The sequence below is a fragment of the Diadema antillarum genome, unplaced genomic scaffold (genome assembly GCF_040938485.1).
Source record: "Diadema antillarum isolate AM-2024a unplaced genomic scaffold, OU_Dant_1.0 seq00001796_RagTag, whole genome shotgun sequence".
Classification (NCBI taxonomy): domain Eukaryota; kingdom Metazoa; phylum Echinodermata; class Echinoidea; order Diadematoida; family Diadematidae; genus Diadema; species Diadema antillarum.
In genome coordinates this window covers 15,500-303,857 of record NW_027272474.1, presented here as the reverse complement: position 1 = coordinate 303,857, position 288,358 = coordinate 15,500, and the positions used below count along the sequence as shown (strand labels likewise).

At 38.9% G+C, this 288,358-nt stretch overlaps 3 protein-coding genes across 3 annotated transcripts; 1 reads left to right on the top strand and 2 right to left on the bottom strand.

Moving 5' to 3' along the window:
- Positions 1-37,698: 37,698 nt before the first annotated feature.
- LOC139712387 (NFX1-type zinc finger-containing protein 1-like) lies at positions 37,699-39,432 on the bottom strand. Its single transcript, XM_071624213.1, has 2 exons — positions 38,983-39,432; positions 37,699-38,925 (listed from the first exon to the last, which is right to left on the bottom strand). Exons 1-2 carry the CDS (start codon positions 39,430-39,432, stop codon positions 37,699-37,701), a joined length of 1,677 nt encoding a protein of 558 aa, XP_071480314.1.
- A 29,944-nt stretch (positions 39,433-69,376) lies between these two features.
- On the bottom strand, positions 69,377-80,877 carry LOC139712385 (NFX1-type zinc finger-containing protein 1-like). The gene is made up of 4 exons (XM_071624211.1): positions 80,734-80,877; positions 73,304-77,511; positions 72,834-72,927; positions 69,377-70,480 (listed from the first exon to the last, which is right to left on the bottom strand). The coding sequence occupies exons 2-4, from the start codon at positions 77,317-77,319 to the stop codon at positions 69,464-69,466; spliced, it is 5,127 nt and encodes a 1,708-aa protein (XP_071480312.1). The 5' UTR covers positions 77,320-77,511; positions 80,734-80,877; the 3' UTR covers positions 69,377-69,463.
- Positions 80,878-93,285: 12,408 nt separating this feature from the next.
- LOC139712386 (uncharacterized) lies at positions 93,286-244,202 on the top strand. The gene is made up of 2 exons (XM_071624212.1): positions 93,286-94,043; positions 244,097-244,202. The coding sequence occupies exons 1-2, from the start codon at positions 93,519-93,521 to the stop codon at positions 244,160-244,162; spliced, it is 591 nt and encodes a 196-aa protein (XP_071480313.1). The 5' UTR covers positions 93,286-93,518; the 3' UTR covers positions 244,163-244,202.
- The last annotated feature ends 44,156 nt before the right edge of the window (positions 244,203-288,358 follow it).

The following is a 288,358-nucleotide window of genomic DNA, read 5'->3' as shown; positions in this document are numbered from 1 at the left end:
AAGTGCACAGTGTTTCCCCACCATAATTTGGATCAACACTTAATATAAGAAAAATGTCTTGATTCTCTGAGCACACTTGCTATCAACTGCATCTTTTAAAATGCAGGGCATGTGCATACTATTGGTACATAATTTATAAACCTATATATGTATGTACAATCTTCCAAAGGCTCTGGCCTAAAGGAAAGTTTAACACAGAAACAACTCTTTGTGCTACGTGCACTGGGTTGCTTGACCTAAATACAACTTGGGCATCTCAAGACCCAGTCCATAAACAGTCACAAGTTTAGTGATTCAGGCCATAGAAGCCGATAAAGTGCGTCATATCCTCACCAGGCAATTGGGTTAGGGAATTTCGGCAGGTTGAAACACAACATAAATCTCGAAACCTGCCCTGTTTCCCCCCCCCCCCCCCACAACAACAACAACAACAACAACAACAACAACAACAACAACAACAACAACAACAACAACAACAACAACAACAACAACAACATTATACATGCATAGTGCATACAAATTGCAATAAGTGTGTTCATCATATCATAACGCACTGAATATCCCAGGAAATGATAACGCAGTACGATAATGCAGTACCCTCATCCGAATGGGCAGGCTTAACTTTAAAAAAAAGAAAAAAAATGAAAGATATTTACTTTTCTGATGTCATAAACAATCATCCAGTGCTTACGGAGAAAGGGGGGGGGGGAGCTGTATCTGTCATCTCCGAGGCCCAAACCAATGTATTGGTCATGACAAACACCACGCAAATATGAACATACATCAAAAGGAGACGTTGTATTGCAAATGGAACAAATATGACTTTTATTGGGACTGAAAGCAAAGACAGAAGTCATTATGGGACAGATGCTCAAACCTTTAGATTCTTGCTGGTGTTTCTTCTCTCCCACCCCCCACCCCTACCCCTAAAGCAAAGACAGTCTCTTTCCTTCTTGCATCACTTCCACGATGGCTCTATTAACCATGACAGCATGTCCTAGCACAGAATGGAATTCATTTCCATTGCATGAATAGTTTTTATACTGGCAAGAATTCACCATACTTTGCTCCTTTGTTATGCTTCAATGTATTGTGCAATGCAAGCAAGTTTGATTAAGTTTTGAGGCATCAATAGGTACCTTATCATAAGCGAGAGATGTAATTGTCCAGAGACCCTGGTGGCTTATTCTTCTTCGCTTGAGCTTTCTATCACACACACAGACACACAGACACACAGACACACACACCTTTTTTCTGGGATAAAGTCTCCAATGAAGTCTTTTCAAATATCTGTGATGTTTTGCTTGCTGCCAATACACATCAATTGTTTCTCTCTAAACAACATTATTATTACAGCACAACACAGATTAAGGCTGGACCAAAGTTTGTGTCATACAGGTAGGTATATTAATCATTATTGGAGGGGGGGGGGGGGGGTAAAGAATTCATATCTGCCACAAAAGGACTGAAGAACTGTTACTGAATTCGATCAAATCTTTTGTATCGTCGTTGGTATTCATTCAGGCATGGTTTCCCCAATCGGTACCAATTCTGAGGAAGATTCACCCCGAGTTTGTGGCCTGGTGACGGGCTGCCTTATCAGCAAATTTGGTGTGCGTGTTCGATTTGCCCCGAGGACAAGATTCCGTTGTAATTAGGGTGAACGCGCACTGGCAGAGGTGAGGAGTCAATATTTGGCGAGGAGTGCACGGGCGGAAATGCTCCATTCATGGCTGAATGAATGGACAGCACGATGCTCTGGAGTCCCAGAGGGATCACTATCTACCATCATCTCCCGAGAACCAAGACCAGCATGGGATGACGCATGCAATCAAAAGGACGGCATAGATACTCTTCCGCTTGTGAAATATCTAAATAACCTCTTTGAATTATGACAACGATTGATGGAGAATGAAAAGACATTGCAAGGCCATTTAAGATGTCTGTATGTAACTCAGTCTTACATGATCTGTGTGTCGCATACAAACACACATACACACACACACACATGAAATAAATGAAACTAGTCTGGCACATAGATTGTATAGTCGGACCTCGATTGTCTGGCCACACCAGGACTGGCGGGCATCTGGATAGTCGATAATCGATAAGCAATATCATGCTAGGGGTATTACCAATTTACTCATATATTACGATTATCGGCATGGCACTGTCACGTTTAATACTTCATATGATACGGAAATAAAATGAAATAGAAGTAAAATATCCCTTCATGAATTGTTTGTTTGATTGATATTGACTGTCATTGAGATCGATACAGCAACTCACTGAATACTGTCGCTGCATTGTACTGTAACCACTGCTGTGCACACGGTGCCAGTGACAAGCACAGGAGCAGCTATTGACATCATCTCTACCGTTTTGTAGAACTGACTGAAAAGTTACAGTCCGCTGGGATGATTGGAATCTGTCCCGTTGTGTATTTGCACGTGTGTTTTGTCTTGAGTAAGATTAATACAAACACTTACAACTGTACAAGATTTTAAAATACAACAGTTTGGTATTGTTGCCAATGACTTAGAGATGACTGTATTCACATATTTTGTATCATCCCCTTGGACCCCCTACCTGAGAGGGATAAAAGGTTATTGCACTATCTATCTCTTGGACAACAAAAAGTACAGCAGCAGCAACCCAGGAAACAATAGCAACAGATTCAGCACTATTTCCATACATAGAAAATACTATCCAGGAAAAAGGCTGTCTGGGCTATGCCTGCCTACCTACAATGTAGTCTATGCCCCAAAGCCAGCCAGCAAAACGGGGCCCTGAATTTATGCTGAAGTGCTTGCTATCATAGGTGACTCATTAGATGCACTCACATACTTACATGTATGTTCTTTCTAAAGTCTGAAAGCACATATACTTGTACATCAGAGGCAGAAAAGAGAGCTGAACAAATAAAGGAAGCACACATACCCAACCAAAAAATAAATAAGGTTAAGAATTTATGCATGTATATAAAATACTGTAAATAAACACAGTTCAAGCATGAAGAATGTTACACAGCAGCAACATGTGTACTTCAGTCTCTGCAGAATAGATGAATATGATACTGGTACCAAACAAACTTTTTTAAAATGCAGCAGCTTCAATACAGCTTTGATAACAGGCATTTAAGCATGAAAACAACCAAAATTAGATGTCAAATGATTTTCACAGTGAAGCATGGTGTACATAGTATTAAATGTTTCTTTGCTGATATGAGTTTGTGATTCAAACGAAATTCATAAGCTTTTGGGTCTGAATGTTATTTTGTCATGTAACTGCAGACATTTTTTTTTTAATTCTTTTACAGTACTGTGATACAATGATACAATTTTTAGAATGTTACCTCCAACTTGTTTTTATTCAACTTTATGTATTATTAGCCATATTTAAGGCCAATGAAATAGTATGATGTAGGCCTACTTATTGGAATGGACTACCACTACTTGCAGGCAATATGCGTATCTGCATGCATGCAGTATTATTGCGCCTGCCATCCGATCATAACACTACCACTGTACAGACACAGATTGTAGCTTTGCTCTTTTTTTTTTTTTTAGGTTTTTGTGTACCCGTGACTAGTTCCATTTTGGATGATATATCAAACAGAAGGCGAAGAGCCAACACCATTCAAGCTGGGGTATTGTGGGTCCCAACATCAGGGGAAACCGTAGCAGCAAAAGGTCTAGGCCCTGCTGCTGCTGTTACTGCTCAACGGCCTGTTCCCCTGACAGATTGCCAATCACCATGAAAATCAATAATTTAGGCCCACTAAAGGCAGGCAAATCAATTCCGCTCGGGAGTCTCCGCACTGCACTAAAAATTGATGACTGCACCAGAGGCAGCGTCGGCATAAAATTGATTTCTGACGTGCGAATGAATGAGCCAAGTTTCATACCCATACAAAACTGTACATGTAACATGTAACACACACACACACACATACATACATCCACACAAACATTCTCATATTATGACACATGCTTTATAGTGTTAGGATTTCTGGCATCTTGGATTCGAAATTTAAGGAGAGCATTGCAAATACTCCTGGTGTACGCAGATGTGACCAAGAAAACATTAATAAAGTACTGTAGACGCATTTAACTGCCAGCCAATAAATGTCATTGAGTATACTCGATGTAACATTCCCTATCAACATTACGGAAATGATGTATATCACTGTAGACTAAAAATGATTATAATAACCTAATAAAACATTACTTCACACTTGATCTTTTCCTGTGTTTAAACCCTATTATTGCTTTGGTAATGTTATTACTTCTTCTTTTCTTTTCTTTTCTTTTTTTTAAAGTCAAGATAAACTAGTGAACTGTATCAATAGTTAGTTGTTGGCACAGATTCCAATGTACTGCATGCTCCTGAATGTTTAGCCTTTCAAACTGGTTGTAATGACCATTGAAGTCAGTCCCAACTTTGCCCTGGTTACTGGTCTTTTGAGGATCAAAGTTTTGAAGAAACAAGACAATTAGTGGTTTAGGGTTTGTTTGTTTGTGTGTACAAAAATAGAACAGTCAACCTTGTGACAATGCACAAAATATTGTGGCCAACACATGAATCATAAGCTTGCCATTTGGCCAACACATGAATCATTTGTAAGCTTGCCATAGAGACACAAAACTGATGTATGTTTCAGAAAGAAGTAGCAACTATCAACTCAAATTCTACTGCAAGAAATTTGATCCTAAGTTTCTCTTTCACATCTATTTACCCACAGCAAACACTCGTATCAGTTGTCTTGCTGAGAAAGTACATACAGTAGGCCTACTGCCTCAAAACTTTCACTTTTCCCATTTTTTTTTGTAAAAAAAAAAGAAGTATGACAAAGGAATTTCAAACTCGCAGATTGGAAGGAAATGACGAAAAACAAAAATAAACACACATAGCGGGTATACTAAAAACAGAAATCTTCCTCCCCCCCCCCCCCCCCCCCCCCCCCCCCCCCCCCCCCCCGGGGAAAAAAAAAATGACAACAAAAAGCACCACAGAGCATACTGGACTCTCCAGATAAAGCTACAAAAATAGGGCCATATCAAAGGAGTGGAAAACTAGAAGCAGCTTGGTCACTTCCTTATGTGTTGCACATCTTTTCCTGGTTGGGGTTAAGATTCTCGGCCTCAGTCTCACTTCCTCTGGCTTTGTGTTGACACAGTTTCTGAGAATTTGGATGTTCAATATATTACACAGTACGAGAGATATCCACAAAGACACACACAACATACACACAAACACACCCACATTCTGTAGATTCAAGTGTGCAATACTGTTTGGAGAGTGCACACAGGCAGGTAGCAAAAGTTCAAATCAATACTGCCCATAATACAATACACGATTTACCTTTTAGGGAGGTCTGGCTACATACTGTAGGATGAGGGTATTGTTCCTGCTACTTACAATCCGAGGGGAATGTAAATTACATACTATACAAGTTTGTACTTATGCACACACACACACACACACACAGAAAATAAATTTAAGACCACATTTCTTCTATGGACCTGGAATGGTCTCAACTTTGGAAAGTTGTGAGCCCAGGTGTAATAATTACCGGTGTGTCAAGGTCTGTACAGAAGTACATTTGTATATTGTTATTATACACAAATTACTGGATGACAGTTTTCCTATCGAATCCTAACAAGACAGATTATGTAACCTTCATTCACAATCTGTCATCAAACATCGCTGGTATGTTTGTTCCTTGTAAACATTAGTCACTTGCTTATCAATTTGCAAGCAGCAAAGAAATCTGCTTTACATGACGTGGAGATTCCACACATTTTGAATCCTAAATGCTCACCTATAAATCACTGCTCCTTGAACATGCAACAATTAGTACAAACTGTGCGGCAACTTAGGGGGCTCTCTTCATAGATCTACTGTAGTCTACAACAATGGAGTACTTTATAATTGTAATACTGTATGCGGACGGAATATATCCCTTGCTGCTCAAAATCAGGAAGCTTCATGGTTATGTTGTTTTTTGACGTTGTCAAGCCACCTTTGGCAGATAACAGCTGGTCACAAGTTTCATTGGAGGTTAAAGGGCTTTTAATTGCTTTTGTTTGCAACATTTGAAGAATGGCAGAGAAAACAGTCCTGAATCAATTTGTAACTAAATCATTACCACACAAGTCTTTCTTTATTTCTTTTTACTTAATTAGCTGATGAATTACCCTCTACATTGAAGGAGATGGTCAAGGTGACCATTCAAATGTAGACTACAAGTACCCACATTGTACATAGTATCAATACAGTATTAAAAGGCTATCTGTGAGAGATGTCCACATCGAATGTGAAATAATTTTGTGGATGACATAAAACTTTAAAAGCTCTCATCACAGCAAAAATATGAATTGACAAAAGAAAGATCATATATTCATCCAGTAGTAATCCAAAGAGCAGCCAGCCATATACACTGTATTAAGAATTTCCATAAATGATCCACTGCCTAAACATGATTGTAATGTGTATTCAGGACACTGCAAATAATATCAATCCTCATAAATATTCCAATCACTACCACCCCTCCCCCCCCCCCCCCCCCCCCCACCATTTCTGAATCAGCTTGGTAATAAGTAGAAGGATTGGGGCATTATACCAGCTATACCACTCCGACCCCATACTTACACAGCCATTTTCTTCTCAAGTATAAGCTGAGGGGTCATCAAAAGGCAGCCTAATAATCCTTCCATCAGGGTGCCAAAGGAGCGACCCTTTTCAACCTATACCCTCAGCTCAGTACCCTCACACTCACTTACTCCTGGGTACACATAAAACCTAAATGTGGTATTGATTTACAAGCAAAGCCATAGTAAAGTCTCTCTTGGCAGCAAAACCACAGGGGCCCCAGGCTCCATGCTCCAGCGAGCACTCACTTGAAAGCCCATTTCAAAGGGAAAAGTCCTTTTATGCTGGGCCATGAATAGGGCTAAACCAGGGGGCTCACTATTATACTAAAATTGAGATACATTGTTAGACTCCCCTGGCCACAGCATTCTCTGCCCATTCACTTTCCATGGCCAGTCAGGTTTGCTACTTTGGAGGAAAAAAGCTCTGGGCAGGGATGATCCTGGCCCTTTCCATTCTCATGGTTTTAGCCGCCTTTTCAATACAACTGAATGCATTTCATATGCATCTCTGGCTGAAATTCAAATCCCTGCTTTAAATCATCAGATCAACGATGATGAATTGGGTGTAAATACCATGTGTGAAAGAACTACTCCTCTCTCACAATAACCAGGGAGGTGGAAGAGTCTCTCTTCCACCTCCCTGCAATAACTTTGCCCTACCCATTTTTTCTCATTCTCCACTACAGTTCAATGCATGCTTATCACTGCAAAGCATGATAAAATGAGGTTTATCTACAATAATTTCAAGAAGTAAGCCTAAGTACAAGTGAATACCAGGTAATTCAGATCACTTTCAAGCCATTTATTAAAGGCAGTATGACACAGAAATAATTGTTTTGCCTCTTACTGATGATATTACTGAAGAGTTTGAGGATAGCAAGATAACAAGCAGAAGAAAATATCTGAATGACAAGCCAGTGTCGTGGACAGTTTTTGCATCAAATTGGATGTTATCACTGGATTTTCATGAAAGGACATCATTTATTCATTGCCTACAAATAATGCTTGGTGACATATTCACTCACAGCCCATGTTATCAGACGCAATCTGGGTGTGCAAGCTGCTAAACAAGTGTGTCACTCCATTTTCAAGCCCCTTGTTTGAACAAGCTCTTGAGCACACACTTGATGGTGCTTATCAATTTAATATCTCAATCAGTCACACTACAGTCAATAATATGACAACCTGGAGAACTATGCTGGCACCATTATTTACAAAGGGTATCCATTCACAAAAAATTTTCAGCCAGTCAAAATGTTTTGCTGACAGGCAATTTAGTAACAGACACCATTTCCTTTTTTTTTTTTTCATTCAAAGACCATACAATGTAATGTATAAATGCTGAATAAATTCTACCCTTGTATTGAGTGACACAACAGACAATAACCTTAGAAGCTGCATGTTAAATCTTTCATGAATCGTTGATCTTTGATCTTTTTACCTGATAAGCATCACCACCACCATTACCACAAAAAAAAAAGAAATATTAAAAATGGATTCACTGGTAAACAGCAGTCCTACTGTACATGATGCCACATGTGTCTGAAAGATAGTTTTGTGCATCGCCCTACAAATGTACATGTATTTACATAAAGTTTCGATAAGAATGTCTTCAAAGCTTTTTCCCGTCTTACTGGGTACTTTTGCATAATTCAAACTGCTACATGTAACACTACTAGAGAGAAAAAGAAATGTTAGTTACAGATTTTTTTTTTTCATTTTTTATTTTTTATTTATTTTTTTTTTTGGGGTGGGGACCTATAGGCCTATTTGAAAGCTTAACTTCATGTTTATTTCTCAATGACTTTGCAAGTCTATGTAGGTGCTACATGGATACCAAGTAACAATCTTCATTGCTGTTTTTAAGCGACACTTGATACACTGAGTACACTGTAGTAAGATTAACAACAAAAATACTCTATCATGATGCTCTTAACTGAGACTGCATCTCATGAATTCAGTTAAAAAGTGAAAGCCCACTCCTTCAACTTCAATAAATGGAAGGATGGAAGTTTCATGACAATTTGCCAAAAATTAAATAAGTCTTGGAATTCAAAGAAAGTGAAAGCAGTCATGTTCAGGCCGTAATGTGTAAGAGTTACATTTTGTACACTACAATAATGGCATTTGAAGGCTATTAACATACAAAATTGTACATTATGTACCTGCCAGCCCATTTTCACATTATTACCAAGGTACACATGCATTACAATGTACATATATCTACTGTAAATTGTTCTACTGCTTTGTAGAATTTATTCATTTTCTAATGCTTTTCTCTCTGAAGACTTCTGAGTCACACTACATGGTATTTGATGCACTTGGTCATACCTGCCATTTTATATAGGCCTCTATTATTATCACTGCTTACAGTATCATTTTTAATGTTTCACTTCATCAAATTCTTTTTTTTTTCCCTCTCTCATCTGTTATTTTTTTCCTAACCCCTTAATGTAAGTTTGATACTACGATTTTGAAAAGTGCTGTGATACATGTTTACTTGTTGTAAGCTGAGCAATCAATTATATTTCATTTTCATTATTTTTCTTTATTTCTTCAGGTCACCAAAGAAAAACTTATTGCGAAGCCTTGGTTTGTAAAGTTAATGTTACGTGTATCTAAACTGTACAATGATGCAATGATTAAAATTTAGGTGTTCCTTTCCATTCATTGAAAAAAAAAACAGAGGAAGATAGATCAGAGCACACAGTCAGAGAATTATGAGGCCAAAGCCCTGGTATTTTAACCCTACTCAATTTGCAAACATATCTAATTCCATTTGCAGAAAGATCTAGAAATTTTGTTTTACATTTTAAATAGGAATTCAAGACTTTTATCCTCCAAAACTTTGCTTGTTTAGTATGTGTCCAAATCTAATGAATTTTCAGATATTCTGTGTATCAGATTATAACGAATTCATCAGAGTCCATCAAGACACAGACAGGCTTTTAGCTTTCACTTACATGTAACAATGGTTTTAAAAAAAAAAGCATCCAAGCGCATAAGAAAAGTCTTCGGCCAGCTGACGAAGTAAAAATGTCTGGTTACCAATTTTACATTCCCTGGGATAACATCACGTACCGGTCATCACACTGCAGTGGAGGGAGGAATAATTTTAGAGTTATCAACTTTTTACCTGCCATGTTCATCTCATTCACCAAAAAAAGTGGCACTATTCATCACATCTTTACGAAATTTCGCTTTTGAACTTCAGGAGAAATAGACAGGCGACGTTTCAAATTCTAGAAAGAAAGTATTTTTCTTTGAATGTGAACAGGTGCATGGAAATATGGAGGGTAACTGTACAGTGTAGACTAAGCACTTTGGAATGTGAGCCATTTCACCTTCTTACACACCACAGCACTGAGCTGAGACTGTTTCTTTCACTGCCCAGTTCTTGGAAGTCTGAAATTGACATGGACCAAACCAAAAGTAAAACCACAACAGAGCATAGAGGCTACTAGTCCCCCACCTCTGGCCTCTCTGCTGGTTCTTCTGTACTAACTAGAACTCTCAATGTCTCAAGGCAAGGTCTAGACTAGCAGCACATGAGATGTTCTTTAGTTTAATATCATCTGATCATAGTTTTTGTTTGGCCCTGAATTTGAATATTTCTGGGCAGTGAAAGCACTGAGACCATTTCACAAGACAAGGGCATGTTCTGACGTTGTCTACATTGCATTTCTCAGGCTCGCATTCCATTCTAGTAAGTGCAACACCGCGGTTAAAACCCAAAGAAGTCTTCGCAACAGTGCGTTGCGACACAACTAAAAGTTACAAGAAAAGACCACAGTACACCACACAACATTGCCTGCTGTAGCAAGGACCTTAACTTTTACTGCAGTATACCTCTGTGGGCGGTGAGTAACGTGTCAAAAAAGTTACAAGCGCCTGGCAAATTCCAGCACATGTCGCACAGGCGATACAATGCGGTTGGCTTCCACATTGGTCGTAACACCAACTCTCTCTGCAGCCGGAGTAGACCGTCTGGCTTCAACGCCAGCAAGCCATTCATACTCGCACACACACACACACAACATGCACTCTTTCACATCGCAGCACACTAGACTGTCACCCACCACTAGTGCGGGACCCATAGGCGTTACACGCTGGCCCAAGTCAGGCCAAACTTACCGTCGTCCAAAAGTCTGTCGACGTGCATAAACATACTTGACACCATAGCGAAAGAAGTTTTGTCCTTCATTAATTGCGCCAGATATTCAGGCGTGTACTGCATAGGTGGTTTCTCCGCGTGATCGTTCATTTTCGGCGGTACTGCGACGGGAGGCGGAGGGGTAAATTGCATTTGCAACATTACAATCACTATTAATCACAAAACATTCGCAGAAACTATTCCAGTTTGCCTGTAGATATCAGCACTAACTTCCAAGAATAACTACACGCACACAATGCACACACGCACGCGACGCTGGCTAGTAAGTATAGTTGAGTCGGTACGGTACGTCCGTGCAGCGTAGCATGCATACAGTGAGCAGTGTACTCGCTTTGCGATGCGCAGAAGTTACGGTGCGATTGATTGCGTGTATGGTGTGTGTTGTGTGTATGTGATTTTGTGAGCCTGTCCATGTGCGCGTACGTGCGCCGTGTGAAAATAGTACTCGTGGTACGAGTAACTTGTGCGCTTGGATTGGCTTTATGATTCAGTGACTTGACTACTATAGTACTAGGGCCGCGTACATCGCGTTCACACTGGGTACATTCCAAAGAGATTAAATACCAAAATCTCTTTGGTACATTCCCATGTCAGAGTACATTGTGCATGCAACTCAAAATGTGTATGTTTTTAGTGTATTCCTGTTTATCACAAACATTAGCTTACTAGTAAGTACCATGTCCAAGACAACTTTCTAGTACCATACTTAGGGCCGGGACTAAGGGGTAAGGCGCTATTTAAATCCAAATAATAAATTAGAAACATGAAAGAAATTTGCGTGAAATGGAATGCGAAAACTCCAAACTTTTTGCTTGTTTATCTTTTTTTTTTTTTGTAAAACGATGCAGAGAAAACGAGAAAAAAAAAGATATTCACACATATAAATCTTAGATAAAAGGTAGGCCTATGTATTCCTTTAACCTGTTTAAATATAGAAAAATTTCAAGGCAAATCATGCCTACTTATTCTCCAAACCCTCGTTCCTTTTTGATATTCTGATTGTTAGATTCTTTTGAAAGGGAATGAACCCGAGTGAATTAATGATAATAATAATGATAACTACACTAATGATAATGATAATAACAACAATAATAATAATAATAATAACTATACAATAATGATAATAATAATAACAATAATAATAATATGACTCACATTGCGCCAAATCCACTCTGTAGGGGTTGGATGTGGATTGAGTGAATGCAGCAATAGAACACATCAGTGAAAGTTTTAGAAAAATCGAACAATCCATAAAAAGTTAGGAATTTCTAAAGTTTGGTGCAGCAATCACTGGATGATGAAAAACGATACTAGTATACCACGGTAAACAAAATATGAAGGCAATTCAACTTGTTTTCACTTTTCTATAGCATAATGGAAGAGGACCTACCTGGCTTTTAGACAGCAGTGGAAATGATATCACCATTAACATGTCAGTCACAATTCAAGAAAATTGTGTACCTTTCATTTCTCTATTTTGTGATGGCACCAACCTTTAGAATCTATATCTTTTGAAGGGATTGTCTGATTTTCCTCAAACTTTCACCTTTGTGTTCTAATAATATTGTTGCATTCACTAATTCTCATGTATGTGTTAGGTTTCATTCCCCTTTATGTATTTTATAGGGTTTCCCGGCTAATTTCGCACTTTTGTCAGTCCATTTGATAAAAGGTTCATTTAATAAGTTAGCGGAAATCCTCGTCACTGCACATTCTGTCATTCAAATTTGCAACTTGTTCATTCAATTTAGCATTTCGATCAATGAAATTCGCACATGCGCCTTTCGAATTCGTAAAACGGGCATTCTAATTGGCACGTGCTCTTCAGTCATTCAAATTCGCCAGCACTGGCGGAAAATGGTATTTAAAGTCATTCAATTTCGCGTATGGGCAGTCAAATTCCAAACATGTTAATTCAAATTAGCGTAATGTTATTTCTATTTTGAAAAGGTGAGAACCGTGATTTTGACGTCTTTAAATGTGAATTTTTGTGTCATCCACACACTGTTAAGTATATAGCAAACGTATTTTTGACACTAAATAATTCAAGTTTGTTGTTGTGTAACGCCCCTCTTCTTTTATACATGTCATCAGAACTATACATGCACCAGTATACCATATATAGATTCGCTTTATACTTTAATATGTCCAGTCATGGTAGTACGAGTCAGATACAGGCGTATCTCTCAAGAAGACAGGGAAAGAATCACAGAAGTATTTGAGGGTAATAACCTTGACAAATTGATGGCTATAGAGCGGATCCAAGAACTTTATTCTTAATGATGATTAACGCAATATAGCACCCGCCAAATGAAAATAATGAAACATGCAGATGAAATAAATAATCACGATGTAAATTGAAACCTCCTTCTCCCAATTAATGTCAAAACAAACTTAAGATTAACGTATCTGTGAATGAAATAATGCTATCGTACATTAGCACATACATAAATTTTGAAAGTACTGTTGCACAGGTGATATCAGAATAAAGAATGAATACGAAATATGAAATGTTAAGATGCTTGCAAACAATACCTATGATGAATGAAAATGGCCGGGGAAAAAGGAATGAAAGCGTTAACGCGTCTGCTAAATTGACTGCAGTAAATGCGAAATTGGATGCCCAAGAATGAAATCGAATGAACGAGCGCAGCGTATAGGTGATCACGTGACTATACCATGCTAAATAAAGAATGAACGATTTGCGAATTTGAACTGAAAAAGTGCTGATTCGAATGATGTTAAAGGTAATTTGAATACTTCAAAATGAATTTGAATGAAAAGATTATAAAATTGAAATACCGAACATGCTAGCTAGGCTAGATTGTGCTAAACTGAATGCACAAATTAGGAATTGGACTGGGAAAAAAAGTGCGAAATTGGCCGGGAAAACCTATATTATTATCATGGTTCTATTGTCAATATACGTACATGTAAGCCCGTGATTTCACGAATTGTTGTAGAGCCGACTAGAGAGGGCGACATAACTATATACGGCACTGAGTTGACCTATACCATGACTGTGTATCTCTCGCAAACGATCGTCGGATGACTCCAAAACTTTCACTGTGTGTTGACTCATAATATGTCTGCATTCACTCAATGCATGTTTAAAATATAGGCAAGAAATTCCCTGTAACATCAACAGACATATAGATTCGATGCTTGAAACTTTGTGATAAACCTCTTACTGTCAAACTATCCCTTCTCCCCCTCAAAACGAGATATACGTAATTATGCACTTTGGTGAACATCATTCAGCAAACTGTAAAACTGTTAAAGTTAGGCCACGATATCGATTTAGGTTAACTTAGATTACTTAAACAATTAGTGGGATTTCGTACACAATCACCGTGAAAGCAAGGTATAGTAAAAATTAAGAAGCATATTATGACTGAAATTTTAAGACATTGTTTGATGGCAGTAAACCTACTGAAAGGAAAGTGTATCTCTTCTTCAGATTTGCTATGAATGAACTCGTATAAATAAACAAAACGCCACTCATTTCACATAGAAAAAGAATATATTCGAAATCTTTTAATTTTCGTCAAACCCATGCCCCGTCAACATTGGATAAGAAGGCTATAATGGTCACATATTGTGGAACGATATAGTTAGTATGAATGGAGAATTCCGCAAAATGTAATTCTTTAAGAAAAGTGTAAATAATGATACCCCCCCCCCATTCTTGCCTTGTACATAAGGTAAGGAAAGTGTTATTTTCTCATGTATAGGGTTATACAAGTTGAACTTACAATCGATCGGTTATATATTTTATTCCATTGAATCCACGTGTGTATTTGGGCAAACTTCCCCTTTAATAATAGATTACAGTTTTACAATCATTATATTGCGTGCTTCTTGTATACAGACGAAACGATAGCCGGAAGTCAGACAAAATCAAACCTCAATTACACCAGGGTGCTATTTCCTCGAGGTCTCATTCTCATTGGCCAAACAGATGATACGTCGGAACCAGGAAAAGCCTTCAACTCCTTTAACTCATACCAAAAGTGCAATTCTGCCCAGAATAGCATTCTTTCATCTAAATGATGTAAAATGTGTGTGTACATATTTACTATACTGATATACTTTAGTGTATACTGTAGTGTAACACTCCAACAATTCAATTCCTTGATTTCTTCCAAAGTTAAGAGTGAAATCACAGTCTGCTAGAGTTGGTTGATTTTTGGCAGTTCAGAAAAAATGCACATAAAATTAATCTGATTCTCCTTCCTGGTTGCAAAATGAACATAAATTGTTTTCTACAAATACATCTTTAAAATGCTGCTTATATTAGTGTATGACACAATATAAGACCTTACAATGAAATTTTCTTTATTAGTGTTTATGTTTCTTGAACTAAAAAAAAAAAAGTTTCCGTTATGTCCTTATATAATGAGGAACAAGCGGATTACCAACGAATAAGGTTATATTGCCGAGCCTTCATGATTGTACGAATGATAGCAATGAACTTTTTACACTGGCACCTTTGATAAAGCGGAAAACATGCGAGGACGAACACACTTTCATGCAACAGCGACATATTGCATTTTTCGTCTCTTTCGCTTTATCAAACTCCGTCGTCTTGACATATCATCTAATATTTACATAATAAAACAGAGTAATTTTTGTTCATGATTTTGCATTCTTTATCGATACTAACTTGTAAATCAATTTAGGCGAATGGGTTGCTATAAACAACAATCGAGAAAGATTTTAATGATATGGAGTTCATTATACCCGTCAAAACAGAGATAGACAGTGATAGCAAATTACATAACAGTAGTAAAAAAAAAAAATGACAACCACGTACACCAAAACACACAAACTTAACAAAAAACAATAACCTAACAAACCAACAATGAAACTCCCAAAACAAACGCTATCAGAATTCTATGTGATGCGTGTAAGCTGTATTTAATGCCGAGAGAGGGCGCTCGTGCACTTGGCTTTATGTGGGTCATGAGTCAATGAGTGAGTCTGCTGCGTTCACTGATCTCTATAATATATGCAACTAAATTTACATAATTGAGTTACGTCAGAATGATATCAGTATGCATTCGATGACATGGGCACATTTTCAAGAAAGTTGACAATTCCAGTAAAGTCCTTATTTAGTGTTGATTGGTTGAGAAGCTCTGGTCACTAACTTTTACTATGGTAACTGTCAGAGACTGACAACTTGTCACGGCTGATAACTTTCATGAAACGACGGCTCCCAGAAGACGAACATCCTTTTTCATCGCCAGCAGAGGGGCACTGCGACTGCAGTAGAAATGACTACTCACCCATCAGCAGCAGCTTTGCTCCTAATTTAAAAGATTCAGGAACTTCTTTCTCTTTTTTACTACGTTTATCACAGTTTTTCTGTACTCTGATTGGGGAGGCGATATTGGCAAATAATCAATACGTATATGAAGTGTTTTTTTTTTAATGATGCTGCCTGTCACGATTTTCTGACCCCCCGTCTTTAGCTTCCATCTCTCCCGTGTTACACTCCACTATCCTATATAAACCAATAAACCATTTCCGTTTCTACGCCTCTATCCCACGTCTATCTCGCCTTCTCTTTCTCGTCAGCTCTCTTTCTTTCTCGTTCACTTTCGATCCATCCACGTGCTTCTCTTCTCTGCAGCTCTCATCCATACATTCTCCCGATTACCACTTTCCATTCACCGATCAGCATTTAATCTTAATTTTCTTCCGCGTGCGGCCTAATTCTTCTCATATTCTGGCATCTTCGAAAGTCATTTTGTAACAAAATACAGATTCGACAAATCTAAACTGAATTTCTGATATTGAGTACATGAAGCTTTATATAGAAAAAGTTTTATAATATTTTTTTCTAAAAGGTTTATGTGATGATAGACGTAGCATGTTGAAGACAAGAGTGAACTTAATCTGCGAGTTATGCATGTGAATTGCCACAATGTGTTCTTTTTTTAATAGACAGTATACAGTGACAAAATAAACCATATTTTGTAAACACTTCCCGAGCGACATTTACCTACAATGCCTTGGATATAATTTCCCTGACTATTTAATGGAAATGAAAATACGGTTGTTTTGAATTGAATGCTGGATTGGTGTTTTTTTTTTCTTCTATGCATTCGAAATCATTACCGAACTCGGCAATATTTGACAATACATTGTAGTCTTGATTGATCCGCCGCGATGTTAATATCATCTTTAATAACACTCTTTTACAGGTCGTTCATCCAACCTCAACAATATACTAAATAATATACATCCTACACTCATTCACACACAATAGCGCCATAACAGTGGTAATCGGGAGAATGAGCATTTGCATTATGTTACAACGTGTAAATCTAGAAATATAGGGATAATTTCCAAGCTGAAGTTCTTTCTTCCTCGTTCAACTTTATTTCTATTATATAATTCCTTAATTCTCCCATATATAAGTTATCGCAATGTTGTATGGGGTACTTGCGGCTCTATTAAGATAAATTCTATATTCAAATTACAAAAGAAAGTTATACGTATTTGTACAGGATCGCATTTTCTGGCTCATACTGATTCTTTATTTCATGAGCTTAAAACATTGAAGGTTTTTGATTTGCATATTATTCAAGTAGCAGTAATTATGTTTAGATATATACATGATCAACTTCCATCATCGTTTGATAACATGTTTAGGTTCAATACTTCTGTCCATTCGTACCCTATACTCGTATATGTAGAAATTTCCACCTTTTGAATCCCAAATTATTAGTGAGCCATAAATCTATAAGACATTCGGGTCCCGACATTTAGAATAATCTCCTGGAAAATATAAAGTCCTGTTTAAGTATCTATTCTTTGAAAGCTTCACTAAAACGATATTTGATACAATTATATTCTCCAAACTAATTGAGCTGACAAATATTTATAGTAAATGATTGTCATCTTATTGTCAATCTCTATTTTCTTCCTTCAACTGCATCTTGCACTCTCACCTGCAAGTGCACTGCACTCACCTGATTACCTTCCTCCAAGAGAGTTATGTCGTTCGATAGTCATTTTGCATGAGGCCTCCATCCATTTCAAGCTTAATCGCTTATGATGGTGGTCTCCTGCATTCAATGATCTCTGTTGTTTACTGAAAAATACTGTATATCTTATTTTATGTTTCTGTGTATCTACATTGCTCAATGCAATCACCTATGTGTATCTATTTATGTACTGTTATCGATTTATTTCACTGCACTTGTTATTCTTTGTCTTTGTACTTTTTGAAGTTTGTATTCAAATTGCATCTGATTGAATGCAGAAATAAAAGCAAACAAACAAAACAAACAAACAACTGCAGAAGTTGGAGAGAGGGTATTCTTTTTCATCCGAAATTTATTCAAAGATTTGACAACATGAAGAAGTCACTATAGGACATTTAATTTGAAAAACCATGCGTACATTACTGTAACCGAAAGAGCACAATGATTAACAAGCACATATTTCCCTGAAATTCAACCCAAAAATGAACACAACTGGGTTTGTAATTGCTTGATTTATAGATTTTCGTAAATTGTTACCGTTGATGATGATGGCTATAAAGCCAGTTCGGAGTTAGCTCATAATCACGTGCACATGCATGGGAACAGTCGGTTGATCAGGCACTTCACATGTTTACAGGCGACATGATGAATAATTATGCTTGCCTGAAATAACAATTTGTGGAGTTCATAAATCATGTTCAACTAAAGATCTGCATGCGTAGACAAGGGGACGTTATAGAATGGTTCATCAGATACCACTTAGGAAAGCATCCATTGTATTATTTTGCATTGAATATAAACAGCCTTTTTCTGTCGATGTTGCCAAATACATGTACCACTCTCAGGTGTGAGTTTCTTCAATTTGTCTCCCTCTACAAATTGAATTTTCTAAGATCGCAATTGCTGATCTGTAAATTCACAAACACGACGGAAAAGGAACCAGTGGGACTCGAACCTGTCATCTACCGCTTTCCGGGCAGCGACACTACCACCAGGCTGTCCTTGGTTGGCGGCAGTGACACGATGAACGGGTTCGAGTCCCACTGGTTCCTTTTTTCCGACATGTTTGTTAATTTACAGATCAGCAGTTATTGCGATTTTAACCAATTTAATTTGTAAAGGGAGACTGAAGAAACTCACACCTGAAATTTCACCCCTCTGAATAATATTTTTCTTTCATGTGCACCACTTTGTTGTCAGGTGGGTGTGCTCGTAAGCACCATTAACTTAAGGAATACTGGAATAATCATTACATCACAGATGCTTATCTCAGTGAATTTAATAACCAACATGCCCTGTTGTTACAAATTACCTGTTTTTTCGTGCTCATGCGGAAATTGGAACCAGATAAGAACAATACAATAAGATCAATGATTATGATGATGATAATATCTTAATACAATATCTGGGGAGGACTTGCTATCAGATCTTACACCTGTATATATACAGTATTCAGCCCCATGACTTTGACTAAAAAAGACTATAAAATGAGCGACGAAAATAAGTAATTGGAAAATGAACCGAATCAGCATGGTAAAAAGTGCGGGTGCTGGCCGCTATTCCGAAGGTGGTTATTCCGAAGGTTCGTTAATCCGAAACACCTAAATTCCCTATACCTAGAGGTTCGTTAATCCGAACATTTGTGGCGTTATTCCGAAGGTTCGTTAATCCGAAAATGAAATAGGGTTAGCTATTCCGAAGGCTCGTTAATCCGAAAATGAAATAGGGTTCGTTATTCCGAAGGTTCGTTGATCCGAAATGATGTATTATTAGGGTCCGAAATGAACCTTCGGAATAATGAGCTTTGTTTCATTTTCGGATTAATGAACATTCGGAATAACAAACCTCATCACATTTTCGGATTAACGAACCTTCGGACTAAAGAACCTTCGGAATAACGAGTTGTAACCAAAAGTACAATCTGCTATAGTTGATTATAAGTTCGCTGCGAGGTACACATCGCTGTTTTCAAAGGGATTGTATTTCATTTTTAACTACAGGGTATAGGTTAGAATTGTATCGCAATTTTTTCAAAAACCTCTTTTAGAGCTCGATAATGTAATGAAGAAATGACTGAAGCATGAACAGTTAAATATCATATAACTTCCCTTAAAGGGGCTGGATACACTGCAGCTAACTTAATGAAATCTTGCATGGCCTAATCTATCGCTGTGACGAATTACACAATAAGGCTGGCTTTCTAAAGCTCGATATTGTAATGCGGAACTAAGCATGAACAATCAAATGACATCTAACTAACCTTTAAAGAAAGGAATATACTACAGAGAAAATTTAAATAAGATGAAAACTATTTCCCTTGTATAGAATAATTTTGATAGAGATTGAAACAATGACAGTTAACATGTAACTATAATACTCTCTAAACGGTTGATTATACTGCAGAAAACTTCATCATATATCTTGGTCGGAAGAATACAATACTCATCATCAAACAATATGTATGTGTAATAAACCCAGAACACCATATCATGTAATCTATGAAATACGATGTACAATATGGTATCGAAAGAAGAACACGAATAGATCAAAGGACATGCAACTGCGTCAAAAATAAAATCTCTTAAACTGGTTACACTATACGAGAAAACTTGTCGTTTTCCCCATCATCGAAGGACATGCAACTGCGTCAAAAACAAAATCTCCTAAACTGGTTACACTATACGAGAAAACTTGTTGTTTTCCCCATTCATCGAACTGCGAATTTGTGTGAAATTTGTATGACATTAAATTTGTAGTCCTCGGCAAGCCCGTCAATCATCGGTTGGAATATCCAAAGACAGGTAAAATCTAGTCAATCAATAATTTATATGAAAACTTCGGACGCATATAATGTGTGCGACACTGCTAACACCAACGGACATCTAAAAATAATGAACGCGCGCTGACACGCACAAAATCAATGACGGTGTGTAACAGTAAGGGGGTCATCCCGCGAGACTGACGCCCACGAGTTAAACAGCCCATTGTTCGAGATTTTTTAAAGAAAGTCCACGAGTCATACAGCCCATGAGACATACGGCCCATGAGTTCGACACTATAGCAACAAGGAGCTTAATATGTCGGTCTCGTGAGCCTTGTTTTCTTAGTGTCGAACTCATGGGCTGCCTGACACGTGGGCTACATGATTAGTGCGTGTTGGTCTCGTGACGTGCACCCGTGCAAGGTATACGCCTATTCTATCTCCTGGCTTAATTATGTTAGGTCACGGACTAACTTTTCGCGTCATTTGAGAGCCAAGAGCCTGAGGGACGAGTACACAAAACGGTCGTTCATATCAATAAAAGCTTTCTTGTTATATACTGTCTATGATTAAAAGAAATGCTTCTTGTTAGAACAGGCATTGTCAGAAAGACAGCTCATCAACAGCATTTACTAGCCATGCAGCTTATTTTTTTAAAAATAAACATATAATATAATAAATGAAGAGTCCCTACAGAGGTGTATTCGCACTTGAACTTCTTTTGAATATTCCAATTTCTAAAACACTATCTTGTGTCCAGCCACAGATGGCGCCCTAATAGTGTTTACAGCAGTTTACAGCCTTGGCGTCCCTTGAGTCTACTAGTATTTCGGATTCTGATATAGGTTTTTCTATATTTTATGATACCTGCTTTGTACATGCATCACGCGCACTGCTGATTAAGTATTATTTTCTACCTATGAATGATATCCAAACCACTGCGGGTCTATTTTAGCACATAGCATGAAAACAAACATAAAATTCACTGTATTTACACAGAAGGCACGATAAAAAGTTGCATTATTGTATGGCATGCTTATAGTTCTATGACATGCAGAATAATAAATGTCACTTGGTCACAGCGACCGCAATACTTTAGGGTTCAAATTTTTTATTTTTCATACTCAGGATATATACTCACAAAAGAGGCTTTTCCATTCGTTATAGGAGCAGTGTCTTTGTTGTTTTGGTTTTTCTTTTAGTTTCTATTAATAACACAAAAGATTTGATTCAGCATGAATTTTAAGAAAATCATCTTCCTTTCTTTTTTGAAGAGTTGAAAAATTTTCTAATCTCAGAGTAAAAGGGTATTATGCACTATATAAGAACGGTAATAATATCTTACGTATATACTTTTATCTCTCTTCGCTATCGTGGAAGAAAGTAATAAAAATGTATTAAGTTGACACGTAGAACTACATTCGGATAATACACTGCCACAGGAAATATACCACTTTGTAGAATTATTTTGATACAGAGATTGAAACACTAACAATTGAACGACATGCCACAATCCTCAAGACTACTTCATCTTACTGCTATTCTGATTTTGAAGCATACATTCCTCACCATCGAACAATAAGTACGAGTAAGTGATTATAATATTCGTATACCATGGAGCTACAACTCCATGCTCGTACCATAACATCAATATCATGCTATCATATCTGAAGAAGCGCACAAATAGATCAAAGGAGAGCTGGAATGGCACCCCCCCACACACACACACACTTTTACTTCTTCTTACAAACAGACAAGAGGGAATTCACTATTCAGGGCTTCGTTTCATAAAAGTCTTACGTTGTATATGACAGACTTTTCGCTCATAAGACACATTTATAAAAGACTTCATGAAAATGATGGATTTTACTTCACTTTAAAAGTCTCTCATAGCTATACTTACGAGCGACTTTGGTCATTCTGAGATTTAAGTAAAGACTTTTATGTGATGGCTTCACGAAACGGACCCCAGCGGGTGAATTAGCATTGTAACCTCTTGGTGGAAAGCACAAATTTCTCACACTATCCCGTGTCTAGCCATAGATGGCGCCCTTCTTATGTATACAGATAGGTAGCTCACTACTCTATAATCTCTTAGTAACTACATACATACATATTAGTGTGTGTGTGTGTGTGTGTGTGTGTGTGTGTGTGTGTATAAGACTTAGTTGCGTGCAATATCAGGATCGCTGAGGACACATTTAAGTACAAAGCATGTAACCAAATATATCAATATTCACTGCATTTACACAAAAGTACGATAAAGATGAAGATTTCCATACATTGGACCTTTTGGCATTCATAATTCTATCACATAAATTATACAGAATGAAAGATATCACGTGATCACAGTTACTGAAATGAATGACTTATTCTATTCATTTATCTCTTCTTATCTTTTTTTTTACGACGGAAATTTCTTTAAAGCTGTTACTTTCACGTTCACTGAGCAATGTGGATGCCCAGGTTTTTGTTTTTGTTTTGTTTTTGTTTTTCTTCTTTTTTTTAATACAAAAGATGTCATGCAGTATGAACTTTATGAAAGTACACTTTTCCATTTTCTTGAAACGAGTTGAAGAAATCATATATCTCAGAGCAAACGGTACACATACTTCTATCTCTCTTCGCGATCGCGGAAGAAAGTAACAAATATAAGTTGACACGTAGAGCTACATAATAATATGAGGATAATACACCGTCTCTACGAAGTCGAAATATACCGCTTTGGAGAATCATTTTGATAAAAAGATTGAAGCACTAACAATTGAATGACATGTAACTATCTTATAAACTGTAGGGTTGACTAATAGCATACTTTCCTATTAAAAAAATAGCAAGCAAACAAACAGACAAAAAATTATACAATATACTAGTACTACAATTGAGAATATCTATATAATATGAAATACAAAATTACAGATATCACTTGGTCATAACCACTGCAATAAATGACTCAGTTTGTTATTTTTTTTTGTTTCACAACGGAAATCTCTTTACATGAGAAATTTTCACGTTGACTAAGCAGTATGGATGCCTAGATTTCTGTTTTTGTTGTTCATATTTTTGTTTTTGTTCTTCGCATTTTTGTTTTTTCCTTGTTTCGCTTCTTTTTTTAAAAGGCAAAAGATTTCATTTAAAATGAACTTTATGAAGTACACTTTTCATCTTCTTCAAATTATTTCATGAAATCTTGAATCTCCGAGCAAAAGATATATATAGGTATACTTTTATCTCTCATCGCAACCACAAAAGGAAGTAACAAAGATGAGTTCATATTATTATACGCATAGTCCGCTCCGTATGATAAACTTAATATGAACTGCAACAGAAAAGATTATACAGATGTTGAGTAAAGAAAATTGTATACCAAAACGAACACATAAATCCAAATTAACCTGTTTACTATAAAGTGAAATCTTAATAGACTCTGCACAGGACACATCAGGTTAGTCCGCGGGTTATACATTACGCCTATTACAGAAATACTCGAAAAATTACAGCAAACAGAGATCGAAAAATTAAGTGACACGCTATAGCTCGAAGAATAAACATTTTGATCTTAAGTTTCAATATGATTATATATATATATATATATGTATATATATATATATATGTATATATATATATATATATATACGTCCTTGGTTTTGTTGTCGTTGTTGTTATTGTTCCTCATTCATCCACCTGTCACATTTATAAGCAGAACTGTGGAATAAATGAAATATACATGTAGTTACAAACCAGTCGCTTTCTAAGCGTTCTAATCTTAGCGACTTTCACCTTATCATTAAAGGCTCATGTCACATCACCTCTCTTCATGTGTTTTAACTGATTGACTAGAAACTGACCTGAAAAAAAAAACCCAATGAACTGAACCGATAGACCTGAAAAAAGTCGATATCGCGATACACAGTGCTGCCCCATTCCAAGCGAACACGGTTATAACAAAATTCTCGTACCAACGAAGTAAAAAATTAGGTCCCAAAGTTACAATATACAACTTTATATACTTTACTGTTCGGTTATAAATGTATGAAATTTCAATATACATGTAACTTCGTTATGTTAAACGGCTGTATAATCTAAGTCTCCCCAATGCATGCTTCATCCATGCGGTCTACGCGTCTTAACATGACTGATTTGCCACTGATGATAACAGCAACTTCTACATTACTGAATTCCTTTTCAAAATATTGGTGTAAACTTGCTGCACCTCAGATCCTATAATATGCGTTCCTGGAAAGGCACGCAGTCATACTATGATGTAGCGCTTCTCCCAAGACGGCAAGTCCTGCATGACATTCTTACACTGCAACAAGCAAAACATATGATGTAAGTCATATTCTTGATTTACTATTTTCTGCATTTCAAATGAATCTGCAATGAATTCTTCATAAATTACTCCGTCCGAAATCCGAAATTTCGGCGAAGTTATGCCAAATACATTGACCAAATTGTCTGATCAAACTCAACCTTTGACCCCGACCATTATAGCATTCATCAATAGTGGGCTCTATATACACCGAATATACTGTTGCGTCGTATCTTACGCATTCGTCAAAATGTGACATAAAAAAAAGTACGTTCGTCAGTCGTCACACCTCTTTGCAAATAGTACACCAACATTTAAACAGAAACGACGAAGGAACACTTTAAATAATCACTGTCTCATCTGTGACCATCTCGTGATGTTCCACAAGTTCACTCGGTATGTTGGCATATTTTATAGTCAGGGCTTGACACTAACTTTGTTTCTGTGACGGCCCATTCGGGTCACTAAAACCTATGAATTTGACATTTTGGTGGCCCGACATAGAAATCTTGAGGCCCAAAATAATGGGAAGTATAAAAATTCATTATAGATTTTAGCTACTTGATCTGGCCACCAAAAGAAAAATTGGTGGCCCGACATTAATTTGTTTAATGGCCCTGCATGGTCTTTAGAAAATAATTTGGTGACGATAAAACAAAGAGTAACATCTTTATATAAGCACAAGACCTCTGAAGAAATTGTTGGCCTCACAAACCGTGACGCCTTATAATATCATCATACATCTACAAACATCATGCATTACATCTACAAAAGACCTAAAGACATAATAAATGACTACTAATCTTCCATGTGCACATAACTGAACCAGTCATATTTTGAGAAATACCGGCCTCTTTCTATCGAGGTACTCAATGAATGATTTAATGATTTCTTGTTGAGAAGCAAGACGCCACGCTGAAGTATAGAAAAGAACGACATGCCTTGAGTTTGATCGCCATGAAACCAGGGTAGATATCCCTTCAGAGTGCATGCTTATATATATACTACCGTGTGGAGCCTATCTCCCCTCTCTCTTTCTCTTTTCAAACACACATTACTGTAAAACCAGAAACATTCGCGGCATGAAACTTTCGCGAATTACCACTGGAATTCAAAATATATTTTCTGTCGACAATCATTTTTCACGGATCTTGGCTCCTCGCGAAATTCGCGAAAGCTTCATGCACGCGCAAATTTTTCGCACGCGCAAATTTCTCGTTTTACAGCGTATACTTTACATGCATTTGAACAAACACTTCTCCTTGCCTCCTATAATATACTATACAGCCTTGGCTAAACAGTGAGTTTGGATTTCATCATGACATTTACAACTCACTGTCATTATTCTTTCCGACAGAGGGAACTCTCTGGTTCCCTGGCAGTAAATGAATGAATGAATACCACATACAGATATAGCAACTGGCAGTTTTTCTTCTTGTCCTGCATGTCCTGGCGAATGAAATTTCACGGGATAAAGACTTCTACTCCACACAAAATGACATGAATAGTGTTGCTTGTGGTTTCATTAAAGCTTGAGTGAAATTTACACAGACAGGACGTATACGTTTGTGGTGTTATGGCAGCTATCGTTGTTGTTGTTGTTGTTGTTTGCTCTAACGATCAACACATATTTGCAAAGAAGGAATCAGACACGTGATATGACCATCTAATCTTGCAGAAACACTAGCCATACCCTCTCCAAAACTAAGGCTATTACACAGTACATTACAATGCTATACAAATAATGATCAGCAGTATCAGTATCCGCTACTAATGCATATCCTCAACATCAATATCATTATTTGAGAATTGCAAGTAAAACGTAAAGTGGCCTGATGAATCACATATGATTTTCTGGACTTCCTAAAAACACTCAATCCCAAACAAACACGGATTTGGAAGGGCTCCAAATACTTTGTGTAGGTTCCTATGGATTGACAGGTTAATACTTATCCCATACAATCATTGCTACGACAGTAACATCACATAAACTATAATTAGCATACATACGTAGTACATGTACCTTTTCACAATTCTCATCGTCTCTGCAACTGAATGAGAAATTTCAAGCCCATCCGGGCATAGACTTTGTTGAATAGGAGCGACTTTTTACCATCACACTGCAAGGGAGTCTTGATATACGTCAAATGCATGAAGATCTGAACTTGAAACAGATTGGCAGACAGGGTTTCGTTCTCTGTAAGCTCAATTTCGATTCAATTGCATTTGTATTTCTAGCGCGCGCTGCAGCTGCACTTCCGCAGCGTCCATTTGGAGATAATCGAACTCCCGACCTGGATCTTCGAAGTCGTGAGCGTGAGTCGGCCAGGCGGCGTGGCGAGCCTCGTCCATCTCGGTGGCCATCTGGTTCCCTTCGTCCAAGCGATGCCGGTCTCCGCCGATGCTTGCCCCACATTCGGGACATTTGGTGCGCTGCATGGCACCGCCACACTCTCCGATGGCGTAGACATGACCCTTGGGACACTTGTACCAGTGACCTTTGCTGAGCCCGACGGCCTTGATGATCTCCACCCTTTCACTGTTGCTTATGCCAAGAACAGCACTCCCGATTGACTTTTTGATACGCCGGAGCAAGCTCTCCGAAATCTCTGCGTCTTCTTCTGTGAACGGCGTCGCCTTGGCAACGATCGCCTGCAAATTTGCTACGTTTCGTCCTGGTTGGAGATTGACGTCCAGCCAGGGGATGTTGGAGCCCAGAGTCTGGCACGCTTCAATTTGTAGCTCCAGGCGAGTCATCTCCTGTTGTATATGTGACCGTGCACCTCAAAACGAACATAAAGTCGCACACACTGATTTTGCGTGAGGACTGAAAATAAGTGAAATGGGTCAACCTAGCCGAACTTGACATTTTCATATTTTCTGAAAGAGCGGGTCTTCTGTTACATTATGCTAAAATTTGGTATCATAAAACGGGCAGGAAAGTGTGTTTTTTTAGCAGTTTATCTCGAACATTTTTGGTAGAATAGTGTGATTATGTGTGTCTTTAGAATCCCTTTTTCATTTCTGAAAAACCTTGTCCACACTCTTCACTTTCAACTCTAATAATTTTTGAAAGGATAGTGCTACTGCTTTGTAAGTTGGCATTAATTATGGACAGAATGTGTTAATGATGCATGCATAATTTCAGTTTTATCTAATAATTCCTTCATTGTTGTAACTCTGGTGGTTTACTTCCTGTTTTTTGTCCCGTTCATCGCACAGCCAGCACGGTTTGGTAAAGATTAAGCGCTTGAATAGACACTGTACTTCAGACCCTCTTTTCTCAGTTCACACTTTTCCTGAGTTTGTGCTTTCTTTCCATTATTTAGATAGGTTAGGAGAGTCCATTTGATTGGAGTTATACATCCTTTTAAAGCTTAAAGTCTGCTCTTTCAGAATATGGTCTTAACTAAAAGTTCATGTCTGGCGACTTTTTGTTTGTTTTGAGGTGCAGGGTCACATATCATGCATCTGCTGCTCAGTGAATCGGTCCAAGTCTCCGTCGCAGACGAATCCCTTCAGAAACACAAGTTCCTGGTTTACGCGGGTGTACTCTCTCTTCAGAAACTCGTGACTGCAGCGCAGCTGCGCCGTCGACTTAAAGTGAAAACTAAGTTTCGGTTAGTGCTTGAGAACCCGTCTAGCACCATTTCATTTTTGCTTGCAATATATCGAAAGAGTCCACTAAAAAACTTACCTGGCTGACGCGGTTTGCCGGAATGATGAGTCGGTTTGGAGTATTTTGAGAAAAATAATAATAGTAGGAAAACCGACTTTTATTCCAGAAGGCTCCAGACTAACTCGGTCTCGGGAAAAATTCGACCCCACTTCAGACAATTCACACGCAGTTCGTGATCGCTACATTCTACTGGCCCACTGCATAATACCAAATGAGGCCTAACTGAATGGACAGGAAAGTGCGTGCTAACGTAATCCTGTACAAAACAAAACAAAAATGACAGCGCGCGGTCCTCAGTTGCTGAGTCGCGCGGTCTTTGGAGTTTTTGTTGTTGTTTATCAAGCGCCTATGTTTTAGAGGTGCTTGATAGGCGCACACTAATTTTGCATGCGCGCAAAAAAGGTTTTTGATGCGCGCGTTGTAACAACTCGGACCATTACTGCGAGTAGCCAGAACACGAAGCGCTAGTTTATACAGGCCGCTCCCATAGGACAACACTGTACAATCAGAGGGACAACCATTTTACAGCTCATCCCGCCGTCAAAGCGAAGCCGAGTTATCCCCGAGTCCGAGTTTAGCCTGACCCCGTTCGGGTAAGTACCGAGACTGAACCTTTTTGGTTAATATTTCGCATTTTCGTCGTTACCCATCGAATATCTTGTTATAACATCGTTATCCTGCACATTTCCTAAGCATACGTTCACATTTGGGAGCGAAATTTGACAACTTTTTAGGCGTACCAGAACTTTGTTTGGGCTTTAAATAACTTATGAAGGGCCACCCACCGAACTAAAACATAGTGGAATGCGTGTCCCTATTCCCAACATACACGAGACCGTGCAGCCAAATTTACCGTGTTGCGTCGCCATCTTGTTAGGTCAATTTTTCCTAGTATGGAGTGCACGCTTAGGCGCGGTCAGACTGGGCCACTGGTACGCGCGCAAGCAAGAGTACGCCGTCCAGTGGCTAGTGATTATGACGTAACAATGCAGGTTTGTACATGACAATGGCCTTGCGCTTCGGATACATAGCCCGCAAACAGATCGAGAAATTTGGCGGAAAGTTACGTGGAAAGTTTGCGGTCACACTGGCAAAACTTCGAGTTAAACTTCTCGATCTTTTGCCAGTCTGACAAAGTCGATAAAAAGGGTCCAGAGCTCGACGAAATCATGTGTGCACGGGCGCTGTGTGTAGGCTGTACGGCGGCTGTGCGGAGGGCTCACATTAGTTAGTTTTAACATGTTTGCGGCGTTTTTTTTTTCTTGCTGTTGAATTTCTAGATTACTTTATTAAACCTAGAATTACATATGCACCGTAAATAAATCAAGTTTCTTCATTGATAACCCACTTTTGGTATAAACATACTTCTATACGCAGATATACAACATTTACTCTCACATACACACTCTTACACAAACGAATTCCGCTCACTTCCAGGCTAGTATATTGTCATTATTTTTCATTTTTTGAACTGTTTAGTGTAAAAAAGTGAAGGAGACATTGTCGAAGCGAACCGCTAATTTTTCACCTGTTCTATGTTATTTTCTCACATTCAGGTTTCGTAGGAGCCTATATCTTTCTCACAAGGCCTGATCACGACATAATGTAGAAGTAAAAATACAAAACGCAAAAAACAAACTACAGCAAGATGTATCGGCAGACATCAGTAGGCTCTTGCAAAATATTTCATTACATTGTTCAAAGATTTAGGAGTGATCCCTGAGGTCACTCCAAAATGAGTGAAAATGAACATTTTCACTCAAAATTCACTCCAATTTCACTCTAAATTCACTCTTTTTTTGTATTCACTCCTTTAAGAGTGAATATTTTCACTCGATTTTTTTTTTTTAAGAGAGAGTATGTAGCACAGGAGTGTAGGAACATTAGTAGAGCATTTTGTGATACCCCTATACAAGTTGTATATATATATAACATTTTCGTGTAATTAATGATTTGTTTAACCCCTAATTTGGGGGGAAATGGGACATCAAGCGCTGAGAAATGAGACAACCTGGAGAGAAATTAGATAACCATCATGACCAAAGTAGGATTTACATGTGCTGCGGGGAGAAATGTAACACTATGCCCTATTAAATTTCTCCCAGTGATAACAAAAACAGTAAAAGATCCCTGCCAATTTTTCATACCTGCATGTCTGTTATCAAGCAATTTTATTTCCAGAAGTTTCCACTCTTATTTAAATACCTATTAACATAGTATAGGACCTACGAGATCTAAGTTTGATATTTTACTGACAAGATACCTGTAGGGCTGTATGGTAGTCAATATGTCCTTTTTCAGGTGTACCGAGGCTCATACTGATATAATTGGATTGTTGACTTGCCGACTATTTTTCAACTTATATACATGAGTTTCAAGGCACGAAAAGCGCGTATTGCTAGAAAGGTGTCAGAAACATGAAGGAAAATAAAATCTCTGTCACTTTTACCTCGTCATCTTGCATTTCTACGACTAAATTTGTATCAATGACATTTTCATCTCTGGCATTTTGACCACTGACATTTCGACCACTGACAACTTTACCTCTGACATTTGTACCACTGTCTTAATTATTTACCTCTGCCATTTTTACCTCTGACATTTTCACCTCTGCCATTTTTACCTCTGCCATTTTTACCACTGCCATTTTTATCTATGCCATTATTACACCGAATTGAGCATACCTCCTTGATCATACCATATACCTCCCGTGTTACCAGTGTGTGCGCGATTGATGAGGAAGTGGGGGTGGGGTGCGCGATATGACGCGTGCATGAACAATCGAAAATGAGAGAGTTGTTGGATCCACATAGCGTGCACTCCATATAAGGAAAAATTGACCTATCAAAATGGCGGTGGTAGCAAGTTTTGGTGGCTGCGTATTTCCTGGGTGAACACGCATTCCACTATGTTTTAGTTCGGTGGGGCCACCAGAAAGTTGTAGCGATTCCTCCTGGCGACAACTCGGCCTAACTGCGTCTGTAGCAGATCGCCTTCGAGCAAACCATCAATATCACGTTCGGTGAGGATGGATGTCCCCGGAACTAGTTGGCGGCGGAGATCCTCTGCATCCCCTCTAAGCTTCCGGAGCGTGTCGTCGATCTCCCCCTGGTTGCCTCGCATCTTAGCCTTCACCCTCTCGATATCTGACAGCGCCCTCTTTATCTGGTTGCTGTACCTCACATTGTTCCGGATCGGTGCCTTGCAGCGGGGACACCCCTTCAACTATACAACAAATTTGGAAAGGGGATAGAGATTATTTAATCCGAACGTCTGTAGACGCGATGAGTGAATACTACCCACATATACATACTATTGAAGGGCTGCTAACTTCTGCAGACGATAGAAAAAATGCTGACAGAAATCCTATTTCGGTTTTACAATGTGAAAATTGCACTTATTGAGCATGCGCGATTAAAAAAAACTAAACAAAACATATCATTCTTCTTCTCAAAAGCGGATAGAAAGCACATAATACGGCATTCGTAAATTACATGTTTAACAACTACAATGAAATGATGCAGATAGAATATAGGCAAGGATCGAAACATTCTTCTAGAGATATTTTGCACTTATCTTGAGGATTGGGGTTATGTGCGTTGATATCATTTTTTAAACGCTGACTTTGAAGAATGAACTGAATGCTTGTTTATTTTAAAATCAGATCACTCATCATGGGATATGACATTCAATCATGGCCTGACTGAATTTGCCTGCCGAGTCTGAACTTATTATCATATCAACATCAAATTTCCTTTTCTTTATCAGATTCGTTGTTTATCAGGAATTCGTTCATGTCAAAGATGCACACTGTTTCAGTTACGTAACTATGATGCTCGGGCGACGAGAAATATTGTAAACATGAGAACAGGTGGCTATCTCGGTAGGTTTATGTTTTCTCGTTCTCCTGCTCTTTTTGCTCTCTTTTCCTTTACGTCCCACTCCTTTCTGTCTTACTGTCGATGTTAGGTTGTTTGTTTAGCAAGACTTTAACATTTTCATCTAGGGACCAATACAAGCTTTGCTTTTAAGTAGGTCCCCCAAATTTCATGTTTCTAAAATTTTCTTGTCTTCTCTTACGTTCTAACTATTGTATCATGATGTTTGTGTTGGAGATGTGGCACAGTAAAATCAATATCAAAATCAAATCAAACTGCCATAGGTAGAGGGAATTGAAGAAAAAACAAACAAAACAAAATTAAAACAAAAACTTGGGGTAGATGTAACGGTTACTGTTATACAAATGACAGCATGCCAGTATCCGTACCAAAGAAAATTTGCAAAATCTATTTAAATATTGTGGGGGTTTCGGAAGGGGTCAACAACCGGCCGTCATATAGAGTTAGCCATTTCTCCACTCTTACTGCCGCATAGCAGTAAACTTCCATAAGTATGACGTTTATCACATCGACATTTCACTTTTTTGGTAACAGAGAATAAGGTTTCATAAATAAAACAAGGTAAACTAAGAAGAGTATACAATTATTGTGGAATCTTATAGTAATTATACGTTGTTATGAAAACTGAAGTGATTACAATGAAATAACAATACGCAAACTTCGAAATATGGAGGAATCTACTAAAAAGACAAAGCTTGTAGAATATGGGCCCATCAGGTGCAGAACGGCAATAGAAAAAAATGAGGTAAAGATGTATATCGAAAAAATAATGTGACGCGTGAAAAGGACAAGGAAATATAGAGAAAAAGATGCAGAAATAGCATATATAGAGTCGAATTGCAGAGACTCCGTTCAGACAAATGAAGAGGCTGTCTTGGAAATATGACTGTTCATCCCTTTATCACATTTTCACATAGAACTTTGTCGAAGTTTGATCAGTCCCGATGAAAACAGACCCTCTGACACTTTGTTATGGAAAGATTAAGGTTTTGGTAACTTCACGGCCCCACGAGAGGACTTGGTGTTGACCACCCCCAAATTCATGGAGCTAATTTCACTGCCCCCGGTAGGATGACATGACCTTCTATACAAGGCAGTTACAGATAAGCCTTGTCGGAAATAACAGAAAAGTTGTAGTTGTATTAGAGTTGTAGAAGAGCTGTCCAAGCTATTGCTTGAGTGAGATGAAAACATCGAATAAACTTGAAGAAAGCATAAGTACTCTTAAGTAATTGATAGTTGGTGACTGTGTCCCTTATTTCCGCTCTGTAATCTACGTATGGACGTGTGAATGTGACGAGCTATTCCAATCCCTCTTGCCTAAATCCACGCAACGGCTGAGCGTTACAATATCTTTATTGGATAGCATTGTTGTGTTGCATTCTTTGTTACTGGTGAGATAGAAAGGAACCTCTTTTTTAAGGGATGTATATTTGTTTGTTTGTTTGATAGATACTTTATTTTCTGCAATCAATATACATAAGTTACATAATCATGAAGATGCAGAAAATATACAAAGTAAATTCAACGCAGAGTCGTTTGACTTGCATAAACCACGATACATATAAGTACATAATCATGAACATGTAGGGAATATATAAAATAAATTTAACACAGTCTTTAGACTTGCATAAACAACGATATGAAAGAAATATAATATACAATATGCATGTCTATGCAGCAGTGATAAGAATAACATTTATAGTTAAGAAACGATTATGCAGAGGGCCGCCATTATAAGCATTGCTTGAAAAGATGGCCGGCCCGAGGAAAAGATAAGGACGTACTAGATTCGTAACAATATAAATTCTGCTGCGAAGGTAGCAGGGGAAAATAAACTCTAGTGTGTGATGGTGGTGGTGGTGAATGTGTGTGCAGGTGCTTGAAGGTGCACAATGGCAGATAGGCTGGAATTTAGAATAATAAAATTGGTTTACTGAAAGAGGGGACGATATGCGTTGTTGCTATAGGGAGACCAACATTAGTTGTATAATTTTGTTTGTTTTTAGTTCGTATTTGAAGTATACTGTAATAAAATGTACTTCTTTAAGTTTGCTTTAAATGAAAACAAGGAGGCACACTGTTTCAACTCCTCAGGAAGAGTGTTCCATGGATCCGGACCTTGATGTCTAATCGACTTTTGAGCAAGTAAAAGCTTCGGATTACTTAAATGAAAATCATGGGAACGACGGGTAGGGTATAAGTGAATATGGTCATTGGTTACTAGGGTATTATGAAAAAATGGTAATAAATTTCGAGTGTGTTTATACATAAATATGGCAGTTAGGTATAGATGTATATCATGGGCCTTCAAAGTTTTTAGGCGATAAAATATGGGATCAGTGTGAGCCAAAAAATTTGAATGTGTGCATATACGAAGAGCCTTTTTCTGGAGAAGAAAAATTGTGTTCAATTTTGTTTTGCTACTGTTGCCCCATACAATATTACAGTACATTACATATGGTAAAAATAAAGTGTTATATAACATAATTAAAGTTTGATCATTAATTAAATATTTTATTCTTCTTAAAACACCAGTTGCTTTAGATATTGCTGTTGTAATATTCTGTATATATAATATATATTGTATACACGCATATATAATACATATAATGTCTTGAATTATGATTTCTTTACGTGATTATTATATAAGGAAACACTGAATTATGCTTACAAGGACTTGTTGCTATGTATGATACTTTAGGCTGCAGATATAATTTACATGCACACCAATATCGACATGTCGTCTTCTCTGATTTTTCTGAAACGGTTATCTACGGTATTGGAAAAGAAAGACTAAAGAAAAGTGCTCGTACCACTGATATATATCCTTTACCATCGGGGTAGAGATCAGTAACTCTTCTTCCATAATTATTATGTCCTGTCTGTACGGTGTGCCATCTCGACAGAGAGACAAACATTTTCTGCGGTTGGACTTTTTTTCTTTTAAGCGTTTAAACTGAAAGCTGTGCGATTGTTAATGTACGAACCTGAACAGACACAGACTCCTCCGTGCGCATCCAATAATCCAGGTCGTTGACCTCAAACAGGTGTCCACAGTCTTCCAGCTGAACAAACCTATGAGTGCGAGTGTGCATGGATGCGCATGTGGGTGAAGTATTTCCTCCCATTCAATAAATCAATAGGATTTGTTTTGAGTGTAATCATTCATAAAAATGGAATGCCGCACGTTTTACTTGTGTGCAAAATCCTTCTCGCAATTTCCCTGCGAGGAATAAGATAACATTTCTCGTTGGATAGCAAACGTTTATCATTCACCTCATCGGAACATTTAAGTGTAACTGCAAGAAATAACTTAAGGTCATTATACATGCCGGTGAAATTCGTTAAGCCTGACGTGACCTTACATTAATTCAAGAATAAACAGAAATGTTTTGCTAGTATACAGTGTAGTTAGAGAGCTCATTCACGAGTAGCGCCGAACATTCATGAATATGAAAATGTAATCCTAACTGAAATGATATCTTATGAGTCAAAGCAGGGTTTGGGAAGATCCTTAAGTAATACGGGCAAGAAGAGATTACTAAGGAAAACTCAGGAGAGTGAATTCTCGTGAAAATAAATGATCATGGATGACGAGGGAGAGTCAGGAGATCAAAATACAAGGCACGAATAGCGATTAACTATTAGAGAAGAGAAAGGGAGGGAGAAAGGGGAAATGACGCAAAGATGTAGTGACTGCGGAGCACTGGACTCACCTTGCATCGTCATCATCCTCGCTGTCATAGGAAGATTTCAGTCACCTCTTCCTTGTCACAGACACGACATTTGCTGGGGCACTTCTCACCACACAGGCCAATGCAGGGATGTCCACAGGGCAGAATCTTCTTGCACGACTCGTTGCATGGTTTACGATCACAAGGCTGCCCACACAACTTAGGACATGAAATGTGAGCGCAGCGCCACAGGCAGGTTTCTCAGCAAGGCACACACCCGGCGCCACAAGGGTACATGCAGTTGCTATGCTGGCATTTGTTTTCCCAGGGCTTCGAACATGGCGGACACTCCGGCGAGCACCTCTCTCCGCAGGCATGCCCATAAACAAGAATTCGACCACAGGTTTGATCGCACGGAACATGGAGCCTGCCGCGACGGCATCGGCCACAGGTTCCGGAGCATTTGTGACCACAAGCCAACAGTGCCCCACACGGCCAAGGGCATACGCTGGGTCCATCACAGCACCTCACTTCTACAGTGTGGTGGCACGGCCAGTTAGATTTCGTTGTTTTCTCCAGACAAACATCACTGCAGGGCTGGCCACATATGCCGAAACACCGGTGACCACAAGCAAGCAGCCGTTCACACGGATTCTGACAAACAACATTTCCTACTGGCAAATGACACTTTACAAGTTGTAAGTGGCCGCATAGGAGTTCTTTCTCTACTAGCTCTTGACAAGTTGTCTGGCACCTATCGCCACATCTCTCTTTGCACTTGTGACCATTAGTGCATATCACCTTCTCACATGGTTGCCTGCAGATGTTCCGTGCATCATTACGATGATCATGGCATGGTTCCCTGCACGTGTGTCCACATGTCAGACGCGATTTACAAGGGAGCGTGCAGCCTGTCTTTTGATACTGAGTGAAATCTTTTTGATTTGACGCAATCATGGACGTTGCTTTGGGATGCCGAGGGCATACGATTCTAAGACCACTGTGAACAAGGTCAAGTTGACGTGCTTCCGAGATGACACGAGCCCATATTTTACTTGCTTTACTCAAGTGATCAAAGTCACCGATGACGAACAGTGCTCTGCGAGCTGCTGTCAAAACTGTCATGAGGCGTTCATCGCTGCTTAAACGACCTTGCATGCTCTTTCTCTCGCAAGCATTCGAAAGGAAGAGGATGATGTCGTTCTCTCCTCGAAAGTTGTCGACTGTTTCCAACTGACTGTCTAACTCCTTATGGAAGAGGTTGGACTGAGCAGGAAATGTTCTGAGAATCGAGATTTGCTGCTTCTGGAAACCACTTCCCAACAGATAATTGAATAGACCCCAGAGAAAAGACGCTTCGTGCTTGGCAGGACTTGTACCGTTGTTATGCAAGATGAAGTTCACGCACTCAGTAACGCCAGGAACTGGCACATACTTCGTAACTGAGGCAGCGTGTTTGAGATCATCACACGCTTTCAGTTTCCTGCTGAGCCTGGAAACTGACGGACTCATGCGGTGTTGCATCGATAGTGTTTGTACCGGTTATCCGCTGTCCACGAGATGTTGAAGGAGTGATGTTTTGACACCGCTTCCCTCTGCAAGTTTCCTAGCATGCGTGTACTGGTGGATTCTCGGGTCCTTATCACCGATCAAGACGAGTTGTTGGGATTGAGGAGGAATGATGGTTGCTGCCACAGCCTGTAGCATCTCTCCAGCCTCCTCTATGATCACGATCCTTGGAGAGAGTCGCATGAGATTGCGCTGTATTTTGATTGCCTCGCAGCAAGTCGTAGCTACCACAGACGCAGTTTCCAATATGTTGAAATCTATGTCATCATGTGCTCTCTGTGACATTCGTCGAATGCTCTCCATCTGCCCATAGACGTGTCCAATTCTTTCTCTGATTTTTGCCTGTGCTATATCAACCCAAGTATGGTAGACAACCCAGCGATCACTTATCCCAAGGTTCCACAGAGACCTTTGTCTTTCTGGTCTTTTGGAAGAAAGTTTGCCATCTCGGTGGAGCTTTGCAATGTGTTTGGCAAGAGGTGACGGAGGGTTTTCCCTGTCTGGCTTGAAATCAAGTGACATGATCTGTTCTATCCACAAATCTCCGGGAAGTCGTCCTTGGAGAGGAGGTGCCCTACTCTGCAGCCGGCGAAGATCCTGGTCTGAAATTTGGTCAAGAAGGAGCCACTTTAGTATTTCCCCACGCTCAGCATTCGGGAAACACCCGCGCTGTTCTTCTGTCATGACAGCTTGCAGAGTGTTTAGAGATAGTATAGCTGTGTCAAGTAAGTAGGAATTTTCATGCAATGCATCTAAGCGTTTACCTAGTTCACCGAGCTCAGCCTTGTATTGGCTGTCACACGCTGAAATTTCTGACTTACGATTCTGCCGCTGTTTTTCCAGACTAAACTTTGCTAAGTCGGCATCGGTAGTGTGCTCCCCACAACGGACGATGCCTGTCGTTTGAAAGCGTAAAATCCCTCGTATGAATTCATCAAGAGTCGCTCGGGAATAACATATGAAGAGTTTCAGGTCATGTTGGCGAGTGTCAGAGTCAGGTGCGTAGTGTGACAGGCGGTCTTGAAGGATCATCAGGTGAACGATCTTATTGCAAACGTACGTTTTGCCTGTGCCGGGATGCCCATTGATGACGGTGACCTCATTGGTAAGCGCTGATTGAATAGCTTTCATTTGGTACTCGTCAGGTTCACACTGCTCCAACTTCGGCCAGTCCTCCAGTTTCATGACACGTCGCGTCGACTATAAACCCTGCGGACACGAATCGGTCTTGAGTAGGGGACCGGGATCGAACCTTGCTTCCGGGTTGTCTTGCAGGACCTTTGGAGGCTTCTTTTGAATTCTCGCAGCGGAGGCAGAGATCATATAGTCTTCGAACGCCATGCAAGATTTGCTTTCACGGATTTGCTCCAGTGCCTCATAGATGGCGTGATACTCTGCAACATAGATTTTGGCATCCAGCATGGTTAAATATCTCGTCGTCAAAATCTTGACAGCGTCACCTTCGCGAAGAAGTCGTAGCTCGAAGGAGCCTTTTTGGACCCATGTTTCGTCTCGTTTTGCCACAGAAGCAAAAATCATGTCATGAAAATCATTGGAAGTGAGACACAAAAGAGTTCCAAAGGTAAGAAATCTTGAAAGATCGTCAGGCCTTGTTCCAAAGTTGACCCGGATTGTAACACCCCGTGCCGTATGAGTAGTGATGATTTTAAAAACGTTCACATGGGAGAACATGAAACACTCCCTCATAGCGCGATTAAAGCCGATATTCCTCTTCAATTGGTGGTACTCAGATATTTTATGGCGCAGTGGCTCAACGATTTCCTGTCTGATGAGCTGCTGCTGAATCTGTATGAAATCTTGCGCCTGATAGTTTCTTGCGCTGCAACAGAAATTGATGCCAACGGTTCGCAGTCGACAACTTCTCCAGTCGTTGGGAAGCATTTGACGCTACACCTGTTACTGAATGCTGATTTGGTGGGCTGATCGGTCTTATCGCTCTCTAGTGATTCCAGCTGAAGTTGGAGTTCATGGATCTTGGGGCTGCGCTCGGGAATATCCTGTAACACCTTCGCAACTGAAAACACAGTGAGCCTTGTGCTTGGATCGTACCTAAGAAAAGACTTCAAGAGAATAACGATCCCGCTGACGGTATGACCCTCTGTCAAAATGTCCCGGCTTCTCACACTCATTATATACTGAAGGACATGGACTTCTAGAAATTTGCATTTCGCCAGGAACATGAAGACATTCTCAGTGTCTTCCCTGTCCAAGGTACATGCCATCACCAGAACTTGTATGAGACTCCTAAATATATCTCTCGGAATGTCATCTTTGTCAAGAAGTTGTTTCAGCGGAATTTTCCTGGCACGCAGTTCGGCGGGAAGCTTTCCTGATAACCCGAGGAGCTTACGCAATTCCTGTACAGTCAGAGGATTGTGTTTTACCTTCTCTTTAGAAAATGGTGTCGTCTTCTTCGATGACGCAGCTCTGGCATCAGGATTTCTGAAGTGCTTAGGAGGGTGCCTTGACGAAGCCATCTTTGGTCTAATTGTGCTTATTTTTTTCTTCGACAACCTGTAATTGCGGCAGGTAAACTTTCAGCCCGTCATTTTAAGGATTAAGGGAGTTCTTCAATCGTCGAACTGCATCCGCTACTAAGGAATCACCAAATCGTCTTTTAAGACACTTCGAGCCAAATCTCTGCGGATATAAACATACAGGACATGAGTTGAGGAGGCACACAGTCAGCGTGAATGGTTAAAAAATATCAATAACATGATGATACAGTAATTGTATGCAATGTCCATAATGTATCTAGATTACATTATTAATCTGGTTGAGAAAAGTTATTAATCTGGTTGAGAAAAGTTTAGGTACTGGTTGAGAAAGTTGTAAGAGCTATAGACACAAAGTCGCATACAGTCGGTCTGTTTCTGGACTACTCCAAGGCCTTTGACACAATAGATCACAAAATTCTTTTGTATAAACTAAATCATTACGGTATTCGTGGAAAGGCCTTGGAGTGGTTCAGAAGTTATCTTACCGTAAATAATCATGACTCTGATATAAACTCGATTTGTTGTGGTGTTCCACAGGGCTCCCTCTTAGGTCCTCTTTTATTCATTTTATACATCAATGACTTCCGGAACTCATCCTCTCTGCTGTCTTTTCTTCTGTTCGCAGATGATACAAGTCTCTTTTATTCTCAATCAGATCCTTATGTTTTGCTCGATTCTTTGAATAATGAACTTAAGTTGGTGTTTGAGTGGATTCAGGCAAATAAATTGTCGCTTAACATAAATAAGACCAATTATATGGTTTTCAGTAACACAATAAAATCTCTTCCAGGTTTAGTTTTAATGAACGGTTTACAGTTAAATCAAATAGATTCAACAAAATTTTTAGGTATTTGTATTGACGGTAACCTTTCATGGAAGGTACATGTTGATTATTTATGTAAATTGTTGTGCAAGAATGTTGGAATTATTCACAAACTGAAATATCTCTTCCCAAAGCCAATATTGCATTCTCTTTATACAACCTTATTATTACCTTACTTGAATTACGGAATATTAGGCTGGGGGAATTGCTGAAAGACTAAAATTGATTCGATATTTTTGGTTCAGAAAAAGGCCTTACGGATTATAAATCGAGCACAATTTTTTGATCACACTGATGAATTGTTTGTTTCAAGTAAATTGTTAACAATTTCTGATTTGTATTTGTATCATGTTGGAATTTTCATGTATAAGTTGAATACTGGTGACCTTCCTAGTATATTTTCCTCAATGTTTGTGAAAAACAGTGATATTCATACTTACCCTACAAGACACAGTGAATCCTATCATTTTTCCCCTGTCCGTACAGCTTTAGCCCTTAAGACAATTACATCGACCGGCCCTTCTTTCTGGAATGAGTTAGATTCGGTTCGGTTGCACTCAAGTTCTTTAAGCTCCTTCAAGAAAAATCTCAAAGCCAATTTTTTAAAATCCTATGTTTAATTATTTTGCCGTAATCACTTGAAATTTTTTTTTGCATACTCAAATGATGCCTCGCTCGGATGACTTCATTAGTTTGATCAACTTGCTACTTTTCTTAGCATTTATACCATAAGTTAATCATAAACATTATATACTATACTTTGTACATCCCGTAAACTTTGTAATATTCTCGATATTTTGTATTTTGCATGTTCCGTCACTTCTGACATTGCTATACTGTACTAAAACCCTATGTTTTATTTTTGGAGCCCACATCCTACAAGCTTTGCTTTTTAGTGGGTTCCTCATATTACACGTCAATTATAAATGTCTTTATACATTTGTGCATTATTGGTTCAAACTGACCATTGAGTGAAAAACATTTCTGCTTCAAATCAAATGGAATATAAAACTTGTATGAAATGTGGAATATGGAACATGAATAAAAAAAATCAAGTTAAATGTGATTGCAAATATTCATTACATTTTCTTTCATTAAGAGTTTGAAAAGGTTTACTCTTGTAAGGAGTAGGCCTATACACAATCAACGTATGGCTTTATGACTGTAGAGGGCGTGGTCAGAGCAGAGTGCTTCCAGGACCGGGCCCTGTTTACAGGTCCTGGTGAGTTGATGAAAAGAAGAACTTCGCAAAGTACACGGAAATTGAAGTGCTTTGATGCTGTCATACTGCATTATTACTTTTGGTAAACATTTCAAAGACAAGTTTTAAGGATCGAAGTGACATATCATATAAAGTGAAATAGTTTTGCCACAACCGATATTAAGCTGTTTTATTTGTCTCTGGTTGATGGTTGTTTTGTTCAGTGGCACTGTGAATACAAAAAGCGGGGTGCTTAACCCGGTGAAGTGGTCCCACAAGCTATTACATCCAACTGGACCCCATGGAAGATCAGCTATTGCAGCTGAATATGGGCTATCCAGACATCTTCCTAGATGGAAAATGAAACAAACAAACAAACATTAGGCACTGTAGAGGCCTACAGACGAGCAAAGTACCTGGGGGGGGGGGGGGCAATTTTGACTACATTGAAACTGATAACATGAACATTGTATACGTGTTGCTTGTTGTTTATTGTTATCTTATTGGTTTACTTTTGCGGGACTATGTGAGATCATTGTGTGCCAGTTTGTCTTTAAATTGATGCAGTGGCATATGTGGTTAGTGTTGGGGCGTTGACAGCATACAGTATCATCAAGAAATATGATTAGATTGTCGTTGTGTTGTTTGGATGCACTGCTGATTGCATCTTACAATTCAAAATTTATTGAGATGAAAAGTAAAGAACAGCTGAACAGAGAACAATGTAGAACATTTAAACAATCATAATTACACTACATGTATATGTAAGCCTTCACTGGTTGTGTATGCCCTATCTCCTTTCTATTAAAAAAAAAAAATCTACTCCTTTTTCCTCGTTGAATTGATTGTACGAAGTAGGAACTTGATTGCCTGAAAATGAAATTGAACGCTCCAAACAAGCTCATCGGGACTATCACATGACTATGGCATGAATTTGAATGCATGAGTTGGAAATGCAATACTCGCATTTGGAAATCGAACGCACATGCGTGAATTTGATTTGACGAAAACGAAATAGAGCACCTATAAATCACTCGGATTCTGAAGTTGAATGCCCGAATATTTTCGCCTGCGTGCGCTGTGTGAATTTGGATGCACAGTAATAAATAGGAATTACAAAAGTATGAAATTGACCGGGAAAACCCATATTTTGACATCATCAAATCCCGATTGAAAAATGCAAAACCACTGCGTGTAGTCTCGTGCATGAAAGATACCATAGTTACGTCTGAGGTATCATTTAATTATCATAATTATAGTTTTACATTGCAGTTTAAATCCTAAGTGGGAGGATATGAAAGGTAATGAAACAAGATGTATTATGTTACAAGAATATACTATCATTTTGACATTTGTATCACCTATGTATATTGTCTGGAAATGAAAATAAAACATGAATGAATGAATGAATGAATGAATGAATTAAAATGACAGACTGAAGACTCGGCATTAATGTTGGGAGGTATTTTTATATTATGCCTGCTTAATGGTACTGCATAATATGATAAGTTTGATCAGGTTGTGTGGAATGTTGACATCAAAAGCTCCTAAGTTGTGTTAGTTTTTGGGCATTCGGCAAAGAAGATGAAAGTTCAAACGTTTCTGTATTAATCTCGGTATGTCCTGTATATGTGTCATTGTTCACCCATGCCATAAATGTCAGTCATGACTTGTTAAGCTGGTCACAGATTTTGTGTTTCTATTCAATGACTTGTTGTTTCTCTATAGCTAAGATGCCCCTGCGTTAATACCAAGGTTTTATGAGGATGTGTGACTGTAGACTACATCAAGATGCGATGTGACATTCAGTTGACACGCTTTAATAAACGGCCTCTAAGCTTTCTGTTAACAGAGACATCATTCCTGAGAACGGATGGTGTGGGAACTGGTTTGTCTAGACGTGCTGGTTTGTCGTGATGTGTGTGTGTCCTAGTCTTGTGCAGGAACTGCAAGGTTTGGCAACATTCATAAATGGACTCGGCACCCAAATTACCCCATTGTACACATTTTCTGTGTTCCAAGCATGCAGACTCACTATGAAAGAACAATAATGGGCCTACCATATTTTGCATAAATTAATCAAATTTGCATAACCAGCGACTGATACCTCGTTAGCATGCAGGTTAACGGTCTGGCAACATTAAACTCAGCATCCCAAATAACCCCACAATACAAATTTTTGGTATTCGTAATAAAATAGATTATGCAGACTCCCTATATGAAACCCCCCCCCCCCCATATTTTGCATAAACTAATCAAATTTGCATAATCAAGCAATGATACCTCCTCAACATGCAGGTTAACGGTTTGGCAACATTCATAAATGATCTTAGCACCCCAATAACCCCACTGGGCAAATTTTCTGTGGTGCATTTGCAGAGACTATTCAGAGAGACCAATAAAAGGAGTTTTGAGTAAAATAAATGAAATTTGCATAATCAGGAATGAAATATTATAAACACATGCAGTTTTCCATTAGCTAGCATTCATATTATGGAATCAGCACCCCCAAATTATCCGACTGTGCAAATTGTCAGTGATCCAAATGCAAACCCACCAAGATATAAAGCAAAATATGATATTTTGCATAAATTCATCAAATTTCACTATCAAGCACTAATATCAGAAAAAAAAATAGAAGTTACTGATTTGGCAACATTCGTATTCGGATTCAGCACCCAAAATTACTCAAGTGTGCAAATTTGCAGGTGGTGCTTAAACATAGACCACTAAACTAAAAAATAGGCTGATTTTTCCATGTCATCCCATGGTCTACCACACATTCCACTACCCCAACACACCCTCCAAAGGCGGCCACCTCCATTACACTCTCATGCATTGAATTCTTAATAGAAGCAGTGTAATAACTCATACGAAAAGTTACCTTCGCTTTATCATTCACATGTATATTTTTTATATATTACTTTAAGCACAAACCAATACGAAGTGGAAGCAATGACATAATAGTCTTTCCTACGCATACGGAATCTTATTAAGATCGATATAACTATTTGGAATAACTGTTCTCTTGTGTTAATATGAGTAGCAAAGGAAATGTTAGTATTTTTTTTTTCTACACATGCATTTTACAAACCATTTAGCGTCAGGAGAATAAGGGCTAAACAAAATGAAGGCGGAATCATTTTTCGCTATGATAGCAATGTTGACATATCAGATTTTCAACTGACTAAATTATTACACTAGGTCTACCAGAAAGGGCTATGTTATGACACAGAGATAAATAATTTATTACCCATAGTTGAGTTTACGTTTTAATCCACTGGCAACCTCCAAGAGAACATCAATCTTTAATTTAGAAGGTCTGTAGTCTTATGTGACATTTCTGTATTCGAGTACAATTGGTTATACCGTCCTATTTCACTCAGCAGTATTTACGTGCGTCAGAACGTTAAGACGAAAATTGCATATAGGGTTTTCTTGTTTCTTGTCCTTATTTATTCTTCCAACAATGATATGGTTAAAACAGCCCTATTAACTCTACGATAGGACATTCTCCCACACGAGCACAGATATAGATCTGATACACACTTGGAAATATCATGCACACACACATACACACACACATACACACACACACACACATACCTTTTGCTTTCCTTTTTTTTTTGCTGTTTTCAGATTTCAGACTGTCTTTTATCAAGCAGGGTGAGCATGAGAATCACATTTCAACATCGAAGAAAGAATAAACTATTTACTTTTATAGATGTTGATAATTATTCCAGATTTTGGTCGTTTCTAGCTTTATGCTTCACACGGTATATAGTTGTTGACTGTGAAATTCATAAAATAATCATTGCAATGTGTCAAGTTGTATAAGTCTGTGTAGAATATGCAGTTATTGTATAAAAAAAAACGGAGAAAGGAACTGGAATCACGTTGAAACGATTGCCATGGTAACCAAACCAAGATGATGTAAAATAATTTTTAAACGTGGCAGGTCGGATTCACTGAACTCAAATTTCTTTGAAAACAGTCGAGTCAGAACGAACCATTTCAGACCAGCTTCACCAACATCAGTTGTGTGTGACATTTTTTTTTTGATATCGTTATATCTCGACAGCTTGGTAGGATGATTTTCAAACAATATTATTGTATGCTTTAGTCACCAGAGTTTGATCTTCCATTTGAACATTACATCGCTCAGTTACAGCAACCCTCGACAAGTTGTATAAACTGAGCAACACATATATACAGCAGTTTCAATGCTAATTGTTTTCCGATTAATAAAGGAAAGAAGAGCTGATAACATCGACTCAAAAAGGTGTATTCCCTGTGCACGTCATGCTCAACAAATTAGCTTAATGTAGAAGAATGTGTTTGATTTCATATTCGCATAGTTTGTATATATGCCTTTTTATTTTAAAATGTCGTTATCTCATGGGGTATTGAAAGTTTGGTGGGTTTGGCTTGATAAATAGTTTAACAGTGTTTAACAAAACCGATATACACACAACAGAAAAGTAACTCCCCTAAAATAATGTCACTTTTTAACACAAAATAAGTTTGAAACAAAATTATTTTGCAGGGGTATTGCTACACTTATTAACTAACCTCTATGTGAAAAATGACAGTGATCTTGATAGTCATGTATGAGTGACAATGGTCACTTTTCAGAAGTCACAAAAGTTTTCGTGGGGTATGAGAAACATTCTGCTTCCGGTGAATGTTTCAGTGGTGTTATTTTAGGATTCATTGTGCCAGCCCTCTCCTATTCAATATCAACAGTACAGTTTTGCGGTTTTTGCTCCATCTTTAAAGTGTATATGCTTACTCAATGAAGACACAACTACTCTTTCTTATGCTCACTTGACATGGGTTGCTAGATCTTGGCTGCATTATCTGACAACAATCTTAAACTAAATGGATTTTGCAGTTTAATGAGAGTAGACACAGCTATTTTCCTCTAAAAACCAAACCACAAAAAACAAAACATGAAAATTGTTACAATAGATGTGAAGGGGTCAAATGATGGATGATGAAACAACAACAGCGATTGAGAATTATATACAATACACAGGAAACAATACTTTACCCCCAAAAAAAAACAAAAAACAAAAACAAAAACAAAAACAAAAACAAACAAACAAACAAACAAACAACCCAACAACAACAATTACTGTAGTATAGTTCTAAAAAGTATACAATCAAATTTGCCTTTGATGTGTGCTCACTCATGCACGATTCAGGAAATCATTCTCATTTTTATACTGACCTTGGTCAATACGTGCAGACATACCACAGTAATTTTAGTTTTGCTATTTTTTTCTTTAAAAAATTACCCCAAATTGATTACGGGGAACCCCGTTTTTGTGCGTCTGTGTTATGGTAAAACAATGTATAGTAATAATAATGATATGTATAAAAATATCTAATACTCGCGGAATACAAAATATGTACGATCTTGGAGCAAGATAAGGGCAAATATAAAAAAGAAGAATAAATATATATATATAAGTAGGAGGGAAGTGAAAAAGTCGATCCCGATCAACACGATTAAGAAGTACGATTAGATGAGATTTGCTGCGTTTTGATACGATCCAAGACAACCTGATGCGATGATCACGATCAACAATTAATCGTGTTAATCGTAGAAAATTTTTGAACCGTCCAAAATTTTTCTACGATTAATGCGATTGCCGCGACTGACGTCAAGATCTGATAAGATTTGATAAGATCACCACGATTCCTTCACGATTAAGACCACGATTTCAATCGTGGCGCCAATCGTGAAAGTGGGAACCCCGCTTAAAGAAATTAAGAGATTATTAAATCGACAGGCTCACTCTTTCCTCCAAGCTTCCCCCCCCCCCCGAAAACCAAATACACAAGATCAGATCATTACCCCCTCTTCCCCCGAAAAAAACCCCAAGACAAATGTTTACGCCTTCCTCTGAAATACATGAAGAAAATATGATGAAATTGAAGCTAGAAAAGAGGATTGGATCTTTTTGAATGCTAACATAATGTATCATATACGCCCGATATAACAACGTTGGCCGAATTTATGATATCGCTTGTGTGTTTATTTGTTTTCGCACAGTGTATGTACCATATACCTTCATGTTTGCTCAATTTTTGCTTTCGTTAAAAAAAAGTTACCCCATTTTGATTACGGGGAATTACTCCTGTTTTGGGTGTCTGTACAATGGTAATAATAAGATTTCAATGATGACATTATTAACATAATGTATGAAAATATCTAACAATCTATGATGCAACTTCATTTCATTATATTATAAACAAATTAATCATATGTACCTTGCAAACAATGCTAATGAAATGCCCACACCGTCATACAATTTACCGTTTAGAAATAATAGTCTATAGATGCAGGCTACCACCTCGCGGAATACAAAATATATAAAAATCTTCGGCTAAAATAAGGGCAAATGTGCTAAAAAAATAAGCGGAAGGGAAGTGAAAAAGTCGATCCCGATCAACACGATTAAGAATCACGATTAGATGTGATTTGCTGCGTTTTGATACGATCCAAGACAACCTGATGCGATGATCACGATCAAAAGTCAATCGTGTTAATCGTAGAAAATTGTTGAACCGTGCAAAACATGTCAACGATTAACGCGATTGCCACGATTGACCTCCAGATCTGATACAATCCGATACGATCTGATAAGATCATCACGATTGCTTCACGATTAAGACCACGATTTCAATCCTGGCGCCAATCGTGATAGTGGGAACCCCGTTATAGGAACCTATGAGAACGTAGATGATTTTACCAGATCCGGATCCAGATCGTAATGATCGTATTAGATCGGTACCAATCGTGGACTCAATCGTAGCAATCCTATCGGATCGTATTTGAACGGGAAACCAGATCGTGACAGATCGTATTACTTGAAATAAACCAATCGTGACCACATTGCATCCAAACGTATACCAACACATATCCAGTCGACTCGCATCTATCCAGACGTGAAGTTTAAAGATGAGTTGAACAAAACTTCCACGATCAGTTACAAATGGCCAATCGTGGCTTTTGTAACGGATCATACACGAAAAGTCGCCACTTTTATAAATTCTTTTGCGTACAGTCAAGTGTGGCACAATTTATTGAATGTGCCTGGTTGACACAGTTTGCTGACTTTTCAAAGTCACCTGGGGCGAACCATGAGGGATCGGCATCAATCACCCGTTTTCATGTGTGGGTGGGTGTAATAGGGGGCTTGGTAGGGGACCACTTCACAGGGTTAGCACCCTGTTGTTGTTGTTTTTTCGATGAATTAATGAAGTGGGAGCTTTTACGTGCATGTGTCTTGCCTAACTCACACACGGGACCTCCATTAAAGTCACAAAGCTATTTTTGTTGGGTATGTGAAACATACTTCTTCTGGTGAATGATTTCGATATTTGCATTTCTTGTTCCATCTTCAGAATGTGCATGCCCACTCAACCAAGACATAATTACTTCCTTTTATGCCCACTCGACATGCGCTGTTAGATGTTGATTACACTATCGGACGTCAATCCTTTCGATAAACTAAATGGATTTTGCAGTTTAATGAGGGTTGACCATGGCCATTTTCCTCTGATTTTGTGCTCAACCAACCATGAAAACATGAAAAAAGGGCACAATAGATGTGAAGTGGTCAAACAGTAGGGATGATATGAAACTACAACAAGATACACAAGAAACAGAATACTTCACAGCCTTGCCCACAAAAAAATAAAAAAATAAAAAAATGCTTTAGCTACTTTTAAAATGTAACCATTTGCCTTTGATATGTGCTCACTCATGTACGATTCGGAACATCATTCTCATTTTCATACTGACGTTAGTCAATACGTGCAGACATATCCATCGCCATTTTTAGCTCGTTTCTTTTGTTGTCGTTGTTTTCATTAAAAACTTAACCCATTTCGATTAATGAAAACTCTTTTTATGCGTCGGTATAATGGGAATATGATTGTAAATATCTAACAATTATGATACAATTTTGCTCCCACGAAATTATACACAATTTGATTATGATATCCGTATACTTATACTCCGTATATAATTTTAGATATGATTGTTGTGTAATATCTTTCCGTCCAGATTTTACCCTTTCACATAAACTACGAACCATTGAAAACATGGCATTGCGGATGGTTCTAAATTTTTTTATAGAGTAGAAGCGTGCAAGAGATATGAAAATATGAATATTGGTTGCTTAAATGTAAATGTGATAAGTGATTTGTTGATATTGTGCTTTTTATATCAATTTATATCTGCCTGTGAAGATTATATTGCGTTTGAATTCTTAGATAAAACACAAAATCAAAAAGAAAATTAAAAAAAAAGTTTGTAACTAACGTGAATGCCTGTAAATAAATAAACCAAATATCAAGTGTCAAGCACACTCAAGTGCACTCAGTAGTGGGAAATCCCAAACTTGGGGAATCCCAACTGAACCACTAATCCAGCTTCTGGACTCTTTTTAGGATAAAACTGAACCTGTTCGGATCATGTCGAGTGAATGAGTGAATGGACGGATTGTATTCTTTATACAGCGTCTCATGGAAGCATGGAAGAAATACCGCATGTAATCATCATAAATTGCAATATTTTGTAACACATGAGAATATTTACAATGAAATCCCATCTGTGAGAACCATAAGTGACAAAAAAGGATTTGAAGGAACTTCCAGGCGATTATCAGATTTTATTTATTTACTTGTTTATCTATTTATTTATTTATTTATTTATTTATTTATTTGTGCGTTTGTTTGTTTCATTTCGTAAATTTTTATTGATTCTTCGTTAAAAGCAGGTAAGTCCCATCAAAGATCCTACTAGGAACTTTGGTCCCATTCAGAGCCGCAAATGCCCGCTTTAAGCCCCGGTCACAGCACTCCACGTCTAAATCACGTACAAAAAGTTATGAAAATCTGGTGGACGTGGTCGTATGTGGTAATTTTTTGGTCAATTTTGGTTTGGCCAAGGAGGTTCGAGAGATGGAGTTACAACTGACTATAATTATTCAATCAGCTGTCAGTTTTCTATGGATGGACAAAAGAATTCCACAGGTGGATTTGTGCCTTTGATGTTCGATGCTTGAAGCCGCTATTTTTCTGAGCAATCTGAAGATTCATTTTTAACGCTAACATAATATCGGGTATATGCTGCTCGTTTATATATCAAATGCAATGAAGTTTCACCTAATGATAAAGCATATAAAACAAAAATCAATTCCGTTCGAAAATATGTGCAAAAGTGTAAATCTGAGCTGTATTTTGTGAAAGTGTTTGAAATTTTACCCTCATGGAGAGCCGGTTTTATCACTTTTCTGATTATTTCCGCAAAATGAAACTAATATGGCATCATCTTCAAATATTGGTTCTTTGCAAATTGATATGTCAGATTAGCGTACAGACACGTACAGTCGAGTAATTTTGATATCTATTTCAGCAATATTTGAGCAATTTCTATTCGCGCACCCCCGTGCCTTTTAGTCCATGGGCCAAGACCCGAAAAATGTGTTATTGGTACCACCTGAGGTGGCAAAACCATTTTGGTGTCATTTTGTTTGTCGGGCATAGATATGCTTATCAAGCTATGATAGCATTTCCAAATGAGTAGCTTAGTCATAATAAATGAATTTTAAACCAATTTGGCCTCGTTTTTATATCCCTGTTACTTCTAAATCGAAACTAACCGCTATACAAAGAAGATCACTGTCTTCTGTATATGCACAGGTGTTCTGTTGTAAACGCGGTGCTCTTGGTCTTTATTCAAGGCAGCGAAGGGAATATCCAAAGGGTTATAATGTCCACAGCTGTCACGCGGTGCGCTTAGTCTTTATCTAGACCAATGTACTGTTATTATATCTAAAGTTCCTAATAAAAGGGATTATCTATACTGTTTTATACTACCCTCTCAGCAAATACATCAGTTTTAAACAAAAATCACTCTGTTCATTTACAACATTATTTATCATAATGTATTGCAGTGTACCGGTACAATGTTTTTGCATAATCTCTCATTGTTGGATGGAAATAAAACGACATTGGCGTGGTTTTAGTGTTTGCACCTTTAGCGTTTTCACCGGAAAATGATGAATAAAAATACGGTAAAATTCACGAGGAATTTTTAAGGTTGTTTTTAGATAAAGGGATGTACACTGTATCATAAGCTTTGGATATTCAATTCGCCGTCTTGAATAAAGACTAAGCGCTGTGGACATCGTAACCTGTGGATGTTCCCTTCGCTGCCTTGAAGAAAGACTAAGCGCACCGCGTTTACAACAGAACACCTGTGAACATACAGAAGGCAGTCCTCTTATTTGTATAGCGCTTAGTTTCGATTCAGAAGTATAGGTATAGGGATATAACAACGAGACCAAATTGGTTAAAAATTCATTTATTATGACTAAGCTACTCATTTGGAAATGCTATCACAGCTTGATAAGCATATCTATGCCCGACAAACAAAATGACACCAAAAAGGTTTTGCCACCTCTGGTGGTACCAATATCTGGCCTGGCCCATGGACTATTTACCATTGTCTACCGCCCATCGTTTGTAAGTAGGGATAGCGAAAAGTGATTACCATCATAAAGACATGATATCTTATCTTCCTTAGACAGTGACTGGTCATTATGCAATGAGACGTGAATTCATTTTCTTCCTATGGGGGGGGGGGGGGGGTGTACAGATCCAGTTTGACACATATTTCAAATATTTTTGAGTGGCGGCTTCGAGCATGGGATCAAAGCGAATAAGACTGTTGTGACTCCATTTCTCGAACTTCTTGGTTTGGCCGTGCTTTGTACGGGGTATGGCCATTGGCGGCTGTTCCACTGCTGAAGCACTGCCTAAGCAAGGCTAAAAACGTCCAGCCACTTGTATCTACGCGAAAAAATCCATTTGTCAGTGATAAGCCGCTAAACACACGCTATTTCCCGTGATACCAACGCGTAACACGCGTCAGATCACCGTGACAGACAGCTAAACTTTAGCGTCTTACCGCGTCTCCGCAAGTTTTAATCACTGCCGGAACACGGATTTTCACGTGTGTTTCACGTGTGTTGCACGTCTTTACCACGTGTGCCGCCCGTAGTTGTCTTTTTACCGCGTCCGACGCCGTTCCAATTTTTCCCCGCGTCCTGCCACGTCTATAAATCGACCGTAGCTCGTCTTAAACTCGACATCAATGCGAACAACATCGTCTGCTTCACAGGAGACCACTTTTTGACGTGTTTTGGCCGTGATTAAGCCGTAAAGCGCTGTGTGACCGGGGTTTAGCGAAGGAGCCCTGCGTCAGTACACTGTGTCAATACCTCCAAGACGCTTATCACCTTCCACGTACTCGCACAATTTTTGCGAAGAAAACAATTGTGTATGCAGGGCCGAAATGTTGGAACGATCTCCTCGCAGAACTCACAGGCTGTTTATCATTATCATCCTTTAAATGCACATTAAGACAATATTTACTGAACAACTACATCATGTTAGCTCATTGAAATTATTATCTTTTTTGTTCAAGACTATCCCGCTGTACTGCACTTTATGGTTGTTGTCAGACTTGAGCTCAGCTGTCTGCGCTCTCAATATTTGCTATAGTATTCTTAATTCTTCCTTCTCTAGAAACATTGGGGCGCAGTAGCAGCTAGCATTCTTTATGCTCACTGGACTGCAACAGGCTGATAATTTTTTTTTCTCGATTTGCTGGTGTACATGCTATCTTCTCAATACTTCCCACCTCTTCTGAGGTCACACAATGTGTAATTTTCTAATTTTCTAAACTGTATCATTGTCATAATACATTGTATCATATTGTTAATAATGCCATAATAACTCTTCATCCGATTGCAGCTTGCATTAGAGAAGAATTTGCTATATCCCTGTGTATTTTTCCCTTTTTTTTCTCTCTCTCTCTGTTGGGCATTTGTTGTACCCGTGCTCCTCATCTGAATCTTTACGCTCGATTTTAACTGGGACCTACACCCGACAAGCTTGGTTCTACCTGTCTACTACAGGTTCCATCATATTTCTTTAGCATTTATTCTCAGATTCCAACTTTCATAGCTCGACCACAGTGGCTATGTTTCGATATTCTTTTATGCCTCCTAGCTGGATATCATGTATTATTTCATTTTGTTATATTTGATGTATTTTTTTCACCAAGAAATATGAAAATATATTGAAACTAAAATTGAAATAATTTGGTCCTAAACCACAAGAATATCATAATACATAATATTCAGATTATCATTGACTTGATTACTGAAATTGCCCTAGTCTTGCTATCACTCTCCACCAGTGGATATATCCAGCATATTTATTTATTTATGAGCGCATAGGGACATTATCACTTTGTGTTATAAGCACTGTCAGTTATTGTTATTATTATTATTATCATTGCTATTATCATTGTCATTATCAATTATCATTTTCCTTTTTCACTTGACACTATGGTAAACGAAGGTAAACAAACAAACAAACAAAAAAGATACAAAAGACAATAAGGTCTATGCAATGGATCGTAATTATCTAGAAAGTATATGTCAGCATACGATACATACATAAAAGGGAACATCCAACGAGACCGACCACTCACAAGTCATACAGTACAGCCCATAAGTTCGACACTAAAAAAAAAAGGTCCATGAGTCACACAACCCATGAGTCTTACAGCCCAAGAGTCAGACACTACGCAAACAAGGCCCATGAGTTCAACCCAAGGTAAAATCAGCTCACGTGTTTGACAGATATAACAAGGGGCTCGTGTGCATGGGCCTTGTTTTCTTAGTGTCGAACTGATGGGCTGAAGGGTGACTCGTGTATGGGCTGTATAACTCCTAGGCTGAATGACTCAAGGGCTTATGATTCGTGGGTGTCGATCTCTTGACGTGCACCCACATAAAAGGCTCTGAACTAACCGGAAAATTAGAGCTTGTAAATGTGTTGGGGTTTTTTTAGGGAACAAATAAAATGTGAATGCGTCTCGCAGTGGAGATGATACACAAAGTACCAATTTTCTAAGGACATAAAATAAAAGCTAAAATAGAAGGGTATACAAAGAGCAAAAGAAGTTAAAAAAAGAAATATAATAGTGGAGGATAAAGGCTAATACAAGTATACAATCATATCTACCGTCAAGTTCGTAACGAATTCAAGTTATGAGAATGGATGTAAAGATAGATATGGAAGCAAATCGTTAAAACCAAAGGCGAGGTAAGCGTACACTTCAAGTTGATCTGTCACGAGAGGATAATATACATAGAACAGGTTAAAACAACTTATCGAGCAGGCAACTTAATCATTGAGTATATGCCATTAATTTGATTAATTTTTATTTAATCATACATACCCACTTAACACCTTTTTTTTTTTGCATTTATCCCATTCTCTTTTGTTAAGCGTTGCAATGAAAGACACCATCCTATTATAAAAAGGCAGAAGAAAATTGTTTTTAGGAATCAGAAATATGGAAGAAAAGGCCAAGATAACGACGACGACAGGAAGACACATTGTACAGTATACAAATCAAAGCTAAAGCGGAAGTGACAAGGTGAGAAATTGTTAAAACGCACAAAGGCGGGGCAGCTTGTCACGTCGCACCATGATGGAGCAAACAGTACGCTCCATGGTCGCACCCACTATTATGCGGTATGTCCTGCATAACACTCTAGTGTAGTGCTTCTTAATCTTTTTCATCCCGATGCCCACTTTGGCTCCTACAATGTTATCTGAAACCTAGACGTGTATTGTTGTTCTTGTTGTTGTTGTTGTTCTTCTTCTTCTTCTTCTTCTTCCTAGGTATGGTGGCCCACTGGTTCGGAATATCGCAAGGACAAGTGAAGAACAATTCGTAACCCACATCCATACGACACTCCATAACTCTATTATTTTTCGTGGTAATCAATAAAGAAAGTAACTTTATACAGTTGGCTATAAAGGAGGATGGTTCAGATATTGCATTATTCTCCTATAGCCATCGCCTATAATCACTGTAGGCTAACCTGTTGTCAAGAGATTTAAGCTGTGATTGCCAAAAATGTATACGAGTCAAAGCCAGAAAGGGGAGAGAGAGAGAGAAAAAAAAAAGAAGGTTTACTAAGGGTTTGAAGGTTTGTGTGTGTGTGTGTGTGTGTGTGTGCGTTTTGCTTTGATTTTTTTCTTGTTTTGCGCGTTAAGCATTCCGGATTGGCTCTTAGGAAGTTAGAGATAATAATTACTGCCCAATATGGAATGACATCAATTATTGTGTGATGTTCTTAACGCCGAAAAATACGACAAATACTGTAGAGTTTACACGAACAGCACCTTTATATAATATCATATCCAGACTATGCAACCACAATTGAGATCCTTACAGAACATTGTTGTTGTTTTTTGTTGTTTTTTATAGTTTTTTTTTTGAGGGGACTGCAGACTACAAGCTCTGCTTTTTAGCAGAGTCCCCTCTATTTCCAACCATTTTTTTTGGTACTTGTCCTGAAATTATCATAGAATCGTATTATGTATTATGGTTCATTGCTTGTTTTTCATTGCATTGTTGTATCATTAATATAATATAATGTCTATTCAAATGTTGTAACCATATGTGTTGGAAATGAAATAAACAAAATGAAACGAAACGAAACACAGGAGCGTAAACATACCTTATAGAGACAGCGGACTTTTCATACATCTCATCAATAGGTGTCGCCTGTGAATGCAAGTTGTTGCCAGATGCCACTCCACTGATCAAAATACGAATGATTCTTGAAATCATCGCAACAGACAGAGACTAATACCTGGGACTAATGACGCTTCAGAACAGCTGTAATCTTGAGATTTTGCACTGTTCGGACAACGTCAAAGGACGTAGGCTGAGATTCCGATAGGTGAAAAGCGTTGCATAGTTTACACACTGAACTAGTCTAGTTAAGTGAGTTTACATCAATAATCCCTTTACACAAATCGCAACAGACTATGCAACAACGATAGATTATGTAAAAAGTGCATATACAAAATCGTAAACATACCACATTACTTGGATCCGTAGGTGCGAATTGTGTATAGACGCCATTCCACATCTGACATGCAATCAAGAACTGAGTAGGCGATCAAAATCCGAGTTATTGTGAAATCTTTCCAACCAACACAGACTACTGCACGCTTTAGAAGTTCTATGATCTCGAGATGTTGCTGAGTTCGAGCAAAGGTCTTAGGCTGGGATTCCCAAATACAGATAATGTACGATATACAACAGCCTCTACTATATTAGATAGACTTGACTTGTATTGGCTCTGGGCAACATTAATTATTAAGTTAACAACAAGGCGGAAGTAATGTTATCTTGACATTGCGCCAAGTTCAGACAAAGGATCGCAGACTGGAATTCACAAACACTCGCGGTGGGGGGGGGGGGGGGGTTGCTGCAGCCCATTCCTTTTTTTTTTTGCCCTTCAAGGAAAATATTGATACATACAAATATCGAAGAAGCAATTAAAAAAACTGTGCATCCTGTGGCAAAAAAAAATATTGCGTCCCGGAGAAGTTTTTCCCAGTCGAAGGGGGGGGGGGGGGGGGGGGGGGAGTGTTATCCTCCAAACTATTCAATAAAACTAATGAATAAACACAATTTTTAAAGGCACCTCGTACCGCGCGCTGGGCTCTTTCACTGTCTTGCACCAGCACTCACGTCACTCACCTCCATTCTCTTTACATATAGTGTCTATGCAAATGAGATGCCAGAATGGCTCTGGGTTTTTTTTTCTTTTATTGTCGACAAGTATACATGATGTATGTTTTGCCCATTTTCTTTTTTTTTTCCGTCTTTGATATCTTCAAGCTTTATGCTTATTTGACGACAGTCTTCTGCATTCACACTCCCAATACATATGCCATAATCCAGTCAGATCATTTGATTCATTATATCCCAAGTGGTTCCCAATTGACGTGTTCTCTTATTCTCTTCTTCGGTCTGTACACGTGTATCTCAATTATGTTGGGATGTACTCACTATATATATATATATATATATATATATATATATATATATGTATATATATATATATATATAGTATATATATATGTATATATATATATATAATATAATATGAATTATATACAGTTAACAACAAAATTATTTACACCCCTGAGAAAATTTTAGTTGCGAGCAGATTTCTTTTTAGTAAAGGATAGAGTGATGGTGATTGGGTGTTATCTCAACATTTCTATTGTTATGCAAATGAGGTGAAACTGGAATTAATGTCAATTTATAGAGGACAAATAAGAGTAAAAAGTTAACACCCAATCACCATCATTCCATCCTTCACCTGTAAGAAATCTGCTCATACTAATAATTTCTCAGGGGTATGATTAATTTTGTTGTTAACTGTATATATATATATATATATATATATATATATATATATATTTGTGTGTGTGTGTGTGTGTGTGCATGTATACTGACATCAAAGGACTTAACCACAACATGCTGGGGCGGTGCAAGGACAGTTAATCTATTGACAGCAAATCTTGCACATATAGACGTGGCTAGTGTTGGTAGCACCCCTTTAATCATCAAGCTTTCGGGCGAAATGCCCTTCTTCAGGATGTACACAGTCAATGACAACAACGTATCGACAAAATCAACCTAAAATCATACTAAACTTAACTAACCTTCAATATTATACATTCCAAAATGTACTCAACATATCAATAAATACAAAACATACCTAAATACAACACATTTTGTGACAAAAAAACAGACGAACATACTATTACTAAATACAATCTCAGAGCAAAACTTACTGTATTGGAGCTGAGTGTGGTCTTGTGATGTTGTCTGTGTGAAAGTTTTGGTCGGGTGTATCTTAAATGTGTTTCTGTATATGGGGGGGGGGGTTCTGTACTGAGGCTCGTTCTCATTTAATCAATCATAAACTGCCAATACTCATTTTTTCAACCACCCAACAATATAAAAACTTCCAAATTACAGTTACAATTTCTACATATTAATGCACTTCTTATAATACATACAAACATACACATCCGCGTACATAAATAATTCATACACATAAATCTATTTATCCAAATACCTACTTACATACACCCACAGTACTTTAACAACAATTCAACCTTCCCAATAATACATATACCATTATTACATTACATATTATAAGTCTACATACATTTACTTAAATCACTACTTAAAATTCTATCTAACTAAATAATATTCTAACCATCTCAAACAATAAATTATTTATTATATGCTAACATTCAAATAATCTCTTCTCATCTGTATCTATGATACACATTCATACAACATCTACTCAATACTTTCCGATAATTCAAATAATCAGCTTCAACACATAATATATTTACATACATACTTACATTTATTTCTACAATTACTCATACATATCATTTCTGACAATCTTTATTAATTGTGGTGAATGAGGTGATGTGAAGAGGTGGTAATATGATTCCATATTAATTCCGTTTGGGTGGAGGGTCTTTAACTTGTTAATCCAAAAGGATTCTCGGCGTAGTGTTGTGTTGTGTGTTTTGCTTTCGATTGCTTCGATATATATATATATATACTCCGGATGTACACACACTAATATATGTACACACTGCGATCTTTTGTCTGAACTCGGCGCAATGACAAGATAATATTACTTCAGCCCTTGTTGTTGACTTCAAGATTAATGTTGCCCAGAGCCAAAACAAGTCTGTCTAATCAAGTAGAAGATGTACATTGCATCTTCTACGAAGTCTAAGTTGTGAGGGAAGTCTACAGAAAAATAATGCTTTGAATTGAAGCCTTGGTGTCGACGGACAATAACAAATTCCCCGGCAGTGATGGATTGAGTGCTGAATTTTATAAGACATTTTGGGTTTATATCAAAGATTTATTGTTACAAAGCTTGAATAAAGGGTATAGAAATGGTACACTGTCTGATAGCCAAAGACATTCTAAATTAACATTGCTGTTTAAAAAAAGGATAATAGACAAAATCTTGAGAATTGGCGCCCAATATCTTTGTTAAATATTGATTATAAAATAGCTTCACGGGCATTAGCAAAACGTTAACAAAATGTAATTCCAAAATTAATTTCTTTTGATCAAATGGGTTTTATAAAGAAAAGATCAGCATTAGAAAATATAAGATTTGTACAGGATTTATTAGACTTTTGCTCACAGACAAATTTACCGAGTATCTTTATATTTCTTGATTTTAAGAAAGCTTTTCATGTCAATCATGATTTTTTGTTTGAAGTTTTGAAACGGTATAATTTCGGAAAATCTTTTATTCAGTGGATCAGAATTATTTACAAAAATGCAGATTGTAAAGTTTTGAACAATGGTTGGTTGTCCAGGACGTTTCCAATCACTAAAGGGTTTCGACAGGGCTGTCCTCTTTCTGCATTGCTGTTCCTTTTAGTTGTTGAAGTGTTTTGTGAAAACACATGCTATATGTTTAAATGAAAACTGTAATGAGTGCATCGATAGTTTGCAATGGTCTGAGGAACCGGTCTAGTATCTTGGAGTGTTTTTGAATATTCATGGGGAAAATTTTGGTTATTTGAATTGGTCCAGGAAGACTGAAAAAAAATGAAACGCATAATCAATATGTGGAAAATGAGAAATTTAACATAACGCTATGGTAAGATAACAATCATTAAGTCATTATTAATTTCGCAAATGATTTATGTAGCAACAGTTTTTACGATACCTCCAAGCTGTATAATTGATTTTGATAAGATTTTGTTCGCATTTCTTTGGAATTCCAAAAGAGAGAAAGTGAAGAGAAGCGTAATAATTAATAACCCAAAAGCTGGGGATTTCGGTATGGTAGACATTGAGTCAAAAATAAAAGCACTCAAAATATCATGGTTGTCCGAACTTGTTGATAATCATCCTCGCCCCTGGAAAAACATTGCTATCTCCTGGCTTCAAAAAGTTGCAACATCTCCCACATGTTTTGTGATAAATTGTTCCTCAAAAGATATGTTTTGTTAATGTAAGAGATATAAAATTCCATCAGTTTATAGATATCTATTGATTTATTGGGCAGAAATACGATATGTGGTTCTGTTGCGAGTTAGAGATATTGGCGAAGAATTTTTATGATTTAACAGTAATATCAAATTTGGAAAAGAAATGCTTTATTTTCAAAATTGAAGTAATAATGGTATAAATGTAGTGTCTGATGTAATAGTAAATGGATCTTGGGTTGATCAAACCCAAGTTAATAATAGTTTGCAGACTGATAATTTGCTTGTTCTTTTCAGTATCAAAAATTGAAACACGCCTTCCCTCATTTTTCGTTGCATAAATTACGTAATCCAAAAAATGAAAAGGAAATGAATAGTCAACAGGTGTTTGAAGTGTCAAGGAGTAATGTTTTTGATATCCTCGGCAAAAAGCCAAAACGTATTATACTTTTTTTTTAAAGAAACGAAGGTTTCAGATCCAAACATGATCATCATTTGGCAACGTAAACTCGACCTGCCGTATACATTTGATTGGTTGTCAGTATTTGATTTTAAACTGTTGAAACTGAAATTCAACAAGATAAAACAGTTTAATTTTAAAGTGATAAATAATATTGTACCTTTCAAAGACAATTTACTGAAATGGAAAATAACAACAAATGCACAGTGCAAATTCTGTAATGAAAATGAATCTTTAATGCATAATTTGTTGTATTGTCGGAGAATAAGAAATATCTGGGCATGGATCAGTGACCTTATCTTTGAATGTTCACGAAAAAAAATATATCATAGATGAGAAGATCACAGTAATCGGATATGAAATTTGGAAGAAGGATTATTTCCTTTTCAACACAATAGTTAATTTCATAGAATACGCAATTTACAAGGTATATCTCATGGAAGAATACAGAGATCAGCGTTTTTGTATCATTTATTGTAAATGCATGATTCTGAACAATTGATTCAAATAACGTCCCTCAGTTTGAGGACAAAAAAAAAACAAACCTAGCAATGTTCATTTCGTCAACGAAATGTTGTAATTTCGTTACAAAATGATCATTTCGTCGACGAAATGACTGATTTCGTAACGAAAAAGGCCATACGACACTTGGCGCTCCATACAAATTGTCCATGGTTTCAACCATGGTTTCAACGAAATGTTGTAATGTCGTTACAAAATGATCATTTCGTCGACGAAATGACTCATTTCGTAACGAAAAAGGCCATACGACACTTGGCGCTCCATACAAATTGTCCATGGCTTAAACCATGGTTTCAATTATTGTACCACCTTCGTGAATTCGGGCCTTATAGTCCCTTGAGTCCATTTCCGGACTCTAATATACATTATTCTATATTTTATGTTACCTATTTTACCTATGAATGATATCTAAACCACTGCAGGTCTATTTTAGCACATAGCATGAAAACAAACATAAAATTCATTGTATCTACACAATTTTGTTGGGGGGGGGGCTAGTGTCATTGGGTCAGAGTCTAAAGGTTAACGGTTAACAGAATAGAAAGGGAGCAAGTTATGTTTCAATACATGCATGTATGGTGTAAAGATTTGGTGAAAGTTCAAGACTCAACTATTTAATGTTGGAAAATTATTATTACTGTTGTTGCATAATAATGTTCAGACTTGCTTAGTGTTTTTATTTTGGTATATATTTTGACAATCAAAGAACTGGTACGAAGATTGAATAATTTGAAGTGTTGATATGCAGACGTTTATATAGAAATATGTCTATTTGTTAGTACTTGTCCTTCAACTGAAGTGCAATGATGTGTTTACATCTGTATGTTCATTATGTTTGAGTTGTCTGTCTTTATATTTATCCAGACGCATACAGCTTCTTTCCCTTTCTTTCCTTTTCCCCTCTACTCACCCCTCTTCTTCTCCTTTATCCTCACATTTCTCCTGCTCTCCCTTTGTGCCTCCTTTTCTTTTCCCCCAGCCTTTGTTTCTTTTTTCTCCTCTCTCCCCCTCACTCTGTTCCTGTCTCAGCCTCACATTTCATATCGCATTTTCTATCTCTCAACATTTCTCATTCCACGCCTCCTCTCTTACTCTTCTATACCCTTTTTATTAGCTTAAAGGGTTGTGATATACGTCATTAATTGAGGATATAAGATACATATATATATATAAATCGGATTTGATATTTTTAACTCAACTTCGTTTTTGTTGCAATATAATTTATATACTGAATGTATTTCTAGTACTGATGTACTGATGATTTGTTTTGTAGTTGTCGTAATGATTGTATTTTGTTTGTGTTTTGTATATTTCAGTTATTTTGTCTCACTGTATTTTTATCGATGTAAATCAGACGCAATTCAGCCATTCGGCTGCGAAGTTTGATGATCAATAAACCATTCTATGCATTCCATGCAGACAGCACGATAAAAAGTATATGGCGTGCATAGTTTTATGACATACAGAATTACGAGTGTCACTTGGCCACAGGCCACCGCAATGTTTTAGGGTTTAAAATCTTTATTTTTTATACTCGGGAAATATCTTTAGAAAAGAGGCTTTTCCATTCTTATAATAATGAGCAATGTCTTCGTTGCCTTTTTCTTTTAGTTTGTCTTTTTTTAACACAAAATACTTGATTCAATATGAATTTTAAGAAAATCATTTTTCATTTTTTTGATATCGAGTTGAAGAAATTTCTAATCTCAGAGCAAAAAGGTACTATGGGCTATATAAGAACGGTAATAATAATTTGCGTATACTCTTACCTCTCTTCGCTATCGTGAAAGAAAGTAATTAAGTCGACACGTAGAACTACATTGGGATAATACACTGTCACAGGAAATATACCACTTTGTAGAATCATTTTGATACAGAGATTGAAACACTAACAATTGAACGACATGCCACAATCCTCTAGACTACTTCATCTTACTGCTATTTTGATTTTAAAGCATACATTCCTCACCATCGAACAATAAGTACGTGTAAGTGATTATAATATTCGTATACCATGGAGCTACAACTCCATGCTCGTACCATAGTGTCAATATCATGCTATCATATCTAAACAAGCGCACAAATAGATCAAAGGAGAGCTGGAATGGCAACCCCCCCCCCCCACTTTTTCTTCTTCTTACAGACAAGTGGGAATTCACTATTCAGAGATTCATTTCATGACAGTTTTACATTTCTTATACATGACAGACTTTTCGCTCATAAGACACACTTATGAGAAACTTCATGAAAATAATGGTTTTTACTTCTATTTGACAGTCTCTCATAGCTACATACTTACGAGAGACTTTGGCCAATCTGACATTTAAGTAAAGACTTTTATGTGATGGCTTCACAAAACAGACCCCAGGCGAATGAGCATTGTAACCTGATGGGACTGCACAAATTTATCACACTATCCCGTGTCTAGCCATAGATGGCGCCCTTCTTATGTACTCGAGTATAAAATAATATATCTAGCTCTCTACTCTAATTTGTAAATTGTAACTACATAATATAGAGCAGTGGTACAATAATGGTTAAACAGAGATCTGTGGTATAGCTCTAGTTCTATCTTGATGACTGCGTAGCTTCTGTCATGTTCCACCTGGTCCGAGCATAATAACGCATTACTGATGAAATTATATATTTCTCTCTTTTTTTTAGATGCGCGCGATATAAGATTCGCTGAGGACCCATTTAAGCACAAAGCATGAAATGAAACACTGCATTCACTGCATTTACACAAAAAGTACGATAAAGATGAAGAGTTCCATACATAATGGCATTTATAATTCTATCACATATACAGAATGAAAGATATCACGTGATCACAGTAACTGCAATGAATAACTAATTCTATTCATTTATCTTTTTTTTTTAACGACGGAAATTTCTTTAAAGCAGTTACTTTCACGTTCACCAAGCAATGTGGATGCCTAGGTTTTTGTTTTTGTTTTGTTATTCTTTTTCTTTTTCTTCTTTTTTTAATACATAAGATTTCATTCAATATGAACTTTATGAAAGTACACATTTTCATTTTCTTAAAATGAGTTGAAGAAATCTTAAATCTCAGAGCAAACGATACACACATACTGTTATCTCTCTTCGCGATCGCCGAAGAGAGCAACAAAATAAGTTGACACGTAGAGCTACATAAGGATAATACACCGTCAAAGCCGAAATATGCCGCTTGGAGAATCATTTTGATAAAGAGATTGAAGCATTAACAATTAAATGACATGTAACTATCTTATAAGCAGTAGGGCCGACTACTAACATACTTTCCTCCAAAAAACAAACAAAAACAAACAAACAAACAAACAAACAAAAAATCATACCGGAATTTTGATTTTTGAAGCATACATTACTCCATCAACACTACGTGACTCATCATCACATGCAATAATACAATGTCGTACATAAATGTCATATAAACAATTTACTCAATATACTATACTTGATAATACAATGTATCTATAATGATACTATCATGATATCAAAATAAGAGCCCAAACAGATCACAGGAGTTCTGGAATGGCCAAGTGATCCATACGTCTTCTTCTTTTTCTCCTTATACAACAGATAAGTTGGAATTCACCATTACGGTGTTGTATCGTCATTGTAACCTCTTCGGAATGTACCAATTTCTCACACTATAACGTGTCTTGCCATAGTTGGCGCCCTTCTGTGTGCCGCTGTACTGTGCAGTTCCTGTGTGGCCATAATATGTGAAAAGATGACTGTTAAGAGGTGCTGCCATGTTACACGAAGTATCACACCGCAGTGCTGATGAAATGATTTTCTAGTTTATGTCTGAATTGCACAGTGCCTAAAGTACATAGCGTGCAAATCAAACATCAACATTTCTGCATTTATAAACACAAAGCACAATAAAGATAAAGAGATGCATACATATTGACATTCATAATTCTATGGCATACAGAATTACAGATATCACTTGGTCATAACCTTTTTTGTTTTTCTTTTTTGTTGTTGTTTCACATTGGACATCTCTTTACATGAGAGATTTTCACGTTCACTAAGCAGTATGGATGCCTAGATTTCTGTTTTTGTTGTTCATATTTTTGTTTTTGTTTTCATATTTTTGTTTTTGTTTTCTTTGTTTTCTTTTTTTTATAAGGCAAAAGATTTCATTCAACATGAACTAATGATTTCATGAAATCTTAAATCTCAGAGCAAAAGATATATATACGTATACTCTTATCTCTCATCGCAATCACAAAAGGAAGTAACAAAGATGAGTTCGTATTATTATACGTAGAACCACCTCCGCCTGATTAACTTAACATGTACTGCAACAGAAAAGATACAGATGTTGAGTACAGAAAATGATATACCAAAACGAACATATAAATACAAATTGACATGTTTTCTACTAAAGTGAAATCTCAGTACACTTTGCACAGGGTACATCAGATTGATATAGTCCGCGGGTTAAAGGTTAGGCCTATTACAGAAATACTCGAAAAATTACAGAAAAAGAGATCGAGAAATTAAGTGACACATAATAGCTCGAAGAATAAACATTTTGATCTCAAGTTTCAAATATAATCATATATATATATATATATATATATATATATATATATATATACGTCCTTGGTTGTTATTTCTTTTTGTCGTTGTTTCTCATTACATCCACCTGCCAGAAGAAATGCACTATAACTCTTCCTATGATACATAAGCAGAATATAATATAACATAATATATAATACACAAACCAGTAGCCTTCTAAGCGTTCTAACCTTAGCGGCTTTCAAGTAATCACGTCAAACCACCTCTCTTCGTGTGGCTTTGTTTGACTGGAAACTGAATTGAAAAAAAAAATGAACTGAACTGAAAGACCTGAAAAAAAACAACAACACCCAAAAACATCGCGATACACAGTGCGCTCCCGTTACAACGAACACGGTTATAACAAAATTCTCGTTACAACGAAGTAACAATTGAGGTCCCAAAGTTATAACCGACATCTTTATATACTTAACTGTTCGGCTATACACGTATGGAATTTCAATATAACTTCGTTATGTTAAACGGGAATCACCAGTCCTGTATTAACATCTTTAAGTCTCCGCAATGCATACTTCATCCATGCGGTCTACGCGTCTTAACATGACTGATTTGCCACTGATGATAACAGCAACTTCTACATTACTGAATTCGTTTTCAAAATATTGGTGTAAATTTGTAGCACCTCTGACCCTATATTATGCGTTCTGGAAAGGCACGCAGTCATACTTCAATGTAGCACTTCTCCCCAGATGGCAAGTCCTGCACGACATTCTTACATTGCAACAAACAAAACATAACAATATCAGTCATAATCTTGATTTACTCTTCTTGGCATTTCATATGACTTTGCCATAAACACTCCAACATGTCTAAGAACGGATTATACTCCATCCGAAATCTACATTATACAGACTCACTCTACTTCATGCTTATCTATTGTATCAAATTCGGCGAAGTTATGCCAAACACATTGACATTGTTTGATCAAACTCAACCTTTGACTCTGCATGGCCATTATAACATTCATCGATAACGGGCTCTTATATACACGGAATGAACTGTCGTGTCGTATCTCACGCATCCGTCAAAATGTAAAATTTATAGGAATACGTTCGTCAATCGTGACAACTCCTCCTAATTTGCAGGTACACGAGCCAAGAAACACAAGGTGTTTTTTTCAACATGACTGATCTCTGGATAATCTCTAATAAATCTCTGATTTGATGATGATAATTGCAAAGAGTAACATCTCTATAAAAGCACACGACCTCTTGCTGGAGAATTGTTGGCCCAACAAAACGTCAAGCCTTATAATATCATTATACATCTACAAACATCAGGCATTAAATCTACAAAAGACGTAAAGACACATAAACGACTTTTAATCTTTCATGTATACATAACCAGTCGCATTTTGAGAAATACTGGTACATTTCTCTCGAGGTACTCAATAAGGATTTAATGATTTCTTGTTGAGAAGCAAGATACCACGCTGAGGTATAGAAACGAACAACACGCCTGAAGTTTTCTTCCAAAGAAGCCAGGGTTGATATCCCTTCAGAGTGCATGCTATACTACCGTGTGAAGCTCTTTGCCCTCCTCACCCTCTCTCATGGTCTTTTCAAAGATACATTACTGTAAAACCAGAAAAACTCGCGGTATGAAACTTTCGCGAATTGCCAATCTGGCATTCAAAGTATGCTGTCGACAAAAACTTCCGCGAATATTGCCTCCTCGCGAAATTTTCATGCACGCGAAAATTTCTCGCACGCCCAAAATTTCTCTTTTAACAGCATATACTTAAAATGCATGTAAACACACACTACCCCTTACCCCCTATATACTATAACTAGACAGCATTGGCTAAACAGTGAGACTGGATTTCATTGTTTTACTTACAACTCACTTACATCATTCTTTCCGACATTGGGAATGCCCAGGTTCCCTGTGTATAGAAGAATGAATACCACGTAGAGCTATAGTAACTGTCGAATTTTTCTTCTTATCTAGGCGAAAGCAAATTTGACCGAATTAAACGTTCAGCTTTCACTGTACAAGCACAAAATAATTTTAAAAGTGTTGCTTAAAACGGTTCCGTGAAATATTCGTAAAAATGAGGTATTATTCGTCTGGAGTTTAATGATTGTTGTTTTTGTTTTTGGCGCCAACGATCTACGCATTATCGCGAAGAAGGAATTAAACACACAACAAGACCACCTTATCTTGCAAAATTACATAGTCAGTCCTTGACTAATTTAAGGCTATGTATGCGCACTAATAAAATGCATAGAGCATGAAATGCCCATACACAACGCCTTCAACATTTTTGTTTTGAGAATTGCAAGTATATAGAATGCAAAGTGTCCAGAATCATACAGTTCGCTGGACCTGATAAAAATCCTCACTCACAATAAACATGGTGTTAGTAGGAAGGGCTCCAAATAACGTGTGTGTGGAGCGAAAGGTTGATACTTATCTTGTACAATTCTTGCTACAACAGTAATGCCACAAATTGAAACGAGATGGTTATCATGTAGTACACCATTTCACATAATCCTATCATCGCCTATGCAAGTGAGTGAGACATTTCAACAGGAGCGACGTTTCATTATTACATTCAGGACCGATCACATTGAATGAGAGTCTCGATATGCGTCGAATGCATGACAACCTGAACTTGAAACAGACTGGCAGAAAGAGTTTCGTCCTCTGCAAGCTTAGTTTCGAAGTAAATGCATTTGTATTTCTAGCGCGCGCTGCTGCTGCACGTCGGCAGCGTCCATTTGGAGATAATCGAATTCAGGGCCGGGATCTTCGAAATCGTGAGCGTGAGTCGGCCAGGCGGCGTGGCGAGCCTCGTCCATCTCGGTGGCCACCTGGTTGCCTTCGTCCAAGCGATGCCGGTCTCCGCCGATGTTTGCTCCACATTCGGGACACCTGGTCCGATGTGTGGCACCGCCACACTCTCCGATGGCGTAGACATGACCCTTGGGACACTTGTACCAGTGACCTTTGCTGAGCCCGACGGCCTTGATGATCTCCACCCTCTCGCTGTTGCTGATGCCAAGAACGGCACTCCCAGTTGATTTCTTGATGCGCTCGAGAAAATCTTCGGCAATCTCTGCATCTTCCTCCGTGAACGGTGTCGCCTTGGCAACGATTGCCTGAAACATTCCTACGATTCTTCTTGGCTCGAGATTGCGTTCCAGCCAGGGGACGTTGGAGCCCAGAGTCTGGCAAGCTTCAATTTGCAGCTCCATACGAGTCATCTCCTGTTGTATATCATGCATCTGCTGTTCAGTGAATCGGTCCAAGTCGCCGCCACAGACGACTCCCTTCAGAATGAACAATTCCTGAACTACGCAGGTGCGCTCTCTCTTCAGAAACTCATGACTACAGCGCAGCTGAGACGCCAACGTATACAGCTTATGAAGGGCCAAAAGGAAGTTGCATCGATTCCTCCTGGCGACGGCTCGGCCCAACTGTGTCTGTAGCAGATCGCCTTTGAGCAAACCATCGATATCACATTCGGTGAGGATGGATTTTCCCATGACTAATTGGCGGCGGAGATCCAGTGCTTTCTCTCTCAGCTTCCGTAGCGCGCCGTCAATCTCCCTCTGGTTGCCTCGCATCTTAGCCTTCACCCTTTCGATATCTGTCAGCGCTCTCTTTATCTGGTTGCTGTACCTCACGTTGTTCCGGATCGGTGCCTTGCAGCGGGGACACTCCTTCAACTATAAATTTCAGGAGAGGATGAAGATATAAAATCCAAACGTCTGTTCATGTTGTGAGTAAATGCTGCTTACGCATAGGCCTATCCATATTACGGTTCTGCAAAACTCTGCAGATACCAGGGGGAAATACTAATGGACAACACAGAAGATATAATTTGAGTGCAAAAGTCTCGGTTTCGGTTTAAAGGGTGTGTACAGTTCTGGTCGAGGCGAGGATTTAGCTTTTAACGTTATGCGAGATATTCAGAAACCACTCTATGAGACGTCAAAGAACATTCAATTCTAAGGGGTATCAAAAGTTTATTTGATGAAAATCCGTTTTGAAATGGCTGAGATATCCAAAAACAAGGTGAAACAAAGAGATACTAATAAAGTTGTGGCATGTCGCCTTTTATTATTATCACTTTTTTTGATATCTCAGCCATTTGAAAACCAATTTTCATCAAATAAACGTTGAATCCTTCTTAAAATTACATGCTCTTTCATATTTCATATGAGGTTTCTCATTATCTCACTTAGGAATGTTCAAAACATGAATCCCTCACCTCAACCAGCACTGCACAGTCCCTTTAAACATTTGAAAAATGCACTCTCAAGCATGCTTGATATAGTTCAGAATTTCAATCTCAATCTCAATAGCGTATATCAAAATAAAACACACAGTTGCTCAGTTGAGTAGATCAAAATATATCTTACGCACAACGCAATATCGTTTTCAAGCAAGCATTGTTATGGTGTCGGTGGCAACTATTCGTGCAAATTGGTTAAAGTGATATCTTCGCATGACAAGTTCATTGTTGTTGTACGTAAGAATATTACGGAAACGTTGTCGTTTGTTTGTTTGTTTTTGTGGATCTAATCACCTACTGAGAGATTTTCAAGTCTCTCTCATAATAGAATGTAAAAATTTTCAAATTCATAGCATGTTACTTGTACTTACATATATTCATATTTGCTGGAAATAAGTGTCACTGAACTTGAGCCTGAACCTGAACCTGAATGCCATTTCTTCTAAACTATCAAACTTTATAGAACAATGGTTTCATTTGCAACTGAAACAAAGCAAACTAAAGCGTTGGAAACGAGTTATCTACTGAGAAGCGAAGCTTGTAAAATGTATAGATCACTCAAAAGAACAATAATACACCACTGACATATATATCTATCTATCTATATATATATATATATATATATATATATATATATGATTATGTGTACCGTTAAAGCATTTGAAATTTATTGATGTATAAGAAACTAATGATAATAAAAAAAAATATCGCAGGTTTAGAATGACCTGAAAATGTTACGGCATGGACACTCTTCATTAAGCTGTGTGTACCAAGAAAATATAGTGGCAAATCAACAATACTTGTATACACTCACAGGTTGTCCCGCAAAACGAAATAGAAAAGAAAATGCACGCATGAAAAAAAGACGAAATCACATTGTAACAAGTTCATCAACAGAATAACATCACAGCACAAGGATCTAGGAGAAAGAAGGAGGAGGAGGAGCAGAGAAGAAAGGAAGTGAGGTTGGTGAGCACGCCACTCCATCGCCAGGGCAGGTGAAAGTACAAAGGTTATTACACAAACAATTTAAGTATGTAATATAATAAACATGGAAACAGTGAGTTTTTTCCCCATTTCAATCTAAATGTAATAAACTTAGGGTATTTTTAAGCTATGATCTTAGATAATGTAAAGTCCGGGTCTCATATTTTTATGTTTGTATGTACAGTTCTCATTAAGTGGAGATGGAATTCACTGGATCATCTTGTGGGAACGCTGTGCAATGTGACTATTTCGATGAAATAAATCATGAAATATTTAGGTAAATGATTACAGTTATAATAAAACATGAATTGACCAAGTTTAATTGAATACAAGTCTTTTATTTTCAAAATTCTGTATTTAGAAAACAAAACATCACATGTGCTCGGGTATGGAGGTTAAAAATAATTCTGAATGCTATAATAGATAATATCTTTAAAAAGAGAATAAGTTTTTCTACCAATGTCTGATAATTATGTATTACCCCAAGCAATGCTAATAACGACAATATACCAATAACTAACGCCGTATTCTCTATTCTGCTCCGTATATCTATGTTATTTGAAACAAAATAGGATATAGGTCCAAAGAACAACCTTACTCGTACGACTCATCCCACTATCTACCATTGGGGTAGAGATCAGTGCTCGTACTCCACATGTTCTGTCTGTAACGTGCGTCACTTAGAGAGGGAGCGTTTCAGCGTTTGAACTTTTTTGTTTGTTTGTTTGCTTGTTTTCTGTCAGTGTTTCATCTGTATTAAGCTGGGATTGTGATTGTGTTACGGTATATGTACTAACCTGAACTGACGCAGACTCAGAACGAGCCGTTTGCATCCACGTATCCAGGGCGTTGACCTCAAACAGGTGTCCACAGTCTTCTAGCTGGACAAACCTATGAGTGTGAGTTTGCACGAATGTGAATGTGCGTGAAGGAATGCATTTTCTCCCGTTCAATAAATCAATAAGATTGGCTTTGAGTGTAATCATGATTCATAAAACTGGTGAACTGAATACCGTAAGTGTTTGTAGCATGCAAAATTCCTACTGCAATTTGTTGCAATAAGACATTGCTCTTTGGACAATGACCGTTTAACGTTCACTAATTTGAATCAGTCATTTGTCGCTGCAAAGGGAGAAAAGGTCATTATACATGCCAGGAAAATTCACGTGATTAAAAGCAATAATCAAAATGTTTTTAAAAGAGTAAAGGATATATAAAGGAGAATAAAAAAGTAAATTATGTACAGACTGCAGAGCATTGGACTCACCTTGCATCGTCATCATCCTCACTGCCGAAGAAGATTTCAGTCACCTCTTCCTCGTCACAGACACGACACTTGCTGGGGCACTTCTCACCACACAGGCCAATGCATGGATGTCCACAGGGCAGAAGCTTCCTGCACGGCTCGTCACACGGTTTACGATCACAGGGCTGCCCGCACAACTTAGGACACGAAATGTGAGCGCAGCGCCACAGACAGGTTTCTCGGCAAGGCACACACCTGGCGCCACAAGGGTACATGCAGTGGCTATGCTGGCATTTGTTTTCGCAGGGCTTCGAACATGGCGGGCACTCCGGCGAGCACCTCTCTCCGCAGGCATGCCCGCAAACAAGAATTCGACCACAGGTTTGCTCGCACGGAATATGGAGCCTGCCGCGACGACATCGGCCACAGGTTCCGGAGCATTTGTGACCACAAGTCAACACTGCTCCACACGGCCAAGGGCATGCGCTGGGTCCATCACAGCACCTAACTTCTACAGTGTGATTGCACGGCCAGTTAGATTTCGTTGTTTTCGCCAAACACACATCAGTGCAGGGCTGGCCACATATGCCGGAACACCGGTGACCACAAGCAAGCAGCCGTTCACACCGATCCTGACAAATAACATTTCCTACTGGCAAATGACACTTAACAAGTTGTAAATGTCCGCATAGGAGCTCTTTTTCTACTAGCTCTTGACAAGTTGTTTGGCACCTATCGCCACATCTCTCTTTGCACCTGTGACCATTAATGCATATTACCTTGTCACATTGTTGCTTGCAGACATTCCGGGCATCATTACGGTGATCATGACATGGTTCTCTGCACGTGTGTCCACACGTCAAGCGTGATTTACAAGGGAGCGTGCAGCCTGTCTTTTGATACTGAGTGAAGTCTTCGAGATTTGATGCAATCACGGATGTTGCTTTGGGATGCCGAGGGCATACGATTCTAAGGCCACTGTGAACAAGGTCAAGTCGGCGTGCCTCCGAGATGACGCGATCCCACACTTTACTTTCTTTACTCAAGTGATCCAAGTTACCGATGACGAACAGTGCTCTGCGAGCTGCTGTCAAAACTGTCATGAGGCGTTCATCGCTGTTTAAACGACCTTGCATGCTCTTTCTCTCGCAAGCATTCGAAAGGAAGAAGATGATGTCGTTCTCTCCACGAAAGTTGTCAACTGTTTCCAACTGGCTACCCAACTTTCCTCTGAACAGGCTGAACTGCGCAGGAAACGTTGTGAGAATCGAGATTTGCCGCTCCTGGAATCCACTTCCCAACAGATAATTGAATAGACCCCAGAGGAAAGACGCTTCGTGGTTGGCAGGATTTGAACCGTTGTTATGCGAGATGAAGTTCACGCACTCCGTAACGCCAGGAACCGGCAGGTACTTCGTAACTGAGGTAGTGTGTTTGAGATCATCACACGCTTTCAATTTCCTGCTGAGCTTAGAAACTGACGGACTCATGCGGTGTTGCATCGCTAGCGTGTTTACTGGGTATCCACCGTCGATGAGATGCTGAAGGAGTGATGTTTCGCAACCATTTCCCTCTGCAAGCTTCTTCGCGTGCGTGTATTGGTTGATCCTCGGGTACTTATCACCGATTAAGACAAGTTGCTGGGATTGAGGAGGGATGATGGCTGCTGTGACAGCCTGTAGCATCTCTCCAGCCTCCTCTATGATCACGATCCTTGGAGAGAGTCGCATAAGAACGCGCTGTATTTTGACTGCCGCGGAGCAAGTCGTAGCTACCACAGACGCCGTTTGCAATACTCTCAGATCTACGTCATCATGTGCTTTCTGTGACTTACGTCGAATGCTCTCCATCTGCCCATAGATGTGTCCAATTCTTTCTCTGATTTTTGCCTGTGCTGTAGCAACCCACGTGTGGTAGAGGGCCCAGCGATCACTTACCACAAGGTTCCACAACGATCTGTGTCCTCCTGGTGTTTTGGCGGAAAGTTTGCCCTCTCGGTGGTGTTTTGCAATGTGTTTGGCAAGAGGTGACGAAGGGTTTTCCCTGTCTGGGTTGAAATCAAGCGACATCATCTGTTCTATCCAAAAATCTCCGGGAAGTCGTCCTTGGGGAGGAGGTGCCCTACTCTGCAGCCAGCGAAGATCCTGGTCTGGAATTTGGTAAAAAAGGAGCCACTTAAGTATTTCCCCACGCTCAGCATGCGGGAAACACCGGCGTTGTTCTTCTGTCATGACAGCTTGCAGAGTGTTTAGAGACAGTATAGCTGTGTCAAGTAAGCGGGAATTCCCGCGCAGAGCATCTAGGCGCTTACCTAGTTCACCGAGCTCGACCTTGTATTGGCTGTCACAGGCTGAAATTTCGGACTTATGATTCTCCCGCTGTTTTTCCAGACCAAGCTTTGCTAGGTCGGCATCGGTAGTGTGCTCCCCACAACGGACGATGCCTGTCGTTTGAAAGCGTAAAATTCCTTGTATGAATTCATCAAGAGTCGCTCGGGAATAACATATGAAGAGTTTCAGGTCACGCTGGCGAGTGTCAGAGTCAGGTGCGTAGTGTGACTGGCGCTCTTTAAGAACCATCATATGGACGATTTTATTGCAAACGTACGTTTTGCCTGTGCCGGGATGCCCAGTGATCACGGTGACCTCCTTGGTAAGCGCTGATTGAATAGCTCTCATTTGGTACTCGTCAGGTTCACACTGCTCCAACCTCGGCCAGTCCTCCAGTTTCACCACTCGTCTTGTTGACTTTACACCCTGTGCACACGAATCAGCCTTGAGAAGGGGTCCAGGATCGAACCTTGCTTCCAGGTTTCCCTGCAGGAACTTGTGATGCTTCTTTTGAATTGCGGCAGCGGAGACAGAAATCATGTAGTCTTGGAATGCCATGCAAGATTGCAGTCCACGAATTTGCTCCAATGCCTCATAGATGGCGTGATACTCTGCAGCATAGATTTTAGCATCCAGCATGGTTAAATCTCTCGTTGTCAAAATCTTGACAGCGTCACCTTCGCGAAAAAGTCGTAGTTCAAAGAAGCCTTTTTGGACCCATGATTCGTCTCGTTTTGCCACAGAAGCAAAAATCATGTCATGAAAATCATTGGAAGTGAGACACAAAAGAGTTCCAAAGGTAAGAAATCTTGAAAGATCGTCTGGCCTTGATCCAAACTTTACCCGGATTGTCACACCGCGTGCCGTATGGGTGGTGATGATTTTGTAGACGTTCACATGGGAAAATATGGAACATTCCCTCATAGCACGGCTAACACCAATGTTCCTCTTGAGTTGGTGGTACTCAGATATCTGATGGCGCAGTGGCTCAACGATTTCCTGTCTGATGAGCTGCTGCTGAATCTGTATGAAATCCAACACATGATGGTTTCCTTGGACTGCTACAGATACCAGTGGATCGCAGTCGACTACTTCTCCAGATCTTGGGAAACATTGGAGGCTGCACCTGTTACTGGATACTGATTTAGTGGGCTGAGGGGCCTGATGGCTCTCTAGAGAATCCAGTTGACGACGGAGGTCATTGATATTTGGGTTGCGCGCTGCAATATCCTGCAACACCTTCGCAATTGACAACACAGTGCGTCTTGTGCCTGGATCGTACCTAAGAAATGACCTCATGAGGAATGCGATCAAGATGACGGTATTACACTCTGTCAAAATGCCTCGGCTTCTCAGGCTCATTATGTGCTGAAGGACATGGACTTCAAGGAATTTGCATTTCGCCACGAACGTGAAGACATGCGCAGTGTCTTCCCCGTCCGAGGTACATGCCATCGCCAAAACTTTAATGAGACTCCCAAATGCATCTTTCGGAATGTCATCTTTGTCAAGAAGCTGTTTCAGCGGAATTTTCCTGGCGCGCAGCTCGACAGGAAGCTTTTCTCGTGCACCAAGAAGCTGACGCAATTCCTGTTCAGTGAGAGGATTGTGTGTGATGTTTTCTTCAGACGATGGTATCGTCTTCTTCGATGACGCATCTCTGGCATCAGGATTTTTCAAGTACTGAGAGTGTCTTGACGAAGCCATCTGTGGTCTTGTGCTTATTTTCTTGACAAACAAGCCGCTTTTTGAGGTCTCAGACCATAATCTTAACTTAGTTCATAAGGCATTAGGTGATTGAGTTCGATCGTGGTCAATTGAGTTCTTGAATCGTGCAACATCATGAGGTGTTGTGACGGACACATCAAATTATCACAGAAGAGACTTCAAGCCAGACCTCTGCGGATTTACAAAAACAAAGCAGAAGTTGGGTGCATGAGGGGACATGATATCTAACGTGATACTAAATCTAAAGTTTAAGAACAATTACATAATTATAACATGCATGTTAGATAGCATGTTTGGACCCCATAACAGTGATCGATTAATAAGTGAAATATAATAACAAATCTTCATTGATTTTTGACAGTAGTTCTCTGTATTGAATGTATTTAGTATTTCAAGAGTTGCAATGTTGAAACAATATTGTAACTTATGCTAGAAATTGTCATTGCTTTATTGTTAATAAAACTTCAAAGGGACTATGCAGTGCAAGTGCACGTGCACTTGTGATCATTCATAATGGTAATGGTAAAGGTAATAGGACTGATTCATTGAAAATTCATTTGCAGCCAGATTGCTGAATCGCAGAATTGTTTACATTTCCATTGGGTAATAACTAACGTAAACATATAGTCATACTTTCATTGAAATATAAAAATATACAATAATTTATATGTACATACATAACATATATAATGGAATGACACAATCGAACATAATTTCCAAACGACTTAATCTAACTTGTACATACACATTAAAACAACTGATATACAGACAAGTTATAAGCATATTTCACAATAATATTATACATGTAACATATTTATATATGGCATATAGAAATATATCAAATATACGCAAGTCATTATACTTTCCCAGTGAAACTTTCAAATTATGTCTAAGCTGATTACGAAAAAAAAGGGGGACTCAGGCAGTGACGACAAGGGAGATATAATGGAGACGAAGAGAGAGAGAGAGAGAGAGAGAGGACAGAGATAACAAGAGAGATAGAAAGAGATCGAAGAGAATGCTGGAAATGGCATGTGTATAAATAGATGTGTAAAAAAGAAATATAACGATTATTTCCTTTAATAATATCCCATTTCTTTCTACTTAATTCTAACACATCTTTTCATTCCATATTAGAATTTAACATTAGCATCTTAGTTTGCCATGATCAGGATGATATTCTGATTATCATCTATGTAGCCAAAAGAATATCTAAATAGTATGTGCTACAAATACATCTTTTAATATTTTTCGATTATTTTTTTCTTCAGATCACATAAATACGCCCACAAAAAGCTTCCAAACCAAGATTCTGCCAGAGACATCATCTGTCGATAATTGCTAGAGTACTAAAATGATGAAGAATACACCCTCTTATCACCTAGACCACGTGTTATGGGACTACTCAATACTAAGCATAACTTGCATTTTCCCCGCAGTGTCTTTAACGGTTAATCATGATTATATGAGTAACGCGGAAACATGCAATTTTGGTGCATTCCCATTTGATGTGTTTATCATTTTAGTACTTCAGCAATGATTGACAGATGATGGCACTGACTGTATGATGGAATGTTCCCTCTGAAGGCATTTATTTATTTTTTTTTGTGTGTGGGCGTGTCCAAATAATCTGAAGAAAAATAGAAGCAAAATATTGTAGAATACAGTGTGTATATAATATGGTACATAGCAGATGTTCTTTTGGCTACACACGTGGTAATCAGGGTTTTGTGGTCAAAAAAATAGATTCAAATTTATCATGAGGGACTATGCAAGTCAAAATGCATAAATGTGCATCAAATAGTCCCTCATAATCCCTCATTACAAATATCTTCTGCTTATACATTGTAAATGATTTCTCTGTTTATTTGATGGAACTGATTAATAAATTTGAATCTTGAATAGTATCTTGTTGGTTTGGGTTTGGTTTATTTCTGCATTTTCTTTCTCCAAATACAATAACAAGTGAAAGCAAAGTGATACAGAGCATGCAAAAAAAGGAGAGTATAACATTTTATAAATCAACATAAGAAATGTCAATTTTACAACAAAATCAGTCTGTATAACATATGAATCAAAGCAACATAGTAAGGCATATTGTATTTGTATATGAACAAAGGAGAAATCAATACAGGGGACCGTTATCATAAGCAGAGCTTGACGCGGATGAGGCCCTATACAACACCAATAGATCAACACAATACTCTTACTCTTAACGTTATATACCAAACACATTAATTGGCTAAAGAAAAAAAAAAACAGCGGAAAAGAAAAACAGTGAGTACACAGGATATGATTATACACAGGGGCGGATCCAGGAATTCTGTAAAGAGGGCGTAACTATTATTTTTGGTGCCACTTCCGGGTATCATTTCATTTTTTTTTTATTTCTTTTGTTTTTAAAGGGACTGTACATTACTGGTTGAGGTAAGGGATTCATGTTTTGAAAATTTCTAAGTGAGATAATGAGAAACCTCTTATGAAATATGAAAGAGCATGTAATTTTAAGAAGGATTCAACGTTTATTTGATGAAAATTGGTTTTGAAATGGCTGAGATATCCAAAAAAGTGATAATAATAAAAGGCGACATGCCACAACTTTATTAGGATCTCTTTGTTTCACCTTGTTTTTGGATATCTCGGCCATTTCAAAACGGATTTTCATCAAATGAACTTTTGATACCCTTTAGAATTGCATGCTCTTTGACATCTCATAGAGTGGTTTTTGAATATCTCGCAAAATGTTAAAAGCTAAATCCTCACCTCGACCAGAACTGTACACACCCTTTAGCGATAAATAAAGGGGGGAGGGGGCGTGCGCTTCTTGCGCCCCCCAGTGGATCCGCCACTGATACATGTACCTACCTGCATGTACAAAACAACGTGCGATTGGATCCCTCCAAGTAATGTGATCTGTGAGTGCGAATTATGACCAGATGCCACTCCACATTTCTGACATCAAGAACATGTACAGCAGAGGTGATCAAATACGAGTGATTCTTGAAATCATCGCAACAAACACAGACTTACGCTTCAGAAGAGCTGTGATTGTGCCCAGTATCGGACAAGGTCAAAGGTCGTAGTTTGGGATTCCCCAACACAGAGAGTGCGCGACAGAGTTATAATGCGATGAGCATGGAGCTTTGTTTATCCTACGGTATAGCTCCGTGCTGAAGTTGGATTGTACATGTATTATGCTTGCCTAATTTTGTAATGTGTTTATGTTTACAGCTGAAAGATGAAAAGGTTGCAGAGTTTACACACTGAACTAGTCTAGTGCAGTGAGTTTACATCAGTAACACCCTGAACCCTGAAGCAAATTAGATGATGCAACAACGAATTAGATCAGAGAGTATAAAGAGTGCAAATACAAAATCGTGAACATACATGTACCTGCACAGCGAGTTGCCATATCACATTGCTTGGATCCGGAAGTGCGAAATGTGTCTAGACGCCATGCCACATCTGACGTGCAAGCAAGAACGCAGTAAAGCTGATCAAAATGCGAGTCATTCGTTAAATCGTTCCAACCAACACACACTACTGCACGCTTCAGAAGTGCTATGATCTCGAGATGTTGCTGAGTTCGAGCAAGGGTCTTAGGCTGGGATTCCCAAATACATATACTGCACGATATAATACAGGTTCTACTATGGATAGACTTATACTGGTTCGGAGCGACATTCATTAATCATGAAGTCAACGACAAGTGATGTTATCTTGACATTGCGCCAAGTTCAGACAAAGGATCGCAGGCTGGAATTCCCCAACACAGAGAATGCGCAGTACATGGGGGGGGGGGGGGGGGGGGGGGTGCTGCAGCCCCTTCACACTTTTTAGCTCTTTAAGAAAAATATCAATACATTCACAAATAGACAAAGCAATTAAAAAGATGTACAGTCCCGGAGGGAGGGGGAGAGGTGTTATCCTTGCCCCTCCCCCCTCGCCCACACGCACACGTGTACACACAAATTCTAAAAACGCTTCCTATACGGATCTCAGCTGGGGAGTGACCATTTACTTATATGTATTAAAGGCATGTTTTAGCATTTGCAGATAAAAAAAAAACAGCATTATCGCTTGAAAATAGTTCTAAACTGTGAGTTAGGGATAGAAACAACCAAAGTAAAAATTTGAGTTAGTATAAGTAATGTTAAGTATTTGAACAATATTCATAATAAAAATATTTCCAGACTAAACCGTCTACAGTTATGGTTTATTGAGAAAAAATTCTGATATCTTCTTATATTTTAGGTGGTTTTTTTTGCAAAAGTTTTATATGGTAGGATGTTTTGTGATACAACAGACCTACACATAATATGCATCAAAATAAAAATGTGATATCTTGAACATTTTCAAAATCACTGCTCCCAAAGGTAAACAGTACCTTCAATCTTGGTTGAATCAGACCACCTTACATTCACATTCATTATACATGTATTTGGGTTGTGTTAAAGTGCCGCCACATCCTGCTTAAAAACGGAGTAAAATCAAGGTTACAATATTTTAGAGGTTTTATCAAATTCGGACCCAGATTATTTGAAAGTTTCACACGTTTTCATGAAACAAAGATACTTAGAAACAACCACGTACAAAATACGAATGATGAATTGATGTCTTTGCCTTACAATGTTCTCACATGACCTGTGTACATTCAAGATCATTACTAGATTCATCATGCCTTTTTTCTATTCTTGTTTGTTTCTCAGTAGTTAAAATATTTACTAAAAGTCATGGGCAATTATTAGCAAACGTTTGAGGTTCGATCTCATGAAATATTTACGGATCTGTGGGTATGTTTTTATTTTTATTCTATTACAACCAATTTGAACATGGTGTTGAATTGCACTTTGAAAGGTGAAGTGGTTCATAATGTTGTTTATGCCACAGATGATTGGCTATCATGCACCTTATTAGCAGACCGTCACAATCAAGGAGGTACCCTAATCGGTTATCTTAGTACTCAATCCACAAGCGATGCCAACTGTGACTGACGCCATCTTGCGATAAAGTCAAGAAAATGTTTGATCCTACCAGAGTCGAATATCAAAAACACTGACTGCAGACTATCCCCTCTTCCTCCTCCTGCTCCTGCTTCTTCTTCTTCTTCTTCTTCTTCTTCTTTTTCTTCTTCTTCTTCTCTGGTGATGGTAGTAGCCTGACAGTGGTAGTGGTGATGGTTGAAATGATGTAATATTTCTTAGTGTGCTTGTACATGACTTAGGTTGGCTATATCAATTGCGACTAATTTACCCGTCTTCGATGGCAGGGGTGTCAGATGAGTTCGATTTTTCATTCCATTTATCTTCAATTTCTGAACTCATACCATACGCAATATCTCAAGCTGAAATCTGTCAATAGTTGTGCCATAGTAAAGGGTAGATTTTTCGTTCCAACTCAAGTATGATAGATGAATTTAATTGTCCTGCTTGTCGCTTAGATTAAAATCGTGAAAAGAACATTGCAATCACTATGTAGACAAAATCCGTGCGTCTCCCACCGAATTTATACGCAGTATATTGGGAGGGTGACTACTTTTTTTTTCTTCTTCTTCTTCTTCTTCTTCTTCCTTTTCAAAGCAGGTATCACACATTCCCTTCAACGCTTGTCGGAATCGAGAAGTGCGATCGATCATCGGGATCGATCGTATATAAACAGTAATCCAACGCACATCGTCAATGTTGTATCAACTCGGACATTGATTCGTCCCCCCTTCACCTCCGCCAAAACTCCCAAAGGGGGTGTGACTTTGTGCTCTCGTCGCCCCGTCTTCTGTTTTCCATCAATATTTTGATTGTCCAGGAATCTTATCCCCCCTCAAGAGGGCATTAGACGCTCTTAGTTCGGAATATTTACAGTGTTGAGTACTCCAATGATTGTCAACACGAGAGAAGCCCCGATGAGCTGCCATCGTACGTGTGGGCGGGGTTGGAGTTTTGAAAGTTCTACAAAACAAAAATATAAACTGATGAATATCCACGGAGGAATTCCAGTCCAGATGTGATTTAATTTGATCAGAAAGAGTAAAATCTTACGAGTACAAATTTGAAAATAATTATGATGATAATGAATTGGATATAAACAAAAAAGGGAAGTTATGAAATTGTGCAGTTTTGGTAACTTCTGCAGAACAGTTCTCGTGCAGTTGATATTTTAATTATGCAAATAAGTGAGCTGATGATGTCATCACAATTTTCCAGTTGTCGTGTCCAGGAAAAATGCGAAAATTCCATGTTTCTGCTACTGAAGTGTAAAACAATATATTTCTGGTTGAATAACTTCAGAATGATGATCACTTAGATATATCACCTCAGGATTTGAGACTGTATTGGGGGTAATTGCGTTTGAATGAAAAACTGGCAATTTCAAAATTTTGTGTGTAAACTGTATGGCAAGTTGTGAGGGGATGACATCATTACTTTACTATTTGCATATTGACTGTTCAAGAACTGTTTCCTGAAAAATTAGGCAAACTTCAAAATGTCATTAGTCCTAATTTCCTTATTTTTCATTCGATTTCGATCAAATTTTCATTGTTGTGCCAAGAAAAATGTACTCTTTCTTTTCAAATAGCTTTTAGAGGCACTGGAATTTCACTGGGTGGCAGGTTGATAGGCAAATGAAATTACCTGCACAAACGCAAGTTGCATAATATTCTGTGAGGTTTATAGCATTTTGAAAGCGGAGTTTACCTGATCTTGAGTGGAAGATTTCCTGAAATTTTTAATTTCAGGCATTGTGCCGTTGCAGAAATATCATCATTCTACACATCATAATACAGCATGGCATGACATTACATAAACATACAATATGAATTGCTACCGCTCTAACAGGGGAAGAATTAAGGCGAGTTACCTAGAAGTAGGGAGGTGACCGTCTCATCTCCCTGCTACAAGTGATATTCGAGTCAGATAAAAACAGTGCAATAAAACTGAATAATTCTTGATTTTTATGAGGGAAATCATAATCATGATATCTTATTTGTATTGAAATGTGACTTATATAACTATAAAACGTCCAACAGTTATAACAGTAAAAGTTTTATCACACCTCCTAATGGTCCTTAGTGCATGTACGCGGATATTGCCGTCTGATACAAGTATAATTACATTTTGGTTTGTTTTTGTTTGTTTTATTTTCTTTCCGAAAGGAAAAAAAAAACTCCTTCTTTAATACCAGCCACTGTTCTGAAATGTAATGTAACGGCCAGTTCAAAATGGAAATCCCATCGGCCACGGTAAGGGAGACATTCTTTGTAAATAGTATTAAATTGACACATCAAGACTGCCATGATGTTCGACATCAAATTCTGTGATAGATTCTGTTACTGTAATGGATCACAGATTGTGATGTTTCTTTTTTGCAGCACTGGGAGAGCGTTTTCGTATTCTACGGAGCAACTGGACCGATCAATAAAGACCTGGTCCTACTTTGGTCCCCATCTCTTCTTGTCTAAGACTCCTATTATCAGGTCCCTTTGTGGTTTCTCGTGTAATCCGTAGTAAGAATGTGAGGCAGTTAACACAAGTACTGGTATCTTTCTTTTGTATGGGTAATGAGTACAACCCGAATATCGAATTTTTGTAGCTCTTCTAAGCTTCAAAGTGGCAACCTCTGCCCCATAATACTATATACGCCCGTATGTAGGACCCTATGCCTCTACTTTGAGTAAACGGTATAGGCCTATAGTCTAAATCACACATCATAACCTTACAACAATTTCCGATTCAAAATATTTAGTGATAGCTGGGTCATTTCCTTGAATTCTTATAATTTCATTTTCTATCAGCGCTAAAGTCGTCTTTCCTGAGTGGGGCTCCTCCCCCCCCCCCCCCCGATTTTATGTGTGACAGTTTTGGCGCACATGTACAGCGAACGAGAACGCTGCTCTTCTGATATGAGTGAATTACCATTTGACCTACGTCAAACTCCAAAATAATGAAAATAATACTAATGGTAATAAAGTAATTATGCAGTACTGACAGCATTGTGAATTATAATATTAATGATGTGTTTAAATTGGCAATAAAGAAAATGTTGATAATTATGATAGGAATCATTGGGAAGGAGATGGAGAACACAAACATGATTATTTTGTTCGCAACTTTTTCTTTCAAGCTATCATAAGAGTTTGGTCTCAAAAACACTGCAGTCTAGATGCGCCCTAAAATATGATTTCTAAAATCATTCCTCTTAATTCTGAAGGGATATAGGGTGATGTGAAATGGCTTTTCTATTGTTCACCAATTTCGCCTTGCATTGTCGACCTTATGGGATCAAAATGAAACGGCGAACGCAAGTTGTGTCGGTTATTTATAGCTAATGATGTATCGCTATGCTCAATCAAACGATTCAAAGAATATATTGCAGTTTGTCAGAGGTGCCTCAAAGGAACTTTGTGGTATCATAAAAGAAATGTCCCGTTTGAGGTTTACCTATCATTCTCCATATAGACACACGTGTTAGAAATAAAAATAAAATAATTGTATATATATGTATATATGAAGAGTTTGTTTGCAAAAACCGATAAGTCCATTTTTTAAGATTTTGAAGTACGATCTCTGTCATAAAGTACAAAATAATACCTTTTAAATGATACATTGGTCACTACATATAAAGGTACATTTTTGAAGTTATGATCAAAAGAAGTAAAAAAATTTTTATTATTCTCTTTATTTTTCTTGACCGTTAATCGCAAATATCTCCATTTGGCAAATATGGACTTATCGGTTTTTGCAAACAAACTCTTCATATATATATATATATATATATATATATATATGATATATGTATAAACGAAAGACTCAGTGTCTTTTGGGTTTCACATCTAAGTAGGCCAACTTCTTTTACTCTGACATGGTTTGCTCTAATTTACTCTATTTAATTTTACTCTCTATTTTCACTTTACCTGAAGTTTGCAAGAGGGCTTATCTGCTCAAACTCCGCCCTCAGATCCTTAATGTCGGCTTTATCACTCAACAATGTATTTTTCGTGTTTTCTTATTAATATAGTTCCCCTAACTCTAAAAGAACACAATGTCCAGTTCCAAATGAGGTGCATTTTGTAGCGGGCCCCACTTATCAATCAAATGCACCTTATAAATAGTGAGGTTTTTACAGACTTGTCTACGGCGTATTTTTCGAATTGTTGCTATTATTATTATTATTATTATTATTATTATTATTATCATTATCATCATCATTATTATCATTATTATTATAATCATCATCATCATTATTATTCGTACAAGTTTATCATTCTTTCTTACGAAAAAGTGATGAAGCTCGGGATGGTCCATTGTATTTTTATTTACAGGTGCTATACGATTATCTCGGAACTATCCATGCATGTACATACAGCAATACTTACACCTTTCTGGTATAACCACAGAACTCTACTGTGGGTGCAACTTATGACTAACTGAACAGCGTCCTCTATTGGTGAAAACCCTTATACATGCACATTATCAGTGTTTGGCACTCTGATCTCTGAGTCTGTGCATAGAGATGTTCTCAGTATTACAATATCTTTTCGTCTCTATGTAACTTTCATAGAGATCCTAGTGGTAGGGGTAAGCATGTTAGCCATGTACCATTGCATGGTCAGAGCAATGCGGTTTACTCACTGTAATATAAAAGAAATTATGTAGCGGACCCCTAAGCTCTTTCCGCCTTTTTCCCCTCTCCTTCAAAAAACAGTTGAGCAAATCTTGAGAGAGCAGGTGTAAAGTGCGCGCGTGGGTGAACACACAACGAACTCGGCAATCACGTTGGATCCACGGGGTAATTACGCGCGGGTGCCGAGTGGATTACTTAATAGGATTACAATAATCCATAATACCGTTATGGAGTCCGTCGGGCTGTAGGAGATTTAGCTCGCCGGAGATAATAATGGCTATCGTCTTAGAACTATGGTACATGTACGACCGGTACTGGTAATCGGCATTTGATTATGATTGTCCCTAAGGACGGTCGGTCTTAAAACTCAGAGCACGCAGGAAGGTATAGGGCTACGTCATGCAGAATGCAAGCATAGAAGAGGTCCGTCCCTCCCCAAGGCCCTGTACACTACCAAGTATTCCTTGAGCCGTTCATCTATATTCATTGAAAACACAACACTGCTAACGGGCTGAAAAGATTAAGAAGAGTGACTCTTTAGCTATTGGGTTTCTTGTTGTACTTTTATGTAAAATATCAAATGTTATTTGCTATGAGGCTTCGTAAATGTCCAAGGGCCAGCAACACCACTGGAAATGTACTATGACAAGCTCAATGCAAAAACACCCTGGCTATAGATTCAAAGTAGGCCTGTGCCCATGTTGTACGTCTACACAAGGACGAGTCCAAATGGATCAAAAGTTCCCAACCACATATCAGTCTGTCTATTACTAGTCCATCATTATAAAAGGCGCGGGTTATTATAAACTAGCGAGGATAAAAGCATTCAGTAATCACCCTTTTCCGGATATCCCGTTTACCAGCTCAGACGTTAAATTTCAGCTTTCACTCCGTATCATATTGTAATAACCTTTACCGTATCCGAGCACTATGAAATTACGCAAACATGCAATAATGCGTTCCTTAGGATTTTCCTTTGCTTCTTTTACTGCATGCGTGTTTGCAATTCATATCTTGTAGGACGGACACGGAGGATTTTGCTTGTGGGCTTTGTTTGCGGGAAAGGTAATGTTTATAGGAAAAATAAACACCGGATGAAAAAAGACTAGCTGCCCAACAACATTCTCATCCGCGTAAAAGGCTTTGATCGACATTGTGAGTGTTCACAAAGGGGTGATAATCACCGAATGTGGGAGTATCGATCGGTCTCACAAATTCTACCGTTCGCGAGCAATGGATTGACCGATAACATTTCGCTAGATGTGTGGACGCATTCACTTGTGAAAAGCAGTGTTACATGTCTCTTGTTGGCCTACGTTGCGGCATCGATGGTTACTTAAAAACAAGCGATATCATGTCATATGGATAAGTATTATGTTTGGAAAAAAAGTGATTATAAATTACAGTTTTATGCTTCACTGATAAGCTTGGCTGCCAAACCAAACTACGAGCTTATTCTATTCGATGCTCAGCAGTGGGAATATAGACGAAAATTCTAAGCAGTGTCAGAAATTCCACCTGTGAACTCTTATCGATATCACACTGTCAACCATAAAGGGTTGTTACTCTCTAAAAAAAATCGAGTGAAATTATTCACTCCTAAAAGAGTGAATACAAAAAAAAGAGTGAATTTAGAGTGAAATTGGAGTGAATTTTGAGTGAAAATGTTCATTTTCACTCGTTTTAGAGTGACCTCAGGGATCACTCCAAAATCTTCGAGTGATCCCTGAGGTCACTCCAAAATGAGTGAAAATGAACATTTTCACTCAAAATTCACTCCAATTTCACTCTAAATTCACTCTTTTTTGTATTCACTCTTTTGAGAGTGAATGTTTTCACTCGATTTTTTTTTTAGAGAGTAAGGTGACTTAGTATAGTTTTAAGTAATTCAGTGGAAAACAGATATCGAACATTGTTTTTTAGTGTTTTCGAAATCAGTTGGTGACTGCTCTGATATTTCTTTCAGTGAGTGGCTTGTTCCGACAATATGACAGACAACTTTCTTTTTGTTTTGTTTTTCCCATGTCCGCCTGTAGCAGCTAATATCCATTACTCTATACGTATTTTGTTCTCTCTATAAGGAATAGCGGAAACCAGCCTTGGGCAAGTGAATTGGACATGGTCGACGAATAAACACTAGCGATAAATCATGTAGGGCCTACGGATCAGAACGACGATAACTGTAGTGGAAATAAGGAAGTCTAACCTAATTGTTTCGGTAAAGTATCGATCGTTTATAACATATTTGCTGTCCGCAAAAAAAGAAAAGAAAAAAAAAAAGAAGACGAGACCAAACAAAACAGACCCCCCCCCCTTCTCCCGACATCTCTTACCCTCACGCAGTCATACATATTGTGTACCGTTTTTTGTAATAACGCCATGCTTGTTTGGCGATGGGTGTAAAACCGGGTTGGTGACATCATTCAATAAAAGGATGACAGGATCTTAGCAAGCTGGTGGAATGCTAATCAAGAAAGAGATGCATAGGCCTAATCTTCATTGGCGCTGAGGACAACAATACGAAGGATTTCTTGGTCTGCGAACGCGTGCACGCGAAAACAATTGCCCGATTTTGGTTCCGCAGATCAGGCGTGACTTCGTGACAGCAATAATTATTGCGTCGGCTGGTCCGTGTACAGCGTGGAAGATATATCGGAGAGATTGGTCGACATCAAAAGAAAGTACCGTGTAAAAGCAATGACATCAATAGGTATAGATGTCTTGATTAGAAAAAAACAAAACAAAAACAAAACATGCACATCAGCACGAAAGATAACGCGCAGAGCGCGAAAGCAGATCACGTGAAACAAACAGTCTTATAAAAAATTCTTGTATTATGCACAGACGACACAAAACTTATACCCCAATACTTCATTTGTAAAGTAATCAGTCATCAGTCATAATCATCCATGACTATTTTTCGAGATAGTAGCAGTCTAGCAGAACTGTTTCGTCTTAAATGATCATACCACGCACCAGTTCTCTCTTTTATCCCGAAAACGGGATAATGATCAGGACAATGTCGTCAAAATATATCATACTGCATACATTGTATAATGCGATTATTGCTGAGATGCAGTAATCAACATTCGTATACGGCCACCGTGACCTTCTTTCGAATCCATATAAGTTTGTCTTTTTTTACTCTGCAGTTTCTAGGTATCCGCAAAAAATGGATTATAACGTTTCGCGATTGACTATAAAAATACACCCAAACTATTGAACCCCCTTCCAGTGATGACTCACCCGCCACCTTCCATATTCAAAACACCATTTTAGGTCCCACCGATGTCATAGTCTTATAACCAATGTGCTCGCTGAAAATACCGATGACGTACCCATTTGCAACTGACTTAGCTATGGATACTGTTATTTTCTTCCATTTGTGTGAGAATTCCTCAAGATTTCAGTTTTGATATAGAAAAGTCTTACCTTCCCTCGGCTTCTTACTGACACGTGTTAAGGGCAATATCATTCCTTAATTTCTGAAAAATGCAAGTCAAGCGCTCTTTCACTTTGCTGGAAATATGAAAATCTATTGAATTCTGGTTTTATTTCCTTAATACCGTTTCCTGCAGTGACGTCACAGGCTGTTGTAGTCTTCTAATCCAGCGATGGCTGCATCAAAACTTTAAACATTCATAATTTTTGAACGGATTGTCCGATTCTTCTCAAACTTTCACTGATTTACTTTACTAATGTTGTTGCATTCACTCAATCCGCACATATTCGGATGAACTTCTCCTTTAAGCCCCTCGCCTCCTCTTCCATCAAAACTGCGTAATTGTGTGGCGGCGCCCTTCATGCGCTGTGGCGGTATGCGTTTTTTTTTAAGACGGCACAGATTGGGGCATGGCTCGTGTTAACCGATAGATTTTTAGTTTCCCCAATCTGTGCCGTCTAAAAAAAACACGCTGGCGGTATACTGTTGACATTCTCATCACCTGATCCCTGTATTGCCGATGGAGTGCCGGCACATCAAGCATATCAAACGAACCGCGACACAATGGTATAAACACCGAACAGGTGAACACAATTCGTCACCGCGCGATGTGTTGCTGTTTTGAGAAAGATCCATTAGAGTTATTGTGATGTCCGTGTTCTGCTCTCGGAGGCGGATCCCTTCCCACTCCTGCGGATGCAACCATTATTCGCGTGAGTCGGATGAAAATGATACAATTCAAATGTCAGACGAATCGAGAGAGAAACAAAAAACAGAAAGAAAGAAAGAAAGAAAGAAAGAAAAAAGAAAGATTGAACACAACAGTATGTTATTGCCTGGCTGTTGTTGGATGTAAGTTGAAAGTCTAGTGACGTAAATTATGTTGACCACAGGGTCCAATGTTCGTAGCACTGCCATCATAAACAATTATTTTGAAACCCACCTTGTTATATACTTCCTGCTGTAGATGTTCTTCTCAGGCACGTGTCATCATGTTCAGAACCACCCGTGCATGAAATCAAGAGACGATGACACAAGTGAGATTCTCTAGTTTCGTGACCACCTACTCAAAATTTGATATATCGACATTGCACGCAAACAGATCGAAAATATCTTAATGGAAGAGTAGAAATGTGCAAATCGATCACAGATGAATAGTCCGTCCAACGAGCTCCCTCTAAAGTTTATCCGAAGACTGGTCACCTGTTCCTATATGGATCGTTACATCAATGGAATCTTGAAAAGTCATAATCATACATGAAGGGGTATGGTAGGACAATGTTGTTGTTTTCTTCTGTGATCTCATCGAATACTTTAACCCTTTGCATGCCAGATTGAATTACTGTCCATACGCTTGTGTGGGAACTTTGTGCACATAACTCTTGGGCACGGGATTAAGGATTAAGGCGTTTTAAGGGTTAAGGCGAGATATCGATCTATAGCACCCCACATATACACTGCCATATAATCAGAGAGAAATCTAAGTGCGACTCGAATCTGCGTTAAATTGCTCTCTTTTGAAAATTCATCGGTTTGAAAAAAGAAAGAAAGAAATCCGTTCACTTCAACATGTAAATTGTACTCAAAATCGACACAGTAAAGTTATACTATAAGAAATACATCATCAGCATTCAGCACGAAACTGAATTGATCTATGGTATATCAATTAAAGATATCATAATTCTGTAAAGCTCCTAGGGGATGCAACCTTTGAAACATGATCAGGTCTTGCAGAAAAAAACGAACGAACGAACAAACAAACAAATAAACAAATACAGTGCACTCCCGTTATAACGAACACGGTTATAACGAAATTCCGGTTATAACGAAGTAAAAATTTGGGCTGCAATGTCATCCACTCTATGTATTTTTATTGTTAATTTGTTCGGTTATAACGAAATTCCGATATAACGAAAGAAAACTGCCGGTCCCGAGGACTTCGTTGTAACGGGAGTCCACTGTAATACATTTTAATATATCATCTTTGTAATGCTATTTGATCAATTAAATTGTAGTACAACATGTATTATTTGACGTAAATCACTCTCAGAGAAGCAAATCTGCTGTAACCTGAAAATCATCACGACTAATCTAATATCTTCAAACATTATACATCCTTAGCTTTAGCAACTGCAGTAACAACAAAAGCAAACATCGTCATCGACACAGAAGCTTTGACAAGGCTCGGTGACACGTGAGGAGAGTGTAGGATTTCTTTTCTTAGTAACATCAAAGATCCTACGTAGTGTGTAGGACCTTTGGTAACATGACAAAAAGAGTTTAAATCCTTAAACAACACATAAGAAGAGAGCATTAATTGATGGATGTCTTTCTACAACAGCATGGCAGAATAAAGACTTTATCGCCAATTAACCAATATGTAACCAATCTGTATACGTATATGTTTCTTTCCTGCTGACTAGTGTAACGGTTGTTTTTTCACAAGGTCACAAATTTCCTCAAAACATCAGGTAGTTCACAATGCGCACTCGAGCACTGCGCAGCTTGCTCCTCGCATCTATTTAGCATTTTGCTAAAACGTGTATGCTGGAGCAGCCGAAAGTTAGTCTGTGTACACAGACCAAATCCTAAGGAGGAATGCCAAAGGTCAATTCTATTGCACTAAATTTGATGATTACGAAGCTGTGTTAGGTACATATGTATTATGTCAGTATGAGGTTGATGTTCTGTTCCTTTGGAGTCTTTATCACCGCAAAAAGGGCATATGAAGGAAGCTGTGCGGACGATAGACTATGCATGAATCACACACAGTAAATCACACGTAAACGAATTGTACGTACGACATGCGTGTGTACCGAAATAACCCATCCATCCATTCATTCATTCTTCGATCGTTTTCATTCCTCCTACTGTACGAGATGCAGTTCGCTCTACCGGGAGCGGTGCGGAGAACGCCTGTCTGTATACAACCTTGGCAGAAGAAATCTGGCAGTTACATTAGCTAAGCGTGTAGCTCTCCTCAACCCTTCCTTTTGCCGATTTACTCTTGAGATATTAGTGGTCAAGCTGATAGCGATCCATAGTGGGCTGCCCATGAGTGACTCAGAAGTTCTGAGCTGAGAATTCGGGCTGTTTCTGAGCTGAATTCGTGCCCGAAATGGCCGAATACGAAGGGAACATAGTCACCGAGTGGCTGCGATCTCTGGATATGCTACGCTACGCGCAGGCCTTCTTGGATAACGGCTACGACGAGTTGGAAACATGTAAGCAGATCGGGCCAGACGATCTCGACGCCATCGGCGTCGTAGATTTAGAACAACGGAGCGATCTTCTAATGGCCGTAGATCGACTTCGAGAAGAAGGAGGTACGGCTGTCTATTTTACCCTTGTCGGACCCTCATCCGATGATGAAGAGGGAGGGAATAACCGCGAATCTGTATCAGCCGGGAGGGTGCCCAGCGTAGATTGGACCGGGAGCGATGCGGGGTCGGCCGACTCTCGTGCTCCGTTGATGGGACGGGTCGGTCGCACTGCCTCCATAGAATCCGCTGACGCCACCTTAGGAATAGGATACCCTTTAGTTTATCGAGATTCGCCCAGTTTTTCGAGGGGATTATATCGAGAAAGAAGAACCTCAGCTGATAGCCGGGTCTTGAGCAACACACCGGATATTCTTCGAAAGGTAAGAATAAGACATGAAGTAAATATTCACGCATCCTGCGCACGACATGAAAATTTACGGCATGCCCGACTTCTTTTGAATGCAACACTGCCCATGTTTCCCTCTCTCTTTTGTTATAAAGCAAAGATGATTTAACTCTTCTTGCGACGCGATATTCTTGACTACCTGTGCATGAAGCAGCTATCCAAGCTTCTCAAAATTCTAGGCTATGAGGATTTAGAGAGAGAGAAAAAAACTTTTGATTACTATAGTATAGATTTCGTTGTTGTTGTTGCCGCGAAAGCTACACTGTACCATTTGTATTGCTGTGAAACGGGAATCCAAACGACCGTATCGTGATTCATCGTCTGCTACTATCGTTCGTACCGACATGCGAGGGTTGGGGAGTGAGTGATACGTGTTAGGAGAGTGAGAGGGAGAGAACATGTGACTCACGGTAGAGCCCGGCAGGGTTGTCAATTCATGTTGGTGTAATTAAATGATTACCGTGCCAAGTTCAGAACTCACCTTCATGAATTTTGGTGCCCTGGCAAATTGTAATCAATCAGGATTTAGAGGGTAAATTGGAATTGAGAAGGGTTTAGCTGTCAAGATTCTGAATAATGTGCATGCAGCTCAATTGCTGTTTTGAGCCAGAATGTTTTCTGAGGATTTTTTCCCAGTTTTTGGGCTTTCTTCGTGTAATGATTTAAAGAACACATATCCATTTAATGCATTTGCTGAAGAGTATGAAAGTTGGAGTACAATGTAAGCTTTTTATACCCAGACTTTCTGACACAGCAGCTTCTTTGTGACTTCTATTTGATTTGAATGGGTATACAGTCTTGTTGGGTGGAGTTGTTTTTCTTTTTCCCTGAATAAGGATGAAGACATGAAAATATCAATTTAGTTAATACAGAAGGTGCTATAGCACTCAATATCCTTGTTTGTAGCTTGCTTATCAAGGTCTATAGTTTCAATCGGAAAATGTCATTGGACAATATGATATGCGGATTCTGCAAATGCAGAAATATAAGTAGTGAATACGGAAAATTATGACAGTCTGTTCAAAAGCTATGTGAATGATTTAAGCATTTGGATAATTTCATGTGTTGCCCTCCTGAGAATAAGACTGTACAATAATTTCAGATTTCACAATGGTTGAATGATATTAAGGAAAGTAAAAACTAAATTTCACATTTACAGGGATGCCAAGTTCAAAAAGTTTTTATGAGTGAGATTCATGACTCGGAATCTCGGCGCGCGAATGTGCGCGCGAGCGAGGGTGTGGGAGGGGTTCCCCCCTCCCCCCCCCCCACGGTAGGGAGCTTTTTCAATTTTTAGCTCTTAATGGTGCGATCAGGTGCATACTTAAGTGACTATTTTTCACTTATTTTGAAAGACAAAAGGGAAATATACCTTCAATTGCAACTATCACTTTAATCCTTTGAGCTATGCTCATTATTATAGGCCCAAGTTGCAGACTTCGCCCGATGCGTGAGAAAAAAGGGTGCCATGCGTGAGATCGTGAGACGGCCCCTAGATGCTTGAGTCTCACGCAGAATGTGTGAGACTTGGTAGCTCTGCATTTATTTTGCAAGAGAATTGAAAGAACACTTAGCTTCTCAAGAACACATTGAAACTGATAGAATATCATTATCCTGTAGTGTATCAGTGTAACAGGACAAAGGAATATTTACTTACCATGAAAAAGAAATAAGATTGAATGAACTTTCTTTTTATATTGTGTACATCATTCTATTAATGGAACACCAAAAAATGACGTACTAAAGGAGATAACATATTAAAAGGCTCTATATTAAAAGGCTCTAACCGAAGTCCAAAATATAACTAGTGAGCACATCATTTAATCCCCCCCAATGCCGAGTGGTTGTTTCATGTTATAGAATTTTTCTGCATTTGCTGAATCCACATTACCAGTATACATTTTTGGGGAAAATCCCCTTTAAGCTTGGGAGACAGCCCTGGTCTCAGCCTGTTAGTTCTCATATCATGAAAAACTTTATCCTGCACATATGGTGACACACTCAACAGTCCATAAAAAATATGGTTATATGTAGCAGGGAGGTTTGGTCTTTAAAACTTTTATATTGACAACTGTATGACTGATAGCAGTGTATACTGACATGTATTTTCTATGTGTCGCAATAGCAAGTAATATATCATCAAAATGTGCAGGTGAAACAGAAAATGGCTCTTTTTTATTTGATTGTGTAGGAGACGGTTGCATTACAATTACTGATTGTCATATTAATGTGCAAAGTGAAACTACAGTGTAACTATTTCTATGACGCAAGGTGACATCAGCACTTGTGGGATATTTCATCATAGAGACTGCATCAAATTGCAAGGAGTTTTGAAAGTAACTGGTTCTTTTAAATGACTGCTGCAAAAGTTTTTGTAAGCATTTCAACCTTTTTGTCTGGATGCACTGAGGATCAGATGTATACACAAAATCCTTTTGTTGTGATTAACATCTCCAGTTGTAATAGCACAGAAAGAACACATTCCACACACACACACACACACACACACAGAATATCAGTCTTTAACAAGTTGTATCACTGCTTGCATGATAATGTTTGAAATGGTGGTGATGATGAAATACAAACTGTATTCACTTCAATTTCTGATTTTGCAAATTGGAAATGGTAGTGAAGACAGTTTTCCTAGTGAGAATTCAGGATCGAGAATCAAAGTATAATATAATACTCTTTTTTTAGGAGAAATAAATTGTGATTTCCCACAATGGAGATGATGTACAGAATACTTCTGTTATTGAAGGCATTTTTTGTTACATATAATTGCAAGTTGTTAATTTTGTGAATTTTTGTAGACTCTCAAAATTAACGAAGCAATACAAATATGTATATTTTTTTACAGTAGATATAAATTCTGAAATTGATAAATCCACTTTGATGTGAAACAACTGACAAAATTCAGATAACAAGGTAAAAAAAAAGAGAAATGAATTAAACTCTCCTGCCTGATATTGTAGTTTGTAGTTAGCAAGCTCTGATTGGTTGAATTCTGTGAGTGTGTGTGGATGTTTTACACATAAGAGTTGTCCATCAGTAGGACCTACTCAGCACGGCATGGTATACATACCGGTACTTGTAGCTCTTGAATGTATGAATCTTCTCTTTTGTGTGCATCGTAACCTCATAGGTGTTCAGCAATGCATTGATTTATCTGTTTGTGTATGTAGTGATTTGGATATTGATTCCTTTCCTCGCCTCAAGGTAAAATATTGACGGTGTGATGATAATTTGTACAAACCACTTGCATACTTGTACAATATGTACATGGTATGGTACTGTTGCAGGTCCATACAAAAGTGTAACCATGTGATCATTTCTGATTGATTGATAATGATTACTATGTGCCATGCTCTCAGTCCCATACAGAGGGTTAGCTTGATGAACAGTGTTAGTACAATGACATGGAATATTTTGAAATTTAAGCAATGCAATATTCACCAGATGACTTGCTAAGAGTATTTTTTTTTTCTCTGTAGGCTTTGTATTATGGTACAACTGTGTCTGCTACGAGTCCCTGTAATAAGAGTATGATCTTCACCACACTTTGTCAACATGTGCTATTCCATCTTGCTCTAGACTTTTGTTTTGCTAATATTGTTAATGTTTAAATCAAATTGACAACCATATACAGATGCCTATAATTGTATCATGAGCTTTGTGGACATCAAAGTATTGCTCTTCCCTGCCAACTTCAGTGGCTTTTAGTACCGGTAATCCTTTTTTTTTTCTTTTTCTCCAGCCATCTTTGTTTCCAGAATGTTTGCTTCTCATTTTTTTCTGCAATCCTATTTAGCCTGTTATTAATGTTAAAGGTAGGGAATCCCATTTGCATGCCTTAAATGAAGAGTTGTATAAACACAGTGGTATGTTGAAGAGAGTATCATTTTAGAAACTCCCATAAAGTATTGAAAGTGGAAGGTAACATTTAGTACATTTTTATTGACCGTTAGATTTTGAATTGAATTCTTTTTGGGGCTCACCGTAAATTCCAGTACATTACTAGGCTACCTTTGCAGACCCATGCACTGCATGTGTGTCCATTATGTATATTTTGTGAATAAAGTTCATAAAAACTTACAAACATTTCTATATACATTCTTGCCACACACTCTATATGTTATTACATCAGCTCTTATACTTTAAGATTTGTGTTTATAGATAAAAAAAATACAGAAGACTGCAACAAAAAGGCTTAAGTGTGGCTGACACACAGAACTACTGAGTAGTTGAGTTTTGTGCATTATTCAAATTGTAGATAACTGTTGACTTCCAAATTTCTAAGCAGTGGCCTAAACAAGTCCCCTGAGGTTCGTATTTAATGTTTTGCTGCATTTTGGGAGTTCTGTAAAAGGTAACCCCTACCTTTAAGGACAAGTCCTGAGTATACTCGGGCAAGTGTCTATGGGAAATGCAAGTTGTAGCAAAATCAAACCATCCTCAATGGGTTAAGAGTGTTTTGCCTCTCAAAGGTTTTCTATTTTCATGATCTGTCTTGTCTTCAGTCTAAATTATTTTTCCACCATTTTTAAAATCTGTGAATTGATTGTTTAATTGTCAATCCGTCAGCTACATTGTAATTATATATCATCCACCAGTGATAACATTACATATTGATCTCTCCATACAGTCCTCCATTATTCACACACTTTTTTTTAATCCCTCTATCCACTGCTTTCATCATTTCTTGAAATTAATCTGTGTCAATAATATTTGTCTTAAAAAAATAATCATAGTCCTTTGACCTTCTCTCTCTCTCTCTCTCTCTCTCTAATATTAATATCAATTTGCTCAGCAAGTCTACCAAGTCTATCTTTTACTCTATCAGTCAGGAGAAATTAGTACCGGTGTCCACTGACAGCATCATGTATTTTTTCTTTCCTTCATGAATCATCTAATTCTTCCCATCTCTTCATCCTCCTCCTCCTCCTCCTCCTTGTCCACCCCCTAAGCCTCCCCACCTGTGCTATACGGGGATACCCAGTGTAGAGTAAATGAGGAAGCCGCATTTTATCATAATTACTGGCACCAATCTGAAAATGATGCATTTATCCTAAGAGCCACATGGCTGGGTGGGTGGCTGGATGGCTTGCTTGTCGCGGGCTCCCTGGTGACGTCGCCAGGGCATCTTGCCAGTCCTGGTATGTGACTGCATGCACGGCACTGCACTTGGCTGATTTGATGGGTATGCGATGAGATGGGATGGGATAGAATGGTAATTCATACTTGAATGATACCCAGTCGGCATCATGAAGTTTTTTTTCTATGTATTATAGTTGTTTAGTCTGAGCAGGGAGATGAGATGAAACACCTCCCTGGTCTGAGCCTGTGATGTGGGTGATGTACAATGTACATTGTGTGTACAGGGTAGTGGGCCCACCTCTCTGGTATAGGCCTATTACAGTAGCAGTAGACATGGGAATGTGTCTTTTGGATGTGCAATTTGTATGGGATCTGTCAAATGGTACCGATACTACCACTTGTAATGTGTGCTGTATATCTTTGAGGCTGAGGTAATGCATTGCAATGTACCAGGATTTTTGTTCTTAGGCTTTGTTCAAAAATTAACACCAAATTCTGTCGAGCTAAACACCAAGTGTACTTACATTGTAGATTTCGAGACATTCATATGAATCCTATTGTATTGCCGAATAGGGTTCCCTCTTGTTGGCCTCCCTCTCTCTTTCCGTCTGTCTGTGTACAATGTGTAAGTCTGTCTTTCTCTCACATACCAAACAGGCAAGTTTACTACAGAATGATATCATATGCTTGTGATAATCAGAATGGTTGTAATGTAGTGGCCTCCAGCCACATAGAAGTAAGTTTCTTTCGCTTGATTTCTTTTTAAGAGTCAAACCATGTTTTCAAAATTGCTTGTCTGGGGAAATGAGGATCAGGAATTTGCTATGCCGAGGAGACAGGAAAGAGAGAGAGAGAGAGAGAGAGAGTGAAAGAGAAAAAAAAAAGACTTCAAAGAGGAGAGAAGAGATCAAGGAAGAGAAAGACAAGGGATGGCAAGGGAGAGAGAGAGAAACGAGAGATGTGAGGATTTGCTAATTGTCGTCTCTCGAATGATCACTGCTGCATCGGCAAGCGTTTTGTGTCTTCAATTCCCCCATCTTCCCTGCAGTTGCATATGCCCGACCGTCTCAGTGTTGTATAAATAACATCCCATAGAATTGATAAAACCTAGCCCTGCAGCCAGTCCCTATTTCCCCTTCTATTTCTTCTTTGAAACCATAGTCTCCTTGTCTGCCACTAGAGACATTGAGAGGGGGAAAAAAATCTCATTTTCTGAAAGTTAGGGATTGTTTATGTTTACTTTTGGGGTCAACTTGATGTCATGTGACTCATGTTCAGAATCTCATTTCCACAGCCTCTGCAAGTCTGAATGCAAGTGAAACATGCTAGTACTGTAAGTATGGGTGCAAGAATGATTGATAATGCGAGAATGGTGGGGTTTTATCAGAATTCCCTGATTGTACTATCTGTTCCAAAGAGGTTGCTGTTGCTACTGCAGTAATGTGTATAATTACTTAAAGTTGTATGTTAGTTTGCTTCCCTGACCATAATATCAAATCTCCTTTTAAAAGTTGAGTGTGTTTCAAAAGCAAAAAAAAGCTGCCAAAGTGGTATCTTGATATGAAAGTAATTTAAACAATCAGTAATCAGTAAAAAATTTGTAATTACCCGTGGTACACAAATGACATTTTATATGGAAGGAATGTGCTTATTGCAGGAGCATTTTTCTAACATTTCACTTTTGATTTGCTGCAGCTTTTCTTAGCAGCTCTGAAGCTGCTTTACGCACTCAAGGGATAGTAAAAGAATTATACATAGTGATATTAAAAATGAAAAGAATGAACTTTGCAAGAACACTTTAATTTGTCTCACTGCCACTTTAATATACAGACTTGTTCTCTAATGTTGCATTGATGTCCCTATAAAGTTTAACCCAGGCTATTTGTTCCACCTGCAATCTGTTGACATAGCAAACTTGTACGATCATATGACAAAAACAGCAACCACTAGAACAAAACAGAACGTTGAAAAAAAAGCACCCATTTACATTGATGAAGCAGGCTGCCAAGAAATCACTTCCTGATTACCGGACAAAAGTTTCTGCCAGAGGAGGAGGAGGAGGAGGAGGGAAAGGATTTAAGGAGAGTTTGGAAACCTGAAGCGGAGGGAAGATGGAAGTGTAGGTGGCTGTTTGCTGCTCTGGCTGAGTTAGGTTGCCTCTATGTGCAGCTGCTCCACCTTTCAGGCAGGGAGATGGGCGGTGGCAATCACATGATGGAGTCCTTGCATTTTGTCGCTGAACCTGAGAGTGACCCTCTTCACACACTACAACTAAAGGGAAACGGGGCCCAAGATTCAAGAGGGCGCTTCTGCATGGACCCACACTTAATATGCATCTGCGATGTTCTGAATGTTCAAACAAAACTGATTCATTTGGTGATGGTGTTGTAATTGGTCAGAAAAATGTCAATCACCGTTTGTCTCTTGATTCAACCAGTACATTCCTGGCTGGTGCTGCCTAAATTTTCATCTACAATATACAGATTGTACGGTAGCCGTGGGAACTTGTGTTATGTAACTGGTATGTGATAGTCGACAGATTGTTGTGTAAGTGTAAGACTAAATCTCGGTCTACATACAGGATTGATATGGTTGGTCCAGGCCAACATGCACATACCATACTTACAGCTGTGTACAGTAAATCGTGAACAACTCTTGGACCAGTACACAAAACAATAAGTGCCCACGATATACTTTGATTGACAGTTAACTAGCTTTACATTGTTGGTCTTTGTAATGAAGATTGCGGCGATCATCATGCCATCCAATAGCACCGTCTTGAATCCTGGGTCTGTGTCCTTGCACAGAGCTGTAATGTACAAAGTTTTTTTTTTTAGCAGCATGCTTCTTATGCTCTCCTAATTTTAGTGTGTCTTGGTGCCACAAGAGTTTAGCTAGGTAGGTCCCAGCCAGATTTTGTGAAAGTTATCCATCATTTGTACAGTTAGTATGTTTTGAACAAAGATGGACCACTAGAAAGTGGAACACCATTCTTGTAATAAAAATGCAAATACCTTGCTGTATACACAGGACATTTTCCATTGCAACTGGTATGATTGACAACTTAACGATTAAGCTATTGCTCTTTTTGTTGAACCTGTATGGGCGCATTAAAAATATATCAGGAAGGTACTTTTAAGTATCAAATGATCGTTGAGAATGTATTTTTTTGCATTTATCTTCGAGAATGACAGACATAATGACAACATTATGTGCTAATTTCATAGGTTAAGTAGGAACACAGTGAACTATTTTGCAATAATAATGAGAATCCACCTGTACTGGTTATTGCATTTTTCCCCCTCATTTTTCTTTTTAATAGCAAAGGTCATCTAAAGTTGATGGTTGCTATCCTAAAGGTATTTTTTGGTATCAAGATTTCAGGACATTATACAAGATAGCAGTGGCTTCTTTCACAGGTAGTGTTTTTTTTTTTCTTTTTTTAAGTCAAAGTTTCCAGTGGTGTCACTGTTACCTACATTATTTGTATGAGGGATACACAGGTGCACAAATGTAGCAATGCAAAAAGATTTTCATGAAACATCTTCTACATTCAGCAGTGGATCGTGTTCATGAAAGAGAAAACACCGTATTACTGCTAGTACTACGCGGAGAGGCTACTGCCTATGTACAAGGCCAGGCCTGAGGAAGACTGTCTTGATGAGTTCCGAATATACTCGGGCAAGTGTCTATGGGAAATGTGTGTTATAGCAAAATCAGCCCATCCTCAACAGGTTAAAAACCCCATAGTGTAGAGATTCATGTAGTGGGAAAGGTGGGCCTGGTTCAGACATATTCAAGAATCTCCGTAGCGAATCGTGTACAGCTTAATCACTGATCTCTGTGTAAGTACACACAGCCAAGGACTGAAAAGACAGAGACTCCAACCCCAAGCACCTTCTGATCTGGAGATTCTCCCGCCCGAAACCCCTAGCAAACTGGAGACTCCAACTTGATGTGCGCGAGGCACACATCACGAGCGTGAAGCGCAAAGTCCCTGAGTCCGGGGTCCAGGGCCCTGGAAACTCTAGGGTTCTAGATGCTCTCTCGTGCTATTCAGGTTTATTTTTCATCATACATTAGTACTAAAAATCATATATTTTGGCTTGATAAAACGTAATTTCATAAAAAAAAGTTTTTGGGCGGGAGAAATATCGTTTCAAGAGGGAGAAAATACATCCTAGGGCAGAGACACAGAGCCAGGGCAGGAGAAATCAAATCTCAGGCGGGAGAATGGGAGATTTTTTTGAAAATTGGCATGGAAGATCTCCTGTAGAAAGCGAGAGAGTTGGAGTCTCTACAAAGAATCTCAACTAGAGTCAACCGTTAAAATGAGTGAGTGCACATACAGGCTGTATTCGCTGACACATGGCTGATAGGCGCTACTGAAGGTTTTCGAATGCCCACGGTGGGCAGCGAATTCAATCGAGCGACCCATGTTTCAACCACACTACCTGGACTTTAATTTGCTGGTGTGAACGGAGCCAGAGAGTGGGCGACTGAAGACTCGTGTGTCATTGCAGTGGCAGATTGGTATCACTGCCAACTGGGGTATTGGATGCGAGAACCGGAGCCAGTGTGGGCAGATGGAAGCTGGTCCCAAAGTGTGTTGAATTTCATGTCTTCCAGCCAAGAATGTTTTCTGTAATCATGACACACATAAATTCTGAGAAATGAAAAAAAAAAGAAGAAGAAAGTTTAGACTTCAAAGCAGTTTGTCAGCTTGTCTTAAATGTTTTGTGTTTTGTTTGATCACAATACAATACTGTAGGAAAGTTTCTTTATTTTTGCTGTACTTTTTCAAGTTTAAAAGTATTTCAGGCAGTCTGTAATCATCTGTCAGTGCTTAAAGGCCCTGTTTACCTTTGGGAGCAGTGATTTAAAAAAGATCAAGTTATCACATTTGATACATGTGTGTAGGTCTGTTGTACCACAAATCATCATACTATATCACATTTTTCACAATAGGGCTTAAAATATAAGGAGATATCAGTATTTTTGTAAACTGTAACTGTAGATGGTTTAGTCTGGAAACATTTTTATTATATATCTATTGTTCATATTTTGTGTATTTGACAATGCTTTACATCAATTATACGGATTCAAATTTTTACAGTGGTTGTTTCTATCCGTAACTCACATTTTAGAACTATTTTTAAAGTACTAATGCTGGGGTTTTGTTTCATCTGCTAATGGTAAATTATGCCTTTGAATTTGTACTATGTATAAATTCTGAGCTGAATATCTTTGCCATACTTGCACTAGTTACAAATGTTCAGTCGGTGATCCTTAACTTCGAGGATAAGCTAGCTTCAAGGAAAAGCTCCTATCCTTCCAGTTAGCTTAACATGAAGCTAAGGATCACTGTCTGAGGTTAACTACTGTAACTAGTGGAATAGTTATATACAGATGCATCCTACATGTATTAGTGCAAGCATTTAATGTAGCTTTCCAAACACTGTCAAAGGTTTATGAGGTGAGTCTGACATACATCCCTGCATCATGAAGATGACACACATGAAAATGACAGTAGAAGTTGACAAGATGTTCCTTTTGAAAGAAAAATAAATGAGAATAAAAAATTCATAGAATTATATGTGAGTGTGTGTAATGAATATATATCTTTAACATGCATTTGTGTCTGTGTGTGTGTGTGTGTGTGGGGGGGGGGTAGGTGGTTGATTGACTACCCTCATGTTCTGTGAGTGTGTGTAATGAATATATATCTTTAACATGCATTTGTGTGTGTGTGTGTGGGGGGGGGGGTAGGTGGTTGATTGACTACCCTCATATTCTGTGAGAGATTGCCGTGAACTTTATCTTTTTTTCTTTCCAGCATCAATCCATCAGTGGAGTATATGAGCTGAATATGTCATCAAAGTTTTAAATTCATATTTGTGGTGGAAATTCAATGCAGATTGAATTCCATGACCCTTCACATTAAGGAACTATCATGTCATGAATTATCATTATTGTATTTTAATTTCCTAACACCAACAGCACTTTGCGAAAAGAAGATCCTGCAGAACTCCCATCAGTAGAAATGAATTACACGGCTGTTGTTAGGGAGGGAAAATTCCTGCCAGAAATTTCTGTAACCATGTGCAATGTGGAATCGCCGTGGGGCGGAGAGATTGACGGAGTGCACTTCCAATAAAGAATGCTAATGTTTTCAGATTAAATTTGTGCAAAGGTCAGGACGTGGCTATACATTCTGGAAGGTAGAAATGTCGGGAGGAGAGAAGGAGAAGGGAAAAAAAAAGAAAAGCACCGACAAAAAAAAGTTCGCCAGCAGATTAAAGCAAACTGTTCGGTGTATTGCATGCACATGAATGAATGGAGCCTTGTTTGAATAGCGTCTTTGTTAAAGTGAGCTAGAGGAGACGACCAGACGGGTGTGATAGGTTTCAGCTTGAAGACAATCAGAAGGAAGAATTTGCTGTGCTTACTGAGTAATGATGTCACTTGACAAGCAGTGGGCTGTTGATGTTATCCACTTTCTTGCACACTCTTAAACTTCCAAGGCGAGAAGTCCTTGTATGAATAATCGTAGTCCAGTGACTTGCCCAAAAGTCATGTGCCTCTACTAACCAATAGTTGTCGTGATGATGATGATGATGATGATGATAATAATAATGATGATAATAGTGATTATGATAATAATAATTTCATTATTATTATTGTTGTTGTTATTGTTATTGGTATTGTTATTATCATTATCATTATCATTATTGTTATTATCGTCGTCATCATCATCATCATTATTATTACTATTATTATCATTGTTATTATGTAAAGCCTTTGCTGGCTTTGACATTCCCTGTGCTGTAGAGTTGTAAACTTTCAATGAACTCCTCTTTGTCTTTTTGTGTTCCACATCGCTGGTTCTGCTATGGCATTACACAACGGTAAAGGAGTTTGTGATTTCTCTTCCTAGACAGCCTGGTCTGTAGGCAGCACACATGGTATCATCCCCCTATGATTAGCTGCGTGTGATTCTCTGACATCATCTATGACATTTATGCACTTTTAATAGGCCTGTTGACTAATATACTCACAGTTTTGTATATTTTCTTTTTTCTTTTTTTTTGTGAGAACTCCATAACAAGCGGCTTCACTTCACATGATCTTAACTCTATTGGACTACGTAAGTCTCTGTGTGTGCCATGGTGTAAACCCCCTGTGTGCCATGTTCTTCTGAGACCGCAATGCACGAACACTTTTGGGAAACATTCTGTTTTTTCAAGACCATGTAACTATTTACCGAATTTTTTATTTTAAGACATGCAGTCAGCATAACTGCAGAAAAAAAAGATCCAAGCTTTGCTGTGATTTATATATGTAATTTTTTTTTTTTGAAGAAGCTGTGATTATTTTTCTTGCAAATGGCCAGTAGCTACGTTATTGTCTTGGCCTTGGAGGCATGACTTTTTCAGACACAACGGCCACAGAAAATTAGAATATGGAAAAAAAACAATCTACAGAACATCACAATTCAATGCAAGGTACATGTTTGAGGAATGGAATCCCAAGTGAAGCTTTCATTGTACTGTAACATTTGACAAATTATCAATTGGTTTGTGGGTTTGAGCAAAATATGCGAACTTGGCACGCTATCGACTGGGTCCGGTGTGAGAGCGTGGCACACGAAGAGTTAATTCTGAGAGTTTTTCAGTGCTTTGACCGAATCTTGTAAGAGTGTATTAGTAGTTGCTATGTCGGTCAAGTCTCCTCAGGGAAAGCTAAGTGGTTTTCAGGGATGAGGTTAGTTGTTTAAGTGTGCATTAATTTGAGAATGCCAGTAAACCAAGATGATGGGGACGAAGGAGATGAAAGTGGAGATGGAGGAAATTTAAAAACAAAGGATAGGAAAAAAAAAGAAAAGAAAATTTGAAAGAGAACAGGGGAAGAAGGTTGAAAAAAAGAGATGAAGAAAGATGCATGGAAAGAAAATCAAAGGAATAAGGAGTAAGAAAAAAAGAAGAAGAAGGAAAAGTGTAAGCTGCAGGAGAAAGAAGAAGTAGATGAATATTCAGTTGAAAGTAAATAAAATAACGATAATAGAAGATGAAATATATGAGTATTCAAGTGCAAGGAAAATAAATTAATAAAAATAGTAATAATATTAGTGCATACTTCTGGTGTTCAACAATTCATCAAAAAGATGACACTTTTAGGCTTTAAGGTTAAGACCAGGAAGATGGAGGAGAAAGAGAAGAAGAAGAAAAAGAAGAAGAAAAAAAGTATATGACATATTCCCCTTTTTCTTTTGTACGACATATTAAACAGATATGTTTTTAGAGAGGTCTTAAAGTGATTCCACTGAGGATGACTGATGGACAGTGACAGGGATATCATTCCAAACTTTTGGTCGAATGTGGGCAAAGCTCCATCATTGCACCTAGAGTGTAAGACTAATTAATTTATGTAACCAGACCTACATTTTAAGTGTGCTACGTACAGTGTACTCCCGTTATAACGAACATGGTTATAATGAAATTCCGGTTACAACGAAGTAAAAATTCAGGGCGCAACATTATCCACTGTATGTTATTTCATTGTTTATTTGTTTGGTTATAACGAAATTTCGATATAACGAAAGGAACTGCTGGTCCCGAGGACTTCGTTGTAGCGGGAGTCCACTGTATTACATTTGTATGCTGTGAGGTCATGCTTATACCTCTCTACTCCTCCCTTTCGTCCAAGAAATGGAACAGATAACCAATGTCTACCAATATGTTGATTCATAGCTGTGAAACAATGATATAATGCAGTAGGTTGGAATACCGGGTGCACCCCTACCAGACCAAGTCTACCTTAGGAATGGGCTCGGGCCTACTGCCTGATAATGAGATTTAAAGTTTGTACCCTGACTAATTCTAGAACCAATATTGGTCTTTGTATTACAATGCCAGAAGTTGGGTTTCCATCAAACACTGTGGGCACATGGTGTTGGTAGGTGACCACCAAGAGATTTTCACAGGGGGCAAGGTACACGCCTTGTCTGTTTCTATGCCTCCAGACTGGTTTTGTTCCCTAAATGAGGTTCAAGTGATAAAGAGGATGTTTACATTTTGGATCTTGGGTTGTGAGGGAACTGTGTGTATGTGGGAGAAAAGAAAGAAGTAAGCAATATGTGTGAAAGGCGGTGTCTTCAGTGAAGAGAATGGTATGCCACCATTTCAGCCAAGCCATCTGGCTGGGTGCATTTGGGAAATAAGCAGTCCACGTACATGTACATGTATTGGAAAAAAAAGCATAAAAAAGAATGTTTAAACAATTTAGAAAGCTTAATCAAAGCCAGAGCATTGACTACATTTGTTCAAAGGAATTGTTGAACAATTTTGAATCAAGTAACTTTTTACTGAGGCGATGAAAATTTACAATAATATTCAGTGTACAACTCACCACATTTCTGTCTGTGATCTTCTACAACTTCATATTTATTCTATTCAATGATTGTCTACCTGTATTCCTTTAAATCCTGTTGTACAGTATTCAATGGATCTGAAATACATGAAGTATTTTGATATAGCCTGTTAGTGACTTCTCTGAAAGAGGGAACTTTATTTTCATGTTTGGTTGATTTCAGTGAACTTCCTATATAGCAAAATGCTATTCACCAATTTTTGGAAGAGAGGATTTCTGTACAGATTGTGCTACCCCCCCCCCCCCCCCCAAAAAAAAAAAAATAAATAAAAAAAATATGTGTTGTTATCCTTGCACTAGTTCAGTCGAGTGTATTATATTCAGAAATTTCCATAACATGTAACATGGAATATTGCTGCAGGTGAAAGAAGTCTTTGTTTATTAGAAAACATTTTTACTTTCTTCAGTTTCTCATTACTTCAAAGCATTTGAGTTCTAGCATCATCATGCTTCCCGTACCTTTGAGGAGTCACAGTACAGTGTAGGGGTCCAATATATTCTTGAATTTTGTTGCTACCAGTCATTGTTATATTTGGGATGGAGGGGATTCTGAAGGCAGAATACATAATATCAACATGGACTACAACATTCTCTGTTTTTATATCCATGTCTTAACTCTGTCTGTGCGTCTGAGCTCCACGGAATAGAGATAAAACGAAAAGAATGCAATGCGTAGGCACTATTATGCTGCTAGATATTGATCTTTAAGTCTAGCCTGTGATTTGGCGGGCAATTGACAGTAGAAATTGTTGACCGTAAAAAGAAGATTCTCTTGTTATACAGTGGCAGGAGAAAGAGAGAAAAAAAAAAGAGAAAAGAGGAGACCGACAGACGAATGTAATGCAGGCACTTGATGAAGGTCATCTTCCTGCCATATTTTGAAGAGCTCCCGCAGGGCACACTGGCTATCACATTATGGAATGTCGCGAAATGCGTATCTATTTCCTTGTCCATTGCCTGACTTGAGTCCCCATATTGCATACCCTGCAGATGAAGCCTTCTTGGGCATTTATGATGCGATTTTTACCTAGGTGACTTCAATGTTTTTGTTGAGTTTTTCAATATATGTATATTCTCACATTATTAGGCTGGTGAATGATATAGAAATTCAATTTATGTTATATTTGTATCAGGCCATGTCAGAATTGTATCTACCAGTAATTTCATGAAAATCCATTATGGATCAAGTCCATTAAGATCTAAACTGATTTGTTCTATTTGGGCTGATTTTATTCTCAAAATGGCATCATCTAATATGGCTATTTAGAGAAAAGACTGATATGTGCTTTTTATTTCTCTTTTTTTTTTTGACTTCCTTTACGTTTGTATCAATCTTTTTTTGAAGCAAAGTATAATTGGAGCAGTCTTTAGACATTTATTGTGCAGCTGTGTTCTAATTTTGATTGCAGACCATTACAGAATAGGCCTATAAAATCATTGTAATGGACCAATTTTGTATGGAAAGATATATAGGCCTAATCTGCTAATGTACATGATATTCAAAATTGTCATGCTTTTAAACTTGTAATAAAACTGAAATTCATTTCAGATGAATCATTGCATTGTTAGTCTGTATTCAAGCACTGCATATAGGCACCTTAAAAAAATATTCTTGTTTTTATGACAAAGAAAAAATCTCAAGAAACATACTTATTGGCTCTTGTTGAAAGAATGAAGTCTGAGCCTGCCCCGTACATTTAGACATTATCCTTAGGGTGTGATTCTCACCTTGATTAAATCACTGGCTACCATTCACAGTAAGGCAACATCAGTGAAATATCTATGACTACTGAGCAGTTTTGGGAAGACTGTAAAACGTGTTTAGAACATGATATGTAACAGAAATTTGACCCAAGGTTACTACCCATAATGTTGTAAATGCCATATAAATTTTTGCGAATTGGGACTTCTGCGCAATTTTGCATGTGGTTAGCTTTGCGATTTTTTAGTACAATGGCTGGAGAAATTGGGAAAGTGCGTATTCATTCATACAGTATTTAGGCACGCCGAGGCCTACTAAACTATTATCGCACACCTTGTTCATGTACTTCATACCAGTAATGTTGTCACACGCGAGCACACAGGGTGTTATCTAATTGTCATGGCTTACTGTCAAAAAAACCCAAACCAACAACAACACATATAGAACCCCCATCCCACAAGAACTGCACAAAACTTCAGTATACCATGTACACTGTATTTTGATGGGGGAAGGGGAGGGGGAGGAACAGAATCGGAATAAGTCACCTGCTTTTGGTACGAGCCCCATTTGTCACAAACCATTTTCTCCAGCATCACTAATCAATCTCCAGGCATTCATCATGCTTGGGCAATGCTAGGTTAAAAATAGAACATCAGCAGCAACAACAACAACAAGAAACACACACACACACACACAAACAACAACTAACAAGCTGAGAAAAAAAAAAAACCACACCAAAAGAACTAAATTGACAATAAATCAAAGGCAGAGGCGTGTTTTGTCATTCTGACTAAGGCTGATACCATTCATTCACTACCATTCACTTGATGTGTCTGTCAAAGTAAAGCACGCTTTCTTGAACAAAGGGACTGGGAGATACGAAACGAAATGGAATCATTTCAGCAGAGTATGACCGTGACAATGCACGGTAGTGAAAACAGCCTCGCATTTGTTGTTCCGCAATTTTAAGAGCGTATGCTTTTTCACTGTTGCAAATTTCATAGCAGTGAAGCATAAGCAGTGCATGAGTGGCAATATACTCTCAAATAGGGAGAAATCAGCTTTGTTATAACTTGCAATCCATTGAAAGTCCATCCTTCCATGCTCATATACAAATACATGTATATTTTATAGTTTAGATATTACCTGGTACACCTTTTTGTTTCAAGTGCCATGAACACTGAAAGGTGGTCCTGTGCGCTATACAAATAGCCATTATTACTAGTATCACCACACCTGATATGATTGTGGTTTGACAGATGTGATTTGCATATTGATGCTATGTACAAGTTTTGGAGACATGCATAAAAACAAGCAGTGTTAGTAAGGATATTATACCAGCACTCTTTAGATGCCACAAGTATTTTCACCATGGAACTCATCAATACCACAAAGATGGTGTGTGTAGATGATTGCATCATTGTGTAGCTGCATGTACAACATACACTTTCGAATCATTTGTTTCTTCCCTATGTACCATACACAGTATCTACCTGATACTATCAACAGAAACTGTAGTACCTCAGGCAATCACTGCAGAGTGCTCAAGAAAACATGACCCCTCGGTTGACCTCTTGTGACCTCTCTTGACCCCTAGGTTTCAAGTGGCATAGCTGGAGACCGTCTCTGACCATTGTTTACATGGGGGCACCACCGTGGTAACAGATTAGTCACTCATTACACTGTCAAGTCAAATTCTTGGCCCAAATTGAGGTTGAACACTCATAGGACTACGTTGGGGATAGGAAATAGTATCTACTCTCATATCTAGGAGGCCATGATGCAGACTTATCTGCTGTCTAGACTGTTGCCATCTTGAAAAATGTTTTATCAATTTGGAGCTCTCCCCCTCTTTCTCTGTCTCTCCTCCCCCCCCCAGTTTTCATTGCATTCTTATTAAAGTTGGTATAAAACGAAAAGAAGATAACCTCACCTGCATGCATGACATGTACAAAATATGATTTTTCGTCAGATATTAAGAAAAAATGGTGTTCTCAGTATCACCATAATTTATTGTTTGCTTTGGTAATGTTCATGAGTTTATTTATTTTTCTTGTCATTTTGCAGATCATTCATGATTTTTGTTAAGTACTTATGGTTTTGTAATTTTAATTTTATTCCTTAAATATATGATAAAAAAAAACAAAATGTTTTTCAGTATCATTTGGCTTCAGGTATAGCTCCAAAGATCATACTTGGGTTTTGTGGTAGGAGCGTTTTATCACACAGATAGAACGTAATGTGATCATTTCATCATTATTGACTTATGTACATGTTCTGGGAGACAAAGCAATGTAGATTATTTATTGCAGATAAAATCATAGGAAGGGAATGCTAAGAATAGTTTCACTTCTCGTTAAAGGATTATAAAGTTGTCATTTGTGCACTTTTATGTGCAAAATCTCAGACTTTTGATGATTGTATGGAACTGAAAAAGAATAGTCATAATATGCCAATTTTGTTATGATTTAGGGTGGTAGCTCTTCACAGTATTTTGGGGTATATTCATGTTCATCAGATTGACATATATGTAGGTCCTACATACAATTTTGTAGATCTCATGATATTTGGTATCGTGAGAATATTCAAGCACATGTAGGCAGTGTCAGGAAAAGTGCATGGCTGGCTTTTTGGGGAAAAAAATCATACTGGAGAATAAATATTTTATGGATTTCTGTTGCGTCAGCTGAACCGTGGGGTATGAATATGCCATAGAGTGGCCTTAGTCCCTGCAATAACAGAGCGGGATCTCTGATCTGCCATCTGATGTTGTTTCAAGGGAGTTCTCACTGCCATTGCTGTGGCATGGACAGATGTAAATAACAAGGCCTTCAGCAGGAGCAACAAAGGCGTGGATATTTTTCTGGCAACCCTGCAATACAAAGGGGGCGTGTCAAGTTTATTGCAGGGATTACAACATTTGCCCTCACCCTTCCTACTGAATGTGATTACCCCCCCCCCCCCCCCATTTAGCATTATAACAACATCCTATTTAGCTTACCAGGGTTATCTTTGTCCTTATACTAATTAGCATGACAGCGTTTCATAGAAAATTACTGTCTGACGAGGTCCCACGGCCGGTGCACTGAGAATTTGTCAGCCGAGAAAGAACATTTGCTTGAAAGCCTTGGAAGGAGACTAACGTCAACAGCTGGGGATGTCCGATAGTGACCTTGGAGCTCTGTTGAACTCTTTTGTGGGCTGGGATGGGGATTGTTTGCCCACTTCTCCCAGATGATAATGAAATGACTGAAACATGAGGACCACCATGTGTAAGCTGGCAGGGTAGCCCTAGGAATTCTCACCTTTTCCCTTCTATCGAACCTAACCTTCCCCCCAAAAAGGCATGATAGTCCTCTAAAGTTTGTGCAATGTTCAGCTATTGCATATGTGTGTGTTTATGCAGTGTTCATATTATAAAGTGAGTGCATATAGTGCTACATGATGTCAGGGCTAGCTCTATTAACCCTTTCTGTGCCAGGGAATTTGAACAGTGTGTACAACGCTATAAGGTTTTATGTGCCAAGCAGCACTCAAAGAACACCAAGGGTAACTCAATCATCAAGCTGTAACTGTATCAAATTAACAAATCGAGTGTGGGGTAGTACAGTATAATGCTGTATTGAGGGTAACTATCAAATCAGTGGTTTTAATGGTAATGTTTTAACTGTAAGATAAACACATTACAGATTATCTTTCATTGTTGATATCTGTGCCACATTGCCCTGTTCATCCTTTGATTTTCATGCCTCCAACCCATAGGGATTTCAGAGGCATTATGATTTGGTTGGAAAATAAACTGTAGAGAAAAAAATATATAAGGTGTAAGGCAAAGTTACGTACCATTGCACAATGGAATGATTGAGTATGTGTCTGCAGATTAATATGAAAATGATATAATTTGTTTCTTACGTGTATATCATTCACATGTGGAGATGGTGCTGCTGATTATTTCATGAACTGAAATTATAGCATAAATGTGAAGTGTTTTATATCATACCTGTAGATGCTTCTGAATTTTAGCAGTGTGATATACAATGTCAAATTTGTACAAACACTGGCAAAGTGCCTGGATCTGGCAAATCATGAAATATAGTGTGGTAGTTTTGTGCTTTCTTTTCATATTTCAGAGACAATAAATGTAAATACATTAAATGGTAAAAATCCTGGAGTGCACCAGCCGTAGTTTCATTCGTTTTTTCTAGAGTGATTTTGAACTCCCATGATTTTTAACAATTACATTTCCACTTAAAGCGATCACACATTCCACTCTGGCCGTCAAATTAGATCTGTCACTTCTGATTCGTCGGCTCTGGCCTGTCTGTCCTCTGGACAAGCAATGCGGCCGACTGGTGCCCGTGTCGTCACGCTCGTTCCATGGGTGGCCGACTGATGTGTAGTGACATGAGCAAAATTGGATTTTGCAAAGTTTGGTCGCGGCTAATTTGCGACGTGTGTCATTGTCGACATAACTCTATCTGGTAAAGCCATACAGCCATGTCTGTGGTTATTTGCGGGTGATACACCATGTAATTGTTGGGGATGGAATCGAACCTCGTATCCAGGGAATTGGCGTTTGCTTTTTGGCTAGTGTGACACGCCTCCCCCTTTCTCTCCTTTACAACTGAACATGGTTTCAGACAATGTTGGGCAGGAATGCACCATCCAAGTTTTCGGAAGAGACTGTCATCAACTGGGTTATTTGGAAATGAGACGACAGCCGAGCTGGATAATGCAGATAGGATTTTGCGAGCTTTTGACATTTGGCAGACAAGCACAGTGAGATTTTTATTGGACACGTGGACCGGGGAGACCTTGTTGTCTGTGGGATGAACAGGGACGTGAGATTGTGCAAGTGCATTTCAGAATTTACCAAGGGGAGATGGGTAGATGATGAAGGCGGGGAATATCTATATAAAATATATTACTTCTCAGTGCTATCAATGCATGCTGGCACCAGCATCTACTGGGGTAATTAATGAAGCTGCCGCAACTGGTTGCCATAGCGATGGTTGCCATGGACAGCTCCTGGATGCCACCACCAATGTTTCAATCACTCGGGACTCTGTCAATATCTATCTGGCCATCTGGAGTGACCATTTTTATGTCCAGGCATCCTCCCTTCCAGGATGGACGCACATCATTTGTAGTCTAGCTCATCCCTTCAGTCATTTTTAATAAACCATGAATAATGATACTAAGCTGTCACCCACACACCAGCCAAAAATACTTGATGAAGATGTTTGCTGTCCTTGTCAGGATCAGAGCTAATTCAATGAATTCTTAAAAGCTGCTAAATCAACTTTGTTAGCATTGTGCTGTACATGGTGACATGACTTCTGCTCCTGCGACAATTGCTCTGGTCTTATAATTTTCTCCAAGGACTCAAGGGCTTTTTACACTTGTAAATTTTTGCTTAGCCCCGGACCAACGGTGGGGCTAAGGGGGGGCCTTAGCCCCACCGTTGGTACGGGACTATCCTTAGCCCACTTTCTGTTTACACTCGTTTTTGCCAAAGTGGGCTAGCCCCACCGATAGTACGGTACTATCTGGCCCTGCAAAATAGCAGGGGTTATGTGTTAAAGATTCGCCTTGTTCAGAGCTTTTCTTGAGAAAGGATCATCACCGGCTTCATTATTCTTCATTTTTGTCATTTGAGTGTAGAATTTGATGGATTTTGATGGATTATTTGTTGATAATTAAGTCATCTGTTGCAATGTTCAGTTAATAATTTGGCATCACATCCTACAGATAACTTGGTACAGAAAATGTTACAACCATAATATTGAGTAGATCATATTCTGCCCTTTTGCTCAACCCTGGAAATTATGCTGAGCATCTCTGTGGCTCCAGGGTAATATGAGACAATATAAGAATAAAAAAAGACAAACAAACAAAAGAACACAAGAAGAAAACAGCACATGACTTCATAGAATGTGATTCCCCCTCCCCCTCCCCCCCCCCCCCCCCCCCACCGTACGCTGTACAGTACTGGCATCGCAAATTACGAGGAGAAATTGTAGCTTTATTTGTTTGATGTGGAACGACCATTAGGCAGCAATCTGGAGGCATCAGTGGTGTAAGTACCCCAGACAGACTTTTGCTAGGTCAAGGTTTGCCGTACTGGGCTGCCGTAGCTTCATTAGCCGCACAGACAGAATGTCGAGGGTTCTCGTCAGTGTGTGTGTAATGAGGAGTGATGCTAATCTTTATCACATGAGTGTTTATGCGTGCATGTCTCCCAGCTTTCGGAGCGCTCACAAGTCAAAATGCAGTTATCCCGAGTGCATATCTTGATGTGCTCGTGACAGTATGCAGAGATCCGGTGTGTAAAATTTCACAGGGTACGGGAGGAATGTGCACAGATGAGTTTATTTCAAACATGTTCAATGTTTGGGGCCTTTGTTCTGTTGGAAGAATTCTTGACTCTGAAATTATGTCCACTCAACTCCTTGCCATTTATTATATATGAGACTGTGTTTGTGATAAATTGATGAATATGATTTTTTTTTTTTAAGTGGTGATCTTTTTAATGAATGCATGAATTACATCATAGAATTTATTTGCTTAGATCAGAGTGAGTTGTATCATTAAATATTCCTGATATAGGCAAAACTTTGGGGAAGGCAAACACAGTGATGGTGCACAAGTATGCTAGTGTAATCAACCATCTTGCATTGTAAAGATGATTGATATTCCCCAGTAAAACCAACAGATGAAGTATCATTTTTCTAACTTTTTTTTTTTTTTTTTTGGGGGGGGGGGGGGGATACAGGTAGTGTATGGTTCAGATCATGCTGCAAATAATTCTGGTTTTACCGTATCAGAGGGTTATCAGAGGGCAACCAAAGCATTGGACAAGATAAATGTTGACTCTTATGGAGAGCATTTCCTGGTGAGTCAGATGAATGCAATGTCAAGTTATTTTCTTCTGAAGTACAGCTCAGTGAATAGTGTGAAAAGGTAAAATGTAGTTTTAAACACTCGTGCTCAAAGGCTAAAAGGAGATTTGTCTGTGATGTTGTCTGTACAAACTCTTACTGAATGTAAGGCCTCATTTTGTTTGGAAATACTGCCACATTAAAATATCTGACGTTTGACATGGCTTTCTTTGAGCACTGTAGTAGGACTGCAGTATCCAGACAGATTCATGTTTGCACAAGGAGGTAGTACCTCCTTGGTTTGCACAGACTGTGAACAGCTAGCTGTAAGGAAACTGCAAGTGATACTGATTTAGCAACAGTGATTGATGATAATCTTCCAAGCATTACAAACTGTTCTCTTGATGATTACAGACAATTTTCTGTTGTTCAAACTGTCCAAGAAAATGTGGTTTCTGTTAGTTGAGCACTTGGGCAGTTTACATTACCTCTTGACCGCGCTGCAAAATTCATATGCGCAAATGACCCTTTATCAATATTTACTGTGGTTTTTGATTACTTAATGCTGTGTAGGAGCCAGACAGGGTTGTCTGAATTACAACCATTTTGTCTCCAAAGTTTGTGAATAATTGAAACTCTATCAGCTGCTCTTGCATGTTAGAAGATGGGATAGTGCTAGCATATGAATTTGTCATTTTTTAAAATTCATTTTGGACAACTTTTGTCCAAAAAAACAAAACAAACAACAACAACAAAATAACACGGTTTTGCAGTGGTGACTTTCTTACTCAAGCAGTTCCAAGGCTTTTCGTTCACGAAAGTTGATTGTCTTTGTAACCCATCATCATAAAAGCCTTATGAAGTTGAAATTTCTGATATTTGTGTGGGTTTTTTTTTCCAATTTGCGAAAGTCCACTCTGTGCTTGGTTTTTCTCTTTTTCTGAAAACCCACCACCAAAATGGACAGAGAGCTCTTGCCACCTTATAAATGCAGTTTTGATAAAATCAATTTTGAAGTTTAAATGCAGTCAACCTTTCAAGGCATTTACAAGGCATTTCTGTAAAAGTGTACCCAAATACACAATGAAACGCATTGCAAAATATATCAGAAGGCCTAATTACTTTGTAATATCGGATGATAATTCAAACTTTGTTCAAAATATGCACACAAAATACCACTGATCGTACAGTGGTGTATAGTTGAACTGACACACTTAGTATCTTGTCCTGTTGGTGATATGTGTATGAGCAATGCTTGCAAGAAATACCATGGCATTTTTTTTTTTTTTTTTTGTAAATGAGAACGGTATTAAGTGAACTACCACAGAATCTATTACCATGGTATCAATACCAGTGAGACAAAGGCAACACATTACTGTGTTATCTAATACCATGTCATTCCAATATGAATACACCTTGAGTAGTGAGCTGGTGTGCTATGATATTGTTTTTATAACATGTGTGATTGCATGTAGACTGTGGAGCTAGTATGGCACATGTGCATCAAGGTAGCAAAAACGGGCAAAATTGCAGTGACATCAGGATTGAAGTTTGATTCAGTTTCATTTTTTTTTTTTAATAGTCAAACATGGTGTATCATGTTGACATGATACTTGTAGGCCTCAGGATGGGTTGTATAGGCCTATACTGCATGAACGTATAGCAAGTTGATATGCTATGTATTATCAAGGAGGTTGAAGAGATGGAGTAACAACAGAGTTATTCCCTTTGATCTATATTTGAAGCCGCCGCTCAAAAATATTTGAAGCATGTGCCAAACAGGATCTGCCGTGCCGATAGGAAGACAATTGACTCATGTCTCATTGCATAATCAGCAGCCACTTTCAAAGGAAGATACACGTTGTATGTCTTTGTGATGGTAATTAGTTTTCGCTATCCCTTCTTATAAAAGGTAGTACAGACATGAGGATGTGCGAACAGAAATTGAAGAAAAAATGCTGAAATGAAGATGAAAATTACTCGACTGGGCTTACGCGGGCACTAATCTGATATATCTATCAATAAAGAATTATACTTGAAGATTATTACATGTCAGTTTCATTTGGGGAAATGAAGTCGAAAAGTGATAAAACAAGCTTTCCAGGATAGGACAGTTTCAAACATTTTCACATAATACAGCTCTGTTTACACTTTTGCACAAATTTCTGAGCTGAATTGACTTTTGTTTTACATGCTTTATTATTAAGTAAAATTTCATTTCATTTAATAAATAAATAAGCAAAATATGGCCAACATTATGATAACGTTCAAAATGAATCTTCAGATTGCTCAGCAAGACGGCAGCTTGGAACATCGATCACCAAAGGCACAAGTGCACCTGTGGAATTCTTTTGTACATCAATAGAAATCTGACAACTGTTTGAATAATTACCGCCAGTTTGAACTCCATGTATAAAACCTCTTTGGTATTATGTACATCACATGGTCAATAATCATAACCAATTAATCCCATGGATGACATAACTTTCTAGTGACCCCCCCCCCCAATGGGTACACCTTAGATAAAAAAAAGAGATGATTGGTAAAATGTACAGTGTAACTACCCTTAGTAACCCATCAATCATAGTTTGTGTTTTTATGAATACTGTGTGTACCCTACGAGTGCTGATTTTATCTAGTGACCGTCAGTAGGTCATTCAAAAAAGAAGCACTTGATTGGTTCTTCAGCCAATCACTCAGATTCCCTGTAACACTCCATGGCAATCCTTGATCTAAAAGGTTCATGGTACTTTTCAAACCCTGTTGACCACAAGTGGAGGTTTCTCCCACATGAGTGATTGATAAGAATTTGAAAAGAGAAGAACATGCGAAAAGGGTGAAAGTTATTTTTGGACCTAGCATGCACATTGGGAAGAATAAATGCAAGTCAATGGACTGTTCCAAACTTGACATATGAGTTTTTTTGGTTCGCTTGCTTGCTGAATAGTTCATTGGGACTTGTGCTTTGGTAGGTACATACATTGAAAAATCTCTTGTGTTTGATGAGTTAATGCTAATAGTTCTTCTACTTCATTGTCACTTTTCAGCATTATGTTCACTCTGTTCTCTATGGCTAGCAAAAGGGAGGAAAAACCTATAGATGTTGCCTTTCACTTTTAACCAGTTCCGTACTGAATTCTGAAATCCCCATAGACTTAATACAGAGACCACCAGGTTCTCGTACGGAACGGGTTAAAAACAAATGCAATCCTACTGCAACAATCATGCAAGCATAGAGGAATTCCACCTCTACTGACCACCTTTACCAATGCTCAAGAGAGTGCAATTCCAAATCAAGAGTTATTTGGGGGCATTTTACATTGCTACTGAAAAGACACAATCCAGTTTTGTTTGAAGTTGCCAGGCAACTACCAGTATGTGAGCGGAAAAAAAAACACAACAAAAACAAACAACAAAAACAAACAAACAAACAAACAGAAAACAAAAACAAAAACATAAAAACCCTCCTAAGAAAGACATGGATTTTTGCAGAACTCATCAGTTTTATACTTTTGTTGTTGTTGTTGTTGTTGTTGTTGTTGTTGTTGTTGTTGTTGTTGTCTGCCAGTATAAATGCTTCCTCCCCGCAGCAGTTTTATTTTTTTCATTTTTTTATTTTTTTATTTTTTTGGTCATGTCAGGTAACATCCATCCTCAGTATGGGAAATAATTTGGCAACTGCAACACCTCTTTCACTTTAAAAGTTGTCATTGTGAAGTTATCATAAATCGTCAATTATGTGATGTTTGTAATAGAATTGCTTTTATTGATTTCAGTTCAAATAGGAAAATATGGCAAAGATTCCTTTGTAGGTTTTGTTGTGGATTGCCACAGGTGTTCTGTGTTGGCCTGTCCATGTCAACATGTACTGTACTACAAGTATGTGCTGTACAACCAGATACAGCATGAAACTGCCACTGGCATTTAGTGCATTGTGTAGACAAAAACTTTCACGTGCATTTTACTTTCATGAACTTTACTGTGTGCGAAAGTTTCATGTACGCAAAAATTCCTGGTTTTACAGTATGTTATGTGCGTCACAGGCATGAGAGTTTTCTTCTTGGGGAAAATTGACCTAGCATGATTTGAGAGTGAGAAAGTCATGCAAATGGATTATAATCAAATCAACATGTAATGTTCCTCTGCTTATAAATTCTGTCTCATTATTTGTGTAGTATTCATTCAATATGTCACTGGTTAGATATGTGAAATGTCTTAAATGGCCATGTGGTTGTGGCATTCACAAATAGTGGTATACAAATGATCCTCTATTAATTTATGTTTTGATAAGGCCATAGATGTATGTACTAGATCCTAGGAATAATGTCTCATATCCTAAAACCTCATTGTACTGGCATGTTTTAGTTAAAGCAGTCATCAGCAATATCCAGTAATTCCTGTTGGCAACAATGTCTGTATCTATCTGTCTGTCTGTCTGTTTGACTGTTTGACTCTCCACCCCCCCCCCCCCCCCCGTCTCTATATTTTGATTCTTCTTTCTCAGTTCTCTTTTTTCCCCGTCTCCATCTTCCCCCTCTCCTTTCTATTTCTGTCCCTCTCTCTGCCTACTTCTACACTTCCAACACACACAGAGTGATATTGACAAAGTGTGAGGAATATATTTGTCCTGAATTGGCCATTAATTATTCAACTATTCCCATGCTCCCAATGTACAAGACATTTGATTTAATGACATGTGCATTGTGAAGACCTCAGGAGGACAAACCTCAAGGGAATCTTCATGAAATATTGGTGCTTTTAAGAGAAGAGAATAAGAGACAGACTGAGGGAGTATGACAATGATAAAAGTAAAAGCAAAGCAAAGAAACAAAACAACTAAAATACTCCTACACTCCATCTGAGAGTAAGGGCAAGAGAGAGAGAGAGAGAGAGAGAAATAAATTATATATGATGTGGAAATTGCGCAAAAGTGTCGCTTTGTGAAAACATCCTGAATAATCATCAGAACATATTGAGTCATATAGTCGTGGGGTCACATGAGGTCTCTTGGGCAAGGCTGGTAAAATGGGGGTGTCTTTTGACTGAAAGACCCCCTCCCTTCCCCCCTCCCCCTCCCCATTCCCATAGGGCTCTTGTCTGTGTTGAGAGATAAAGGAAGGCAAGTTACACCGTGCTGTGAATGTTTGAGAGAGAAGAAGGAGTGTAGTCAAAGAAAGGGGGGGGGGGGAGGCAGAGAGAGGGATAGAAAGAACAAGAGATGAGCAGAGAGGGGGCAGGGCTGCATCATGCTGGTGGAGGAGGAAGAGGTGGAGAAGAGGCATTAGCGAGTGACAGAAAGATGGACTAGAGAATAATGAGGAGTTCTTGTTACATTGGAAATTTTGCCCTTGAAATTTTAAGTAAAAACAATTCTTATGAAAAAAAAAAATGGATATCTACAACATGATGGCAATTTTTTTTTTTTTTATAGATACTACAGATGAATCATTGATTTGAGTGCTACAAATTGCCATTTCTTCTATGAGTTTTGCACATTTCATCAAAGCACAGTACTGCCAATTTAAAGTGTTATTTTTTTTTTTTGGGGGGGGAGGGGTGGGGGTGGGAGAGGGGAGGAGAGGGGTGGAAATGGATTTAATTCCTAAGTTTCTTAGCATTTGTAGTATAGGTTGATTAGATGAAGATATGTGCCTAAAATGCGCCAAACTCTTAGAAACAGTCACAAATAGTGAGGGAAGGGGACCACGACATCAAGTTCTGCCGACTTTGACTTATGTCATGTAAGTCGTGCACCTCCACAACCCCCTTCACCTTTTGCAGATGTGGAGTTAGTTATTGCCAGTACATCATGTTATATGTCCCCCCTGATAATAATAGGCCAGGGCATGACAGACAACATTACACTTGGTGGTTTGCTATCATTCAGAAGCAAATAGCATGGGAATCTATTGATAGATGTCTGTTGACACCCGGGCCAGGAGTGAAGCCAGAAAGATGCAGGCTCATCTCTTATTCATGGCGTAGATTTGCCTTGTAATTGGCACATTAGATCAGATGGGTCATGACTGGATGAAAGTCGTACCTGGTAGTTGGAGAAGAGATGACCATATCATAGTGTGTACTTAATATTTAAGCCCTTGCATCTGCTTTATCTCATCCACATATAAAAGTGAGATTAGAATTCCTAATGAATATTAAAAAACATTGCAGTTGTGACTCGGTGTATGAGGTGATATTCATGATGAAAATAAGAAAGTAAGAAAAGAAGAATTGTGGTTTCTGAATTGTCTTTTGAATCCTGAAAAAAAAAAACACTATGAAATTGACTTCCAGACAGGGTAGCCTTTTCAGTTTGTTTTCCTGGATCTACATGAGAAGCAAGCAGTTTTATTTAAGGCTGCTAAAATCTTCCCCTCTGAAACTTGGACAAAAATTCAAAGGGAAATCAGTGATTTCTTCAAGAAAATATGATACAGAATTAAATCGATGGATCCTCAACTCTGTTAATGCCAGCACAGATTACCTGGAAAGGTACACTTCTTGTCTTAGCCCTTCGTGTGCTTTCAGTGCAGACTGGGTCAGAAAACGCCTTGATATTGTACACACAGTCCGAAGTCCCTGGCACAGAAAGGGTTAAAAGAACCTGATGCATCGTTGTGTAAATTGTCTTGTGAAGATCAGTCACCCGCAATTTTGATCATCTTTTAATGCCACTGTGTGATCTGGAGTGATGTCTGTTTGGGATGACTGTCAGAAACAGTGTCATGGAAAGGAGACAGAGAAGTTTTTGAGTCTCGACTTTGGTCATAACTAGGCTGTAGTCCCACCCACACTTCTTTGTGTGGGTGAGTACTGTGTTTCTAGCTCAGAGAGAAACAGGGGCATTGTGTGAATATTTCATAAGGATAAAAACCATAAAGTCTCGTGGCTGGATGAATAATCCATCATTGTGGACTTCTGCTGAGCCCACTCCTTGTGGTTGCACAATTCTCCTTACTCAGTTGCAACAAGTAATATATTTGACAAGTTCCCGCTGCCGCACAAATAACATACTGCCACACAAACATACCGTGAAATATCGCACCAGAAATAACCTTTCAATTGTTGCAGATGTAAGTTGACATTTTCACAAAGGTATGAGCGTTGTTGCACAAGGAAATGATAATTGGAAATTGATCTGTTTTTACACATGACAAGGTTGTCATGGTAATAAAACTTATCATTACATATTACTCCATGTCCAAGTTTTCCCATGGACATGAAAAATGACAAAATATTTTTCCCATGAAATGACACAGTTGTTTCATAATTATTCATGCATCCCTGCCATTACAATCTGTCAATGTAGCAGTGACAGAAATTTTAGTATGTAAGGAACGTCAAGTTAGCAAGGCCTGAAAAAATGTAGGAAGATCATGGGGAAATTGTGTTAAAATGAATTATGTAAAATTGCCCAGAGGTGTATGGTTAATGTAATTGAATGCAGCAACTGAGATTTTGATTTAGATTCTAAACTTTTCACTTATATCAAGTATGATGGTTCAGGGCTGACATTCTGTTTGTTTTGTGTTGTTTTGTTTTGTTAGCATTCAGATGTTCCTAAAAAAGGTTGACTCTAGCATAAGTTTGTTATTGGGTGAGCCGCCGCAAAGAGGTAAGTTTCTCTTTTATTCTCGTTGCCTGTGCAAGCAAGAAATGGCCTGTTCAAGAACTGTTCAAAGGCATAATTTACCATTTGCAGATGAACAAAAACCCATCTTTAGTGCTTCAAAATAGTTTTAAAATGTGAGTTAGGGATAGAAACAACCAATGTAAGAAATTTGAATCAGTATAATTAATGTTAAGTACTGTTAGATATACAAAATGTGACAATCATAAAAACGTTTCTAGAGTAAACCATCTACAGTTATGATTTATTGAGAAAAAATAGTGATATCTCCTTATATTTTAGGCTTTATTGCAACATTTTTACATGATATGATATTTTGCGATAAACTGATCTACACATATGCATCAAATGTGATATTTTGAACATTTTTTTAAAATCACTGCTCCCAATGGCAAACTGTACCTTTAAGAGTTAGTCGTGATTTCCGGAGTGATGGTGCATGGAGCAGTTTGTGTTTTGATTTTCAGTAGTTTACCTGGAGTCTTTATGAGTTCTTGCAAGAGAAAGTGTTATGAGAAGTTCTGCTTTGTACATTCAGAAAGAGGAGTGGTTATTTCAACAATACTGGTGCATTCCAGATGCCTATCCCCGTCCAAGTAAAAAAAAGAAAAAGAAAAAGAAGAAGAATGAAATGAAATGAGGAAAAAATGATGAGGAAAAATCAATTAAAAAAATGCAGATATATGTACAAGTAACTACTACTATGGGCAAGTTATCAGACTTGCATTTGAATGTGATTTGTTGCCTTGAACTGGCTCAAAACTATAAACTGATACATAGTCAAATGTAAAATTTTCAATATTTGATAGGTGCCACTCTTTGTTGTGTGAATTGGTCTGTAATTGTTCAGGTTGTTTGCAGAGTGTGTAGATGCACATCTTTCTTAGAAACTATATACATGTATGTATACCATTAAACACAACCTTCTTCATCACGTTTGTGATGTGTGTTTGTAATCAAAACATTCTGCAGACAGTGCCATTGATAACGTTCATGCTGTGCACAGCAAAAATTTAAAGCATCCCGTCACTGTTCACAGTAACTGTCTGATAAATGAATATCAACTGTGATAATACTTCATAATATGTCTATTTTCTCCGGCAATCTATTTGAGATGGAGATTGACAGTTTTTTTTTTTTTTGGGGGGGGGGATGGGGGTGGGGGTGGGGGATGGGGAGAATGTAAAGTTCTTGGTCTGAGAAGAAGAACTAAAAAAAATGAGTGCTGAAAATATGAACCCTTGCCATGGCATACAGAAAGGAGGATCGGATGTCGCAGTCCCTTCTAGAGGGCATACTCATCGAAATGTCTCTCATACTTTGAGTTATTGGACAGAATGGAAATATTGCTACTACATGACAAATTTACAGGGGTGATGGGTGTGGGTGATCCTCATGCTCACTGATTAAGAGAGCTTACACATGTAAGATACACTGACTATTGCTCCAATTTTTGTGCCATTTTGAAGTTACAGGAGGTGGCGAATTCTGCGACTCAGGGGCTTAATTTCTCTTGTGAGATTATAGTGATCATTTCTTTTTTTATTGTTGTTTCATATTGATGCAAATAATATTTCCTGGGAGGTATATGATGAGGAGATGAGATGAAAAATTCTTGTCCATCATGGTGGATTGTGTTTCAGATGCAGCTTGATGTCAATGACCTCTTTTTTAATGATTAGTCTTCAGCAACAGACCCTTGATGTTGTCATGGTTAATGCTGCCCATGCTTTTATAAAGTATAGGCCTGCACAACAGAAATCTGAATGCTAGTCAGATGTGATTTCAAAGTCATTTGCAATGTGTGCCTTTTAGATATGAGTGCACCCGATCATAATGATTTGATTTGATTGTTAATGTGGTATTGGAAAATATTGAGAGCTTTTATATCAAGACTAATTGCTTGGTGAATGCAATTGGTTGACCATTTGTCTTGACAAATGGTCATCCAATTGCTGTGTGACAAAAGGAGACACACAGTGTGACAGAGAAGACACACAGGGACATCTCACAAAAAGTAACATGTGCAACACTTGTGTTTGTGTTGCTGTGAGACTAGATACAAAATACAATAGCATTCATGAAGTGTCTCTTACAGTCATTGTATTAATCAGGTGCAAAGGATTGGTCTGCACCTGTTCAAGATTCCTGGTGGTTAATTATCAGAGTCTCTATGGGAGGCTCAGGGGTGAGAAAGGTGGGCCACACTAGTTGGGTGAGTGACCTCCTTTGTTATCAAATCATGCCAGAAGGAGAATTATATTTGCATACTATATTGATTTTTCTATGTGTCAAGTAGACAATCAGCACATATTTCATTCTTTGTTCTTATGGGGGATGGTGGAATTGTATTTGAACAATATTTTAACCACCATCAAGTAAAAAAAAAGAGATGGAACAGGCAAAACAAAGTAGCAATCAAATTTTGACAGTTGGAAATGTGGGTATGGGCTGGATAGAAGAGAAAAGTTCTCCCTTGGCTGAAATTGGAAAAGCAAATTGAATGGCGGGAAGGTGCGAGTGAGTTCAACGAAATTAAGATACAAAGTAAAACATGGAGGAGAGTGAAAATATGTCAAAGAGTTTCCCCTATGGCAGATGACAGATTGAATCGTTTCCCCACAATTCATAGTCAGTCCATCTTGTGGCTTCCCTGTCGTTGACCTTTAATTGCCAGGTATAAAGTTTGCTTGCCATTTGCATTGTCTCTCTCTCTCTCTCTCTTGTTTCAACTGAAGTTTGCCACACATGGTTGACTGAGGGTAATTGACTGATTGAAATATGAAAACAAAATGAGTATGCATGCCACACTGGAATCGAGCTCTCCCAGATTTGATTAAAGTCAGGAATTGTTGCACCTGCAAAAACTGAGGAATCAATTTATTTTTGATGAGCGTATTGAAGTTAGTGTTCATTTTTCTCAGCTTTAAGCTTAACTTATGTAATATGCTAAAGTTTGAAACTGTAGCCACAGTCACACTGGTAAAAAGATTGCAAAGTTTAAGATCACAGTCCTCAAGATCTCAAAGTTTTGCCAGTGTGAATGCAAACTACCCGCAAAATTCTCACAAAACTTCTTGCAAAACTTCTCGCAATACTTCCCACTCAATTTAGGGAAACTTCCCAGACCCCCGCCAATCTTCTTGATCTTTTGGAAGTGTGAACGCTAGATACTAAAACTTTGAAAAGTTTGTCGTGTGACCAGTCCACCATTTGTTGCGGGCGGTGCCTGCGAAGTGCGCTGTCATTAGGAACTTTTAGATTTCGCGTCCAGGATATGGACTGCGACGTGATGATGTCATTTCATGATACTGCGCATGCTTCAGGTTTTTTGGCACGTCCATTGCCAGAATCGAGAACGCGCCCTTGAAGGATTTCACGTCCTCCCAGATTGAGGACGGGCAGCGTGCGCAGCTTGTATTTAGCACGATGATTATGACATCACCACATCTGTCGACTCGTACTCACCATCGACTGAAATCTAAAATAGTTTTACTCTGGTGTTGACGGGAGTCGCCGGGAACGGTTGGCTCGCACTTTTGGGTGGCCTGACCGCTGTCGTGTCCACACAATCTAAAAGTCCATATTATGATGTGCATTTGTGCATTGTTAATTCACAGTCACTAGCTGTCAGATGGCATGCCAATTTTATGTTCGTGTACACACTGCCCGTGACCTAAACTTCAAAACTTAAACATTGATAAGTTTGGCTGCAAGTGTGGAGGGACGAGCAGACTTCACAAAGACTTTGCAAACTTTTGCCAGTGTGACCACAGCTTATGTTAATCTTCACCCCTTCTCTTCCTTTAAACAAATGTTACCTTTTTTGACACAGCTTAACATCGCACACTTTACTTTTACAATGGAATAATAATTTGCCACGGAGTAATAATTTGCCACATTCTATGCTGGTGAGGCATTTCATTGTTTTGCTGTAAATGTTTGTAGCTCTGCATTTGTGTAGTGTACATTGCGTGCAAAGTTGTTGCATTTGTGTTTGTGCCTATGTATGATAATGATATAATCACATGTATGTCTGACGAAGTGCTTTGGGAAGTAATTACGCAGTACTGACTTCGAAGTCTTGATGATGATGATCATCATAATTTGGCAGAATAGCTATTAAACAGTAAAATATCTATTTAGAAACTCTGAGAAGAGTGACGTTTCTGAGTATCTATTTAATTTCATCTATTTGTGAAGTGCCTATTTTCATCACATTTGGAATATGAGTTCTGGGAATTGTTTTGTCTATTTCCAGTGAAGTCTTGATGGTTGCAAAATTAAGGGAAAATGAAGTTGAAGGTTGAAGAATAGATTGTGATGACAGGCATAAATTGAAATCAAACTGGTATGAGGGAACAAATCATACCAGAAAACACTCCACATCTAACATGATAAGAGTTATGGCGTCACTATTCAAGTGCTATTTCGGAATATCGGAAATGCCATATAATAGTGCAATCAGCAGAATGTTCTTTTTGTGTGAATGTCATATCAAATGTAATGTTTCAGTGATTTCTCCCCTTGTTTGGTCCATCAAAGTAGGATATTTGAGTTATTACCTGCATATTTAAGGTGAATGGTGTGACTATACAAGATTCTGCGAATATGGAGAAAATTTGGTAAATCACGTGTGTGAAACCAGTCAAGCGGTACGTTTCCCCTTTACACAGTCAACTGCATAAAATTGCAAAATGCAAAATATTGATCAGATGTGAGATTTGAACAGAGTGTGTGCTGATGGACTCACAAACTTTCTTGTTATACACAATAAGGGCGTCCGAATGGGGTCAGCAAAAGTCAAAATCTAGTGAGCTCAGTCTTGATGGCTATATATATCTTCATACGAGTTTTATAGGAAAACAAGTGTACTACTATGTTGGAAAAAGGTAAATAAGACAAATATACATGTGGTTTTGTTATAGGAAAAAAACAGTTATTGATAGAAAAACACTTAATCTTTTGATCAAAGTAATTTTCCTGGCCAGCATAACACAAATAAACATAAAGTCAGACCACAAATTCAGACACTCATGTCTTCCTTTAGGGAACCCGGTATACCTGGTTCCTGTGTATGAGTTGATGCCATGGGAACCTGGTATTCCAGGTTCCTGTGAGGAACAGATTAATTTTTATATTGTAGGCCTATAATAGTGGTATCTGATCTTACTACGCGTGTAGCTGCTCCTTCTAACATCTTGCATTACTAGTCAGTGCTTCCTCTTTCATAGGCGGGAGATGGGGTTGCCGTGACTACCCCTCCCTTCCCTCATGCCTCTCTCTGGTAGGGTTGCCACCATTGGAGAAGCTATGCTTCATGTGCACACATTAATTTCAGTCACACCAAGGAGGTATCACACACACCTGCCCTGCATGCTCAGCTCAAATTAGCTGTAGAGCAAGACATGCTCCATTCTACAATTACCTCAGCCCAAGTTCGGAGCTATTGATGACATTGCACCGAATTGCAGATGGTGAATTTATTCTCTAACACCACCCACCATGCCAGTAATTTTTGGTTTTGTTTTGTACTCTTAGATTAATCCAGGATTATCAAGAGCTTTTTTTCCTCCTTTATTTGCCCTTTGCAAAGCTGAGGGAATTCATGTTATGAAATCCAACTCCATGATGCAGATACCAATCATTATTGTTCCATATGTCGCCTTCCTGCCGCGACCTTCAAGCTCGTATCGTCCAGGGACTCGGCGGGTTGGAAAGGAAGAGCCGCGACAGTCTTTACTTCTTTACGCTGGTATCACATGGCTTGCGATATCATCGCAAGGCATCCCATAATTAAGGTGGGTGCGGGAGCGTTCCATGAATTTTCATGATCATCAATTTTGACCGTGCATCCTGAAATCTGGATGATGATGGTCGTATGAAAGAGGAGGCGGTGTTATCACACAATTAAATCTATACTAAATCAAAACACATCCACCCCTCCATCTTAATGTTCACCAAGACTTGAGAAAATAACACCCAGGAATCTTTCCCTACTGAGTTAGTATATGTTATCAGATTATCTTCCCTTCCAGCGATGTTTTTTCCTGTCTTTTCTTTTGTTAGTTGAGGTCGGATCTCTTCCTGGGGCCCCTCAGTCCCACTGCAATGTTCCTGCGTCACTGGATTTTTTTTTTTGTCTGTGAAACACGACCAGGGTGCCAATTACCGTGTGATGTGCCATCAAAATGGCTCGCTTCTAGCCAGGGCTGGCATCACAGCGGTGGAGCAGAGAAGGTGTGTGCCAAGAAGTTCCATGATTAATGCATCTTCTCTGCTGAACACATTTATGAGAATATAACATTGAAAATTTAGTTCCCTTGTGTAGTTGATGAAGGATTAAAAGTGCAATGCCACATTTGGCTTTCATACTTAGATGTACCAGGTACTTTAGTACAGTAAAACCAAACAAATAGAATGTAACAAGTTCCATTACATTCCAACATGGTATTCAAAGTTTTCACATGTTTTCACCCTGCAGGTGATATCAGTGTTCAAGTCCTAGCTTCAGCCCTATGTGTGCTCCATGTGCTTTGCTTAATTTGCAAAGATTTTACTTGAAACTTTGGTTAATTCCCCTGAACTTGACCTCAGTGTTAGTGAGGCAGCTCACTCAGATATAGTCCAATGTCTCAATCAGACAGGGAAATCATGGTGTCATTGTTAGAGATTGGGGACTTTGGGGCAGGGAAATCATGATGTTTGTTGTTAGAGATTAGGGACTTCGGGTTGTCTTGATTCAATGATACATAATTTCAAGAAATCTGTGCCAATTGGCCGAGGAACAAAAACAGTCCAGCAGAAGTTCCAATCAGCAAATTAAAACACAGCAAGGGTTAGGTGGGTATCTCATTGTGAGACGAGGTGACAATCTGATGGCAACGTGAATCTCACTGGTCGCGGACTGCTCACAGAGATGTCTCTGTGACATCTCTGCAACTTCTCGTGGAGACCAGCCTGGTTTCCAGGGAGATGCGAGAGAATTGAACATGTTAAATCTTTTTAGAGACTTTCTCTAGTCTGCAAGCTTGACTCGGAGACTTCTTCGCGATGTCTGATTGACATCTCCTTAGAAGCGGCCAAGTCACAGAGACTATTTTTGTCTGGGAGGTCTCCGAGACTTTTCTGCAAGCTCTGCGGAGACTGATTGGTGACCTACTGCAGACGTTGTAGAGACGTCTCCACAAGTCTTGGAGATGTTGTGGCGTTGTCATGGTGATGTCTCTAAGATTTTTTAAAGAATAAATTGTCACCTTGTTTGGAGATGTCTCCTGCTTGGTGAAAGCACAAGCCAATCTTTGGTCCTTTGGCTTGGGTCGCAGGAGTCGTGGCAAAGTCTCCTCCAGTAAGGTAGCACCTTTAAAGATAACTTGGAGTAGAGAATTAGAGTAGAGAATCTTCTTCCCTCCACCATGTTCCTCTTTTTCTACACCATTCTAAGTTCAAAGAGATCAAAGAGGCTGCAGAGGTTTTTGGCCCATGTTTCTTTGCAAATGTAAGTGCCATCACAAGATGCATTCACATTGGAATTACCTTGTATCAAACATCATGGTAATTGTTATCACTGTACTTATTGGCGAAAGTCCACGGTTATAAATACCTTGGTATCTTACTATCTAATTTGGTAGCATTCTTATTCATGAAGTACCATGGTATTTCTCACCTGACAGTACACATCTGTACGGTAAGTACTGTTGCGCATATATGCATATTTCCCACAGGGAGATGACTGGAAGTGTGTCAGGACATGTGAGAAATATACCACAGTGTGATGAGTGCTATGTCATGACCATTTCATGCTCAAGACTTGAATGCATATTTTGTGTGTATTTTGAATTACCACCCTAAATACCATGGTATTTTGTGTGTATTTCTCAAGGTATTTTGTGGTGTATTCGCATTGACATTACAATATCCTGTGGTATTTCATGGTACATTTGAATAGGCCAACCGAAGTGTTTCCTTCGTGTGGTGAAGTGATCAACCCCCCCCCCCCCCCCGCCCTCCATCAAATTCAAGAGACTCGAGCACATCTGCTCTCTCATTGTGCTCAGTCACAATGATCACAGTGTTTTGTTCTGTGCAACATTGCGCTCAGCCACCATCTGTTGTCCATTTATCATAAACATGCAATGATACAGACAGTGAAATTCACAGCTATATTTGCCATGCAAAACTAAACAATACACGTCTGACTCATTTGGAATGTAGCTAAATTTTGCACTCCAAATGTTCACACCAGGAGCCATCTTTATCTGCTGCCTACGTTCAGTGATATACTGAAATGTTAATATTTCGTGAGTCAACATTTTTGGGGAATATGATGTTTGATGGTGTACAAGGGGGGGGGGGGGGGACAAAATTTTGTAAAAAAAAAGAATCATTTGAAGATATGAATTCTTGACTTAATATATTTTCATTATGTCTGTATCATCTTCATGATGGTAATGGTAATGATTATTGTCGTCATCATCTTTATTATAATCACAACTTTATTCATTAGGCATGATTTCAATTTTGTCTGCATCATTTCTGTTTCTTGTCTGTATGCATTCTCATATTTATGTGGGTGAGAATATTTTCTTTTTGTCTGGTGATCTCCTGTTTGTTGGAGAAACAAAATTGCCTTACTTTTGGTCTTATCATCACAATATTCATCTGCCTGCCATGTTTTAGGGCAATCATCAGTATTATAATCATTGTTGCCTTCGACTGGTATTTCTTTCTCCATTGATGGCACTCGTACTATCATTATCACTTCCATTTGATTCGAAGATTTTTTTTTGAGAGAGAGAGAGAGAGATCAATACTCCACTCTTTGATGACAGTGTTTCATTCTTGCACCTTCCATATCTCCTCCCTTTCGGTTGCCATGGCAGCCACATCCTTGCTCCATCTTCATCTAACTGCTCGCCTCGCTCTGTCTGTCTCCCTCACTCCCCTTCCTCCAAAGGTACTTGTCATCGATGACATCATGAATGTCGACTGAGTCACTTGACACCTGCGCGGCACTCCCGAGATTCTTTTTTTCCAAGTCTCACTTTTCTGATTGACTGACATTTATTCTGTTTTTTTTTAATGCCTCATATTTGCACACTCGAAATAGCATTATAAGCCACTGTTCCAGAAGCAGGGTAAATGTCCCTATTCTGGTTTAGCCTTGGACAGAATGTTTCTATTCAGAGAATTCACCTCTTTTCTTTTTGTCAAGGCTCCTCTTTAGAATTTTCACAATCCAGCCATGAGCAGTATGAGCTGTCAACAGTACAAAAGAGAAATCCGTTTATATCCTTGATTTGCCAGAAAAAGCTGGCCACTTTTTGGCAGCAGTCACAATTGTTGAGACATGAATGTAGTTTCCCCTTTGCTCTCTTGCAAAGTAATATACATACAACCTGAATAACAGCTGCTCTTGACTTTTTCAGGTGATGTCAAATGAATATGTTTCACCTTGGTTCAGACCCAGCTGGGTGAGCAGGAAGGTCATGCCTTGTGGAGGTCTCCAGAAATCCTTTTTCTTGAGGATTTCTGCTGGTGTGAATAGCTCTTCACTACCATTATAGACTTAAGAATTGTGTCATCAAAGTACATATCCTGATTTTCTGACATATTTGTGTGTGTGTGTGTGTGTGTGTGTGTTCCCGCACCTATTATCTAAGAATAGCTTCACCCCATAGACATAGTTTTTGCTTGTCATCATACCCTTGATGAGCAAAGCAAGAGAAAACTAACAATGTGTAATAGTAGGCATCTTACTCTAACCAAGTGCACCAGCTTACAACAGCAACAAAACAAGTTTTTCCATACCGTACGACGAAGATTGGCTTTCCACAAAGTATGGAACCTCTGTGATAGAGTAATAATCATTGCGCAATTCTATGAGACTTCAGTTAGCAAGTAGACCAATGTGCCAAGGTCAGAAAGTGGTGATCAGTAGGGTAACCTTAGAATTGAATCGAGTCCGTCTCATGAAGTCATTACACAAAAGTCTTTTATAAATCTCAGAATGGCCAAAGCAAAGTCGCTGATATGTAGCTATGAGAGACTTTCAAGTAAAATCCATGTCATGAAGTCTCTGTCATGAAGTCTCTCATAAGTGTGTCTTATGAGCAAAAAGTCTCTCAATAAGACTTTCATGAAATGGACCCTATAATGGAGACTGGGAGACTGTGGTAGGCACATGGGTTATTCACTGAGGGAGACTGGAGGTATGCAGGAGTGTGTTCAGACATGAAGTTTCTTATACACTCCGCACCTCCACTATCTACCTCGGCATAATCGAAGAAGATCTTCTCGACTGAATGCTAGGTGCTTCCCATGTCGTGCTCGATCACTGACAATTTAATTAAGCTTGCCTTGTTCTGTCTCTGACACACGAGCCGTGACCTGCACCCGGCATCTGTTTGCGATTCTGATGGTTCGGCTGGCCAAGACATGGCTGTCCATTGAGCCACCATCATGTCTGGTGAACCCAGGGCAAAAGGGCCGCCGTCATCTCAGCAAATTGGCTGGTTTGCAAGAACGCAGAATCTCTTGGATTGATTGCTGTTTGCCAAATTTCAACTGAGAACAGAAATGATGGACAATTTGATTTTGAAAGGATTGCTCATTATTAGTGCTGTTGCTCAAAATTGAATTGTGTGGGTATAGGAGGCTTGAATACCTAAAACATGTTAATATCTCACTCTGATGGTATTTCTTATGAATGTTGTAACATGGGTAAAATGATTTTTGAGTAAGTAACCTTCATGAGCTGTTGCTTGGAGTTACATTAAGTTCTTTTAGGTTTTCGGCATGAGAGGATGTTAAAGAATGAATTTCATGAATCTTTGCAAAATTTACAAAAGTAGAATGCATACAAAAGCCTTTTCTAGACATGTATAATGCATTGAATGCCAGTGACAAATCACGAAAGTTTCACTTCTCGAAAAAGGCTGTTAGCTGCAATTTGTTAAAGTTTCATGCTGCGAATGTTTCTGGTTTTACTGCAATCCAAAGATGTGGATACATTACTCAGTCAGCTAAAGAAAGTGTCTGGGATGAAAATGGCTTGTGATAACATGGTGCTGAGGAGAATTCATTGGAGAAGGGGAAGGGTGGCAAAGAAGATGTTGATGAGGAGAGAAGGAGATGAAGTAACTGCCAAAGAAGACGAGGACATATTTTGCAGATGTAGAAATTGATCTTGGGGGAAGGTTTCAAAATACCTCAAGAATGCCTGAGAAGCTTGCTGTAAAATGTGTGAAAGGGGTTAGAGCCAGTTGAGAGAGAAAGATAGGATGACAACTCTTCAAATATGTTACTGATTTTTGGGATCTGCAGGTTAAGTGTGATGGAAACAGAGCCGCGAAGGGTCGCAGTGACAAATGAATTTTGAGATGTTTAATCTGAGCTGTCTGCAGCGTGTGTTGAAGTGTTTAGAGTTAAGTTCTGACGGCCACAAACTTGTTATGTGCTGCAGAGCATTGTTAATTTAGCAGTCATGCACGTCCGTTTCCACTCCGGTACAGAAGCAGAGAATGCAATTCCAGTTTTGGCACCTCCTGCATCCCCCTCTGTTTGACCCTGTCATTTGCGCTCGTCCGGACCAGATGATGCGATCGTAACCAGATTGAGAGTCTCATTTCATCCGGGATGTGGGTTCCCCCGAACCCTCTGCCGGGGGGTCAAACGTGGCATATTTCAGATTTCTGCTGTCACAGACGGAGTGGGTTCTATTTTTCCCCCCTGCCCCGGGAGAAGTACATGAGGATTTATCTTTATCCCCACTGGCATTCCTGTCCACCCCATCGCCAAGGTTACCGTCTCCGGCAGTGTGTCAGTATACACTTGTATTTCCTTCTCAGAGTCCCTGTGCAGGTTTAGAGAGCACTGGAACAAAATATGGTTGCGATAAACTTGTTGTCATTCATGGGCAAATGGTATGATTGCACATAAAAAAGAAGCTCGTATACAATGTAAACAGAAATGTGCTTTCCCCTGCAAGGATATATGGAAGTATGACAATAATATTATATAATTTGCTAAAGTGGTTTCAAATGTGTTCAAGTCCTAAAAAATAATGTGACTCAGAGGCATAATTTCCATGAATAGGAAATCAGTTTGGAATCACTTTTAAAGGTTAAAAATCCAACACATGACAAATCATAAATCAGAAACTGAAAAGGTAAAACTACAGGATAGTAGGAAAGTGCTCATTATCAGAGTGCAAACTTGCAGATTTTAGAAACAAGTAGGCCTAATACGCTCAAAGGGGACTTTAATTTGTTGAGATAGAAGATATGAATATATAGTTATATACTCCAAGGTAGCTTGAAAGAGAAACATACAGAAATAGAGAGAGAGAGAGAGAGGGGGGGGGGGGGGAGGGGAGGGGAGAGAGATAGGAATAGAGGATGGAGAGGGAGAAAGAGAGGATGTGAGAGAAAGATACAAAGATACAAAATTTGAAGAGAAAGAGAGGTAAATAGAGTGTGAGAAAATGCTATTGAGGGCACAAAACATGTTGTGCTGCTGAATAGAGTCCCTTCAATCCTAGCCTGTCAGTCTTTGTGGAGGTGTTCTGTGGCTCTCGAGGGGGAGGGAAGGCAGTACTCCAACTTCCGACAACGGATGGATAGGCGAGGTGCCTCACCATGGCGATATCAGCTGTCACACATTGCTTGAAATCTCTCTCGGAATGAATACACGGCCCACTGGAGTGGCATTCACATTCCTGTCAAACAGTGTAACTTTCCTCTTGGTGTAATATCTAGCTGCCTCTCTTACAGCCAGATATCATCAGGTTCACTTTTTTTTTCATTTTTTTTTAAATGGCCATGTGTTCAATTCCTTTCTTTTGTATTGTTTGGGTTTCCTTGGTAACCTATAATTCCATTTTTTAATATCTATCCTTTTTATTCTTTTCTCTCTCTCTCTCTCTCATTTTGTGAAGTCTACAGTGATTTTATTGTAAAGTGTCATATTTTCTGTATAGGTTTCAATCACTGTTAGCATGCAACATTTGTTTTACCATCTTTTCCCCTCCTTTTGGTCACTTTCTCTATTTCTGACTTAGATATTGAAAGCAATTGATCATCACAATGTATCCATGACCCACATACAATGTATCATGATTGTTTCCTTTCACTCTTCTTCTGTCTATTTTATTCTTCCTTCGGTTTATTTGCCATGTGTATCACCCTCATGGCATCGCTGGCCTACTGTTCCGTGGCTCTCACTAAAGTGCTGATAGGCACAGATAACCCCTTAGTATTGAATATACTATCCCAAGTTCCTGGCACAGAGAAGGGTTAGTGTTTTTTTTTTTTCAACTAATATCATCCTAGTATTCAAGCTCAATATTCTTCCAGATAACATTGGCTATCTGTTTTGAACTTAACTGTGCATTTGCACTGATGGGAAACCCTGCCTTCTTAACTTAATTTGTGGCTCCAGAGATATTCCTGTGGATTTTGACATATTAACATTTATTCTGTGTAGTATTTTCCAGTAAGATGAATGTTTGAACGTGACCCAGATGCCAATTGATGACAGTTGAAGCCGATCCTGCATATGTCTAGCCAGTATTTAACTGATATGCAAACATAGATTCAGGAACATTAATGTACAAATATATTTATTCCTTTTTCATATCTCCTTATATTGTTATTTACTCTTTATATATGCAAACCTGAAAAGGTTTTCCTCAGAATGTTTTTATACCCTCAACAATTTTAGGTGTTTTTTCCCTCTGTGTCTGTACATCTGTGTATGTGTGTGTGCGTGTGTCTGTCTGTCTCTTAATCTCTTTGTATGCTTCACTAACTGGCTGTATTATATACCGATGCCGAGCATCTGACCCATTTCCAGATGACCCCGTCTTCCCACTATGGATCAGGTGGTCCCAAGATGTGTCAACCCTCGAGATGACTTTGACTGATAAAGACTGATCAGTATATTTCATCAGGTCTATGTAACTAGCTGGGGATGAATGTTAGCTGTGCCATCACACCCACATCTCCTAGGCTTGTCTTATCAAAAATCCATTACTTGCCTATGCCAAAGGGCATGCTCCCTGCCTCCAGTGCATGTTAATATAAAATATTTCCCCCTCATTTACAATTCTCTTGAGGTAAAGACAAACAGAAAAAAAGAGAAAAATTAAGACCCTGGTGTCCTTTCCCATACATGGCAAACGTCCATCCCCTGCATTTTTATGGTGCTCAACTACAAAAATAATTGTCTGTTGTGGGGGATGATTTGAACCAATGAGGCAGGCACTGATGATGCGACCATGGCAGCATTAGTGCTTGAAGGGCATGTGACCACTTGCTGAAAGTATGCCGCGTGCGAGTGCAATGTGTGCATACTTGTTCACCGAGATGCTTCGTGGATGTCAGCCAAATACTAATGGGGGGCGGTAGATGTGGGCTCGGTTTACACAGGGGCCAAATCAGGGGGTGCATGGGAAGATGGGTTGGGGTGGGGGAGGAGAGATGGGGAGGAGATGGAACATTGCTACAAATGGCAAAATGAATGGAATAATGCATTCCCCATACAAATTTGTACATGAAAGGCAAGGAAGGCATGAACACCAAATTTAGGGGCATAATATATATTCTTACAGAAAATGCATCTGAATTTTGTGATAAACGTTACAAAATTCTCTGGACGTATTTTCCCCTTCATTAAGTTACTTGTCATCAATGACAAAATCTGCTTGAAGATGTCATGATATACAGAGTAGCTAGAAAACATCTGCCATTATTTTTGTTTTTCGATCATCGTATGCATAGTACAGCAAAAAGTGAAATAGTTAGTGTTCCTGTAGAAGCATAAGGTGTATCTTCTACCCTTCCTAATTGTTCCTACCACCACAGGGCCTTAAGCCCTCACCCCCTCCCCCATCTCCCCCCATCTCTCCCACCTGCTCCTGCTCCTCCTCCACAAAATGCCTTCATCATATTTGCTCCCATGCAGGTCTTACCCTCTATCAGCTGCTTCCTCTACTCTGTAATCGTCAACATAATTTCCTTCCCAATAGTGAACTGATGCACTTTTTTATGGGGAGGGGATGGGGGGGGGGGGGGAGGGGGGGAGGGGGAGGGGAAAGAGGGGGATGGGGAGATGAGAGTACACTCATGCCATAATTGCCTATCAAAGTGTTTCGTGATGCAGGACTGTTTCACATCTTAAAAGAGGGTTGCCATGACAACTGAATCCATCTGTAGCAATCTCTGCTGCATTATACCTTATAAGAGGACTCTTATGTTTATTATATTTAGTGCATTTATATATATATGAATTATATATTTCTTCTTTTTTTTTTGGGGGGGGGGTAATAAAAAAGAATGTAGTCAGAAATCTTTGGTCTTTTGGCAGGTGTCAGTCTTCACTGTTGCCACTCCTCGCTTCCTTGTCCACGCCTACCTCAGATGATATTTCCTTGGATTAACTGACTCTCTCCTTCTCTCGTACATACATGCACACAGACAGACACATGAATAGTCTCAAAATGCTATGTTTGCATGCCATTGCCATCAGCACTGCCACTGTGCACAGTAGCTGACCAAAAACACACACAAAGGGGATACCCATGTATGCAGAGAATGTGTTTGACGGTGTATTCGGATGAAAGGAGGCAAAAAAAAAAAAGAGAGATCAAATTGAGAGAGAGAAAGTATCCAGATGACTCACTCTTAGGAGGAGCTGTATCTAAGGGGAATTCCTCTTTCTTCATCTGCTAGCACCCTTCTCTCCTGTCCAAACTTGGAGAATACCCAGTGGACTTACACCTTGGTGTCCACATCAGAGACATGGGCGCATCCATTATCACCGTAAACCCCCGAGCGTCATGGGGGATCCTGTCCCGGGGCGGACAAAGGTGTCCCTCCCTTGCCAGCGTTGGGCGCTGTCAAACTTATCACCACCCCGCAGGTACGCACGCCACATGATTCTAACATAGCGCAATAGTGTTTGAGAAGTGTATTGGGTGCTCAACAGTACTTTGAGAGCTTGTTCTGTAGAGGGGACCCTTTCAGCTGACCAGGAGACATGGACTGTATCTATAAACAGTAAAGCCTGTCTAAAATGGCCACTCAAGGAAGATGAAAAAAAAAGTGACCATTGTAGACAGGTGGCCGCTATAGACAGGTTGTGTGACATGGCATGTGCATCACTCATGTACAATGTAGGCCGACATGTGAGTTCCATGTGTTACATACATGGGTATTAGTGTGCACATTTTTCATGTATCAATGCTGTTATTGCAACACGTTATTGCAAACTACTCTAAATAGTGTGCATACTGCAAGTGAACTTTTCAAGAGTACATTATTATGCCTGATTAATCATTGAAATGTTTGTCAATCATGACTGGCAGAGCTACAAACTAAAAAAACACGCTGAAATATCTGCCTGGCTGCGTGGGTTTGTGGTTGCTATATGCAGGTTAAAATCTTCAGCGGAATACAAAATTGGTGGCCACTGGTCACATTAGAAAGGTGGCCGCTACACGCAGGGTCTTTAATATGGCTTTTTTCTAGGGGGATTTTGTAGTGGCTGCATACAGCAGCAGGTGGCTACTGCAGACAGGTGGCCGCTGAGACAGGGTTGACTCTATGCTTTTTATATAAGATGCATGTATGATAAGTACTATTTTTTCGTGGGTCCCTCCTTAAAGGGATAGTACAGTTTTGGTGGAGATGAGAATTGGGTTTTTAACTTTTTGCGAGATACCAAGAAAACACTTATGATATAGTACAGAACATACCATTTTAAGAGGAATTCAAAGTTTATTTGACGAAGATCGGGTTTGGAATGACTGAAACATCAAAAAACAAAGTAAAACAAAGCGATCATAATAAAGTGTGGGTCCCACACTTTATTAGAATCGCTCTTTTTTGATATCTCAGCCATTTCAAAACCAATTTTCATCAAATAAACGTTGAATTCCTTATAGAATTACATGCTCTTTCACATTTTATAAGAGGTTTCTCATTATCTCACCAAAAATGTTAGAAACCTGAAATTAGGTCTCAACCATAACTGTACAATCCCTTTAACATGTTTTTAATTTACCTTTCATTGTTGTGGTAAGCAAATTTGTTTTAAAAGAATAATTACCACTTTACTTCACTCCCCACCATACCTTTTGAATTTGTGTTCTGTTGGGGAGGGGGGGGGGGGAATGAATCTTGACTTGAATTATTGAAAACAGGGAAATTTTGTAATATGCTTGTTATGGAAGTAAGTTCCTTTTTTTCCCTATGTACAAACTGATACCTTGTTAATGCATTTAAGTGACCATGTAGAATAGATAGAACACACTCTGTGTTGATTGAATATTTCCATCTTGTTTCTTATTCCTCCTTCTTTGCTCTTTTTTTTTTCTAAATGCCTTAGAACCCACATTGCACTATCAAGTGTGATCTTTCTGTGTGTATGCATTGAAATTGTGAGTTTTGGCTGTACTTCGTTAGTCTAGGATTGAATCTCACTCATGGTTGATAGTGTGAATGGCACCAGTGACACAAAGGAGCTTCCGGGCTATGGGATGCTGCCATGTTCAAATTTCTTGATGAAGATCATTTTCCCCATGAATAGAGACGAGCATCTGGAACATGAAGGATTAAACTTTTAGTCCTTTTCAGATTGTATTAACCTTCGGTCACTGTGGCGCTTGGCAGCTGTGATACAAGTATTCAACCTTCTTTTCCCTCTTCTACTCTTGAGAGTGGATCAACGAAAAGGAAGAAAAGAAAAAGGGGAGCTAAACCTAAAGTGATGCTGACCCTTGTCTGAGAAGTAAGCTTGTACTGTTGTAGCAGGACACATGCAATCTCCCTCTAGGGCACCTGTTTCTTTTTTTTTTCTTTTCTCGCTCTCTCTTTCTTTCTCTCTCTTTTTTGTGGGCTGGATTCGATGTCCTCTCTGAAACGTGCCGACGAATCGGCCCCGGAGAGAAAGGAGACACTTTTCCCAGCATCCTGACCAGGATTAGCCCCGACTGGCAGCATCACCTGCATCTCTATGAGTGGGACTGAAGCAGCGGCCGCTTGTGTTTGGAGAGCATCGGCTTTCATCCCCGGGACTAGCCCTTAATTTGATAGTCTGCAGTGTCTCGGCTGAAGGCAGGCAGGCAGGCAGGCAGGGAGAGGGATACCCCCTTCCCTTAACTCTCTTGCATCATTCTCCCTATTCTTCTTCTTCTTCTTCTTCTTCTTCTTCTTCTTCCTCTTCATTTACATCCTTTTCTTCACATCTTTTTCTTCACATCTTTCTCTGTTCCTTACAGTCTCACCCCTTCTCCATTTCTCTGTATCTCTTCTTAGCTTTTTGTTCACCATTGCCCTCTGTCTGTCTGTCTGTCTGTCTGTCTGTCTGTCTGTCATTCTAAGGCTGCTTTCAGAAAGACAAGTTAATGTAGTCCATACATGGTATGGATGTACGACGTATTGATGTGAGACCATTAACACCGAGTTATTGTATATTCATATGACATATGGATATGGAATGCTTTGATATTTTTAATTTCAATTCAATTCATTTTCATATTTCTCAATGAAAAGTATGTCAGATATAACAGAAAGCATTCAGACACAAATAAACGTATGGATATATCCATATGATGTATCAATATACATGTATCAGCGATTTCCCATTGGTCCATTATGTAAGGAGACTACTTCAGACTCTCAAGTCTTCAGAGAAGATCTTCACACTGTTCTGAGCAAATATTGTATCCGCTTTTTTATTTAGTGAGTTCAATTTTGGTAAATAGAGACTTTAAAGGACAAGTTCACCTTCATAGACATGTGAGTTGAGTGAATGTAGCAATATTTGTAGATCATATCGGTGAGAGTTTGAGGAAAATCGGACAATTCATTCAAAAGTTATGAATTTTTAAAGTTTCTGCTCAGTCATGGCTGGATGAAAAGACTACTTTAGCTTGTGATGTCACATGAGTACAACGATATAAAGAAAGAATAAAGAAAATTCAATGTATTTCCATTTTTCTTGCATAACGAAATAACACTCGACTTCTTTCTTTTAGAAGGCTGGGGGAATAATATTACCCTTAACATATGTCAGTAGCAAGTCAAAGAAATGTGCATGTTATTCAAAAAGTAAAGTTTTGTGAAATTCTCTTTTTATTTTCCCTATATCGTTGTATGCATGTGACATCATACACTGAAGTAGTCTTCTCATCCAGCAACGACTGCGCAGATACTTAAAAAATTCATAACTTTTGAATGGATTGTCCGATTTTCCTGAATCTTTCACTGATGTGTTCTACTAATATTGCTGCATTCTCTCAATCCTTATGTATATGAAGGTGGACTTGTCCTTTAAATTCCTGACAACTTCATGTTCATGGAGTACAGCTATGGACAGAGAATCAGGAGATGTAAATGTGCCAAGACAAGTTTTTGTGCTTGGGCTGGTGTTAGTGTTTTCTTGAAAAAAAATGAGTGGAATCAAGCTCCAATACTACTGATCAAATGCACTTGAACCCATCACAGGTGTTAATGGTGTTGTGGTAGCAGTAACACATATCAGCACAGGCTCCAAACTTAAAGTCATCCATTATTACCATGTGATAGGTTGTTTTTATAATTTGCATTCTGTAACCGATCTTGGGGGGGGGGGGGGGATGGCATGGGATGTTAGGAACGCTGGGTGGCCAAGGCCATGGGATATGTGAGCTGCGTCGTCGAGATTAGGATTCAAGTAGGCACACTGGCAGCCATTCAAAGCATGCAGCACCTCCCCGAAATATTCACATAGACCGGGTAATGAGCGCCCACAAACAGCCCTGTACTGCGATTTGCATGCAAGACGCGATGGTTTCGGGATGCCGGGTGAGAAGCATCTCCGCTCTCTTTCTCGCGCCTCCTATCTCGCTCTCCATCCCTCTCTCTATTCTCTATCTCTCTCTCATAATTTTTTTTTTTTCTGCAGTGTTTGGCCGTGGACGTCAATGTCACGGCCACTGCCCAAACCCTTGCATAGATTGGGTTGTGTTACACGGCCCGGCTGCCGTCTTTTTAGCAATGCAGATTAATGTAGCAGCTTTTTTGTGGAGTAGTTTCCATCCTCGGCCACCCTATTCCCTCCGATCTGAGGGGGATTCTTCGCCGTCGCTTATTAAAAGTGGTATTGCCTTACGCGACGCCTTATCACATGACGCCTGGAGCTCTGCCTCCTCCTCCTCCTCCACCACCTAACCCTCCTCTGCTACCTCATCTCCTCGTCTCCACCACGTTTCTGCCCCCACCATCCACTCTGGTCTACCACCACTTATCACTTCATCATCTTTCATATGCCAAACCATTAGAGTCCCTCTCTCTGCTTGTTTCTCACTCCTTTGTGTACCCAAATTATTTGTAAGCAGATGTTGTAGATGTATACCCACATGTTCATTTATTTTTACATGCCTTCCGCCACCTTCCTACCATTCCATAGCCCATCCCTAACAGCTTGGTCTCACCAGGGAGGTGGGATCACCTCCATGGTTTCACTTTGCTACCCCTACCCACCGCTATCAGCTTCTCCTCTTGGGTGCCAAAATTTGGTGCTATATGTCCTCTCCTCCATCGCTATGGCAACAGAAGGCAGGTATGGGGAGGTGTCCCTGGATGAATTTTGCCCTTGGATGCATATTCCTCCATGCTGCCAGCTACAAGAAGTCACCAAGTAATGAAATTAGTAAAATCAGTTTCTCTAGCTTGTCGGAATGATATGTGTGTTATACATCGAAGTCTTTTCTCACACACACACACACACAAAAGGAAGATGGCTCTAGAGTCTAAAATACCGTTCTCCACCTACTCCTTTCGTGAGCAAAATGATATCGTCTAAAATGAAGATGGTGGTGATGAGTGGAGTAGAAACAGGTAGGGACAGAAAAACCCTCACCAATACTGTTTATCTCTCATGCACCACTTGCTGGATACTCTGATGATTCTAGAAATGAAATGATGTGTAGAATTGAGACCTGGAACTGAGAATTCTAACCTGTATAAAGCTGTACAGCATGGGATCAGACCATGTTACTATTTATCAATCATGTCCCAACATAGCTGGTAGGTTATAATGTGTGGATTAAAGGGGAAGACACAAAGGGGGATATCATTTGGAATGAGCACAATTAGGTGGCAGCTACTGCTCCACAAAACAGGAAGAAAACCAGTGAAATATTTGAAAAAGTGCTCTTCCTAGTTCACTTGCTGGAGTTAGTTCTTGCCCTCATCATTCATGTTTGTTTAACCCGTGGAGGACGGGTACCAAGTATACTTGGGCAGATGTCTATGGGAAATGTGTGTTGTAGCGAAATCAGTCCGTCCTCAATGGGTTAAGTGTCTCTTAGCTGAACACACCTGACTGTGTGATGTGAGTACCTCTTCATTAGTGGGCTGAGATGTGCTATTATCAAGATCTACTTTGATAGTATGCTGTAATATGTGGACTAAAAGAAAAGATCTGTTCAAAGGGAAAATCATCTTGAATGGTAGTGAAAGAAAAGGTACAACCTATTGAGATAAGAAGAAAAATCAGTGGAAAAAGTTGGGAAATGACTGTTACTTGAAATGTTAGAGAATGCCTTATGGGCATCTGATAACCTGTCAGTACCACTGGCTGCTGTGGTGTCTACGAAGCCATTGGTATTTTTGATGAGCAGCCCTGAGAGAATCGAGTAAGCATTCATGTGACCACGATGTTGCTTGTACAAATTTAGTATATGAAACATATGGTATGAAATACTATTACTTATATTTTTGCTTTATGCGAAGGACATGAGGAGGAAGGTACAAAGGGAGTCTCACTAAAATGATGACCTTTTAGCAAATTTGTTCTGTTGTTTGTCTAGGAAGCTGTGAATAAGTCGTGATTCAGACGTAAGTGGTCACAAGACAGCCAACACCCAGCATTCATTTATCGCCAACTTGAAATGTTCCAACAAGATGATTGAATAGGCTTGGGAATGTGCAGTGGACAGGCTTCCACGGTGGGGCACAGCCGCAGAGAATCCTCTCTCGATCTTGCTCGTTCTTTCCGATTCCCCGTCATCTGCAGCGGACCGTGGAAACGGCTTCTCGGCTTTCTCCCCGGCAAGTTGTGTCAACTTTCCCTCAGAGAGAGCCCAAGGTATACACCAAATATACCCAAGAGTAATGTCTGCTCTCTCGTTCCACTCATTCTGCCCTTCTCTCTCTCCTCATCTGTCTTTCTCTTTCCTTCCTCTTTTACTCGTTCTATCGAACTGTCTATCTGTATAAAGTCTCTAGGTGTATTTCCCTCATTTATTCACTGGAGAACAAAGTCCAGAGAAGAACTGAAAAAAGGAGAATAGACAGGGAAAGTATGGGAAAGAAAATAAATGAAGGGGCCAGAGAAGGAGAGGAGGATAATGAAAAGAAAGTGATATTTTTCAGTCATTGTGGTCTGTTGCTACTGTGTGATCGGTTTGGTCATCTGTCAATTCACAGCTTTGCCTCCATCGTTTCATTTTTCAACTTTACTGACCTCTTTTCTCTATGTCTTCCACTATTCTCTTTTATTTCATTTCCTTCTCTTCAGGTAGTGTTCTTGTTACCATAGATGGGTGTCTCCCTCAGATATCTCCCCTCATATCTCACTCTTACTTGTATTCATCTCCTTCTTCTGTTTCTGCCCATCTTTTCCTCTCTGTCCTCTGCTGAGTGTATGTTATATCTCATGTCTGATGGGTTAAAGGGATGGTATAGTTTTGGTTGAGATGGGGATTCAGGTTTTAACCTTTTGAGAGATACATGGAAACCACTTATATAAAATATGAAAGAACTTACACGTCTAAAAGGAATTCAAAGTTAATTTGATGTATCAAAAAGCAAAGTAAAACAAAGTGGTCCTAATAAGAGATGGGGCCCACCTGTTATTAGGACTTCTTTGTGTTTTTTTTTTTATATGTCAGCCATTTCAAAACCCAATTTCATCAAATACACTCTGAATTCCTTTTAGAATTGTATGCTCTTTCATACTTCATATAAGTGGTTTCTAATCATCTCGCAAAATTTTAAAACCTGAATCCCCATCTCAACCAGAGCTATACCATCCTTTAATCTACAGTATAGTAGGTCTCTTCTCTCCCAACCTTTCTGCATCTTCACCCCTAACTTTCTTTCACGTTCTCTCCCTCTTTCACTGTTCCCTTCTGTATGTCTTTTTGATGTACGACTATACACCATCCACTCTCTCTCCCCTACCCTACTCCCCTTAGAGTTCATTTGCTAGATGAAGGAGGGAGTAATTAAAGAGGGACATTAGGGGTGATGCTGATGCCAAAACATTCACCAGCCTCGGGATATTATCCACCTGGGAGTCCACCCATGTATAACCTCCACGTCCATCCTCCATCCATACGTGTCAATGCAGTATGGGTACGTTCGGTCCCTTGTTCATGCCGCAATATATAGATGACTTGCTCTGCTGACTTGTGAAAAGAACTGCATGTGGGACTAAAACCAGAAAAAGGCAATGAAGATCAATCTAAACCGTTATCTCAGGCCATTTTTCACAACCGTCCTCTTGCAATGTCTTTAGCTGTAAGTGACTATGAGGCTGCTGGTTTTACAACAGGTTTAAAAGCATCAGCAAAAGGTGTGCAATCTGTTTGTTAAAGAGCCAAAAGGCATCTCTACCCACTACCAGAATAGGTGCTGCCACTGTGATGCAAGCTAGTTTATTAACCCATTGAGGACGCACTGATTTTGCTACAACACGCATTTCCCATTGACAGCTGCCCAAGTATACTCGGGACTTGTCCTCAGTGGGTTAAAGGATGTTGACAGAGTAGAAGGAATCCAACTGATATATTTTTGAATCAAATGACATTTTAGACAGGAGCTGTCGTGTGCTCATCCTAATAATTGATCAGAAAAAATGAGATGTACGTCAGGAATGTTTGAAACTTGGAAACAAAGTCTATATCACTGTCTATGAGTTAATCAGAGTTCTTTGCTAACATTCTGTCAGCCGTTTCCCACTCTACCTGTTCTTATTCTGACTTCATTGAAGACACAGAAATATGATGCAAATTTCTTCAATGAATTTGACGATGGGATGTAGCCTTGAGTCAAAGACTAATGAGAAAAAGTAAGTCAATCAGGCAAGGTTTAGTTGAAGGTTAGAAACTTTAACAAGCTTGAATTTATGAAGGTAGCCTAGTACACAGGCTAACCACAAGCTACCTCTGTTGTACCTGCATATCTATAACCTACCTCTCAAATGGTGTGGCAATATTTTTGATTCTCTTTTGCAGAGGAGACATTATTGATGAATTAAATACATATTACTGGGAATTCTATCTTGTGAAAAAAAAAATCTTTGAAATTGAAGACACCATAACAGAAGATTTGTTGAAACGTGAGCAAGACTTGAGAACTATTGAGAGATTTCCAAGAATTCATCGACATTATCTGACATTATGCCTCAGGGACTCCTCAAACACAGCTTCCAATCTTACCATAAACTTGATATGGTACCTGTATAGTTCCCTGTCTTGCTGTGTGCAAGGCATGACTTTGTACAAAATTGTATAAGGATTTTATGTGATCTGTATGAAGGAATCAGCTTCCATTGTCATGATAAAAGTAGGTTTTGATAACACATCAGTCCTAATGGAGGATAGATTTGTATATGTTGTAGGAAGATACGGCATACGAGGCCCCCCTTTAAAGCTTCCACCCAATAATCATGAGTGCTTGATAGTGCAGACTTTCCTCTGATCATTTCTTTCTGTTGCATTGTGTTCACGAGATGTACATATCTCATGGGGAGTGTATACTAGCACTCTACTAATAGCCTAGTGCCTCTGTGTCTGAGCATGTTATTTATAATGGATAGCTGCATTTATACCTTTTTATTCCTCCTTGGCCTATTCCCCCCAAACAACAATCACCTCCTTCTCAAGATGTGCATGTAGCTGAATACAAATAATGTTACTGCCTCTCTCAGCATTTGGTGTCACAAAATGTGCGTCATTAAGCTTGAATTGCTTAGGGATTAGTGTTGATGAAAATTATTCTTTTTTTCCCCCTTGATTTATTAGCTGAACATGGCACTATCTGGAGGTGGTGACTAGGGATCAGATTTGCATTGTTGAACTCCAGTAGTACAATACTATTGTGACTTTTCTTGGGTTGTAATATATTATTTCTCACCCTCTCCCACATGTTTTGTTGCCGAGATCTTGGAATATGGTATCTTAAACCTGTCAGTGGATATGAAAAAAAAATGTCTGTTACTCTTCATGGTGAAAAGGAGATATTTAAAAAAAAAAAACAGCAAACAAAACAATGGAGGTCTTTTGAGGTAGAGTTCCATATTTCTAACTAGAGTCTGTAATATGTAAAAAACAACAACAATACATAAAGAAACTAGCTTTAATTCATTCAGATGTTTTCAAGCAGCAATATTTTACTGGTATCATTTTCAGCCAACGTCGGACTATCAGTATCTATTGTTTTCTTCTTCTTCTTTTTTAAAGCCTATCAGCCTGTAGTACTTGAGATCTGTGTGACAAGTTTAAGGAAAAAAAAGGAGGAAAAGGGATGATAGATGTTTAATAATCATCAGTGATTCATGTCCAAAGGCCTGTTGCATAAAACTTTTACCTGAGAAAAACTCAGGTAGATTTTTAACAAAATTTTTCCTGTGTGAAGTCAATGGCAGAATCATGTTTACCCAAATTTGAATTCCTTACCAGAGTTTTTCTCAGGTTAAATGTTAATACAGGTGTCCATAAGTTTTGATAAAATCCAGCACTTATTGTAAGAGAGGACTTCATGAGGAATGCAGGCAAAACTTCCCCCTTCCTCCTCCTCCTTGGAGCAGAGTCCTCCGGGGTATCAAACGTGGCATGGTGAGGCGTACCTGGCACCCTAATTCACATCCATCATCTGCGGTGGGCCGCAGTATTAACCAATCTCGTCCAAACATGCATGAAGGTAGATTGGGGAATGAGGGTTTTAGGTTGTCCAATGATAATGCAAATGCATGATCGATCTTAGATTTTGAGTTTTTCATGATTTTTTTTTAAAACATTATGTACTGTTACTTTCATACTCGTAACTGTGTCTGTATTGTTCTTGTGGTTTATTTCTCCGTCTATATTTTTTGTTTAGATCCTGTTTTTGTCCTTTTTTTTTTACTGTTTCTTCTGTGATACAAATTTCATGCCATTGACTCAAGACTTGCTGCCAGTGGGAGTGATCTTTGCTAAATCTATGCAGTATGTGGCAGTCTGCATCACTTTTGAGGGAAATATTATCTTTCTGGTTTGCTTGTTAACCCGTTGAAGATGGGTTGAGTTTGCTACATCATGCATTTCCCATAGAAACCTGCCTGGGTATACTCGGGACTGGTCCTGACTGGGTCAAATAGTGGATTTGATCTTGTAATAGTGATTCTTCTTGGGAAGGTTTTGGCTGGAGCAAAATTGGGTTAACCTAAATGGGTCTGATACCCCAAGTCTGGCATCAGCAAGCAAGCTGTGGGCAGGGTGGCTCTAATCACAAAATCACATTGAAATCACATCAGTCCTGTCATTGTAGTGAGTAAAGAAATAATGAAATCATATTCTTACTGTCCTAGAGACTGTTGTATGTTCATTTTGCTACATAAGTGGACACCTTTGAACATATGTTGGAGAGCAAAAAACCTTGCTGGTGAGAAATGCAAATCACATCGCATTCAGGACAAGAAATGCTGCATTCTGGAAAAAGCAACAACAATATTGATATGTTATCTACTTCCTCATGTTCTACAGCCTCTGGGCAAGCTGTTACTTGGACTTCTTTATGAAGTATTAGTCATGTGAACATAGCTGATCAATCCATCATGAATTAGAATTTACTGTGTCATGAATTGGAATGCTGTGTTGGTGTCGTGTCATGCATTAAAAAGATAAAACGTGCCATGAGTTGTCCAGCTATCATTTCCATGTGAGGCGGTAACAGGAATTTGAGCAGTGTGTGCCTTTGACACGTCATGATTCGAATAGCGAACACATCCTTTCCCCGTTATATTGGGAAGCTCATTTGGGCAATTTCTCGATACCGTGCCATGATGCACGTGTCTTCCTTTTAGGGGGGTCTTGTTCTGGCATGCCGGGGACGTGTGCGCTTACCTGAGTACAGGCAATATATCTCGGCAAACAATTCGTTTGAAGGCCGACTCTTGATCAAATGTTTTCCTTTGCACCTGACAAATGCCGCAAGTTGCCTCTCCGCCCGGCTTAATTCAAGACGACTTTATTGAGTGCTCGCAGGGCTAAGACGTCCTCCCTTTACACGATGCCGCGAGAATTTCTTGACAGAGAAAGAGAGCGACATTGAGATGGGGAGAGGTGTAATCAGAGTGAAAAATTACCAGTATGGTTTTGGAGATGTCCTCCTCGAGTGATCCCTTTTTACAAGAACCATGTCGCTCTCAACTGGGAAACTCGACATTTCCTTGGTAGCTTTCTTGTGCTTGCCACATCATTGCATCATTGACTGTGTACAACTCTACAGTGTACGTTAGAAGAGTGTGGCTTCTATAGGAGTCAATGAGTTAAATCCTTTGATGAGGCTATGATAGGTATAGCAGCTGCTGGTGTAATTTTCCCACAGACCTGAAATTGGGAGTCAGACAGCGTAATGTGCTGCATAAATGAATCGTTTATTATCTTTATGAATATGATTACAATGTGGCTGCTCCTGCTATTGTTGCTTTTGCTGATGATGATCGTATGATTGTTCTCATCCTCAAAGCTATGAATAATATTATTGTTATTGCCATCATTTTCATCACTATCATCACCACCATCATCATAGTCACTATTGTCGAAAAGTGCTGCTTTGTATTGAATAAAAACTCTACAAGGTCCATTCACACATGCTGAAAAAAAAAAACCACTCGAATTGTGATTCATATGACACCTATTTTTCCCCTTTTTTCACACATGCTTGCTCACATATGCCCTTAGCTCAAAACCATTTATGTGAGTGTATATCAAATATCTGTGATGAATGTATAAAACAATGCGAAAGTCACACAGAAGGAAGAGGCTATGCTGAAACTTCAATTCTTTTTTTTCTCTATTATCACAGTAGTATAAAGAAGGAGGCCTGTAACAGGAAAAGCACCTTCTGTGTATTATCTCACACCTGATATATTTGTATCCCAAAAGCAAAGAAAGTCTACATTGTCAATAATATGATTTTAGAGGATATTATATATGAAGGAGAATTTTCTATGTGCTCCATCTGATTGCAAAGATATCAATATCCACAATGGTTTGAGATTTTTTTTTTTCATTTCAGTCATTATAGTCATTTTCTCATCTCATTTTGATATTCTTTAAATTTAGGATTTATAGGCAAAATTGGTATTGCTGTATTTATGTCTTTTTTTTTAATTTTACAAACTGACCAATGGATTTAAGTATAAGGATTATTTCCTTGTGTCAAGACATCTGTCTTCAAAAGTTTATATGTGGTCATGAATGTCTAGTGTGGCCTCCTGGTCACTCATGGGCAGTTGTCTGACCAGGTCAGTTTTAATTGCCTTGCATGGCCTCCATAATTCATCTGGGGGGGGGGGGGGGGGGTGGGATGGGAGAGAAGGTGCAAAGATGAAGGAAAAGAGGTGAGAAATTCGGTCTCAAGAGTTTGATGACAGTAATATCTGTCTCCTCCAAAGATGTCCTACCAGTAGCACAGATAAGAGAACTGTGTCTTTAGTCCCACATATGAAGTTTGATGTAGTGAAGATATAAATATGATGTAATCTATTATAGGGATCATTAGGGATTTATCAAGAGGGACAGTATGATGTTATATCAATCAATTCCCCATATGTCCCTATCGGAATGTACTTGTGCCAGGTAATGGGATGGGTTACAAAAATATTGCTTGAATTTGCAATGGTAATGTGGTTAGTTCTCTATGCCTAAGCCCATGCCTGTTTTTCTGTGTAATTGTAATGGTTTCAAGGAAAAATTCCCTTTGGAAACAGAAAATATAATAATTTACTTGTGACTGACTGAAATGAGTCCTACAGAATGGTCTGTTAATAATTTGAAAAGTGACCATTATTGTTTTGTTTGAGAAATTTATCAATAAGAGTACCATGCCAAATTTGTTGATCAAGTTCTTGGGCAGACATGCTGATTTACAAGTTAGATTGAAAAAAAAATAACCTGTTAGCCTGTCTGTTTTAACTCATTCATATCCACTGGTAGTTGATCTGCATGTCGTATCAGAGATGATTTTTGCGTTTAGTCTCTGGAAGGTTAATATATGACTAGAACACCACCACAGGAAAGATCATTTAGGCCTATACAGCATACTCTTTCCAAGTTGGTATCATCAGAACTAGCTGAAAATGTTGAGGAGCCATCTTGATAGCTCTGAGGTACACATATCCAATGAAGAGTTTTAGACAGTAGATTACATTGACACCTTATGTCAAGCAAGATGTCATGGCAGTACTGTGGTATCCAAAGCCTGTCAGCTTGTCACAACACCCGAAAGTGTGGATATTCCCACAACATGATATTCAGAAGCTACCCCCTGAACTCGTTAAGGCAGATACCATTTATCACATTATATTGCGCTATTGAGCATCTCACACCAGAGGTGTTAACCCCAGTTTGATACCATCATCAGCACTGTGGTATAGCTTCACTGGTATTGCTTTTGCCCCCCTTCATTTACCCTCTGTCTGCACTCCTGGAATCCCTAGTATCAAGGTCCATCAGCTAGTATCACAGTCCCGCAAGCATACAGACCCTGTGTGTTTGTGGGTAGACTGTGATGTAGCCCATTGAGTGGGAAGCCCTCGGAGTGCTAGCACTCACAAAGGGTGTTTGTGTACGTGTGGGATATCTTGGTGCCATCGGCTTTTGTTGGATAGAAGATTTGGAGGGTTGTGTTGGCCAGATTTAAATGAAAGAAGTATATGCGTGACATGTGGTATAAAATGCAAAGAGAGTGAGAGAGGGGGGAGAGAGCAATATCTGAAAAGAGAGAAAGAATACATAACAAGAGAGATATAGGCCTATTAAGAACATAGGAGAGAGTATACAAGTGTAAAGAATGGTAGATGATGCTCCTTTGGTATAAGTGGGTATAGTCTTTAGGCTCAGAGGAAGGGATGGGGGGGGGGGGCAGTGGTTCTTTGTAGTGTTTCTTGGAAGGGTGTATGATCTGATTGTCTATGAAGTGCCTGTGGTGGCTGTCTTCTGGATGCCAGATTGATCGTAGAGCCTTCAGTCTATCTCAAAGTTGCTCTGATTCACTTCCCATTAAAAAAAAATTATATAATGAAGTAAAATTCAGGGCCCAAAATCATCATCTTGATATCTTTATACACTTTATTTGTTTGGATCCAACAAAATTTTGATACAGTGAAAGGAAACTGCTGGTCCCGAGGACTTGGTTATAATGATAGTCTCCTGTATCCTCCGTCAACGATCCTGTCCACCTTCCTTGTCCAGCTCTTCTAGATTTGCTCTTCCTATTGCTTTACAATTACAGGTGTATGTATCTCTCTTGAGGTCGCATGCAGAGAGGCCTCTCTCTTCCTTACAATTTTTGCAGGCTCTTTGAAGTGTCTATGATGTAATACAGCCATTTACATCGTACTGCTAGGGTTTCAAAGAACTGCATGATACCGTTCCCTCTCAATGAATTAAAAGAAAAAAGAAGTATCCAACTAGTGCTTGCTGGCGGTTGAAGCAAAGTCTGGTCTCTACGATGTTTGATGCAAAGTGAAGTCTTTCAGCATCCTTACAAGCTGCTTCGCTTCACTATTCACGGGAGATTTGCTGCCAACATCTTCTGTCTTGCTGGAGACCGCATCACAAGCTCTTATACCACTTATTTCTGATTGATTGATGCTCCAAGCCGTTCAAACTGGTCTCTCCCAGCCAGCTCTCTCTTCCATGGAGCACTAGGGGGTGACTATCCCCCTATAATCCCCAAACAAGCCGAGACTCTGTTCGTCCACATTGGAGCTTGTAGCTTTTAAGCACCTCGGGGAAGACTGCAAAGTGGCAGAAAATTTTATACACCATTTCTTTCATACTAGCGTTGTTGTGTCCTATGTGCTTACTTCAGAGATTACTGGTGCTTTGCCCATACTGACACTTCTTCAAGTTTCTATGAGAAAAGTTTTAGGAATTATCAGCAGGTCAGAAATGTCCTCTTACTTCTCTTCTTAGAAAACCATCATAGTTTGGTTGCACAGATGAATTTATAAGTATTTCTGTTTGAAATGTCCTATACTACAGAAAACGATGTCTCTCTTTGAACCCTGTATCTCTGTTTGAAATGCCCTATACTACAGAAAATCATGTCTCTCTTTGAACCCTGTTTTTCTTTGGCGGGATAGTCAGCCACTTTCCTCAAGTCATTTTTCAGACTGTAAAAATTGATGATGTGGTAATTTTGTAATGATAATCCCAGTGATCTGATATCTAGAGAGTATGTTCCTCTCTTCTGCACTGCCTGTATTTTCTCTTCTGATATGATGACCCCTCAAGGTACACTGTAGTTACCCAGCTGTTTAAGCACAGAATCAGAAGAATGACAACACATGTCAAAAAGATAAGAAGAAAAAAAAATGAACAAGCTTTGCCTTCTCTTTCTTTTTTTCCCTGTCTTTTTTTTTTTTGAGGGGGGGGGGGTGGTCATGATTCAAGGGAATGGTAACTGATGTGTTATACTCATTCATTCATTCCTCTGAAGTATATGCAGCAGACCATACTTGTTGTGGTTACAACACCTGTAGCAATTCACAATTCACGGTAGTTGCAGGGCTCTTTATGAAGTGGTCTCCTTAACTCCATTGTCTTACTGAGTGACTCCATAAGAAAAGTGTGTGTACTCTTGATGTTTTATAGAGAAAGTGTAGTAGGTCTATAACCTGGAGAAATGCATTGCATGAACTGAATGTTCCACAGCCCGAAGTTGATGGTGTTTTGTTTCATTAGTCCAACAGCATCTTTGGTTTGAAACCTAGTCACTTTCAATATCAGTGCAAAAAGAAAATAATGTAATTAAGCCCTACCAAAACATAATGTTAGTACACACATTGCATGTATGTATTTCCCTCACTGGTCTGGTGACTGTAAACCTTCTGGAAAACAAATGTATTCCACGAAGAAATGGACATTATGTTTCTTTCAAGCTGTCTATGCTCAATAGTCAAACTTTGATTTTTTTTTGTGGCCGTGTTTTGACTGTAAATAGGGCCAAGAAAAAATATGCAGAAAACATCTTTTTGAAGAGAATCTGACATTCATGTCACACTATTTAAACAAAACCTTTTCTAAAACAGGGAGACAGTGGGACGGGAAAGAGCAGAGACCCGTGAAATAAAAGTAAGGGGGGACATCAGATCCAGGCACCGACACATTCACCAGCTTTCCCAGTTGTACGCTTAGTTTACCAGCCTGGATGAGGGGCTTGGGTTACCCCCTTAGCCTGTTCTCCATGCTGTGCGCCACTGCGGTAGTTTTCTTCCCACACTCCCAGACTGCTTATTCAGGTCTCGCACCTGTAGAGCTTTCCCCCATGGAGATGCGTAAGTGGTAAAGAAAAGAAAACAGAACAAATATTCTGTGAAGTGTGCTATAAAGAGCCAGTGTCTCTCACATGTTGTTGTTGTTCTTTTTTTTTAATGTTAATTGTTAACTTTCAAGGCAAGGATTTTGAAGCCAAACTACATTTTTTTTTTCCTACTCTGTGGAGATAGATTCTTCCTATTGAATACTTGTTAGCCTGAGGTATTGCACATTATTCTACAATGTGTATGAAGCAATTGTAGGCAGCAGGAGGATCAATTTTTTTTTAAACTTTATTAGTCATATCCAAAAAGGTTTATAACTTATTGCCATTTAAGTGTTTTCCTTTGTTTCTAATCATTTTTCAATGTATTTACCATCTTTGTTTTTGATATGTGAGAAAATCATGTTTTAGACTCATGTGAGCATGTTCTTCAGACTTCTACTGTGGGTATTCCCCTCTCCTCTTCCCCCCTCCCTTCATTTTTGATTCCCTCTTCCCCCAAATCCCCCAACCCTCACATACAAACTCTTAATTACTGGACCAAGGACACACAAAGTACAGGAAATAGGCCCTATTCTGTTTCGCAGACTGCTATGCACTCCAGGCCTATAATATAAAAAAGGCCCAAAGCCTTGAAGCTAGGCTAACTACCTCCTTCCAGGGTGGAGTTAGCACTTCCCATCTCCCCTGCCTGTAGTCAGTCTGGGCTTACAGATTGACCTTGACTGACCTTGTACTTGGAGTGAGAGCGATGGCTCTTTATTCTCATGCATATGCAAATATGTTAGTGTGCTCTCTCATTAATTCAATGAAAAGACAGACTTCCAGACCATATGGAAAAGATGTTGAGGAAGAATTCAGTCTCAGCCCCGTGTTTTTGCTTTGAAGCCTATCAAAGAAAATGTTATCAAGAATTGTACATAGGCCTACTTTCTCATTAAGAATTATGTACATTTAAGATATCAAAGATAGCATGCATGTATGGCAATGATAGGTAGTGATGGCAAAAAACCCAAAAAACAACAACATCAACAACAACACACACACAATAGTTCAATTTCCTGGTCCTGCTGTCGTAAGTAGGAAATCCACCCAAAAATAGATAAATTTTAATAGAAAGAGAAAAATATTTCCTGCAGAACAATGCAAAAATGACAGAAATTGAATAAGAAATACGGAAGATATGACATTTTGACATTTCACATTTCAGAAAACATGTCTTGACCAGTCCTTATGAATATTCAAATGAGCAAGTTGATAATGTCATACCCTTATAATTTTTGATGTATGTTACATATGAAATTTGGGGGAAAAAAATTTTTTAGCTAATCCAAGTGAAAGCATGTTCTCATACAAAGATATATCACAGTTAACATTTGTTCTTTCTTTTTTTGGATGGTTTTAAAGGGATGGTACAGTATTAGTGAAGATGAGAATTAGGCTGTTAACTTTTTGCGAGATACCAAGAAAACACTTATGATATAGTACAGAGCATACCATTTTAAGAGGAATTCAAAGTTTATTTGATGAAAATCGGGTTTGGAATGACGGAAACATCCAAAAACAAAGTAAAACAAAATGATCGTAATAAAGTGTGGGTCCCACACTTTCTTAGAATCGCTGTTTTTTTGATATCTCAGCCATTTCAAAACCAATTTTCATCAAATAAACGTTGAATTCCTCATAGAATTACATGCTCTTTCACAATTCATAATAGGTTTTTCATTATCTCACACACACACACAAAAAAGTTAGAAACCTGAAAATCAGGTCTCAACCAAAACTATACAATCCCTTTAAGGCACGTTTTATATTCATGCAGGTGAAATATGAGATTTTTGTCATTTCAGTACATGAAATGAATAGGAAATTGTGAGAGCATAGCATCATCAATTTGCTAATTTGAATATTCATAAGGACTAGTTAAAAAATGTTGGTATGCTCTCTCATAGCGTTAGTTCTGTATGGCAGGACGAAGACAGTCCGGGCAGTGGACTGGCGTGTAAGGTGCAATGCCCATTGCTGTATACCTCAGGATGTACTTTCGAGTGTTACCCTATGCATGAATGTTCAGTGAATGCTGAAATTTGATTTCACCTTTTGTCCTCTCTGCTGCTTTCTCCTCTGATATCTGCAGAAATGTTCAGTGAATGTTAAAATTTGATTTCACCTTTTGTCTATTCCACTGCTTCCCCCTTCTAATCTCTGTGGAAATTGTCATGAAGTCTCCCCTGTGATTGCACAATTATCCCTTTGCAGCACTGGAAGCAGAAAAGCGTAATCATTTTGTGATATGTGGGAGTGAGAAGTCACTTTTACAAAGAAAATACAAAACAAAAGTGAAGGATCTGTGGTGTTTGGGGATGTTTAAAAGAGTTTGCTTTGTTGTGTGCAGACAATAGAAAGCTTGACTTTCTATCTCTTGTTTGGTTTTTGGTCTTTCTTTAGAATTTTATTTTTAAGATAATTAAATATCTAATACTGGTTCTACACCTAGAGGAGCCTTTGCCCATGCTCTTAGATTTTCCAGAATATTGCCCAGTGAATGGCACTGATGATTGCAACAGCAAACATTAAATTTTAATCAAAACATTCTTCTAAAAGATATCACACAATTTGAGACTGTGCACATGCTCTTACCCCCTCCCCTACTTTCCCACTTTCTGAGATATCATGTGTCTAGGGAATGCACGCCTATACTCTGAAACTTACAACCATAGTCTGCTGTGAGTGGAACAAAGAATCCTTGCATTTTTTTTTTTTTATTGGTTCAAAGTTTGCTTAACCCGTTGAGGACGAGTTCCGAACATACCCGGGCTGGTGTCTATGGGAAATGCGTGTTGTAGTGAAATCAGTCTGTCCTCAACGGGTTAATTATATACATATATATGCAATTCCAGTGAGTGGAAACAGATCGATACAACATTGTTGAAGGGTCTTCGAAACTTCATTAACACGTAAGTTCCAGAGCTGAGAATCGCTCTGCTTTCCAGATGATGGGAATCGGGAAAGAACTCCCGGCCGTCCTCTCTTCTACAATCTACTGAACATGAGATGGTTCCATGGCATTTGCTCCTGCAACAATCGCTCCCATGAAATACCTTCATGCTTAGCAAAACATCGATTCTACCCACGAATAACCCTAATCCTAGTCCTGGCATCAAACTAAACCTAAAACCCTATCACAACTCTAACTCAAACACTAAGTCCTTGGAGAAAGCAAGACCAGAGCAGTCGTTGCAGGAGCAAACGTTGTGTCACCATACAAGATATATTTCATAGTGTCTATATTTTGGGAAAGTTTGGAAGTTGACAGATATTTATGAAAGTAACAACTCGCATGTATATTCCTTCCTAACACAGATGCATTGTATTGTCTCCAAGACTGAAAATGATGAACTTTTCTCACAAAACTGGATAACAATTCTCTATGGTTTATATCATTCTTGATGGTGAATTCAACCTCTCACAAAACTGTCCGTTTAACCATGAATATACTGACCTAGATAATGTGATGACTACATGTGAGACCATGGCCATATATTACATGAGAAATTATATTTTGAACCACACATCATCAAATCAACCAAACATGAGCCCAAAAAGCTAAATTCCAATTATCTGAACATTAAGTCAAGCCAGGGTTTCTTATTGCATGAAACATTACACTGAAATCATGACATGAAGTAAAACCCACTACCATGACAATAAGGGCATTCTCATTTGAATGACATTGATATTAATGATGACATTGATATTAATGACTATTTTATTTTGGCACCATTCTTATTGGCGATATACCGCTGCAAGTAACAGATACCTCGGTAATTCACTTGGTATAATTTGTATGGTGCTCATTCATGAAATGCTGTGATATTTCTGGTAAGCACTGTGTGTGTCTCCTGTGGGGAAAAAATGGAAGTATGTCAGGTCACGTGAGCAATACACCACTGTAAGATCGATGGCATTTGGTGACATGATTCACACTCAAATCTTGCATGCATACTTCTTGTGAAGTTTGAATTACCACGCTATATGTATACCGCAGTACAGTAGTTCTAAATGCATTTGGTGTATTTGCATTCACATTACGGAATACTGCGCAAAATACCACCGTATTTCACCATGCATGCAAGTACACACATTTGTATGTGATGTTAAAGGAACCTGTAGCTATTAGATGCTAAGGTAGGATTTATATGACTTTAGAGTTATTTCTAGCAGATGCTTCTGCTTATTGTAATACTATGCTGCAGAAAGGAGAAAGATCTTTGAGATGCTGTATTATCAGAATAGGATGAACTACAATGTATTTGACCTCAATGGGCCACCATTTGAAATGTAAGCTTGTGAACACTGAACAGTATGTGCACATTGTTCTAACTCTTGAGGAACTGGGAAGGGCGAGACATTATACAATAAAAGTTTTGTAAGCCATGATGCTGAGGACCTAAAGTTACGTCAACTTGAGATGCATCCAGTGTGTGCATTAAAACAGACATGAAGCGTTCGTGAATGCAGCTGAGGCGCTGCAACCGTTTGCTCCTCTCGCGGAAAAACAAACAACATAAATCTGTTTTCCTGCCTATTCCGGGCTGTAGTTACGGTGAAGAGATCCGTTAAAATCAGCTCCCCCATTAGCAAGCCTCCAAGGTTGTTTCATCTGTGACGGCCGTAATGAGTTAATGAGGTGGGCAAATTGGCAAAGAATGAAAACGACAGGCCATTTCATTACGCGGCATCAGCAAATAATCCAGCACTCGGCCGCAAAACATCAATTACCTCAAAGGCACGCCGCAGAACTGCGGCTATTGTTTTGCCCTGGATTGCCGCGCGGGTTAAGCGAAGGTGTACGGCGCGAAAAAGCGTGCACGTGGGAATGTTATTAGTCGGGGATATTGCATGGTACGTTAAATGGATCAACAACGGGCAACGGCTGTCATTTTTTGTTTCTGTCTCTCTTCTTTGCTCCCTCCAGTCCGTAGTTAAGTTGCTATCAACTGGGAATGAGATTACACCCAATCGGCATAGGGCTGGAGGGAGAAAGGAAGAGAAAGAGAGAGAGAGAGAGAGATAGAAGGGGGTAGAGGAAGAACTGAGAGAAATTCAAGAGATAATGTTACAGGATACAAGTGTGTATTTAAGAGGGAGAGGAATATGAGAGGATGGATAAATGACTTGATGGGGTGATGGATGGCTGGCTGGAGGGAAAGATAGATGGATAGATTGATGGATGAATGGAGGATAGATGGATAGATGAATGGATAGATGGATGGATAGATGGATGGATGGATTGATGGAGGATAGGTAGATGAATGGTTGGAGAATAGATGGATGAATGGCTGGAGGATAGATGGATAAATGGATATGTAGAGGGATGGATGGAAGATGGATGGATGGATATATGGATGGATGGATAGATGGAGGATAGATGGATGGATGGATGGATGGACAGATGGATGGATAGACGGAGGATGGATGGATGGATGGATGGATAGATGGATTGCTTAGAGGAGGTACCCAAGGAAAATTTGTCAGGTTACAGACATCAGACTCAGAGAGTCTGAATAAAAAGTAACTGAAGTGAAGGAGAAATCAGTAGGGAGTAGGAGAATACATCATTAGATTATGGAAAGAGCAAAGAGGAAATGGGTTTTAGGACTCTAGCATGTAAGAAAATGAAGAAAATGTGTACCAGACAAAAAGGAAAACAAGTGAAGAAAAGAAATATTGAGCAAGTAGGAAAACAGAAAGCATAAAACCTTGCAATACCTATGAGTGCTGAAAGAAAAAAAAAATTGTTTGAAGTAAAAAGGACCAAAATTCCTTAAGTATTGGGAAATGTTTTAGAGAGGACAAGAGGAAATACAGGACGAAATTCAAAATGAAAGCAGCTGAGAGAGAAAGAGAAGTAGAGACAGAGATGATGTAGAATGTATAGAGAGAGAGAGTGGGGAGAGGGGTGGGGCCAGAAAGTAGGAAAAGAGTATGTGGGATAGAGGGCTTAGCTGTAGAATCAGAGAGCTGTTGACATGTTGCTGATTGGATTCTCTGGAAGCTGTTTAACTGCCTGAGACCGAAAGAGCCCCAATCAGGAGCGGAGGAGGAGGATGCGGGAGGATCAGACCTCCGGTATTCGTTTACGACCACTCACCGCAAGCGCAGCCGCTCTCATCCTGGCGTATAGCTCGCTTCTAACGAGATGTCTAAGTAGAAGGCCCATTATGGGTTATAAGAAAACAAGACGGTAGTTGATGGTGCCTCTTTCTCTAGATTTGTTTAAAAGGAGTGCATTTCTGTTAACATGACCATAATTGACTCTCTTCATTTACTTGAGACTCCTTGTGATTATGTGTATATGTGTGTGTGCTTTTGCGTTACTGTAAAAGCTGCTATTTTTGCATACAGATGTTTAAACGAATGAGAAAGTCACAGACATTTTGGTGAGATGTTATTTTCCTGTAGTAAGTGCACTGATATCCTAGTATGTGGTGATATTTTGGCGTGTTGTATTCGCAGCCCAAAAGTGATTTCCAAAATTTGTGAAAATCAAACACTTGCAAAAATGACAGCTTTTACAGTATTGTATGGGTTAGAATTAAAATGCCCGTCTTACTCGTGTCTATTGTATTGCAATATATTTACATGAAACATGTTTATGTTCTTTTCTTAGCTCAAACTCTTCTCAGATATTATCCTGTGACGAATATATTTGAAAAAGACACATGTATCTGAGTTTTACTCTTGAAAAAAATTATGCAAAGCCAGATTTTCATTGTATGTTTCTAAATTGATGAATACGTGAATGAAACGTGGCAGAATTGGCTGAAATAAATCAAATTTTGAACAACTTTGCAGGTGAAAATGTATTAGGTACGCTTTGTTACACAATCCTATACTTTCCCTTCTGAACACGATGTTTCCATAAATGTATATCTATTGAGAAAATCTTAATCAATGTTACTTGTTTTGAAGAGCACTGTATACACTTATATACACACATGTTTATGTGAGATTTGCAAAGAAACAAAACATTGTCCAACATCTAAAAGTGTTTGGAGAAGTTGATGTCCAAAACCATTGGCTCAGATTTTTGAATTTTTCCCACCTTTTTGGCTCATTCAGTGCTTTGCCGCTCTCCTCTTTGGGGCTAATAGTACAGATTATTTGTGTTCCCTAGACATTAAGAGTATTCCCAAACTCCTTTGTTCTGCTAAATTCAGGAATTGTGCCCAGTGCCTCTATGCACACGTACAGTTCTGTTTTTATTCTTTCTCTACCCCCTCCCTTCCCCCTTCCTCTTTCTCTGCCGTTTTCACAGTCATTCTAGCGTGGGAACAGGGCGTCATTTCTTTCATTGCCTACTCATACTTTGCACCTCTTTGAAAGAGAATGTTAGAGCCCCTTTATAGTTTGTTGGTTTTTTTTTATGAGAGAGAGACAGAGTAGAGAGAGATTTAAACTCAAATGAAACTTGACACATATTTTAGAAATAGGCAGTGCCACTCTTTGTTAGAGTCAGTTTGAACAGAATGTGTAATTGCACTTTAAGTGGAAGTTTTTTGTTTTGTTTTTTTCCTATAAAATATGACATGTATGGATGCAGCAAGAAACTCTCTTATAATGTATAATGTGTAAAACTATTGTTGTATTTAAAGGTAAAAACCTTGAAAGCTTACTGTAAAACCAGATATTTTGCATGCATTTTAATTTTGCTAATAATTTCGCGAGAGCCAAGATTAAATTCACAAAATTAAGATGCACCCGAGAGTTTGTGTCTACACTGTATGAATTGAAAACCAGTGGCAATTCGCAAAAATTTCATGCTGCGAAAAAGGATGTCAGCTGGAATTCGTGAAAATTTCATGCCATGAATGTTCCTAACTTATAAGTTATTGACGCATGTATGAGATCTTGAGGACCCTCCATCTGTGTTATTCATGCTGTCTGCTTTTACAGTTGTCCTCATAATCCTAAACCCAGTTATTGAAAATATTATATGAAAATGATTTTAAATCAATAGCAGTATCAGCTACAAAGGCATCAGTAAGTGTTACTGCTCTTTAGACTTTTTTGTAGTGTATTGCAAATGGCCATGAGATATTTCCAGTTCATATTTTCCCATGATCAGAAGGCATCATGGTTAGACATTTTGTAAAGCTTTTAAAAGAGCAAACTAAACAGTGCTTCACGTATTGTATTCATCAGGATGACAACTGCTAGATGTTTTATGATATGTGTGAAGGTTTGCTTTATTGCTTTCTTCCTGGAATGCTATATGTTTGATAGCCCAGTGCTATTTAATGCTGTTATGAAGAGTCTAGGAAATGGAAAATGCAAGGATATTTCTGTGATAAGTTGTGGGTACCCGCATGTTAATCATCTTTTTTGAACTTCTACTGCATTGCCAAGGAGACTCCGCAACTTCACTATGGATATATGCGATAGGCTTTTTACATGGAAGGGACACTTGTTCTGAAATTTCAAACAGCGGGATTGCAGATCACTTAGGGCAAGATTATTTTGGAGATTATATGTTTCACGTTAAGGTCGGAGCAGCAGGGCGGGGCAGTGGGGTGCCCCAATTGCGGATCTGGATCTCAACTTCTTATCGGTAGCCCTGCCCCTCCAGAGGAGGGCGATACCCCCACACCTGTATGCACCCCCTGAAGTCAGGATGAGATAATTTGGATTCCTCCTGGCTGTAATTGGAACTGGCAGAACCGTAACCAGCTATGAAAATTGTTTGTGTAATAACTGTGGTATGATATCTCCCCAAGTTTTGCCTCTACATGCCAAAATTACGTGGGAGAAGATGGTGCACAACAGGTGTAAGGCTGGGTGGGTTTTAACAATGGAAGACTTGTTCTTAGATTTTCAAAATATCGATGATCAAATTTCAGACATTACACTTTCACTCTTCACCTTTTGTGAATTGCTGCGAGAACCTCACCTCTGCAAGAACGCGGACAAAATTTTTCTTGAGCATCTTGCTTGTGCAAATCGTAGCTCCTTGCGAGATTCTTGAATATTTTAAGCACATGAACAGTTCTTGTTTTACAGTTCTATCTGTCTAGCTATCATTCTGGCTATCTAGTAATCTCTGTTTCTTTCTCTTTCTCTCTCTCTCTTTGTATTTAGATGTAAACCAGAAAATCCCCAACTGTAGCAGTCTATATTAGAATCAAGACGCCAAACACATTTTGTCATTTAACTGTGCATTACTGTCAAGCATATCAGAAGCTTTTGCAGTGCAAAATTGGTATCATTGTTATCATCATTAGAAAGAGAGAGAGAGAGAGAGAAAGAAATCTGTCTTTAGGTGCATAATATGCACAAAGAGATGGGTAAATATATAGGCAGGGAAGGAAAGAGAGAAAAAAAAATGTAGGGAGATGGAGAGAGAGTATTAGAGAGTGAGAGAATGGACAACTGGTAAAAATCAGATTCATCCCTGTAATGCAGACCCTCATATTTCTAGTGCTGAGCAAAGACAGGTGTATTTGCCGGCGCGAAAAAGAAACTTTGCGCCGCGCAGCGGATCAATACCGGCCGCGTTCGGCCCGTCCATATAGTGGGCCAGGCGGCGAATTGTGCCGAGTGTCAAATCCAACGCGGACGCTCGGGCGTGAGACCAATCAATGGCCCTGATTTTAACCCCCTTCCACTATTATCACAGTGGTTGTCACTTCGTCTGACCACAGTTGTTTAGGCATCATGCCCATCATTGGGGCTTGGTGTTTCAAAAGTGCAGCCTTCCTAGTGTCATGCAGTAAGAAGAACCCACTGCTGTTCAGCATGTGTATGAAGATATGCTAAAACACAAAAATGTAATTTTCTGACATTGTAGTTTATTGTATTGGTAATATCCCTGCAAAATCAGAGAGTGTGATGTTGCTCTCATACAGAGGTATTGAATTACAAAAATAAGTCCCCAAAACACATAAAACTAGAGAGGGGCCGTCAAAGGCGGCAGACCCACGCCTAAGTACAAAGTCGGGGTAAACATAATGTGCATTCGGTCATCTACCAGAATTCGGCCACTTAATTGCCAGTGTGCTTTATCACCAGCCAGTGAGTTCTACCAAAGATCGTACACTGAAGTGTACGATCTTTGGTTCTACAGTCACATCACACGCAAATCACATCATTACACATACGGTATTAACACTCATTCACGTACAGGAAAGTCCTTAAGTCTCCTCCAAAAATCCATCGAAAATCCCAAATTCCACCGTCAAAAGTGCAGAATCGGAACTTTTCCAAGCGCGCGCGAATTAAGTCCAGTTTTAAGAGTATTGTCTACGCGACGGGTCGCGGAAAAAGCGCTAAAAATCGAGAAATACGCCGTTTTCTTGCGGGATATTTTGATTATAGCAAGCCGAGAGTGTGATGATATCAAAGGTCGTATGAGTGTACGATCTTTGATGGTATCCACAAAAGCAAAAAAGAAAAACAAAATTTACGTACCCCCTAGGCAATTACCCCTATGATTAGTGTCTACGGGAATTATTCAATGCAAGGGTTGAATGCAAATGTCTACTGCACCAGTATTCGGCCACCAACGAGCGCCGCAACGTGCCCGGTGCAATTTTGCACCAACAGTGTAGAGCGCGATGCATTTTCAGCGGCCTTGCACACGCATTGACATTGAGCACGCATATCGTGCAGTGTGACTGCGACCGAGCAAAATGCTCCTCCAACGAAAAAAACAATCAATGTTAATTTGAAAAATCATCAAATATCAAAGGTCGTATGAGTGTACGATCTTTGATGGTATCCACAAAAGCAAAAAAGAAAAACAAAATTTACGTACCCCCTAGGCAATTACCCCTATGATTAGTGTCTACGGGAATTATTCAATGCAAGGGTTGAATGCAAATGTCTACTGCACCAGTATTCGGCCACCAACGAGCGCCCCAACGTCCCCGGTGCAATTTTGCACCAACAGTGTAGAGCGCGATGCATTTCCAGCGGCCTTGCACACGCATTGACATTGAGCACGCATATCGTGCAGTGTGACTGCGACCGAGCAAAATGCTCCTCCAACGAAAAAAACAATCAATGTTAATTTGAAAAATCATCAAAATACGGGCCAGTTTGTGATGACGGAGAACGAACTTTCATAAATCTAGAAGGACATAGTCCCTCAAATAGGCCTAAACGTAAATTTCGGAATTCTTACGAACATTTGAGCAGCGAAGTCGGATCGTTGGGGAGTTTATGTCTTCGTATGGTAGCGGAAAATCGCAAAGTGAGAAACGGGAAATTTTCGGAATGGTCACTATACCATGGGGTCAAAACTTCAAGGTCACACAGAATTTGCAAGGGTCAACCGATTATCACCAAAATCTAATCGATTCTTTCCTGTCATTATCCAAACATTCCCTGAACATTTCGTGCAAATCCGTTTACCCGTTCTCTTGTTATCTTGTACACAAACAAACAAACAAACAAACAAACAAACAAAAAAACAAAAAAACAAACAAACAAACAAACAAACAAACAAACAAACAAACATACGGAACCCTTTACATAACCCCCTGCCGATTTTCATCGGCGTGGGTAATTATGTGCGCCTTGATCTAAAACTAGTCGTCTGGTGTTATAGCATGCATTAGATTCGGTAGTGTGATAGCTTCAGTGTTTGGTATCGCTTTTTGAACTTGCAGACGCATGCACGCACAATGTGTACAATAAGTGTGGCGATGCGAATAGAAAGTATTCAATAAAGATGTTGGCAGACAGAGGCAAGCAAAGGAAATATGCACATACCAAAGGGGTACATATGGCTACTATTTAGCAAACTGACTAGTAATGCAGCACACTTGGTCTTGCGGGGATATAAAAAAAAAATTAATATTTCTCAGTTATGGGTGCTTTTCATGATGAGCAAGAACTTTCTTTATAGAGTACTAAGGACATGTTCTAGCACCTCTCAAATTTAAATTTTAGGGTATGGATACACTTCAACATATCTTTATTGATTGCACACAGTATAATATGCTCTTTTCGGGGCAGCTGCTCACGTAATACCTAATGCAGGGATGGGTGTGTAGACATTTAATTTGTTTTTCAGTTAAAAGTATGCTTACCCTGTAGGACACATATCAGAACATGAAAGGATCTCAAGAAGTTTTTAAGTCTTGTTTTTTTTAAAGCAAACAGTAGCATGGAATATGGTCCACTAGACCACAGAGCTTTAGCCTGACAGCCACTGTTAGTTCTATAGCATGCAGCGGGTACTTTATATTTATTCAAATTAATGAAAACCTTTCCTAGAGTTGTGGAAGCTTGGTGGTCTAGTGGATAAGATACCTGTCTGTTGACCAGGAGGTCATAGTTTCAAATCCTGCCCTGACTATGTATGCCCATGATATTTGTCGTGGCTGCTAGTACTACTAAACACTGATTAATTCCAATCTTATTTATGTCAATGTATGCAATTTGTCAAATAATTGTAAATCTCATAGCATTTTACGCACTATCCAAAGTAACTGGCACAGAAGGGGTTAAACAGTAATGCCGGGGTCTGTCTTTGTCACAAAGGGCGCCCCCTCCCTGTTAGATATTGAGGCTGCGTTTATCTAAAAAATTTCTGAGGCAGAATGGTGATCGTAAACGCATTTGAGGCATTTTCAGGGGTTAGATAAATGCAACCGTGTTTTCAAATGCGTGTAGAAACGCCGTTTTGAAATGCCTTTCAAAGGGCGTTTTGAAACACATTTGAGACCACGATCGCCGTTTTGTAAGTAGATAAACGCAATGCCGTTTTGAAACGTGTTTATATCTCAAGGTCAAATCCCAGCTGTTTCCGGTTGTGCTCTCTACCCATTATTTGTGTTGACTGAGGAGGCATGTTTGGTGGTATGCAGTTGACCTTTACTTCCCGGGTCAAACGGCGCAAAGCAGCTGTGCAGTGACACCACTCGAATCGCGATTGTATGATGGTTAGATAAACGGGAATCCCTGAGAATCGTGTTTCAAACATTTTGAAACGTGATTCTCTCTCTCAAGTTAGATAAACGCAGCCTTAGATACTCTGGTGTAGTACCACATTTCATCTCAAGTGGCTGTCACCTATCTGATCATTGCTGCTGAAGGACTCTTTCTATTTCTAGCAGTTAGAGCCTGAATTTTTTTCTTCTAACGGAATTTTCATTCATTTTTTTGTTTGCATTTTAAAATCATTTTTCAGTATTGTCTAAAAATGTGGCACAAATCTTAAGGGCACAGAGAAGTGTGTCAGATTATTGTCTGATGTAGTAGATTACTCCTCTACGTGTTTTGATAGAACTAGAAAGAAAGCTGTAAGGTATGAAGGAAGGAGTTTGTAGGGGAGGGGATAGTGTTATCATTGAAATAGGTAAATCAACAACTATGAACATCACCTCACCTTTTATTCCAAATCCTGTGGGGGCTGCTGGGGAAAAAAAGTGAACTAGTTCAGTGAGCACTTGATATTGTAAAGGGCAGGAACTCTCCAATGGCCCCCACGGGGCTCTGTGAGCTGATGCCGGAAGTTGGGGGTAACGGAGCAAAATATGTGAATCTCTGTGGATTGGCGGAGATTGAAACAACAGGAGGAGGAATTGTCTTGAGCTCTTTTCAGAGTTCTGGCGGGGAATTGTAGTCGACGCCTGACGACGAGGCCGGCAAGTTTCGAGGGCCTTTCCCCCTCTAAGGAATCGCTCTCATTGCCAAGTGGAGTGTCCCCTATGAACGATCAGAGGTACAAGGTTTGAATAACAGATACGAAGGAACGGCTTGCACGTGTAGGCAGCAACAGTTGCTAAGGACTGGGTTCAGGAGAACGAGGAATGAGATACGGATTGCAAAACCCAGGAGAGAGATATATAGGGTATCTTCTCTCCCAGTGGAATATGCCACCTAGATAAACATTCAACCCTATCCCCAAACCCTCCAAATTCGAATGGGCCACTTGTTGGACAAGGGTACGCAACGTCTATCACGTCCATCTTGCGTGTTCCGGGGGGGTGAGCGAGTGAACCCAAAATATACAGCCTTGTGTTTTCTTCCCGGCGGTCTTCGTGTTCCCCCCCTCTGGCAGCAGACTCCTTGTGGCCAATCTCGTACCTTCCACGCCCCCCTCTAGTGAGTAAAAAAGCCGCCGACTGTGACCACTGGCGGAACTCGATGTCAGGGCTGGTTTGCAAAGGGACCCGTGGGTCGATTTTCGGGTTCGTATCATGCTTGGGTTTTCACGGCAGGATAGATTCTCTGGCAGAGTCACGAGAGTTCTCCAAGAAGTCTTATCAGCTCACTCTTTGCATGAAAGTCTGTCAATAATGTCTTTTTTTTTGCTTACGACATTACCCAAATGTAAAACACAAGTAGCAAATCTCTTTAACTCTTAAAGGGGACATTCTTGTTTGTCACGTAGACAACATTTTGTAAAGATTGCTTTTTAACTGTGGAAACTACGATTTCAGAGTACCCATGAAGAAGAGGCAATATTTCTCAGAGGTCATTACCCCATGTAAATCCTTGTCACATATTTCTAAAAATTGTACAGGCTTTTTTGTGAAAAAAGTATGACCATGTAGAGAAAATTATACGGATACTAATGTGCATGAGAACCACCGAGAAGCCAACATAGTCGTTTCCCACACCTATCCGGGTAAAGGGGTCTCTCAAGACGTGAAACGACAAGAAGTAGGTTTTGTGAGATGAGGTGGCTGAGGGTCTAGCTATGCTCACTCTCGCAGACTGGGTCAATGAGCCCGGCCCTATTCAACCCCACACCCCGAGACGGGGGAGCTTAATTTTCGGCAGGGTTGCATGCCCACATTCTGCCACTCCAATCAGGTGCAGAATCACACCGAGCCAGATTTGCGTGTAAATCTTGTCCGCGGCATCTTGACTTAAAACATAGGGAAAGAAGAGGGGTGGAGAAGGAGAATATTAAAGGAAAAAAGAACATTAAGAGAAGCAATTGTAATGATGGTATGTTATAAATGAAAAAAAGAAATAGAAAGGGCAGATGATGGAAACTGCGATAGTTAGGAGCCGGGAGTAGCCATGGTTTGATTTTGCCAGCAAGGCGTAATTGGGTTGCCCGATGCGTTTGGTGCTACCCGCTCTGGGCGGGGCCCAAGTGCGGCCGCGCGATTCTGTGTCGTCGCAGCAGATAGCATGTCTACCCACTTAGGGCTGGAAAGGAAAACTAATACAACCCTCGGGCGGGATTTCGACAAAATGTTGAATAGTTGTGCAACATATATCAGCGAATGAGAAAGGTATTGCCCCGAAAAGAGGATTAGGTAGAAAGAAGGAGATAAGGAGAGAGGGAGAGAGAAAGAGAGAGAGAGAGAGAGGGCCTGTGAGCTGGGTTGCATAATTCTGATCGCATTATTAGTTATTAAGCCTGAATACTCATTCATCCCCAAGCTATGATTCAATATCCAATGATAACAATCTTTCCATATTTCTATGGTTACAGAAGGCATATGATGCAGAGTTGAAGTGGTTGAACAGTTTTCATTGCATGCTTGTGGCCAGGCATGAGAGAATTATGAAATCATTGCTTGTGGCTTGTCGACACATTGATGCTCGCTTTACCAAACAAACAGTTTTATTTTTCATAAATCTGTGTCCTATCCTCTCTCATCTAGCCAGCAGTGAATGATATTAAACACTGATGTAAATGCACACTGGATAATAATGGCAGTGCTACACAAAACGGCACTCTCCACCTTACAAAGCCACTATGTATCATTGGGAGCAGTGATTAAAAAGATGCTCAGATTATCACAGTTGATTTTTTTTAGCCAAATTTTTATATCGTAGGATGTTTTGTGATCACAACTGAACTATAGGCCTGCATATACATCAAGTTGTGATAATTTGAACATTTTTAAAAGTCATTACTTCCAATGGTAAACAGTGGCTTTAAGAGCTTGCTTTCTTTAATAATATCTCCTTTTTTTTCATGTTAATTTTAATAAACCTCAAAGTAAAGTCAAGCTGATATCAAGCTCTAGATTCTGGCATACATTTTCATCAGTCAGCTTTTTTGAGATCTACTCAAGATGCTCTATTCATATGTAGTGAAGGTACGGTGTGTGTACATGTATTTCTGGCTCTGTTCATAGAAAGTTGCTGTTGCTTCAATGGCAAGAGTCATGGCAATAACAAGAATCGTGCAAAAAAAAAAAAAAAAAAATGGCCGTCTGCTCCAATGCATGAAAGTTTCATGCCCTGTATGTTTCTGGTTTTACACTATACAAACAACATCTGGAACTGAAATATATTGATATACGATATAATATATGCAACCACCACAACGTAATACATCAAATCTACATTTACAATTCAAACAAATACTAACAATGTGCAGGTAGGCTATCTGTTGCTGCCTTCCTATGATCATTGAAGTGAATTAATTTTTTTTTCTTTTTTTTTTCTCCCTGAAATCTCATTAAACATGTGCCATTGAACTTTAAGGTATCAGTTTCTTCCAAGAACCTGTTACACTAGAGAGTAAATATATATTATCCTCTTGAGTTGTGGATATCTGATTCTCACCATCTGACTTCTTACTAAATCATTAACAAGGCATGGAAGTATTGGAGGAGCAGCAGTAGATTATAGCTGCTGCTGCTGTAGTAGTAGTAGTAGTAGTAGTAGTAGTAGTAGTAGTAGTAGTAGTAGTAGTAGTAGTAGCAGCTGTAGTAGTAGTAGTAGTAATAGAAGTAGCAGTAGTAGTAGTAGTAGTAGTAGTAGTAGTAAAAGTAGCAGTAGTAGTAGAAGTAGTGTAGTGGTAAGTAGTAGTAGTACTTTAGTATGTATAATTATAATGATTATGGTAATTATAATAAGTATCATTATTATGACAGTAATGATAATTACAATGATAGCATTACAGCAATTGGAATGTTGATAAAGATGGTAGTGAATTATAGTATTTACTTTACTATCGTTCTATTTTTATTAGCACAGCTGTCGAGTTTAAACCTTTTTATGCCAAAATGTATTCTTCATTCTATTTTTGTATGTTTACAGTATGGTGCTGCACTATCAACAAGCTTGGTAAGTGAGCTGAAAGTCTGTTTTCTTAATTTATTTGTTTATTTATTTATTTTTTTGTTCCCCTGGATATTCTGTATTAAGGGGACAGATAGATACAATCTGTTTCAACACCCAAACATATTGTTTTTGTAATTGTAGCAAAAACAGTGGTACAAGTGTAAACATGATATGGAGAAACCTATAATCTATAGAAGTGGTAGATGTGTAGAGTAGGAGTTTGCTTAATGCTTTCGTGTGAACATGCCTCTGCTATGAATATTTATTTTGTGTGCTGTGTAAAGATTGGTTTCATATTTCACATTTAATCTGTTACCCAAATCAAATATTCTTGCCATAGTTTCGTGTGTGCTTGCGTGCTTGTGTTTGTGTTTGTGTGTGTGTATTTGTCTTTTCTCCACACAGTGATACTCATTCCTTGAAACTGTATCCCAATAGATTATAAGTGATCTTTCTTTTTTTTGTGTGTGTGCAAGTGTCATTTCTATAACCATACACATCTGTTGATATTGTATCCAGGTGGTCTTTAGTTTTGTGTGTTTACCTGTTCTACACATACTGGTACTCACATATCGAAATTGTATTCAGTAAGATTATACGTATATTGTGTGTGAGTGTGTGTGCTTGTGTAGCTTTTCTCCCCATATAACACTCATTTTTTTATGCTGTATCCAGTGTGGTTTATTCCCAAGTAGTCTAGTAAGCCAGTCAGTGGTGGTACATGTAATGTGAGATGTAATGAGGGAAAGGCAATGTAATGGACCTCTGTTCTGTTCTTCTTCCCCATGCTTTCACCGATGGTCTGCATGTTACGTTATTGCAAATAAATTTCTGAGTGAGGCTTGCTAGGCAGTGGGATATGAGATGCCATGGTAATGATGATTTGAATGGATGGAAGCTATTAATTGTCTGTTCTCAGGTAGACAGGCCTTGTCGGTTGGCATTGTTTGGGAAGTGTTCTAATGAATGTGTGTGTTACTCAATTATAATGGTTATATGGCAATATTCATCTCATATTGATATATTTTTTTCTTTTTTTATTCAATTTTCTTTCCCTTTTCCTGTTTCATACAAGAATATAGCACAAAGACAATGAAACAAAGTTTTTTTTAAAGTAATATTTGAATAGAGGAAATAATTGGAACATGCAAATGGTTGACTTACATACAGTATAACACTGTTATTCTGGATAATTCAAACTATATTTTAGGTGATCTTACAAAAACAGAAATTTCATGGAAGAAAATAAAGATGAAAAAGGAGAATGATAAGTTGTGTATGACTTTGAAAGCTTTCTTGGGAACTGAAGCACACAAAGTAGATGAATACTTTGATATTCATCATTTTTATATCATAGCCAGTGAGCTGTCTGCGCTGGAGGTATATTATTGTCAATACCTTCAGTTGAGTGGCACGGTGGGTGCCCTGCCTAGCCTCAGCACGGGCAGTTCGGATTACGAGAATATTCCACAACCCGCCGTAAAATGAGCTCTGAAATATTGATCATAATCATGCCGCAACCTGCTCGCTCATACGCGATGATGTTTTTCTGTACTTTTCTCGCCTCATCTCATTTTGTTGCAGTTGAGAGTGGATTCCTGCTTTTAATATATTTCATTTTTTATTTTTTGTTTTGTTTTCAGTGATGTGAGGCTCTAAAAGTTTTACGGGTCAAAAATGGCAAAGAAAACCAACAGTAATTATTCAAAGTTGTGGTATAGTGTTGGAAACCACAATTTGTATCGATGTGTTAGGACTGAATGTTCGATTAGGCAAATTTCATATATCACATACTGTATGGGCTAGAAAAGATGAAAAGTGCCTGTGTTTGTATATCTCACAAAGTGAATGTGTGTCTTTATAATTATATCTACAGTGCCTACATATATGTATTTTTTCTCTTTGGTAATAGAAGACATTGTATGTAAAGGGTAATGGATTTGGTAAATGGAATTTGGAATTTAGTATATGAATAAGACTTTTTGCCTTCAGTGGATGTACCTGATATTCATGAGGGAAAAAATAGCTGCAATGACCCTTGAAACAACTAGAAATTGATATGTTTGCTATGAAATTCTGTCACATTCTTAGAGCGTACCTGTTAGCAATATGTGCACTATATCCCTTGACTTCCCAGAGATCTATGTTTCTTCCCTATGTTTCTTACATATGTCAGTAGCAATGTTGGCACTTCAGGTTAGATTTATCAGAACTGTGGAATTTCAAACTGCATTGCCTGATGAACAGGCTGGATATCTGGCATTTGTTCTGCATGGAGAATTTCATCAACTGAAAGTGAGACGGGAATTATAAAACAGAAACCAAACAGGAAACATCGTGGTGCAAATAGAATTTGTGAGCAAGATTGATATGATGAGGTCATTTGGAAATTGGGGCACAATCAAGTTACAAGACTTTCCAAGGTACTTCCCTCGTTGATCATAAAGTGACATTCATGTACAGTGTGCATGTTTCACCTGGTCGGTAGTAAATAACCACGAATGTAAATGGTAGAATGTTTGTGTTCATGAATGCTTTGTTTTCTTGGGGAGGAAGCATCTGTCAAAGGCTCAAATGGTGCTTCCAGTTCACTGATGGTGTCATAAACCTAGCTTTCACACGGTACCAAGAGTGCTTTAATTTGAAACATATTTGTAATGACGCATCACTAGAATTTTGTTTCAAATTAAGCATTCTTGCCGTGTGAATGCAAACTAGAATCGCAGAGGGTGATTTTTAATTGTAATTTTAGTCGTGTTTCTAATGATGGTCCAGAGGTGTTTTCCAGTCATATTTCACCAGAATTAAGCAACAAAATCATAGTATGAATGTAATTGAACTTCAATTGTGTTTTTGGGGTGGAGATTATGGTGACCTTGCAATGGCTCCCACAGAAAGATGGCTAAAGATTGACTGATGGGAACTCGGAAAGAAGCCACACCTCCCCTCCTTGCTCTGAAATTCAAACAGCAGAATATGTGAGGCCTTCCTCAGTCGTGTGAACGAACGATGATTTGAATTGTAATGGCAATCATGTTTGTAATTCACAATTCAAATTAAGCATGCTCAGTACGTGTAAAAGCACTGAAAAAAAAACATGCAAATTTTCATCCTTAACCTGTTGAGGACGGTTTGCTTTGGCTACAACACACATTTCCCCGTAGACACTTGCCCGAGTATACTCGGGACTCGTCCTCTACGGATAAACTCATCATGCAGTAATGCCAGTATCAGTCAGTTGACTACCACTAAATTTCTGCCAAGGTCGAGGAATATACTGGCCATGACTTATTGCCCAGCTGTCTGCGAGACATGCAAAGAAATTCATAAATCTTATGGTTCGGCATTAAAAAACACACATAAAGATGGATTTGATGGTTACAAAGAAGAGTGAGAAGTGCTGGTTTTGCTTCCTGAAGGAAGTTCATGGTAAACCAGCAGGGGTAGACTATTCAGAGACTTTACTTTTTATGCAGTACTGTAAAAACACGATATATTCGCGGCATGAAAATTTCGCGAATTGGAACTGACAGCCTTTCTCGCAGCATGAAATTTTCGCGACTTGCCACTGGCATCCAATGCATATTGTGTAAGCAAGAACTTTTGCGTGCCTTTTAATTTGGCGAATATTGCTGCTCGCGAAATTCGCGAAATTAAAATGCACGGGAACATTCCTCATTTTACAGTACTCTCTTTAACCTGTTGAAGACTAGTCCCGAGTACACTCATTCAGGTGCCTATTAGAAAGTGTGTGTTAAAGCAAAAGTGGCATGTCCAAAATGAGTTAATTGCAATTCTACATTCTGGTTGACTTTACAAACTTGAGTACTAAAATCAAATGAACAGAATGGAACATTGGAATTTGAAATGAAAAAAACAAATAATTTACGGAATTTTAAATTTTTTCAGACTTTCAAAAAAATCTTGAAATTCACTTCTGAGGATTTGGACCAACTTTCTTCTCTAAAAGACACTATTATTCCTCCACCTCTTCTTCCTTGGCTTTATCTTCTTCCTCCTCTTTTTCTTTTCTTTTTCTTTTGTCTCTTTTATTCCATGACTTCCTTATATGATTTTGTTTTCATTTTCTTTCTTGCTCTATCACTTGGCTTCCTGTCCCAGGCTGGGGCTCACTCTCTGCACTTTTGTATACACCTTAAGCTCTTATTTTCCACAAACACGTACTAAGTGGCCATTTTTCCTAAGCCCTCTTTAGATGATTATCATCTGGGGAGGCGGCTTTCCGGCCACGGCTGGGATGAGGGCGAGATGATATCGCCTACGAGGTCGAGCGGTATTCGTGCCAGTGAGAGCGGCGCGGAGAAACCGAGGGCACCCAATCGCTCTCAGCGTCTGCAGGAGAAACGGTCGGGGGAACGTTTGTTTATGGATTCATGGACTTCGACACAATTTGAAAACCGAAGGCTGGTGATCATCGACGATTACCTCACATCTACAAATCATGCAAAGGGCAGATGCATTATGGGAAGCAGTCCTTGGACTCGCTAAATTAGAAGCATTACCTCCAGACACTTTATATTCCTTGTAGATTGATATCATATGAGTCTGAGGTCAAGACTAAAAGCCAAATTCTGACATTATAAGTCATTGTTACTTGACAACCACATTATGAAATTTGATTACATTTAAACATTGGTATTATATAATCAATTTCTTAGTATAGCATACTGTATAAGTTTGAATATTAGTCACTGAGGTAACTGTGAATTCACCCATGTTGAACTTAAACAACCATTGGCTATTTCCTTTGTGATGAAACAATTGAATGTTAAAACAACAACAGCTAAACAGAGCTGAAATTGTCCCGAGCTTGTATGTGTTTAAGATCAGAATCCAGAAATCAAGTCTAAAATTTGTAGAAGAAAATTAAATCAAACAAGCTATTAGAAAACTTCACAGCAAACTTTAGAAGTAGCAATGATGTATGGGAAGGAGTGAAATCTTTGTGTCTGCTAATCACAATGTATAGCTCTAATCTGGCTAATGTGGCCTTTGGAAAAGAAAAAGAAAACAGTATTGACGCCACATCAAAATCAAAACAAAAACAACAGTGACACAACAACAACAAAAACAATATTCCAAGTACTGTCACAACTGCTGCACAGTCATTGTACTATGGTGACTAGAGAATTAAGTATGCAGGTGTATGCATTATCAAACACCATTTTGATATGAAATGCTGGAATGATCATAGGTTTGTGCCTGATTTCAAATTTTCTTCCATCAGTTGTCAAAGTCTCTGGCTATGATTTTTTTTTTTCTGCAAATACTGATGTATTTATTTATTTATTTTTTTTTTTGGGAAAAGAAAAACTATAGAACTTGTTGCTGTTATGAACATGTTCCGATCTGTGTTGGTGGAGCTTATGAGGTAAACTTGTCAGGAAGGGAAGGTATAGATAGCATGCTAGAGGGGTTCGGTTTTGCAGGCGGAAGTTCTGAAAAGCCAAGATTGGGTAAACATGCCTGGAGAAATTTGTGGGACTCTTTCATGTGGATAGTGTGGATGGGCTCAATGAAATATTCTGTCTTTAATGCCAAGTTTGCATGAGTGATGAGTGTTGTGTTATTCCATGATGATTCCCCCCCCCCCCCACATATACGTTTATATAGGCATTTTTCACACTCGATTTAACGTGTGTCAGCTTGTTTTGATTTCTTTTTGTTGTTTGTTGGTGTTTTTTTTAAACTAAACTGCTTGCTGTTTGCAGTGTGTGTATAAGCTCTTCTGTCAAAAATGTACAGCAATGGAAGTGTAGACAGTGTTACCCCTCAGAGGCAGACGGAGAGAAGTGATGTGAGATTGATGAAAGTTCGAGGACAGGTCTTGTCACTCCACCCCCCCCCCCCCACGTCGGCGCTATGACAGGACAAACATTTATTGAGAAGGAGGAGATTGAGTAGAGAGAAAGAAAAAAAGAGAGGAAGTGAATGATAGAGTTGAAGAGAGAAATAGAGGGAGAGAGAGATAGATCAAAAAGGTGGATAGGGGATCTCTTCCTGCCAGTGTCAAAGCTCTGTATTTCTATCGAGACATATATTCACAAACATATATGCAGTCTCTCATTCTGTTGTGTTTTCATCGGCTACAGATGTATAATCAAAACTCAATAACGCTTCATTTCGGCGAACATATTGGAAAGTGAGCGAGAGCACAATGGTGGGCGTGGAGGGGAATAGATTTGAAACGCAAGCAAGGAAATTTTCCCTGCGCATATAGCGTCAGTGTAACGCTGTGTCGCCGGCAATCTCGTCTTCCATCAACAGGTTTACGAGTCCGCGTGATGAAGCGAATGTGGGCGCATGCACCTGCGCAGGCCTTGTGGATGGGTGCAGTACGCACCCCACCCTACCCCTCTCCTCCGTTATCTCTCCGTGTGATGGACAGCGAGGAAATGTACTTTGATGATGCTTAAGGAAGTGATCGGCAATTTCGGAACAGCTGCAGCTTTCCGGAGATTATGCGCAGCCTCGCAGTGCCTTGACTGACCCTATGCTCTGAAGGGCGGGATGTCTCTCTGCTTTAGCTGTCTTTGTGAACTATGACCTTGAAATAATGCTCACAGTGCATCGTGGCACTTTCGAATATCTCCGTTACCGTCACGTTTTGTATGTCTTTGTGTGTGGACGTGAAAATTTGGAATTTTTAGAGTTTCATTTCACGATATGAATTTCATATACATCGTCTGTATGCATCAGGGGGACACTGAGTTTCTCTCTATAAGGGGGAAAATGAAAAAATAACGCACCAGCAAAATACGTAATCATGTAACATAAAGTGCGAAAACAGATGTGTAAATGTCAATGTTGACAAAGTGGCAGCATGTGCTGCCTTATATAATCCTCGAGTGGCTGCAACGCTGTATTTATTGTGTGTGTATATTTGTAAGCTTTTTGCCTTATGCTTGTATTTACAATCTGTTCGTCATATATATCAAAGCTGAACTTAGGAAATGACAACTTTATAACAAGAGATGGCTGCATTTTTTGAGCTGTGGAAAGTCAATTCAAGGATTAAATTTAAAAAATCTTAATTGTCTTTGCAATGATAAGAGTGCCATATCTTAGTGCATATATATCAGTTTATATGGACCAGTAATAACATTAACTAATATGCAAACAAAAACACCAAAAACAAACAAAAACAAAACTTAACAAAACTTACTAATGACTTGGATCACTAAACCCTACGTCTAGCACCCTACGATATGAATACATGGGGCAATGTAGGCCTTGATATGAGTAGTTTTTCTTCTTATTTTTTAGACCTTTCATTTTTTGTTCATTATATCTTATATGCATATATCCAGACATTGTGGTGTATTTCCCACATTTTTGAGAAGTGAGACAGAACTTTCATCATTTCCATGCTGGTTTCTAAACAAACTTTTGCATGGCTGACTTTGACAACTCACTTTGCTTGAAACAAAAATAAAATCTCTGCCGTCGCGTAATCGACTGCGATCAGAAATTTAGGGGTCAATATTGGGATAAGGGAGCTTGGTGATCTCGGAGGTTGACAGCAGAGAATTGTAAAGTGCTGAGAGAAATGTTTGTAAGAGTGATAGACAGCAAGAGGGAATAAATGTCAGCAGCAGGGAGGGAAAATTCTGAAACGGAAAGAGAGAGAAGGTTTGGAAGGGACTAGAAGTTTACTTTGTGTCTTGAGGCAGTTCTGAAAGAAAATGATTGAAACATTAGGGTGTGGCAAGAAAATCTGTATTATGCCTTACCTATCAAGCAGGTGCAAAGCTTTGGGGTTGTATGTTAGCTTGTCCTTGTGTATGTGTAGGTGTGCGTGTTTTTTCCAAATAAAGAATTTTCATATGACACCCATTAAGAGCATGATGTAAGTAAAGTGGTACTTTAACAGTAGTTTGGCTCGCTGACACACACACAATATCTCTATTACCTTGTATTCATTATTGATCACCCTCATAAGGCTAGGAGCATTTCCGGCTTTCTACCTTTGCGAACATCCTCCGTGCAACCATACAAAACATTTCATCATTCTGCTTCGGAGCAGACATTTCCATTCATCATGGGGGACAACAATTACAGATGTCATCGATTATGAGCTGGTGCTGTTGCACTTTTCCTCAAATCACAATATTTTCACCGTACATGCTCCATCACCATATAATAGCACTTCAGATCAATTCTGCCCTAGGCAAAACTTGTGTGTAGTGAAAGAAACACACACAAAAAATGAAGCCCCTACCCGCTTTTGCGCAGAATTGCAAGATTGATAGAACTGGTCCAAAACTGACCAATAATGTATCCATATATCTAGATGCACACATTTACTTACCTCCACAGACACACAGACATGCACTCTCACACAGACATACATACTTTTATTAGGGTGAATACAGACTACGTATGAACCTCAATCCACACATTATTTGTGTTCCTTCAGTTTCTACACCCCTTGTAATATTCTATTTACACAAAAGATGTGTCCATGTCCTCTTTGGAAGTTGGTAATGGACATTTGAAAGTCTCAAAATTTCCAGGACAGACATTTGAAAGTCTCCAAAGGTGACTCTGCAAGGTGACATCTACAATTCATTTGACAATCTACTAATTCATCTAACATCTGCAGCACTTTGACTCAATGCCCAAGTTCATGGAACAAGATTTGCTTCAATTAATCCCCTTCATTGAATGTGCAAAACTGCATTGACCATATTCGCAGGGATTAAGTTTAAAATCCTCTCATGGACTTTGTGTTTAGCTTTTGAGTCCAAGAGAGTTGAAATGTTGACAACTCATTGGATTTTGTTAGACTTTCTTCCAAGGAAATATGCCTATGCAGATTTTCTAGTAGCATTCTGTTTTTGCGCAGAATGAGTGGATGATGCAGGTTGAAGCTCCATCAATTTTACACTTGGCACATTAATGACAGGTATGTAGAGTGTGATCTCTCTTGGAAATACCGTATTTCATAGGAAGCGGGTTATTGTTAGATGTTCAGTTGTATAAAGGGTGTAATTCTCAACACGAAGTTAACTCATTGGCTGTAAGAATTAGGGAAAGAGAAAGACAGAGGCGGGAGGGGGGGGGGGGAAGAAAAAAACAATCATCTTCATACCGTTGCACTATGATCCCTTCCTTGCCAGATTCTGTGATGTCTTGTAGACTTTTTTTTTTCACAAAACCCACTACATTGCATTTGCCATGGCTTATGAAACTTATCCAACCTGTAACAGCCTACTCCTTAAAGGACGAGTCCCGAGTATACTCGGGCAGGTGTCTATGGGAAATGCGTGTTGTAGCAAAATCAAACCGTCCTAAACGGGTTAGAAACTACGCTGGAAAGTGAGTGCTAGAAAACTGTCTTTTGTGAAAGCTACTGCTCTTTTTTTTTTTACTGGTTTCTTCTACACTTTGTCTTTGTGCAAAGATGTTTTTAAGGGCTGTTTACTCCTTAATGAGAGATGATGCTCGTTTACGATGATTTGTCTGAACATTTATGATGACAGTTTAAAAAGCAAGGCGGCGATTATTCTCAGCTCCAAGAAGAGTGGATGTCTTGAGTCCCTGCTTTAAGTATTCTGTGAAACTTAGGAATCCTCCACCTGGAGTCCCCGTCTCCAGGATGAGAGTGCTGTCACTTGTGGTCATAAATGAAGCAAGAGGAAGACTCTTGCCATCAAACCTCAACAACAATAACAATGACACAATCACTTCTACCACCACCACCACTGCCACCACAACCAAATGAAACAACTAGAGAGGGTAGCAGGTTGTTTCTTCATGTGTTGAGCTTCACTTGCTCATTCCCATGTGCCCTGGATTCATCACACACCCTTATCAACCCTTTCTTCTTTTCCCCTCCAGCCAGCATCTTCTTTTTTCGGTTTCATCTTCGGGGGCTCCCCTGGCTCCCTTTAGTCTCCATGGCAATGGAGGTTGATAACATCCCCGCAGCTTGTCCCTTCTCCTCCTGCTCTCTGCTTCTCCCTACCCGCTTCCCAGGAAAGATGATTTGTCACCTTGTTGGATCGAGATGACGACCTCTTACCTGTGTAAATAGATGCGACATGACATTTGCTTTGCCTGACAGGCGCAGACCCGTGCCCCATCCATCACGATCCCCTTTCTCCTCCCTATGTCCAGTTCGTCCAGCCTAGGCTGGAGGATCACTTTCATTGTGGCCGATCCGCAAAGTTCTTCTGAGAAACAGGATTTAAAGTCCTGGTAGAGTGGAGATGCCATGCATTGGAAAGGCTTACCCGCCTCGGATATATTCGAGAATCCGCATTTAACGAATTGTGTACAGCTTTAATCTCTATGTAAATCCACACACAGCCTAAGAATCTTGACACCAGTTGACCGTTGCTGATGAGTATATGCTTCAATTCACACATTCGTTGATAATGTTTTCAAATGAACCCTGGTGGGCAGTGAATTAAAATAGATTCGAATCTGACCACCCATGTTTTCCCATGCTTCCGGGCCTTTAAACCTTTAGTGAAGTTTTTACCTGTCACTCCTTCAATGGCTCATTGAATGCCCATAGGCTCAGGAATCCATTCTTTGGTGTTCAAAGATGAGTTTTAAAGGCAGCATTCTATCAAATCACTGTGGATCATATGCTGTTGCTCATTCCCCAGTATGTTGATGTCTCCCCATGCTTTCTTACCCAAAAGTAAAACTTTCCAGAAAGTGGTTATGTCAAAGCCCAGATCCATGAGAAATACAATACAGTATTACAGTGAATATGAGTACACTGTGAGAAAAACAAGGTCAGTCAATTAAAGCAAAGACCTTCCATTACTTTGTATATTCTGATGAATGAAATATGAAAGAAAAGTATGAATAGAATTGAATTATACAATACTCATATAAAGCTGATGATCTTTTGATTTATGATTGGGGCAACCAAGGGTGCATTTATAGGCTAATGAATGGCCGATGTCAATACTGTACGAGCTGAAATTTTCGTGGTAGTTTTATTTTCGCTAATTTCGCGAATTGCCTTTGAACCGCGAAAATAACAACATGTGAAAATGACAACGCGCGAATAGCTAAGTTCAGTTAGACCCTCGCAAACGCGAAATTAACAACACGCGAAAATGTCCTCCATGTAGCAATTCGCGAAAATATCTGTACGCGAAAATTTCAGCTCGTACAGTAAGTCCCATATGAAAAACTAGACAGAGTAGATAGATAAAGTGCCGTGCCTGAGGGCACAAACACTGCTGCCAATAGACTTGAACCTAGGACTTCACGATTGTGAGTTTATAGTTTCAACCACTAGACCACAACAGCTTTTTATATCTACAGAGTGTGCCTGCATAAATGGACAAACAAAGGAAAGAGTGAGGATGAAAAGACCTGCTGACGCAGAGGGGTAGAAATCGTCTTCGAAGAAAGTCTCGCATATCATCTTTTCTTTCAATGTCTTTGCTAGCCAGTAATGCCTTACTGATATTGTCGCGTAATGTGGCTTCTCTGGGTCTTATCTAGTAACATCATTCTTTTTTTTCCTTTTTTTTTGGGGGGGGGGGGTCATTTCTTTTCCTCGATTATATGGTCTTAAGTAGATATCCATGCTCCATATTTCCCTAAACCTGACTTTATTTTGGGACCTGTGACCAAAAAAAGCTTGCTTTTATGTTGGACCCATCATATTTCATCTACTTTGTAAAATTATGGTCAAATACTACTTTAAACAGACCATTCTCTTTATTCTTATATCAAAACAATATTATATTCATGTGAAGGTTTTACATTATTTGTATTTTGCAATTTTTGTATCTAGTATGATTGTATTTTTTGTATACAATTTTCCTGAGAAATATCAAAATAAACTGAAAAAGAATATCCTTTGCAATTTCTTAGCAGTCCAGTCAGCCTACTTCTCATTTTGAGTGCAATGTTTTGTTGTTGTTGTTACCATCTTTTTTTTGGGGGGGGGGGTGGGTGGGGTGGTAATAGTGGATAAATGTGGCAGCTAATATGTCATCATGGGTTTGGATGGGATAAATCAAGCCGATGCGGTTTGACCGAAGGGTGCAGTTTGTTTGTTGACGACGACGGTTCGTGGAAGATGGAGAGCTTTGACATTCCACGCGGTGGACGTTCCCAGGCTCCGATTCAACCACATTTTCACGGCAAATCTTGACGGTGGTGGCACGGGATCAGACTTCCTGGGACAGCAGTGGTTCATATTATAGGGAAAAGGAAGCAGTACAGATTTAGAATTATATTGTTATAGCACAATCGAAATCCTTGGTGTCTTATCTTTTGTGTACTATGATTGTAACAAACACATACAAGACTTCCTGTCTGTATTCATACAGAGGTTTGATGGAAGAGATTGTCTTTTTTTTCCCCGCAAGAAATGTTTCGTAGCTTTGGTCTGCTGTGACTGCCTGGCAATATCATCATTCTTTTGCAATGTCAGGTCATGGATACAGCAGTCCTAGTGTCTGAGGTCTGAAATTGATGCAGCAGCAGTTATGATTGTCTGCGATTATTTTATTGGAAAATCTCTCTCGGCTTGTTTGTAAACAATCATGGTTGGTAGAACATGCATCCCGTTAGAGTCAGCATGCAGTGGACTTAACCATGGCATCCGAGTGGAGGGTAGACTCGTTTCTTCCTCTGCGTGACATCTGTCAGGAGGTATTAGTCGTGCCTCTTGTAAAATGGTGTCTCTTCAGTCAGATATTATTTCTGGAATGTGGGACTGTGTATATATCAAATGTCATCCACCTGAAAGAGAGAGAGAGAGAGAGAGAGAGGTAGATGGCGTGAGATAGATATAAAAGAAAAGGAGGAGAGAAAGGGAGAGGGAGATAGGGGAGAGAAACATATGAAATCGAGTGGGAGATGAGGAGAGGGAGAGAGACAGATAGAGAAAGACTGGTAGAAAGAGAGATATATATAGAAAGAGAGATATATGAAGAAAGAGAGATATATGAAGAAAGAGAGATATATGAAGACAGAGACAGAGTGGAGAAGAATGAGATAAAGAGAAACAAGTAAGGAAAAGGAGTGGAGAGAGAGTGATGGGGGGGGGGGGAGGGAGTGGGAGTGAGAGTGGGAGTGAGAGAAAGACCAGAAGAGATAGAAGAGAGTTTTTTTTTAAAAGATACACCTGTGATCTCCTTGAGTTTATGTTATCTTCGACCTTAGCCTTCAACTCAAAAGAGTCAAAACCTTGGATGGCTCACACTTGAAGTTGACATTGCTTTCACTTTCCATAGCTGGGATTCATCCACATTATAGCCTGTGAGACTTTAGTAATATCAAAGATGGAAAAAAAAAGATACTTTGCCAGAGTTTGTGTGAGGATTCTGTACGGTGAATCAGTCATTGTGGGAAGTTGACAACTTCAACCCTAACTTTAATACTACACAGTCTAACACGTCACTTCCGTGCCACTCAATACCAGTATCCTTTTAGCCATTGTATTGCAATGTGACATATTTGTAGTGTATGCTCAATTGAAGCCATAATGTCCTTGTGTGAAGTTCGGGCAAGAGACGGATTTTCCATGTGTGAGCTATTCTGCGTGCAATTTCCACCACCAGAATTTGAGAGTGTAAGATATTTTGCTCCACTGTGAAATGCTGGATGGTATCTATTTCACAGCTACAGTACACAACTCACAGAATGAAAAATGACCCCTGATTTTCATCATACTTGTACCTTCAAGTGTTTTATGCACATCTCAGGTGTACTTAGAAGAAAGTAGTTAATATCTCTGAAAAAGATATCATCCAATAGCATGACTGAAGTGTAATGATCCTTTCAACTGAATGATTACCTGCTATATTACAGTGTATCTGAATGTGTTTGAGAGCTCCTTGGGTGTGCTTTACAAAAGAGTCAGACTACATGGCCTTGCACTTGAAAATTTACAGGGGGTTTCACACTGATTAAAGAACTCGTTTGGAAACATGTTCAGAAACAAGTTTCATGCTAATGAAGTTATTTTTTTTTTCAAAAATCTGAAAGCAAGCTTTCACCAGGTTTCATGCAATCATGTTTGGTCAACTGGTCTGGCTGTGTTTCCTAATCAGGTTTTATGATTTCTGGATGTGTTTTGAAGTCTGAATAGTTTGACCATTGAAAGGTGATTGAGAAAATAGAGCCTAGCTTGATCTTGTATTCTCTTCCACAGTGGTGATTAAATACATTCTTTCTTGTTTTTAATAATATTATGAAGATTTTTGTGTTTGCTTGATGAGTCATGGGGTTAGTGAAAGAGCTGTTGTAACAGAAATATCTTCAATAATTTAGGGCTGCCATGGAGACTCCTTCAGTCTGAACACTGTATACAACTAAAACATGTTTCAGAAATGGGTTTACAAACAAAAAATTTATACAAGTCTGAAACCTCTCCCAGCACTCTCTGCACTTGGAACTTGTCGTGTCCGCATACGGCCTCTCCCGTTAAGGGCCCAATGTACATCTATATTGCAAATTTTGCATACATGTAAGGGAGGGAATTTTTTCTTTCCCCCTCTGAAGTCGATCTCTTCCTCCTTGAACTGTTGCCAATTTGAAGTTCAAGTAGTTGGTGATAGCTTTGAGGGCAGGGGATATTTCCCTCACACCTTTCCAATCTACGGCTCCCAATCAGCACTGCTCCGGGGTGCCAAATATGGATATTTTCCTGATGGAGTGCATCCTTGTTTCTTTCTTGTCGCAGAGAAAGAAGCAGAAAGAGAAAGAGAGAGATGGAAGGAGGGAAGGTCAATTTTATATTTCAGGTAATGGCACTGTATGTTGGTTAAATGTGAAGGAGAGACTAGTGCCGCAAGGAATTTCTTCAGCAAACGAGAGATATATTAGCAAATATTTTCTGACCTACTTTGTTGTGCCAAGGGCATTAGGGCAAACTTGGTGGATTACATGTTGTCATCTCATCTGCCAAATTACAGGCTGCAGAATTCGGTGTTGATGATAAGTGATGCAAGCGATGACGATCACGATTGTGATGATGATGAGGATGACGATTGTGATGATGATGATGACATCAACGACAATGATGATTGTCGTGATCATTATTATTTAATTGACCACGTAAGGACAGAGAGATACAGAGAGATACAGGGCATACAGAGTTTTTACTCACGATCACAGACAGGCGTGTATTTCAGGGAGTTAACACCGCCGTTGGGCTGGAATGTGGCATGGAGGCCAGCGAGTTAACCTGCTATTAGTTGCGAGAGAGTTAATGGAAAACCCCCTCTCTGGATGTACATTTGTATCCATTTTGAGTATTTGGGGTTTTTTGTCTTTCATTTTGGTTTGTTTTGAGCAGTTAAGTTTCGTTAAGAAGAAAAGCAACAATGTATTTGCCTTTAAAAGTGCTTCAAGTGCATACATTCAAAACATGTCATAATCAAATGTTGATAACACAATAGGACAGAACTTACAATCCAATGTACTGATTCTAGGCTGTTGGTGTTTAAATGGTGAGTGAGCTTAGCTTCAGGGAGATGGCTAGATGGAAGGTAGACAGAAGGAATGGGCCAATGGCTGAGTGGTCAGCCTCTTGCAATGGTCATCTTTGCTTGAGAACATTGATTGTGTGTCCCATCTCCTGGATGACAATCTTTCTCCTAGTCTCAGGATGTCCAGACCCCAAATAGGCCTCATAGAGGTTGGATTCAATGCAGTTTTATCTCAGCTGGAAATTTCTTCATGAAGAACTATGTAATGCAAATGCATGTTTATTGTACCTATGTCATACTTAACATTCTCTTTTACACTTAGTGGTTTATTCTAGATTCTTTGAAAAGGTATCTAGTATCATTGGGTAATGAGTCCAAAAGTTTGCTATACCATTGGCTTTAAAACCTAGCTGATTTTCTGCCTCAGAAATCATCAAAATATCTCATTTGGCTTGGATATTGAATTCAATCTGGCTTCTAGTATCACTATATCATGTGCTTGATTTAAGTATACTAGGCCTACATGTATGCAGAGACTACCCACTTTGAGGCCAGAGGTGACATTTAGGCTGCGTTCATGCGAAACTAGAATTGCGTTTCTAAACACGTTTTGTCGCTAAACGTGTTTAGTTGTGTTGCGTTCATGCAATTTTTCCATTTAAACGCGTTTCAAAACGCCGATCTGAAACGCGGAAAAAAGGGCGTTTTGAATCATGATTCTGCCAGAATCACGATCGCAGAAACCGCATGAACGCAACCGTGATTTCAATCATGATTCTATGACGTCATTGTGCGCTGTGCGCATGCGTGTTTCTTATGGGGTATTCCACAGCTTCTTGTTCTGTTCGCTTGCTTGTGTACGTCTTCTGAATCGTGTGTTTCGGTACCATACTTGCACTTGTTTGTTTACATCAACGCCATACACCGATTCTATGCTAGTATCTAGCTGTTTAATATAATAATACATGTAATTACTCTCCGATGAGTTGATAATAGTAATGGCTGCAGCGCTGTGTCTACCAAGGCCTATGGAAACAATTGGAGAGACGAAGAACTAAGATTATTCCTCGATTTGTGGGCAGAGCCTGAATGCCACAGCTTATTGGAAAGTATTCACCGAAATAAAAACGTAGAGGCCTATAATGAACTAACTGATCTCTTGGCATAAGGAGGTCTGGCTCGAGTTGCAGAGACAAGGTCAAACTGCGCAGTGCGCTGCGCAATGGCAAAGGATGAGCAGAGCCAGAATCAGCGTTGCGAAAGCCCGCATGAACGCTCTTCCGCTGAGACCGTGATTTGAAACGCCGTTTTGAATCATGATTCATGTTTGTGATTCTGGCTACGAAATTCGCATGAACGCGGCCTTAGTGTACTGGTCAGTTTCAGTGTCCTCAGCGGCCCTAGAGGGTCAGTGTTATGGTTGTGATCGCCAGACCAAAACTAATTTCATTACAAGGTCAGGCTGCAGATCTCTGGATTGACCCTGGGGGTTAATGAGCAGGGCCCTGTTCACACCAGAGATAAGCAAATAAAATGACTAACCATGGACATGATAGCCCTGGAGTAGCCTTTCAACTAGACCTTGTGGCCAATATTCATTTCTAATTGTAAAACCCAAAATTTTCGCAGGCATTTTAATGTTGCAAATCTTGCAAGAGCCAAAATTCCCAAAATCAAAATGCACACAAAAGTTCTCATCTAAACTACTGTAAGACGAGGAATGTTCGCGTGCATTTAAATTTCGTGAATTTTGCGAGCGCCAAGATTCACCAAATTAAGATGCATGCAAAAGTTCCTGTTTACAATATAGGCCTATGCATTGAATGCTAGTTGTAGTTCGCGAAAATTTCATGCTGCAGAAAAGGCCGTCGGCTCCAATTCGCAAAAATTTTATGCCGCAAATATATCATGTTTTACAGTATATGGATTAAATGCCAGTGGCAGTTTGCGAAAATTTCATGCTGTGAAAAAGGCTGTCTGCTCCAATTCACCAAAATTTCATGAAGCAAAAATTCCTTGCTTTACAGTAGGCCTATAGGCCTACTGTGGCGACTACAGTGCACCTTTAAGAAAATCTAATCTTTGGAAAAAGGATGAACATGCAACTTAGCAGCCTCAGCTGATGCCACAATTCTAATATTTGATCGATTGATCTAATTCTAATTCAAAGATTTCTAACTGAATCTGTAGGTACCATGAGGTGGCACAGACACATGATTAGAATGATGTAGGACTATATATCTTAAGTGGTGAAGACACGCTGTAAAAGTATGAGCATATTGTCAATATCAGCTTCAGAAAATGTTGGGCCTGTCAGATACATGGTGTTTGTACCCTTATTGAATTGACTGGACAGTTGCTACCCAAATTGTGCCATCACACAAAGCTCATGTGTAGAAATAAGTGTGTTGTCTCTGTGTGAAGTCTGTTATTGATGTTTTAGCTCAGCACATGTGTGGTAGTAGTAGATTCATCAGTATGGACATTGTGTTCCTTTTATGTAATGGAAGATTAAAAATGAAGGTGGATACCACTGTCCTCATCATTACATCAGTCCACATGTGAGTCAGTAGACTGCTGTCCAGCCCTGGCAATCACTATTGTTGACAAACATTTAAAATGAATTACCCACTCTGTGTTTGCCAAGGTAGACTAACTTCCCATGGACGTGAGAAACGCCACCAGAAATCGCCACAATCGGCTGCAGGGTGTGAGTGAGTGAGTATAGCATCTGTCCATTGCTCGCACTCTCTGGTGGCAGCAGCTTCTTCCTGGCTTCCAAGTTTTGTGTGTCGCGGGAGAAAAAATGTGTCGTTGGCGAACTCGCCCCCAACTCCCAATGTCGATAAGACAGGCTCCCCGGGGCTGGAGGCTCTTGTAACTGTCATCTGGTGAGTGGCTAAGGTCAATGACATCATTCCCCTGATGAAAAGCCCCCGTGCCAGCCAGCCAGCCAGCCAGCCATCCATCGCTAGGCGACCAATTTCAGGAGGGTCAGGAGGGAGATAGACACTGAGAGAGAGGAAGAGAGGGAGAAAGAGAAGGGAGAGAGGTATATGGGCAAGAACGAGGAGAAAGTGAGAGAAATATTGAATTCTGTTCTGCCAATCAATGATTGTAAGCATGATTGGAACGGCTGCCCTGTGATATAAAAGAAACACTTTGCATGAATGAGAACCAGTTGGCTACTTTGTGGAATATATTACCTCCGATCTCAGTAGAGCAGGTGTGTGTGTGTGTGCATATGAATTAATGTGTTTGTGTGCATGTGAATTAATGTGCTTTAATTCTTTTTTTTTGTCAAGGGGTGGGGGGGGGGGGGACTGTTCAAACATGAGGCAATACTATTTGATGGCATCTGTTCTAACCTGAGTCACACATGCTTACATTCAATCATTTCACTCCTCTTTCTAGGGACCGGGAGATGGTATTACAAGCGTCATTACCTTGCTCTGAAAGTGATGGTGATGTACACCAATGTGTACCATTCAGAGCATCCATAAATTATGTTTGACTTTGAACATTTTCAAAGTAAGGTTGTGGGTTCTGGAAGCCAGTTGGGAGGCAACCTACGAAGTCCATTGCAGATGAAATAACCCTTTATGTTTTAGCAGTCAGATAAATTTGCACTAACTTGACCATGCATGACTTAACATTGTCCAACTCAGAGGAGTTAATACTAATATCAAGGATGAACTGGGTTGGAGTCAGTAGAAATTAGGAAAATTTTGTGTTCTCCTTTTTCGTTGGCAGTTAGCTTCAGGATGTCTGCCCCATGTGTTTAACCCGTTGAGAATGAGTCCCGAGTTTACTCGGGCAGGTGTCTATGGAAAATGCGTGTTGTAGCAAAATCAGTCCGTCCTCAACGGGCTAAGGGAGGTTGACATGAGATGTACTCCCTCACAAACACAGGTCTTTTGGATTTAAGAGCTACAAAGCTGCCCAAAGATTGCACATGAGTGGTTGGCCAGCTGCAGAAGGACTTTGTCAGGGTGAGAAGCTCCCTTCTGGGCCTTCAAGGGGGACTAATTTCATGCCCCCCCCCCCTCTCCGCCTCTTCCTGCTGTCTCTCCGTCCTCTGGGCCATGATGCAAATTGTTGAATGTTTCATCGATTTTTGCGTCTTTCTGCCAGGCGTCTGGAAGGAAACCTGTTGAAGCCCGGCCACTCGATCTTCCTACCCCACCTTTTTTTTCCCTGACTGTCTTTCTGTTTCCGTTCGTGTGATTTTGTCAAAGTTGAGTCCTGTCTCCCAATATATCTTCTTCTCTCCTGACCACTCACTCTTACTTGACTCACTCCTTGACATCTTCATCCCTGTACCTTTGGAGAAAACATACTTTCATTTTTTTAATGTTCTGCAACAAGTCACTGTGTGTGAGAGATTAGATAGTTGTTACTTTGGCTTGGTACAATGTTTGACATTGACCAACGTAAGTTTTCGAAACAGATGCACTGCTTTGCAAGGGTGTTAATCTATTCAATGCAAGTTATTTTCATTAAATTTTTTACAAGTTAATTAAGTTGATTTGTGTTGCATGTTTTGTGGTGGTTTTATTTATGTGAAATTTGTGCATCGCCAGACATTCACAAAATGAAAAACACATGGAAATATTGCCTCTGGTAACACAAATGCAATGTATATCGTTTCCTGAGTGGGATATAGTTAAAGAGATAATACACATCTCACATTCCATCACTCTGAATCTCAGTAATGAAGCTAAAGACTTGTGACATTGTCTTTAACAAATCCCGATTTGCAAAATGTTATGCTCGAGAGATGTACTGAGTATGCAACATTGTTTGAGTTCTCCACTGCCTTTTTACCAAGCAGTTCCCCTACATGCAAGGCAGTGTCAAAGTAGAACATAGGAAGAATGCCTCTAGTGACCACTCGCCAATATTGACCATTGCGTCCGGGTATTCCCGAAGAACATGGCACCGACATGTTTGGGGGCACTGGAGTGCAGTATGTCACCCTACAGCCATGTATTTGCACATTTCTTTATTTCTTTCTCTCTTTTTTTTTTATTCCGGGGGTGACATTTTCGGGGCAAATAACGGGGGAAAGATTTTACAGAGAGTGTGGCAGGGAAATCTGAGATGGTATGACTTGCCCACGCAGTCAAATTTCCTTTGGGTTGGTGTGACATTTTCTGCAGGGTGAGCGATATGCTTTTAGCATCTGTATACAATATTTGATGCACCTGCCATGACTGCTACTACTTCTACTTTTGCTTCTTCTACTACTGCAGTTACTATTGTTACTGTGACAACTGTTACTTACAGCTGTTACTACCACTATCACTTTTACTGTGGATACAGTAAGAACAACTGCTACAACTACTAATGCTGCAAGTATTACTACAATTACTACTATTTTTACAATGACCACTTCTAATATTACTTCTGTGGCTACTACTAACACCACAACTGCTGCTACAACTTCTACAACTAATTGCTCCTGTTTTTGCGACTTACTACCATCCTAACTAACAGCAGCCTCAGAGACGATGGTTGTAGTACTAGCAGGAAACAACTGTATTTGAAACAATAGCAAGAACATAGTATGATATTCAAGTATTCATGGTCCTGGGATCATAATACTTCTTCATGAACTTCTTTCCATCATGATAAACACACTTTGGCAGACAAGGGACAGGGAAGCTATCTCCCATACTCACCACAAATTAAGGACTGTGTTTCGAACTATATCTTAAAATGTAATTTCTATTGGATTGAGTTGAAAAGTTTGATGATGATGATGATGATGAAGAATAGTAAAAGGTTTGAAAGAGGAAAAAAGATGAGAAGGGAAGAGAGAGAGAGAGGGAGAGAGAAGGAGGTGGAGATAGAATAAGGGGAGAGAGAAAGGATGCGGTCCAGGAGGGGGTCAGAGACGTGATGTCAGATTGAGGTACAGTGTAGATGGAGAGAGAGAGAGATACATGTAGATAGATAGGAAGAGGGGAGGGGCTTAGGTTTGGATGAAGTGTAGTCATACAGGCAGATAATAGCTTACAAGGGTCCTATGAGAGGAAGTTTCTCCAGCCGCTGAATGATTGCATTCTCCGAATGTTTGTATGCGGATTGCACAACTCCGGCGAGCGAGTTAATGGGCGGTGGATTCCCCAGTTTCCACAAGATCTGGCTGGATGCGTAGGGCAGTCCATCGCAATCAAAAGCCAATTTTTCGTCGGCATGTCTCATGCAGTGAGTCACACATGACCCCCTCTCCCCCCCCCCTTCCCAATATTTATTTCACTGTAAGCCAATGATGGCTTGGTGGAACGTGTCGCGTCAATGTCTTGTCTGCTACCCTGGCAGAGATGCAGCCTTAAAGTGGGAGGAAATAGAGAAGGAGAGCATTCCTGTGATGGGGGTGCCGTCTCGTCGGTCTAAAGGCTGGCTTCAGTTTTTTACAGTAAAGGAGTGTGTCATGGAATATCGCAAATCTGTTCACTCTGGTATATTCAAGGAATGCATTCATTGTTCAGCAATTGACAAAAAAAAAGATAGGAGACATAGTGTGCTATTAGAGAAGAAATTTTGACAGCAGATGAGGCAGTGGATGGATGTCTGTGGTCTCTCTTTAAAGCTGATCTCAAGGCATGATCATGGGAGCAAAACTCCCGATGACAATCCTTTGTGTGGTATATGCCCTCAACTCATGACATCATTATGCATTTATAGACTGTATTAAAGACCTGGTAGTGTGAAGATACCATGGAATGGGGAGGCTGGCCCAGCTCGGATATATTTGATAATCCTTGCAACAAAATTGTGTACAGCTTTATCACTAATCTCTGTGTGAGTACACACATTGCCCAAGAACCTCAGCTGGAGTAGACAGGTACTGATGAGTGTATGCATGGATGCACATAGTCGCTGACACGTGGCTCACAGGCCGTATTCATGGTTTTCAAATGTATTAGATGGGCAGCGAATTACGATAGATTCAATCGGACCCCCATGTTTCCTCGTACTACCGGGTCTTTAAAGGACAAATCCACCTTCATACACATGTGGATTGAGAGAATGCAGCAATATTAGTAGAACACATCAGTGAAAGTTTGAGGAAAATTGGACAATCCGTTCAAAAGTTACGAATATTTTAAAGGACAAGTCCACCGTCATAAACATAAGGATTGAGAGAATGTAGCAATATTAGTAGAACACATCATTGAAAGTTTGAGGAAAATCGGACAATCCGTTCAAAAGTTATGAATTTTTGAAGTTTTTGTGCAGTAACCGCTGGATGAGAAGACTACTGCAGTGTATGAATAACTTAGATGTCACATGCTACAACAATATAAGGAAAATATAAAGAGATTTTCACAAAATTTCATCTTTTGAAAAAAGTACACATTCCCTTGACTCGTTACCGACATATGTTATGGGTAATATTATTCCCCCTGCCCTTAGAGAGAGGCAAGTCAAATGTTCTTTTGCTATGCGAAAAAAAGTGAAAATATGTTAAATTTTCTTTACATTTTCTTTATACTGTTGTACGCATATGACTCATAAGCTATAGTAGTCTCCTCATACAGCGGTTCCAACACAAACATTTGAAAAATTTGTAACTTTTGCATCGATTGTCCAATTTTCCCCAAACTTTCACTGATGTGTTCTACTAATATTGCTGCATTCTCTCAATCCTTATGTTTATGAAGGTGAACTTGTCCTTTAAGTATCTGCGCAGTCACTGCTAGAAGAGAAGACTACTACAGTGTATGATGTCACATGCGTACAACTATATAAGGAAAATAAAAAGAGAATTTCACAAAACTTTACTTTTTGAATGAAGTGCACATTTCTTCGACTTGCTACTGACGTATGTTCAGGGTAATATTATTCCCCCTGCCTTCTGAAAGAGAGAAGTCGAGTGTTCTTCTGTTATGCGAAAAAAATGGAAATATGTTGAATTTTCTTTATTCTTTCTTTATATCATTGTACTCATGTGACATCACAAGCTATAGTAGTCTTCTCATCCAGCCGTGACTGAGCAGAAACTTCAAAAATTTCATAACTTTTTAACGGATTGTCCGATTTTGCTCAAACTCTCACTAATGTGTTCTACTAATAATGCTGCATTCACTCAACCCACATGTCTAAGAAGGTGAACTTGTCCTTTAAAGTGTGCGTACAGGCTTTGAAACATCCCAGAAGAAGAATTAATGTAAGACTGTATTATTAGATGACAAATTGTTTCAAGTACAAACTCATCAGGGGGCAAGGAAGCACATCATTTACATAACAATTTTAATTTCACTAGACTGTAATCAATGTATGATTGTGATATTTCAGAATATTCTGGAATGAAATACATCAAACAGAGTGATAGGGGAGGACTTCATGATCAATTGTTAATGATAAAAGGATAACAAAGCAATGAATGATGATGATGGAATAAAAATTTGTGTTGTTAAAGATAATTCCCCAGTCAGTATATTTCACACTGGGGCCTCTCAGATTGGTGGAAACCAGCTGCAGTAAGGTTATGGAAAGAGAAGTACTGGTAGTGTAAATGTTGGTATTGTTGCAGAGTACCATGCACAGAACAGGAAAACTATGGATCTGATGAACATAGTTAAAGACAAAACATATTTCTGGTACGCCTGCAAAATTGTCAAATTTCGCTCCAAAATGTATACGTATGCCTAAGAAATGTGTGAAAAAACACTGTAATAACAAGATATTCGTTGGGTAACGACGAAAATGCAAAATATTATCAAAAAATGTTCGCAACTCAGAACTTACGCGATTGGGGTCAGGCTAACTCGGACTCGGGGACATCTCGGCCTCACTTGATGGCGGGGCCGAGTTGTCCCTCTGGATTGTACAGTGTTGTACTATGGGAGCGCTTCGCGTTCTGGCTGGTCGCAGTTACGGGCCGAGTTGATACAATGCGTGCATCAAAGAACCTCTTTGGCGCACCTACAAAATGGAACGTGCGCCTATGTATAGAATATGGCGATCACGAACTGCGTATAAATTGTCTGAAATAGGGCCGAGATGTCCCTGAGACCGAGTTAATCTGGATCCTTCCAGGAATAAAAGTCGGTATACCGACTTTTATTTTTAATCTCAAAATACTCCGAAACGACTCATCATCCCGGCAAATTGCGTCAGCCAGGTAAGTTTCTTGGTAGAATCTTTCGATAAATTGCAAGCAAATATGAAATAGTGCAAGATGGGTTCTCAAACCCTTACCAGAACTATGTTTTCACTTTAATTAAATATGTGTCTTTTTCCAGCATAGTGAAATGAGATCCATGCAGGGGAGCTGGAAGCTCTAAGCAAGAAATTATATATCGCTTCTCCCCGTTGTCTTCAACCGATAGTTCATAGTCCATATTTTGCATTTCCTTCGGGTTTTATGCACGGTGCCTTTAATTCCGCTTCCAGACATTGTAGTGACGTCACTGCGAGGCATATGTTGGCATTTTGAGCGGTTATTTGCTCCAGTGGGCTGATTGGATGCAAAATGGAACATTTCACACGACAGTGACGGCGACAGTTTACCAAGTGTAAATGTGCTCACTATAAGAGTCTGGCATGGAAATGCTAGAGGAATGAGGATGCATGTTGTCTTCAGAGAGCTGTCGGTAGTGAAGAGCTGTCGGAAAGAATTTCAAACCAGACTTGCAGAAAGAATTCTGACTCCCCCCGAGCAACATTTCTGAATTCTTGGAAACTTATTTTGTTTGTTTCTTTTATTTGTTTTTCTTGGGGTAATTTAAAAAAGACCCATTCAAATGACACGCATTACTGTAATTCAGCATATAAACCCTTTCTTCTTTTTATATGAAATAATACACTGTAATACCTCACTTTTTACTTTTATCATTTCTCAGTCTTCAAGGAAACTGCTAAATGTGTGCTTGCATGTGTGAACGTGTCATATCTTGAGGACGTCTGACTTTTTACGTAGCATTATGGATATTGAAACTCAAAATTTATGTTTTAATTTTCAAAAACTGCTTGAAAGTTGTTCAATTCAATTCAATTCAATCATAGTTTATTTCCAATCAACGAAAATCAAAAACATAGTACAATGTATACATGTCATTAAATGATATTGTTCAAACGCTTGCAAAAGATTCATGTAATATACGAGACAAATTATAGAACAACATATATGTACAATAATAAAGAGGAACACTGTACAAATACTATGTGGGCTAGCGGAAAATAAATTCGATCATGGAAAATAGTGATCCACTAAAAAGCAAAGCTTGTCGGACGTGGATCGCTAGATAAATTATGAGTGAATGATATACTATTCTATAACAATATACATGTAGTTATTTTGAGATACACAGGTCGGGAAAAAAATATAGAGTACCAATGCTATAGTGCCCGGACACTGTTCATTGAACCACGTGTAGCGGGAAAATATGACAAGGACAATACATTCGTACACACATTCAATTACCCACACGCATATACACTGTTGGACGCGAGACAGTACCGAGAGGAGAGAAGACGGTAACAATACAAGTCTACGAAGAACAATAGACAGGAAAGGAAAAGGAGAGAAGAAAGAAGAGAGGTCTGCACACAGAACACGCCAAGTGCTGCGACATCAGGATAGGTGAAAACTCAAGCATAAATTATAGCAATTTAAATTATCTAAGATTATAAGTAGAAAGTAAATGTTTTCTGAGTTTATATTTAAATGTGACAAATTTGGGGGAATCTTTTAAACTATTATCTAAATTATTCCAAAGTCTGGGTCCGGTATAAAGAAATGTATTCTGGGCATGTGCGGTTCTCATTAACGGAAGATGGAATTCGTCGGATCGTCGCGTGGGATAGTTATGTCTGGCTGGTTCCATGAAATTCCATCAATGGTTATCTAATTTTGGGTACACAACTCTGGAGAAAAATGAGAGAGAAGACAAGGAAAACAAAAACAGTCCTAAAGCACAAACTACTGAAATGGATCTGGCCATATGAGGATATAAATTTGAAAACAAAAGAATAATTCTCTGAATGTTGTGACTGAAAAAGGTTCTCTTTAAAGAAGAAATCCTAACATCACTAACAAATGAATCACTGAGATTGTAACCATTGTTGACATAACAAAGAGAGAAATGTTTCAACTGCACTTTCCGTGGCGAAGTTGCCTTGCAGTACAGTGACCTCATAATCATCATTCTGGCCATCAAGACACCACAAAGAAAGCTAACATCCCTCCACCATTGATTTCTTTTCACTTGAAGACAAGTTCGCCGCAGTGGCAGGAAGTAATGATGCAATCACGTGCATGGATGTGTCATTTATGAATGAGAGCCATCGCCATCCTGTGCGGTTTCCTCCACCCCCTCCTCCTCCTCCTCCTCCATCTCCTCCTCCACCCCTCCATCTCCTCCTCCACCCCTCCACCTCCTCCTCTTCCTTCTCTTCCTATTCTTCTTCCTGCTCCTTAATATTCTTCCTCCTCCACCTCCTCCTCTTCCTTCTCTTCCTATTCCTCTTGGTTCTCTTCCATATTCTTCTTTCTACACATCCTCCTCCTCCACATCCTCCTCCTTCTCTTCCTTTTCCTCTTCCTGCTTCTCCATATTCTTCTTCTTCCTCCTCTTCCTCCTCCTTGTCGTCCTTCCCCTCCTTCCACCTCCTCCTGCCCTGTTCCTTTTCATCATCATCCTCCTCCTTCTCTTTCTCCTTTTCCTCTTCTTTTCTTCTTCTTCTTCCTCCTCCTGTACCTTATCTTCCATCTTCCTCTTCCTCCTCTTCTTCTTCCTCCTCCATCTTCCTCCTCTTTTTCCTCCTCTTCTTCTTCCTCAGGAAGAAGTGAGAGGGAGAGAGATAGAGACAGACAGACAGAAATACATAACAAAATACAAGCACACATATAAGAATAAAGAAAAAGACAAAAAGAGAGAGATGGAGGGAGAGAGTAAGCAAGAATAAGAGAGAAATGGAACTTAACAGCCTACTACTATGTGGAGACATGCATTGTTTATGATATGCCTGTAGCATTTTAACTTGGATATGATAGTTTTTGGTGATACTGTTCTAACTGTATTTGTTTTGGAGGACACTCCATATAAATATCCAATTGGCTAGCATTTTTCGTATGGTAAATTCTTATTACTTCAGCACTGTTTAGGACATTAAGCTTTAGTAATTAGATGTATGATGTGGAGTTTGAGTTTGATTGGATCGTTTGAATCATCTTCAAGCAGTATAGTCTGCAATTTTCCTGGTTTAGACAAAAAATAGAAGAAAAACGAGAAGAAAATAGTGTATATGTGTAACCATGTGCATGTGTGTACTGAAAGACCCTCCTTGAAACAAAGATTTGTGACATCCATGAGTGTTCGTCTATTCATTCACATCATTCAAAACTTGAGAGACGATGAGAGAGGGACAGAGACGAGAGAGTGAGTTGGAGGTAGATGGAGGTAGATGAGGAAGGTAACCGTTGGAGATGTCAAAGGGTCTGCCATGTAATGAAGCGATACCGCTCCATCCACCATAAATTCCCAGCGTAAACACTACAAAAGTGTCTCATTTGTCTTGCCACGGGTGATTCTCCACCCGCTCCGTTCTGGTTAGGCGTCGGCAATTAGCCCCCACTCGCATTCCCCGGGCGTCTTTTCTTTTTTTCCACCCTACCCTCCCTCCCTCCCCAACCCTGTGTTTCTTCGTTGGCATGATAGTGGACGATGAAAGGGGGATGCATTGAGAGCGAGCTGATGAGTGTATAGAGGGTCATCTCGGGTATAGAGGAGCTGGAATATGGGTGCATCCCCTCCTCTCCACCCCGCCTGAGTGGGAGTAATGCACGAGTAAGTGGAGGAAATAGGAGGGTAACGAAGAAAATCTAATCCCGATTTGTTGGTGCCATAAATGGTCTTGGTTGAGAGAGATGGGGTAGGGGTGAAGACTTTGTCTTTTGTCATTAGAGCTGGTCTCTGACTCAAAACTTTATTGTCCCTGTATTCATACATTCATACACTTGTTGCCTCCCCCCCCCCCAACAACAAAAAAATCAAAAATACAAATGTGTAGGTATATTTTGTTTTTTTTTTTTCTGAGCATGAATTGCAGAGTCAGACAAAAAAAAATCACATAAATATGCTTTTCTGTCTCAGCTGTTTGAATGAAAATATGTCATACAAATATTATAATATACAACTGTAGCATAGGAGACATTCGCATAAAACCAACCAAGGCATTAGTCCCATATACCCATACCATACTTATGTTTATGCTCCCATAGTGTAAAGAACGTATAGAAACACTTTGTGTATTTTTCTTTACACTGATCAGTCACAAAGTAAAAACTTTTCTCAGTGATCAATTAATCAAGATCAAGTGGCAATATTCTTGTGTGTCAATAAATTTTGTGGTCCAACGATAATTTTCGAAATTCATGAATATCAAATACTCGTAAAAATAACAGCTTTTACAATGTGTTTCAAAGTGCCGTCCACGTGATCTTTGACCCTCTATCTTTCCTGTAAGAGCTAGGTTGTAATTGACAAGTTGCCACCTACACTTGGCCAGTTCATTCTTGTGATATCTTGCTCTCGTTTATATCAAAAAGAAATATGTTTCCTCCTTGAACTTAGAATCCCTGAAGAATATGCTGTGTCCCAAGGAACACATTGATATCTCACATTTGCATGATATACCCACTTACTTCCTTTTGCCAGTGTGTAGCAAAAATGTACTATGTGAACTCAACTCCCTTTAAAAATGAAAACCCCCAATCAAACAAAAATAATAAAATGAAAATTTGATGATCAATCACATCCATTATCCCAATGTATGGCTGCTATCAAGTGAGTGCAGGTTTGGGGGATTTTTTTTAAATTCATTATTTTGTTTTTGTGATGTTATTTTTATTTTTGTTTTCATTTTTATTCTCTTTTTATACTGGGAGAACTGATTTTGTTCTCCTCCTGGTAAACCTTTGGAGCAGACTATCAGCGCGCCCCTGATGGCAAGTTATCCCCATATTTGCACGACCCCTTTGAACCATTAGAAATCCATTTCCGCTAAATCACCGCCAGACGTCATGTCAACAGGGGCAAAATGTCAGCCGTGAATTCAATTCCTTTTAAGTCTTCTCCTCCAGAATAGCCAGGAGAGATTATGCATTTCTCCAAAAACAAAAACAAAAACAGAAACAAAACAAAAACACAAAACAAAACAAAAAAAGTGAAAAGGAACAAATAAGTACGCCCAATGACAAGAACAGCAAAAGGGCTGAGAATGGTCAAGTAACCAGTCTGGAATATCTGATTAAGACTAGTTGGGATTTATGTGTCCCTTGCTGAATTTGGTGAAGTGTTTGTTTCATGGCATCCGTGACATCTTGTTGCCAATTTGCATCTGTGTAATACCCCCCCCCCCCCTCACCAAAAACGGCTCTTTAATCGAGGGAATAGACCTAAAATATATATGGCATTTGTACATATTAATGTACTTCAGTGTTCCCTTAGCCCTTGCGGTAAACAGGGAACTGCTTATTGTTGTTGTTTTTCAATCCTTTCCTCCTTCCTCCCGTCTTTTCTCATTTTGTATGCGTGGGTCCGTTTATTCTAACCTTGAATGGTAAAAGCTGGACGGCACAGCCTGGGTATGCTATCTTTTAAAAAGATCAAAGAAACCATTCTCCTGGGTACGTTTGCTTTTGTCAAGAAAAAGCCAGTGCATTTAATTTTAATGACTCCCAAAATATCCCAGTGAAAAAGATTATGTGTCACTGTACTGTATGTCTTGTAGAGATGAGTGAATAAACCTTTTCCTTTATAGCTACTGTCCCTTTCATGTGTCATGAGAAATACAGTGTAGCTGTACTAAAACAACAACAACAACAACAACAACAAACAGACAAACAAACACAGGACAAACTTTTTACAACCTGGAGGGAAAAAAAAGACAAACAACAAATTGTAGAATTCTTGTAATTCTAACGTGTCAGGATGTGTTTTGTGTTACACAAAATTTGAGTGTCCATGTGGACCTGTGAGTTTAGAAACACAAGTGGATGTTGTGCTTTGAGATGATTTATTGGCTTACATGCAACATTTACTGTCTGTTGGACTGAATCTTGAATTATACATCTGAATTTCCAAAAAAACTTAATTTATCTGGTGTCAATCTTTCTGCTTGTTGTATGTTTTTGGAAATAGAGCCTGACAAATTCTGTAAACTGTAAAGAAAACCTACCCTGTATTCCTTAGAAATGCTTCTTGAAATTCAAAAGTTTGACTGTGAAAGAAAAAGAAGCTGTAAAGCATCTTATAACTTGTCAATAATTTTGTATACAAACTTTATGGAGACAAGCCTACATGTCCATGCTTCATTGGCACCCTCTATTGAATATACTCCCTCATTTCCTTCAAAATTTCACCTCTTCTCAGTTACTCTTTGAAACAAAATATGAGAATAAGTGAGAATCAACATCACACCGTCGGCTGATAACCAGATGGCCATTATATATATATATATATATATATATATATATATATATATATATATATGTACCTGTATGTATTTTCTTTATATTGAATTATTGAATTATTTAGAGCTTGATTTCTGCTATCACCGTTAGAAGGCGGTTATCGCTTTGTTATTGCTATCACATTTTAGAACTTGATTTCCCGTACATTATGTTTTTCAAATGTAAATTATTCCATTTTCAGAAAAATATTAAAAATTGAAAACCACAAAGGCACTATTTTACCTGCTGTTTGGAACATTGCTTATAAATCTACCCACTTTTGATCGAATAAACTTTTCATTTCGTAAATCAGATTGTTTCATTTTCATTTATGCTCAAATCATAGATTTTACTTGCGCCCTTCTGGTTCTGAGCTGACGATATCAGACTTAGAAAATGGGCTCTGTAAATGTGACAGAAATGCAAGCAGGCACCATCACTGTAATAACTAGCTCCAGTAGATATGAAAACACTTAGGATTATGCTGCCCAATGTCAGTTCCGTCTTCATGACCATAGACCATCATTTCCTTCTTGTTTTTGGAGTCATTGTCTGTCTTTGGACATCGCTTCATATAATATTGCCAAATGTGCATACAAACATATCCCCCTCTCATGAGAGCTATTTTTATATTCTTTTTATTGAGGTTTAATCACTTTGTTGAGATGTGGAGTGATGTAAAGGCAGACAAAAGAGGTACCTTGGCTGTGAGATGGCAAAAACAACGCATCTACATGTAACCTCTTTTTCACGGTCGAGTTTAGAACTTGCAAATATACAGCTGTTTTGGGGTTTATGTTTCAATTTTTAGTATTTCACCTTAGGAAGACCAATAGTAGGGATAATTTGTAGAAGGGAAATCATTTTCACTAGAGCCCTTATTTTTGAACTGGTTTAAATAGATCAAAACATGTGTTGTTTTACTGCATGAACCTTGCCAAGCAGTTGCCATGGCAAAACATTGTAAACCAATTTTGGACTGGCTGAGATATCCAAAAACGAAGAGGTCCTAATAAAAGATGGGACCCACCTTTTATTGGGACCTCTTTGTTTTGTTTTTTCATTTTGATATCTCAGCCATTTAAAAACGTATTTTCATCAAATAAACTTTGAATTCCTCTTAGAATCATACACTCTGTAATATTTCATGTAAGTGGTTTCTAATTATCTCACAAAGTTAAAACCTGAATCCCCATCTCAATGAAGACTATACTATCCCTTAAATTTTCAGGCCTTGTGCAGGTGCACAACCTATGTTTTTATGTAAACATATTATTATGGCAAAACGACATATTGCATGTGGATATATTGTTTTTCCAAATTCACGACAGACATGCTATCAGAAGGGACCAGTGAATCGCTGTGTACTTTGTTATTTCCAAAATTCTAATGTTTCCCATTCGAAGGGGCATTATCTCAATAACGATGTGTGTTCTGATGACAATGTTTGGTTGAGAGTTAGATGGCACTAGAACAAAATGAATTATGTCAATTTTCCAACGTTTTTGACATACGCTGTTTTGCCATCCAACAGCCGATTTGTCTGCGTGTGTGTGTGCCGTGACTGGCATGGGCAGAGCACATCTGTCGCCGCCAGACGAAAATAATTGATGACATGCTCGTCTGGCGGTTGGTGTGACACTATACAGTTTATGAGCTTTATGTGTAGACAGTGAGAGTGCATCCGTGCAGGAAAAATTTGACATCCATAAGAACTTTGATATTTCTCCTCCCCCCCCCCCTATCTTTCTCAGACTGCCATCAAAATTTTTAGGAGATTAGCTGTTTTCCTCTTCCAAATTAGGAAGATAGAGAAAAATATGCTTATAAAGCTATACAGCATTATTATGTACAGCAAAGTAGCAGATCTAATGATGCCTTAGGTAGAAATTGCTGGGAGTATAGTCTATAAGTATATTCATGGCAATCCCAGTGAATAGAATATTGCCTAAAGCATTGATATTTGGTTAACTTATGTACAGTATATATATTATGAAGATAGCTCTCACCACTATTGGCTCACCACTATTGGATAAGCATTTTTTCAGCGTTTTTATTCTTTGCTACATGGCATGAATATTTGGTAAGACTAAAGATTTATTTGTAACCATCACTATGTCACACTGTCAGAGACATTTAAGCTTTAAAAGAAAACTGTAAAAGAATATATTAGTGCTGACAAAAAAATCCAGAGGTGATATTTTTTGTAAGGTTCTAACTTTGTTTTGAAAATTACTGATATACTTTTCCACCCTCATGTCAGGGACTTCCCCAATTATCAAGGTACTTTTATTTTCTAAATCTATTTTTATCTTGTGTTTGGGCTGATTGTGAAGACTATAGCGACGTCTTCCCTGTCAGTGAGTGTCCACCCTGGCCTCGGTCATTAGACACAGGTTAATTATTCATGCCTCCTGGCGCAGAGGTAATTGCCTATTCCACGATGGTGCTAAGGAACAGCCACTGCCCATCCAAGTGCATGTATTTTTAGTGGCGCTGTTCCCATCTCCCTCCCCCCTCCCTTATTTTCATACTGACCGTTTCATCTGGCGTACAGGCCAACGCTTATACTGAGATACCCACAATACTTTGAGCCAGGTAAAAAGCCCAGGCAATCACTACAAAATGTTTTTTTCCCCCCAAAGTATTCTATATAAACAATGATGTCTACTTCTTGTGATATGAATTACTTCAGTGGATCAGATTTGCAACTGATTGCTGTGCTGCTGGACAATTCAAGAGAGCCACTCTGTTTAATTAAACTATTGAACAAAGAAAATATATGCATTTCAGCATTCGTTACATGGCAGTTCGGGGCAGTGGTGAGCAGGGCAAATTATCTTCAGTTTGATAGCTAGGAGTTCAGGTTGCTAGCTAGGAGTTCAGGTTGCTGTCGTGTGGCTATGCATCAGGCCATGCGCTTTGAATTCTAGTAGACCTATATCAATGAATAGATGAATTGCATATAGATTTTACGGAATAGATTAAGGGTGTCCTGAAAAAAAAAAAGGACGCGGGGAAAATATATAACATGAAGTGGAGTCATTTCATATAAATTTAGTGATGTTTAATTTTTCAACAGTATGCAAAAAAAAAAGTGCTGAAAAGAAACTCCCAGAATGGTATGAATCAAAGTTGGTACAATGATTTTGTTAATCTGACATATTGTACTCTTGTTAGAGGAACTAGCCAAAAAGCACAGTGACTGCAAGATTGATATTTTTTATTTTCTAAAGAAATATGAAAAAAAATCTATACTGGGGTTTTGATGGATATAATTGATATCTGTCTTCAATTAGAATCTACTGTAAAACAAAAAATATTTGTGCGCATTTTAATTTCATGAATTTTGCGAGAACTAAGATTCACGAAATTAAAATGCACATGAAAGTTGTCTACACTACATGCATTCAATGCTAGTGACAATTATTTTGAAAATCTTATTCCATGAAAAAGGTTGTCGGCTCCAATTCAAAATTTTATGCCGCAGAAACATCTTGCTTTACAGTATACTTTGTGGTATTAATCTAGAACATTTCATAATGTTGCATCATACAAATGGGTATGGAAGCAGCAATTATTTTGATGTTAAGTGATCTGGAGAAATGGTCATGTGAGAAATGTGAGAAAGATGAAAAGAAGATCTGAGCAAAGAATGCATCAGCATTATGTCAGATTTTCTTAGAAAATCTTGCCACTTTCTTATCAACAGATACTTTGTGATGGACTAAATATAGTCGGGGCTTGTTGAGATCCTAAATGTCAATCATCACTGAGTTGAATATGCTCTTTACTGATTTTAATTTTTGTTTATATAGATATGTATTTTTGGTAGCCTTGAATGGCCCGTGGAGAAATGCAAAAACAAAGAAAAAGAAGTCCTCGTGACCACAATTTGATAATGAAAGTGCAATCACTGGTTCACCATTACTCAAAAGGGAATCTCTCTCTCCCTCCCACAAATTGATGCATTTAGCTGTCTCTGATGTATACTACAATCAGATCAGAAAGGAGACAATATTTGTTGGCTGGCTGAAATGACAGGGGAAGGAGTTAGTTTTCCTTCTCTATTATTTGAGAGTATCTCCCAAGTGTGGGAAATGTCTTTATTGAGATTGTCTGGTGGATCAATATTTTTATTGATTGCCCATGACCTTTTGTAGGGCTTTTTGCCTTGTGCTGCTCATGCCATATACAGTATGGCCAATGAAAGATTCTTGTGAAAAAATATACACACTTTTCCTGATAGAGTTTTTCTTTCTACATGGTTTTGGGTATCCTCTATATATAATTTTATTTTTTCTTCTTGCTGTTAAGGATATCATGGTTCAATATTTCATGACATGATATTGTTGGTCAGAGTTTTATGTTTGGTTATGACAAGGGGAAGCATCACCACTTAGTGGCACAGTGTTATCATTAAGAAGTGAGAAACAAATTATGGGATTCCAATTCCATTTATCTTTTCTAGTTAGCAAGTTCTTTTGTCTTTGAAATTTTCTTCCGGTCCTGAAGATGACATTCACAAAGCTGCATGAATAAAGATGTCACTTGTTATAATGGAAATGTGATATTGTGGCAGTCGAAGGGATTGGCAGCAAAACTCACCGCGAATCATAGCTGATCGGCTGCGAGAACCTTGCAGTGATATTTGGAAATGAGAGATAGTTCCCTTTAAGCTTTTTTTTTTTCTTCCATTTAACAATGTTCTGGTGATGTAGCTATCAGTAGTGGTAGAAGCACTGCTGTCAGAGAGGATTATGTAAACCTGCATCATTTTGATTTACTTTTACCTTTTGCCATTTTTCTTTTGAGTCAGTTAATCAAATATACACACTGTCCCCCCTTAGAGTTCAAGTGCACTATGTTTACCCAACATTCCCTGGGATGCGGGTTGGATGAGTGAATACCCGGTGACCTTCAGTTTAGCGGCATTGAGGCAGGTGAATATGCCTGTGTTAATAGAGAATTTCATGCAGTATTCACTCTTCCATCAAAAATGTACAACTTCCTGTTTAAAAGAACAAGAAGAAAAAACAACAAGGGATAAAGAAAGAATACGGGTAACAGTATTTACATCCACCCAGAGTATGCCGATAACCGCCACACCCTCTACACAGTGTGCACTTGCACTGAGAAAGTCACAAGTTTCTGTGAGTTGAGAAGTAAAAGAAATTGCTGTGGATTACTGGAAAATGTGATGGACGTCAATGGCTGGGCACAGGTGAGGCAAAATTCCCGATGCTGAAGCTGTAGCTAGCAAGCTATCTTTGTCTCTGATGACCGTATGTTTTCTGTATTAGTCGCGCACTGAAATTATTTGGGTGTCTTTTATTCAACCACTATGGACGAACAGGGTAGTTTGCAATTAAGAAATGCTTGATTAAATGTGCTTTGCTATAAGATGTTGGAGATAAGGGTCTACCGTTAGTCACTGTGTTTATTTTTGTCTGTTAGAAGGGAATAGCATCCAAAAAAAAAAAAAGAAGAAGAGAAGCTTTTGAACAAATGTTTGATTTTTCTTCAAGACTGAGCATAGCCTTGTACGCACTGTCCAAAGTCCCTGGCATTGAAAGAGTTAACATGCCATGAGCAGAAAGTTTGACCTTGTGTTTGATTTCAAAGAACTTGCCTGTTAATAAAATACAGGACAAAAGCAAGCAAAAGAAATCTTTCAAGCAAAGAAATATTACAGTGAATTTCTGTCTCATAATGGCTGGCTTAAATGTTCAATAGCAAAACAGGAGGGCTTTTGTCTGGGTTTCGACATAGCATTTAGCCACATCTTGAAATGCATCGGGGGTGTAAATCATGACATCTGTAAGCGATGGCATGAATTGAAGCAATATTTAGATGGGGAGGGAAGGAAGGAGCCTTTTAATCCAGAGATGTAATAGCTGTCTGCATTCTTCACGTAATTGCCATATCTTGAAGTGGTTTAGGGTGAAGTATACCTCATTTTGCTAAAATGGCCATCAGTTTTACCCTTGTCTAGACAAGAAGTGCAGAGACCCTCTCACAGGAAAACAATAATGACTTCCAACAGTTTCTGCCTTGTGTGTGTGTGTGTGTGTGTGTGTGTGTGTGTGTGTGTTTATTTCTTATCTTTGCTTGACATTCAAAAGAACTCCTTTTAACAAAAAGGGGATGAAAAGTAGCAATGCTGTAGGACTTGGCTTGCATGAAGTTTTAACCCTTCTATACCAGGGACTTTGGGCAGTTTATACACTACTGTGGGTTGTTTTTTGTTTGTTTGTCTCAAAGCACTCAAAGGATTAAATGTCTTGAGCCACAGGAGAAATGAACATCATTCACAGTGAAATTGCAAAAAGAAATGCTAACTAGTTCCAAAACTGTCAAGAATGTGCAATATGACTCAAAACTCTAAAGCAGCAACAATCAGAATGATCCTGCTAATGAATTTTTAACCTTTTGTTAAAGAAACAAAAGTGCAATTTTCAATGTTGATCTCTCTTTATTCACTATCATTTTGACCTGACAGTCTTTGTGACCTTATGGACCAGTGGTCGTGACCCATAGTGTTGCAAATCTGTACTCTCACCAAATGAAACACGTGGGACTAGTGCTGATCAATTTCATCCACCAAGGGGATTCAAATTGTTGTGAATCACCCTGGACTTCAAATAACTCACATAAGTTATGGATCTTCTCGAATTGCTCTGTGCTTAAAATAACTCACCTGTTACATTGATCGTTTTCTTCAGTCAGCTGCTTAAAGTAATGAAGTTCATCTAGAAGAGAGCCCTTAGAGTGGTTAAAATAGTACCGAGATAAGAAGAGTAAATGGGGATGGAAGAAGACGAAGAGTAAACAAGACATTTTCTTGAATTCTACTCATGTACCTTGTTTGGACACCAGATGAGATTACATCTCTCATGCCTGCTTGTTACCTCTTTTCCAGGACAGATTGATGGGGTTGGGGGTGGGAGGGGAGGGGAGGGGAGGGGAGGGGGATACATGTCAGGAAGTTGGTGAGGGGAAGAAGGGGGGGGGGATGGAAAGGATTCTATTCTTTGACGGATTCCACAGAGCAAAGATTATTGCCTCGGAGCCACCGACGTGCTATCCGCACCCACTGACGTTCATGGGAAAGAGGCGATAGGTAGATTAGGCCCGGATTGAGCAATTTGAGCGGAAGCGGTTTCTGTCACACCTTGACGAGTTGAAGGACCGTGGAGGCAGTTTGAGGGGAAGAAAAAAAAGAAACCTGAGGGTGGGGCTGTGCTTACGTTTGATATTTTACATGCGGCGAGTTAAATCAGTCGCCTCTGAGCAGCGGAGACGTCGTCCACGAATCGATTCTGCTCCGATCGTGCAAGTCATCTTGTTGAGGAGTCCTTTATTTTCTCCACTTCAGCAGTTACGCTGTCTCTTTGTTTTAGGAAGTGCATTTCTTTGCGAGTGTGTGTGCATGTGAGTGCGTGTGTCTGTCTGCATGTGCATGCGTGTGTGCAGGTGTGTGAATATGTGTATGTGTGTGAGTATGTGTATATAATGGTGTTTGCCAGTGTGGAAATGAGATGTTTATATATCCCCGTACCACTATCGATTTTGAATGGATTCTCAGAATTCTTGTGGAATGAATACCTGGTGTTGTGATTTTCAGTCATCATATTTTCTCAGGAGTGTATACTGATGATAAAGAAACAAGTGTGCTGTGATACTTCAGGCCAGTCTTTTCTGTCAGTTGAGGTCTGGCACAGGAAGAATCTCATCTTGGATCAAAACGTCTTCAAGGTTCATTGCATTCAACAGCTCCATCTTTTTGTCAATCATTTTCTGCACTTTTTGTCCCTCCTTTACCAACACTGGGTAGATACAGAAATCCAGAAATATATCTGCAACCTTGATCTACCTTGATCTCAACGAGATATCCCTATGTATGTCTTCAGTGTCTTTGGTAGTATATTATTGTTTAGTTGAAAATAGGGTGCTCCAGTCTTCATTGCTTTTGTTTTGGATGAACAGTGGTAATCTTTCAGAATGTTTCCATCAGCTACACACATATATGCTCTATCTTTCAATTTTGCTTTGATTCTGTGCTCGATTTCATATTCATATCATGATGTGTGTCTCAGTAAAGTACTTTGTGTTTGAGAAGTGCCTACATATGCTGAACCATACATTTTTGTTAAGTGTTTCATTCATTCTATCATTCTTTCATTCCATCAGTCATTCATTCAGTCATTTATTCAATCCGTCATTCACTGATTTCAACATTCATTTCTTTCATCATTCATTAATTCTGTCATTTATTCATTCTGTCATTCATTCATGTGTTCCATCATTTGTTCATTCCATCATTCATGTTTTCCATTATTCATTAATTCCAATATTCATTCTATCATTCATTAATTCATTCCACCATTCTTTCATTCACTCTATCATTCAATCATTCATTCCCCATTCATTCATAATTCATTCACCAGTCTCAGTGACAAGCCATGTGCCACTATCTAGATATCTGTCTTTTTTTTTCTAGCAACTTACGATAATCTATATATCATTCTCCCCCTCCTTGTTTGCCTCACTGTTTTTCATTCTTTTGCATTTTTTTTTTTGTTGGCCTCTTTCTGTCTCTTACTACTCCTTCCTTTCATTGCATTTCATTTTCCCCTTTACTCTCTCTCTCTCCCTTTTCTGACTTTTTCTCCTTTTTTCCATTTTCTGTACAACTCTTTCTTTCTCTTCTCCCATCCTTTATCCTTTTTTTCTTCCTCCTTTCTCTCATTTCCTTCTATCCCATCTTATGGTCAGTCCCCCAGCTGCCGAAAGCCAAGTCTCCGTGAACATTTTTGCGATGCAGCGTGAAGCCGTCCCGTGAATAATGCATGCGCTCTGATCGGGGAGCGGACTGCGGGCTTGTCGACATATTTATTTTGACACGTTTCCATCGCTGAAACTTGTGTTGCACTTCAAGCAGTTATCCCTCGTGATCATGTGCAGGATAACTTTTATGAAAATGCAGCACCAGGTAAAAAAAAAAATAGAAGAGAAGAAAGGTAAAATATATATATCAAATAGCTCAAGAGCATCACTGTACACGCTAGAGGCATGCCAGAGCAACGAAGCTAACAAATCTCAAAAGAAGCATGAGGGACCAATACTTCAGAGTTTGTTAAGGCATATTGCTGTTTGTATTCAGTGGCGCAGCCAAGTTTAATTCAGGCTAGAAATCTCCAGATGCAGCATTTTTCCGCGCCGACAGCTCCCACCTCCCTGGTGACAGGATCTTTTATGAATGGCTTCAAAGCAACCAGCCCTCACTTTTGCCTCACACTTCTTGTAAAGCAAAAACCAATTCCACCACCATCTTTTCCTTTTACACTGCCAGTCTTAGCTAGTTGTTGTCTCTCTCTCTCTGTTTGTTTGTTTGCTAGTTGTTTTTTAAGCAGCCAAAGAAATCTGCACGTTTTAATGTGAATAATATCTTGTAGAATTCTCGCATCTCAGAGTTAAGAAGGAGAGGTTGTTATGCACACTCAGAAGAGAAATATAATGAATATTAAAAAATTGAGGAAAATGGTAATTACTGAATGTATGCAAGTGATTGAGAATTATACAATTCATTTGTGATTTCAGATCTTAAAATTCGTCTCATCCCGTATCAAAGGAAAAGTACATTGTAAGAGAGGTTTGTCTGTGAAACAAAGTGATATTGTAGTACTCCCTGTCATATTACACGCTAGTCATTACCAGCAATCAATTATCATACACAATAAGAATACATTAAGAAACAGTGTGAAAAAACATGAAAATAGTTGATAAATGGAAGTGGCATTAGATTCCGTTTGATAGGGAGCCAGGAAAATAGAAATGGTTGTGTACAAGTTAGTGTTAGCTTTGTATAGCTTTGTTTGTTTGCTTGTTTGTTTTCATATGGTGTGACCTTTAAACTCTACAAAACCTTCATACGCTATGACGTTTAAACTCTACCAAACCTTCATACTCTATGACCTTTAAACTCTACCAAACCTTCATACGCTATGACCTTTAAACTCTACCAAATCTTCATACGCTATGACCTTTAAACTCTACCAAGCCTTCATACGCTATGACCTTTAAACTCTACCAAGCCTTCATACGCTATGACCTTTAAACGCAACCAAACCTTCATACGCTATGACCTTTAAACTCTTACCAAACCTTCATACTCTATGACCTTTAAACTCAACCAAACCTTCATACGCTATGACCCCTAAACTCTACCACACCTTCATACGCTATGACCTTTAAACTCAACCACACCCTTCATACGCTATGACCTTTAAACTCTACCAAACTTTCATACGCTATGACCTTTAAACTCTACCCAACCTTGACATATGCGAGTAGACAGTTGCTAAGAGGATGGGTAGTGAAGCTAAAATATTCAAGAACCTGTCTACAAACAAATGGGTTGGGAGTCAAGCCCATTTGTCAGGCTGGTTAATTTTGAATATTTTATGGCTGCTTGGTATCCTCTCCTCCTTGGCCGGAACCTCAGGAAATGCTTCGTGGAAGGGATGATTGGATAATTGGATGGAATGACGGACCAAGAAAAGAAGGAGGCAAAGGTTGAAGGATGCATTTAGTTGTCTGCGTTTCGTGGGAGCGACTGGCAGTTTGAAGGAAACAGAATGGCAAATGGAGATGATCCCTAACTAGACGTAATCACATGAGATGTCTTGTCTGTTTTGTGCTGAGACTGGGAATGCGGGATGTTCAGTCTACCTTCTGTCCAGATTTTTAAGCTGAAAGCATCTATGGCAAAATCATTCTCTGCACATGAAATAAACAAAACAACAACAACCAGTTTATACCAGTTGTTGCAGCAATAATTCTTGAATGGAACCCTTTATTCTATCAGGAACATTCTTTCCCGTTGCCCTTTTATATACCAAAGTTTCAGGGAGGGAGATCTCCAGCATGAGCAAAACCCCCTTTCAGATTGGGAAAATGTTGATTTGTAGAAAACCTCCCTTGTGTGTGTGTGTGTGTGTGTGTGTGTGTTTGCCTCTATAATGGGGGGGGGGGGGGGGTATGAAAAGGCATTTCTAATAGTACAGCGATTGGTTATATATTTGTATGGCAGATATAATGGCAGGAGAGAAAGGAGAAAATAGTAATTTTTGTTGTTGTTGTTGTTGAGGTATATCAATTTCACTCTTTGGAGATCCCATAAATATGGCTGATACACATGTTTGCAATTTGGTTCATATGAATTCTGCCCCCCCCCAAAAAAAAAAAAAACCAAAAAAAACAAACAAACAAACAAGAAAGAAAGAAAGAATTCTGGCCCCCCCAAACAACAACAACAACAACAATAAAGGAAGAAACAAAGAAAGAACGAAGGGTGAATTCAGTCCATTACATAGCGCCGGGTGAGAATATTTACATATCATAGGTTAAAAAGAAAACAGCCAAAGACTAAATAGTTTTGGATTCTGTGTCTCAGATCCTCCAAAGTGGATTGAATGCTTGATGGGTGGATCTTACTTCACTTTCTGTGGCAAAAAATGATATCTAGATTTATGTGCAAAACTGTTTGGTTGGAAGTTTGTCAGACATTTGATTCTTACCTTCTCTTTACAATGCTTGTATCCAGCAAGAATCACTGGTTTATGTGAGAAAAAAAGACATAAGTGTGGTGGTTTCTTCTAGTTTTTTTTTCCAAATACCATTATAGAAACACCCCTAAGGGGAGGGGGGGGGGGAGTAAACAATAAAAAAGGTATAACTCTTTTTGAGAACATTTGTGTTTCTATGTTGCATTGGGAAGATGTAACAAAACTCTTGTGGTATTCTCATGGACTTGTGACAAATTCCCCGTAGAGTTGGTTAAGGGAGAATGGATATACTTCATACTCACGAGTTTGATGCCACAAAAGCTGCCACAAATCCCCCTCAGATATTCACACTCCTGTTACTTGCGGTCTGCGCTAACATCATCTCCTACCAGTCGTAAAATGACGCTGGCACATTTTTCATGTTCGATCTCCCACAAATGTAAGGAGATTGTGGTGATGGTAATGTTGATATGGGGAGGGGTGGGGAAATTCTGTGGTTTAAGATTCAGAAGTATGGATTTTCTACTGTATCTGGAGTGAAAATATGCATGGTATTTCTCTCAACTGACCTTACCTATTCAATGTTTTAGTGCGTGTTTTGTAGTTTTGTGCTTTTTGTTTTGTTTTCTTACTCCCCAGCTGACAAATTTATATGCACAACAGTATGGGCAAGTGAAACGTAGTTGGTATTGATTTGATGTCTTGAATGACTCAAGGATGTTTTGTTTTGGGTTTTTTTCCCTTTGGTGTGTCTGATTGCAGTGTAGCAATGGAGTTTATCTTTACAATCTGTATGGTTGTATTCTCTTCCTAGGTTACATTGATGAGTGACGAGGTTCTATAGGTCTTTACTTTTTTGTTCCATATAGATTTCCATTGGAAAAATAATAAACACAAAGCAGGTAGAAAAGTCAAGAGAGAAACAGAACACACAAACCAACAATAACTGGCAGTTCTGAGAATGTCGACATACACAGTATTGGACTGTTGAAGTAGCTGTCTCCATCTCCAAGCTTCATCATTTTGACTTTTTTTTTACCTTTCCAGACCTTGTGAAGGAAATAAGGTTACTATATATCGAGACAAATCCTTTGTGACCAAAAACACATATGGCTTACCCTATTTCTGTATGCAAAGAGATATTTTCCTTTTTTAGTAAAATCTGAGATGTTTCCTCTTAAGTCTGTGGAGAGGTGACAAATAGAAGCGCTAATCCCCCAGCCCCAGACTCATTTGAAAGAGGCTTGGGATAAATCACTGGAATTGACTATAGTAAAAGATATCCCCAGCTGGCCGACGATTAAAACTGGGGGGTGCAAGGGATTTCCATGGCAACGGAATCAGCTGTGCTCTTAGTGCGATCTGCCAAGATTTAAATTCTATGGCATGTTAGCAAAGCAACTGAACAAGGGGGGTGGTGGTCATATTTCTGTGTTAAAAAGCTAGGATTTTGAAGCTTTAAATTGTATGATGTGCATACTAGATATGATATTTGGACTCTTGACATATCTTCTCGTAAGTTATTAACAAATAACCTGAATCAGAGTTGAACGTCAGTCAATGTGTCAACTGTAAGGTGAATGCAGTTTATTAATGACCATCAACCTCCTTCAATACATAGGATACGCTTGACTTCTTAAGTTGTAGAAACTGGTCTAGGTTCTTTTTGTTTGTGTAAGGATCCATATCATCTTTCCATGGTATCTTACTTGTCGGGCTCAAATTTTTGAGGTTCGCTCACTTCGGCTCGTGCACCCTGGTCCAACTCCCAGTATCTCCCAGTGTTACATCAGCTGAAGATATGAATGTAGTGACTGTAATCAACTGTCTTCATCCCTCCCCATTAAAATGATACAGGGGACACACACTTGTTTTTTGCACACATGCACACACACACACGCACACACACGCACACACACACACACACACACACACACACGCTCACACATACATAAACACATATTACACAAATGCATGCACAATACATTCAAACAGAAGGTACACAAGTTTATATCCATGCAAACACTCACCCCAACAAAAAAAAAACACACATTCTCAAAATACCAGTTTGATTCCGCCCACAGGTGTGCGACATTCTTGTGGTTCTGAGTTTCAACATCCATGAATATTGATGATGCCATGAATGTTAATCAGCGAGCAGGTGGATTTGCATTTCTAGGGTGTTAGTTGCTCATCTTTTTGCATGGGCACGGAGCTGTGGGTACACAGGTGTCTGCAATGTTTATGGAAAAAAACTGCCAAAGTTCAACGGATGTGGCTTCTACCAATCACATTACTCTCCCAACCTGCTCCCTCCATAAACAAGGGTTTCCTGTCTAGCTGAGTGAGAAACAGAATGGCAAGAAGACACAAATAACAAAATAATTCTCACAACATACATACTACTACATAATACACAAGTAACTGATGACTGCAGAAAACGTTTTAAAGCAGTTCTAAAGCAGTGTTCTTTGACAGTAGTTCCCTCTTGTTTGTGAGTGGAAAAATGCCATTTGTGATAACAGGCATGTTGGTTCTTTAATTCAGTGATTTAAGCATATGTGATATTACAGTTATTCGTGTGATCCTTATACTGGCAGATTATGCTTGCCAGCACATCCATCTGACAGCAACAAAATCTTCATTTAATCCTAGTATAAAGAGTACAATGCAGATAGCAGGGTAGAGACAGAAAGAGATAAAGAAATATGGAGCCTAAATGACAAAATGATGTTTTAAAGAATATGAAGGATACTTCGAAGGTCATTCACTTCCAAGGTCATTCACCTGACTATTGACCTTGCATGCATTTTATTCTCAACTCTTACACGTGCATCATACCCTGTGGTATTAAATGTTGCAAAATTCTTAAGGAGCACTGTGGATTGGGATGCCATCCAGCGGGATGTGACTACTCCAAACTTGTGGACCTTTTTCCTGTCCACGTCCCTCTCTCTTGTTGTTTTTATCCGGTTCACTTTTTTTCACATCACTTGTTGTGTGTGTGTGTGTGTGACTGAAGGGGGGGGGGGGGGTAGGGATGCGGTTGCTAGGAGGATATCTTGAGCGGCCAGAACAAATGGTTTCCTGCCGTCAAGCGGTCCCCGGGGGAAGCGGGCGGTTTCCGAGATCGATGACGACACCTGAAAGCTGCTGCCTCGCGTCGGCCATGCGTTCCCCGCCGAGCTGTCCGCCATTGTCGCGCCGAACGTTAGAGAGAAGATAGAAATGTACGAGTGTTTGTTTCCGCTGTTTATGTCACATGATCTTCGGAGCAATAATAGAATGGTGTTCTTTCTGTTGTTACAAGGTGTTAATGCATAATTTAGAGAATATTTCCCATAAGACCCCTGCCCGAGTATGCTCGGGACTCGTCCTCAACGGGGTAGATATTCAGGAATTATTTGCCCAATGAGATGCATTTATTACACAATTATCTTCTTGATTACTCTGATGATGTCCCCTGATTCTGATGGGTGTGAATATTGCCCTGTGTCATATATTATGACTATGATTATGATTATTGTTATTATCATTATTATTTATTATTATATGTGTCTCATAATGATGATAATTTCTTTTTGTGGGGGGTAGGGAAGGGGGGCATAAGTAATATTGTTTCTTTTATTTTTGTACATGGAATTTGACAAAATATTATTGTATAGTAATATTTTTAATAATTGTTGTAACTCCATTATGTTTGTTGCATACTTTTGTGAACTCAAATTGGAAATAGATTCAGATCAAATCAAAATTAAATCAAATATATTATGGCAATTCCAGCAACCACAAGGACATCAATAAGTTTAGTGTAACACTTGATTATCTCGGACTAGTGAGTTTGTGATTCTCGGAATTGCTCTTCCAAGAAAAATGTACACAAGTAAACACTTCACCAGAAGATAATAATGCTGTGAAGTGGGAGAAACTCTACGAACCTGGTCGATCACTCGTGCATGGATTTTTGTTTAAGAAAATGAAACAGCACAGCAGAGAACAAAAATTTTTCACTCTCTAGCAAAGAGGCAACAAAAGGAGCAAACACAAAGAAAAAGGAGTCCACACTGGCTTTGAATGTGACTTGTTGTTTGAATAACATCTACTCAACCTCCGCTTTATCGATCTTCACTCGCAATGCTCTTGAAATTGAGCTCTCTCTTTCCCCTGCCGTGGAATGCGGCGGCATGCGCGCCCTCTCTCCCCTAACGATCGCCCTGCTCTGACTTTCGGCGATCTGTAACGGGGGCAGAAAGCGAGAGGAGGGGGAGACAGTCCGTGTAAACTTTGGTCAACTCTCCCCTCCCATGTTTCTTGGGGTAGCCTGCTACAATAAGTGTTCAAAGTTTTGCTCATCTACATCTACATCTTCCCTTTTTACCTTGTATCATCTTGTCTGCGAAGTAAGGTAAATGCTGTGTTTAGGAGCAAAACATTAAAGGTTGACGGGCATTGAGGGTCAGTTGTGACATGGCTAATATTGCAATGCAGAGATCTCTCCTAGATGTAGGGACAAGGACCGAGAAAAATAGAAATGTTCGGAAGTGTTTAACTTTTCTCCATGCATGTGACTGAATAACATTTGTATGAACTGCCATGTCTGTGATGTTCTGAAGATGATTGACAGTTGGTTGGTGTGTTCATAACATTTACAGCAATGTACAGTGTAAGAATGTGATTGGTGCTAAAATTCAAAAGTAACTGCTATCTTGATGGTTTTGAAAATAGTGCACTGAAACAAATCAATTTTCATATAGGGGGCGCTGTGGCATAGTGGACAAGACTCCCGACTCCCAATCCTTTCTTCGGATTCCTGAGATGGAATATATTCAGTCTTACATAAGTCTGGATCATTTGCCTCTTTTTATTGAGTACAGTCATACTAGGATGAATTATAGTCTAAAACACTATTTTGATGGAATGGAATAAATACTTTTGAAATGAATTTTGTTGGGTGGTGGGTAGGGATTGGAGATGGGCAAGCTTAGGGAGTTGCCACTGAGACTGTATACCATAGAATGTGTATGTATGTCAAAAGTCATTTTGCTGAAAAGTAGTCCTGACCAAGAGTAGTGAAGTGTTGCTTAGCAACCAATCGCATCTCCCCATCCTCCTTGGAGTGTGCACCATCACCTGTTTCACAACCAGTGTATCTTGGATGAAGATGTTCTCCCCAGAGTTACCTTTGCCCCCACCCCCTTCTCGGTGTTTTTTCCTGCATCGTGTGTTTCCCAGTTGCTCCACTTATGAAACTGACGACGAGCCTGGGAACGTGGGACGGTGTTTCTCCGTCAGACGCCCATCAGTATGCGCAGTCACAGGTGTCCTAGAAAGAAGATGAGTAGGTGGCTGGCTGTTACACAAGGTGTAACACACCTCCCTTGGAAACAGTGGGCTTGCGGACAGGATGTGAAATTTGCTCTCGACTGCGCAACATGATGTCGTGGCTTTGATATTCAGAATTAAGACTATCCTGTTGATACTCGTGGTGAACAAAATTCAGGGAGTCTGGTCTAAGAGTGGGTAATCACATCAAATTTTTTAGATATGTCACTGACATACCATTTTATGATAAGGAATCCTATCTAACATTATCCGTTCCAGTGTGTAGATAACATGCATTCTTTGGTTGTTTCTGTTTTCAATGATTTTGTTTCAATCATGCCAGCCCTTAGAAATGAGAATTTGATGAAAGCTATATGACCCCATAGAAAAGTGACCAGTTGTCTCTCTTTGTGTCTATCTTATTATTGTTATTGTTGTTGTTGTTGTTGTTGTTAATATTATTGTAATTATTGTTATTGTTGTTGATATTGTCATTATTATTAATATAGTTATTATTGTTGTTATCATTATTATTATTATTATTATTATTAATAATAATAATAATAATATTATTATTATTATTATTATTATTATTATTATTATTATTATCATTATTATTATTATTATTATTATTATTATTATTATTATTATCATTATCATCGTTATTATTATCATCATTATTATTATTCTAAACACCAAGGCTGCGTTGTGGCTTTAACTGTGTTTAGCGCAGGTCACAAATTCTGTGTCAGTCGTATGGCGCTGAAAGATTCCATAACACTAACATGGCAGTTTAACAAGAGCATGCAGGGACTGAAATGATGTTTTCATTAACCCACAACAAAGGGAGGAGACAGAGTGATGAGAAGTTTTGTAAGCACTTAGTAGATGTCACACACAATTTGCCAAACAGATCACGATAACATTCGGGGGTGTGCATGGAATACGTGGGCTGCCATCTCTTATTTGCCAAATCCTATTTCAGCTTTTCATGATTAAAACAGAGAAACACTGTGATAGATTGTGCAAAAAAAATATTCACATTTTCAGTCTTTTTTTTTGTCAGTACACAAGTTATCCCTTATGGTAATGATTAATTCAAATCTTTAGAATTCATATTTGACTTCCATATTCCTTTTCATTGAAAAAAAAAAATCCCATGCACTGTCATTTTCAGGCTAGAAATGATATCCCTGAACTGTGTGGATATTTTTATTAGACATAGGTTTATATGAAGAGCTTGTTTGCAAAAACCGATAAGTCCATATTTGCCAAATGGAGATATTTGCGATTAAAGGTCAAGAAAAATAAGGAGAATAATAAGAAAATTTTTGCTTCTTTTGACCATAACTTCAAAAATGTACCTTTATATGTAGTGACCAATATATCATTTAAAAGGTGTTATTTAGTACTTTATGACAGACACCGTGCTTTAAAATCTACAAAAATGGACTTATTGGTTTTTGCAAACAAACTCTTCATATGCATAAATAGCATCTTTTTATCGTAGACTGAGTGGCACGGACTTGAAGGCATTGCTCATGCCACAAGAAAATGTTTCCACGGCTCTCACTCACTAGGCTAGCATCCAGCTTCTGCTGGGTTTCTAAGTTACATCAACAGAATTCCTGACAGGATTTAAAAGCTAAAAACTAAAACAAGACAAAACAACAAACAACAAACAAAACTAAAACAGGGAAGAAAAGTGCCAGGAAAATGAACGAACCACGCTGGATCGTTTTTCCCTGCAATATTGTTCACTGTTGGCCAGCGAAAAGATAAACACTTCATGTCGCGCTGTCTTTCTGTACAACCTGGGGAGAGAATTTGCAATTCATATTTCATGTTGCCGTGAAAATAAGGAGTGCCTTTTATTATGGAAACAGAACAAACTCATTGGAGACTTCCTCCGTCCCACCTCGTAAGGTTGAGTGCATGTTTATATTTTTCTCCCCTTGTATTTTTAGTGGCCATTTGTTTGATTTGGGTTGCCCCGCTGATTAGTGTTGTGCGACAAAGTCTGATGCACCTCAAGAAATGCCATGTGCAATAACACATGTAGATAGATATGTTCTGCGTCGTCTAGCTTGCCGAGGAGATAAATACTCGCAGAAGAAGGAAGTGTTTTTCATGCCTTAGCGGGTTCATTTCTTGTTGCGAACTGAGTCAGAGAACCCCAAAACAAGCTCTTATGCAGCTTGTGAAGGAAAAATTACCTGCCAGTGCTGCCATCCTGCCCCATGCTGACTGGAAAAGAAGACTCAAGTTGATTCATGCTTTGCAAGATACGCATTTTATGAGACAGTTCATAGTTCTACTTTGCGCATGAGAGAGAGAAAAAACAAAAAGGTAATTTGTGATAACAGACATGTCGTTTTTTTAAACTTCACTGTGATAAGCAAATGTGATGTAATGATCATTCATGTAATTCTCATAAATGATGCTTGCTAGCACATCCCCTTGACAACAACAAAGTGTTCTTTAATGCCCGATATTTGGGAACATAATTGAAAAAGTTTGTTAATACATTCCATATTCATTGCAGAACCATGAATTGGATGATTTCTCAAGTGTTAATTGATGAGCCACACTGGTCATCATCTGGTCTATGCACATTCAGTTGTTCTTTGAACAGAATTTCCATAATTTGTTACATTATCAATTCAAGTCATTTACACTTTATATCTATCAAACAAAAATGAAACATATAGTACAAAGTATACATTTGTCAATTCACATTATTCAACAATTCAATACAAGTCATAGAGTATGATACAAAATATATTTACAAATAATTACATAATGAAAAAATAACGCATAATATGCAACAGTGATAAAGAGAAAATACAGCAATAGAAGAGAGTGATTGACTAAGAAGCAGAGCCTGTAAGCTGAAGCTCATGCCTTATGTCACTTTGAAAATAGTGAAATGCCTAACCAACTGAGAGAAAAATGAAGGTCATTTGGGAAAATATGCCCGTGAGCTAATTTAGAACTGGCATGTGTATCTGTAACAACACTTTTGCAAAATGAGTCAGATATGTAATTTTGTGAAAAAACAAACAAACAAAGGTACCAACATGTGCTGAATCTTGCTTGGTTTTTGATGAATTCAGGATTAAATGATCAAATATTGATCCTTAAGCTATCACATAATTTGCTAATAACATTTTGAACATGCTTCATGTGAAATGTTGACCTTAGAGTAAACTAAATGTCATAGTCATTCTCTAGAGTGTAATGACAGAAATTCCTATGACAGATCCCAGTCAACAATTCACTGTAATTATTGATTTTTTGTGACTTTTATTGTGTTTGTGTGTATTTGTGTGTGTGGGTGTGTGTGTGTGTACATAAATGAATGAATGTTTCTGCTGTTTGGCTGTAGAGATGTTGAAAAAATTAGTGACAACAGTTGACGTCAATGCACCAGCCTTTCAATTTCCCAGAGAGGAAGCATATGTAGTTTGCATATATGCCTACACCAGTAGTTGTTTGCTTTTGCATTTTGCAAAGGCACATCTTGTATATTGTTCTCTGAAATGCTGGACACTGCAGGGAAATAGGTGAAGAATTGCGTTGATAGATTCAAATGAATTGAATGTTTTTCGAAAGATATTGTGTTATGACAAAGGATGAGTATTGATTGGTATCTCCTTTTCAATAGAGTGCTGATTTTCGCTCCGGAATTCAACGATAACTGCAGAAAATTGGGAGAAATTTCTGTCTTGCCGAAAGTGTGACTCTGAGTAAACGGACGACATATGAGCCAAACCGTGTTCCACTCCGTATTCATTGTGAGCGGAATTGGAGGAACGATCACACCCATTACTACTTGGGAATCGTAAAAAAAAGAAAAAAAAGATTGAGATCATATACTTGGTCTGCTTCAACACAAGAAGGTAGAGAAGTACAGGAGGACCTTGTCAAACTGTTTGAATTATGCTTTCTACAGATGGGTAATACAATTTTTTTGCCTCGTGTCAGAGCCAAATTATTGGCATCTTTGCAAGAGCATGAGCCAAGAGATTCTCTCTTTTCATTCCTGTTACTAAAGCCATAGTTTGTTTGCAGCAGTGGGAAGAAATAGAATTGTTGAGCTGATCATACGTATGAAGGAATGAAGAAAGCTGCATTTATCACAAATTTCTTGGGCAAAATAAGTGTTTGTGTGGATTTACAATGGCACTGTGCCAGGAATAAGAGCAGGAGTAAAGAAAAAAATAAGAAAATATAAGGATAGAAAGTAATGATCAGGATGCATTCTACAGGTTTGAACCCACTGAATTCTGGGAAGGAGTCCACGGCAAATGTAATAGATGGAGATTACATTGGAGCATGGTTGCCTTACAGAGTGAATTTCACACTTGATGAGACAAAGTACGCTCTGCTAAAAGCATATATAGAGAGAGATAAAGATAGAGAGATAGATATGTATGTATGTAGTAGAGAGAAAAATATAGAGAAGTATATGTATATGTAGAAAGAGAGATAGAAAGAGAGGGAGATATATAGGGAGAGAAAGATAGGGATAGAGAGAAAGAGAAAAAAAATATATGCAAATGTAGAAAGATAGATTTTTAGGTAGAGAGAGAAAAGGAGAGATGAATATGTTTATATGCAAACAGAGAGTGAGAGAGATATATAAAATTTTATGTGTAGACAGAGAGAGAGATAGATAGAGAGAAATAGATATGTATATATGAAGAGAAAGAGAGGGAGAGAAAGAGAGATGATGCAGACAAGAGGACTGGAGCCATTGGAAGTTTAAAAGTTAATGGGGTTAATGTTCCTGTTGTCATCAACTATGATTCCGATCGCCATCACAGCTATAAGAATTCAGGTTTATACCACTCACACACACACTACATACTTCCTACCTCCCCTAGTACTTCCTGAAGATGCATGGGAGGAGACACGAACGAACGAAAGAAAGAAAGAGAGCGAGAACGAAAGGAGATGAATGGAAAGACAGATGGATCAGATACAAATGCAACATTGATGAAGAGACCAAAACACTATATGAGACGCAGCACTGAGGCATCCAGTGTGCATTAAAATTGCAAGAGAAAGAGAAGTGCTCAAGATTCAAAGACACATTCAGAATTGAAGAGAATCCAGAAGGGGTAGGAATGTAAGTCGGTGACACTTAACAAATATTGACAGGGCTCAAATAATCACTGATGAGGCTTAACGCGGCTTATGAAGACAAGTAGAAAAGTATTAGTATGTCTTTTGGGAAGATCAAGATATGAGAGTTATCGCAAGATGTGTGTGCTTGTGGGAGATGGATGAAGGGAGGAAAAGAGAAGGAAGGGAAAGGGAGAAATAGAGAGGGAGAGATGGAGAGAGAGAGAGAAAAGGGGGTAGAGAGAGAGTTGGAGGGAGAGAGTTCACAAGCAAGGGTGAAAAAAAAGTGTGGTTGCTCGTCCAACCGGAATGAATTTGGGATTCTCTTACCGCTTGCAGAAACAAATGTTAGCATAGCCTGGGAGGCCCATTGATGGGAAAAAGGTGTGCAGTGCTGCAATATCTATGTGTTTTTCCCCTTAAAGATGGTAGCAGTCAAGAGCATAAGGAGTATATATATATATATATATATATATATATATATATATATATATATATATATATGTACGTACTTGTGTGTGGGGGGGGGGGAGAGGAGCGGAGGTCCTTTAATAGAAATCTGCGTACTATGTGCATAGAAATTATGATGATGGCTCTCTCTTGATATGAAAGACACACCGCGACAATGTCTTCCCACCTGTGGAGCAGCATCGTGCCTTGACTTCTAGGATGAAGTGGGAGAGGTGCTGCTGTTACCGAGAAGGGCGCGGCTCCACTTGGACCTGCTGTGGTATTAAGCTAATCCCACAACGGAAGGCGTGGCATCACCCATCACTGTAGGTTGCTCATCACTAATGAGAGGCTTGTTCTCATCAATGATTGCAAGGTTTTCAATACAATTGTTTAGCTGAATAATGATGTTGATAAGTTGTAAAATTTCACTATTGTCAAGATATCAATACATCAATTTGAAGGAGAATTTGGAGGAGAATGCAGTTGAAGACCCTGGCAACTAAAAAACAAAACAAAACACACATCCTGGCTGAGTTTTGTAATGTTAACCTGTCGAGGACAGACTGCTTTTGGTACAACATGCAATTTCCATAGACACCTGCCCACGTATTCTGAGGACTTGTCTTGAACGGATTAAGGTGCTTGCCCTGGGGCCCGTTGCATAAAAGTTACCATTATGGTAACTTTGCCATCCAATGGTAACTTCCATGGAATTCTTTATTTTGATTTGCTGTTGAGTATTGTTGCCATGGTAGTTACCATTGGATGGCAAAGTTGCCACAATAGTAACTTTTATGCAACAGGCCCCTGGAATATTCTAAGATCTTAGAAGAAGGTTAGCTGGTAAATTGTAATGCAACAAGGATACAGGAATCCACAGAGGTAGTGATAAGATAGTAGGTTCATATCTCGAGATGATCTATCCAATGTGAAATCCACCCAAGATTTCTTACAAGTGTGAATGGGATTGAAGACAGACAGAATTATCAATCATTTCTGGTGATTGGGAACTGTGATGAAAAGCTTTGATAATGCACCTCATGCCAGTGCATTTTGTGTTTATTCAAAATATTTCATACTAAGACGTTGATATTCCTTTCAATACCAAGAACCAATGGTGAATGAATAATGGTGCTGATTTTTGTGCATAGTTAACACCTTTCTTGCCCTTCTCTGTATTCTTTTCTTTATCAATACTTTCTTCCTCACTTATCCATCATGTGAAAAAGAAGACATGGATTAGGCTGAAACACAGTCAGATAGAGTTGTGTGAAATCGCCACAAATGCTGTTTGGATGGCACAACTTCAGGCTTCTGTTCTGAATATTGAATAGAAGAAGAAGTTGTTTATCTACTTTACAGCTGAGTTTGTTTTAATTCCTTCTTCAGCCCCACCGCTCCATCGCCACGTTATCCCTATGGAGTATGCATGTGAGCATGGAAGTCTTTGAAGATGTGGAGGAATTTGTTTTTGGACAAAAAGTTTTGTGACAAATTTACCTGCAGAATGCAATCATGCAGAATGCAATCACACACACACACACACGCACACACACACATGAATGCATACAGTCTTGTGCCAGTAAGTTCTCCTGTGAGTGAACGACCTCCCAAATGATGTGACCATCGCTTTTGACATTTAAATGCCAGCAGTGCGTGCAAATCCCTTGTGCAGCTCTGATAGAGACAAAGCTTATGAAGAGATTACCAAGGAATATCGGGTAGACCGCTCTAAAAGCATCGCTGCAAAGTGCATGAAGAGCTGTTATTCAAATCTCTGTTGAGCCATCAGTCGTGGGAATTGCATGTAACCTGTTGACAATGGCTCTCTACCCGGCCGCTCCCGATTGCTCGGGCACTGTGGAATCGTGCGCCAATCATTCACTCCAGGAGCAGCTAACCACATAATTACGCAGAGAGGTGTCAGGAATCGTGGTGTGATAAGGCAAGTTGAGCATTGTCTTGTAACTGTCATCAGCGGTATGCCATCAACAGGTGCTTACAAGCAAAAGCTGCCTTAGGGCAAGCTTTTCTCTCGAAAGAAGTCACCCAAACATGGATTTACTTTATACATATACATATGTTGATAGTGATATGCATCTATGCAGTACATATAGTATTTTTTGTAGAGCAATACAGAGTAAAGTAATTTGTGCATTTCATCTGATTTTTGTAAAGTCATTAATCCTACTCAAGTGAGGCAAGGTGCCTCAGACCGACAGGAAGATAATGTTGGCACAATAGGGATTTAGGGGGTTACTGTAAAGCAAGATAGTTTCATGGCAAGAAATTTAAGTGAATTGCCACTGGCATTTAGTGCATATAGTGAGGACAAGAACTTTAACTTGCACTTAAATTTCATGAATCTTGGCTCTCACAAAATTTGTGAAATTAAAATGCACAGGTACAGTCCTGGTTTTACAGTAGATAATCTCTACTCTGTGACAATTAGTTTCTAGACATCTGTTGAACTTTGCAAAGAGGGAGCCTCTGTAGTGTATAGTCTGTTTTCCAGGAGACTGATTTAGACTGATTTATCACTACCCTTTACACAGCATTTCCAAATAATCACTAGTACATAATCACTATGCCAAGGAGAACAAAGCAGATGAAACATCTCATCCAGGAAGATGTGGATTTTGAACCCAGGACCTTGTGCTTGTGAACCCGTAGCCTCACCCTCTGTATCCCAATGCTCACAGTGAGTGTGTAGCTCCAATCCCATGCCCCTCACAACATTACCAGTATTGAGATGGCATCCAAAAAAATTCCTGAGATGCCTTCATTAACAGAGTCTGCCTTTGATTCAAGTCTCCTCCTCTCCCTCATCACTTGTGAATCCCTCTTATCCCCCCCCCTCCCCCCCGCCACGTCAGTTGATTATTCCATTCCTGCACAAGAGGACATGTCCGTTGCATTCTGACCTTTACACCTGCAGTGTCGGGCTCGGCGCTATGTTATCGAGCCTTAGATCCACTCACTTACCTGCATTGATTTTGTTCCCTACTGTCTCTCTCTCCTTGTCTTCATCTCTTCTGCTCTGTCTGTGACCGCTGTTTTCTAACATCACCATTAGAAGCACCGGGGAATAATTTGACGTGTCAGTGACAGCTAGAAGGCCCTCCTAAGGAAAAAGGGGGCCCCTAGTTAGCGGCTGCCGTACCTGCATTTTCTACCTTTACGACTGTGTTTTGCTCCCACCTAAGTGCTGTAATGAGGAACCATTATGCTTACAGATAGATAGAAAGATAGATGGACAGACGGACAAATAGAAAGATAGAGTGAGAGAGATAGGTACTGTGGAAGTAGAGAGTGGCATACTGGAATAAAAACAGAAAGAACGGTAAAAACATATATTTCAAATATATGAATATATTTTGTGAATATGTGAATTGAAAATGAACTGTTGGTGTGCAGCGTGATAAGTTTCTTGAGGAATTTTTCTGTTCTCCTGCTATTACTGTACATGTAGATATTTGTTACTTGTGTGTGTATGTGTGTGTATGTGCATGTCTGTTTATATATTTATATGGGATATGGACAGACAAACAGATTTTGACCACAGGCAAATGTAAAAAGCAGTTGGAAGAAAGGGAGAGTAAAATAGGGTAAGAGATATCTGAAGAACACAATCTGAACTTCAGTGCATAAGTAGAGAACTGAGAAAATAACACATAATTTTGTTCAGATGTCAGAAAAAGCATAACAGCATGGGTGTATGCAAGGGGGGGTCGGGAGGGTCGTACGACCACCCCAAATTTTCAAAAGGTCCACTTTTTGTAAAAGACATTTTTGTTTTTTGAGAGCTTTTTGCCCTATATACAACAGGAAAAAAAGTGACCTGGTGGTGTTCCAGCAAATTGTCAAAATCTCGTAAATTTCGTAACTTAGTTTAATATGCCATACCTTATTTCTAAGCCGCACTGCCATGCAGAAAAAGTCACTTTTGTATGCACAAAATGGCCCCATTTTAAGATATAAAATTCAAAAACTCCCTACCGTGGGAGGGGGGACACCCCCCTCCCACACCCTCCCCCCGCTCGGTCGCTCCGCTCCCTCGCAAAGGTAAAGGTCCAAAAATTTTGATTACGACCCCCCCAGAAAAAAATCCTGGATACACCCCTGAACAGCATGGCTAGTGCTTAGAATGGGAGGATTTTTTGTAGTATAGAAAATAAGAGGCTGATATAGAAACAGAGAGAGAGAGGATTTTCTTTTTTATATTTTCCATATGTTTGTTTGTGTATGATATGTCTATCTATCTATCTATATCTATCTATCTATCTATATACATAAGTAAATTTATATCCATACATGAATATGAAAAACATGTAGGTATGACTATGAACATATATATATATATATATATATATATATATATATATATATATACACACACACACGCACATACATTTATACATGGATGTATATCGATTGATCAAGAGAGAGGGAGAGAGTGTGAGAAAGATAGGAAAGAGAAAAAAAGACACTTTTATCCTTGTATCTCCCTGCATCCTTGATGGCATGATAGTGACCTTGGCTAGTCATTACTCACACCCCAGGTAGCAGGAGTAAATAGAAATCCCCCACCATGGTCCCTCCTCCTCCTCCTCCTCCTCTTCCTCCTCAGTGCTGGTTTCACCAATCAAGACTTCACTGTTATCTCTGCCTGCCATCAGTCCAGGGTCATTGGGTGAAAAGGGGATGACACACCCTGAGTTGAGATTAAATTGGTTGTTTTGTGGTTCAATCCCACCATTCAGTCTCTTTGTGGGAAGCAAGTATACGTATGAACAGTTACAGGAACAGCAATATACAGTATGTCCCCCCCCCCCCCAAAAAAAAAAAATACAATCAGATTTTCTCATTAGTAACACACAATATGATTTAACTGTCCAAATGCTACTTCAGCGTCTTAAGATATAACACCGTAGCTCTATTTTTGCAGAAAACCCCATTTCAATTTGGTTAAGCGGTCACAGAGAAATATGGACTATTGTAAAGCATGTCACAAGTCTGATTCTTCCAAGTTTAGCACTTGGATGCTTTTGGATGCTTTTGAGTGAACGCAATAGACAGAACTTGGAGGGAAGAGATTCCTGACATGCTCTACGAAATTCCTCATTTCTCTTTGACCACTCAAGCAAATCGAATGGGGTTTTCTGTAAGATGTTGGCAATTAGTTGTAGTTTCATACCCTGGAATTATATTTGGATTGATTTGCTATATTTTAAGTTATCGTTGCGGAGGGTTCCGTTGTAATTTTTTAGGGGACATATGGTATATTGTCATGCAAGGCCAGGATTTCTTTTTTTTTTAACTGCTTCCAACTTTTGCCCTGTGGAAACTTGTACATTTCAATACAAATATTAGTGGCCCGTATGAATATTGCTGTGTTTCATAACGTTGGTGATTAAAGCTTGCTTATAGTATTATATATATGTAAGTGTTAAATTGCACCAACTTGGATTCTGATACCACTCTCTCCTCCTAGCTGTTTCATATAAACCTAACTAACACTTGTTACATGATTTATGTATTTCTTCGGCAAATGAAATTCATTCATTAAACTGTATTATATCATCCTTTGTGTTTAGATACTGCTTATACTTCTCCACTAAAGCAGAAAAAACCCAGAAAATACCATTGCACCATTGCCTTTCTTACTTTTGGTTGCCTTTTAGATTTTCAATCCTCTTGCAGTGTTGCAAAGTGTGCAGTAGATCAAAGTGTTATTCATGTTAAGAAAAAAAAAAACTTTCTTGGATTTTTTTTCTTCAATTTTGTGCAGTTAATCAGAGACCACACTTGACCTTGGTAGGGTCGTGGCATTTGCTTAGTTGCAGAAGGAAGTTCTTTGCGAGTTGATTGCCACGATGGCATTAGTTCCGGAATGAGGTAATCTTGAGAGTATAGCCAGCAAACTACCTGTCGTTGTGCCTCTTGTGACAGATGAATGAATATCGCTTCGTGGCATGCCCAAGGAGATACCTGGCCACAATCTCCTCCAGCAGAGCTTTCACTCTGCTGGTCCCAGTATTGGATGGACGTTGGAATCAGCGAGTGTTCCACTATACAGCAAGCTCTCTCACCCAAAGAAAGATGCTTTCCCCCTCTTCCTTTCTAGGCTTCTAGGTGTCTTCTGACTTGCTCTTCTCTTTGCTAATAACTATGTAAGTTTGAAACCTGACTCCTCTAACCCTACTGAATTTTTTTTTGCAGAGGAAGTTTGTGCAGACACAAATTTTGCTGTTACGCAAAGAATCTGTAAAATGATTTGATTTGAAAGTCTCTTAGAGCATGCAATGGCTGAAAAGTGAAACCTGTTTAAAAGAGGAGAGAGAGAAAAAAAAATAGAACCGGACAAACTGCAAATGTGGTTTTGATTTCCTGATGATATCTTTCAAGACAATGTAATAAAGATTGTCTCGGGACACAGGGTAGTCATCTGTCATGTTCTGTAGTGTTGTGGAGAATGATATCGTATTTGAGCTAAATCATTTTACGAATGAAGTCACCTACTGATTTATGCCAACAGGGAGAAAGAATCCCTTCAATTTGAGATATTTTGGGAAGTGTTGAAAAATTTCTGAGATAAGTCGAAAGAATAACAGAGTACTCTGAATAAGTCTTTCAGTGAGATCTGTTGAAAAAAAAATGTGAGAAAAAAATATGAAAAGATGACCAGTATAAATGAAACAATTCATTGCAAATAGTCGTGAAAAGTCTGCCGGTTCATGGACATTTGATAGCTCAATACAAATGCCCCCTATCCACTTGCCATGCATAATACATCACCGTGCCTTGTCCCGTGCCATCAATCATTGTGGACCGCTGCTTTTCAACACCGATGTCTAGTGGAAGGTCGCATGGCAGATTATCTTTAGGAGACATCCTGTCCACGCTGCTGCATTTTTTTTTTTTTTTTTGGGGGGGGGGGGTAGTTTGGTGGGACTGGGAGCAGGGTTCATGTAAAGAAGGAATGTAGTGGTCCGTGGAGGAGGGAGAGTTTGAAGTTAACAAGGCATGCAAGGGGGAAGGTGTGTAAAGACAAAATGCCAGGTTCAACAGGTATCAAGGTTCAAAATGGGATGGGGCAGATGTGGTATTAGGATTATGAGGGGAAATGAGTGAAATATGGAAATGTCCTCCCCCAATGAAAATGAACAAAAAGAAAGGAGGAGTTTAAGGGATGGTATAGTATTGGTTGAGATGAGGATTCATTTTTTATCTTTTTGTGAGATACTTAGAAACCACTCTATGCAATGTTAAAAAGCTTACAATTCTAGCAGGAATTCAAAGTTTAGTTGATGAAAATCGGTTTTGAAATGGCTTGGATATCTAACAGCAAAGTAAAACGAAGCAAAACTAATCAAAGGTGGGTCCCACCTTTTGGTAGTGTCGCTTTGTTTGGGATATCTCAGCCATTTAAAAACCAATTATATGCTCTTTCATATTTCATGAAAGATTCTCATTATCTCAAAAAATCATCTTTAAAAAGTTGAAAATGTGAAGCACCATATCAACCAAAACTGTACTATCCCTTTAAACATATCTATATTAGTTGTTTATGGTATTATACATTCACTTGCATTCAGATTTAGTACTATTCTTCATAATGTGTATACTACGTTACCTTTTGCATGTATGGTTTGTACCATGTATGGCCTTTTCGATGGAAATAAAATTGAATTGAAACTTTAAATTGAAAGAAAAAGAGAGAAATAACAAAAGTGTTTAAGTAATGGCTTAGATCAGCATATTTTTAGGATGCACTGTCAATAAAGTTTCTAACAAATGCCCATTGAATTTGTTGAGTACCCTATGGCATGTAGGACCCAAATGCCACATCATCTCCATTATGTAGTGTTTGCCCCCTCCTCCCCCCCCCCCCCCCCAGTTTACTATGGGAGTAGCTACATCTACCTAAGATGTAAAATCACTGCAAACAAAGAAAGATCACTGCACAAGCCTATGCCAATTGATTTTGTGATGCTCCAGAACTGTGGATAGTCAAATGTGCCAGAAGGGGTCTGCACAGTGTAAAGTCAATGTTATTTTTTTTTTTTGAGGGGGAGGTTTTGTCATATTTATTAATATGTATTCATTACAGAAATGTTGTCATTCTGTATTACTTGGTTTTTGTAGATGTTGACTACAAATAGGCCTACTGGAGAAAATAGTTTGGCAATCCTATCCCTACTTGAGCCCCCTTTAAAGATAAAGACAAAAACAAAAATAAGAAGAGATGTGTTGCAACATGAAACAAGATGGTTGAAATTGAACTTGAGTGACCCCCTTATGTCAAATAAACCCAATCAGAGCTTCAATGCACACAGCCTCAGAGCTTGCCCAGCATTTCAGCACTTTGGCTGCACTGCAGGTGTGTATTGATTTACATGTGCATTTGACTCATTTAAAAACAGCCAAATGAGCTACATTATTTTTTTCTTCTTGTGCGTGAGTATTTGTGTGTGTGTGTGTGTGTGTGTGTGTGTGTGTGTGTGTGTGTTAAATATGTGTATAGTATGTACATGTGCCCCTCCCCCTGTTTGCATCAGCTGCAAAGGCATGCGTTGCACCTGTTTCAGATTTTCTTTCTGTGGTAAAAAGGTTTTTCTCTCTCTGTCATTCTATCTATATCTCTCCTTCTAATCTCTATCTCCCTCTCTTTCTCTCTCTATCTCTCCTTTGTATATTTGTACCCCTCTCTGTCCTCTACTAGATACATCAATTCCAGAGTTTGAATCCACTCACATGATTTATTTATGTTGAGGGGAGTAGGGATGATGTGACTGACTTCTGGCTCGTGGATGCCTGGGTGGTTTGATCTGCTGGAAAGAGGGTTTGACATGGGGGTGAGGTGTTCATTATTTAAGTTTGGATTTTGAATGCAGAGGAGGGAAAGATTTACAGACTTAGGTTTATCTATGTGCTGATATATCTCTATGAAGAAAGAAATAGACAAATTCAGACATAAATGAAATAATGAATATATAAATGAATGAAATAATGAATACATAAATAAATAAATAAATAATGCATTAATGACTGAAAGGGAAGATAAACCCCAGAACAATGTGGATTGAGTGAAAGCAGCAACATTAGTAGAACACATCAGTGAAAGTTTTAGGAAAATCGGTCAATCGATGCAAAAGTTATGAATTTTTAAAGTTTTGGTGTTGGAACCGCTGGATGAGGAGACTACTAGAGGATATGACGTATGAGTGGACAACAATACCAAGAAAATATAAAGAAAATACTACAAAAATCCATTTTTCATGAAAATTACAAATTCCATCAACTTGATATTGACATATGTTAAGGGTAGCAATTATTCCCCCTGCTTTCTGAAAGCGGTTGGTCCACTGCTCTTTCATAATTCTAGAAAAGTGAATTTTTGTTGAATTCCCTTTAAAGAGGATGCAGTTTCCATGGAAACGGTAAAAGCCAGAAAGACCTGTTGTGATGATTCATGAGAGAAGACAACATTAGACTGCGGTTCCCATGGAAACGGTAAAAACCAGAAAGATATGATATAATGATTTATGACAGAAGACAACATTAGACTGCAGTTCCCATGGAAATGGTAAAAACCAGAAAGACATGTTATGGTGATCTGTGAGAGGAGATAACATTAGACTACGGTTCCCATGGAAACGGTAAAAACCAGAAAGATATGTTGCAGGGATTTGTGAGAGAAGACAACATTCGACAACGGACTATGATCACAATTGCAGTTTTGATAAATTTGTTTAGCACTGAGAGCAAAGAAAAAGGCAAATTATGAGGCAGTAAATCCGTAAGTACACCAATCTATTTCATACAAAATAAAAACCCAAATCTACGTATCAAGTATGTAATATAGAAATGACAAATAATCCCTTTCTTCATATACTTTTGTCTTGTGATAGTTGGCTTTTGTGTAACACATATTTATTTATATTCATGTCTTCTTTAAAAAAAACAACAGGGTAGGTGCATTCAGTTTGATAAACTGCTTTACAAGCATGCCCTGTAGGTACATAAAATACAAAGTAAAATACAATATGACAATTCACAGTATTATTGAAAGCTACAAATGAACAACACAGGGAGGGACTACAAAAGAAAGTTAACCGACAGTAGTTTCTGCAACACATGAAATGCAAGCTGTTGTATTGTCAATAGTGTATTTGTACAGCCAACCATGTCTGATGGATTTAATTTGAGACCTTGCTAAAATGAAAAAATAACATGCATTCAAGCATGTGGCTGATGGCATCAATCTGGTATTTAAAAGCTTGTCACACTGTGGTGATGGATTATGCAGCTGTTTTAATCATTTCTACTTTTAGCAGATTTGTTTTCGTGACAATGTCGCCATCACCTCGGGCATTGTCATGTGTAGATGTTTCCATGGGTGAAAACAACAACAACAACAATGGTGCTGTATAAAACCAGCCAGCAGCAGCAGTATAGCAAAAGGAGAGAGGAAAAAAAAAATCATCCCTCAGCATTTTTTTTTTCAGTCAGTTTCAATGATAAACATATAGCCAATGCTATCTTTGCAGTAATTTACTTTTAACATGCAGTTTTCTCATGTGAGGTATGTACCACTTTTCAATCTATTTAGTAGAATTGAAGGACAAAATGGACAAAAAAATGGAAAAAAGTTATCAAGAAGCAACTACATTGTAAATGACTGTATCCTGCTTCTAGATGAATTGCAATGAGTGCCTCTGCTCCTGGCAAAAAGAAAGCTTTATGAAGGCAACCTAGGGCAGTTAAATTAAGAATAACAATGGCACTGCCCAAACAAACAGACACCCCTCCCCCCCCCCCCACGCACTTACACAACAGTATTCTCTACTTGCAGATATATGAGAGAATTTTGTGAGGGCAACCCTGTAGCCATGTCATCAGAAGATATATGATGTTTGTTGAGAACTTGCTGATTACGGAAGATATATCCAACAACATATAATTCACCAAATCTTCAGATGGCTTGATTACCTCCGCCAAGGGGGGAGGTTATGTTTTCATTACCGTTGGTTTGTTTGTTAGTTAGCTAGTTAGTTCGTTAGTTTGTCCGTGTGCAAAATAACTCAAAAAGTAGTTAACGGATTGGGATGAAACTTGCAGGAAAGGTTGAGAATGACACAAGCAGCAAACGATTAACTTTTGGTAGTGATCCAAGAATTTTTGGGAAATTTATAAAGAATTTTGATATTTTGGCAGGTAGGGTCAATGAACTTGGGAGTTCAGGCTGCGCGTACTTGAGGTTTGCATACACGCACTAAAGTGCATACTCTAGTTTCTGCTAGGGCGAGGCGCGCCGCGCAGCTGAGGGTTTATGACGTAACAAAGGCTTCTGTATTGGGAAATCGGGCGACTCTCAGCACACAATAAGTATGTATGGGTGGAAATCACTATATCTCTATGGAAGAACATAACAAGATCAGTGGAACGGTGGAAATGAGCTGCATACTTGGCGGAGGCCTGCGCTGTCAGAGTGCTTCTCTAGTTTATATCCTCCTTCGAGCTGATTCTAAGTCATTTGTGTGTATGTGTGTCTGTGTGTTTGTGTGCATGTGCATAACATCCAAGGGACCTACTTATCGTCACTTCATCAACCCCCGGCAGGCATGCAGACGAGAATTAATAGAACACAGCAACAACAGTTCATCTTCAAATTGGTCCATAATGAAGATGGACATTACACCCAGTCACCGGGAGAATGGTATCAGAGTTTCCTGAGGAGGCGAAAGAAGAGCCAAAACTGCTCTTTAAGAACAGAATCAGGCAGAAATGACGACAGCCAAACTGAGACCTCTCCCCTGCGTTGTCGCAGAAGCCGCGGTGCTTGTCCAGTCGTTAATGGCGGTGATTCTTTCTCCATCCATTTCATGGTTTAAGCCGGTAGTAATCACTTCATTTCCATCCTAATTGTACACTCCCAATTGCTCTCCATGAGGGAACATTACCTTTCTTCATCCATCCGATGTGCTTGTTGATGTCTCCATTTGCGAATCCACAGTAACCAGAAGTATTTTGGGAAAAAAAAAACGCACCCAAAAAACAGAAAGAAGAGAAAAGGGCTCGTTGTTGGCATGATGATGGAAAAGGTTTGCTGATGAGAAGTGCAAATAAACGCCACTAATACCGGCTGCGCCACTGGCAATTTTGCGCTCATTTTCGAGAGCATTACCGTCGCGTCTTTGGGGGGTCTGATGAGCGTAGAGCCACGGAGTAATGATGAAAAGCATGAAACAATAGGTTGGGGTTTTTTCCCCCCACTTTGACGATTTGAGTGTGTTTTGATACAGCAGTAAGGCAATGCACAAACAGGCCTGAGACCGATAATTGTTTGAGCTCTCCTGCCACTTCCCAAATGCTAGTAGAGGGAAGGGATGCCTGGGTCATTAAAAAACCCTCCATTTACTGACTGATCGAGACGTGGAGAGTGGATCCACAGAGTTCTTGACGGGATTTACCTGTGGGAATGACATGGATGATTCCTAAGATGTGTGCAAACATCATCCCAAGCATCTTGGACTATGGAAAAACGCAGCTTCGTCTGAAAAGATGGGAGGAAAAAAAAGTAGAAGATGATATTAGCACGCAAACACATCCGGGAGCAAAATGATCTCATCGTGAGCTCCGGTTTCAGCATTTGAGGCTGTTTAATCAACTGCATCGTATCAATATCGGCATCAGTGAGGGAGCTTTCTTTGATGAGGGGCAAAAAAACAAGAAGAAAAAATACCAAATGTATTTTCATCGGGTGCTTGAGACCATTTTGAGAATGCCATCATGGTTGGCCTTTGGGAGAGAGACTAATTATTTCATGAGATATGTCTGGACTTAGTAGAGTCTCGGATATTACGATATGAAAAAAAAAAATGTCTAGAAGTTGTAATGTTGATGGTGAAAAGTTCGTAATATCTGTACTCAGTATTCTATCAAATCATATGAGTTTATTTGACCTAGTGTGCAAGCATTTGCAAGAGATAATTCTTTTTTTTTTGAGAATCCATTGCAGACACATACATTTCAATATTGCAGTATTAAGTGTAGTATGGTAGGGTGTTAATTAAAGCATAAGTTTACCCAAAATCAACAATATTTTAACAGTAGTGTGGTCAAAGTCTAGGTGTAGTTTTTCTGCACGATCTCGGGGGAATTTGTGCACAAAATCTGACAATTGGTACACTTGATTGCGCAAATTCTCACAAAGTAATGAGAGCTAAATTGCAAGTTGTGTCCCTACTGCTTTGAAGTACTCTACCGCGTTGTGTCCCCTGCAAGGGGTGGACATTAGAATCAATTCCATCCCCGCGCCATGTCCCCGACGATTGCGGTTCCCTCGTAGGGGTCGCGTGTCATTTTGGGAGAACATGTCGTTTGTCGCAGCCAATTTCTCTGATCTAGTTCAGGCAATTGAAGGATCAATTTGTAATACACACACACACACACACACACTCACACAGACAAGAATTTCATGTCTGTCGTACATCGGCTTACATTACCTGTTGAGACCCCCTCTTTTGACTTGCAATTTTCATTTGGCAATTTTCATTTCATTAGAGGTGTGCATTATATGCATGACATGTATGAACACTGGATATTCATTGGTTATGATTAATAAAGTTTGCACCCTATTCCAGTGAGATTATGATAGTTGGATTATGCCAACCTGCACTGGTTGGTGTTTGGTTGACTTTGGCATACATGTCCAACTGGTCAGACACCTCTGCCATCACAGATTCAAAGCGATCGGTATCGGCTCCCTCATGGGGATTCCCTTTCGCCCGTCTTCTTGACTAATGCTCCTGATGAGATTACAGACCGGTCTCCCTCTCTCTCTCTCTTTCTCTCTCCCTGTCTCTCCCTCTCTTTCCCTCTCCCTCCACCCCACACCTGCCAGAAGTTCACTTGTCACTGAATGAAACATAAGGGAGAGCATGCAAAAGTGCCAGAATGGAATAAAAAAAGGAAACCCAACCATGAAAGCTAAAATAAACTGTCCAACCAAGTGAAACATTTTAACCACAAACTAAAGGATATTCCACCGAGCGAGGTGCTAAGAAAGTGAGTAGAAGCTATACACTACCATCATTTATGTTCTTCCTCAGGTTGGCTGTGGTTTTGTTCAGATATGTATGACATACTAGATTGACAATGAGGAGTAAAGGTGTAAAGGATGGTGCTCAGTGTCATAGTTACCTGACTGTCCATATAGATACAGTTTGTTAATGTGTCCTCCTGAATGTATCTCTTGTTTCTTTTCTTCTTCTTTTTTTTGTGGAATGTTGGCATCCAAGTTGCAAGGTATATTGTACCTTTGTGCGGAGAAGTAGAATAGTATTAGCGAATTTGTCAAGGCAATTGTAACTGAAGATAGCTGGCAATGTTATATATTTGAATATATCCAGTCATATCAAACCTACAAGGTATATTGTGAAGGGAAGATAGCTGGTAGGCATAGGAATTCCTCCCAACATATTATGGGATGTGATGAACCAAAGTACAACTCACTCTGAAAGGTACTGTCTGATGCAAAGTAATAATACATGCATAGGGCTATAGACACAAATATAGAACATGTAATCTTCCTTCACATTGTGGTGTAGGGTTATGGGGAAACGAATTCATTTTTCTTCACAAAAGGGTACCATTTTGTGCAAAGTAAGAGCATTTGTTTAAAGCTATAGACAGACATAAAGGAACATCTGACAGAAAATTATGAGGAATTAAATTTGTTTTTTCAACACGGTCCTAGGTCAGTATCAAGATGCTGATCTGGAGGCTAAAAGTTTGGTCTTGGGTGTATCCTTCCTTTGTGCATCATATCTAATACAATTTGTGTGTTGTCAGGTCTTCTATGGGACCAATGCCAAAATGTAAAAAACACCTTGCAACATTTGTGTGGGTTTGTTTGTTTGTTTGTTTGTTTAATTGTGTACGTGTGTGTGTGTGTGTGTGTGTGTGTGTGTGTGTGTGTGTGTGTGTGTGTGTGTGTATGCATGTCTGTATGGGTTTAAGTGGGTGTTTTTTATCAGGTTCATTACCATTTGTATATTTATCCTGCATAAATGCAGTGTTAAGAACAGGCTCTGCAACACTAATTGAGTTGGTAAGGTGTTTTTTTTTTGGGGGGGGGGGGTGAATGAGAGGATATTTTGAGTTTCCAGCAAACTTCCTTTCAAATACTGTAAAAGTGGATATTTTCGCGCAACTAATTTTTCGTGCTCGATGGGGTAAGAGGAGTTTTGCATGTTTTTAATTCCGCCAAATCAGGACCTCAACTACTGGAACATTGGCGGGCAAAAATATTCGCGTGCTTTTATTTTCGTGCTAGCTTCTGGTTGCGCGAAATGTGCGAAAATTTCAACACCACAAAAAATGTCAACTTTTACAATAAATTGATGTGGTCTGGTGCCACTTTACCAGTCTAGATAAACTTCACTTTCTTTGCCTTTTGTAGAAATGGCTGGTAGACAGAGCATGATGCTGTATTGAAAGCCAGGAATATTCACAATGTGTGCGCATCTTTTTTTGTGTGTGCTGTTGATGAACTTTTGTGAAAATGAGAATGGTACATATAGCAGAAATACAATACAGACGTATAGAAGATACAATGTACATGTGGAAGATATATTACAACAAATGCAGAGATGCCCTAATGCAAGATACAAAGGAAAAAGTTTCCAGATTTACAGAAATCCATCTCAACTTTTATAAGTTGTCAATGTAAGCAATAGAATAGTAGCTTGTATGAGGGCAATGGTAGAAGCTTTTGGAAAAAGAAAATAATCCTTTTATTCTTAAAATACACTAGTCATATCAAAGTGTCAAATGGCAAAAGTCACATTATTCAAGCTGTCACTATTTTAAAGTTTGTCATTCTTTTTTAATTTTGAGATACAGAGTATCAATGGACATCTCCAACCACCAAAACCGTTTTGTGTATTATCTTTATTGCTCTTAGAAGATGTAATATATATTTTGATTGTTAACTCTGATTTTATGATATCTGTCACCTATGTTCACATTCTTGCCATCAGAAAGATATGAGAAGATTGCATATTGATGTCAGATCAGATATATTTCGACATGTAAGCTTTTTATTGTCTTTACATATTGATTTTTCTGTGTAAGTGACCACATTATGTGATTCATTACAAGGTCTGTATGATTCAATCCCTCTTGAATTAGAATTAATTAAATTTTGTTCTCTTTTTCTTCCTTTCCATGCTTCTCTGATGTCTCCATGGTGATTTGACAACAATAGGTAAGTTCAGTTTGTATCTTTGCTCAGATATACACAATCTGTTCAACTTTCTTGGAGAGGCCATGAAATATATATTGACAGAAATGGTCCCATACTCTGTGCATGGAAAAAGTGGAGATGATCAGAGGCTGTTTACTGACATAAATACACATGCACATATACAGACAGACAGACAGACACATGCAGCACATAGACTCATACACACACACACACATACACACACACATGCTTGCACAAATGGATGAGCTTATGGAGCATATAAATGAGACTCTCGGGGGAAAATCCCTGATGCTCATACAGACATGTTAATATGCATGTATGCTCTGATTTTATACATTCTGTGCTGTGTTGGAGTGTTGAATCTTTTGACCTTACGTCTCTGCTTAGTGAATACAAAACAGGGACAGAAGAAAGCCCCCCTATCCCCCCCCCCCCCCTCCATCCCCCCAATAAAAACTTTCTACAGCCTTTGAAATAATGTTCCTCTTGATTCTTGTAGTGGGAAAAAATGAAGAAAAGTTTGCTCTACCCCCCCCCCCCTTGTGAAGCGTACCTCTCCCTTAATCTGCACATGACTTGGATGACTCCTCTCCCTCTGTCCACCGTCTCCCTTGTGAATGTCCGCTTGAGTGAAGCGTTCCCCGTGGATAGCGCAGATGGAAATCAAAAAAGGAAAAAACACATCCACGCTTCACTGGCTTTAGAGTCGTGGAAGACGGAGGAGGACCGGAGAAAGAATCTCGTTGTTTTTGTTATCTCTTTTGTATAATCATCTTATAAGGTGTTTTTCTTTTTTATTCAGTTTTGTTCTCATGCGTTAACTGTTTTGCATTCCATGCTAGCTCATCGTAGTGTTTCTTGAGATGAATACGTTTTTTCCATTCATTCACCGTCTCCTTGCTGAATATCGTATTCCGTCACTCACCTTGGATTTGCACCAGAAATGCATGACCTTTGCTGGGTGATGGCATTTTGATGATACAGAAGTCAGTGACCAGGATTGCCTGTGCACTGTAAATCCAGAAATTTTTCATGTGCATTTCAAGTTTGCAAATTTCGCGAGAGCCAAGATTCGCAAAATTGAAATGCATGGAAAAGTTCTTGTCCACGCTATAATGCACTGGATGCCGGGGCAATTCATGCTGCGTAAAAGGCTGCCAGCTCCAAGTCACAAAAATGTCATTCTGCAGATATTTCATGCTTTACAGGAATGCATCGCAGCATGCTTGAACAAAAAAATAAAATCAAGCAAAGCATAACCAAGTTTTTTGTTTACAATTGCCATATGTAAATGCTTTATCACGTAAATCTCTCTCTCTCTTTTTAATAGTGTGTGCCGGGTGGGTCATACCAGTGATTGTAAAAGGAGTACAATCATTAACCCGTTGAGGACGGTTTGATTTTGCTACAACACTTATTTCCCATAGACGCTTGCCCGAGTATACTCGGGACTCATCCTCAACGGGCTAAACATATCAACAAAGAAACCTCTGCAAACAATATTCTCACCTTTATGCCAGATTGATATAACTGAAGACTTGGAGTCCTAAGAAAGTAATAGGGATGGCTTTGAAATGTGAAAAAAAAAATGTTATGGAAGTGCATGAAGGTGGTTTGCTGTTCATTCTCTTTCCTTCTTTTCTTCCTTTTTTTCGCATAGAATCAGAAAGACATTTATAATATGCAAATACACTCATTCAAAAATTGGAACCTAGTGAATAGAATGCTCATTGCGCACTCCTGAGCAAACAGCGCACTCATAAGCACTCACAGGGCAATTTTAGGGTGCACGTAGGACAATCAGAGGACAATGACAAGGCGAACATAGAACAATCATAGGACAATGCCAGTGGGCACATAATAGAATATTGGATGGCTATACCACAAGCATTATAATAGGACAATTCTATGGTGCAAATAGGACAATCATGAGACAATGACAGGGTGCACATATGGCAATCCTAAGACATTTGCAGGGCTCACATCTGACAATCTAATGACAATGAAGTGGTGCATGCAGGACAATCATGGGACATTGATAGCATGCATGTAGGACAGTTACAAGACAATTGCAGGGTGCACAGTTAGACAATCTAAGGACAATGAAAGGGTGCATACAGGACAATCATGAGACATTGATAGCATGCATGTAGGACAGTTACAAGACAATTGCATGGTGCACATTGGACAAGCATAGAACAATTTTAAGGTGTACATGAGGCAATCATAGGACAATTGTATGATGGGCCCAGGACAATCATAAGACAATTATTGGGTGCATACAAGATGCTCAAAAGACAATTATGGGACATCACTTTGTTTGAGGCCACCTACCATATACACAAAATATTTTTTTAAAAAGTGGGAATCCTCAGTGCAAGATGGCTATCTCATACTAAGCCTACAGTCATTCAGTTATGTCTACATAAGTGCTCTAACAAGATTCTGTCAATTCCAAGATTTCAGCCAATAATCAAGTCTTTATGAGGTTGTCAGACTTCTGTTTGTCAAGCCCTCAGAAGGATGTCCGCATGGCTGCTCTGCTCAGTGGAGCAAAATCTTTGGCCGAATCCTTATTGATGGGAAAGCCGAAACTAAAACATTGAAGGGATGACATCACCATTAAGGATGAGGGCTAAATATAAGTGACAGTAAGAATGCCTTGTCTCGTTGACAGCTTACAGAGTACAGTTCTCAAGTACACTGATGAAATAATAGAGGGGAAAAATGTATGCATTCCAATTAAACAGGATGGCAAAGCGGTGGACTGACAGCTTATCACGGGGCGCACCAACCCATCTTCCTCCTGAAGTGCGACCCCCTCACGAATCCTCTGGTGGAGTGCCGTGGGTCGGTGCTCGAGCACCGCCCCTCTCCTCCTCCTCCATCAACCCCCGTCAGAGTTGACGACGGAGGGAACGGGCAGGTGCGTGGTCGGCAGCGACAGAGGGAAGGTCACTGAATCGCAGCTGGGACAAAGGAAATCAATGATTTGCTCACACCGTTGTAGCACACCCTGCCGACACAAGTCGATATCACCGATCCTTTGATTCCATCAGATACGAGGAAACCCCCCCCCCCCCCCCCCCCCCCCCCAAAAAAAAAAAAGAAAAAAAAAAGAAAAAAAAAGATGATTCCTGAAAAGGAAATCAAGTTTCCATAGACAGGTTCCTTCCTAGCTGTGTGTAGTCCAAGAAAAAAAAAAATGTTTGGCTGTGTATTAAACTGACAATTTATCTCCACTTTGGACACGACACGACACGACACGATTCCACGACATGCTTTCATTCTAAACGGACGCACCAGGGCTTAGCTCCGACCACCCTATTGCTTTTACACACCCAACTTGCTACAGCACGTACAATGTTACCCCAGCGGCCTAATACCCGCCAAGCATCGGCTAAGCAATCGACTGGTCCCGTAGCGGGTGCAGCTGACAAATCCTCCTCCCCAAAGGGAGGTTCACCTACGAACGCAGACTTGCAGCGGGACATTGCAGACTTTTCCAGCAAAGTCTACACAAAACTGGAAACTCTGACTGAAGAAATTAAATCTATGAGCCGTCGCATGACTGACATAGAGGCCAGTGTTGAAATGAACTCATCCAAGGTCGCTGAAGTTGAGAAGGAAATCCCGAAGGTACGTGCCTCCCTACAAGAAGAAATTGCTCAATTGAAGGAGAAACTGCTTCTAACGGAAATCTACTACAGGAAGCAGAATTTGTTGTTCTACGGTGTTGAGGAGCAAAGAGAGGAAAACATTTACACTACGCTTACTGATGTCTTCATACTCCTCGGCCTGGATGAAGAGAAGGCCAAAGGAATACAGCTAGTTAACGCCCACAGGCTTCCCCGCCGCAACCCACACGGGAACGCTGACGCCCACCACCCAGCCTCAAACCGCCCATCCCCCGCACCGATAATCGCTAAGTTCGTTCGGATGGCTGACCGGGATCTCATCCTCTCCACCTTTGAGAATCAAAAGCGACCGAGGAACACCCCTGAAGGAGACGGAACCAACCCGTCTCCCCCTTCCCGGATGACCGTCAGGACCGATCTCCCTCCCACGTTGAAAGCCCGGCGCGGCCACCTTGCTGAGGTGGCTTACAAGCTGCGAAAGGAAAAAAACCTGTCTACCAGAATTAAACTACTAGGAGTCAACATCGTCCTTCAGTGGAGAGAGAAAGGAACAACAGCATGGAAACCTTACCAAGACTGAACCCCTCATCACCTCAGGTGACCTAGCTTGTTTTTTTGGTATTTTTTTTTCTCAATGGTTCAGAAATAAGAAGTAAAATGAATTACAGCTACATATTATAATCAATGTGAAACTGAGGGGGGAAAAATAGCAAACGTTGTTTCTTTTGCGTTTCACATTGCTTTGGCACTTTCTTTATAAGCCTTTTTCCAATGTGTTTTCTATCCAAACTTTAAAATCCCTCGGTTTGAAATTATAATAACATGTAGAGGGAAAAACACCTTCAGTATATTGTACATTTCGATACATTTCGGTATTGTAGTTTAATTTGTAATTATGACTTTAAATTTCTGTCATATTATAATGAAGTAATATGAGTGGTTTTCTTTTTTCTGTCTCACCGCAAACCATAAAGATATCGTACACAGAATGTTTGATTTTTATGACCTTTTTTTTCTTTTTGCTATATAAAAAATGAATATCAATTAACAAAATGGGGAAAAAACTAAACAGAATAAAAACGAGCTTCCGTACTGGTACCAGAGGTACACATGCTCTCAACGCAAAATAGAAGCAGAGCTTTACTTTTCCTGTACACCACGGCTGTGATTTTCACGTACAAGCTCATGTTAGCCGAACATACTGAACACTGGGTCAGAGTGAGGGATGTACAGTCTTATTTGTTGTTTTAAATCTGAACTTATTTGTCATCAATGATGACCCTATTCCACACTCTTGACAATCCCCGCGAAACGAATTTTTACCGGTGTACTATGCATTGCTTATTACGTTATTACACCCAAGGAAATTTATAACGAAAGAAAAAATGGAATGCAATGTTTGATGTAGCAGAGAAATACTTCCACCTCAGATCGATTGGAGGCATGCATTCATTACACTCACTTTAGTGATTGTGGTACTGATGTTTATAATAATTCTTTTTATATATATAGTGTCCAATTTGCTTCATACGAGAAAGGTCTATTTGATGAGTCAAATTCTCATTTTTTTCTACTTGTTTGCCTTTTTTTTTCTATCGGCAAACGTAAGATCCCATTTACTTCCGAACACGTTAAATGTCATGCGTGAACGTTCTCCCTCTATTGGGACGACCCATCACTCCTTGTAAAATGTGAATACTATACATCTTATTCAAAAATACAGCTCAACATCACAATTTGTAATTTATTTATTCTCTGTGAATTGTTATTTGAACTTCGAGCATGTATCAACCCATTTCTGAGTCTTGTATATCCCCTGTATCAATCAATAATCTTATCCCCACAGCTTATACCCACAGCTTAAAACATGTAGTTATAATGTTCACACACTTCTAAAACAGACACAGGACGCTGTTTCTCTTCCACGCCACGGCTGCTTAATATCTTCTAGGCACACTGGCCGAATGGAGGGGTCAACTATTTCGATACCTTGACTTTCATCGTGATTAAGAACTACCCAAGGCACATTCATGTTGACTAACAGAAAATAAGAAAGCAGAGACTCCAACCCAAAGCACCTTCTGATCTGGAGATTCTCCCGCCTGAAACCAATAGCAAACGGGAGACCCAAGTTTATGTGTGCGAAGCGCGAAGTTCCTGGGGTTATAGATGGTGCTCTCTGGTGCTATCTAAGGCTTATTTTTGCAACATACGATGGCAATAAGTAAGAAATCCTTTCCAACGGGAGACATTGAACCAGGGCGGGAGAAATTGAATCTTAAACGGGAGAACGGGAGATTTTGCAAAAGTGGGTTTTCGGCGGGAGATCTCCCGTCGAAAACGGGAGAGTTGGAGTCTCTGAGAAAGTCAAACACATGAGCCTTGAAAGGAATGTATATTTGTCACTACAACAACAAATTTATAGCACCGAAATATTTCCAAGGTTAGATTGGTTTGTTCAAAGCATGCATTCACTACAGTAGTAATCTGACTTTAACGACTGCTTAAATATTTGCTTTTTGTGTTGTCTTATTTTTCGTAGTGAAATTCTGTCCAGTCGTTTTGAGTAAGGTTTATCTGATAACTCTGGTCCTTTTTTTTTTTTTCTTTCTATTTTTGTTGTCTTTTTTCTTTTGGCGAATGTAAGGTAGTCCTTTGCCTTTAAAAATGTTGAACCACGTGCGTGAATCTTCTTCCTCTACTGGCATAACCTTCCATTCCTTTCTTTTGTTACTACGATACATTGCATTCAAAAGTACTTCTTAACACAAATTATCTATTCATTTGTTGTGAATTGTTATTGATGAATTACGTTCGAGCTTAATTTAACTACCTTCTGAATTTTGTATATCCTCTGTATCAACCGATGATCCAGATAATGTCTGTAGCATACCTATACTTTTGTATAAAAAAACAAACAAAATAAACACGAAATCCCTGTATTTGTTGTTCACACACGTCTAAAATATAGACAGTGCGTGGCTCCTTCTCCTCACCACGGTAAAGCTATAGTCAATATTTTACATCGGTCTTCTAGGCCATTTTTGCTGTTCGTTCGGAAGGGTCAAATACCTTGACACCTGGACTTTCACGATCAATCTGTATTGGTTTTATTGTGACGAAGAACAACTGAAAGGCACAACTGCGTTAGCTTGTTAAGAAGAAATGATAATTAAAGAAAAAGAAATAACAACATTTGACGTTTTAGCGTCGAAAGGAATGTATGTTTGTCACCACCCTTCAGCAGCTAAATAAGGCTGCCATGCATGCAGGAATGTTCCATTTTATACCCTGTCTTGCCCGTTGGATTTAGTGGCGGGCATTATCCTTTGATAAATAAAGAGAGTTACATAATTTCTGATTGAAAATGGGCTGCTTTCAATGGTCAAATCCACCATCACTGCGGCCGGGTATGTCAAAACACATTCCAACCCGGAGCTCTTTGGTTGATAATTTTCCTTTTTCTTACAACTTATTGTTACTGAGCAAGAACATCTGAAGTCAACCAATTGTCAGCTAAGCTTCCATACATTTTTCCTTGTTTTGATATTCAACCATAGAACTCAATTGTGTATTAGCCTCACCACATGTGGCCAATTACGTGTCTTGTGCATGCGTAAACCAATGTCAGGGCGAGGTTTCCCCTCCACGCCTCTGCTATCCGACCTCTTCGTTGATCCACTGTGAATCAATGTATAGAGATTCACTTCATAAATTATTATATTTAAAGAAATCACATTATATTGTAAAGATTTTGATAACCGGTAAGGTGAAAAACCTAATGAGAAAAAAGGGAAATCAGTTTCTGTCATCACTGTAGGGGTACACAGTTCAAATCGGCAAGGTTATGTTCATCCGCCACCAGCCTGCGAGCTGAATGTTGACAATTAGTACCTTACGTTTTCACGTATCAATTGTAAAGCCAGAAATGTTCACCTGCCTGTTTCCCTTTAAGTTTCAAAACTTTTTTGAACCCATATCTCCAACTTTCTGAATGAAAGTTACTAATCAATTTGAAGTTTACTGATAACTGGCAAACGGTTTTTACAAACCTCCATACTTCCTGTTATTGAACCTCGATTTTCTCAGTATAGTATCCCCTGCACTGCTTTGGCAGGCATTTATCCCTGTACTTGCCCAACAAAATTATTTTGTTTTGCAAATCATCTTTGTGACAGTCAGAGGTGTTTCCACTGACGTAACGTTCTTATTCTATGCATGTGTACTATCAGAATTTTGCAAGAATGTGTAATCGTTCACATGTTTAGTGTAGATACTGAGCGTGGCTACTCTTTCACACCACGACCTACTTATATCTCTGTATGTTAATCAAGCCACTGCAAGTGGCACCTGTGTTTGACGCATGTTGAACGGGTTCCTGTTTGTACACCCTGATTTCCATTCAATATTTGTACAGTATTTTTTTCTTCGACGTGTCTTTTAATGGGTACTGAGTACATGGTTAAAAGTCTCGTATTTGATAGTCAATACAGAGATTGCAAGAAATGTACCTTCACTCCCCCTTTACTCCCCCCCCCCCCCCTCCCCTCCCTAACTGGACAAGGGCCACGGTCCTTTGGTTTTCATATAAAGGAACTCTAAAGTTTGTAATGAATTTGTATAATGAATTTGTGTCAACCAATGATTTTATTCAGTTATTTCTGCAACGTAACCATAATTATATATAAAAAAACAAACAAATGTGTAGTCTTTATAGTTGTCCACACACGTCTAAAATATAGACACAGGGCGTGGCTCCCCTTCCTCACCACGGCAAAAATTAAATCTAATATTTTATATCGGTCTTTTGAGCCATTTTTCCTGTTCGTATGGAGGGGTCAAATACTTCGACACTTTGACTCTCATGATCAACTTGTATTGGTTTTATTGTGGCTAAGGATCATGTAAGGCACAATGGCGTCGGTTGAGTTAAAAAAAATAACAAATAAAGAAAAAAAATAATTTAACACATTAGCCACGAAAAGAATGTATGTTTGTCACTACCTTCCAGGAACCATTAAAAAGCTACCATACAGGAAGATTTTATTTGCCCTGTTGGATTTATCTGACGGGCATCGCCCTTTGACTCGTAAAAAAGTTACGTAATCTTTGATCGAAAACGGTTGCCTTCAATTGCCAAGTCCACCATTACTGGGAATGGGAATGTCAAAGCACATTCCCATCCGGAGCTCTTTGGTTGACAGTTTTCCTTTTTCTTACAACTTATTGTTATTGAGCAAGAACATCTGAAGTCAACCAATTGTCAACTAAGCTTCCATACATTTTTCCTTTTTCGATATTCAACCGTAGAACTCAATTGTACCTTGTAACATCACTACAAATATATGTGTTGTTAATTACGTGTCTTGTGCGTAAACCAATGTCAGGGCGAGGTTTCCCCTCCACGCCTCCGCTATCTGTCCTCCTTGTTGATCCACTGTGACTCCCAACGCTGTGTGTAATGAATGATAGAACCATGGTTTGTTTCAACCATTTTTATTTCCTATTATATACATTCATATGTACATATATTTATATATATATATATATTTTGTTTTGATGGCGGTTATCAAAAAAGTTTAACGGGAAAAAAAGAAAACCTTTTTCGGTCATCATTTTAGGGATACACGGTTCAATTTTGCAAGGTTATGCTCATCCACCACCTGGACATTCTCCACAGTATGGTGACAGTTTATAGTACCTCATTTTTTCACGTATAGATTGAAGCCAGACATTTCTACCCACATATTTCACTTCATAGTTTCAAAATGTTTTTGAACCCATAACTTTAAATTTTTAAAGAAAGTCACTAATCTCTTTTAATTTATAACTGGTAGATGGTTCTTTTAAACCTCCCACACTTTTTGGTATTGAACTCCGATTTTTTTTTATCATTATTATTATTTTTAGTACAGCACATCCCTCACTGCTTTGGCAGATATTTATCCTCCTGTGAACTGTCCGGGAAAAAAAAAAATCCCTTTGTTCTACGAATCACCTGTTGAAACTCCGAACCCATTGATAAGACGTCCGTATACATGTACAGTAAGCAGTTTCCATGAATGTATAATCGTTCACATGTTGTGTGTCGACACGAGGCGTGGCTGCTTTTTCGCGCCACAACCGACTGATCTCCAATGGTAATTAAGCCACTGCAAGTAGCACCTGCGTTTGACGCATGTTAAACGGGTTGCTATTAACACCCTGATTTCCATTCAGTATTTGTACTGTTTTTTTTTTTCTCTGATACGTGTGTTAATGGGTGCATGGTTAAAAGTCCCACATTCAATAGCCAATACAGATGTTGCAAGAAATGTACCTTTACTGTTTACTCCCCTTTACTCCCCCCCCCCCCCCCCCCCCTGTATACGGGAAAGTCTCCCTGAACTTTAACTGGGCAAGTGTCACGGTCCTTGAATTCTCTGTCTGTACGTGTTTTAAAACACAACACCTTTATACTGAGTGGTCCGGCTATCCCCTGGTGATCTGTTGTAATTGCGTACTAGTAATTATTGTAAGTGTGACCAAGATGGGTCTAATTGTACCAAATTTTGTATTGTATATTGAAACCCCACACACATTTGCACTTTGCACACACACCTGCACAGTAGTATGCACTTGCAAAATGCACATTAGCACCTATGCAGTTGTTGTCTCTCAAATCTCCGGTAATTTACATCTCTGTATTACGGAATGGCGTCGTCACATGTGAATACCCCCGATATTCCTGCTGACATTATGCCTATGCGCGACAGTAAATATTACACACCCCTTGAATTCAATGATATTGTATCGTATAGTTCAGATAATATTTCACTTCTTCATATAAACTCTAGGAGTTTGAATAAAAATTTTGAATATATGGAAAATCTTTTGCACTCTTTAAACAATTTTGAATTTTCTGTTATTGGAATAAGTGAAACTTGGTTACATCAAAACTCCCCAGATATCTTTAATTTACCCAATCATAAATTAGTTAGGGCTGATCGTCAAGGAAAAAGGGGTGGCGGTGTTGCGTTTTATATTGCGCAAAATTTACAGTTCAAAATCCGTTCTGAAATCACGTTAAGATATGCAGAAACGTTATTTATTGAAATTGAGAACCCAATCTCTAAAAACGTTATTATAGGTTTAATTTATCGACCTCCTGATCTGAATTGTGAATTATTTTGTGATGAACTGGATTTATATCTCCATAAGATAGGTAATGAAAGCAAACATGTTTTTATTTTTGGTGATTTCAACATTAACTTTTCCCCCACATCCGATAACAATAATTCCCTTAATTTTATGCATTTAATGTATTCATATGGTTTTATGTCGATTATCAATAAACCCACCAGGATAAATCCACACTCGTCAACTCAGATTGATAATATATTTTCGAATGTGTATAATAATACAATTATGGGGGGTATATTATGTTCTGAAGTTTCTGATCATTTACCAATATTTTCAATTTGTGAATGTAAAGTGGGTCGCAATAAATTACATGATAAAATATGGTACTATAAAGAGTCAAAACGTAATGTGGAATTATTGAAACAGAATTTATTTTTAGAGGAATGGACAGATATTTATAGTATTAACAATGTTAATTTGGTATATAAATGTTTTAATGATAAATTGTTGTATTATTATGAAAATAATATTCCTTTATGCAGAATAAAAAGTAACCGAAATAAACCAAGAAATCCTTGGATTACAAAAGGTATTTTGAAATCTATAAACACTCGTAATTTTTTGTATAAGTTACATATTCGTAACCCAACTGAATCTAATTTGAATATGTATAAAGTTTATCGAAATAAATTGACAAAATTGATTCGTTTATCCCGCAGATTATATTTTTCTGATAGAATGAAAAAGGTTTCTTCGAATATTAATGCAACATGGAAAATTATTAAAGAGGTCCTAGGTAAAAAGCCTGATTCTCCGCCAACGGATGATATCACATTAAACGGTATTAAAATAAATGATCCTAATATGTATGCTAATTCATTTAACTCATTTTTCGTTAATATCGGTCCGGAACTTGCTACTAAAATTAGCAATACTTCTGCTCATTTTACAGATTATCTTTTTGACCAAAATCAAGAGTCTATTTATTTTAACCCAACAAGTCCCAGTGAAATCATTAGTATCACTAAATCTTTAAATAGCTCTAAATCTTGTGGTTCTGATAAAATAAGTATGATGTTATTGAAAGAAATAGTTTATCCACTCGCAGAACCGTTAAGTTATATATTTAATCTTTCTTTATCACAAGGTATTTTCCCTGACCTGCTGAAAATAGCGAAAGTTAATCCTGTACATAAAAAAGATGATCCTCATGAAATTAGCAATTATCGTCCTATTTCTTTATTGCCTAGTATATCCAAAATCTTAGAAAAAATTGTTTATAATAGACTTCTTAAATTTATTAATAAATATGATTTACTTATTCCCAATCAATATGGTTTCAGAAAAAATTATTCAACTGATTTAGCACTAATACAAATTTATGACAAAATCACGAGTGCTTTTGCAAACAAAGAACATGTTGCAGGTATATTTTGCGATTTGAGTAAAGCATTCGATACTCTTGATCATTCTATTTTACTCACCAAACTTAGTCATTACGGTATTCGAGGACAAGCACTTTTATGGCTTAAAGATTATCTAACTAATAGAAGACAATATGTTATTTTTAATGGTTGTGAATCTGACCCCCTTTTAATTAAATGTGGTGTTCCTCAAGGCTCAATTTTAGGCCCATTATTATTCCTTCTTTATGTTAATGATATCATAAATACATCCTCTCTTCTCTCTTTTGTTCTATTTGCTGATGATACGAATATATTTTATTCTCATAAAGATCTTAAGATTTTAAATGACACTTTAAATATTGAAATTAGTAAAGTATCAAATTGGTTTAAATCTAATAAACTATCTTTGAATATAAAAAAGACTCATTTTATTCATTTCAAACTTCATTCTCATAATGAAGATACGTTGATACATATTAACATTGATGATATCCCATTAGAAAAGAAAATGAATTCAAAATTTCTAGGAGTATATATAGATGAAAGTTTGACTTGGAATGAGCATTTACATTATGTTACAACGTGTATTTCTAGAAATATAGGGATAATTTCCAAGCTGAAGTTCTTTCTTCCTCGTTCAACTTTATTTCTATTATATAATTCCTTAATTCTCCCATATATAAGTTATTGCAATGTTGTATGGGGCACTTGCGGCTCTACCAAAATAAATTCTATATTTAAATTACAAAAGAAAGTTATACGTATTTGTACAGGATCGCATTTTCTGGCTCATACTGATTCTTTATTTCATGAGCTTAAAACATTGAAGGTTTTTGATTTGAATATTATTCAAGTAGCAGTAATTATGTTCAAATATATACATCATCAACTTCCATCATCGTTTGATAACATGTTTAGGTTCAATACTTCTGTCCATTCGTACCCTACTCGTATATGTAGAAATTTCCACCTTTTGAATCCCAAATTATTAGTGACACACAAATCTATAAGACATTCGGGTCCGGATATTTGGAATAATCTCCCGGATAATATAAAGTCTTGTTCAAGTATTTATTCTTTGAAAGCTTCACTTAAACGATATTTGATACAATTATATTCTCCAAACCAATTGAGCTAACAAATATTTATAGTATAGATTGTCATCTTATTGTCAATCTCAATTTTCTTCCTACAACTGCATCTTGCACTCTCACCTGCAACTGCACTGCATTCACCTGATCACCTTCCTCCAAGAGAGTTATGTCGTTGGATAGTCATTTTATGAGGCCTCCATCCATTTCAAGCTTAATCGCTTATGATGGTGGTCTCCTGCATTCAATTATCTCTGCTGTTTACTGAAAAAATACTGTATATTTTATTTTATGTTTCTGTGTATCTACATTGCTCAATGCAATCACCATGTGAATCTATTTATGTACTGTTATCGATTTATTTCACTGCACTTGTTATTCTTTGTCTTTGTACTTTTTGAAGTTTGCATTCAAATTGCATCTGATTGAATGCAGAAATAAAAGCAAACAAACAAACAAACAAACAAACACCTTAGCCAGCTTATCTTCCCCCTCTGGATATAAAACATGGTCAAGATAGTGATTACCCCCAGGAGTGGATCTAGCAAGATGTCAGAAGAATTGTGCTCCTTTTGTTTGACTTGTATTTCCAATACTTTAGGTTTTCTTTTTTCAACCAAGATATGGGATTCCTGGGTTTATGCACTGCTTCCCGTGTGGTTTCTTGAAGTGGAAGAGATGATACCTTATTTATCAATTCTACCTATGAAGTGCAATCAATATTCTGCTTTTTGTGTCTCTGTCTGAATGGAACACTACAGAGAAACTGCATCACCTTTGAAGAATAGCAAATTAAACTTTGAATACTTTCATGCATTTATGAAATATTCTAAATGTAGGCAGTTGAATCGTGAATCTCCCTTTGAGTAACTTCACTTGGCAAATATGAGATTACAATTCAAAACTTGACTCTTCATGTTTTTTCCCATTTGTTTCTCTTAACCATCATGTGGTCAAAAAATATTTCCGGACAAGTGTGGATATAATGCTGATCATTCTTTTTTTTTTGCGACATTATTTGGTCCCATTTGTGCAGCATCCCAAGATAAGAGGAAGGTTCAGAAAGAATGAACCACCTTTTCTTGCCACTCGTTGGAAATTTATGCATTACTAATGCATTCTATGAGAACATAGTCCATGTTCCAGTAGAGATTTGTTTTGCTTTTAGGCAACCCAGAAAATATTCATCCCTCCAAATGTTCCCTCCTGACTACGCATGGTAATCAATCGGGGCCCAGGGATTTACGAGTCTGTCTGTGATATGTCTGCCTCAAATGTTCCATATCTCGACACTTGTGAGAGAAAAGAAAGATGCATGTTACTGTGAGAAGAATTGTCTACAGCTTTATAACTGATCTCTATGTAAGTACACACACAGCCTAGGAATCTTGGCAGGAGTCGAACGCTACTTATGAGTGTATGCTTCAATGTGCATATTCGCTGACACTTTGCCAGCGGGCACTATTGGTGGTTTTTGAATGTTTGCCCGGTTGAAAGCGAATGAAGAATCAATTGGACCACTCATGTTCCCCCCCCCCCCCCCAGCTATTGCATCTTTAAAGAGGAAACCCACCTAAAACTAAATAAACTTCAAAAGAGAGGGAAAAGTATTCCCTACAGAACAATACAAAAATGACAAAAATTGGATAAGAAATATAAGGAAGAAATGAAATTTTGAAATTTCACATTGTCATGCTCTGACAATTTCCTATTCATTTCATGTACAGAAATGACAAAAATCTCATATTTCAGCTGTATTAATATAAAACTTGTCTTAAAACCATCCAAAATAAAAACAAAACAAAACAAAAAATAAAATGTTAACTCTGATCGTAATCTTGGTATAGGAACATGATTTTACCTGTATTAGCTAAAAATAAAAAAATTTCAGAATATCATGTATAACATACAGAAAAAAAAAATGTGAGGGTATGACGTCATCAACTCGCTCATTTGAATATTTGAAGGACTGGCTAAGAAATGTTTTCTGAAAAAATGTGAAATTTCAAAATGTTGTACCTTCCTCATTTCTTATCCAATTTTTGTCATTTTTGTAACATTTTGTAGGGAATATATGTCTCTTTTTTTTTGGAAGTTCAGTTATTTTGGGGATGGATTTCTCCTTTAAAGATGCTCTGAGAGAGATTGCCTACCACAGTCTCCCCTTCAACAGACACACCCACACTCCTCACACCCACACACTGGTTTGGTTGTCAGGCAGAGGCTTGGATCTGTCTGCTATGCTAATGGTCATCCTTTCTAACACCCCTAATCTGGCCAGATGAGGGGTTAGTCTCTGTCCCTTAGACACCGGCACAGGACTCTAAATCACAGTCTCAGAGAACCTCAAGAGATGTCAAGCAATAATGATAAACTGATATCAATTTAAATACAGGATTAAGGGTGACAGATGGAGAGATACCTTAAAGTGTACCAATGCCCTGAGTATTTATTATGTTTGCTATATTTGTAGAATATACATGAGACTTGTCCTCTGCGAAATGTTAGAATTCTTCGTCGCTCCGAATTCTGTTTATTAAGGTTTAAATGTAATTCTTTTAAGAGTTATACAAAAACAAAAAACTAAAATGCTCTCAGAACTTTTCATTTGATGGCTAGCTTTTTATCGCTTCTTGAAGTCATGTATAGTGAATGGAAGTAAATCATAGCAAATTATATAATCATGTGAAAGCTAAATAGATTCACTAAAGAACATAAAAGGTCATAAACAAGGATATTGATTTTCTGTAACTTTATCAGCCCCGATTGTTGTGAAGGAGCATGTATTTGTGTAATATGCAGAAGTAGATATGACAAACTTTTGTTGAAATGGGTCTCTTTGTCCAGACTACTTGCGACCATTCAGGGATATTTCCAGCTCAATCGCTGTCCATCCCCCATACATCATACTGGCTGATGACCGCGGGGGAAACCCTTGCCGAAAAGAGTTGGTTCTATGAGGACAAAGACTTTTGACGTTTTATTCTGATAAAGAGGAAATTGACAAGGGATACACCTCAATTAGGGATGTGTACTTTTAGAGAGATAGAGAACGAAAAATCAAACAAGAAAAAAAGAATATTGTAATGTTTGGCTTTGAAACTGTTCGGGCGAGGCATGTATGAACTGTCAGTAGGAGAACAATTGTACAAAGAGAGTGATGTGCATTGAAGATGCAAAGAAAAAGCAGGTTGCAAAAACAGATAGGGACAGCTGCGCAGTTCAGTGATGTACCTGAACTTCTCTTTAATGGTAATGCCTTTTCTTTTTGCGAGGACATCATAAAATGTTGATAGCTTGTTTGTTTAATGCTTTTTGCTTAGTGTCAGGGTCACCTATTAATCACTGCTAATCTATTATTCACTCTGTTAAGTTTATCATACTTTATTCATCACAACAATGTTGGGTGGGGGGTGGTTTGATGAGACTTTTGATTTGGAAGGTCCATGGTAAGTATATATTTCATTTACCCCATGGATCAAGAATGTTACCCTTTGACTGCAATTTAGTGTATCAAGAATGAACAATTGAGAATGTAGTTTTCAAAGTGTGTGTGTGTGTGTGTGTGTGTTTTGAGGCTTTGCAAATTTTCGTGTTCTCAGTCCACAGCAAATTCAGCTGAAGTTTGTGGACTAGTGGATGTCACATTAAGCATAAGGCCCTCTCCTGTAAAGAAGAAAAAAAAACACCACCAACAACAAACACATATATAAGAAACAATAACAGGAGTGAGTGGATGACCAGGCTCGTTGCCTGTTCAAACAAATGCCAGGGTTGTTTTTGTTGTGTTTGCTGTGGTTTTATAGCCACTCTTTCTTTTTCGGCTGTCATGGTTTGCAAATGAGGCAAGCCCCTGCCAGCCCGAGCGTGCGGAGAGCCAAATTCTGCTTGGCCGTTCCCCTCTCTCTCTCTCTCTCTCTGTGATGGAAACTATACGTGATGGAGTGGTGTGGAAAACTAGACACATTTGATTTCAAACCACAATGATGAAGGTTCTTTTCTTTATTGTTGTTGTTATTGTTTTTTTCCTCAAAGGAACTAAACATGCCTGGAGGGGGATTGTAGGGAAAAAACAGAAAGAAAAAGAGCAAGAAAAAGGAAAGGGGGGGGGGGGGTGAGGAAGAAGAGAGCCCTCTTTTATTCACCTGACTCCAGCTTCAGAGGCTTCACCTGTGTTTTCAAAGCCAACTTAAATCTAAATTTGGTTTCTCGTTTCAAATAAGAAGCAACTTCTGTACTTTGCATAGGATTATATTTTCTCTAAGCTTGCTGTTATACTAACGTATCATAATCCAGACGTAAAGTTGTGAGAAATGAGTAACCTCATGATAAGCACATCTTGTAAGAAAGCTGTCACGCTTTGTATGAAAAAAAAAAATCTTAGATACAAACAGCAAAGCTGTTTTTACTGATTTTTATTGACCCAAAAATAAAGACCAACTCGCTGTGCAAAGATACACAAAAACACAGTCAGCATTACCTATAGAAGTAAGTCTCACTTTTTCGTTTGTTCTTTTCCCAAGACATTCAAATTTGATGATGCGACAACAACTGAAATTATTCCTCTGTAAATGGAAACCGTCAATACCCATGAAAAATTCAGAATTGGGGGGAACGTGATTCCCATACGGTACCCGGACTTCTTTTTCTTGTTTTTTGACTGGCACGCCACGATGCCCGCTACCGACCAAATATTGTCCACAATGAGGGCTATGTTTGATTTCTCAGCTTGGAGGCAGATGGATCGCCGTTGTAACCCAAGACGGATGTTAGTGTATACATTCACATGATCGGCATGAGTCACACCATCCGAAACACCTGTACCTATGCAATTATTCATCACAACACGGATATGCTCTTCAAAAAAGGTTGCCTGTATATTGGCTTGAGTTTAAAAGATGGCCCCCCAAAAAGAAAAAAAAAAGAACAACCCAATATCTGAATCTGCAAAAGAAATATTTATTATGACAGCAAATGACAAATCGCATCAATTCTTGCAATGTTTTTACCATTCACATTTAGAAAGCATATGCATTCAGCATATTTATTTCATGTTGATTCCTTTTACAGGTATAGAAGCCTGCCTCATCAGTCTTTTACAGAAATGGTGTATGGAGACGTTTTGCTGTTATCATAGATTATGATCTAGGGGAGATGTTAAATTAGTGAGAGTGTTGCTGTTGTTGTTATTGTTTGCAACTTGTATTTTCTTTCTTATACTATTAGTGTTTCCACTTTCACAGTGTATATGCATGTCTTTTTCTTGCTCTGCATTTATATTGATGGGAGCGTGTTTGATGAAGATGGATTATTCAGTGCAAAGGAACATTTATAGGCACATTTGCATGCACCATAAGGTCTGATGATCGACCCCCCAAAAATAAGAAAAAAACTGAAATAAGATGAAACAAAAATAAGCTCTGCAAAAATTGTAAAAGATATGCCATATGTCTGATTTCATGCTTCCAGTCTTTAGATGTAAATGTAGGAAAAGCATTTTGAACATAATGCTCACTTTGTGCGGTCTGCTGCATTCTTCTCTTCAAGTATACTACTTTTATTTGACATTGATAAGTTGTCGTTGATAACAAATTTGCAAGTTCTGTTTACATTGTATATTCTATTGGTGGGAATGTTGAAAAATAATTATCAGTGATGTCTTTGGTGTTGAAATGTTAAAAAATGCAGAAATAAAACTAAACCAAAACCAAAACCAAACAGGATGCAATTCGAGCCACCGACAATAGGCGATATTAAGGCGATATCAAGTGATATCGTATGATACCTCCGATATCGAACCTCTAGGGCGGGGCAGTAACATCCGGTTATTGATTTGCACGTGTGCTTTTCTAATGGCGAACTTGCCAGCTTTGTTTTGGATCCAAAGAAATATATTTGTTTAGACTTTAGTTTGTTTATTTCCCGAATATAACTATCCATTACACCATGGGTTTTTCTGTGAGGCAGCAGAGTGTACTTCTGATGATGCTAAAAGGAAAAAACTGGACAAATATCTGTGCGCCGAGCAGTAGAGATGCACCACATGCACGGTAGCGCATCGAGCTAGCTCGCACGCATGAAACCGGAAGTTACTGCCCCGGCCTGAGAGGTTTGATATCGGAGGTATTGTACAATATCACTTGATATCGCCTATTGTCGGTTGCGCGTATTAGGTACAAAAGATATGCAGCATGAACAGATGGAAATAGACTTTGTCTAAGAAAGATGAAAACTGAATAGTCCAATCCCTCTAATACAGAGAAAAGAGATGATCAAGTGGGCACACTGTAATGAAAATATACAATGACACACAACTCAACAGTGCTTGCCAGTAGCAGTACAGGAGCTGAACATTAATACATGTAGTGAAATCAGCAAACAGTACAAGGCCCTGCAGTGTCTCACTCTCAAGTGAATCAATTGCCTATTTCTTTTTCTGTCATTCTCAAGCTTGTGGAACGTCAAGGTATTGATACAAGGGAAGATGAGAAGATGAAGGACATGAGTACTTTCATTTGGTTGGTCAGAGTCGATTTGTTACTCAATCAGTCAACCAATCAGATTTGGACATAAGGAAGACAAAGTTTTTTTTTTTTCCACTATCAAGATGCTAGATCTGTAGTCATATTGTCGAGCCGGGAGAGTATTTCCAGAAGTTTTCGCATGTCCAATTCCCTCAGCAGAGAGCCCTTCAGCTCCATTGATGGGTGAGCTTACAATCAGATTGTTACTGCCTTTGAGGTTTGAGTGTGACCCACCGCTATCACTGCGGTGATCATTGCCAGACGTATCTGGGAACACTACTCCATTCACTCCTGGCATTGCCTCAATGCTTCCGTGTTGCAGATGCCATCGGGGAGGAATGGGTTAAAGTTACAAGGGCGGGGAGATGGCTCTCAGCATTGTGATCGGTAGAACTCAAACTGATGCGTAGGAGGTGCTTCTAATAGTACAGCTTACAAAAGTGTGAAATGGTCAGCAAGTCTGTGAATCACAGCAGCTTAACCCATTGAGGACGGACTGATTTTGCTACAACACGCATTTCCCATAAACACCTGCCCGAGTATATTTGGGACTCATCTTCAACAGGTTAAAGGGCCTTGATTCCAACCCATACCCCTCCCCTCTCCCCCTTCCTACATTGTCTTTAACACCTCATGAGATTGTTAGGGAGAGAGCAACTAAGGTAGAGCAAAGAGAAAAGAGAGAAACAGAGAATGGAAGAAAAAGTGGAAGGATAGAAAGAAATTTAGGAGAGATAGAGGAAGATGGATATATATGAATATGTGTATATGTATGTATGTATGTATGTGTGTGTGTGTGTGTGTGTGTGTGTGTGGTGTATTTATGTACATGTATGTCTGGCAGGAAGGAAATATCTTGGTTTTTACAAGACACACATAATAGACAGGAAATGCTTACTAATAATGCTTGAGATGGATGAGAGCAGTTTGAATATCAGAGGAAAGAAAGAGAAGAGCAAGAAATAAGAAGCTAGTGAAAGTATTTATGAGAGAGAGAAAGAGAATTAGAGAGAGAGTGAGAGAGAAAGAGATCAAAATATGGATTTATGCTAAGAGGGAAAAAGAGGGAGAGAGAGAGAGAGAAAGGAGACAGTGTGTTTGATCGATCAATGATTGGGAAATAAGGAGGCCTGAACAGTAATGTTGTGGATAGTTAGGATTGAGAGCTAATAGCTGCAAAAAGGCCCCGAGATACTACCGCCAACAGTTACTTATCTTTTTGCAAACAGCATGCCTGTTGGGTTTAGGGTGTGGGGGAGTGGGGGGGGGGGATAAAAGGATGCTGCCATCACTTCCACATTGTTTCCATGGTAACCAACTCATTCAGAGGAAAGTGATGCCTCCACCATCACCCTACTTGGAGGAGGAAAGGCATCAGTGCATGTTGTACCTGCCAGGTTGCAAGTGATCTATCTGTGAAATGATCTAAATGTTAGGTTACCTATTCTTCCACCAATCCATCAATCGATCCATGCAGCCATCTGATTTTCTGTTGATCTATTAATCCATTTGTATACTGCTAACTCTCCATCTCTCCATTCATCCATCCATCCATACTGTTCATTCATCCCTCCATGCGACCATTCTATCCATCCCTCCTTCCAGATAAATTCCCCATGTACCTGATTATCTCACTACCATGAATGGACTATGCTTCTATCTGTGCCAAAGTACATTACCCCAGCAGACAATGGGAAACAAAACCTGTCTGAAGCCGCAAAGAGGTGCTAGGCTATTCCACAGCTAGGGATTCAAGCATGCATATCTGTATGTATATGCTCTGTAATACCTTCAAAATGAGATGCTAATTAAAAGGCACTTCTTAGGAAACCAATATCTGATGTGAAGAAAAAAAAAATATTCAGACTTAAAGATGACATCAAACCAGGTTAATTGCCATTTCTCGTGTATGTTCGCACGTGTGCAACTAATTAAAATTTTGGCAGCAAATTTGAGACTTGTTTTTGTGAAATGCCATGCAGTTAAAAACATGAGACTGTACAAAATGTACTTGCATGTGCTTGAAGTATTGCATTGCTTTTCTTGTTATTGTCCATCATTAATTCTGAATGTCGGTTTGTTTGTCATTATATGTCAGTTCGTTTGTCTTAGTGAGGTTTTTCTTATGGCTTCACATAAAAGTGAAAAAAAGAAACCAAGATGTTTTAGAGTCTGATGAGATTATGCACATGAACATGTCATCAACACCTACCTAATCATTGTATTTATGTATGTGCAGTTGTCAGAGATTCTAGTATTATCATATTTATACCTATTATGGGTGCCCTCTTCAAAGAAACAAAAATGGCTATATTTTCATACAAATGTAGGCATAACAACAACTAGTTTTGTAGATTCTTGTCATGGTGGACAATCCTTTGTCAGTGACTGTTTATTTGTCACATTTGCAAAAAGGTTGAAGAGTTTGGGATGGCATATTGAAGTAAAACTTCGTGTATAAAGGTGATTGCAGATGTATACAGTATGTCTTGGGTTGAAATCAAACTATGTCTTTCATTGTATTCCCATGGGCTTGTGTGCATGTTGCATCTATTTACTACATCATCTGCATATCATTGACACATTGGAAAAATAATCGGATATGACTTTCTTTTGCTGAGCCTTTTGTAATTGCTTGTTGGTGAGGAATAGAGGTACACCATTCACCAAATAGCAACATGATTCTCTGTGGCCAGAGAAGTTTGGTGAACGTTTTACATGCCATGGCACTTCGCATTATTTGGCAGATCATGTGAAAGACATCCCTACCCACTTCCTGCTCTCCCCCCCCCCCCCCCCCAACACCCGATGTACTGACTTCAAAGGTACAGCTGACCCACTTGAGCCCATCAGTGGTCACCCTCTTGGCTGGCTTCCTTCTGGCGATAAGTCACTACAATGAGGTTGGGTATGTTTGTGGTCTTCCCTTCCCTGTAAGGAGGCATTAGTTCAGATAATCAACTGTCCACCTCCCTGTTTATTCCCAATGTTCGATGTTCTTAGAAGAACAGGCAACCTTTGTGTCATATAAATATAGGCCTAGACATATCTGTCGGCCCTCCCTCCCCAGCACTTTTGGGTGAAACTCATTTGGTCTTTTGTCTCTTCTCTCAGCCAACATCTTGGTACTTTCTCTCAACCTCCATGATGCCTGCGTTCTTGTACTCTTTCACCCATTGTCTCATTCCCTCACCAGGTTTCGATATCAAGAGCGAGTCTGCCCATTAAAGGTCCCTACCTTTCAGCTGTAAGACTACCTTTGGGTCTTCACACAGATATTAGCCATCGTCAGTCATTCTTTTCCCTCTTCTGATATGGCATTTGATAATGGGATTGTCTGAATGATTGGCTGTGGTGAGTAGTGTAGTTGTAAGATCCAAGGTGTTGCTGTGTTCTCAGCCGCGAGATGCTCGTCACTTCTCACAATCACTAGAATTTTAGTCAATTTGGAGATTACTCCTTGGCCCCATTAAGAATTATTTGTGTCTAGGGGACCCTTTTTGCTTCCTGTCATCTGTTCAGAGTGCATTGGTCAAGTCTACTGGTAGTTTGTGTGTTACACTGCATACTCTGAAGGTCCGTGGCTCAGTATTATCCTCTTGCCAACATCAGTTTAGTGTCTCCTTGCCAGGCCTTCAGAGCATCGATTCGTGACCCTACAGCAAGTGGGTATCTGCCTTCATGACCGACCCACAGGCTCGCAATGGCAGCAATTTCCGGGCCTTCTTACCAGCCTTGCAGACCGTATGATAGTTTGTTACCGCTTCTTGCATCTAGTGCAGCTTCATTTACTAAAGTCCCATTTTCCCCAGGTAGACCACCCTTATTCAAGCTTATCCCCAAGTCCCAGCAGATCAGATCCCTGTGACAGATGTGGTCATCTTGAGAACTTTCTCTCCAAGGCAAGACCTCCTTGAACTCCTTCCATTCCATCCATCTTTTCCATTGCATCTCAGCAAGGATGGGAGGTCTTTCTGTCAGCACATTTCTGGCCCCTACAACACTCTGCAATTGTACTCTGCCAGTTGACCCTTGACCTCTCAGTCTAGTGTCATGTAATTTCCACTTTGCGCTTATCCTCTCACTTTCCAGGTGAATGATTTGTGATAGCAGACTTGTTACCCCGGGTCACTACCTCTACCTGCGATGATTGTCCCTCTTATAGGTGTTTCCAAGTATTTGTATGTCATTCACTCGTTCCCAGGAAGACCCTTTCTATGTCCCCTGATTCATCATCTTCTTTGTTACAGCACTGGAGGCATCAACCTCCTTGCATGGGTGTGAGAGGTTCAAGACAGTGTTCCTCATAGCTATCGACTCTGGACATTGTCACAGCTCGATCATGCTCCTAGTCTGTTGGTCCGGGCTTTTGTGCTAAGAAAATTCAGACGCTCACCTGGTCCCCGGGGCCTCCTGCTTGATGAGGAAATCAGACAGCCTCTACGGGTAGAGGTCTTTCTTTTGGCTGATCCCTCTCCTCCGTAATCGTAGAGGACAAGGTGTGGTGCCTGTGCTGGCCTTGAAGTGGTACCTCCATCAGACCAGCTCTCTTTGGTCTCCTACATTTAACTCATTGAAGACGAGTCCCAAGTATACTTGGGCAGATGTCTATGGGAAATGGGTGTTGCTCAAAATCAGCTCGTCCTCAACAGGTTAACAGGGTTGTCATAGACCAAATCCAAAGGCTACTTGTGGTTTTTCCCTAATTCCTACATTCTACATGATTTCAAAGTTGCGACAGCATATGAAGCCTCTTTCAGTTCCATGACCCTCTGTGCTTTGCATCCCAGTATCTTAGCTCTTTAAGTTTCATACCACCATCTGGTTTCCAGTACAACCTTGGGGGTCTGTGCTATTCTGGACTATAAAAGCACATGTAAGAGTTTATCAAGAGGCAGAAAGCCTATTTTTGCAAAATCTCCCATTCTGCTGCTTGAGATTTGATTTCTCCCGCCCTGGCTCTGTGTCTCCCACTTGAAATGATTTCTTACTGAGTGTCATCGTATGTTGAAAAATAAGCATGAGATGGCACAAGAGAGCACATAAAACCCTAGAGCGGGACTCCAGGCGCCGAGGAACTTTGTGCTTTGCGCTCGTGATGTGCGCCTCGCGCACACCGAAGTTGGAGTCTCCCGTTTGGTAGGGTTTTCAGGCGGGAGAATCTCCAGATCAGAAGGTGCTTGGGGTTGGAGTCTCTGTGATCATCTTATCTGTATAAAGTGATAAACTCTTACCTGTGAGGACCCGCCCTCCTTTCCCCTTTTGCTTGAACCTCTGTAGGTATCTGCAAAAAGAAGAGGAAGCATGACTACTGTTGCACATTTGTTATAGGGGAATAGTGGGTGGGGTCTAGGGTGATGTAGGACACATCATCAAGGCCTTCTTTTTCTTTTTCTTTCTTTATTTTGTGAGACTGAGGGCAGCATTTAAGGGTAGTATGATATAAAGGCACAGGAGTTTATCACTTACAGATATATAAGATGATCAGTACTGATCGTCCTGATTTTGAGTATGCACTCCTTGAGTGCCTCCCAAGTTTCCTTCTCTCTCTCCCCCTTTTTCTTTTTCTTTATTTCATTCTTCTTGAGCACCAGTTAGAATCACTCATTCATTTCACGCCAGAGGGAAGTATCACCATTCGCAACTGAGGGTCGCTATAACATACGCCATGCCTCGTGGCATGCCCCCGGAGATGGTCATGTTCATGATTATGTTCACGGAAACGGAAAGGCGACGTATCAATGGGACGTGATCTTGAGGCTTACTATAGATGGTAGAGAGAGATAGAGAGCGGGAGCGAGAGAGAGAGAGAATGAGAGAAAGAAAGAGGAGAAGAAAAGAAAAGAACTCCAAGACATACATGCATTTCAATGTGACGTTTGACTAATGAACCATCTCCGCATCTACTGACCTATTAGAATGGAGAATTACAACATGCATTTTGGATGACGCCATGTGCCTTTGATTCTCGGCAGGTTTTTTTTTTTGAGGGGGTTGCAGCCAGCCCTTACTGTGCAAGAACTTCATCAATGAGAAATTCATGAAGAAGACATTTATAGACTAACCATAGCTGATTTACTGATATTACATTTGATCACTTATCATTCTTGCCATTTATTTTGTGTTCCTACCATTGCATTTACCATTAATTGTACTCTGTTATCCTAAATGTGAGTGGCAGGTGCCTAAAGCAATGGTTAAAACTGAATTGAAATTGTATAAGATGTACATGTGTCTCATTCCTCACTTTCTATGTTAGTAATGTTGCCTTGCCAATGGCCATGGAAAGTGGTTGAAGAAATTGGAAAGTGCTTTCACAAGAGGACTACTGTCACTAAACCTTAGATTGATGGGTGAATAGATGAAACAAGGAAAGGCTTCATGTAAGGCTAGTAGTCTGAATGCAGCATATTATTCATGACAGGATGAGGAATTTACACAGCTGTACCTAACACAGTGAATGCATGAGAAAAGCAGGTGTGTAATGCATTTGAGGAGTCTGTTTTTCCTTTAAATTGTGTACTTTAAATCATGCATGAAACAACTTCACTAATATGTTAAAAGCCATGGATGTATCCATTATCCTCGCATAATGCCTGTTGATGAGTCAGTCATCAGCCAGCCATGTGACACACATCTTTAATGCTTATGTTTGCAGCTTGAATCAGTGTTGAACACTTATCCTGGCTTTGACAAGCCATAGACAATCTTCAGGTGTTGTTCATGATTGCCTTGCAAACTGTAAAAGAAAACACAAACAAACTGGACTTTGACCCAGGGTATAAAAAGCCAACAAAGCTATCTTGCATTTTTGCTGAAATAATATAGACATTATAATATGTATTTATATGTATGTACATTGTACATATTTGTCAAAGTATAAGCTTAAACAGAATGACACATAAATGGATAAGAATTACACCCATAATGTCAACCAAATTTCCATTAGATTTTCCATGACTAAAAATGTTTGTGTTAGCCCAACCTGTATCGATATATATTTGTAATGACTGTCACTTAATGTTTATGATTTTCAGCAAAATGAATATGCATGAAAAACAAATGAAGGAAAATGTGTCGAAGAGCTGATCTTAGGAGAATTATCATATTAGAATATCTTTAATGTTCAAATTCACAATGGATTGAAATGGAGGTTTAAATGCAACGGTTGTCGTAACTTAGTGTTGACTTTCCTATGTCATGAGTTCATTTTGGGATGTAGTCAACCAAGACAGTGTATTAGGTCCTGCAGGCATGAGACTATCTTGCTTTCATTATTTTATTTCAGTATGTTCTGTGACGGAAGAGGGGTCAAGGCACTCTCCATGTAATGAGCATTAGTGGATATGGGTGGTTTGCCTCCCAAATAGTTTTTGTTCAGTGGACCTCTACAGTATGGGCTTAAGGGAAGAGAATCATAGTGGAGATAAGCTCTTTGATTTAAGAGGCACAAAGGGTTTGATCCAAGAAAAGCAAAGAAAACTAAAGAAAACCATTCACTCCTGAGAGGCGGATCATGAATACCTTTAGCTTTATTGGTATAATTGAATTATAAGCCTGATCACAATTAATGTGTGGTTTGTTTGTTTTTTTCCTGAAAAATTTAATACCGGAGAAAAGTGTTTGACATAATGATAATGGGAAGAAATATGCTTACACCAAGAAAGGACTAGAAGTGACCATGAATAGGTCATGAAAGATAATTATTCATCCCGAATCCAATTTTCTGATTTCATGTGTTTTGTATCATATTCTATCAATTTTGAATTTGATGCTATTGCAATTATGGCAGGAGTGAATAAGGAGTGTAGTTGGGCAACTTATCCACATGCAATAGAAGCACAACACAGTAGGACTTCCAATGGCTGTTGACTGAAGGGGAAAACAAAACAAAAAACAAAACAAAAAGGGCTCAAAGGGCAAGGACATACATACAACCACTACTAACCTATCATGACAGCTCCTATTATATGCACTGCTTACTTCAGGCATTCTCTCATTGACTTGTGCCAGAGTTGGGGGTCTAAATGCCCCTTATTTGGCAACAATAAATGGAACCAGTAATTTACTTTTTCCTGGGAAATGGATGTTTGAGGCAATTCCATCTTTCAGAGAAGAGAAAAGCTCTATTCAATGACCCAAGAGTGTTCTAACTACAATCAAGTTTTTATTTCAAATGAAGATTAACCTTATGTGTGCCTTGAGCTCCAATTGTGACAGTAATCCATGTAGTGTTGTACATGTACATACTACCCAGAGTTCCTGACAGAGAGAGGGTTAATGGAAGCAGAGTAAGCTCAGCTATGGAGAAAAAAACATAACACTAGACATGCCAAAGACATAGTTTTGATGGCTCCCGGGAGGTTCTTTTCATATAAAATCCACGTTCTCTCTGTGTATTTCCATTAGGCATTAGCTTAGGTAAGCCAACATGACCATGATTCCCTGTAAACTCTTTATGTGCCACATTGGTACGCCCAATTCGGTAGACGGCGTGCCAAGTTTGCATATTCTGCTGAAATGCACAAACCTGTCCAAATCGATCGATAAATCGCCAAACACCATAGTATACATATTGTACATTGAAAGCGCTTCTCGCGATTCCAAGCTTGTCATATGTACCTTGCATTTTCTGTGATGGTTGACTATGAAGCAGTTAAACCTATAGTGGATTCGATAGTAAATTCCAACTTTCTGTCACTGTTATATGTGCAAAAGCCATGGCTCTACAATACTGTAGCAACTGGTCATTTGAAAGAAAGGGAATCATTGATTTGTCCAGCAATTTACATGTAAGCAGAGCTTGGTAGTTTCTCTGCAACTTCACTCATTACATGCCCAGGGTGACAAAAAGCAATGAAAGTTGCATAGATTTTAATAACAGAACGTTTTTCCAAAGCATGCCTGCTTTGCTGTCACAAAATATGTGGTACACAGGGGGTTTGCAGTATGGCACATAAAAAAGTTTAAATCTTTTGTCTTGCCTCAAGATACATTTTTTCTTGTGTGTGTGTGTGTATTATAGTCAAGTACAAGGCAGAGATAGAAAGAAAGATTGATAAAGATAAAGAAACATTGAAGAAGGCAGGCAAGAGGTGTAAAAGATGTCGGAATTAAACAAAAAGGATAAATGATGATGTGGGAAAATGAAAAGAGGAGTGAAGGAGATTGAAGAGATAAAATGATGAGGCAAGAAAGAGAGAAATATGTTAAGATTTGAATTGGTTCCATGTTTTTACAAGTTCTGTCACTGTTTGTTTCCAAAGTTGTGAGTACCCCAAACTGAACTGTGTGTGGAGTAAGTGGGCAAATGAAGCCGTCTTTAGTCTATGGAGGTCGAAGGATGTGCAGGTGGATGATCGAGAATCTACCTCGATAGGGAAAAACTTTTGCCATTCGGTGCCCATCCCGATAGTTTCCACGGGCCAGTGCCGACATCGCGCTTTGTCGTGGTACATTGGTAACCGCGGTCCCGTGGCATTGCCCGCTAATGGATGCCATTTAGATAAATGCACCTTCCTTGCTTTCATTTTTGTGAGATGATAATGATACCGGGTGAGAAAACTGCTTCTACTTCACAGTACCCATTTCTTTTTCTTCATAAACCCCCCCCCCTTTTACTCCCGCCTCAAGTCCCCATGTCCCAAGACAATAAAGTGGAATCACTCCTCAGGGATGCTGTTGTCACATTGCCATGACGATAGCATCAGTATCCGGGGACAGATGCCTGGCATTCCTGACAGAGTCCGTATGAAAATTGCTGCGCTTCAGTGCTCAGAACAAGCACACTTTAGAGAAATAGGGAGACAGAGAGATGGGGAAAGAAAAAAAAAACAGGAAAGAAAAAGGATGAGAGCATAGCACGAGAATATGAAAGAAACCTAAGAGTAAAAAAAAAAAAAAAAATCTGTGACTCTCGAAATTAGAAAAAATAGAACCCAAGTTCTTCAGGAGGTCTTAAATCATGGCTGTAGAAGAGATGTTAACCAAAGAAAACAATTGTACAAATAAGGTGAGATGCTTTTTAGTGGAAAAAAAGCCAATGCTTAAAAGCTTCCCATTTTTGTAGCCTCTCCTTTTGCTATGTAAATGAAAACTGTGAAGAAAAGATGCTCTGAAGAGTTAACACTCCTGGAGTTATCATTGTCTTTTCTTTTATGTTAGTGCAAATTTGACTGTTATCAGGCTTTTATATCTATGTTAGATATGAAAATGTTTGTCAGAAAAAAAGAATTGAGAAAATTTGGTGAAAGATCCTTAATTATGTTAAAACTTGAATTTGGGTTACATTAGAGAAATGTAATGGATTGGAAAGAATAAGGATAGAATATGATGAGATGAGCTTACCTCAAACAATCAATCAATTTGGCAGATAATAATAATAATAGTAATGATGTTATCATTCTTCTTATTATTATTATCATTATTGTTATTATCATTATTTTTATCATTATTATCATTATTATTATTATTGTTATTATTATTATTGTTATTATCATTATTATTATTATTATTATTATTATTATTATTATTATTATTGTAGTAGTAGTAGTAATGATAATGATAATGACTATGATAATAACAGCAACAACAACAACAGAATGTAATGTAAAAGTAACAGGTGATGAGGAATAGAGAAAGAGATAGAAAAGGAGGGAGGGAGACAGGGCAGGTAGAAAGAGATATATATCTCAAGGGTAGTTGGGGCTTAGGGAGTGTGATTTGATGAGACATTGCTGACTGTGAGGGTGGCGTGTCGCCTATGATGTCTGACTAAGATGACCTTGGTTCTTGGGTTGATTATGCACCTTAACCCATTGAGAACGAGCTGATTTTGCTACACGCATAGCATGCATATCTCATAGACACCCACCTGAGTTTACTTGGAACCAGTCTCAACAATTTAAAGAGAATTTCAAAGTATGTGCTCAATTTATTGTTGCAATCTCTTTTTTTTTGGGGGGGGGGGCTGGGGACAAAACCCTCTCTTTTTGGCCAAGCGCATTTACTCAATTGTGGAAATTGTGTTATGCAATTTAGTATGGCCACGCCTCCTTCAAGTTGTGTGCCATTTTAAGAAGTTGCAAATATTACAACAGCCATTGCATTTAGTTCAATGATATATATATCAGGATTTGTTCTTGCTAACTTAGAATTAAAATTATGCGTAGTTGCTGGTGTTGGGTTTGTTTTGAATATGGCCCACACCATATTTGGTCAAGGAACATATAATCAAAGGAAAGTTTGGTTGAAAGTGTGATATATGTGAGAGCCATAAGAAAAATAATGCAGATGCAGATCAAACTTCAGTGTTTCAGTGATTTTCCAATTTGATCTTAGAATGCAATGATAAAACTATCATATCTATGAAAATAATGTAAGTCATCTACTCTTATTAAAAGATCCCTTGGTCCAACCAACCAAAAAATGTAACATTACTTACCATGAAGCCTTGTAAAGGTAACCTGCAGATGATATATGATATACACAAAGGAGAGGAAAATGTTCAGGAATTTCTGCAGGGCATCATTTTGTATTCTGCAAAGTATGTCGGGTTGCCGCAAAAGGTTAAACGTGCTTATCATCGATCCACTGCGGATGCATTGAAATGAAATGATCTCCATCATTAGATTCAGGCTGCACCCCGTGAGCAATGATGCTTCAAGTCTCAATGATTCGGCATCAAAATTAACCCCCCCCCCCATCCCCGATAAAAAGGATGATAAAGAAAAAAAGAGCTCCACCAAGCTTGCGAAAGCACATTAAGAGCAGCAGCATAAATGAGAACAAAAACAACAAGCGGTAGACTCCCATTATGATGCTATGCTGTTTGGAGCACTTTCAGCACTGCGGAACTGCGGACTCGCCCCGGCACTGCTAATGTCTTATTGGTCCCCCAGCCTCGCTCACTCGTCACACGGTTCTAGGAGTCATCTCAGCACCAGCGTGTGTGACGCATCCCGTGGTCGATGGCGGTGTATTCTCTCGGTGACCTTGAAAGTGGGAAGGACAGACAGAATGATACCCGGCAATAGTTTGGGGGTTATACTTATTTTTTTTTTGGGGGGGGGGGTTGGAATGAGCTGGTGCTCTATTTCTATAAGTGTTTGTATTGAAGTTTAGTACAGTTTGTACTGAAATGAACTACTGAACCATTTCCATGTTGCTGGCAATTACATCGTGGTTGGTGGTTAATGTTTATCAAAGAATCATACCTCATGTTGCTGGCCATGTCGCTCTTTCATCAAGACAATGTCACTGATCTGGTATCTTGTATGTGGTGATGTTGGGGCTGATGAAACAAATTATATCATTGCTGCATGCAACAAAATATTGAGCACATTTTTCTCTGCATTGTTCTTGTGATCCAATTGTGTAGAATGAGCAGTCAAAATGTGACTCAAAGAAAGTTAATGTTATGGTTCACAGATGTCTCTTTCATCTGGGTTTGTTATATTTGAAATTAGATATTGGAGTGAAAAGGGATTTTGACTAGAGCTAGAATTTTGTGGGTTAGTACTCTTTTAAGATTATGAATGACCATCTGAACACATAATCTTTTTTTCTTTTCTATTTTTGGCGTATTTCTGCACATTGTTGAATACTTGACAATGCATCAAGTTCACAGATAGTTTATTGTGGCACTCTATATCTTTAATGATGTATGATGTTGCAGTGGACTTGTATTCTTTTATTCTTTTTTTTATTTTCTTAAAGCATATATGTGTAGTCTTGTCTGTGGCTTAATAAGACACACAAGTCTGTCTGTTCATGGGAAAATGTGTGTTACATGGCAGGATGCTGTAGCAGCCCTTGCCAGCACAGGATACGTACACTGTACAATGCTTATACTTTAACTTTCTTATACTTATACTCTCACTTCACAATTAAAAAGAAATAAAACCATACCTACTTTCCCTATAGGACCAAATTGATCAACAGGACATTTCTGTTTTTGTGGAATGATGTAAGAAAAAAAAACGACAAAAATGAAACTGTACTATTATTGATAAAGCATTGTATGATGCTAATTGCAAACAATTTCTTTTCTTCGTTTCATTTGACAGTACTTAAAATGAATCATTCATATTAATTTTTGTCTTTTTAGCTGCTGAACTGTATAAATATGCAAAATATTAAAAAAAATCTCTACAAATCTAAGATTTCACAATGTACATGAGAAAAGTGATTGCTTGAGTGCTCTGGACATATCTGGAACACAGATCTCTTTTTTTTCCCCCGACTAGTTGAATGTCCGTTTTTTGAGTTTTCAGTCCAGAGCTGCCTCTAATGAGGACTGGCCTGTTTTTCAAATGGGCATGATGGCTGTTGCACCTGTCTGACCCATGACCTCCGTGGACAACCAACCCCAAGAAGGGAATAACCCGCTCTTAAGCAAGCCTCGGCCAGATATTATGCGGCAGGAAACCAAAGGAACGAAGAAAACAGACAGAAGCCCCTCCAAACGCAAACAAAAGAAACAGACACTCACCGCCCACACTGATACAAGTATCGATGGAAGTGCAATAAGTGCGTGTCATCCCTCAAGAACCAAAAGGGTGCTAACTCGTTCAACAAATCAATGAATTTACTGCCCTTCTGCCTCGAAACTGATTGTATGAAAGTTTTGGATGAAGACGAGCAAGATGGGTGTCGACAGTAGTGAATTCTAATAGATTATTTGCAGAGGGGGAAAAGATGGCATGCAATGTCAAGGAGATATAAATGGAGCCAACTTAGCTGGAGAGTAATAGTTTTTTCCTCTCATCCAACAGATATACAAGATGTTGCCGACTAGTTTCCATGCATATAAATTAACTCATTAAAGTTAACAACCAAATGGTGACTGCTTCTTTAGGGTCTGCTTTTTATGCATATATCCACATTTAGAGAGAGACAGGATTTGAAGCACATGATTACAAAGAGGAATATTCATGGCAAGAATTGCTGATTTGCAAAACCGTTTCTAATCCCTCTAGCAGATCTCATTTCCCAAAGTTTGGGTTCTGTCAAAACAAGTTTGATTTCACTTTTATTTTACCATATAAATCGACGCTGTTACTCGAATCGTGCAATCTTTTTTTTTATAATGATAACAACAATATTTCTCAGAGACTGTCTCAGTAACCATTGCCTGCCATGCGTAACCCTCTGTCTGCTCTGAGTGCTGATTAGCACAGAAAACCCCATAGCATTGTACTCACTCTCCAGCGTCCCTGGCCGACAAAGGGTTAAGCTTCTGATAAGATCGTCTTCCACCTCTTCTTGTTAAAACCGTTCAGGACCAATACCACAAAATGCCATTGGAAACATATATGGAGAGCCAAAGAATGGTAGTTAGAAGGTTAACTTGTCATCGCTTATTTTAATGTATGCAAAGTAGACAGGGATAGTACAAACACTACGGGTTAAGGTATACTATCACTCGTGATAGTGTATACTCAGAAAGGCCAGGTAGGGTAGTAACAGTGTTAAAGGTAAAACATATATCTCAGAAGGGCTCCAACTTCATTGTCAACTGTATGAAATTTGCTTGCAATATATCAAACGGATCTACTAAGAAACTTGTCTTACTGATACACTTTGTCCATTTTAAACAAAACTTGACAGTTTCAGCACTTTTACTGAAACCATGTTTTACCATACCACTACATACTACTCTTGATAGTTTATACAGAGAGGTCAGGAGTGGTAACAGGGGCCACATGATGTTAATGTACCATTGCTCATTGTGTTCTTGTAGTTGGACATCTGGGTATATAGCGATGGTTGGAGTGAAAGTAAGTATGATCGGTATATTTTATGAGATGGGATTACTTTCTTCCATTCTTTTTCCCCATAATTGGCTGTGAAAATCCCTGAAAGAATCAGAAATGATACATCTTAACATTGTGTAAGATATGATAGTTAGTCTGTGTAATGCTACATATTATGCAGAGCTGTTTACAAATAATCTTATATTACTTTTCGATGCTTTGCATGTTTTTTTTTATGCTTTGCATGTTTTTTCATCATAAAAAAAGAGAAAATTTCATATTTTTATGGAAACTTTTTTTCCCCAGAAATGTGATGGAGCCTTCTTGATACCTGCAATCTTCTAGTTTTGGAGTAGATATATATTACTAACAGGCATGAGTATGTTTAACAGTTTGATCTTTAGGTTGGCAACTCTGGTACCACAGCAGGAGATTCAACTTAAAGGGGAAGGCTAGTAACTGATCAGTGGGAGTCAGTGGAAATGCTTGGAGATGATTGTTCCAATCCTTATGGGATTCATTCAAGAGTACATTATATATCTATTGTTGTGTGAAAATGATTTGCTTCAGAATGGTCTCATATTCAAGTAATGTGCACTTTAATGCTTCCAGGTTAGCGTCCCTGGTCAGTGACGGAGCATTAATCTGCACATTACTCGAATATGAGACCGTTCTGAAGCAAATCATTTTCACACAACAATAGATATACAATGAACTCTTGAATGAATCCCATAAGGATTGGAACAATCATCTCCCAGCATTTCCACTGATTCCCACTGATCAGTTACTAGCCTTCCCCTTTAAGCTCTTCGTTGATATATCATCCCTCGGCACATACAGTACCTGAGATTTTTTTTTTTTTTTTTTTTTTTGGGGGGGGGGGAATGGGGATACCAGTCTGCTGTTTCAACTTCTTGCTGGAAAAACGATACACCCTTGCATGCAGTGGCAGACCACAGAACTTTCACCACATGCGGGGGCTGTTGCACAAACAGTTTTCACTGTGCGGTCTCCCTACGAGAGAATGAGTGGCCGGTCTCTGTTACGTTTTGTGTAGCTTGGCAAACGACCCCCTCTTCCCCTGACAGGTGATACATGACCACGATTCGAGCAAAAACAAAAAGTGTTCATCCAACAAGAGCAGGGGAAAAGAAAAATGCCTTCAATTGAACTTTGTGGCTGCAACCACATCAACTGTGGCTATGATGTACACTAGGATGGGGGGGGGGGGTTGAGTAGGGGGGAGTTGTAGATGTAGAGGAGTCCTTGATTGGCGAATTGGTAAGGGGAGCTGCTTTTGCAGATGTTGAACGATCTGGGGATGGGAATAATCACCATCGTGAGCGGAGGACAAGAGATGCAAATTGGATATTTGAAGGATCTTTCTCAAGTTGTTAAGTGGAAATTGAGAATTCCTCGGAGGAAATATGGGTGACCTTTACAGAATGAGGGCCAAATATACCTGTGGATTGAGCAAATAATGCAGCAATATTAGTCGAATGCTGGCAAAGTTTGAGGAAAATCAGACAATCCGTTCAAAAGTTATGAATTTTTAAATATTGGTGCTGTCATTGCTGGATGAGCAGACAACTACAGGTTGTGATGTCCCATAGTTGAAATAATATAGTGAATTATAATGAGAATTACACTAGGGAAAATATGTTACATTTTCTTTATATTTTCATAATATGATTGTGCTTATGTTACATCACGAAATGTTGTTGTCCAATCATCCAGCGAACCAAAAGTTTAAAAACTCATAACTTTTGAATGACTTCTCTTATTTTTCTCGAACTTTGATAGTGTGTTTTATTAACTCTTTATGTGCCATTGTAGAAACCCCCCGTGTGCCACATTATTCTGAGACACCAACATAGTGATGCGTTGAGAAAACATTCTGTTTTTCAAATCTATATAACTTTTATAGATTTATGTTAAATAGTAGAGGAAGTGAGCAAATTTGTAGAGAAAATGTCAAGCTTTGCATCGATGTAAATTCTATGAGAAATCTATAATTGCTTTTCTTTCGAATGCCCAGTAGCTGCATTACCATAAATATATGAATTTTGCACACAAAGCAGTGACAGAAACTTGGAATTTGCATGCAGATCCAGTATGAAACACTGCTTGTTAGTCGATCACCACATGAAATACAAGCTATAGACAAGAGGAACGGAATCACAAGAAACGCTTTCATTGTACTGTGGCATTTGGTGATTTATCGATCGGTTTGGGCGGGTTAATGCGTTTGAGTGGAATATGTAAAGTTGGCACGCCGTTGACTGAGTTGGAGGTGCGAATGTGGCACATTAAGAGTTAATATATCATTATGAAACGGAGATGTCTTCCTCAAATGACTCTCAAATTTGCATTTCTTTTGAGCTATAGTATAATTATTCAATTTTCTATCTACTTATTAGTAGAACCAAAAACATTGCAAAATTCAGGATAGATCCTAAAAAACTGCATCTGTGAATTTAAAACTGTAAACACAGAAATGAAAGATTTATACTGGAAATGCAGTCTTTTCATTCACACACAAAAAACAAAATTAAATGAAGCAAAAGTTTATGTCTTTTTCATCTTTTTTTTTCCTTTAGAAGGTCAAAAAATATTTGTCATAATGTCATAAAGGAATCATTTTAGAGCATGGACAATAAATAAAGTACAGTTTCCTCCTGCTAAAAATAAAACTTACAACCAGGATTATCTAACTCTTTCCATTTACAGAAAAAATGCATTTACACTTGTTTATCATGAGCAGTTTTGGAATGAAATGAAGAAAATTGTGTTTCAGTAGTAACTTTTCAAAATTTTACCTGCAAAGGATGATTGTGTGGGGCCAGAATGCAGGATTTCACAACATTGTCCTGGTATGAACATGAACCAAAGGTGTGAGGTGTGTCTGTGTCAGAAGCTATTCAGTGAAGTGTAAGCTTGATCAAGCCAAGTCGTCATGTAACACAGAAGCCAAGTTTCCCCCTTAACACCTCATCTCTGTCCCTCCTCCCCCCCCCCCCCTCCTGCCAAATGTGGAACACATTAGTATGAGCACCTGTCACCAGATCAGTGTACATTTTGACAGTATAACACTTCAGGTGATCTTCCGCATCAGATTGCTTATCTCACTAAATGATACCAGTACATTGGAGGCATTAGAACCAGAAGGGCGCTATAGGGTTCTATGATTTGAGCGTGAATAAAGACCAATAAACAATCAGTTTTCACGAAATAAAAAGGTTTTAATTGAAAGTGTGTAGATTTAAAAGCAGTGTTCCAAATATCGGGTGAAATAACACCCTTGTGGGTTTGATTTGTAACATTTTAGTAAAAATTAAATGATTTGAAATTGATGCAATAATGTAGAGGAGATCAAGCTCTACAATGTGATACCAATAATTCAATGCCTCCCCCCCCCCAAGAAAAAAACAAAAAAACCCGTAATAACGGCCTTCTGCTTCTCAGCTGATGACATTTCCTATCATTATTATTATTTTTTTTTTTACATATCTTGGTTTACCTTGCTGTGGATTGTGGTACTGACATTTGCTGGAACACTAGTTAAACTGTTTATCACACTCTGAATGTACATAACGCCTTTTATCAATGAAAGCAGTCGACCACATCATTCTTGTACCTGATTCAGCTCTTTTGATATTAAACCAATTGAAGTGAATATGAACAAGCAAGCAGACAAGCAAACAGATGATCAAATGGGCAAACATATCAATTCCACTTTCATAAACAGACAAAGGTAAACATTTCTCTCTGTCCTCTCTCCTTCTCTGTGTGTATATATACACACACACAAATACACACACATACATTTGTATTATGTATCGTAAATATATGTAATGGGAAACACATTCTGGCATCTAAGCATTTAGACGTCACACCATTCTAAGCCCCTGGTTTACGATGTATGTTTAATCCACCATTAATCTACATGATTAGCTCTACTGAGGTTACCGTCCCATTAAATGTTGTGTGCAACGGAATGTGTCGAGCCGTGACTCATGCGTATGCCGCGGAGGGGCGATTGCCGGCCAATTATTTCTGATTGCTTTTGGTCAATGTGCGAGGTGATGCCCTCAGCACCATGGCGACCACTTGGCGGGGATGCCACCTCTGACGGATTGTTCATGTGGGTCGCAACAGCAGACAGCTGAGCTGGTGGTGTTTTGGCTGTCATAACTTTGTAATAGCAATTGCAAATACAGGGGTGGCTATTCAAGAGGAGAGAAAAATGAGAGGTAGATAGTAGGACTGAGGGGAAGATAAAAGACATAAAGAAAGATGCGGTGAAGGAGATAGAGATAGACTGAGAGAAAAAGAACCAGACAGACAGAACGAAGGATATAACTGTAGCCAACTAGAGAGAGCTAGAGAAGCAGGCATGGGATGATTGTATGATAAATACTGAGGGGGTCATTGCACAGAGAGGGAGAGAAGTAGATGAAGAGAGATGAAAGAATATGAAAGAAGATAAGAGACTAGAGGAGGGAAGGGAAAGGAGAAAGAAAAAATATTAGTGAAGGGAAACAAAATTGGGGGAAGAGAGAGAGAAAGAGAGAGTAATACGACAGAATTGAAGATAGTAGGGAGAGATGAGAAGTATGAGTGAAGGGGTAGAAAGAAGAGGAGAGATAGAAGGGAAGAGAGGGATATGACTGATGAAAGAGACAAAGAATGGACAGAGGGACAAAACAATATTAGGGAAGGGAAGAAATATAAGAGAGAGAGAGAGAGAGACAAGGAAGAACGTAAGTGAAAAAATGTGAGAGGGGGAGGCAGGCTTGCAATGATCGTAGGAGTGGTAATAGACGGATCATTACCGATGGTCACAAATCAATTAGGTCTTTAATGGAGTAATCATAACTTCTGACCATATGCTGCTCGAAATGTATGAAGATGAGGAGCATTCACATCTGGCAATATCTTCCGAAGGATTGAGAAGAAACAGAAGAGTGAAAATAAGACAGATTTATTTTGTCAGTAAGAATTTTGATGCCATGTGGAATCATCCAGTACAATTACTACTGTCCTAAAGTTTTAGTGCCTGGTAAGAAGCATATAATTCATCATACTTGGTAAACTCAGTGTGCATTAAAAAAAACCCCAGATATTGCAAATAAATTCGACTTTTGGCTGATAAGTGTGCATCAATGTATGTTGCTACATCATATCATTTAACATTCTCTCTTTTATCTTGCACACACATATTTATTTCAGGGAGAGAGTTATCATTGTAGCGAAATGAATCTATTATGTAGAGGAAAATATATGTGACTGGACAAAGAGATTAATGCCTGAAGTTGTGACCTGAGCTGTCCATTTTAACACACACTCACAAGCATGTCATGAACACCTTGGCATAAAACTTGCAGTCAATTACAAGATTGATGTAAATTGTCAATTGATGACTGTTTGCTGAATAACTGTTGAAAGTGCATCAAACAATATAACAAATCTGTGCTGGTCAACTGCTGGTCAAAATTCAGTGTGAAATATGTTTTCTCTCACAAATCATCACTATTGCGGTATTTGCCACAGGCCTCCAGGTATACCAGGAGTGATTTTGATGAAACTTCTGTCACTCTGTTCATCTGATATTGCACTCTCTCATATGTAAGCAAAATGTTTCGGAGCCCATTATCCTCATCAGACATTTGCTGCTGACAATGGTTTCCTGATTTTTCTGTTATAGCAGAGTTGCCTAATGTGTCTTTTGAATGGCAGGTGTGTGTACTTCTTAAGCTTGCACATGTGTAGAATAACACCTGCTCACTTTCATTTTGTATCATGATGGAATAATGTCATGCATTCTAGTTGATTACTTATTTCTTTCAATTGGTAGCAGAGTTGCTTAATGTGTCTTTTGTTACATTGTGCTACATTTATGTATAAAAAAAAATGAATGCAGAAATTCAACTGAATCCAATCTAATCAAAACTTGAATGTAGCTTGGCAAGTGAAATAGTACGGTAGTGATGTGTTTGAGAATTGTGGCACGAGATATGTATATATGTGACCCTGCACCTCAAAACAAACAAAAAGTCGACAGACAGGAATTTTTTATTTAAGACCATATTCTGAAAGAGCAGACTTTAAGCTTTAAAATGATGCATAACTCAAATCAAATGGACTCTCCTAACCTATCTAAATATTGGAAAGAAAGCACAAACTCCGGAAAAGTGTGAACTGAGAAAAGAGGCTCTGAAGTATGGTGTCTATTCAAGCGCTTAATCTTTACCAAACCGTGCTGGCTGTGCGATGAATGGGACAAAAAACAGGAAGTAAACCACCAGAGTAACAACAATGAAGGGATTATCTGATTAAACTGAAATTAAGCATGCCTCATTAACATATTCTGTCCATAATTAATGCCAACTTTCAAAGCAGTAGCACTATCCTTTCAAAAGTTATAAGAGTTGAAAGTGAAGAGTGTGGACAAGGTTTTTCAGAAATGAAAAAGGGATTCTAAAGACACACCTAATCACACTATTCTACCAAAAACGTTCGAGATAAACTGCTAAAAAACACACTTTCCTGCCCGTTTTACGATACCAAATTTTAGCATAATGTAAAAGAAGACCCGCTCTTTCAGAAAATATGAACAAGTACAGTTCGGCTAGGTTGACCCATTTCACTTATTTTCAGTCCTCACGCAAAATCAGTGTGTGCGACGTTATGTTCGTTTTGAGGTGCACGGTCACATATATATATATATATCTTCTTTTTTTTTTTCAGATTCACCAAGAGGTCTTTCCCCTCGTATCCACCCCTCAACATGGTCAATTAGATTGGTGTATCTATACACTGATGCTTAATGCATGCAAATTACATCAATTGATATTGATTGTGAAATCACATAGACATTTTGAAGGTCATTTTCATTTCATCCCACATCTAGTTGTTTTGTTGTAATGTACCAATGGGATTATTGATAGATAAGCATTGGTGACAGCTGTAATGGGTCTCATATTAGGAAGCAGTAAATGCCATAGCAAACTGGAGAAGGAAGAATTGATTGTTCATTTTGTTTTGAACAAATGTGGTTTTGTAGTAAATTATGTTAAAGTATCTGTGTTATTAATGTAAGCAGGTGGGTTTATTAATATCAAGACAAAAAAGGCACATTTTGTGTATTATGTTTTGTCAGGTGTGATAACCTTAGAATGCTGTACACATTTCATAAAATGCCTCCATTGCATTTACAATCATATCATACTTTCCAAATACACCAAAAGGCAAATGAAAATGAATATAATTAATAAGTTTGGGTTGGGACATGTACATGACACCTATTTAACTTCTGAAAAGGGTTTTCATACTAAATAAAAAAAAATATCTGCATGTTCTACAATCCTACTAAATTTTGATGGCCATTATAATACCTCAAGCCACTATCTATAACAGCAGGCCGACCTAAAAATTATATTTTTTGGGACATATGATATGGTGAGTCCCTAATGCAAAAAATAGAGGGGGGGGGAAGCTTTAAAGGTTGGCAATAAACTTGCAAATTTCACAAGGACAGAGAAAAAAAGGCAGGACTTCAGGTTTGCATGTATATGACCCATTCATAACAGCCTTTAAAGGGAATTTTAAGCATCTCTAATGTCAGTTATGCTACTGGTGATTTGACCTTTAGGACCACTCAAACCCTTTTAACAAAAATTGCCAGTCCCTCTACAAAGCGGATGCATATTTCTCCCTTGGTGGTGATATAAAAGTGCTAGTTTGCCAGTATATGCAAATTTCCTATATAACAGAGGTTGCTCGTGACAACCACAAAGCTTACCTTGAGGCTTGTCCAGCATATGCATGCAGCTATTGCTTGCAAACTCTGTTTCAGGTATTGACAAGTAGATAGAAGCAACCGGTGAATGGAATGCATTATTATGAGGTGGTGAGTGATGTTGGCAGGGATTTTTATATGATTTGATATCAGTATCAGACCAGCCTTGCATTGATTTCTGTAAAAGAGAAGAAATGTTTTATGCTGTGAACTTTGACACCACAAACATTGCCATTTCAGGAGAGAGAAGAGGAAAATATGTTACCACTCAATGAAAATCTGTCTATTCTAAAGTCAGGGGTAGAAAAAAATGACATGCCCTGTCTGTATCATGGCAGTAGAGGGTGCTCATCAGTGGACTATTTGATGGAATTTGAATTGTTTTTTTTTCTTTCTTTTTGTAACCATAGAATTTATTATTCTGACATCATTATGTTATAAGTAGGTGTGAGTAAGAAAGTTGGAGCTATTACAGTATAAGTTGTTAATTTTACATCCCAGATATTTTCGCGAATGAGGACATCATGGACATTTCGCACGATGTTGTTTTTGTGATTGATGTCAATGCTGACGTACATGGAGACATTTTTGCATGTTATTTAATTCGTGATATAACTGTGATTAGCGAAATTTGCAGAATTAAACCCTTACGACAATAGCAGCTTATACAGTACATACATAGGGGTTTCCTTCCTCAGTGGGTGAAATTCCTTGTTATAGATAGAATGCAAATTGATATATCATAACCATTTGCATAATTTGGGAATATCCAGGTAACACATCAGGGGGAAAATCAAACAAATCATTTACTTTGTTTTAATAGCAACAGATGCCCAGCTTTGTTTTCCCCATGCACCGACATCACCTCGTGGCTCACTTAATGAGACAAGTGAGGTCCCCAAGTGCACACTGCAGATGTCTGGAGCACCCCCCGAAGAACCCCCATCTCTAGACTTTGATGCTTCTTCTCCATCCTATGCTCTAATTAGTGGATAGGCTGTGGAGTGGACAGGAGGGCTCGGGACGGGGGAGGAAGGTGTGTGCGGCTGGTCCTCAACACCTGTAATCCCGCCAAAACACTCTTGTTTACAGATTGTCCCCCACGTCAAACCCCCTACCCCCTTAAGGCACGCCCAGGCTCTTCAACCTTTCCACTCTCGAGTGTCTCTTCTTCAACATCCCAGAGGGGGAAGGGGGAGAGAGCCGTGCCTCAATCTGAAATTCAGCAGAGCGCAGGGAAGCAGGGAAGAAGAGTCCCTCCTTCCCAAACCTCTCCTCCACCTACCACTGACTGGAGAGGTTTTGAGCTTTTGACAGGTGGCTGGCTCACGAAGCGCCCAAAGATTGACACATGTGTGTCCCATGTCCACCCTTCCCGACCCAGGCCACTCCCATCACCTCCGCCTGGAAGGAGCTTCCGCCGGGTTTGCCGAACCGGTCTGTCTACAGGGTTGTTGTCATTGCTAGCTGAATAACCAGTGAGCACTTGTTTAAGGAGTGCATCTCCATCAACCCAAATTTGATTCTGCCTCTGTGGCTGATAGGATGTTTAGTCTGGGATTGGGATGGGAGTTATTAGAGGATGGGGAGGGGCGGTAGAGGTGCTGAAATAGGGCTTTACGTAGAGGGAGATAAAGAGATTTAGGGAGAAAGAAGAATATGCACCATGTCTTGTACAAAACAAAGCAAAGAACGAAAACACAGGGCATGATTGGTATTCACCACTTAAAACTATATTGGTCTGACGCTCTCTTTCACTCAGCCGTAAAGGCCAGCTGCCAATTCCAGCGCAGTTGGGCCGACCTGATACATCAGAACAGGAGAAAAACAACAAAGACAACATAAGGGGGAGGGGGAAACACGTCACCCACTTCTGGCGCTCAGGTCGCCAACGAATCTCGCACGGCTCAAAGTTTTAATTAGC

What these genes read in the sequence shown, in the direction of transcription:
- LOC139712386 (XM_071624212.1), top strand. Translation starts at nt 93,519, where the DNA reads ATGGCCGAATACGAAGGGAACATAGTCACCGAGTGGCTGCGATCTCTG. An exon ending in CACCGGATATTCTTCGAAAG is followed by an intron (nt 94,044 to 244,096) that starts GTAAGAATAAGA and finishes TGACAACAATAG; the next exon opens with GTAAGTTCAGTTTGTATCTT.
- LOC139712385 (XM_071624211.1), bottom strand. Translation starts at nt 77,319, where the DNA reads ATGGCTTCGTCAAGACACTCTCAGTACTTGAAAAATCCTGATGCCAGA. An exon ending in GAGGATGATGACGATGCAAG is followed by an intron (nt 72,928 to 73,303) that starts GTGAGTCCAATG and finishes TCACACTCATAG; the next exon opens with GTTTGTCCAGCTAGAAGACT. An exon ending in CTGAGTCTGCGTCAGTTCAG is followed by an intron (nt 70,481 to 72,833) that starts GTTAGTACATAT and finishes TGAAATTTATAG; the next exon opens with TTGAAGGAGTGTCCCCGCTG.
- LOC139712387 (XM_071624213.1), bottom strand. Translation starts at nt 39,432, where the DNA reads ATGAGGGAGTGTTTCATGTTCTCCCATGTGAACGTTTTTAAAATCATC. An exon ending in TCCTGCAAGACAACCCGGAA is followed by an intron (nt 38,926 to 38,982) that starts GCAAGGTTCGAT and finishes CAGGGTTTATAG; the next exon opens with TCGACGCGACGTGTCATGAA.